At 42.2% G+C, this 288,358-nt stretch overlaps 1 protein-coding gene across 1 annotated transcript; it reads right to left on the bottom strand.

Annotated features, from left to right (window-relative positions):
• Window positions 1-135,213: 135,213 nt before the first annotated feature.
• Window positions 135,214-153,717, bottom strand: ptger3 (prostaglandin E receptor 3 (subtype EP3)). The gene is made up of 2 exons (XM_014216875.2): window positions 152,851-153,717; window positions 135,214-136,510 (listed from the first exon to the last, which is right to left on the bottom strand). Exons 1-2 carry the CDS (start codon window positions 153,640-153,642, stop codon window positions 136,208-136,210), a joined length of 1,095 nt encoding a protein of 364 aa, XP_014072350.1. The 5' UTR covers window positions 153,643-153,717; the 3' UTR covers window positions 135,214-136,207.
• Between the last annotated feature and the right edge of the window lie 134,641 nt (window positions 153,718-288,358).

Raw genomic sequence — 288,358 nt, 5'->3', positions numbered from 1 at the left:
ATTATAGGAGATTCCAACCTTAGTAGAATTCCACCACACCCTTACAAACACATTCAGATAGATAGTTATCCAGGAGCACAATTTCATCACATTACTGGGGTTTTGGCCAAGTCCATCCCAAACCACAACACTGAGGTGGTTGTGCTGTCTCTAGGGATAAATAACAAAGACCAGGAAAGGAAATCAACACCCATAAGCCAACTACAGATACTCCACAATAAAGCCACAGTCATGTACCCCAATGCCTCCATCTACTGGCCAATCATCAACTTCTCACCCAACCTCACACTGAAACATATCAACACATGCATCACTACACATTACAATGCCCTACTGGAAATAGACCATTCAGAATGAATTACTGAAAATCATGACTACATACATTGTACACCAGCTACAGCAGCCAAAATACTGAAATATTTGGTAACTCAGCTAAAGTGTTAGAAGAGTGTACGCGCATAGGACAGCCCCTCCACCAACACACTAATATTATGAATCTCTCCACGGTATTTGCTCTGTCCCTTTCTGAGACTCGGCTGCTGGAGAAGGGACTGACATTTGTCCCGACTCCGATGCGGTCGGACTATGGGGACCTGCAAAGGGACATCCATAGGTTCCATAGAAACCTCATGTTATCCTCTTACATCTAGACGTTCCGCTAGCGGAACACCTGCTCCAATATCCAATGATGGGCGTGGCGCGAAATACAAATTCCTCTAAAATCCGAAAACTTCAATTTTTCAAACATATTACTATTTTACAGCATTTTAAAGACAAGACTCTCGTTAACCTAACCACACTGTCCGATTTCAAAAAGGCTTTACAATGAAAGCAAAACATTAGATTATGTCAGCAGAGTACCCAGCCAGAAATAATCAGACACCCATTTTTCAAGCTAGCATATAATGTCACAAAAAACAAAACCACAGCTAAATGCAGCACTAACCTTTGATGATCTTCATCAGATGACAACCCTAGGACATTATGTTATACAATGCATGCATGTTTTGTTCAATCAAGTTCATATTTATATCAAAAAACAGCTTTTTTACATTAGCATGTGACGTTCAGAACTAGCATACCCCCCGCAAACATCTGGTGAATTTACTAAATTACTCACGATAAACGTTCACAAAAAACATAACAATTATTTTAAGAATTATAGATACAGAACTCCTCTATGCACTCGATATGTCCGATTTTAAAATAGCTTTTCGGTGAAAGCACATTTTGCAATATTCTCAGTAGATAGCCCAGCCATCACGGCTAGCCATTTAGACACCGACCAAGTTTAGCCCTGATCAAACTCCGATTTACTATTACAAAAGTTTCATGACCTTTGTTGTCTTCGTCAGAATGCACTCCCAGGACTGCTACTTCAATAACAAATGTTGGTTTGGTCCAAAATAATCCATCGTTATATCCAAATTGCGGCGTTTTGTTCGTGCGTTCCAAGACACTATCCGAAATGGTAAATCAGGGTTACGAGCATGGCGCAATTCGTGACAAAAGATTTCTAAATATTCCATTACCGTACTTCGAAGCATGTCAACCGCTGTTTAAAATCCATTTTTATGCCATTTTTCTCGTAAAAAGCGATAATATTCCGACCGGGAATCTCCGTTTAGCTAAACAGAGGAAAGAAAACAAAGCTTTCGGTCGACGCGGGCACGAGCCTGAGTCTCACAGTACTGTAACCAGCCACTATCCAAACACGCTACTTTGTTTCAGCCAGAGCCTGCAAAGCCACGATTCAGCATTTTGCCGCCTTCTGAGAGTCCATGTGAGCCGTAGAAAGTGTCACGTAAGAGCAGAGATCCCCTGTAATAGATAGAGATAATCAACAAGGCCAAGAAATGGTCAGACAGGGTACTTCCTGTACAGAATCTTCTCAGGTTTTGGCCTGCCAAATGAGTTCTGTTATACTCACAGACACCATTCAAACAGTTTTAGAAACTTTGGAGTGTTTTCTATCCAAAGCTAATAATTATATGCATATTCTAGTTTCTGGTTAGAGTACTAATCAGATTAAATCGGGTACGTTTTTTATCCGTCCGTGAAAATACTGCCCCCTAGCCATAACAGGTTATTAGACCATTTTGACTACACTAGTGATTTTATTACCCAACCATTCACTGCAAGATCTAAATGGGAACCCCACAAAAAAAACTATCACAACCAATTAGAAAACCTATTAAAACCAATACACAGATTATTAGAGATTTACATAGCTCTACCATTACAACTTCCCATAACATTACACAAGATGAGACTAGCTATAACCCAGCTAAGACAAAACAAACATATAACAATTAAACCAGCAAGATAGTGATAATGGATAATCAGCAATATCTCTTGGAAGCTAATCGCCAACTTTCCAATACACAACACTACACTCCCATCCCCACTTCCACACAGATGCAGACACTAGTGAGACAGACTATAGTGGACCTTTATCAAAATAAATTCATCTCACATAGACAGAAATAATATTTAGATGGACCTGATATACCGAGAGAGAGACTCGTTTACCTCTTACCAAAAATTCACAAAACACCAGAGACGTGGACTGTCCCCTTTCGGGTCCCCATGGGAAGGAAGACCCATCATCTCTGATTGTGGTAGTGAGTCATCTCCAGCAGCTGAATTCATAGATCATTTTCTTAATCCCATCTCACAAAAACATGCCAGTTACATTTAAGGACACATATCACTTCATAGACACACTTCGTACAATCCCAGTCCCAGCACAGGCATACCTTTTCACCGTGGACATAGACTCTCTTTACATGAACATAGACATCCCCTCAGGGATGGCAGCAGTGGAAGCCGCACTCCGAAGATATCCAGATAGACAGAGACCAGACAAACACATCTTACAGCTACTTGAACTGGGGCCGAGAAATAATGACTTTACATTTAATAACCAATACTATCTACAGATTCATGGGACAGCAATGGCCAAAAAGTTTGCTCCAGCATAAGCAAACATATATATGGCGGACTGGGAGATTACAGCTTTGGAAAAATGCCCACTGCTTCCCTTGTTTTAGAAACGCTACCTGGATGATATCTTCGGAGTGTGGCAACACAATCTACAGGATTTCACCACATTCATAGTCATCTTGAACAATCACCAAAGTTAAATATGTCATACACCCCAAAATAATACATTTTTTAGACACCACCATTTTCTTTCCAGACACTGAAGCAACCATAGTTTACCTACACACTAAAGTTTTTATTTCAAAGAAACAGACACACATGCATTACTCCACCGATCCAGTTTCCACCCCAAACATACCTTTAGGTGGATTGTCAAATCACAACTCATCCGATTCTACAGATTATGCACTCAACAGATGGATTTCAATACAGCCACACACATACTATTTGAGGCATTGAGGAGGAGGGGGTACTCAAAGCGGTCACTGAGATGCATCAAAGCGGACACAATAGCAAGCGTCATCCAAAATCAATTGCCTCTCCCTCCTAACCTTAACCCTGGTGGCACTGTTCCTGACACTAACCCGAACCCTAACTCTACCCCTAACCACAACCCTAACACTAACTCTACCCCTAACCCTCTCCCTCCTAACCTTAACCCAGGTGGCACTGTTCCTGACACTAACTCTAACCCTAACCACAACCCTAACCCTCAGACCTTCCCTAGAAACCCCACTCCCACCTTGGGTACAGGGCTGGAACTCCAGAGGTTACCAATCATCAGCACCTATTCACACACAACCACCCCAAACATACCTTTAGGGGAATTGTCAAATCACAACTCATCCGATTCTACAAGATTATGTACTCAACAGACGGATTTCAATACAGCTACACACACATTATTTGAGGCATTGAGGAGGAGGGTGTACTCAAAGCGGTCACTGAGCTACATAAAAGCTGACACACTTGTAAGCATAATCCAAAATCAATTGCCTCTCCCTCCTAACCTTAACCCAGGTGTCACTGTTCCTGACCCATACCCTAACCCTAACCTTAACCCACAGAACCCGATTTCTAACCCTAATCCCAACCCTTACCCCCATGATCAGGACCAGAATGCCTATAAGGACCACCAGAACACTGGGGTTGACTTCGACCTCCACCCTCAATACCACCACCACAGACCTCTGGGCCAGCCACCCATATCCCTTTCTCTCCCTTTCCCTAACCAGGGTCTAAATCACAATCCAAACACCTTCCTCTACCCTCAGACTTTCCCTAGAACCCCCACTCCCATCTTGGGTACAGGGTCTGAGCCCCAGAGGTTACCTATCATCAGCAGCTATTCACACACAAACCAACGCATACGCTCAAGACTAAAAAGCACATTTCTAAATACACAACATGTCTTCCCCCCACTACAATCATTCTGACCCATCTCAGCGTACAGGAGGAATCCCAATCTGAAGGACCTCCTAGTCCATGCAACATTCTCGAACAGGCCCTCTCCCTCAGTACCCAATGAAAATCACTACTACTGACAAACATACACAACCCACACGCACACACCTTCAGCCCAATTAAACAACTGATGAACATAAACAGCACCAACATCATTTATGCAATCACCTGTGCATTATGTAAAAAAATGTGGGGGCAACTGGATCTACAATTTTAACACGTCTCAAACAACATCTGTATACAATCACTAATAATAAATTGTCCACACATCTAGTCATACACTTCCAAACACACCCTATTATACACCTGAACATCACTGGGCTAGAAACAGTCTCCACCTGGACCACAGCCCAGAGAAAGGCTGCAGAATCCAAGTGGATAGCCACCCTTAGATCTCTGGCTCCACTTGGATTGAATGGCAAAATGTAAGTGTAGGTAAACTATTCATACATCTTACATTTTCACACACACAACCCTCCCAATAAACCCAGAATGGAAACAATAACAGAGATCACAATAGGCCAGTGCAACAAGGTGAAAAACCTAAAAAACAGAATGTATCATAAACCTAACCCTAAACCCTGACCCTAACCACTTTTGTAGACTTTTTTATTAGACCACTCGCAGAACAGCTCCCCTCCTTTGTAAAGGACACCAGCAGTATGATTTCTATTATTGAATGTCTTGATCCTCTCCCTGATAATACTTTGTTACTTACTTTTGATCTTGAGTCGTTATACATGAATATTCCACACAAGGGCGGAATTGAAGCTATAGAACATTTTCTTCTGCAACGTGACCCGAACGTGACCTGAAATAGTACTCACACACAACTACCTCATGTTTCTAAATGATTTCTTTATTCAGACGAAGGGTACTGCTATGGGATCCCCTATGGCTCCTAACTATGCTAATTTGTATGTGGGTTACATGGAGAAACAGTCCATTTTCAATCCTCTCAAAAAATGTTTTCTTGCCTAACATTATTATTTGGAAACGGTACATTGATATTTTTGTTCTATGGAGGGATGATGCAAAACACCTCCAGATATTCCATGCTTTTCTTAACTCTTGTTCTGAGCACCTGAGATTTACTATGCAGTCTGACACACGTCAAATCAGTTTTCTTGATCTTCTGATTTTGTGTGAGGATAATGTTCCCTACACTGATCTTTACAGGAAACCTACTGATCGTAACCAGGGGCGAAAATCTGATATCAACTTTGGAGGGGACAATTTCATGACATTTTCTCAAGAGCAATTTCTGAGGGGGGCACCAAAAGTAATGCTGTAACACATAGCCTTCGTTGTAATATGTTAAATGTATATTGAGGAAACATAATACCTACTACTGGATAATTGATAGGTACAGTAGTTAACTGAAGGGTTGTCCCAACTTGTTCAAATGTTTAAATCATTATAATACTACTACTAATAATAGTTATAGCAGTGTTCCTTGTCAGTCCAGTATGTATGCAGGTATTTGTACTTACAACCAGCAATACCAAGAATGGTACTGTATACTGTATGGGTGCAGTTTTCGTAAATACAATGAACATGGTGTGATCTCGTCTAAAATGATCTTCATTGAGAAACATCACAAAGTTGGTCTCCGTATTGAATTGACCTTTTAATTGTATTTTTTTCTGATACATTTATATAGTCATTAAATATGTACCACTGGCCTGAGTCTACTACAATAGCTTTACAAGAACAAAAAGCAAAAAATAAGTACAGTTCTAAAAGCAAAATAACTACTTCAATGAATAACCCAAATAAATCAACCAAAATATCCTTCCGTCAGTGTCTCAACTCTTCAAACAGCAGCTATGGACAAGTATGTCACACAAAGTATGCCATTTTAAATAAAATAACATGAAATAAATAATTAGTAAGTGTACTGTCATGTACTAAAAACTGAAAACTACTAAACAAAAGAACAAATATACTATACACCAGGGGTTCTCAAACAGGGGTCCATTGACTCCTAGGGGTCCCTGGTGTAATTGCAAGGGGTCCGTGAAATAAAAGTGTAATGAATGTATTCAGTACCACAAGGTTTCCAGTAACTGTACATATAATGTAGAGGGGGTGGAGGTCCCTGAAGACCGCTCAAAGCCTTGCCTCAAAATATGCAGTGGTTCCAGTACCCCAAAAAAGGTTGAGAACCACTGCCATACACACTACTGAACAAAAGAACCGAACATATGTTTGCGTGTTTCAATGGATCCAACAAATTGCTGGCAGATATTTTCCCTCTTGAAACTGTCCAGCCTGTCTTTATGTACATTACAGACAACTACGCCGTTCAGTCTCTCTTGGCCCATGCTAGCCCGTAGCCAAGTCTTTAACCTGCGGAGTGCACTGAAACTCCTCTCAGCCTCACATGAAGACACTGGCACCACAAACAAAATTCTGATCAGCACCTCAACTTGGTCAAACAACCACCGCACCTCCACTGGAAGCCTCCTGAAGACCTCTGCTGCCTCTCCACTGCTGCTACAGGGGTATTTGTTGTGAAATAGAGGGATCTGCACTGAAAGAGAATCTATGTTCTGCTCTGGGTACTGATCTAGAGATTCATCCAACTCTCCCGTGAGAAGCGCTCTTTCCAACTTTTGCAGGACGTTTAGACTGAATTAATTCCGTTTCTATAATCTTTGCTACTTGATTAACCTCTATGGGCTAGGTGGGACGCAAGCGTCCCACCCGTGGTGCACTCCATCAACAGCAGGTGCATTTCAAGAGCGGCAAATTTGAATCCAAATAAATGTCAAAATTCTAATTTTTCAAACATACAACTATTTTACACCCTTTGAAAGATAAACATCTCCTTAATCTAACCACGTTTTACGATTTCAAAAAGGTTTTACGGCGAAAGCATAAATTTAGAGTATGTTAGGACAGTACATTTACAAGAGTTGTGTGTAATGTTGTGCCAATTCAAAGACAGGGGTCACCAAAACCATAAATCAGCTAAAATGATGCACTAACCTTTTACAATCTCCAACAGATGACACTCCTAGGACATTGTGTTAGACAATGCATGCATTTTTAGTTCTATCAAGTTCATATTTATATCCAAAAACAGCGTTTTACTGTGGCGTTGATGTTCAGGAAATCGTTTCCCTCCAATAACCGGCATTCAAGTCAGCACCACAAATTAAATAATTAAAATTAGAAAACATTGGTAAAATATTAAATTGTCATTTAAAGAATTATAGATTTACATCTCTTGAACACAATCAACTTGCCAGATTTAAAAATAACCTTACTGGGAAATCACACTTTACAATAATCTGAGCACTGCGCCCAGAAAAATACGCGTTGCGATACAGACTAGCCGCCATGTTGGGGAGATCGAAAATCGAAAATACTATGTAAATAATCCATTACCTTTGATTCTCTTCATCAGATGTCACTTCCAGGTATCCCAGGTCCATAACAAATGTAGTTTTGTTCGAAAAAGCTCATAATTTATGTCCAAAAAGCTCCGTGTTGTTAGCACATGATCTATGCCCGCCGGACTTCACTTCATGAACGAGGGGAAAAAATATATTTACGTTCGTTCAAACATGTCAAACGTTGTATAGCATAAATCATTAGGGCCTTTTTTAACCAGAACATGAATAATATTCAAGGTGGACGAATGCATACTCTTTTATAACGTATTGGAACGAGGGTACCCAACATGAACTCGCGCGCCAGGTGTCTAATGGGCCATCATCGTTCCATGGCTCTTGTTCGGTCAGATCTCCCTCCAGAAGACTCAAAACACTTTGTAAAGGCTGGTGACATCTAGTGGAAGCAATAGGAAGTGCCAAAATATTCCTCAGCCCCTGTGTTTTTCAATGGCATAGGTTTAAAGGTAATACAACACATCAGGTATCCACTTCCTGTCAGAAAATGTCTCAGGGTTTTGCCTGCCAAATGAGTTCTGTTATACTCACAGACACCATTCAAACAGTTTTAGAAACTTTAGGGTGTTTTCTATCCATATATAATAAGTATATGCATATTCTAGTTACTGGGTAGGATTAGTAACCAGATTAAATCGGGTACATTTTTTTATCCAGCCGTGCAAATACTGCCCCCTAGCCCCAACAGGTTAAATAAAGTTGAATTTTTTTTTTTTTAAACCTAGCGACAATTTAGCTTTTGCAATGAGACCATTAAATATATTTAAGACAATGGTAGAAGAGAGTGTAGTTCTGTTCAGTTTGGAGTTCAGTTTATCGCTAACCTTATCGCAGGGACTTTGAAGCACTACAGCTGCATGCTGATCTTGGAACAAACTGACGATAGCAAAGATTCCATCTTTAACAACGCCACATAAATGGAATAGGTACTAGCTAGCTTGATAATTAATGTTTGCTTTAGATGGGCGCTAGCTCTGCAAATTCAGCTAGTGTGTGTGTGAACCCTGCTAACATAAAACAAAACATTGCTACGTCAGTTACGTGCATTGAGTGCCTTTCAGACAGTAGATACGAACCCTCTGTTACCTTGCCAGCTAAGGAACTGGCAGTGGATCAAACCATTGTGAGGCAAAGGGCGGGGGGTTGCAATCTTTTGAAACTTAAAAATGCGCTACTAAGTGTCTATAATCAGCACAAGTGCTTTCATTGCGTATTATTAATATTATTGAAATTACATAGTTATGCTTACAGTGATACATTGAGGGGGACAAATCCTATTTTTCCCAGGATGGGGGGATCGTGTGTCCCCCCCCCCGTCCCCCCCTGGGATTTCCGCCTATGATCGTAACAGTTTGTTGAGGGCTTCCATTGAAAAACAGTTTGCCCTACAGCCAATTCTGTCGAATGAAAATAATTTGCAAAAAACGATCAGATTTTCGACAGAAATATGTCTGAGACGCAAAGAAAATTCAAGGAGAGGGGGTACAAAAATGGTCAGATTAATACTGCCATTGAGAACATTTTAATTCAAAATTGAGACATGATCTCTTTCAAGGACAGTCTCATTAAAAGAAGCATTGTTGCGTTCTAACTGCCCTTTATTTAAAGTGCTCTGAACAAATTCTTAGATCCGATGACAGCTTCAGCAATGTGTTTTTGGACCCTCCCTTGGTCATATTCTTGCGGGGAAAAAATCTCAGAGATCAATTGGTAAACTCTGATTTACCACCCCAAAATATCCCTGCACAACGTTTATTTGTGCCTCTACCAGATGGAAACTACAAGTGTAATGGCTGCGCTCAATGCAATGGCACTTAAAAATGTAGTGCCATTGCATTGAGCCATTACTGTGATTATTGTGATTTTGCTATTCATTGTAAATGTTTGTAGGCCTACATTATGTAGCCAAATTGTATCTATGACCATATGCCATCATTCATGTATTTTTGTTACATAATTTTTATATCTAAGAATTAACCAGTTACATCAGACCACACCCGGCCATGATTACAGACACCTGTGTGTGTCCTTTGACACCATATAAACTAGTGACCCGCAGTGTTTGTCATCATACCCTGATGAAGACAGTGTGACTGTCGAAACGTTGGATATTAGGTTATTAAATTATTGCATCTGAGCTCCTAGAGTGTGCGGCTCTCCTTTTCTTTTTCAAGTGTTCTACTCTGCTAGCCAGTACCACGCCTAAACAGGTGTGCGTTTCTTTCGCCTCCAGAATACCCATACTAACATGCTGTATACTACATACTTAATGAGTGTATATACTAAATACTATTAGTTAATTTTAGTATACTGTAAACTAATGGTACCTTTTCAGTTGAGCATACTAGAGCTTTACCTGTCTACCGGAAGTTGATGCTGTTGCTATGCGACCTCTTGCTAGCTTGTTAGTATAACAAATGACTAGCTAAACATTTTACGATTTCGGTTGTGTTCGTAAATTCAATCTGGAGTGCCAGAGTGCGTTCTGGGAATTCGTGAATCCAGAGCTTTGTCAGTTTGTCCTTTCATAAATTCGGAGAGTTCAGAGGGCACACTGGAAGCTCTGGCCGAGGAGTAGGGTTGATCCGAGCGTTCAAAGGGCAGTCAAGCACCCAAGCTAACTGGCTAATGTTGGCTAGCTACTTTCAGACACAGATGAGAGAACACCTCACTCTGACCATTTTACTCTCCCTAGCAGAGCTGGTTAGGCTGTTTCATGTTATCTAGAGCGTTGGTGACTGTAACTGTGCTGTTGGCAACAATTTAATTAAGCTTCTTTTTGCTGACATTTACTGACACTGGCCATATTCTACTGGTGTTGAGCATTCCTATATGCATCTGTTTATCTGCGCAAGAGTGCTCTGAGATAGCCAGAATGAACAATGTCCATTGAAACACACAACAATTATACCACTTAGCTAAGAATGACGTGTATAATCAAGTCAATAAACGTTGGGTAGTTAGTTACATAGCAGATAGTTAATAATACTGCCTGGCAAGTTCAATGTATTAGTAGCCAACTAATGTCAGGTAGCTAGCTAACCTATTGCTATAATGCTATGCGTTTCGTAAGGATAGCGTAGCAAAAAAAAATTGTCAGCCAACATAACCTGAAACTTATTTGAAAAATCATTACTTTATTACATTGCTCAACATTTTCTTAAAATGTTTCATAATTAGTTAAAGCAATGAATTTGTATCCACTTTTGTCAGTCTTCGGCTGCATATTTTCCGCCATTTTGTGAAGCCACGCCCATTTTTGGGAAGAATTGAATTATTGGCCCTAAAAGCACGGAAATAGTGTCCACTGCATGTATACTTTGGAATTTGGCGAATTTACTATGACATTTGGGAACTGACAATTCAGTATGGGGTGTACGTCTAACTGACTGTCAGCTGGCTAGAGATTGTGTGTGTGTGGTGTAACGTTACTGATTCAAATAACCCATGGAATGTCAGAATAAAATTATAGGGATTATATTCATTATAGAGATAATAGATTGAAGCTAGTGTAAATTGCTGATCGCCTCTTATGGGAGCAAGTAGCAAAAATCCAAGTTTTTACATTTTGGTAGAGGTGCGTCAGTTCTAGCTAGGTGGCTGTCACTGGCTAGAAATTGTGTGTGTGGTGTACTGATTCAAAGAAACCATCAGAGGAAATTTCAGAATATAATTCATTATATGGCTAATCGATTGAAGTTAGTATCAATTGCAGATCTCTTCTTAGGGAGCGAGCTAGCTAGCTAGCTATTTAATTATGTTCTCAGACCTACTTAGCTAGCTAGTTCTTAGCAGTGTCTGGGTGTTTCAGAGCAAGTTAAACCATAATTTTCCCCCTGGGAATGCTGTGCCATGATGTTATGTCCCTAGATAAGCAATGTGTATGTGTGTGTAGCTGTCTGTCAGTGCCATACAGGTTTACTGTGCAGTCTGACACACATCAAACCAGTTTCCTTAATCTTCGGATTTTCTGTGAGGATAATGTTCTATACACTGATCTTTACAGGAAACCTACTGATCGTAACAGTTTGTTGAGGGCTGATAGTTCACCCGCTTCCATTGAAAAACACTTTGCCCTACAGCCAATTCTGTCGAATCAAAAGAATTTGCAAAAAACAATTCAAGGAGAGGGGGTATAAAAATCATACATGCAAGCGGTGCTGTAGTACACAAGTCTGATTTGAGTCCTGATTATAATGACTTGTCTTGACTTGGACAATGTTGGGGCTACACCTTGTTCAGTCATGTAACATCAGCTGGGATGTTACGGCAGTCGTAGAGAGGGGACCAAAGCCCAGCGTGGTAAGTGTTCATTATATTTATTTAAACAATGAAAACACTAGAACAAAAAAACAAACCGAAAAGCCAAACAGTTCCGTCAGGTAACGAATACAAAACAGAAAATAACTACCCACAAAACACAGGTGGGAAAAGGCTGCTTAAGTATGATTCCTAATCAGAGACAACGATAGACAGCTGCCTCTGATTAGGAACCATACTCGGCCCAACACAAAGAAATACAAAACATAGAATGCCCACCCCACACCCAGACCTAACAAAATAGAGAAATAAACTGTCTCTCTCAGGTCAGGGCGTGACAGTACCCCACCCAAAGGTGCGGACTCCCGGCCGCAAACCTGAACCTATAGGGGAGGGTCCGGGTGGGCATCTGTACTTGGCGGCGGCTCTGGTTCGGGGCGTAGCCCCCACACCGCCCGCTGATCCCCCCCCCGCTTCTGTGTCGCCGGAGTAACCAGACCGTGGATCATCGCCGGAGGCTCTGAACTGCAGGCCGCCGCTGAAGACTCTGGGCTGCAGGCCGCCGCTGGAGACTCTGGGCTGCAGGCCGCCGCTTGAGACTCTGGGCTGCAGGCCGCCGCTGGAGACTCTGGGCTGCAGGCCGCCGCTGGAGACTCTGGGCTGCAGGCCGCCGCTGGAGACTCTGGGCTGCAGGCATCTCAGGAGGTTCCGGGCCGGGGAGCGTCGCTGCAGGCTCGGGACTGGGGACCGTCGCTGCAGGCTCCGCGCCATGGATCGTCGCTACAGGCTCCGGGCCATGGATCATCACTGGAGACTCCGGGCCATGGATCATCACTGGAGGCTCCGGGCCATGGATCATCACTGGAGGCTCCGGGCCATGGATCATCACTGGAGCCTCCGGGCCATGGATCATCACTGGAGGCTCCGGGCCATGGATCATCACTGGAGGCTCCGGGCCATGGATCATCACTGGAGGCTCCGTGCCATGGATCATCACTGGAGGCTCCGTGCCATGGATCATCCCTGGAGGCTTCGGGCCATAGATCATCCCTGGAGGCTTCTTACATGGAGCTGGAACCGGTCTCACTGGAGACTCCGGGCCATGGATCATCACTGGAGGCTCCGGGCCATGGATCATCACTGGAGGCTCCGGGCCATGGATCATCACTGGAGGCTCCGGGCCATGGATCATCACTGGAGGCTCTGGGCCATGGATCATCACTGGAGGCTCCGGGCCATGGATCATCACTGGAGGCTCCGTGCCATGGATCATCCCTGGAGGCTTCGGGCCATAGATCATCCCTGGAGGCTTCTTACATGGAGCTGGAACCGGTCTCACCGGACTGGGGAGACGCACAGGAGACTGGGTGCGCAGAGCAGGCACAGGGTATACTGGGCCGTGGATGCGCACTGTAGGTCTGGAACTTAGGGCTGGCACAACCCGTCCTGGCTGGATGTTTAATTTAGCCCGGCAAGGGCGGAGCGCTGGCACAGGATGAACTGGTTTGTGCTGGTGAATGGGGTACCGTGCGTAGAGCTGGCGCAGGATAACCTGGGCCGAAGAGACGCACTGGAGACCAGGAACGCTGAGCCGGCACACTTTTTCCTGGTTGACGGCCAACCGTAGCACGGCAACGATGAGGAGCTTGCACCGAGCGCACCGGGCTGTGAGTGCGCACTGGCGACACAGTGCGCATCACCGCATAACACGGTGCTTGCTCGGTCACTCGCTCCCCACGGTAAGCACGGGGAGTTGGCTCAGGTCTCAAACCCGACTTCGTCAATCTCCCCGAGTACCCCCCCCCAAAAAAAAATGTTTGGCGCTGCCTCTCGGGCTTCCGTTGTTGCCGTGCTTGTTCCTCCCAGTATCGCCGTTCTGCACTCGCTGCCTCTATCTCCTCTTGCGGACGACAATACTCCCCAGGCCTTGTCCAGGGTCCTGCCCCATCCAGGATTTCTTCCCAGGTCCAGTCCTCCTGACCACGCTGCTTGGTCCTTTGGTGGTGGGTAGTTCTGTTACGGCTGTCGTAGAGAGGGGAGCAAAGCGCAGTGTGGTAAGTGTTCATTGTTTAAATAAATATAATGAAAACACTAGAACAAAGAAACAAACCGAAAAGCCAAACAGTTCTGTCAGGTAACGAATACAAAACAGAAAATAACTACCCACAAAACACAGGTGGGAAAAGGCTGCCTAAGTATGATTCCTAATCAGAGACAACGATAGACAGCTGCCTCTGATTAGGAACCATACTCGGCCCAACACAAAGAAATACAAAACATAGAATGCCCACCCCACACCCTGACCTAACAAAATAGAGAAATAAACCGTCTCTCTCAGGTCAGGGCGTGACATGGGATGTATTCATTATGCCAAATAAAGCATTTAGTTGGAAAGTTATTTTATTCAATAATTTTCATTATAAAGCACATATGCCAAATGAAAATAACATGTAAAATAAAAATAAAATGTAGCAAATAATGACATTACGCTTCTTTGAATGCGTAAATAACATTGAGGTTACTCTCATCGACGGGGCTGCAGAGGAGCAGGTTGAGAGCTTCAAGTTCCTTGGTGTCCACAAACTAACACGGTCCAAGCTCACCAAGACAGTCGTTAAGAGGGCACGGCAAAACCTATTCTCCCTCAGGAGACTGAAAAGATTTGGCATGGGTCCTCAGATCCTCAAAAGGTTCTACAGCTGCACCATCGTTAGCATCCTGACTGGTTGCATCACTGCCTGATATGGTAACTGCTTGGAATCTGACCGTAAGACACTGCAGAGGGTGGGCATCTAAGCTAGATGCCCTCAATCTCACACAAATTATCAAGGAACCTACCAGGTACAACCCCAAATCCGTAAACATCGGCACCCTCATAGATACAATCCTGACCAACATGCCCTCTAAATACACCTCTGCTGTTTTCAGCCTCATTGCCTACGTCCGTTATGGGTCCGCGGTCAAACGATCACCTTTCATCACTGTCAAGCACTCCCTAAAACACTTCTGCGTGCAGGCCTTTCTAATCAACCTGACCCGGGTATCCTGGAAGGATATTGACCTCAACCCGTCAGTAGAGGATGCCTGGTTATTCTTTAAAAGTGCTTTCCTCACCATCTTAGATAAGCATGCCCCTTTCACAAATGTTAGAACTAAGAACAGATATAGCCCTTGGTTCACTCCAGACTTGACTGCCCTTGACCAGCACAAAAACTGTGGCGTACTGCACTAGCTTTGAATAGTCCCAGCGAAATGCAACTTTTCAGGGAAGCCAGGAACCAATACACACAGTCAGATAGGAAAGCAAAGGCTAGCTTTTTTAAACAGAAATTTGCATCCTGCAGCACTAATTCCAAAAAGTTTTGGGACACTGTAAAGTCTATGGAGAATAAGAGTACCTCCTCCAAGCTGCCCACTGCACTGGGACTAGGAAACACTGTCACCACTGATAAATCCATGATAATCGAGAATTTCAATAAGCATTTCTCTACGGCTGGCCATGCTTTCCACCTGGCTACCCCAACACCGGCCAACAGCTCTGGACCCCCCGCAGCAACTGGCCCATGACCCCCCCCCCCGCTTCTCCTTCACCCAAATCCAGACAGCTGATGTTCTGAAAGAGCTGCAAAATCTGGATCCCTACAAATCAGCTGGGCTAGACAATCTGGACCCTCTCTTCCTAAAATTATCCGCCGCCATTGTTGCAACCCCTATTACTAAGCCTGTTCAACCTCTTTCATATCGTCTGAGATTCCCAAAGATTGGAAAGCGGCCGCGGTCATCCCCCTCTTCAAAGGGGAGACACTCTTGACCCTAACTGTTACAGACCTATATCCATCCAGCCCTGCCTTTCTAAAGTATTCGAATTCAACGGACCATTTCAAAATGCAACATACCTTCTCCGCTATGCAATCTGGTTTCCGAGCTGGTCACGGGTGCACCGCAGCCATATATCCTCATCTGCCCATATATCACTCCAGTGTAAATTTCTAAATTGTAATTAGTTCACCACTATTGCACTATTGGTCTATTTATTGCCTTACCTCCTTACTTAATTTACACACACTGTATACAGATTTTTCTATTGTGTTATTGACTGTACGTTTGTTTATCCCATGTATAACTCTGTTGTTGTTGTCGCACTGCTTTGCTTTATCTTGGGCAGGTCGCAGTTGTAAATGAGAACTTGTTCTCAACTGGCCTACCTGGTTAAATAAAGGTTCAATAAAAAATGTAAAAATAAAAGTGCGAACGTCCTAGATGGCTTCCTGCCATGTATTCGTCGCATGTGATTAATACAATTTGATTTGATTTATGTGAACCCCAGTGTTTTAAAACTCTTTGCTCAGAAATCAACCACCAGGACTCTGACTTAATCCACAATCAAACTCATAATTTGACTCATACTAAAGAACATCCCAGCATGCAGCTACATGACTTGAAAAAGCTTGTTTTTAAAGATGTCATTGTGTAGAATAAGTTTGCAAGTATGGTCACCCAAATACTTTGCAAGCAACTCTTCTCTACACAAAGAAAACAAATATATGCACCGTCTTTATAGTTTACAAGGTCAGTAATAACTCTTAAAATGAATATACTTTCAATGTTTGATAACTGAACATGAATACAATCAAAGTCCAGTTCCTATTACACCCATTTAAGGGTAATAGGTAATGTTAACCTAGTAATAATAAACATGCCTTAAATGCTCGTTACATCAGTGCAGAGCAAGCCGTTTGGGGTGTTCTTGATCTCATGTATTATCACATGCTTTATCACAAGAGACATGTCTGCTCAAGAGCCCTCCACTACAACGAGAACACCAATTTTCACTCCATGTTGACTTCCTCCTTTTAATCATTTGCCTCATTTTATCGGCAATTCTATAGGCGATTCTAAATTAGGTGATATAAGCGATTCTAAGTTATGTTTCGGGACTCTTATTCCACTGTCCAATAAACCCATACACATTTGTAAATGGCACCATTGAAACATGGTTTTATGGCATGGTAAATAAAAATTCAAACACAGAGCAAAGAGAACCTTCAGAATGGTTTCTAAGACAAGTGGGTGTTGAGTGTGAAAATGTTTTCTAACATGCTGTAAACATTTTCAGAATGGAGTATAGTTAATGGGAAGAGATGACAGCAAATCAATGGTCTCTAACAAAAGACGGTTGTAGTTTGTAGACTGAAGGTCACACGTGAAAATAGGGTAACTTAAGTCTTCCCAAAACTGAGATTTGTAAGATTTAGGCATATAACAGCATCGTCGTTCGAGGAGTTAACTCAACTACTGTGAGTAAAAAAATCCACACCAATTAGTTGTCTTAACTCTCTGGGTTGGTGCCCTCCCTTGGGTTGTGCTGTGGCGGAGATCCTTGAGGGCTATACTCGGCCTTGTCTCAGGATGGTAAGTTGGTGGTTGAAGTTATCCCTCTAGTGGTGTGGGGGCTGTGCTTTGGGTGGGGTTATATCCTGCCTGTTTGCCCCTGTCCCCCTGTCCAGGGGTATCATCGGATGGGGCCACAGTGTCTCCTGACCCCTCCTGTCTCAGCCTCCAGTATTTATGCTGCAGTAGTTTGTGTCGGGGGGGCTAGGGTCAGTCTGTTATATCTGGAGTATTTCTCCAGTGTCCTGTGTGAATTTAAGTAGGCTCTTTCTTTCTTTCTTTCTTTCTTTCTTTCTTTCTTTCTTTCTTTCTTTCTTTCTTTCTTTCTTTCTTTCTTTCTTTCTTTCTTTCTTTCTTTCTTTCTTTCTTTCTTTCTTTCTTTCACTCAGGGGACCTGATCCCTAGGACCATGCCTCAGGACTACCTGGCATGATGACTCCTTGCAGTCCCCAGTCCACCTGGCCGTGCTGCTACTCCAGTTTCAACTGTTCTGCCTGCGGCTATGGAACCCTGACCTGTTCACCGTACGTGCTACCTGTCCCAGACCTGCTGTTTTCAACTCTCTAGAGACAGCAGGAGCGGTAGAGATACTCTCAATGATCGGCTATGAGGTGCTGACCTGTTGCACCCTCGGCAACCACTGTGATTAATATTATTTGACCATGCTGGTCATTTCTGAACATTTGAACATCTTGGCCATGTTCTGTTATAATCTCCATCCGGCACAGCCAGAAGAGGACTGGCCACCCCTCATAGCCTGGTTCCTCTCTAGGTTTCTTCCTAGGTTTTGGCCTTTCTAGGAAGTTTTTCCTAGCCACCGTGCTTCTACACTGGCATTGCTTGCTGTTTGGGGTTTTAGGCTGGGTTTGTGTACAGCACTTTGAGATATCAGCTGATGTAAGAAGGGCTATATAAATACATTTGATTTGATTTGTTAGTAAAGTATCATATACACTCACTTGCCAGTTTATTAGGTACACCCATCTTGGACTGGGTCGGACCCCCCTTTGCCTCCAGAACAGCCTGAATTACTTGGGACATTCTACAAGGTGTTATAAATGTTCCACAGGAATATTGGTCCATGCTGATATCATGTAGTTGCTGCAGATTGGACGGCGATACATTAATACTGTGAACAGCCTTTCCATCTCGTCCCAAAGATGCTCTATTTGGTTGAGGTCTGGGGACTGCATGGGCCACTCATGTGAACTGAACTCCTGAGTGGCGCAGTAGTTTAAGGCACTGCATCTCAGTGCAAGAGGCTTCACTACAGTCCCTGGTACGAATCCAGGCTGAATCACATCCGGCTCTGATTGGGAGTCCCATAGGGCAGCGCCCAGCGTCGTCCGGGTTTGGCCAGGGTAGACTGTCATTGTAAATAAGAATTTGTTCTTCACTGAGTTGCCTAGTTAAATATAACATTTATAAAAATCTCGCTGTCATATTCCAGGCAACGTTTTTCCACTCCTCAATTGTCCAATTTAGCCATTGAGTATAACAGAACTTATATGGCAGGCAAAAACCTGAGAAGATTCCTTACAGGAAGTGACCTGTCTGACAAGTTCTTGTTCTTCTTGGCTCTGTTTATTGAAAACTGAGGATCTTTGCTGTAACGTGACACTTCCTACGGCTCCCATAGGCTCTCAGAAGGCGGGAAAAAGCTGAATGATGTAATTCCAGCCACTGGCTGAAAAACATTAGCGCTTTTGGTAAGTGCTCTATCAGAGGACAATGAGACGGAGGCGCGTGCACGAGTCGACCCCATGTTTTTATTTTCTCTCTCTTTGAACCTAAACACGCTTTCCCGGTCGGAATATTATCGCTTTTTTACGAGAAAAATTGCATAAAAATTGATTTTAAACAGCGGTTGACATGCTTCGAAGTACGGTAATGGAATATTTAGAATTTTTTTGTCACGAAATGCGTCGTGCGCGTCACCCTTCTTTACCATTCGGATAGTGTCTTGAACGAAACAGAGGATATTTGAACATAACTATGGATTATTTTGAACCAAACCAACATTTGTTATTGAAGTAGAAGTCCTGGGAGTGCATTCTGACGAAGAACAGCAAAGGTAATAACATTTTTCTTATAGTAAATCTGACTTTGGTCAGGGCTAAACTTGGTGGGTGTCTAAATAGCTAGCCCTGTGATGCCGGGCTATCTACTCAGAATATTGCAAAATGTGCTTTCACCGAAAAGCTATTTTAAAATCGGACATAGCGAGTGCATAGAGGAGTTCTGTATATATAATTCTTAAAGTAATTGTTATGTTTTTTGTGAACGTTTATCGTGAGTAATTTAGTGAATTCACCTGAAGTTTGCGGGGGGTATGCTAGTTCTGAACGTCACATGCTAATGTAAAAAGCTGGTTTTTGATATAAATATGAACTTGATTGAACAAAACATGCATGTATTGTATAACATAATGTCCTAGGGTTGTCATCTGATGAAGATCATCAAAGGTTAGTGCTGCATTTAGCTGTGGTTTGGGTTTATGTGACATTATATGCTAGCTTGAAAAATGGGTGTCTGATTATTTCTGGCTGGGTACTCTGCTGACATAATCGAATGTTTTGCTTTCGTTGTAAAGCCTTTTTGAAATCGGACATTGTGGTTAGATTAACAAGAGTCTTGTCTTTAAAATGGTGTAAAATAGTCATATGTTTGAGAAATTGAAGTAATAGCATTTCTAAGGTATTTGAATAACGCGCCACAGGATTCCACTGGCTGTTACGTAGGTGGGACGATTTCGTCCCGCCGACCCTAGAGAGGTTAACAAAGGTATTTATTGAAACACGGGGGGGTTGAGTGCAGGCCAGGGGAAGCTCGGGCAGGTTGCTGGAAACCAGGTGCGGAGGCTGAGGCTGAGGCTGGAGCGAGAGGTGTGGGGACAGGGTAAGCAGGTCCGGAGGGGAATCCAAGGGAGCGTAGAGTGGGGAATCCAGGACAGAGTAGCAGGACTGACGAGAAGTCTTACTGGAGACAGGGACCAGTCAGAGCTGTAGCGGAGAGGAAAACAGCGTCAGTCAAGGGAAAACAGGAACAAACAGTTAGAAACATGGACTGACTGGGCAGAGATTACAATCTGGCAGTGTGAAAGTGGCAGGACTGAGAATTTTTAGACGTCTTGATTATTAAACAGGTTGCAGCTGGTGGGGATCTGCTCTGACTCCAGCACACCTGTCTCTGCCCACACACACACACACACACACACACACACACACACACACACACACACACACACAGAGAGGGAGAGAGCACTGGGGGAGTGGTGGCAGGTCAAGGAGACACTGGATGAGCACTATAGGGTGTGGCAGGAGCAGATGTGACAGATAACAAGTTTAGATAGTTTAGCAACCAGCTATCTAGAAAATGCTAGCTGACATGGGCTAATTGACTGACAGAAAAACTGCTGATTTACAAATGCACAACAAAATTTTTAAATTGCACCTTGTGTATGCCACTATTCTAACTTCTAACTCGCAACAGTAAGTTCAGTTCCACCCCCCCATCCACAAATGTTTTTTATCTGTTATTTTTTGGGAGAGAAATTGATCCGAGGGCCTTTAAAAGAGGGCGGGCTGCAAGTTTCCCATCCCTGCACTATACAGTAAACATGCATCCAAAATAAAGTAGGTCAGGTCTTTTCGGACTGTGTACTGAACTGTGCCGATAACGTCAAAAGAGGGAGGAGCATTGGGGCTAGTCGCATTAGAAGGCGTGGGAGATGAGTACATGTTGGATGGGCAAGGAGGCATGGCTGAGTCAAATAGGAATCCTGACTTAATGAAGTGGTGATTAAAGAGCTCAGTCATGTGCTTCTTGTCAGTAACAACCACATCATCAGGGATTCTCCTTGGGTTTTTGCCTGCCATATCAGTTATGTTATACTCACAGACATTATTCTAACAGTTGTAGAAACTTCAGAGTGTGGTCTATCCAATGCTACCAATTATATGCATATCCTAGCTTCTGGGCCTGAGTAACAGGTAGTTTACTTTGGGCACGTCAGTCATCCGAACTTCCGAATACTTCCCCCTAGTCTTAAGAAGTTAAAGTCTTTTAGCAACCATCTATGACAAATCAGGACAGAATGTTTCACTGAGCGGCCATGACGATCACAGGCTGTAAAACAGTAATCACTAAGGTAATTTCAGAAAACATCAGACTGGTACCTGCAGCAGAAGTGCTGTCCATTCAACGGTGCTGAATATAGGGTGCGCCCGGCTCCCTTTAAAAACGCATGCACCAAGTCTTCCTTTGTACTTCCTGATTCAGCAGTTGTTTGATTCGAGTTTCTTTGTCTGCCATGCATCTTTGACTATTGTTAGTAATCCCTTTTGATTTATCCATTTTATTTCTGTTTCGTCCTGCATAGTTTGCATTCGCCGGGTGGTTGTTTATGCTCTCATAACTTTTGGTGTTTTATGTCGGCATTTAACGTCGGCCCTGTTGTACCTTAGTGGCTTTAATTGGTATTTTAATTAGGGAAAGCTTTCGAGATGTTAATGGTTTCGAAATTCTGAGCAATTCTCCTTTCATGTAGTTGATTTATCATCTAAAGTGAATTTTGTTGTGGTATGCAAAATAAAACTGAACTAAACTCTTTCTTTTGAAGCATAGATCTGCAGCATAAACTGCATTTACATTTGTCAGTCCAAACTAGACCCAATATATCCTTTAGACATTCTGGACTAAATCCTGACTTGGACTGAATCCTAAAGATTTTTTGATGTCCTGCCAAGATGGCGTTGGGCAACAAATCATCTTATTTAATAATATTCTGACAAATCACTGCAAAAAATGGATACTATTATACTTTGAAATGTTAGTCAGCATTTTATTCTCATCAAAAATCACCTCAGAATATCTCTCCATGCTGCATTGAAAAGTATGTTGAAGTAAGAGGAATGACTTTCAAACACAGTCATGGTGAGGTTGGATGATGTATGAGATATTTCAACCACACCAATCAGATTTATGTGTTACGCTAGCAGTAAACGACTGCAGGACGTCCTTGAGAACATTCAGTGCAAATGTATTACCCTCACTATTCTTAGGATTAAAACATAAATTCCTATGAGACTCGGGCCAGCAGAGTCATTAGTTTAGGTACAATCAGTGACTCACGTTCTAATAACTCCCTTGAGGATGTAAGGTAGTTTAATTTATTTTCATTCTAACTGCAAAGGTGCCTGACAGAGATGAAGAATGTCTGCCTTTAAAATAAAATCCACAATGTCACCTCAGAGACTCAGATGTTTCAGCATTGTTTATTATTTATTAAAGGAACTAAACAAAACTTGAAAAGTTGAACATGGCCTATGTGGCACTGATAGTAGTCATAGACATCAATTCTATTCCCAAAAAGGACTAAAGCGTAAGTAGGAAAATGTTGGTCAGTATTTCCAATGCTGAGATTTGTGAGATTTAAGGTATTGATGACATCTCCGACGTCCTTGGATATTTGAGGATTGGATCATGCCCACAATCATGCCCACTAACATGGAACCGCTGGCAGCATCCATCTAAATAATCAGAGCAAAACATGCAAGGAGAATTGTCATGCACGGGGTGAATCGAACCAGCAGAATGAACCTACAGTCCGCCCATTTATATACAGACAGCAGCAGGGCCGTCTCCAGGCATAAGCAACATAAGCGGTGACTAAGGGCCTCAGGCCGCTAGGGGGTCCCCTGTCATGTAAAAATCTTCCCAGCTTGAAATAGTTCCAAATTGTTCTGATTGTGAAAACAAGTTGTACAATTTCTCTCACAGTGTCATGCCCTGATCTGTTTCACCTGTCTTTGTGATTGTCTCCACCCACCTCCAGTGGTCTCCTGTTTTCCCCATTAGTCCCCGGTGTATTTATCCCTGTGTTTCCTGTCTCTCTGTGCCAGTTTGTCTTGTTTTGCCAAGTCAACCAGCATTTCTCCTAGCTCCTATTTTTCCCAGTCTCTGTTTTTTCCTAGCCTGTCCTGATGCCGAATCTGCCTGCCTGACCACTCTGCCTGTTCTGACCTCGAGCCTGCCTATACCCTTGTACTGTTTGGACTCGGACCTGTTCACTGAACCCCTGCCTGTCCTGACCTCGAGCCTGCTTATCGCCTGGTACTGTTTGGACTCTGACCTGGTTTATGAACTCTCGCCTGTCCCCGACCTGCCTTTTGCCTACCCCTCAGCCACAGGCAGTGGCTGAGACTGCAGATGTTCAGACTTTATACACTACACTCTTTGAGAGAGGTAGTTAGCAAACCAGGCCAAAGACCCCTCAGAGACACCAATACTCCTTAGCCAGCCCACAAGAATGGAATGGTCTACCGTATCAAAAGCTTTGGCCAAGTCAATAAAAATACCAGCGCAATATTGCTTAGAATCAAGGGCAATGGTAACATCATTGAGGACCTTTAAGGTTGCAGCGACCCATCCATAATCTGAGCAGAAACCAGATTGCATACCAGAGAGAATACTATAGACATCAAGAAAGCCAGTCAGTTGATTATTGACAAGTATTTCCAGCACTTTTGATAAACAGGGCAAAATAGAAATAGGCCTATAACAGTTAGGATCAGCTTGATCTCCCCTTTTAAATAAATTACTAACCGTGGCTGCTTTTCAAGCAATGGGAACCTCCCCAGAGAGGAGAGACAGGTTTAAAAGGTCAGAGATAGGCTTGGCAATTATAGGGGCAGCAAGATGGTTTGACCCAGATGGTTTTTTGGGGTCAAGTTCAAGGAGCTCCTTTAGCACCTCGAACTCAGTGACCGCCTGCAGGGAGAAGCTTTGTAGCGGGGCAGGGGAAAAGAGGGAGGAGCATCGGGGCTAGTCGCATTAGAAGTGGTGGGAGAATAGGAAATGTTGGATGGGCAAGGAGGCATGGCTGAGTCAAATAGGAATCCTGACTTAATGAAGTGGTGATTAAAGAGCTCAGCCATGTGCTTCTTGTCAGTAACAACCACATCATAAACTTTAAGGGACAACATGGGCAGCTGTGAGGGAGGAGGGTTTATTCTCAGGTCTTTAACCGTTTTTCAGAACTTCTTGGGGTTAGACCCATAGAGAAAACTGCTCCTTAAAGTAACTAACTTTGGCCTTTCGGATAGCCTGAGTGCACTTATTTCTCATTTGCCGGAACGAGAGCCAGTCAGCCTGAGTATGCGTGTGCCGAGCCTTTTGCCAAATGCAATTCTTGAGGTGGAGTAACTCTGCAAGATCATGGTCGAACCAGGGACTGAACTTGTTTTTAATTCTCATTTGTGTTATGGGGGCTTGTTTGTTAACAATATCTCTGAAGATATCAAAAAAGAAGTCCAAGCTTCTTCGGCAGAGGGGATCATGCTGATTCTATACCAATTTACAGAAGCCAGGTCATGAAGGAAGGCTTGCTCATTAAGGTTTTTTAGCAAGCGTCTATGACAAATCAGGACAGGATGTTTCACTGAGCGGCAATTACGAACACTGGCTGTAAAACAGTGTAAGGTCATTACAGAAAACACCAGACTGGTAACTAGCAGGATTATTTGTGAGGATAACATTGAGGAGAGTAGCCTTTTCTGGGTGTTTTGGCGTCATACCTTGTGGGATAGGTAATAATCAGAGAAAGATTTAGGGAGTCCCATTGCTTTAGGACTTGGTCAGGTGGTTTAAGCATGTCCCAGTTTAGGTCACCGAGCAGGACAAATTCAGATTTAGTGTAAGGGGCTAGGAGAGAGCTTAGGGCAGGTAGGGTATAGGCCGGTGCTGATGGAGGACACACCGCAACAGTCAACAAAGAGTTATTTGAAAGTTTAATGCTTAAAACCAGCAAATCAAATTGTTTGGGGACAGACTTGGTGGAGACAACCGAGCACTGAAAGTGATCCTCGGTAAAGATTGCCACTTCCCCACCTTTGGAAGATCTGTCTGGCCGAAAAGGTTATAGCAAGAAAGGTTAACATCAGTTTTCAAAACACTCTTTCTTAACCACGTCTCAGTAATGACCAACACATCTGGATTGGAGCTGTGAACCCACACTTTCAATTGATCCATTTTAGGTAATAAGCTTTTAGAGTTTACGTACAGAAAACCCAGGCTTTTACGAGAGCAGAAATCAGTGAAACAGATATCAGAGCACAAGAGAGAAATGGGCTAGCAACAGTAGCTGGGCCAGGGTGTACATGCACATTTCCAGATATCATCAACAGTAATACAATCAAGGCACGGCAGAGGACAGGGAGAGCTCTGCAGTGTTGATTTATGACATTTGAATGTGCATTAGATGGCAACAGGATCATATTATATAGCAATTTCATCAGGTAACATGAATATAACGTCAGCGAGAGGTGGTTAGAATAGGATGTGGGGCCAAAAGTCACGAGTGTGGGAACAAACAGTCTGTCCCACGGTAGGGTAAACAAGAAAGTTAATAGTCAACAAAGCATGCAGGAGTCATGAGGCAAATAGCAAAATGCACAAGAAAAAAAAAACGACTTGGGACGAGCCATTGTAAGTTCAGAGTCACTCGCCTCAACAGTGCCTGTGTGCTGTAGGCAAGCGAATGCTCGGTAGAGAGGAGGGAGTGTGGTGGGGGTACCTGTTCCAGACGGGGAGACAAGCCAGGGCAGACGGTGAACAGATCGCCAAGTGGAATCCAAGCAGCAGTGCAGCAGGCAGCGGGAGTAGGTGTCACACCCACTTGGGAGAAGCTTTATTTCTGGAGGAGGATTTATTGTAGAAAATGCCAGTGGATGGCCCTGAACAGCAGGAGGGGTAGCCTGTGAGACTCCTGCCATGTGTTGGGCTCAAAGGCTTCGACACCTTTCACTTCATGTCTCAGTGCTAATTGAAGTTGTAGCTGGTCTGTCCAAAATTAGGTTGTAGGTTTGGAGTTTTGATCTGGAGTGAAGGTTTTGCTGTGGAGGGTAGCATCCTGTATGTATCCCTGCCGAAAAATCCAAGTTTATCTAACTCCAAAACTATCTTATTGTAAAAAACATTTTGAAAAATGTGAGAGCTCACATGCAGCTGTGAGAGCTCACATGGAGCTGTGTGCCTTAACTTTGCATTCAGTCCTTATAAAGTAAAATATCATTGTAATGTATTTTCTTCTTGCCTTTTGAAAAAAAAGATAGCTTCAGACTAGACATTACTCACTCAGTTCCAGGGTGGATGGTGTTTTCACATTTCTGTTTCTTTGCCAGAGCATTTTCTGTTTAGCTTGGGAATAATCCTTGGTGGTATGAAGGTAATTGTGTACAAAATCAGGTTGTAGGTTTGGAGTTTTGATTTGGAGTGATATTCTGTTGTAGAGCATCCTGTATGTGTCCCTGCCAATAAAAACATGCTGAATAATATGAGAGCTCATCTGCTCATGACCTCTCTGTCTCTTCTTCTGAAAAGTAATACGTACAATATACCAGTGTGCATCTGGCTCCACAAGACCCACCCTCAGATGCAACGTGTGTCCCTCTTGACTCCCCACTCTTCCTGGGGTCCAGCAGCATTAAGGCAGTTATATACAATTACAAATATTACATGACTTTACATTTCATAACACTTTTCACAACACATTGAGTGTGTGCCCTCAGGCCACTACCACATATCTACGAGACAAAATCCATGTGTACGTGTGTGTCATGTGTCTGTGCCTGTGTGTGTGTCTCTTCACACATTTCCCGCTGTTCCATTAGGTGTACTTAAAAAAAAAATGGATTCTACTGCTTGCATCAGTTACCTGATGTGGATTAATGTTCTATGAAGACATGGCTCTATGTGGCACTGTGCACCTCCCATAGTCTGCATTGGAATTTGCGATTGTGAAGAGACCTCTGGTGGCATGTCTTGTGGGGTGCATGGGTGTCCGAGCTGTGCGCTAGTAGTTTAACCTTTTCACTTGTGTTCCAAATATCTCTAACAGTTGCCCCAGCGTGAGTTGTTTAATGCACATGTCAGAATGCACTAACCTTTCCAAAATGAGATTGCTAATTATGTATAGGCTATGTTTCAACTTGTCAATTTAAAAAAAAAAATATCAAGTTTTATTTTCTAAGAACAGTTTAAATTGAGGTGTGTTCCTACTCCTCATTAATTCACAAAGAAGTAGCCCATTTCACTGTTGCAGACAATTTATGTTTGAGGCTTTACTGAGCCGGACAAACTTCTCAAACTTTCCACAAACTTCTTCCAACTTTCCACAAACTTTTTACCCGTGGCACATTTTCTGGCCGGCGCTCGCATTGCCTTCTTTGTTGTTTTCCTTACAAATAATAACTTTGGGCATGTGTGAGTTCCTATCAAAGTAAGTGCTTTATTTTCTGTATATCGTGTTGTTACTTCTACTGTAGCACACAGCATGTATGTATGGAGCATCATGTATTTTCAGTTTTATTCACGTTTTCAAGTTCTGCTGACAAATAATGCATTCCGATTATTACATAGATTTTAATGGACATATATGATGTGTGTAAAATACTTTTTGGAAGTTGGCACTGATTATGATGAGCTAATGCTAAGCTATTTGCCAGCTGTGTGTGGCGCCATGTTTGTTGACAGAATGCAATGCATTCTGGGTGTCATGTAAATGTCTGTCAGATCAAAGATGTTATAATGAGGTGAAGGAATGGTTCATTCATCTTTCGAGTAAACTTCCGGAAGTAAATGAAGAGAAGTGAATGATCATAGACGACACACCACCTTCAACATGCATATTGCAAACAGACTAAACTCATCTTGTCTTCCCAGCCATAATGCTGCTGAAATTATGGTTGACCACACAAGCTATTGCTTTAAAGTATTTAAAATGGTTGATGACTTTGGGAGTTTCAGTAAGCAACAATATGATAATGGCCTTCAATGGCATTAGCCTACTTTGGCTCAAAGTCGAGTTTGACTTCATCATTACTTGTTTTTGTAAGAAGTATTGCATGCTGAATGAACCCAGCTATCTGTTTAAACTACTAGCACACAGCTCGGGCACCCATGCACAGTGGCGATTTTAATATGTTAATCTTGGTGGGCAAACAAAAAAAAGGTGGGATGCATGCCAGCAAAGCCACAACACTAAACAATGCATTAATTGCACTATAATGGTGACAAACGGTGCCCAAAAACTGTTAGGGCATACATAAAGCTGTCCCAACAGCAGTCCCAACAGTACTCCCAGCACCTTACCACTGCTACAGTTCATTCAGCCTCATTTACTGCCTTTTAAAAAAACATAGCTGATATGGCTGACTTTCTTAAACAAATGTGGTTTCCACTGAGATGTACAAACTATGGCATAAGGGGACAACAAATTAATGATGCGTTTACAATAGACCAAATTATTAGGGTGAGGCACATAGGCTACTAACAGCGTACTACACAACATACACTTATTATTACTTTCTTAGCTAGTATACATATCTCTCTGGCATCCTACATTTATGAAGCAGCGTAAGACATTTTTGGGGTCACGTTGTTGTGAACAGGAATGTGGCGCGACGGTCCTTCGTGGGCAAATTCTGTCAAAGAGAAAGATGCCGGATTTACAATTCCGAGTTGAATGACCGTTCAAAACGTATTTTCCCAGTCATAGCTAATTTTTCCCCGAGTTCCCAGTTGTCTTGAACTCACAGGTAGCCACTGATTCCTTCCCAACCACTCACTCATTGTTGAATTTGTGATTTCCAACTTGTTGTGTAATGTTTATGTCCAATGGCCGACAAGCACCGAGATGTTTTATCCTAATTTCTCTTCATATGACAAGGATTGAAAAGGATTTGATTGTCAACTTGATTCATGGTGATGACTGCTAGCTTGCTAGCTAAGATGTTGAAAGTATGATGTTGACATGATCAATTCAATCAAAGCTACTGTAGATATAACGTGATTTGATGTCGTTCTATCTGTGGCCAATGACCTTGAGCCTTCTTGGATGGGCACTTCTAATATAATAGAACCCACGTGGCTAAAATTGTTGAGCTCTAACATTAGAATTGGGGATGACGCACTGAGCTAGGCTGAAACACCTGCATTTTGGAGCTGCCTTACGCAAAAAAGAGACCGTTTATATACGGCTTTATTAACGCAATTACATTTTTTTAATGTACAGTGGCGTGCGAAAGTATTCACCCCCTTGGCATTTTTCCTACTTTGCTGCCTTACAACCTGGACTTAAAATTGATTTTTGAGCGGTTTGTATCATTTGATTTACACAACATGCCTACCACTTTGAAGATGCAAAATGTTTTTAATTATGAAACAAACAAGAAATAAGACAAAAAAATAAGAAAACTTGAGCATGCATAACTATTCACTACCCCCAAAGTCAATACTTTGTAGAGCCACCTTTTGCTACAGCTTAGTCTTTTGGGGTGTGTCTCTATAAGCTTGACATTCCACATTCAGCATGCCAATTGCACGCTCCCTAAAAACTTGAGACATCTATGGCATTGTGTTGTGTGACAAAACTGCACATTTTAGTGGCCTTTTATTGTTCCCAGCACAAGGTGCACCTGTGCAATGATCATGCTGTTTAATCAGCTTCTTGATAGGCCACACCTGTCATGTGGATGGATTATCTTGGCAAAGGACAAATGCTCAATAACAGGGACATAAACAAATTTGTGCACAATATGAGAGAAATAAACTTTTTTGGAACTTTTATTTCAGTTCATGAAACATGGGACCAACACTTGACATGTTGCATTTATATATTTTTGTTCAGTGTAAGACATCAGGGCAGACAAAAGATTGATAGAAAATATCCATATTTATTTTATTGTGGTTCTAAATTAGGGCTCTCCAACCCTGTTCCTGGAGAAATAAACTTAACATTTTCTGGCAACAGTCCTGCTGGACATTGACTAGAGTGGAATGGTATCAAATACACAGTTTCCATATGTCTGATGCCATTCCATTCGCTCCATTCTGGCCATTATTATGTGCCGTTCTCCCCTCAGCAGCCTCCTGTGTGTTCTACATGGTCTTTTGCTGAACCACAGGGGCAGAGTTTCACAGGCAGCCCAATTCTGATATGTTTTCCACTAGGTCTTAATCACATAAGATATTTTTCAGAACTGATAGTAATGGTAAAAAAATCAATAAGTGGAAAAATATTAGAATTGGGCTGCCTAGCCTCTCGAGTGACGCATCGGCCCAAGGCACTGCATTGCAGTGCTTGAGGCATCACTACAGACCCTGGTTCGATCCCGGGTTGTGTCACAACTGGCCATGACCGAGAGTCCCATAGGGTGGAGCACAATTGGCCCAGCGTCGTTCGGGTTAGGGGAAGGTTTGACCGGGGGGCGCTTTACTTGGCTCATCACGGTCTAGCGACTCCTTGTGGCATGCCAGGCACCTGCAGGCTGACTGCGGCCGTCAGTATGATGGTGCTTCTTCAGACACATTAGCGGCTTCCGGGTTAAGTGGGCAGGTGTTAAGAAGCGCGATTTGGTGTGTTATGTTTCGGAGGACGCATGACTCAACCTTCACCTCTCCCGAGCCCGTTGGGGAGTTTCAACAATGAGACAAGATCGTAATTCGATAATTGGGGAGAAAAGGGGGTACAATAAATTATAATAATAATAATAATAATAATAATAATAATAGGGCTGCCTGGGTAAGCACAGAAAATTGTATTTTATTCGGCTTTGGTACACTGGCAATTTTCTTCGGCATGATGGGCTGGGAAGCTGAGACTTTGTGCTGATGGAGATGGGGTTGTCCTGTCTGCGGTGAATGGCCAACTGGATAAGACTCTGTCGAAAGTGGTGTAGGGCTTCTTAACCACCAACTGTTTGGTCCTCTTGCAGAAGATTTGCTGGTACCTCATTTCTAACAGCAAGTCACATGTACAGTTGAAGTCGGAAGTTTACATACACTTAGGTTGGAGTCATTAAAACACATTTTTCAACCACTACACAACTTTCTTCTTAAAAAACTATAGTTTTGGCAAGTCGGTTAGGACGTCTACTTTGTGCATGACACAAGTAATTTTTCCAACAATTGTTTACAGACAGATTATTTCACTTATAACTCACTGTATAACAATTCCAGTGCGTCAGAAGTTTACATATGCTAAGTTGACTGTACCTTTAAACAGCTTGGATAATTCCAGAAAATTATGTCATGGCTTTAGAAGCTTCTGATTGAAGCTAATTGACATCATTTGAGTCAATTGGTGGTGTACCTGTGGATGTATTTCAAGGCCTACCTTCAAACTCAGTGCCTCTTTGCTTGACATCATGGGAAAATCTAAATAAATCTGCCAAGACCTCAGAAAAAATATTGTAGACCTCCACATGTCTGGTTCATCCTTGAGAGCAATTTCCAAATGCCTGAAGGTACCACGTTCATCTGTACAAACAATAGTACGCAAGTATAAACACCATGGGACCACGCAGACGTCATACCGCTCAGGAAAGAGACGCATTCTGTCTCCTAGAGATGAGTGTACTTTGGTGCGAAAAGTGAAAATCAATTCCAGAACAACAGCAAAGGACCTTGTGAAGATGCTGGAGGAAACAGGTACAAAAGTATCTATATCCACAGTAAAACGAGTCCTATATCGACATAACCTGAAAGGCCGCTCAGCAAGGAAGAAGCCACTGCTCCAAACCCGCCATAAAAAAGCCAGACTATTGTTTGCAGCTACACATCGGGACAAAGATTGTACTTTTGGAGAAATGTCCTATGGACTGATGAAACAGAAGTGGAACTGTTTGGCCATTATGACCATCGTTATGTTTGGAGGAAAAAGGGGGAGGCTTGCAAGCCCAAAGAACACCATCCCAACCGTGAAGCACGGGGGTGGCAGTATCATGTTGTGGGGGTGCTTTGCTGCAGGAGGGACTGGTGCACTTCACAAAATAGATGGCATCATGAGGGAGGAAAATTATGTGGATATATTGAAGCAACATCTCAAGACATCAGTCAGGAAGTTAAAGCTTGGTCGCAAATGGGTCTTCCAAATGGACAATGACCCCAGGCATACTTCTAAAGTTGTGGCAAAATGGCTTAAAGACAACAAAGTCAAGGTATTGGAGTGGCCATCACAAAGCCCTGACCTCAGTCCCACAGAAAAGTTGTGGGCAGAACTGAAAAAGCATGTGTGAGCAAGGAGTCCTAGAAACCTGACTCAGTTACACCAGCTCTGCCAGGAGGAATGGGCCAAAATTCACCCAATTTATTGTGGGAAGCTTGTGGAAGGCTACCTGAAACGTTTGACTCAAGTTAAACAATTTAAAGACAATGCTACCAAATACTAATTGAGTGTATGTAAACTTCTGACCCACTGGGAATGTGATGAAAGAATTAAAGCTGAGATAAATCACTCTTTACTATATTCTGACATTTCACATTCTTAAAATAAAGTGGTAATCCTAACTGACCTAAAACAGGGAATTTTTTCTAGGATTAAATGTCAGGAATTATGAAAAACTGAGATTAAATGTATTTGGCTAAACTGTATGTGAACTTCCGACTTCAACTGTACAACCGGAGGAAAAAAACCTCTAGAACACCTTTTACTCCACACACAGAGACACATATAAAGCTCTCCCTCGCCCTCCATTAGGCAAATCTTACCATAATTATATCCTCCTGATTCCTGCTTACAAGGAAGTACCAGTGACTCGCTCAATACGGAAGTGGTCATATGACTCAGATGCAAAGCTTACAGGGCTGTTTTGCTAACACAGACTGGAATACGTTCCGGGATTCATCTGATGGCATTGAGGAGTATACCACATCAGTCACCGGCTTCATTAATAAGTGCATTGATGATGTTGTCCCCACAGTGACCATACATACAGTCAGGTCCATAAATATTTGGACAATGACAAGTTATTATTATTTTAAATGTCTACCACAGGATATTGGAGTTGAAATTAAATAATGAATATGAGCTGAAAGGGCAGACTTTCAGCTTTAAGTTGAGGGTATTTACATCCAAATCATGTGAACGGTGTAGGAATTACAGCACTTTTTATATGTGGTCCCCCTTTTTAAGGGACCAAATATAATTGGACAATTGGCTGCTCATTAGTTAATTTACAAGTAAGCAGATAAAAGGTCTAGAGTTGATTTCAAGTGTGGTATTTGCAATCTGTTGCTGTTAACCCTCAATATAAAGTCCAAAGAGCTGCCACTGCCAGTGAAGCAAGCCATCATTAGGCTGAAAAATCGAATCTAAAACATTAGGTGTGGCCAAGTCAACTATTTGGTACATTCTTAAAAAGAAAGAATGTACTGGTGAGCTCAGGAACACCAAAAGGCCCGGAAGACCACAGAAAACAACTGTGGTGGATGACAGAAGAATTATTCCCTGGTGAAGAAAAACCCCTTCACAACAGTTGGCCAGATCAAGAACACCCTCCAGGAGGTAGGGTTATCTGTGTCAAAGTCTACATTCAAGAGAAGCCTTCACCAGAGTAAATACCGACAGTTTACCACAAGATGTCAACCATTGTTAAGTCTCAAAAACAGGAAGACCAGATTAGAGTTTGCCAAACAACATCTAAAAAAGCCTGTACAGTTATGGAACAACATTCTATGGACAGATGAGACAAAGATCAACTTGTACCAGAATGATGTGAAGAGATGAGTATGGAGAAGGGAAGGAACTGCTCATGATCCGAAGCATACCTCCTTATCTGTTAATCATGGTGGAGGTAGTGTTATGGCGTGTGCATGTATGGCTGCCTACGGAACTGGTTCCCTTGTATTTATTGATAATGTGACTGCTGACAAAAGCAGCAGGATGAGTTAGGGCTATATTAAATACTTCAAAACTAATTTGACGGTGCTTCACAGTGCAGATGGACAATGACCTGAGGCAGCGGTCTAAGGCACTGCATCTCAGTGCTAGAGGTGTCACTACAGACCCTGGCTCGTAACACGTCCTGACCAGTTAACCTCTATGGGCTAGGTGGGACGCTTGCGTCCCACCTACTCAACAGCCAGTGTAATCCCGTGGCGCGTTATTCAAATTCCTCAAAAATGCAAAAACTTAAATTTTTCAAACATATGACTATTTTACACCATTTAAAAGACAAGACTCTCGTTAATCTAACCACACTGTCCGATTTCAAAAAGGCTTTACAACGACAGCAAAACATTAGATTATGTCAGCAGAGTACCCAGCCAGAAATAATCAGACACCCATTTTTCAAGCTAGCATATAATGTCACATAAACCCAAACCACAGCTAAATGTAGCACTAACCTTTGATGATCTTCATCAGATGACAACCCTAGGACATTATGTTATACAATACAAGCATGTTTTGTTCAATCAAGTTCATATTTATATCAAAAACCAGCTTTTTACATTAGCATGTGACTAGCATGTGACTAGCATTCCCACCGAACACTGCCGGTGAATTTACAAAATTACTCACGATAAACGTTCACAAAAAGCATAACAATTATTTTAAGAATTATAGATACAGAACTCCTCTATGCACTCGATATGTCCGATTTTAAAATAGCTTTTCGGTGAAAGCACATTTTGCAATATTCTCAGTAGATAGCCCGGCATCACAGGGCTAGCTATTTAGACACCCAGCAAGTTTAGCACTCACCAAAGTCAGATTTACTATAAGAAAAATTGTATTACCTTTGCTGTCTTCATCAGAATGCACTCCCAGGACTTCTACTTCAATAACAAATGTTGGTTTGGTTCAAAGTAATCCATAGTGATATCCAAATAGCGGCGTTTTGTTCGTGCGTTCAAGACACTATCCGAAAGGGTAAATAAGGGTGACGAGCATGGCGCAATTCGTGACCAAAAAAATCTAAATATTCCATTACCGTACTTCGAAGCATGTCAACCGCTGTTTAAAATAAATTTTTATGCCATTTTTTTTCATAAAAAAAGCGATAATATTCCGACCGGGAATCTGCGTTTAGGTAAACAGACAAAAGAAAATAAATCATGGGGTCGACTCGGGCACGTGCCTAAGCCCATAGTACTCTGATCGGCCACTTGCCAAACACGATAAAGTGTTTCAGCCAGAGGCTGTCTCGATATCGTTCAGCTTTTTCCCGGGCTCTGAGAGCCTATGGGAGCCGTAGGAAGTGTCACGTTATAGCAAAGATCCTCAGTCTTCAATAAAAAGAGCCAAGATGAAACACAACTTGTCAGACAGGCCACTTCCTGCATGGAATCTTCTCAGGTTTTGGCCTGCCATATGAGTTCTGTTATACTCACAGACATTATTCAAACAGTTTTAGAAACTATAGGGTGTTTTCTATCCAAAGCCAATAATTATATGCATATTCTAGTTACTGGGCAGGAGTAGTAACCAGATTAAATCGGGTACGTTTTTTTATCCGGCCGTGTCAATACTGCCCCCTAGCCCTAACAGGTTAAGGGTTATTTGTTGTTGGAGTTTGGTCAGGATGTGGCAGAGGGTATTTGTTTTATATGGTTTGGGGTGGTGGTGTAGGTAGTAGGTTGTTTTATTTATGTATTCCGGGGGTTTTGGGCACTGCTCTGTGTTTATGTATTTCTAGGTTTAGTTAGTTAGTTCTGGGTATAGGTTCTAGGTTTGTTTTCTATGTAGAGTTAATTGGGATTGGACTCCCAATTGAAGGCAGGTGTGTTGAGTTGCCTTTGATTGGGAGTCCTATATTAGTAGGGTGTGTTTGTCTGTGTGTTTGTGGGTAATTGTTTGTGAGCACTGCTTGTCTAGCCTGCCACACTGTTTGGTCGTGAGTATCGTTTATTGTTTGGTTTTTCCTGTGGATGCTTTGTGTTTTTTCATTAAAAGAATGAGTATCCACATACCCGCTGCAGTTTGGTCAATTCAACACGGCACTTTTTGTGACAGAATTACCCACCACAAAAAGACCAAGCAGCGGAGAAGAGGACAGAGGGAAGTCAAGGAGGACTATTGGAAGCAGCGCGCTCGGGAGGAGATGGATACCTGGTCGCTGGAAGTATTGGAGGAAAGGATTGACTGGACATGGGAGCAGTTGCGGGTCCACTGTGACAACCTGCCTGGGAGGCAGGTAGAACCCGAGAGGCAGCCCCAATAATTTTTTAGGGGGGGGCACAAGGGCTATTTGGCGGGGCGATATTGGAGCCCCAGGCCAGCTCCCCGTACCCTTGTAGGGCAGACTGGACAGGTCCCGTGCTTTGGGGTTGGGGCTGTGGTGAGGCCTGGGATTTTCAGGCCGGTAGGGACAGTACCAGCGCCCCGCATGTGCCAGGGCAAAGTAGGCATCGAGCCTGAAGGGGTGATGCCAACCCTGCGCTCAAGACCGCCGGTGCGCCTCTACGGTCCGGTGTTTCCTGCTGTGCGCACTAGCGTGGAGGTGTGTGTCTCCAGGCTGGCACGTCCAGTACCAGCCCCACGCATCAGGCGTCTAGTGCGTCAGCCTAGCCTCGCCAGTCAGGAGCTGCCAGAGTGGCCCGACTGCCCTCCGGGTCTGCCAGAGTGGCCCGACTGCCCTCCGGGTCTGCCAGAGTGGCCCGCCTGTCCTTCGGCGCAGCCCGAGTGGCCCGCCTGTCCTCCGGCCCAGCCCAAGTGGCCCGCCTGTCCTCCAGCCCAGCCCGAGTGGCCCTCCTGTCCTCCGGCCCAGCCCGAGTGGTCCGTCTGCCAGGGTCAGCCCGAGTGGCCCGTCTGCCCGGCGCAGCTATTGGCACCACCGAAGTGGGCGACGCCGAAGGTGGAGCGAGGTCCACGTCCTGCACCTGAGCTACCTCCAGGATAGGTGGGTTGGGGAGGGAGGGTGTAGCACAGTGCCGTCGTTGACGGCAGCCACCCTCCCTTCCCTCCCTTATTGTTTAAGGGGATATTTTTGTTTGGGGGTTTGTTTTTTCTTTTAGGTGCATTCCGGGGTCTGCACCTTTAGGGGGGGTACTGTCACGTCCTGACCAGTTAAGGGTTATTTGTTGTTGGAGTTTGCTCAGGATGTGGCAGAGGGTATTTGTTTTATATGGTTTGGGGTGGTGGTGTAGGTAGTAGGTTGTTTTATTTATGTATTCCGGGGGTTTTGGGCACTGCTCTGTGTTTATGTATTTCTAGGTTTAGTTAGTTAGTTGTGGGTATAGGTTCTAGGTTTGTTTTCTATGTAGAGTTAATTGGGATTGGACTCCCAATTGAAGGCAGGTGTGTTGAGTTGCCTTTGATTGGGAGTCCTATATTAGTAGGGTGTGTTTGTCTGTGTGTTTGTGGGTAATTGTTTGTGAGCATTGCTTGTTTAGCCTGCCACACTGTTTGGTCGTGAGTATCGTTTATTGTTTGGTTTTTCCTGTGGATGCTTTGTGTTTTTTCATTAACCTGTTATGGCTAGGGGGCAGTATTTTCACAGACGGATAAAAACGTACCCGATTTAATCTGATTATTACTCCTGCCCAGAAACTAGAATATGCATATAATTATTAGCTTTGGATAGAAAACACTCCAAAGTTTCTAAAACTGTTTGAATGGTGTCTGTGAGTATAACAGAACTCATTTGGCAGGCCAAAACCTGAGAAGATTCCATGCAGGAAGTGCCCTGTCTGACAATTTCTTGCCCTTCTTGATTATCTCTATCCATTACAGAGGATCTCTGCTGTTACGTGACACTTCTTACGGCTCCCATGGGCTCTCAGAAGGCGGCAAAAAGCTGAATGGTGGCTTTGCAGGCTCTGGCTGAAAAAAAGTAGCGCGTTTGGGTAGTGGCTGGTTACAGTACTGTGAGACTCAGGCTCGTGCCCGCGTCGACCCCATGCTTTGTTTTCTTTTGTCTGTTTACCTAAACGCAGATTCCCAGTCGGAATATTATCGCTTTTTTATGAGAAAAATGGCATAAAAATTGATTTTAAACAGCGGTTGACATGCTTCGAAGTACGGTAATGGAATATTTAGAAATCTTTTGTCACGAATTGCGCCATGCTCGTGACACTTATTTACACTTCGGATAGTGTCTTGAACGCACGAACAAAACGCCGCTGTTTGGATATAACTATGGATTATTTTGAACCAAACCAACATTTGTTATTGAAATAGCAGTCCTGGGAGTGCATTCTGACGAAGACAGCAAAGGTAATAACATTTTTCTTATAGTAAATCTGACTTTGAGTGCTACATTTGCTGGGTGTCTAAATAGCTAGCTGTGATGGCTGGGCTATCTACTCAGAATATTGCAAAATGTGCTTTCACCGAAAAGCTATTTTTAAATCGGACACCTCGATTGCACAAAGGAGTTCTGTATCTATAATTCTTAAAATAATTGTTATGTTTTTTGTGAACGTTTATCGTGAGTAATTTAGTAAACTCACCGGAGGTTTGCGGGGGGGTATGCTAGTTCTGAACGTCACATGCTAATGTAAAAAGCTGGTTTTTGATATAAATATGAACTTGATTGAACAAAACATGCATGTATTGTATAACATAATGTCCTAGGTGTGTCATCTGATGAAGATCATCAAAGGTTAGTGCTGCATTTAGCTGTGGTTTTGTTTTTTGTGACATTATATTTTAGCTTGAAAAATGGGTGTCTGATTATTTCTGGCTGGGTACTCTGCTGACATAATCTAATGTTTTGCTTTCGCTGTAAAGCCTTTTTGAAATCGGACAGTGTGGTTAGATAAAGGAGAGTCTTGTCTTTAAAATGCTGTGAAATAGTCATATGTTTGAAAAATGGACGTTTTTGTATTTTAGAGGAATTTGTAATTCGCGCCACGCCTATCATTGGATATTGGAGCAGGTGTTCCGCTAGCGGAACGTCTAGATGTAAGAGGTTAAAAGAATGAGTATCCACATACCCACTGCAGTTTGGTCAATTATATATATATATTTTAATACTGCAAAAGCAACCCAATCCTTCTTTAAGGCAAAGAAGTGGAATGTTCTGCAATGGCCAAGTCAATCACCTGACCTGAATCCAATTGAGCATGCATTTCACTTGCTGAAGGCAAAATGCCCCAAGAACAAGCAGGAACTGAAGACAGCTGCAGTAAAGGCCTTGCAGAGCATCACCATTGAAGAAACCCAGCATCTGGTGATGTCTATGGTTTCCAGACTTCAGGCAGTCATTGACTGCAAATGACTTGCAACCAAGTATTAAAACTCACAATTTAGTTTATGATTGTTAGTTGGTCCAATTACTTTTGAGCCCCAAATATTGGGGGGAACACATATAAAAAGTGTTGTAATTCCTACATCCGTTCACCGGATTTGGATGTACTGTAAATACCCTCAAATTAAAGCGTAAAACTTGTTAGGGATAGGGGGCAGTATTCAGAATTTTGGATGACTGAGGTGTCCAAAGTAAACTGCCTGTTACTCAGGCCCAGAAGCTAGGATATGCATGGTAGTATTGGATAGAAAACACTCTAAAGTTTCTAAAACTGTTACAATTATGTCTGTGAGTATAACAGAACTGATTTGGCAGGCGAAAACCCGAAGACCAATTTTTTTTCTGTTGACCTGCCAGCCAATTCCAAGCTTAAGCTATTGAAACCAAAGACTTCCGCCTCCCAAATTGCAGTTCCTATGGCTTCCACTAGATGTCAACAGTCTTTATACATGGTTTCAGGCTTGTATTCTGAAAAACCAACGAGGAATAGTTGTTTATCCTCAGGAAGTCCCATGGCGCGCATGACCGAGGGAGCGCACTACGTTATTTTCCTTTCCTATTGAAAATTGTTCACTCCGTATGAAATATGATCATTTATTTAGATATTAGAGTACCTAATAATGAATTAGAAACGTTGTTTGATTTGTTTGGATAAACTTTACTGGTAACTTTTGGAACTCCTATGTCTGCATTCTGAACGGGTGGATTACTGAACTCAATGACGCCTACTAAACGGACTATTTGGGATAGAAAGAAGGAATTTACCGAACAAAACTACCATTCATTGTGTTCCTGGGACTCTTGTGATTGCGATCAGAGGAAGATCTTCAAAGGTAAGTCACTTATTTTATTGCTATTTGGGATTTTGTGACACCTGTGCTTGTTTGGATAATATGCTGTTGTGGGGCGCTGACCTCAGATAATCGAATGCTGTGCTTTCGCCGTAAAGCCTTTTTGAAATCCGACGATGCGGTTAGATTGCCAAGATTCTAAGCTAAAGAATCATGTATGACACTTGTATTATCATGAAGGTTTAATATTACGTTTTCTGTATTTTGAATTTGGCGCTCTGCAATTTCACCGGATGTTGTCGAGGTGGGTTGCTAGCGGGACCCTTGCGCCAGAAAGGTTAATAAAGTCTGTACTTTCAACTCATCTTGATTGTTTCATTTCAAATCCATTGCGGTGGCGTACAGAACCAAATTGATAATAACTTGGTCAAGGTCCAAATATGTATGAACCTGACTGTATATACCCCAACCAGGGTAGAGCTGCCACTTTCAAGGAGCGGGACTCTAACCTCGACTGCACATCTCCTGGCAGACATGGTTGTGGTGTTAGCATTTTACACTTTTTGTGGAAGAGACGTAATGGTATCAACCGAAAGGTACCGGCTAGCGTATTGCTTAGGGACAATGAGGAGATATTGGAAACAGCTTTTGAGAGGAAAGATCAGTTAACAAAGTGAATGGGCTGGGGGGAGTAAAGAAGGTGTATGGGAGATTGAGGAGAAATAGCACATCAATCGCTCTCATACACAACAATACTATTACTATCTAAGCACAACCCTACACAATCAAAAGCCCTTTCCTCATCTCAAAGCTCTGTCTGTAAACCTCATCCAGCCCATTGACTTTGACAAATTATTCAGATCATTGTCAATAGTAGCCCTTTGCAGGGGAATTTTGTAGACATGTCTTTGTATTGTGTTTTAACTATCTGCAGAGAGAAGAATGAGGTGGTTGTGTCATTAATATTGTATTCTTGATATTATACTTTTCAATGTCCATTGCTGGTTTCTGTCTCACAATCGTGTTGTGCTCCATAACTGCAAGGTGTGTCTGCTCCCTCATGCTTGTGTTAGAGGTCAACCGATTATGATTTTTTCAACGCCGATACCGATACCGATTATTGTCGGACCAAAAAAGCCGCTGCCGATTAATCGGCCGATTATTATTATGCTTTTTTTTATATGTATATATCACACACACACACACACACACAGCTCTGAAGTGACAACGATACTGAAGTGTCTGCTTAGGAGACAAATACTCTCAACTGTTTGAATAATAAAAATAGAGTTTAAGTTACCTGTGATGAATGCTGAAAACAAAAACTGTAATTTCCATATGCAGGAAATCCTATTTTAATAATGGGCATGGTAAGAATTGACTACCAAAGTGTGAGTCATAATTCCCATGACACCTTCTAGCAAAATCTGAAAAGCGGTTCCTTCATTTATTCCATAGGATATTTTTAGATTAATTTAAAATAAGGTCTGTGTTTGGTTTAGGCTTACACCACCTTGCCAATTTTATAACTGTGTAGATATCCATAGGATATAACTCTGATCAATAGAAGCGAAGATAATTTTTTTGTAAAGTGGATTTATGAAAATATGTTGACAAACGTTACCTAGTGAGATTTACACAGGTATCAAAACGCCGAGGCGGTTTAAGCACAAAACACAGACCTTATTTGAAGTAGATCAAGACATTCTCTATGGAAGACATGAACGGTAAAATAACGAAGGAACCCCTTTCAAGTTCAGCCGCAAGTTATTACAGGAATTATGATGCGTCAACTATTTCTCTCTAAACCATATACCTTTGACTATTACGAGCCTGCTGCTGCCTACCACCGCTCATTCAGACTGCTCTATCAAATATCAAATCATAGACTTAACTATAATATAATAAACCTTAGGTCATTAATATGGTCAAATCCGGAAACTATCATCTCGAAAACATTATTCTTTCAGTGACATACGGAACCGTTCCGTATTTTATCTAACAGGTGGCATCCATAAGTCTAAATATTCCTGTTACATCGCACAACCTACAATGTTATTTCATAGTTCCGTAAAATTCTGGCAAATTAGTTCGCAACAAGCCAGATTCTGTATACCCTGATTCTGCGTGCAACGAACGCAAGAGAACTGACACAATTTCACCTGGTTAATATTGCCTGCTAACCTGGATTTCTTTTAGCTAAATATGCAGGTTTAAAAATATATACTTGTGTATTGATTTAAAAAAAGACATTGATGTTTATGGTTAGGTCCACGTCGGAGCAAAGACAGTCCTTTTTCGTGAATGCGCACCACATCGATTATATGCAAAGCAGGACAGGCTAGATAAACTAGTAATATCATCAACCATGTGTAGGTAACTAGTGTTTATGATTGATTGATTGTTTTTTATAAGATAAGTTTAATGCTAGCTAGCAACTTACCTTGGCAACGTAAAGCAGGTGGTTAGAGCGTTGGGCTAGTTAACGTAAGGTTGCATCCCCAAGCTGACAAGGTAAAAATCTGTCGTTCTGCCCCTGAACAAGGCAGTTAACCCACCGTTCCTAGGCCATCATTGAAAATAAGAATTTGTTCTTTAACTGACTTGCCTAGTTAAATAAAGGTTTAAATTTTTTTAAACACTTAAAAAAATAAAAATATCTATATATATATATATATATAAAAAAAAAAAAATTTAAATTAGAAAAAAAATTCGGCAAATCGGTGGCCAAAAATACCGATTACTGATTAATCGGCCATTCCGATTAATCGGTCGACCTCTAGCTTGTGTACCCAAAATGCCTCAACTTTGGGGTATTTTTCAACAGGGCACTGCGGAATGACGACAGATAACCTAAGTTTTACAAAAAGAAAAGGTAAAAAGAGAAGAGGGGTAGACTAAATTAATGACATGGTCTGGAAGGTACTCTGTGGTCCTCAGGCTACCTCTAACCACCTGTAACCCCATAACACAAACACAAACCATACAAACACTACCCAATTCATGTTTATGCCATGCTTATTGTAAACTGAGCTATAAATATTAACCGTCAGCTTGTTAATATTTTGGCCAACTTACCTTCACCTAATGCAGAGCTAGGGGTTGGAAGCGCATGGTGATGGACTCAGATTCTGTACCACCTACAACAAAATACAGAACAATGCACAATTTAACCAACCCATTAATTGTATTGATCTCCTATTAGACTGGCTAGCTAAGCATACCTAACATGGACATTTCAATATTGTCAGCTTGCTATTAGCTAACTATCATCACTAAATTGGCAGCAAGATTGCTAGCCAGCTGGCTGAGAACCAACTAACCCACCATTTTCAATTTATACACATTCATTATTGCTACCAACACACAAACAGAGTGAGTTAGATATATTGACAATTCTATTTTTAGTAACGTAGTGTTTTCCAGACAAGGGTGGAATAGATGGCTACCAAATTGAGATACCAAATAAGAGTAACATGTAACATTAGCTAGCTTCTGATAATCTTTGGTCACTGCATCATTCTTGATAGCTGCAAGCCACTAGCAGAATTGGGGTGAATCTCTGGTAGGTAGAACGGTGAAAGGTAAGAAATGTTCATACTTATTTTAATTAGCACAGCCAGGCACAGAACCACACGGCATGATGACAAACATTAGTGACAAACAAACGCTTTAAAGAAAATCTGGCCTAGAGAAGTTCTGAGATTACTGATTATTATTAAAGTTTGTGGGCATGCCTAGCGGGTGGTATCAGCATTCACTAGGAATGCCAGACTTTGTGGTTCACAGCAGACCAATAGACATGGACTCGAAACATCATGATCCTACCAGTGAAAAGAAAATGTGCAACTTCTAGCTTGTGGTTTGGGTAATTGTGATGTTTTTGACAAAAAGGTAATGCTGTTAATATAGTAATGACTATATGCCATGGCAGAGCCAGGGTGAAATTCCCCTTTTAAGGCAACATTTCTCCTACTAGTACAAATATGTCCCAGGATATTTGCCAAAGAATCAAATGTTTGGTTGGTATTGTCATCAGACCCTGCAACAGTGTGAATGTAAGCCCTGGTATTTACAACAAGTAACTAGCTAGCTAACTAGGTTAAATATGAAGTTGTCGCTCAACAGCAAGCTTACCAGGTATCAGCTGTTAACCCTGTAGCTAATGTTACTGTTCGGACAGTCAGCTATAACTTCAAGTCCTACTAAAGCACTTAGCTATTTAGCTAAAGGTATGGCAGGCTGCAAATAACAAATTGTTTTCAAAGATGTACAATTAAATAGTCAATCATTTTAAGGAGAACAAAAAGCTACTTACATTTCAACACTTGTCGCCATCTTCAAGTCATTTTTTGTTATCTTTCAGAGAGAACTATCAAATCTTGAAGAAGCCCTTTAATCCGGATCAAATCAAAATTGCACCGAATACAACAGGTGTAGACCTCACAGTGAAATGCTTAATTACGAGCCCCTAACCAACAGTGCAGTTTAAAAAAATACGGAAAAGAATAAGAGATAAAAGTAACAAGTAATTAAAGAGCAGCAGTAAAAAATAACTATATACAGAGGGGTGCCGGTACAGAGTCAATGTGCGGGGGCACCGGTTAGTTGAGGTAATATGTTCATGTCGGTAGAGTTATTAAAGTGACTATGCATAGATTATAAGTAGCAGCAGTGTAAAAGAGGGGGGGAATGCAAATAGTCTGGGTAGCCATTTGATTAGATGTTCAGGAGTCTTATGGCTTGGGGGTAGAAGCTGTTTAGAAGCCTCTTGGACCTAGACTTGGTGCTCTGGTACCGCTTGCTGGGCGGTAGCAGAGAGAACAATATGACTAGGGTGGCTGGAGTCTGACAATTTTTAGGGCCTTCCTCTGACACCACCTGGTATAGACGTCCTGGATGGCAGGAAGCTTGACCCCAGTGATGTACTGAGCCGTTCGCATTACCCTCTGTAGTGCCTTGCGGTCAGAAGCCGAGCAGTTGCTATACCAGGCAGTGATGCAACCAGTCAGGATGCTCTCGATGGTGCAGCTGTATAACCTTTTGAGTATCTGAGGACCCATGCCAAATCTTTTCAGTCTCCTGAGGGGGAATAGGTTTTGTCGTGCCCCCTTCACAACTGTCATGGTGTGCTTGGACCATGTTAGTTTGTTGGTGATGTGGACACCAAGGAACTTGAGGGTCTCAACCTGCTCCACTGCAACCCCATCGATGAGAATGGGGGCATGTTCGGTCCTCTCTTTCCTGTAGTCCACATTCATCTCCTTTGTCTTGATCACGTTGAGGGAGAGGTTGCTGTCCTGGCACCACACGGCCAGGTTTCTGACCTCCTCCCGATAGGCTGTCTCGTTGTTGTCGGTGATCAGGCCTACCACTGTTGTGTCATCGGCAAACTAAATGATGGTGTTGGAGTCGTGCCTGGCCGTGCAGTCATGAGTGAACAGGGGGTACAGGAGGGGGCTGAGCACGTACCCCTGAGGGGCCCCTGTGTTGAGGATCAGCGTGGCGGATGTGTTGTTACCTATCCTTACCACCTGGGGGCGGCCCGTCAGGAAGTCCAGGATCCAGTTGCAGATGGAGGTGTTTAGTCCCAGGGTCCTTAGCTTATTGATGAGTTTGAGGACACTATGGCATTGAATGCTGAGCTGTAGTTAATGAATAGCATTCTCACAAAGGTGTTCCTTTTGTCCTGGTGGGAAAGTGCAGTGTGGAGTGCAATAGAGACTGCATCATCTGTGGATCTGTTGGGGTGGTATGCAAATTGGAGTGGGTCTAGGGTTTCTGGGATGATGGTGTTGATGTGAGTCATGACCAGCCTTTCAAAGCACTTCATGGCTACAGACATGAGTGCTACGGGTCAGTAGTCATTTAGGCAGGTCACCTTAGTGTTCTTGGGCACAAGCACTATGGTGGCCTGCTTAAAACATGTTGGTATTACAGACTCGGACAGGGAGAGGTTGAAAATATCAGTGAAGACACTTGCTAGTTGGTCAGCGCATGCTCGCGGTACACATCCTGGTAATACGTCTGGCCCTGCGACCTTGTGAATGTTGACCTGTCTAAAGGTCTTACTCACATCGGCTGCAGAGAGCATGATCACACAGTCTTCCGTTACAGCTGGTGCTCTCATGCATGTTTCAGTGTTATTTGCCTCGAAGCAAGCATAGAAGTAGTTTAGCTCATCCGGTAGGCTCGTGTCACTGGGCAGCTCTCGGCTGTGCTTCCCTTTGTAGTCTGTAATTGTTTGCAAGCCCTGCCACATCCGACGAGCATCAGAGCCGGTGTAGTACGACTCGATCTTAGTCCTGTATTGATGCTTTGACTGTTTGATGGTTCATCGGAGGGTATAGCGGGATTTCTTGTAAGCTTCCAGGTTAGAGTCCCGCTCCTTGAAAGCGGCTACTTTAGCTCATTGCGGATACTGCCTGTAATCCATGGCTTCTGGTTGGGGTATGTACGTACGGTCACTGTGGGGGCGACGTCATCGATGCACTTATTGATGAAGCCAATGACAGATGTGGTGTACTCCTCAATCCCATTGGAGGAATCCCGGAACATATTCCAGTCTGTGCTAGCATAACAGTCCTGTAGCTTAGCATCTGCTTCTTCTGACCACTTTTTTATTGATCTAGTCACTGGTCCTCCTGCTTTAATTTTTCCAATGCATTGTGGTTGTAATATTCCCGAAACGTGTACAGTGTGTACCAAATTCTACTAGATGAAAAGCCAAAATTACTATGATATCCGGACATTTAAAGCATGCTTGATTTTCAAAAAGTGACATACTATTAAACGTTATATTTTTGCATACACAAACAGCCTACACATTAGGACATATAGGCTCACCCATACTTAGAATCCGTCATCTAACGCACGATTGCATTGTTTCCTGCAATTTGTTTCTTTTAGTAGCGCAAAATAAGATATGGATCTTATTATCAGCTGATTTACAGCTGTTGTCAGACACACATGGGGCTCAAAATACATTATCTTCCTCAATAGTGTGACGAGAATTCTACTAGATGAAAATCCGAAATGATATGATATCCTGGCATTTAAAGCATACTACATTGAAATGTCAAACTATATAAAAACAATTTGCATACTATTTAGATTGCAATATTCTACTAGATGAAAAGCCAAAATGAGTATGACGTCCTGGCAATATCGCAAGTAGTTATAAAATAAAAATAATGCCACATTTGTAGTATGTAATATGTAGCATAGTTTCATGCTGTACAACACCCTTGATTCACTAGGCTACTCATAAAACGTGCTTATGGGATACGGTTATGTAAACATTGAAACGGATTACCCTGGAATTCAGAATCCTGTACCTTTTATTTACTTCAAGTCCCTTCCAACAATTCTTATAAATGTCTTGATGAAAAAGGTAAATATTGTCCGGAATTATTTTTATTATCCATGTGATAATAGCATGTCCTTTTACGGTGCAAAACAGCCATTTACCCCCACCAGTCAACCTAATACAACTCTGCTGTATCCATCTGGCCCTGACTGTAGCCATCTGGTGTAGATTGCAGGCTCCCACTGTCACAGGAACATTGATATGGATTGTTTTATGAAGACCTCTGTGCCATGGAGAGGGCAGTGAACTGTAAAAAATTAAAGGTCCCACCTACTGCTAATTTATTTAAACAGGGGCTTTAGCTCCCAGTGCTGCATTAAGTCCATCTGTTCTGGGGGCAGGCGATGTCTGGAGAGAGAGAGCACTAATCACTGTACCATTCAAAGTTATTACAGCCAGGATTGATTATGGCTCAACATGCAGCGATACATAGATGTGGGGGCTAATGTTTATGCATGCTAGGAGAGACCTGAATTATCTGTGTAAGGTTGTCTTGCATTTCTATATGAATGAACAGACCTACAATTTCGATTCATTGATAAGCATGTGGAATGTGTCATAAAGACATTTTGATTCTAAGATACTAATGATCACGTAAGATACCAATGCTATTACATTGTGTTACAGCCTGAATTCAACATGTGTCACGTCCTGACCATATACTTAGGTTTTTTTGTATTATATTTGGTCAGGACGTGGCAGTTATGTTAGGTTAGGTATTTCTATGTGGAGTTTGGTGAGTGTATGTCTGTTGGGTTAATTGGGGTTGGGACTCTCAGTTGAAGGCAGGTGTTGTCTATCTGCCTTTGATTGAGAGTCCCATATAGTGGGGTGTGTTTGTGTTTGATTTTTGTGGGTAATTGTATTTTGCACTGTGTTTCGTTTCACCTGTGAAACTGTCACCTTTCTCCTCTGAGTGTTTATTTTGTTTTGTCGTTTCCATCTAAAATAAATATGATGTGGAACAGTCAACCTGCTGCGTATTGGTCATCGAGTGATTTCGACATATCTTCCGATGAGGGAGAATACGAGGAACGTGACAGAATTACCCACCAACAACGGACCAAGCAGCAGAGGAAGGAGAAGCACAAGGAGAGGCACCAGGAGAAAAGCTATCTGGAGTCATGGACTTGGGAGGAAATCCTGGACGGGAAAGGACCATGGACTCAAGCTGGCGATTATCGCCGCCCACAGTGGGAGATCGAGGCGGCGAGAGCTGAGAGGCGCTGGTATGAGGAGAGGGAGCGCAACGGACACGGGAGGCAGCCCCACAATTTTTTTGGGGGGGCACACGGGGAGATTGGCGGAGTCAGGTGGTAGACCTAAGCCAACTCCCCGTGCTTACCGGAAGCAGCGTGGTACTGGTAAGACACCGTGTTATGCTGTGGAGCGCACGGTGTCCCCAGTGCGCGTTCAAAGCCCGGTGCGCTACATACCAGCCCCCCGCAAGTGCCATGCGAGTGCAGGCATCGAGCCAGGGCGGATGGTGCCAGCTCAGCGCGTCTGGTCTCCAGTGCGCCTCCTCGGTCCAGGTTATCCTGCGCCGGCGTTGCGCACTGTGTCTCCAGAGCGCTGGGAGGGTCCAGTTCGCCCAATGCCTGCTCTCCGCCCGTGCCGGGCCAAAGTGGGCATTCAGCCTGGAGTGTGGGTAAAGAGTGTCCGTACCAGAACTCCAGTGCTCCCCCACAGCCCGGTTTATCCTGTGCCTCCTCCTCGGACCAGGCCTCCAGTGGGTCTCCCCATCCTGGTTCATCCTGTGCCACCTCCCAGGACCAGGCCTTCAGTGGGTCTCCCCATCCTGGTTCATCCTGTGCCACCTCCCAGGACCAGGCCTCCAGTGGGTCTCCCCATCCTGGTCCGTCCTGTGCCACCTCCCAGGACCAGGCCTTCAGTGGGTCTCCCCAGCCTGGTGAGTCCTGTGCCACCTCCCAGGACCAGGCCTTCAGTGGGTCTCCCCAGCCTGGTGAGTCCTGTGCCACCTCCCAGGACCAGGCCTTCAGTGGGTCTCCCCATCCTGGTCCGTCCTGTGCCACCTCCTCGGACCAGGCCTCCAGTGGGTCTCCCCATCCTGGTTCATCCTGTGCCACCTCCCAGGACCAGGCCTTCAGTGGGTCTCCCCAGCCTGGTGAGTCCTGTGCCACCTCCCAGGACCAGGCCTTCAGTGGGTCTCCCCATCCTGGTTCATCCTGTGCCACCTCCCAGGACCAGGCCTCCAGTGGGTCTCCCCATCCTGGTTCGTCCTGTGCCACCTCCCAGGACCAGGCCTTCAGTGGGTCTCCCCATCCTGGTTCATCCTGTGCCACCTCCCAGGACCAGGCCTTCAGTGGGTCTCCCCAGCCTGGTGAGTCCTGTGCCTGTGCCCAGGGCCAGGCATCCATCATGTCTCCCCAGCCTGGTGAATCCTGGGTCAGGGCCGTCGGAGGATCCGACACCGGGGTGCGGCCCAGAGGATCCGACACCGGGGTGCGGACCAGAGTATCCGACAACCTCTTGCGACCCGGGACTGAGGGGAGCTGCCTGTGACCCAGAACCGGGTGAGTCTGGTCACAATTCTAAAATAAAGTTGATTAACTATGACTGTGATGATTCTGCCTACAACCCAGAACCGAAGGAGTCTGCTTACAGCCTGGGACCGACGGAGTCGGCCCACGAACCAGAACCAAAGAAGTCTGCCTACTGTCCTAAGCCCAACAGGTCTGTCTACGGTCTGTTGGACAGTAGGCCAGAACCGGAGCCACCTCCAATATAGGTGGGTTGGGGAGGGGGGGTGTAGCACTGTGCCGTCGTTGACGGCAGCCACCCTCCCTTCCCTCCCTTTAGTTAGGAGGTTAATTGTGTGTTGTTTTTGTTTTGTTTTTTTCTGTTGGTTTTGTGCATTCAGTGTATGCACCTTTAGGGGGGGGTAATGTCACGTCCTGACCATATACTTAGGTTTTTTTGTATTATATTTGGTCAGGACGTGGCAGTTATGTTAGGTTAGGTATTTCTATGTGGAGTTTGGTGAGTGTATGTCTGTTGGGTTAATTGGGGTTGGGACTCTCAGTTGAAGGCAGGTGTTGTCTATCTGCCTTTGATTGAGAGTCCCATATAGTGGGGTGTGTTTGTGTTTGATTTTTGTGGGTAATTGTATTTTGCACTGTGTTTCGTTTCACCTGTGAAACTGTCACCTTTCTCCTCTGAGTGTTTATTTTGTTTTGTCGTTTCCATCTAAAATAAATATGATGTGGAACAGTCAACCTGCTGCGTATTGGTCATCGAGTGATTTCGACATATCTTCCGATGAGGGAGAATACGAGGAACGTGACAACATGATTAAATATATTTTTCTTTTCACCCCCCCACACAATGAAAACATGGTTTTAGACATTTTTGCAAATGTATTGAAATGAAATGCAGCAATGTCTAATTTACATAAGTATTCACACCACTGAGTCAATACATGTTAGAATCCCCTTTGGCAGCGATTACAGTTGTGAGTCCCTAAGAGCTTTGCACATCTGGATTGTGCAACATTTGGCAATTGTTATTTTCAGAATTCTTCAAGCTCTGTCAAATTGATTGTTGATCATTGCTAGCCATAGATTTTCAAGCAGATTTAAGTCAAAAGTCAACTCAGGAACATTCACTGTCTTCTTGGTTAGCAACTCCAGTGTACATTTGGCTGTGTTTTAGGTTACTGTCCTGCTGAAAGTTGAATTCATCTCCCAGTGTCTGGTGGAAAGCAGACAAACAGGTTTTCCTCTAGGATAACATGATGCAGCCACCACTATGCTTTGAAAATATGGAGAGTGGTACTCAGTAATGTGTTGTATTGGACAAGCAGTGCCTTGTTGCAAACAGGATGCATGTTTTGGAAAATTTGTATTCTGTACAGTCTTCCTTCTTTTCACTTAGTCAAATAGGTTAGTATTGTGAGGATCGACGCTGGAGACGAGAAGCAGGTACAGGGAGTGAACATTTAATAAACAGAACAGGAACAGCATCTGGACAGGGGAAAAATAACAACATCAATGCTGACAGGGAACAAACTGAAGAGCAGACAGATATAGAGGGGATAATCAGCAAAGTAATGGAGTCCAGGTGAGTCCAATATTGCTCAGCTGCGCGTAATGATGGTGACAGGTGTGCGTAATGAAGGGCAGCCTGGCGCCATTGAGCGCCAGAGAGGGAGAGCGGGAGCAAGCTTGACAGTGGCCCCCCCCTCTACGATGCCACCTGGCATCCCTCCTGGGCAGACATGACGGACCGGCAAGCCGAGGCATGGGCACTGGACAAGCTGGCTAAGGTGTAGAAGCCCGACGAGCTGGCTGAGGCGTGGAAGCCTGACGATCCCGCTGAGGCGTGGGAGCGTGATGAACCCACTGAGGCGTGGGAGCCTGATGGGCTGGCTGAAGCATGACGTGGGGTGGGCGCCTGCCGAACCAACCCAAGGCAAGAAGACCTTTCGAGCCAGCTAAGGCAAGGAAGCCCGATGAGCTAGCTGAGGCACCCGTGGTTCCATCAGCAACGGCACCCAGACCCGAGGTCACCAACCAAAACCAAAACTCCTTGATGCTTCCTTTAGTGGTGTCAGCATTCTGTGAGGATCGACACTGGAGACTAGAAGCAGGTACAGGGAGTGAACATTTAATAAACAACGGACATGAAACAGAACAGGAACAGCGTCTGGAGAGGGGAAAAATAATGACATCAATGCTGACACAGGGAACAAACTGAGGAGCAGACAGATATAGAGGGGGTAATCAATAAAGCAATGGAGTCCAGGTGAGTCCAATATTGCACAGCTGCACATAATGATGGTGATAGGTGTGCGTAATGAAGGGCAGCCTGGCGCCCTCAAGTGCCAGAGAGGGAGAACCCCGAGCAAGCGTGACAAGTATTGATGTTGATCCATCCTCAGTTTTCTCCTATCACAGCCATTACTCTGTAACTGTTTTAAAGTCACCACTGGCCTCATACTGAAATCCCTGAGCGATTTCCATTCTCTCCGGCAACTGAGTAAAGAAGGACGCCTGTATTTTTGTAGTGACTGGGTGTATTAATACACCATCCAAAGTGTAAATAATAACTTCACCATGTTCAAAGGGATATTCAATGTCTGCTTTATTTTTTTTTACCCATCTACCAAATAGGTGCCCTTCTTTGGGAGGCATTGGAAAAGCTCCCTGGTCTTTGTGGTTGAGTCTTTTCAAAAATCATGTTAATCTCTATTATTGCACACATTGAGTCCACGCAACTTATTATGTGGCTTGTTATGCACATTTTTACTCCTGAGCTTATTTAGGCTTGCCATAAAAGGGCTTGAATACTTACTGACTCAAGACATTTCAGCTTTCATTTTTTATGAATTTGTAAAAATTAAGAAAAACATAATTGTGACTCATTTCAGGAGAGTAGGCGTATGTCGCGGGTTACTACTTCACAGGAGAGCCATTTGAACGTAAACATTTAGGCAGAAATTCCTTCTGGAACATGTGAACTTTCATGTGCCTTAATAAAAAACATGTATGCCATCTGTAAATATGAATACAATTGTTAAATTAAGAGCCTAGTTGGTTTAGCCACAGAAAAAGATGCAACCTTCCCGCTAACAATGATTGGTTAAGATAATGAGTGGGCTTGACATGCTGAGAGATGAGTTTGGATTGGACTGCCATGTTGCACGCTTCTGTCTATATCATGGGCTAGTCAGTAAGTGTTGGTAATCCTTTCTAATGCGGCTTTTTTTTAAAGATATCAGGTAGTTGAACTGCATACTTGTTGCTCTCCGCTTTCTGGTGGACCGAGTTTTGAAATCAGTGAAATTAGAGTATGTTAGATAAGGAGATGGAGAAAATTCTAGTGTTTGATGACAAATATGCAGACGGAGTCGAAAAGAGAACACTCAGAAGGTTGTTGTATGAAACACCTTTCTCTGGATTACATCTTCAAACTAAGAGCAACCATGGCATCTGTGACAGAGAGGGAGAAGTGTCCATCCATGTATACAGGTAAGATAGTCTACCTAGCTACATTTTCAGATATTACACATTTCTAATTTTGTCAGAAATTTCCAGTTAGTGTACCGTTAGCTAGCTAGCATGATTGATTTAATTTATTAGACAACTTTTTAAAATACATACATAAGGGCGCACCAGCTGGTAATGCCTCCACATAATATTTAAGAAAATCATCAAGGATATCACAATAAAGCTAAAAAATATATTTCCATTGTGGTCCTAATGTTAGCTGGCTGGCTCGCTAGCTAATGTTACATATATTATCTGTGTAGTAATGTTGTTCGTATCTCAGAGCCATTTGCATTGCTAGTTATAGCCTAATGTTAGCTAGCTAACATTGAACCTGGTTGGTTAGCTACCTGCTGGTTTTATGCAAGGTATTAACATTATGATTTGGGATTATGGTTCATTCATGTCACTGCAACAACTGTCGATAGACGTAGCTGGTAAATTAGCTCTCGCTATCTACTCTGATTTCAGAGCACTCGTCTGAGTGTGCCAGAACGCAGACTGACGAATTTACGAACAGTGTCAGTAAATGTTGGCAAAAAAGCATAATTAAATTGTTGCAAGCAGCACAGTTGCAGTCACCAACACTCTGGATAATATAAAAACAGCCTAACCAGCCCTGCTAGGGCAAGTAAAAGGATTTAAAGACTAAAGGCTGGTTTATACTACGTGTGTGTACATACATTTTATCTGGAGTGCCAGAGTGTGCTCTGGATGTTCGTGAACTCAGAGCATTGTCAGACTGGCCGAGGAGTAGGGTTGATCTGAGCATTCTCACCTAACAACAGCAGTCAAGCACCCAAGCTAACTGGCCAACTTTGGCTAGCTTGCTAGCTACTGTCTAGTGTGCGCCCTGCTAGGGCAAGTAAAATGGTAAAATGGAGTGAGCTATTTTCTCATTTATATCTGGAAGTAGCTAGCAAGATAGCCAACATTAGCTAATTAGCTTGGGTGCTTTACTGCTGTTGTTAGGTGAGAACGCTCGGATCAACCCCACTCCTTGGACAGAGCGTCCAGTGTGCGCTCTGAACACTCCGAGAGTGAAACGCTCTGAATTTACGAACGGACAATCTGACAATGCTCTGAGGTTACGAACGTCCAGAGCACACTCTGGCACTCCAGATTAAATTTACGAACACACCCGTAGTATAAATCTTCTTAGGGCTAGGTGTTCCGTGAGCGGGACACGTGCTGACAACATCCGGTGAAATTGGAGAGTGCGGACTTCAAAATAAATATTAGTAATATTAAACATTCATGAATATACAAGTGTCTTATATCATTTATAAGGTTAACTTCTTGTTAATTCAACTGCATTGTCAGATTTCAAAAAGGTTTTACGGCGAAAGCATACCATGCGATTGTCTGAGGACAGCGCCACACATTAACATATTTTTCAACCAGCACAGGCTTCACAAAATCACAAATAGCGATTAAATAAATCACTTACTTTTGAAGATCTTCCTCTGTTTGCAATGCCAAGGGTCCCAGCTACTACATAAATGGTTGTTTGTTCGATAGAATCCTTCTTTATATCCCAAAAAGTCTGTTTAGTTGGCGCCATTGATTTCATCAATCCACTTGTTCAACATGCAGACAAAGGAGTCCAAAAAGCTACCGCTAAACTTCGTCCAAACAAGTCAAACAATGTTTCTATTTAATCCTCAGGTACTATAAAATGTAAATAAACTATAATATTTCACACGGAAAGTAGTATGTTCAATTGGAAAGAAAAATTTGTAAGCGCGCGCCTTCTCCATCACACACCGAAAGACTGATTTGCTTCAGGTGGTCCCATAACAAAAACTCCAAATACTTGTTCGTTTTTTTAAAAGAGAAGCCTGAAACCTTGAATAACGACAGTTGACATCTAGTGGAAGCCATGGGAATTGCAATTTGAGTGATGGAGATACATAGAAACAATAGGTCTCCATAATAAGAGCCTGGGAGCTGAAAAAATGATTATGGTCAGATTTTCTTCGGATTTCTGCCTGCCATATCAATTCTGTTATAGTCTCAGACATTATTTTAACACTTTTTGAAACTTCAGAGTGTTTTCTTTCCAATGCTACCAATTATTTGCATATCCTGGCTTCTGGGCCTGAGTAACAGGCAGTTTACTTTGGGCACGTCAGTCAGGCAGAAATTCAGGAAACTAGACCCTAGCCCATATTATAAACCAGCCTTCAGTCTTGAAATCTTTGTACATGGCCTCATATGTGAATCCTTAAAGAGAGCGGTGGGGCTAAAGCAAAAGAGGGTGTGAACGATGCTGAATGGGTGTAGACAAAGAAGAGCTCTCCAGTAGGTGTACTAAAACATTCAAGAGACATTTTTTAAAAGTGAGGTTACATGCTTATCAACTTTCAAAGCAGAATTACTTTACCATTGTTCATCAACTGTAGTTTATGATATACCATTTTCTAGCTCTACTTTTATCCAATGTAAAAAACAAAATTTCTAATTTTGCTACATAAGACTTGAATTGAGCTGGTCGGTCACAATTCCACTTTGACATTATGGGGTATTGTGTGTAGGCCAGTGACACAAAATCTAATTTAATCAATTTTAAATTCAGGCTGTAACACAAACAAAATGTTGAAAAAAATCAAGGGGTGTGAATACTTTCTGAAGGCACTGTATGCCATGGCACGCATGCCAAATAGTATGGCAGAAAAAAAGTAAAAGAAATGTAACCAGTATATCCAAACATTTTCAGAGTGATATTCACCCCATCTAGGATCACATATATACTTTCTACTGACTATGATCCCAAAACGAATCCCTCCACTCAAGTGGGCCCTTTTTAAAATGCAGTGTATGATATTGTCAGATTGGGCTTGCATGAGTATGCTGAGGCAATGATCTTTCAATTGATCAAAGATGGCCTCATTGGAATTTAGTTCACTCTCAGGGCAGTGGCGTTCGATCTCCTACTGTAAACTAATTGAAGGACCGAAATACTCAGATTAATACAAGGAAAGATCATAGCTTTTTAGCATTATGAATGCTGTGGTCACAGGATAAGTGGATAATATTCATACTATGTCAGTCACCTCAATTGACTCAAAGATCAACAACCACCCTGATTATTCGTTTTGATGATATTCTCAAATGCCAACATAAACAAGTATACCATCTACATGTACGGAAGGGTAAATACTTGTAACAACATTTGTGGAATTATCTTCAAGAGTTTGGTGGTTTTGTAGAGTCGTTCTGATATTGTTCAGTGGTGTATCACTAATGGTAATATAATAAACAAAGCCTGTGGGCTCCTATGCCTGTGGCCTCCTCCCTTCCAGCCAGCTGTGCTTTAATGCAATTGGTCTATTATTTACTAATACATGTGGAGCTGTAACAGCCTTCCCTCTGGGCATACACTGGTTGAATCAACATTGTTTCAACGTAATTTGTCAACGTATTGTGACATGGAATTGATGTAAAAAATGAATTGGATTTCAAAAAAGTCATCAACCAGTAATCTTTTCATCTCATTTCAACCAGTGTTATAAACATTGAAATGAGCGTGAACCTTCAACTTAAATACAATGATTTAACCTGACTAGCAGGTTATTACATTAATCTAATCTCAACATAATCAAAGGAACTATGTATATGTTGAATTTGTGTTGAAAATTCACAAATATTCTTATATTCACTGGGTGGTGGAAATTATGTTGAATTTAATATTTGATAAGACATTTTATTTGACCTTGTTTCAATGTTGATAGCAAAATGGTATGTTTTGAATCAACATTATTGTTTCAACGTCATGCCATCAACCTAAATAAAGAGTTATATTGAAAATAAAATGTGAAGCGACAGTCCAACGATTACTGCCTGAACAGCGATTCTTACTGGTATATGAGGGGTAATGCACTTCAGTGAGAACAAGTCTAGTATGGAAGCTGATCAATGTCAGCTTCCATACTCATCTGCGTAGACTACCTAAATAACATTGAATAGTTGAAAGTAACTAACTTTTCTTACCCAAGCTGTATGTGAAAGTAAATTAGGAGGTTGGGTTTACAATGACATCTGATTTGCCCAACAAAGGACACCATCATTTCAAAGTGTAACTAGGTATACTATTATTCATCCATGGTTGGTTGGATCTTTGGAAGTTTAGAAGTCATTACACTTTTAGTAATTTTACCTTTGGATAGTCTTGGTTGTAAGGATGTTTGGTTGAGTTCAAATTTAATCTTCAAGTTGTTAATGTTGTATTCACCTCATCTCAACCAAAAATCTAAATTGAATAGGACTAAATTAAAATCTAACTTCATTTGAAGTGCATTTAATGTTTGATTTGATTTAGTTCTATTATTTTATTTCTATCTTTTGGGGTTGAGATGAAGACGTGAATCCAACATATTAATCATTCATTCGTAGACTAACCGTATATTGAATTAAGAATGCAATCAAATATTAACATTTCAAGGAGATGTCTTCTGTTTGGATAGTACAGACGTGCTCAAATTTGTTGATACCCTTAAAGCTCATTGAAATAATTATTCATTCCTCCTGAAAAGTGATGAAATTAAAAGCTATTTTATCATGTATACTTGCATGTCTTTGGTATGTCATAGAATAAAGCAAAGAAGCTGTGAAAAGAGATTAATTATTGCTAATTCTACAAATGGCCTGGACCCATTTGTTGGTAACCTTTATAAAAGAGAATAAATAATTGGATTATAGTGATATTTTAAACTATTTCGTTTCTTTAATTAGTTTCACACGTCTCCAATCTTGTAATCAGTCATTCAGCCTATTTAAATGGAGAAAAGTAGTCACTGTGCTGTTTGGTATCATTGTGTGCACCACACTGAACATGGACCAGAGAAAGGAAAGGAGAGATTTGTCTGAAGAGATCAGAAAGAAAATAATAGACAAGCATGGTAAAGGTAAAGGCTACAAGACCATCTCCAAGCAGGTTGATGTTCCTGTGACACAGTTGCAAATATTAGTAAGAAGTTTAAGGTCCATGGAACTGTAGCCAACCTCCCTGGGCAAGATGAAAATCGACCCCAGATTGAACAGAAGGATAGTGCGAATGGTAGAAAAAGAACCAAGGATAACTGCCAAAGAGATACAAGCTGAACTCCAAGGTGAAGGTACGTCAGATTATGATCGCACCATCCATCGCTTTTTGAGCAAAAGTGGGCTCCATATAAGAAGATCCAGGAGGACTCCACTTTTGAAAGAAAAACATATAAAAGCCAGACTGGAATTTGCTAAAATTCATATCGACAAGCCACAATCCTTCTGGGAGAATGTCCTTTGGACAGATAAGTCAAAAGTGGAGCTTTTTGGCAAGTCACATCAGCTCTATGTTCACAGATGAAAAAATTAAGCTTTCAAAGAAAATAACACCATACCTACAGTGAAACATGGAGGAGACTCGGTTATGTTCTGGGGCTGCTTTGCTGCACCTGGCACAGGGTGCCTTGAATCTGTGCAGGGCACAATGAAATCTCAAGACTATCAAGGCATTCTGGAGCGAAACGTACTGCCCAGCGTCAGAAAGCTCTGTCTCAGTCGCAGGTCATGGGTCCTCCAACAGGATGACCCAAAACACACAGCTAAAAGCACCCAAGAATGGATACGAACAAAACATTGGACTATTCTGAAGTGACCTTCTATGAGTCCTGATCTGAATCCTATCGAACATCTATGGAAAGAGCTGAAACTTACAGTCTGGAGAAGGTACCCATCAAACCTGAGACAGCTGGAGCAGTTTGCTCAGGAAGAGTGGGCCAAACTACCTGTTTGGCTCAGTTGGTAGAGCATGGTGTTTGCAACGCCAGGGTTGTGGGTTTGATTCTCACGGGGGACCAGTACGTAAATAAATAAAAAAAAATGTATGAAATGTATGCATTCACTACTGTAAGTCGCTCTCAATAAGAGCGACTGCTAAATTACTAAAATGTAAATGTTAACAGGTGCAGAAGTCTCATTGAGAGCTAAAGAAAACGCTTGATTGCAGTGATTGCCTCTAAAGGTTGTGCAACAACAAAAAAAATTTAAATCTTTTTTTAGGCCTATCCAGAATGTCGCTAGTTCGGCATGACCGGAGTCACCGTTTTTGGATCACAAAAATAAAAATAAAAATCTGCACTTTTTTGTGAAAATGGTTTTAAAATGTTATTTTAGGCCTTTCCAGAATGTCTCTAGTTCGGCATGACCGGAGTCACCGTTTTTGTGTCACGAAAATGAAGAAAAAAAAAAATCTCATTAAGAGCTAAAGAAAACGCTTGATTGCAGTGATTGCCTCTAAAGGTTGGGCAACAAAATATTAGGTTAATGGTTCCATCATTTTTGTCCATGCCATTATCATTTGTTTTATTATTTAGAATATTATGTTGAATAAAACATAATATCACACAAGGGCCCCCTAAATGTGGAGTATGAAATAATTTTTACATAACATTTTTGCTATCGTTCTTTTTTTACATCCGTTATTAGACAGTGGCAACGAGGAACATGGTCATTTGCCTGCTAATGCCTGTAATGCAGTGAAGGAAATGATATCACAACAATAACGTCTAATGTAACTGGCCCCTCTAACAGTACAACTGGCCCCAGCTTGGCCAGTTGAAATGGTCTAGAACAGCCACTGGTGCCAGTCACACCGGTTTGAGTGTGTCAAGAACTGCAACACTGCTGGGTTTTTCACCCTCAACAGAATATCAAGAACGGTCCACCACCCAAAGGAGACCCAGCCAACTTGACACAACTGTGGGAAGCAATGTATTCAACATGGGCCAGCATCCCTGTGGAATGCTTTCGACACCTTGTAGAGTCCATGCCCCAACAAATTGAGGCTGTTCTGAGGGCAAAAGGGGGTGAAACTCAATATTAGGAAGATGTTAAATGTAGCCTACATAAACCCAACCTCACACAGGATTTACTTTCACATACAGCTTGTGTAAGAATAGTTAGAGGAGTTACTTTCAACTATTCAATGTTATTTAGGTAGTCTACGCAAATGGTATGGAAGCTGATTATCGTATACATGTGTTGACATAATCAAACACAGCTTGTTTCCAGTGCTAAGCAGGGTACATAGAGGTAGGCATCTGCATGGCAGACTTGTTCTCACTGAAGTGCATTACCCCTGTTCAGTCAGGGATCGTAGGACTGTGGCTTCACATTTTATTTCAATATACCTCTTATTTAGGTTGATGGCATTTTTGTGATAGTGACTGCTAGCAGGCGAAGTCAGTGTCAGCTCAACTTGAAGATAAGAAGCCTACAGAATGGAGAGAGTAAAGGAGATTAAAAAGGACTATTGCATCATCTCTGTCCATTCAAAAAAATCCCATGTGAGTAAAAGTGCAGGTATAGATGTCTCTGAACAGGTTTCTATGGCAGTAACAGAACAACTGCCTGTACACCAAACTTCTTTTTCCCCTGATTCCTACAAATAATTAGCCTCTTGACGTTACCCTAGGATAGGGGGCGCCACAGCGCATTTTGGAAGAAATTAGTGCCCATTTTCAACGGCCTACTAATCAAACTCAGAAGCTAGGATATGCATATAATTAATACCTGTGGATAGAAAACACCCTAAAGTTTCTAAAACTGTTTGAATGGTGTCTGTGAGTATAACAGAACTCATATGGCAGTCAAAACCCCGAGACCGATTGAAACAGGAAGTGGAATTCTGAATTGTGGACTCAACTTCACGTCGTTGCCTATTATTCACACCGTGAGCTATCGTTCATTGAGCACTTCCTATTGCTTCCACAAGATGTCCCCAGTCTTTACAAAGTGTTTTGAGCCTTCTACTGTCGAAACTCAGTGAATGAGACGCGTTGGAATTTGGTCACAGGGGGAGGGCCATCACCATTATGACGCCGGCGGCCCTGTCCACCCCCACCTTTGGAAACGTTTTGAAACACAATGCAATCGTCCCCCTCGAATCTTATTGGCTCTCTTGTTGAAACAGGCCCTGAAGATTTATGTTATAAAACGTTTGACATGTTTGAACGAACCTAAATGGGAAAAAAATGTTTTATTTAGAAACGGCTGTGCCGCGCCCGGCAGAGTATTTGGTTACAGCATTCAGACGCGCTAACAACAGCAAGCTAATGGAACATAAAGGATGGACTTTTTCGACTTAAAATACATCTGTTGTGGACCTGGGATTCCTGGAAGTGCTTTCTGATGAAGACAACTAAAGGTAAGGGATTATTGACAATATTATACAACATTAGATGTGATATGCGATTGTTCCAAGATGGCGCCAAGCTGTATTTACTAGGTCATTTTCTGAGTATCGCATCCCCTTTTATCGCTAAGTGTGATTACCCAGTAAAGTTATTTTTAAATCTGGTATGACAGGTGCTTTCAAGAGATATTCATCTATAAATTTTAGAATGACAATATTACATTTTAAAAATGTTTTCGAATAGTAATTCAGTAAATTGTAGCACTGTTTCCCTGGATGCATTTGACAGGAAAATAGTTAGTCAACGTCAGACGCCGATGTAAAATGCTGTTTTCATATATAAATATGAACTTTATTGAACAAAAGAATGCATGCATTGTGTAACATGATGTCCTAGGTGTGTCATCTGATGAAGTTTGTAAAAGGTTAGTGCTGCATTTAGCTGTTTTTTGGTTATTTGTGATGCATGTGGTTGGTCGGAAAATGGCTATGTTGCTGCTTTTACGATGGACTCCTCTAACATAATCTAATGATTTGCTTTTCCTGTAAAACGGACGACGTGGGTCGATTCAGGAGAGGTGTATCTATAAAACGATATGAGACAGTCCTATATTTGAAAAAAATAAAATATTACATTTCGTTATGCTAATGTTGCTAGGAGTTTTCCCTGGATTTTGATCCCGCATATGGGACGGGATGCTGGAGAGGTTAAGTACCAGGGATCAAGCTGGATGGCCAGTACATACTGTGAACTCTGACTAATTCACCTGAATTAGAAAGGAGTCTGTTTGCACAGTTTGGACTGCTATGCTGCCATACACATCATTTTGATCAAACTATCCTGCCCTTCATACAGTATGTGATGATTTTCTTAGGGCTGCACTATTTTACTTACGAGAACAGTGAATTTGCATTATTCTTCTAGTTACCCTACATTTGAGTTATTTATTGTATTTATCCTTTATTTTACCAGGTAGGTCTAATTTAGATTTATATCTCTTCTTCAACGGCATCCTGGATGTAGCAGCAGTATATAAAATAGAATAAACATGGCAAATACAATAACAAATCTAGAACTCATGGATCCTTTCATGGTTTTTGACCATTCCTTGCTTGAACAAACAGTACAATAGGTCTTACATTTAACCGCTGTTCTGTTACTAATGCAAATATTGTTGGCTATTTTTTGCATGTTACCAAGGACCATTCTAAAGGTCTGCTGCTTAATGTTGATGAGTTCTGGCTAAATTTGGAATATTGTTAATTATCAGGTATCCTATTGAAATATTGAGTGCTATAGTCTAGGGTCTACACCAGAAGTGAATGGTTATCTGTAGGAGGAATGTATATGGTGGTGTAAAGTAAGGGTAATCACATGTGGCAGGCACTTATAAGGATGGAGAGATGTGGTTTTGTGAGGAAGGGGGTCAAAGGAGAAGGAACAGTTTATTGCCCGTATCACTTAACTTCCTGCCTAGCAATAAAGATGTAATGTTTAGAGGGAAGGAGGAGACCACCCAAATTGGGATATATAATACTACCACTGGTGGAAATATGTTTTTGTCTGTTCAGCTGTTCGATCCTTTGGGTGAATAAACTTGGTTGGAGTCAATTTCTTACTCAGATATTTAGAAACTAGCTATCATGACACTAGCCGAGACCCAAATACAGACACAGGAGGCAGATGGTTGGAGATTAAGATGTTTAATAAATCCAAAGGGACTAGGCAAGAGAATGGTCATGGACAGGCAAAAGGTCATAACCAGATCAGAGTCCAGGAGGTACAGAGTGGCAGGCAGGCAGAATGGTCAGGCAGGCGGGTACAGAGTCCAGAACAGGCAAGGGCCAAAACCGGGAGGACTAGAAAAAGGCGAAAAGGAAAACAGGAAAAACCGCTGGTAGGCTTGGACATACAAGATGAACTGGCACAGAGAGACAGGAAACACAGGGATAAATACACCGGGGAAAACAAGCTACACCTGGAGTGGGTGGAGATAATAACGAGGACAGGTGAAACAGATCAGGGTGTGACACTAGCAATGTCTAAAGCAGAACATAATGATTTTTCATCATTTCATTGTTGATTTTCTATTCTATAGGCTCGGTGAGTAACTATAACATCAATACATCTTCAATTATAGAAAATGGAAGCGAATAATGAAAATGAAAACAATAATTTGCCACATTAAAACTAGACTCCTAATCAATCCAAAAAGATGTGGCTAATTAAAACTGCTATGTGAAGTATGACTCATGGGTGTGTAGGTGTGGGGGAGGGTTTAGCAGTCTAGGGCCCAGATTTTCAAAGAGGGGTGCAATAAATTGTGAGTGCCAAACATTTGCGGCCAGTAACTATACATTTTGCGGTTGATCAACTAAGAACCAACATGCAAATGAGCACAGATGCGAGTTGTTCATTTGATTATGCAGTTTAAAGAATAGAAGCCATGTCCGCGATTTTAAGACCTTTTCCACATCTTAAATAACATGGGCAAACAATGTTACAAAACTTTGATAAACAAGTTGCAGTAGTGAAAAACATCTCCGCATACTCTCCTATTATTTTGCGCTCCTGCCTCCCAAAATGCAAAAGCACATTGCTGGTTTTACATGTAATAAATTATGATAGTAAATGTTTAGTAATTCACCATAGGTGTTATCTAAGGGTACATTTACATTGGGGAGACACAGGACAACAAAGTACCATCGCTTATAAGTGAATTTGAGTTTGGAGCAGTCAGATTACTTTTTATCCAATTTCTTCCGAGATTATTGTCAACCTGCAGTCAGACTAGTTTTGCACGTGCCGAGGGTGACCATTAATCGCATCAGTAGAAATTGCGGTCAAACTGAAGGGACTTGCAGATAGAGAGCACTAGGCTGCACCACTGACTAGAGGCCCATTGATTTTCTATTAAGTGACTAGAGGGATAGGCAGCTACCCAGTGCTAGCCTGCAGCTCTCTATCTGTGAGTACCTTGAGGTGCCTGGAGCTGGGGATTTCTTCCAACAGTATTAAAATGTATTAAAATTCAGCTCTACATTCAAAACAGGCTGTGCAGCCCCACAGACCTTAAGTAAATCTGGACCAAGGTGTACACAAATTATAGTGGGCCTGGTAATGTGACACCTACAAACTGCCAAGAGGAGACTGCAGAGAAATGGATGACAAAGAGAGCAGTCTTACATAACATTTTTAGAGGTTATAAATGTTTGGATGTGAAAATTGTCCTTATTTTAAGTTGGGAACCATTATAGTCTCTTATCCTTACCTATCAGGAAAAATGACAGATTATTCAGTGTTCCAGAACAGGTGATTGAAGGCAGTGAGAAAAGTATAGCTAATGCCCCATGACAAAATGAAATTAGTTGCAAAAAGGTTTCTCTGCCCCATGGCAAAATGTGTAGAGCTGCAGAAAACCTTATTTAAAACTGCAAAATCTTCTCTACGCCCCATGTGTAATAAATACACATTCAAACGTAAATTTTTCTGTCCGCCATCAAGAGGGGGGCCACCAAAAAAAATAGCTCTCTTGGTGGGGGGCACCATAACCAAATCTCACTTTTAAAAAAGTCTACAACTGTCACTGACTCCACAATACTAACCTAGTTGACAGAGTGAAAACATGCATTCTGTTTGCAACAAGGCAATAAAGTCAGACTGCAAAAACTGTGTCAAAGCAATTCACTTTTTTTTCCTGAATAAAAAGTGTTATGTTTGGGACAAATCCAATAAAGCACATCACTGAGTACAACTCTCCATATTTTAAAGAATAGTGGTGACTGCATTATGTTATGGGTATGCTTGTAATCATTAGGTACTGGGGAGTTGTTCAGGATAAACAAGAAAATGAATGGAGCTAAGCACAGGCAAAATCCTAGAGGAAAACCTGGTTGTCTGCTTTCCACACCTCTCAGCAGGACAATAACCTAAAACACAAGGCCAAATGTACACTGGAGCTTACCAAGAAGACAGTGAATGTTCCTGAGTTATAGTTTTGACTTAAATCTGCTTGAAAATCTATGGAAAGACCTGAAAATGAATGTCTAGCAATGATCAACAACCAATTTGACAGAGGTTGAAGAATTTTGAAAAGAATAATGGGCAAATGTTGCACAATCCAGGTGTGGAACGCTCTTAGAGACTTATCAGAAAGACTCACAGCTGTAATCGCTGACAAAGGTGATTCTAGCATTGTTTGAATTTTTTACCCTTTGACGTTTCAGTATTTTGTGTAGAACATTGACAAAAAAAAAGACAATTAAATCAATTTTAATCCCACCTTGTACACATCGAAATGTAGAAAAAGTCAAGGGGTATGAAGGCACATTGTTTTGGGCAAAATATCTCAAGCACACTTAATTTGGTTGGGGATCATTGATGGACAGCAATATTCAAGTCTTATCTTTGATTTTTGAACAGATTTATGTCAGCACCAAGACTGGATCACTTAGGAACACTCAACATCTCTTGGAAAGCCATCCCATTGTCTTAGTCTTAAAATGTGTGAAATTGTCACAATGAAAAATAAAAACTATCCCAATGTTTCATCTTCAAAAGACCTTTCATATTTATTTGGTCCTGGGAAAACTCCCTAGTCCCTGCCGATGACAAACATACCTATTGCATGAGGCTGCCACCCAGTGGAGTGTATTCATAGATGCCAAGGGAAGCCAGACTTCCCCAAAAAATTTACCAAGTAAAAAACATTAAATCATTTATTTTTCATCACTCCGTGTTTCATCATTTTCCTTCAATTCGCAATAGGCTGAATGTATCTCACCAGAGAAAGCATCTGAGCAAGCGAAACCGCGTAAGCCATCTCTGTCTGGTCCAAAAGAGTATGACATTGTTGTCCCCGTAGCGTTGAATGAAAGGGAAGCCAGCGAGCATTTGGCCTCCCTCGATAAAAAATATTAAATAATAGACTATCAGCGTTGAGCTAAAGTGAGTGAGCTCAACTGTGAAAGGTTTAAAAAAAAAGTGTTAAGGGAAGACAGTTTGGACTTGGCGTCACTCCTATCAAATCGCATCGAGAGGATACGTCATTGACAGAAACAACTTGAATTGTTGCATCTTGTTGTGTTGTCCTCCAATGGATTGCTAGCTAGATAAAATTGGCCATTTCCTAAATCAGCCATGGATGGAGATTTGGACTTCATATTCTCCATACTGGCCAATGATTATATTCAGATCCAACCATTAATTCACATTGTGCCCCTGGCCTGACAGGATGGAAGTTCAATATGTAGATAGATGTAAAAGGCTAATGTTAACTAGCTAACATTGCCCATGAAAGGAAGTTAAGCTAGCGAGCAAGCATTTTAGCCAGGTAGCCTAAGACAACAAAAAATAAAAGCATGTTCTCTATGACAGAGCGATAGACCGTTTTGTCAACTTGAAAGAGAGGAGGATGAGTCAACATGTTTTTTCTACTTGTACGCACACACAGAAGTCAGTACCATGGACAGCCACATAATATTTAGCTTACATTGATTGGACTAAATTGCTTTGGTATCTTTTAGTTGTCACTGTATTAGACAAAGCATAGGTGATTTGATGATGTTGAAATGGTGCTGGAATGTTTTAAAAAAAAATTATTTCACCTTTATTTAACCAGGTAGGCCAGTTGAGAACATGTTCTCATTTACAACTGCGACCTGGCCAAGATAAAGCAAAGCAGTGCGACAAAAACATAAACAAACGTACAGTCAATAACACAATAGAACAATCTATGTACAGTGTGTGCAAATATAGAAGAGTACGGAGGTATGGCAATAAATAGGCCATATTGCCGAAATAATTACAGTTCAGCATTAACGCTGGAGTGATAGATGTGCAGATGATGATGTGCAAGTAGAGATACTGGTGTGCAAAAGAGCAAGAGGATAAGTAACAATATGCGAATGAGGTAGTTGGGTGTGCTATTTACAGATTGGCTGTGTACAGGTACAGTGATCAGTAAGCTGCTCTGACAGCTGATGCTTAAAGTTAGAGAGGGAGATATAAGACTCCAGCTTCAGTGATTTTTGCAATTCGTTCCAGTCATTGGCAGCAGAGAACTGGAAGGAAGCCGGCCAAAGGAAGCGTTGGCTTTGGGGATGACCGGTGAAATATACCTGCTGCGTTCTACTGGTGGGTGTTGCTATTGTGACCAGTGAGCTGAGATAAGGCGGGGCTTTACCTAGCAAAGACAGGAATAGTGGAGGTAGCGCCTGTCTTATTTGTGACTTGCGGTAACTCTCCATAGTTCTAAATCAATAGTAGTTTAGTTGCCAGAAAATGTTGGAAACATTGCCTTTCTTGACCATGCTGTAGGTCATGTTTGGTACATTTTGGTATGCTTTGTGGACTTCACCAGACAGAGGTTCCTCTCTATCTTTTACCTTTATTTAACTAGGTAAGTCAGCTAAGAACAAATTCTTATTCACAATGACGGCCTACCCCGGCCAAACCTGGACATTGCTGGGCCAATTGTGTGCTGCCCTATGGGACTCCCAATCATGGCCAGATGTGATACAATGATTCTGCCACTGTATCTTATTGTCTCTGCCTTTAGGCCTAAATATAAAGGTTGCAAGGTATGTGAACTAACAAGTTAGAGCAAACAATGCAATTATCACATCACACAAGTGTAATATGGCTTTTTTTTCTGGCTTCCCCAGTGATTTTACCCACGCACCGCTACTGCTGCCACCACAATTCTTGAAAATGTAGAGGACTTCACTCTGTGATGTGTCATGTTGGATTTGCCCAAACCCTACGTTTTTTATTTAAGCTGTTAGCAGTTGATGTTATTCTTCAATAACACTGAACCCAAAGCAAATCATGGGGAGAAAAATTGGTTTATTCAAAGAGGACAAATCATGGATGTTATGCTGGGAAGTAGATGGTTCATTCTCCTCTGTCCTCGGTGACTTTCTCCATAGAACAAAGTGACAGGATGTAATTAATAACCCCCAACCCTAGCTTGTGGTTGACCAATTAGAATTCCTTGCAGTAAAATTGGGCCAATGGCCAAATAACAAGTATCCTGTTTCAGGCTCAATGTACAGACGATTCAGACCAATGAAAACGTGCCACACGAGTCGAGGACTGACACCCTTACACAGATTCTAAACAGATTGATTGCGAATTCTAGTACTCTGCATTGTGTATTATCTTAAAATATTCTTACAAATCCAAAAAGTAAAATTCTTTGCCATGTTGTCTTGAATTATTACTCAAAGGCCTTTTTGCCACTTTTAGCACAGGGTCTCTTCTTTTAATTCTGTCATAGAGGCCAGTAATGTGGAGTAAATGCAATGCTGTTGATCCATGCACAAATCTCCCAAATCAAAATGTATTTCTCACATGCGCCAAATACAACAGGTGAAATGCTTACTTACAAGCCCTTAACCAACAATGCAGTTTTAAGAAAACATTTTGTTAAATATAAAATAATTAACAAATAATTCAAGAGCAGCAGTAAAATAATAATAGCGAGGCTATACACAGGGAGTACCGGTACAGAGTCAATGTGTGGGGGCACCGGTTAGTCAAGGTAATTGAGGTAATATGTACATGTCGGTAGAGTTAAAGTGACTATGCATAGATAATAAACAAAGAGTAGCAGCAGCATAAAGGGGGTGGCAATGCAAATCGTCTGGGTAGACACCCTCCAATTTGTTGAGTAGAGTGTTGGAGGCTATTTTGTAAATGACATCGCCAAAGTCGAGGATCGGTGGAATGGTCAGTTTTACGAGGGTATGTTTGGCAGCATGAGTGAAGGATGCTTTGTTGCGAAATAGGAAGCCAATTTTTATGTAATTTTGGATTGGAGATGCTTAATGGGAGTCTAGAAGGAGAGTTTACAGTCTAACCAGACACCTAGGTATTTGTAGTTGTCCACATACTCTAAGTCAGCACTGTCCAGAGTAGTGATGCTGGACGGGTGGGCAGGTGCGGGCAGCGATCGGTTGAATAGCATACATTTAGATTTACTTGCATTTAACCTGTTGGGGCTAGGGGGCAGTATTTTCACGGCTGGATAAAAAACGTACCCAATTTAATCTGGTTACTAATCCTACCCAGTAACTAGAATATGCATATACTTATTATATATGGATAGAAAACACCCTAAAGTTTCTAAAACTGTTTGAATGGTGTCTGTGAGTATAACAGAACTCAAATGGCAGGTCAAAACCTGAGAGATTCCTTTACAGGAAGTGGCCTGACTGACCATTTCTGGAACTTCTTTGCCATCTCTATCTTTTACAAAGGATCTCTGCTCTAACGTGACACTTCCTACGTCGTCCATGGGCGCTCAGAGCCCGGGAAAAAACAGAATGTCGTCATCCCAGCCCCAGGCTGAAACACATTATCGCCTTTCTCAAGTGGCCGATCAAGGGACTGTGGGCTTAGGCGCGTGACCTGGCCGCCCCCGTCTTCGTGATTTTTTCCTCTGTTTGCCGAAAAGGAGATTCCCAGTCGGAATATTATCGCTTTTCTACGAGAAAAATGGCATAAAAATTGATTTTAAACAGCGGTTGACATGCTTCGAAGTACGGTAAAGGAATATTTAGAATTTTTTTGTCACGAATTGCGCCATGCGCGCGAACGTTATTAACCATTTCGGATAGTTTCTGGAACGCACGGACAAAACGACGCTATTCGGATATAACGATGGATTATTTGGGACCAAACCAACATTTGTTATTGAAGTAGAAGTCCTGGGAGTGCATTCTGACGAAGAACAGGAAAGGTAAGACCATTTTTCTTATAGTAAATCTGATTATGGTGAATGCTAAACTTGCTGGGTGTCTAAATAGCTAGCCCTGTGATGCCGGGCTATGTACTTAGAATATTGCAAAATGTGCTTCATCCGAAAAGCTATTTTAAAATCGGACATATCGAGTGCATAGAGGAGTTCTGTATCTATAATTCTTAAAATAATTGTTATGCTTTTTGTGAACGTTTATCGTGAGTAATTTAGTAAATTGTTAGCGAATTCCCCGGAAGTTTGCGGGGGGTATGCTAGTTCTGAACGTCACATGCTAATGTAAAAAGCTGGTTTTTGATATAAATATGAACTTGATTGAACAAAACATGCATGTATTGTATAACATAATGTCCTAGGGTTGTCATCTGATGAAGATCATCAAAGGTTAGTGCTGCATTTAGCTGTCTTCTGGGTTTTTGTGACATTATATGCTAGCTTGAAAAATGGGTGTCTGATTATTTCTGGCTGGGTAGTCTGCTGACATAATCTAATGTTTTGCTTTCGTTGTAAAGCCTTTTTGAAATCGGACAGTGTGGTTAGATTAACTAGAGTTTTGTCTTTAAATAGCTGTAAAATAGTCATATGTTTGAGAAATTGAAGTAATAGCATTTCAAACGTTTTGAAAATCGCGCCACAGGATTCAACTGGCTGTTACGTAGGTGGGACGAATTCGTCCCACCTAGCCCAGAGAGGTTAAGAGCAGTTGGAGGCCACGGATGGAGAGTTGTATGGCATTGAAGCTCCTCTGGAGGTTAGTTAACCTGTTATGGATAGGGGGCAGTATTTTCACGGCCGGATAAAAAAACGTACCCGATTTAATCTGATTATTACTCCTGCCCAGAAACTAGAATATACATATAATTATTAGCTTTGGATAGAAAACACTCCAAAGTTTCTAAAACTGTTTGAATGGTGTCTGTGAGTATAACAGAACTCATATGGCAGGCCAAAACCTGAGAAGATTCCAAACAGGAAGCGCCCTCTCTGACCATTTATTGGCCTTCTTGATCATCTCTATCCAAAACAGGGGATCTCTGCTGTAACGTGACACTTCCTACGGCTCCCATAGGCTCTCAGAAGGCGGCAAAAAGCTGAATGGTGGCTTTGCAGGCTCTGGCTGAAAAACATTAGCGCATTTTGATAGTGGTCGATCAGAGAACAGAGACTGGAGGCGCGTGCACGAGGCGACACCATGTTTTTATTCTTTCGTCTTTGAACGAAAACGACTCCGGTCGGAATATTATCGCTTTTTTACGAGAAAAATAGCATAAAAATTGATTTTAAACAGCGGTTGACATGCTTCGAAGTACGGGTAATGGAATATTTCGAATTTTTTTGTCACGAAACGAGTCGGGCGCATAACCATTCGTCACACTTGGATAGTGTCTTGTACGCACGAACAAAATGCCGCTATTTGGATATAACTATGGATTATTTGGGACCAAACCAACATTTGTTATTGAAGTAGAAGTCCTGGGAGTGCATTCTGACGAAGAACAACAAAGGTAATCCAATTTTTCTTATAGTAAATCTGAGTTTGGTGAGGGTCAAACTTGGTGGGTGTCAAAATAGCTCGCCATCACAGGCTAGCTATCTACTCAGAATATTGCAAAATGTGCTTTCACCGAAAAGCTATTTTAAAATCGGACATAGCGATTGCATAAAGGAGTTCTGCATCTATAATTCTTAAAATAATTGTTATTTTTTTTTGCAAACGTTTATCGTGAGTAATTTTGTAAATTCCCCGGAAGTGTTCGGTGGGAATGCTAGTCACATGCTAATGTAAAAAGCTGTTTTTTGATATAAATATGAACTTGATTGAACAAAACATGCATGTATTGTATAACATAATGTCCTAGGAGTGTCATCTGATGAAGATCATCAAAGGTTAGTGCTGCATTTAGCTTTGGTTTTGGTTTTTGTGACATTATATGCTAGCTTGAAAAATGGGTGTCTGATTATTTCTGGCTGGGTACTCTGCTGACATAATCTAATGTTTTGCTTTCGCTGTAAAGCCTTTTTGAAATCGGACAGTGTGGTTAGATTAACGAGAGTCTTGTCTTTAAAATGGTGTAAAATAGTCATATGTTTGAGAAATTGAAGTAATAGCATTTCTAAGGTATTTGAAAATCGCACCACGGGATTACACTGGCTGTTGCGTAGGTGGGACGATTTCGTCCCACCTAGCCCAGAGAGGTTAAAACAGTTTTAGAAACTTCAGAGTGTTTTCTATCCAAATCTACTCATGATATGCATATTGTAGTTTCTGGGCCATAGTAGTAACCTTTTCAAATTGGGTACGTTTTTCATCAGGCCGTGAAAATACTGCCCCCTAGCCCCAACAGGTTTTAATATGTAAATAAATTATCAAATTTAAGACGGAGAATAGTATGTTCATTACCGGAGATAAATAAGAAAATACGTGCCCTCACCAACGCACGCCACAATACTACAGCCAATTTATTTGTATTTATTTATTTCACCTTTATTTAACCAGGTAGACAAGTTGAGAACAAGTTCTCATTTACAATTGCGACCTGGCCAAGATAAAGCAAAGCAGTTCGACAACATACAACAACACAGAGTTACACATGGAGTAAAACAAACATACAGTCAATAATACAGTAGAAAAATACGTCTATATACAATGTGAGCAAATGAGGTGAGATAAGGGAGGTAAAGGCAAAAAAAGGCCATGGTGGCAAAGTAAATACAATATAGCAAGTAAAACACTGGAATGGTAGATTTGTAGTAGAAGAAAGTGCAAAGTAGAGCCACCTAGAAAAATGACAGATTCTAGCTCATTTTTCAAAAAACAAGCCTGAAACTCTTTCTAAAGACTGTTGACATCTACTGGAAGCTCTAGTAACTGCAATCTGGGAGGTATTCCATTGATATTCCAATAGACAGCCATTTGAATGAGTGGTGAGCTCAACAAAAAAAAAATCTGGATGGATTCTCCTCGGGTTTTCGCCTACCATATCAGTTCTGTTATACTCACAGACATTATTGTAACCGTTTTGGAAACTTTAAAGTGTTTTCTATCCAATACTACCAATTCTATGCATATCCTAGCTTCTGGGCCTGAGTAACAGGCAGTTTTCTTTGGGCACCTCATTCAACAAACTTCCGAATACTGCCCCCTAGCCCAAAGAAGTTAAAAGTTAATTTGTGGAAATTCTTTCCTTCTTAATGCTTTGAGCCAATTAGTTGTGTTGTTACAAGGTATTTTTAATTTTTTTTAACTAGGCAAGTCAGTTAAGAACAAATTCTTATTTACAATGACAGCCTACCCCGGCCAAACCCTAACGACACTGGGCCAATTGTGCGCCACCGGCTGGTTGTGATGAGGGTCTGTGGTGATGCTTCTAGCACTGAGATGCAGTGCCTTAAACCGCTGCGCCACTCAGGAGCCCAAGTAGGTGGTATACAGAAGATAGCCCTATTTGGTAAAAGACCAAGTCCCATATTATGGCAAGAACAGCTCAAATAAGCAAAGAGTAACGGCAGTCCGTCATTACCTTGGTGCGGCAGGTAGCCTAGTGGATAGTGTTGGGCAAGCAACTGAAAGGTAACTGGATAGAATCCTCTGTCATTCTGCCTCTGAACAAGGCAGTTAACCTGCTGTTCCCCGGTAGGCTGTAATTGTAAATACAAATTGGTTCTTACCTGACTTGCCTAGTTAAATAAAGTTTTAAAAAATACGTTAAGACATGAAGGTCAGTTAATATGGAAAGTTTCAACAAGTGCAGTCGCAAAAACCATCAAGCACTATGATGAAACTAGCTCTCATGAGCACCACCACAGGAATGGAAGAACCAGAGTTACCTCTGCTGCAGAGGATAAGTTCATTAGATTTACCAGCCTCAGAAATTGCAGCCCAAATAAATGCTTCACAGAGTTCAAGTAACAGACACATCTCAACATCAACTGTTCAGAGGAGACTGTGTGAATCAGGCCTTCATGGTAGAATTACTGCAAAGAAACCACTACCAATAAGAAGGCACTTGCTTGGGCCAAGAAACACAAGGAATGGAAATTAGACCGGTGGAACTTTGGTCTGGAGTCGAAATTTGAGATTTTTGGTTCCAACTGCCTTTGTGAGACGCAGAGTAGGTAAACGGATGATCTCCGCATGTGTGGTTCCCACGGTGAAGCATGGAGGAGGAGGTGTGATGGTGCTTTGCTGGTGACACTGTCTGTGATTTATTTACAATTCAAGGCACACTTAACCAGCATAGCTACCACAGCATTCTGCAGCGATACGCCATCCCATCTGGTTTGCACTTAGTTGGACTATCATTTGGTTTTCAACAGAACAATGACCAAACATACCTCCAGGCTGTGTAAGGGCTATTTTTTCAAGAAGGCGAGTGGTGGAGTGCCTCCACAATCACCCGACCTCAACCAAATCGAGATTGTTATGGGATGAGTTGGACCGTAGAGTGAAGGAAAATCAGCCAACAAGTGCTCAGCATATGTGGGAACTCCTTCAAGACTGCAATGAGTAGGTGTTTTCAAACTTTTGACTGGTACTGTACATATTGTATTAGCTCAACTTCCTCATACCCCTGCACATTGACCTGGTACTAGTTATTGTTTTAATTGTGTTACTATTTCCTTTTTTATTTAGCAAATATTTCTCTGATTTTTTTTATCTCTGCACTGTGGGGAAAGGGCTCATAAGTAAGCATTTCACTGCAAAGTCTACCTACACCCGGTGAGTGTGACCAACACAATTTGATTGATTGACAAACTGCTGTAATTTCATGAACAGTTCACCCTATATGGATAAAAATGCCCTCAAATTAAAGCTGACAGTCTACACTATAATGTCATTGCATAATTTCAAACGCTGGGGTACAGAGCCAAAACAACAAAGCATTTGTCACTTTCCAAATACTTTTGGATCTCACTGTATGACTCAGCAAATTGTATGGCTTTAAGATACAAGTAATTTCAGAAGTAAATCCTTTGGGCCCCATTATACTGACATGGGCAGGACTAAATGGATGAGAGGGTGCTTTAGGCTTTTAGCTGCCAGACTGAGCTTCTTTGGACATTCATTACTTTGGGGCATAAAAAGGTCGTAAAAGGCAATATTCTAAATTAGAGTGCTTAGTAGACCTCATTGAGAAGTCAATTGAAAAAGCACTGGATGAAACCCAGTCTGTGTTTAAATGCCCACACCAGCAAAAATCCCCTTTTTTCAGTTGGAAGACAAAGCCCAGTGCTTACCCATGATGTTACACAAACTGTGACTTATTGACTTAAACTGTCATGTCAATGTATGATATATTTGGGCTTGAAGTGGGAAATCCGAAGTGGGAACTTCGTGGAAATCTGTGGAAATGACGTGTAAGCTCTTTCTAGCTGATGTTATAGGCTTTAGTTCATTTGGAACCACCTACCTACAAACATGTTAAAGCTAACACACGTGGGCTCCTTAGTGCCTGTTTAACTAACATGTTGCTACTGTGGCTTACTGCAATGCACTTCGACTATTGGGAGATTTTGAATAGACTGATGCTGGTAAAACGGTGAGTCAAAAAATAGTTATATTATTCTGATGAGTGGATGAAGTGGATAGGTGAAATGTCAACACAGCTGGGACACCTTGTCATTTCTGGAGACGCGTATGACGATGCTACAGTAAGTGTGTACTGTAGCTAGCTAGCAAGTAGCATTTGCTTGCGAACTATACAAAGTTTGGCTGGCTAGCTAACTATAGATCGCATAGCTAACTGTGCAGTGAAGTAAATTTATAATTTTGTTACAATTTTGCACTTCTGCGTAAGTAAGTTAAAAAGTAAAAAAATAGCTCTGTGATTAAATCACTGCTTTACCAGTACTAACGCTACCACATCGCCTTGGTATTAATAACAATTTTGTTAACAATGTTGCACTTCTGTGTTTAGCAGAGTAACATACTTTCCTATGTTGGCACCAAAAGTGAGAACTAATATTGTAGTTGCCTATATGCTATATTCTCTTAGACTTCTCATCCCAACCTCCCTCTTCTCTGCAAGTGAAACCATGGCCAGACACAGACCTTCTTCTCCACAGAGAATGTTTGAGTATATTCACAGTAAAACGAGTCCTATATCGACATAACCTGAAAGGCCACTCATAACAAAGCCAAACAACGGTTTGCAACTGCACATGGGGACAAAGATCATACTTTTTGGAGAAATGTCCCCTGCTCTGATGAAACCATAATAGAACTGTTAGTCCATAATGACCATCGTTATGTTTGGAGGGAAAAGGGGGAGGCTTGTAAGCCGAAGAATACCATCCCAACCATGAAGCACTGGGGTGGCAGCATCATGTTGTGGGGGTGCTTTGTTGCAGGAGGGACTGGTGCACTTCACAAAATAGATGGCATCATGAGGACAAAATGATGTGGATACATTAAAGCAACATCTCAAGACATCAGTCAGGAAGTTAAAGCTTGGTCGCAAATGAGTCTTCCAAATAGACAATGACCCCAAGCATTCTTCCAAAGTTGTGGCAAAATGGCTTAAGGACAACAAAGTCAAGGTATTGGAGTGGCCATCACAAAGCCCTGACCTCAATCCTATAGAACATTTGTGGGCAGAACTGAAAAAACGTGTGCAGGCAAGGAGGCCTACACACCTGACTCAGTTACACCAGCTCTATCAGGAGGAATGGGCCAAAATTCACCCAACTTATTGTGGGAAGCTTGTGGAAGGCTACCTGAAATGTTTGACCAAAGTTAAACAATTTGAAGGCAATGCTACCAAATACTAATTGAGTGTATGTAAACTTCTGACCCACTGGGAATGTGATGAAATAAATAAAAGCTGAAATAAATAATTCTCTATACTATTATTCTGACATTTCACATCCTTAAAATAAAGTGGTGATCCTAACTGACAGGGCATTTTTACTAGGATTAAATGTCAGGAATTGTGAAAAACTGAGTTTAAATATATTTGGCTGAGGTGTATGTAAACTTCCGACTTCAACTATATGTCTAATTTTGTGAGGGTTGCCAGATTGGTGTAAAAAAAAATTCTTATGGTATTGATGAAGGTATTTGTTTGGGGAATGGGGATACATTTTCATGATGGGAAATTACTTCATCTTAACCTCTATGGGCTATGTGGGACGCAAGCGTGTGAAATATCAGGTGAAATATCCGAGCGCCAAATTTGAAAACAATTAAATGTCATAATTAAAATTTCTCAAACATACAACTATCTTACACCCTTTGAAAGATAAACATCTCCTTAATCTAACCACGTTGTCCGATTTCAAAAAGGCTTTACGGCGAAAGCATAAAGTTAGATTATGTTAGGAGAGTACATTGACAATAGCTGTGTGTAATGTTTTGTCAATTCAAAGACAGGCGTCACCAAAAGCAGAAAACCAGCTAAAATTATGCACTAACCTTTGACAATCTCCATCAGATGACACTTCTAGGACATTATGTTAGACAATACATGCATTTTTTGTTCTATCAAGTTCATATTTATATCCAAAAACAGCATTTTACTATGGCGTTGATGTTGAGGAAATAGTTTCCCTCCAATAACCGCCAGTCAATCAGCACAACAAATTAAATAATTACTATTCGAAAACATTGGTAAAATATTATATTGTCATTCAAAGAATTATAGATTTACATCTCTTGAACGCAACCGGATTGCCAGATTTAAAAATAACCTTACTGGGAAATCACACTTTGCAAAAATCTGAGCACTGCGCCCAGAAAAATACGCTTTGCGATACAGACTAACCGCCATGTTGGAGAGATCTAAAATCGAAAATACTATGTAAATAATCCATTACCTTTGATTCTCTTCATCAGATGTCACTTCCAGGAATCCCAGGTCCATAACAAATGTAGTTTTGTTCGAAAAAGCTCATAATTTATGTCCAAAAAGCTCCGTGTTGTTAGCACATGATCTATGCCCGCCGGACTTGTCTTCATAAACGAGGGGGAAAAAAATATTTACGTTCGTTCAAACATGTCAAACGTTGTATAGCATAAATCATTACTGCCTTTTTTAACCAGAACATGAATAATATTCAAGGCGGACGATTGCATTCTCTTTTAAAACGTATTGGAACGAGAGTACCCAACATGAACTCGCGCACCAGAGTCTAATCGGCCACCACCGTTCCAAGGCTCTTGTTCGGTCAGATCTCACAGTAGAAGACTCAAAACACTTTGTAAAGACTGGTGACATCTAGTGGAAGCCATAGGAAGTGCTCAACGATTAATAAACCCCTGTGTGTTTCAATGGCATAGGCTTAAAGGTAATTCAACACATCAGGTATCCACTTCCTGTCAGAATTTGTCTCAGGGTTTTGACTGCCATATGAGTTCTGTTATACTTACAGACACCATTCAAACAGTTTTAGAAAATTCAGAGTGTTTTCTATCCAAACCTGAACAATAATATGCATATTCTAGCTTCTGAGTTGGTGTAGGAGGCAGTTAAAAATGGGCACATATTTTTTTCAAAAATCTCTATACTGCCCCCTAGCCCCAACAGGTTTTAATGTGGGAAAACAGAAGACAGCAAATAAAATCTGTTTGGTTTAAATTCCCCTGGTGCAATTGCATGGGATTTTCAACTATATGATTTGAACTATGATCAATTAAGCCATATCAATGCAGTTAAAAAGCTTAATGTAAAATAATGAATTATGTTGGCTTACACTTATGGTTCTTCCAAGGCCGTTTCATGATGATTATAACAGTTGTGTCAATCATGTCAGACTCTGCTATAGCACTTTGCCCAACATGTTATACCCCAGAGGTTGTAAATAAACCATTTTAATGTGATATAATGTGTATCATTATTATAGAGCTGTGAAACCCATAGTTGACATTGAACATACCTTAAAAATAAAAAAGGCTACTATTATACTACAATTATTTCTTTGACAACCTTGTTGATTAACAATATTGGGTTGTTAACGTTTATTTTTTTATAATTTATAAATAAATGTGCAAAACAAAAAAAGGCAGTGTAGAACACCATTGCCCATCATGCATTGCTCTAATAACGTTCAAAAGATTGTTTCGAAGTTTGGCCTCCAAATTGTTTTTTTACTATGAATAAAGTCACACAAAAATGTGTCTTTTCCAACGAATTAAGTCGCACAGAAATGTGTGTCTTTTCACACAAATTAACTCCACACAAAAACACACTAAATCTGCTGAAATACTTTTTGTACATATTTCCACACATTGAGTGTGAGATTGTGTTGGAAAATATGATATCATGAACATTTAACATTAACGCTGGACATACAGTGCCCATAGAGTGAAAGAAGGTCAAAGTACTTAAAACATAGATTACAGAAGCAGGCCCTCCCCTTCCACTGATTACAGATGTCTTGACTTTGTTGGGAACGTTTGACCTACACAGTGAGCAATTATGGTTCCCCTCCAAAATATATAAAAGGACAACACAAAAGGTCTACAAATATGCAGAAGAAAATATGGCTGATATGTACAGGCCAGCATGCCAGACCAGGCCGACGTGCAGTATAGCTCTTTGTAATATACCACGGCTCCCTAGGCAAAAGTGTTTCTATGTCTACATTCAATCAGATAACTTAATTTCTCTTTAAATACATAGAAATCAATATCACAATATAGTGATAGAAAGATCAACAGGATAAATAATCAACATCAGTAAAGGAAACGAGATCCCACACTGACTATTTTGGCAAAGCAAATCAACACTTAAAGCCCAAAGTTCAGGGTTGCTATAAAGAGGGCATAATTGATGATCTTCACTGGGCTTAGCTTGGGGTCTGTGTTTGATATCCCATTGAGACCAAGGCCTCTTTTACAATATTTGCAATTCCAACGCAATAAAAACATACAATATTTACCAGCAATTTAAGAAACTAACTTACAAATCATGATCATGAAAAACAAATACATTTCTCATTAAAACAGTAATCAACCAACCATCTGAACTGCCCTAGCGGCATCAAAACATCAAACTTTACAGAGTTCTGAAGATCATTCCACGAGTAAGGTGGAAAAAACTAAACGCAGATCTACCTAACTCAGTGGAGACCAAAGGGATCTCCAGAGTTAGCCATCCCTGTGATTGGGTCTGGTGACTCATAAATCTGTAATATAACAATGAAGTAAGGTATGGCGGAAGTTTGCACAAGAAGGCTTTATAAACAAAAAGAGAGAAGTGCATTGAGATACGAGACTTAACACTTGTGTGGTGTTCATGTTTTTGTTATTCACACAATGTTTGCAGGTCTGATGGACCCACACCATTATTGAGTTTTTAGAACAATACAGCCATAACAATTTACGTGAAAATACGTAATAGTTAGTACTTAGATAGATATAGACAAGATAGATATACTTAGATAGATATAGACAGTCATATAGACATACATGGTGTCATGACTCTCTCTCCTTGGTGAGGATCAAAGGTGCCAGATCAGCTTGGCACATGGCTGACAGATAGCCAGACCGCCCCCCCTCCCCTCTCCCACAGGATTTTATGACTTAACAATCTGACGTAAATTTAGAGAGAACTTTCACCTTCTTGCCCTGCAGTAATGGGGATGGTAAAAATGCCTTTGTTACAGAGAGACTATTGCTGCCAAAAACTAAAACATCCAAAAGGGGATATTGGAACAATATTTATAACGTAAAGAATGTGGGAAATGGTCAGTGAGGACTTCAAGAATAATCCTATCAAATTGTTTATTATTTTGTGATGTCATTTTTTCAATTTAACTAGGCAAGTCACATTCTTATTTACAATGACGCGCTAGGAACAGTGGGATAACTGCTTTGTTCAGGTGTAGAACGACATATTTTTACCTTGTCAGCTTGGGGATTTGATCTAGCAACCTTTCGGTTACTGACCCAACGCTTTAACCACTAGGCTACATGGCGCTCCTATGTGATTTCATTAAGGATGGTATATCAAGGTAACGGTAACTCTGAAAGTGTATGTGTCCGATGTATCAGATTTACATCTAAATGTTGTAAAAATTACATGATTAAATATGAGAATACTTTTGTGATTTTAGCCTTTTAAATGAGAATTGTTTTTCATCTAAACTCGTGCCCAGTCAGTAGCCACACCCCAGTGAGCTCAGAGTTCGTGCCAGCATGACGGAATGCCCCCTTTGGCCAGTGTGCTTAAAAGGACTCACTAAGAATGAACATACAGACCAAAAAGACGTGAGACCGTGGCTAAACGTTGAAATGGTAAAAAACTTTGTACTGAGACCAAGTAGATGGAAGGTGAGCCGAACTAAATGGTTTAAACTCTACAAACCAGCGTTTCAGACAGCGTGAGCTGAACGTTACTAAATGGTTAGAAGCCCTGAAACTCTCAATCTCTACAGAAGAAGATAACCTCACCTAAGAGACCAGAAATGTTCACAGTCTGCAGCTGTGCATGTAAAAAGTGGTCCTAGAACTTTGACTAAAAGACACGAGGTGGGAAGGAAGAATCCCTTTGAGACAACTGTTGATACGTCTGAAGTTTCTATTCTAACGAACACTCCAAGACCAGAGAAGCTCTCCAACTAAGAAGGACATTGTGATCTCTGAATTTCTAATCTGAATGAGCAATGGTTAGGGTGCTAAGTATTCTGGTTACTGTGAGCGTAGTTTCCAAATGTATGCACGATAAATTGACTCTCTTTGTCTCTCCCTCTCTTTATCTTTCCCCATCCCCTTTCCATTTTGTAACAAGCCGTCATATCGTGTCAGTCCACTTGGGATTTTATCTCATGTACGTGTGTATGGTATTTTGTGTAATTATTTAGTTAGTTAATAAATAAATAATTAAATCAATTTGTGTAGTAGTGAATATTCAAAAGGGCTAGGATTCTTGCAGATATCAAGGAGTATGTGACATTCAGAATGAGACTGATATGAGGTAATAATAAAAATAATTAATAATTGACTGTTATCTTTAGACTTTAAGTCGGGTGATAGTAACTCCTTAAACAAATTTTCCCGTTGTTCAACAAATTCCGAATTAGTTAATTGTTACATGATTAATTTAATCAAGTAACAATTAAACATAGTTAGTTGATCAAATAAATAACAGCCATCAGATTAATTAACGTCACGACAATGGTTAAAATTTGCCATTTACCTCTGCTAGATCACATTTATCAATAAAAATCTATTATAATCAAGAAATGGTGGAATAAATCATGTTTATCTTGAACAAATATAAATTAAACAAGGTTTATTACTATTGATGTTTATCGAAATTGAACTGAACAAATTGGAAGGACAAATTTTACATACAGTATTTTATGGAAATGATAAATGAGCCCCATTGAACACAAATTAAGGCTGGTCTACACATCACATGACGGACAGAGTTTTACTGAAAATGTATTTCCTGCACTTGATGCATGTGTACTTCTTCTTGTTGCTACCGGCTGCAATCTAGAATGATGAAAACACTTAGATCAGGAATTTTACTAACATCTCACTCACTCACATAAATAGTTACAGCAGGCCAACATAGGAGAGTCAGACAAACACACTTGCAACAACATCACTCACACTTACTTCCATTATTGGAGTTGTTGGTTCTGTGGGTTGGGTGGATGGGGCACCAGCATCCTCCTCCTGAATCCTCCTCACGATGGCTGCAGAAGCTGGGGTCCTTGGGAAATGTTGCCACCTCTGGATTTGAGGTCTTATCAATGCTTTGCCCAGCTCTTCGAGATAGAGCCGTCTCCTCTGGAGCTTCCCTCCTCTGGAGCTTCCCTCTTTTCCAATCTGGGTTCCATGCCATCCAGGTGACAAATGCGTTGTACGCTGAGATGTCCAAGATGTTGAAGAATATCAGAAGTGGCCAGCGTTGGGTTCTTCTTTTGCAGCTGTAGCCAGTCACCAGCTTGTCAAAATTGTCCACCCCTTCTTTTCTGGTTTTTGATGTTCCTGGTCACAGATTCTCCCATCCCTAGGCAGCATACTCATGAGTACCACATTTTTGCCTTTCTTTGGCACGTAGGACACTAGGGACTTGTCGGCCGTGAACACGAACTTAGAGGAATTGATAGCCTGTTCCGTGTATTCAAGAGCTGAGGCCGAAGCTCTGGCTTATTTTTTCGTACTGTTCTTACCATCATCAGCTTCCTCATGAGGAGCTCCTGCCCCAGCTTGTGCGAAGTAAAAAAGTTATTGCATGTGATGTTGTGGCCCCAGAGTCCCTGTGTCATGTCCAGGACAACCCGCATCCCTTGGTTCTTCTCAGGGGCTCCTCCATCTGGCTTCCCAGTATACACTTGCAAGTTCCACGGATATGATGAAGCAGCATCACAGGCAGCCCAGTTCTTGATTCCATATTTTGTGGGTTTAGACGGTATGGGCTGCCTGAAGGGGCAGTGGCCCCTAAATGGCATAAGCTGCTCATCAACAGTAATGTTTGGCCCAGGGTGTCAAGGTTGTTGTCGGTGAATGAGGACCAATACGCAGCAGGTACGTGAATGCTCATCTTGATTTTTAATTATCTTTCAAAACGAACATACAAAATAACAAAAACACGAACGATCAACAAAAACAGTCTGGTAAGGCACAAGGCGAAACACAGAACAATCACCCACAAATCACACATACAAACACACCCTAATATATGGAACTCTCAATCAAAGGCAGATAGACAACACCTGCCTTCAACTGAGAGTCCCAACCCCAATCAACCAAACATAGAAACACACAACCTAGACTAACCATAGAATACTAAACATAAACCAAAACCCGGAATTACTAAATCAAACACCCTTTACACAAAACACACCACCCCGAACCACATAAAACAAATACCCCCTGCCACGCCCTGACCAAACTACAAAACAATTAACCTTATATACTGGCCAGGACGTGACAGTACCCCCTTAAAGGTGCTACCCCAGAAGCACCTTAACAAAAAAATAATCCAAAGCAACACCAACAAAAAGTCCCCTTTTCTAAAGGGAGGGAAGGGAGGGTGGCTGCCGTCAACGACGGCACTGTGCTACACCCCCTCCCCAACCCACCTATTTCTGGAGGTGGCTCTGGCTCCGGCCGTTCCAGGCTGTCGGGCCACTCTGGCTTCGCCGGGGGCAGTCGGGCCAGTCTGGCAATTCGGGACAGTCTGGGCAGTCTGGCAATTCGGGACAGTCTGGGCAGTCTGGCAATTCGGGACAGTCTGGGCAGTCTGGCAATTCGGGACAGTCTGGGCAGTCTGGCAATTCGGGACAGTCTGGGCAGTCTGGCAATTCGGGACAGTCTGGGCAGTCTGGCCACTCCGGCAGTTCAGGGCAGTCTGGCCACTCCGGCAGTTCAGGGCAGTCTGGCCACTCCGGCAGTTCAGCGCAGTCTGGCCACTCCGGCAGTTCAGCGCAGTCTGGCCACTCCGGCAGTTCAGCGCAGTCTGGCCACTCCGGCAGTTCAGCGCAGTCTGGCCACTCCGGCAGTTCAGCGCAGTCTGGCCACTCCGGCAGTTCAGCGCAGTCTGGCCACTCCGGCAGTTCAGCGCAGTCTGGCCACTCCGGCAGTTCAGCGCAGTCTGGCCACTCCGGCAGTTCAGCGCAGTCTGGCCACTCCGGCAGTTCAGCGCAGTCTGGCCACTCCGGCAGTTCAGCGCAGTCTGACCTCTCTGGCGACTGTTGACTGGCGGGCAGCTCTGACGACTGTTGACTGGCGGGCAGCTCTGACGACTGTTGACTGGCGGGCAGCTCTGACGATGACTGTTGACTGGCGGGCAGCTCTGATGATGACTGTTGACTGGCGGGCAGCTCTGACGATGACTGTTGACTGGCGGGCAGCTCTGACGATGACTGTTGACTGGCGGGCAGCTCTGACGATGACTGTTGACTGGCGGGCAGCTCTGACGATGACTGTTGACTGGCGGGCAGCTCTGACGATGACTGTTGACTGGCGGGCAGCTCTGATGATGACTGTTGACTGGCGGGCAGCTCTGATGATGACTGTTGACTGGCGGGCAGCTCTGATGAAGACTGTTGACTGGCGAGGCTGGGTTGACGCACTTGTAGCCTGGTGCGTGGTGCTGGTACTGGGATTACCAGATTATGTACACGCACCTCCAGGCTAGTGCGGGGAGCGGGAACAGGACGAGTCGGACTGGGTTGACGCACTTCCGGGTCCGCACGAGAGACAGGAGCTGGAAACCCAGGGCTATGGAGGCGCACAGCCGGTCTAGATCTTACCTCCTGCACAACCCGCCTTGGCTGGATGGAACTAGTAGCCCTGTACGAGCGGGGTGCTCGTACAGGGCAGACTGGGCTGTGCAGGGGCCTGATGGTAGCCGTGCGTAGAGCGGGAGTTGGGTAGCCTGGTCCTCGGAGGCGGCACCGCGACCAGATGCGCTGCGCAGGCATCCTCCTACCAGGCTGGATGCCCGCTCTAGCACGGCACCTGCGAGGGGCTGGAATAACGCGCACCGGACTGTGCGTGCGTATGGGTGAGATAGTGCGCTCCTCAGCGAAACATAGCGCTCTCCACCCCATACGCTCCTCCATATAACCACGAGTAGCTGGCTTCCGGCTCTTCTTACGCCTAGCCAAACTACCCGTGTGCCCCCCCCCAAAATTTTCTTGGGGGTGCCTCTCGTGTTTCTCCTTCAGCGCGTACTTGGCCTCGTACCACCGCCTCTCTGCCTTGGCTGCCTCAATTTCCCCCTGCGGGCGTCGATAATCCCCAGCCTGATGCCAGGGTCCGGCCCCGTCCAGAACTTCCTCCCAAGTCCACTTCTCCCGCCAGTCCAACTCGAACTCCGTCTGCTCCTTCCTCTGCTGCTTGGTCCTTTGGTGGTGGGTGATTCTGTCACAGGTGTTGATCGTGAATGAGGACCAATACGCAGCAGGTACGTGAATGCTCATCTTGATTTTTAATTATCTTTCAAAACGAACATACAAAATAACAAAAACACGAACGATCAACAAAAACAGTCTGGTAAGGCACAAGGCGAAACACAGAACAATCACCCACAAATCACACATACAAACACACCCTAATATATGGAACTCTCAATCAAAGGCAGATAGACAACACCTGCCTTCAACTGAGAGTCCCAACCCCAATCAACCAAACATAGAAACACACAACCTAGACTAACCATAGAATACTAAACATAAACCAAAACCCGGAATTACTAAATCAAACACCCTTTACACAAAACACACCACCCCGAACCACCACAAAAAACAAATCACAGGGTCATAAAACAGGGGAAGGTGGTCCATCCACTTGTCCCCCACTGACCTGATTGCAGCTAGCTTGTCTCTCTGCCGCCAAGCTGGTCTGGTGTCTCGGTTATCGAAGAGGATAATCCTGGAAATAATGTGGAAGTTTTCCAGAGACAGTGTTGCACAGAAACGTTATCTGCTAGTTTCTGCATCACACAGGGATTCTGTGGATTCCCAATTGGATTTGAAAACACGAGCAAGGATAGGAACCCCAAAGTATGCATGTAAATGAATTTGGTCCGTCTCCTTCCATCACTCTCCAAAAACACACCTTCCATCCAAATTAGTGCAGTCCAGAATTATTTTCTGGATGGTGTCTGGGATGAACAGTTCAAAAGAAGACTTTATGTCCTGCACATGAGTAACCTCCATCCGCATTGGCCCTGGTTGCATTCTTATCATATTGGCAGCCATGCGGGGTGGCTCATTCCTTGGGTAAGAAGACCATTCAATTTCACAATTCTTTGACATCCATATTTCTCCTTCTGCAGGCTGCTGATGATCTGGCTGCTGACGGGCTAGTCCTGGGGCTGGCTGCTGAAAGGCTGGTCCTGGGGCTGGCTGAGGGTCAATCCCATCCTCTACTTCCAACTCACTGCCAGACTCCGAATGAACAGAGACACGATTCTCATATTCAGAAATTTCCCACACTTTTATTACCCTCAGGTCCAGTGGACACGAACACCACATATGTAATGTAGTACATGTGTTGGGGGCTGCACAGTGTGCACTCAATGAAAATGTGTTATTTTACATTTTCTTTCACAGAAAATGAGCCAAGGCCAATGAGTCTCAGTTTGAAAAAATTATTCATTGTATCATTTATCTTTCAGTAAACATTGAAAATTGGTCGAACAGACCGGAACACCACACAAGGGTTAAGCCTTAACCCCACGCATGCCTTTAAGGATTTACATGTGAGGCCATGTACTAAACAGCCAAAGATTTTAAGGCTAAAGCCTGGCTTATACTATGGTGTGTTAATAAATTCAATCTGGTGTGCTCAGAGTGCTTTCTGGGGGTTCGTAAACTCAGAGCGTTGTCAGATTGTCTGTTTGTAAATTCCAAACGTTTCACTCAGACCACACACTGGAAGCTCTCGCCGAGGAGTTGGGTTGATCCAAGCGTTCTGACCAAACAACAGCAGTCAAGCGCCCAAGCTAACTGGCTAACGTTGGCTAGCTTGCTAGCTACTTCCAGAAACAAATGAGGGAACAGCTCAATCTGACCATATTGGTTAAGCTGTTTCTATGTTATCCACAGCGTTAGTGACTGCAACTCTGCTGCTGGCAACATTTTAATTACGCTTTTTTGTCAAAGTTTACTGACACTGCCCATATTCAATGGGTGTTCAGTGTTCATATTCTGTGATCTGGCACACTCAAATGAGAGTGCTCTGAAATAGGAGTAGATAGCCAGAGTGAATTTACCAGCTTCGTCAATCGACAGTTGTCGTAGTGACATCATGATGATTCATTTGAAATGGTTACTTGCAAAGTGGAGTATTTTGTTTAGACATATAGCTATCTAGCTAGCTAAACAATAAACCGTAATCCCAACTCATAACGTTACTACCCTGCATTCATCTGCAGGTAGCTAACCAACCAGGTTCAATGTTAGCTAGCTAGCATTAGGCTATAACTAGCAATGCAAATGGCTCTGAGATATGAATAATATTACTACATTTACATTTTACATTTAAGTCATTTAGCAGACGCTCTTATCCAGAGCGACTTACGACTTTTCATCCAGAAAGCGAGGTCAGTACAGGTGCATCAAAGCTGGGACCAAGTGACTGAAAAACAGCTTCTATCTCAAGGCCATCAGACTGTTAAACAGCCATCACTAACACAGAGAGGCTGCTGCCAACATACAGACTTGAAATCATTGGCCATTTTAAGAAATGGATCACTAGTCAGTTTAATAATGCCACTTTAATAATGTTTTAATAATGTTTACATATCTTACATTACATTACTCATTTCATACCACCCTGCATACCACTGCTGGCTTGCTTCTGAAGCTAAGTAGGGTTGCTCCTGATGCTGCTGGAAGTGGTGTTGGAGGGCCAGGAGGAGGCACTTTTTCCTCTGGTCTAAAAAATATCCCAATGCCCCAGGCCAGTGATTGGGGACACTGCCCTGTGTAGGGTGCCGTCTTTCGGATGGGACGTTAAACGGGTGTCCTGACTCTCTGAGGTCATTAGGCTAGGGGGCAGTATTTGCACGGCTGGATAAAAAAATGTACCCGATTTAATCTGGTTACTAATCCTACCCAGTAACTAGAATATGCATATACTTATTATATATGGATAGAAAACACTCTAAAGTTTCTAAAACTGTTTGAATGGTGTCTGTGAGTATAACAGAACTCATTTGGCAGGCAAAACCCTGAGACATTTTCTGACAGGAAGTGGATACCTGATGTGTTGTATTACCTTTAAACCTATGCCATTGAAAAACACAGGGGCTGAGGAATATTTTGGCACTTCCTATTGCTTCCACTAGATGTCACCAGCCTTTACAAAGTGTTTTGAGTCTTCTGGAGGGAGATCTGACCGAACAAGAGCCATGGAACGATGATGGCCCATTAGACACCTGGCGCGCGAGTTCATGTTGGGTACCCTCGTTCCAATACGTTATAAAAGAGAATGCATTCGTCCACCTTGAATATTATTCATGTTCTGGTTAAAAAAGGCCCTAATGATTTATGCTATACAACGTTTGACATGTTTGAACGAACGTAAATATATTTTTTCCCCTCGTTCATGACGAGAAGTCCGGCTGGCTTAGATCATGTGCTAACAAGACGGAGATTTTTGGACATAAATGATGAGCTTTTTTGAACAAAACTACATTCGTTATGGACCTGTGATACCTGGAAGTGACATCTGATGAAGAGAATCAAAGGTAATGGATTATTTACATAGTATTTTCGATTTTAGATCTCCCCAACATGACGTCTAGTCTGTATCGCAACGCGTATTTTTCTGGGCGCAGTGCTCAGATTATTGCAAAGTGTGATTTCCCAGTAAGGTTATTTTTAAATCTGGCAAGTTGATTGCGTTCAAGAGATGTAAATCTATAATTCTTTAAATGACAATATAATATTTTACCAATGTTTTCTAATTTTAATTATTTAATTTGTGGTGCTGACTTGACTGCCGGTTATTGGAGGGAAACGATTTCCTCAACATCAATGCCATAGTAAAACGCTGTTTTTGGATATAAATATGAACTTGATAGAACTAAAAATGCATGCATTGTCTAACATAATGTCCTAGGAGTGTCATCTGATGGAGATTGTAAAAGGTTAGTGCATCATTTTAGCTGGTTTTATGGTTTTGGTGACCCTGTCTTTGAATTGACAAAACGTTACACACAACTCTTGTAAATGTACTGTCCTAACATACTCTAAATTTATGCTTTCGCCGTAAAACCTTTTTGAAATCGTAAAACGTGGTTAGATTAAGGAGATGTTTATCTTTCAAAGGGTGTAAAATAGTTGTATGTTTGAAAAATTTGAATTTTGACATTTATTTGGATTCAAATTTGCCGCTCTTGAAACGCACCTGCTGTTGATGGAGTGCACCACGGGTGGGACGCTTGCGTCCCACCTAGCCCATAGAGGTTAAAGATCCCATGGCACTTATCGTAAGAGTAGGGGTGTTAATCCTGGTTTCCTGGCTAAATTCCCAATCTGGCCCTCAAACTATCACGGTCACCTAATAATCTCCAGTTTACAATTGGCTCATTCATCCCCCTCCTCTCCCCTGTAACTATTCTCCAGGTCGTTGCTGTAAATGAGGCCTCAGATCAGCTTGGCAAATTGCTGACAGATAGCCAGACCCACCTCTCTCCCACAGGAGAGGAGGGGGGGCTGGGCCGGCATTATGACACCTTCACACCCTGTCATAGATCAAGTGAGATATATCTCTCGCTCTGGCTCTTCAGTATCAATCAAGGAATGCCCTTGTCCTCCAGGAAACTTTTGCCGCCAAATCTATATCCATAAAAGTTAATATTTCTAAGATATGAATGTTAGGAATTGTCAGTGGGATCTAAAAAATAATCATGTCATATTGTTTATTATTTTGTGATGTCATTAAAAACTGTACTACGAAAATACTGTAACTTAACCTCTCTGGGCTAGGCGGGATGAATTCGTCCCACCTACGTAACAGCCACTGCCAGCCTGTGGCGCGATTTTCAAAACCTTAAAAATCCTATTACTTCAATTTCTCAAACATATGACTATTTTACAGCCATTTAAAGACAAGACTCTCGTTAATCTAACCACACTGTCCGATTTCAAAAAGGCTTTACAACGAAAGCAAAACATTAGATTATGTCAGCAGAGTACCAAGCCAGAAATAATCAGACACCCATTTTTCAAGCCAGCATATAATGTCACCAAAACCCAGAAGACAGCTAAATGCAGCACTCACCTTTGATGATCTTCATCAGATGACAACCCTAGGACATTATGTTATACAATACATGCATGTTTTGTTCAATCAAGTTCATATTTATATCAAAAACCAGCTTTTTACATTAGCATGTGACGTTCAGAACTAGCATACCCCGCAACTTCCGGGGAATTCGCTAACATTTTACTAAATTACTCACGATAAACGTTCACAAAAAGCATAACAATTATTTTAAGAATTATAGATACAGAACTCCTCTATGCACTCGATATGTCCGATTTTAAAATAGCTTTTTGGTGAAAGCACATTTTGCAATATTCTAAGTACATAGCCCAGGTATCACGGGCTCGCTATTTAGACACCCGGCAAGTTTAGCACTCACCATAATCATATTTACTATTATAAAAGTTTGATTACCTTTTGTTGTCTTCGTCAGAATGCACACCCAGGACTGCTACTTCAATAACAAATGTTGGTTTGGTCCAAAATAATCCATCGTTATATCCGAATAGCGGCGTTTTGTTCGTGCGTTCCAGACACTATCCGAAATAGTAAAGAAGTGTCGCGCGCATGGCGCAATTCGTGACAATAAAATTCTAAATATTCCATTACCGTACTTCGAAGCATGTCAACCGCTGTTTAAGATCAATTTTTACGACATTTTTCTCGTAGAAAAGCGATAATATTCCGACAGGGAATCTCCTTTTCGGCAAACAGAGGAAAAAATCCCAAAGGCGGGGGCGGTCGGGTCACGAGCATAAGCCCAGTGTCCCTTGATCGGCCACTTGAGAAAGGCGATAATGTGTTTCAGCCTGGGGCTGGAATGACGACATTCTGTTTTTTCCCGGGCTCTGAGCGCCTATGGACGACGTGGGAAGTGTCACGTTAGAGCAGAGATCCTTAGTAAATGATAGAGATGGAAAAGAAGTTCAAGAAATGGTCAGACAGGCCACTTCCTGTAAAGGAATCTCTCAGGTTTTGACCTGCCATTTGAGTTCTGTTATACTCACAGACACCATTCAAACAGTTTTAGAAAATTTAGGGTGTTTTCTATCCATATGTAATAAGTATATGTATATTCTAGTTACTGGGTAGGAGTGGTAACCAGATTAAATCGGGTATGTTTTTTATCCAGCCGTGTCAATACTGCCCCCTAGCCCTAACAGGATAATGGTATTTGTTATGTTGCTTGTTTGTTCTTCATCCTCTGTTATCCCACTACAGGTTCAAACAGGTTCTCCACGCAAGAACAAAATATTTTTTTTAACTTCATGTGCTCCATATGAAAAGCAAGAGTTACACAGATATTTGTTCTCAACTTGCAAAGCCTTTCCACTCTCTTTATCTTTGTGTGTTTCCCATTCCAGTGGTATTGACAAAACCAGTTAATCTTTAAACGAAATTATAGATGCTAAACAGTCAATATTTTATGTGAAGCAAACAAGAATTGTTCAACAAATGATCAAATGGGATTGTCATTACAGAGAAACAACACAAATCAATTGGCAATTTCAGAGATGACTACCACTGGTCATAAATCAGTGTTGTTTAGCAAAAAGAAAGTATTTGTTTCACAGCATATATAGTATACAAACCTCCATGCAAAGCCAATGTTGAATACTGGTTATTGTGTTGTTCCAATTAGGTTAGGGTTGCTTGCATCCATCACACAATTAGCTAATTATTACAAACCATCTAAAAAAATCTATGTCTATGTCCATTCCTTAGAAGTCTGTCTATGTCCATTCCTTATATACAGACCTTGAATGTATAATTTCTTCTGAATAGAATAGAATGAAAACTCCACAAAAAAAGATGAAGAGCAATAGTTTCCTTTAACTGGTCCAGTCATTGTTTGTTGACATTTAGAAAGCTGACATAGAAAATAGATGCGCCAATTGCTTGCTAGGGTGCGTTTCCATGTAACTATCTTGTGTCCGACATAATGACGTCACACCAATAAAAAATGAACTACAGTGTTGAATACAAATGTAATGGTTGAAGTGTTTCCATTACCCATTTAGGTAAATTGCGCATTAATAAATTGGCAGCCTGTATGCCCTCCCACCTATCTGTTTCATATCTCAGGTAGCATGCGAAAGCTAGCGTGGATAGAATGCAGTAATTGATTAATATCTGCCATATTATAATAATTTTCATGTGCCAACGTATCACCACAGATCGGCTGCCTAGGCTAGTCCGTGGATTGGTGAATCTTACTGCAACGCTCGTCGTTTGTAGTTGAAGGAGAAGTGGACCAAAGCGCAGCGTGGTAAGTGTTCATGATATTTATTTACAAGAAACACTCAAACAAGAATCACAAACCGTGACCAACCGAACAGTTCCGTCAGGCATAGACGCTAAACAGAAAACAACCTCCCACAAACACAGGTGGAAAACAGGCTGCCTAACTATGATTCCCAATCAGAGACAACGATAGACAGCTGCCTCTGATTGGGAACCACACTAGGCCCAAAAAACAAAGAAACATAAAAACATAGATATCCCCACCCGAGTCACACCCTGACCTAACCAAACATAGAGAATAATACGGATCTCTACGGTCAGGGCGTGACACTTACACTCCTGTAGATCTGAAATAATTGAATGGTGAAACTTGCTAGCCAACCAGAAAAAGCAAGGTGAAGCAATTCAAGCATTCTTGAAAGTCAGGACAATCCTTGTCCTACAAAGAAACATTTTTATAGCTGAAAAAAATATTTTATAAGACGTAGGCATTTAGAATTAATTGTGGAGTGGAACTTCATAGTTATGCTGTGCCCAGCGTACCAAATCATAATGTATTAGAAAAACACTGTTTCCATCCTAATGTGTCACAATAAAGAAGTAAAATATCCACCCCTGTCGAATGGATAAAAATGTTGTCGATCTTTAGAAAGTTTCTCCTATATCTATTTTTTTGCGTCATTGCTTTTGTAAAATAAACCTTGGTCAATGGAAACCTATCTACTGTATGAACTCCACCAAACCTGACTTGTTTGGTCCAAACCTAGACAATGGGAGAGTGAGAGGGCTATTATGAAAATATGTGGTTAAATCTGCTGCTTTACTGTCGTAGGAGCTCCAGAGGGACTGCAGAATGTAACACTCATGTCTATTCCAGAGCTACAGTATCTGGGAAAATCACTACAATCAGCCACTGGAGTATTGGATGCAGAATTTAGATGAACGAGGGAGCAGCTAATTTAAACATCCAAGAGATGGAAAAATAAAAAAGGGCAGAGGGGATTTTAGGCATAGACTCAAATATCAAAAACAAGATAACATCACTAAAATACTAGTATTCTAATAGTACTGATTGAACCACACATTCTAGTTAAGAATTATTGTGGTTATAAGGCAAACTTTTATCATTCTTTAATACTATTTTGGAGAACATGCATATGTCAGCAAATGTTAAAATCAATTGAGATATGAATACCTCATGTGTGGGCGATTACAAGACTGACTGTCCAAGAACCATATCCATAAAACATTATTATGATCTCATTTGTTGGATTACCGCCAATAAATATAGGTGTATTGTTACTTTCACAGAATTAACAGATCAGTCAGCAGTACCAATGTGTATTGATTTATTTCCTTTTAATCAAATTAATATTCAGTACACAAAGTATCTGATTATGTTATCATTATTCATAAAATGCTTTATCAACAGAATGCAAATTACTCTCTCAATTGACTACAACAATATGTTTAAACAATTTGGTGTGGCAGCACACTTAGTCAAGGTGAGAGGAAAAGTTATAATGTGGTTGGAGTTGGGCATATGCATGTAGAATAGTTGTGGTCAGCTATAGCTTGTAGATAAAAAAAATATATCTTTATTATACCAGGTGAGTTGACTGAGAACACATTCTCATTTACAGCAAAGACCTGGGGAAAGTTACAAAACATACTGTAATAAAGATTCTAAGTTAATCTGCAAAATATGCTGTATAAGAAAGAAAAAAACACAAACACAGAATTGTCACGTCCTGACCATAGAAAGATGTTATTTTCTATGTTAGAGTAGGTCAGGGTGTGACAGGTTTTTCTTCTTCTATGTTTTCTATTTCTATGTTTAGGTTCTAGTTTCGTATTTCTATGTTGGGGTTTTTGTTTGGGATGATCTCCAATTAGAGGCAGCTGGTCCTCGTTGTCTCTCTAATTGGAGATCATACTTAAGTAGGGGTTTTCCACCTGGTTTTTGTGGGTGATTAATTTCGAGTTATGTATGTGTTCATCTCTGCGTCACGTTTTTTTTATTTTTATTCCCCCCCCCCCCCAATTCAGTGTATTTATGTATTGCATAGTTTCACAGCATAAATAAAAATGTGGAACGACACACACGCTGCACTTTGGTCCTCCTCCTTTCGACAACCGTGACAGAATCACCCACCACCAAAGGACCAAGCAGCGTGCCCAGGAGAAACAGGAATGGACTTGGGAGGAAATTCTGGACGGGAAAGGACCTTGGAGTCAGGCTGGGGAGTATATTGTCAAAAAGTTTTGATATGGTGTCAATCTTTACGCATATGTATTGCAATGTGGATCTTATTTGTGGTATAGGCTATACAATAATACAATAACATTATTAGATTTCTCTGAGTTGGAATGAAACACAATACCTTTGGTTGATTGTGTCTTCGTGAACACTACTTTCCTTGGAATCATCGTAATCACTCCCCATTTCCATGTCTGTGACAGCCAAACAGTAATGGAGCTGAACAATTCCTTGGCACAGTTATTGGTTTTCCACATCCAGAAAGAGTTGCTCCACTTGTAACAAGCAAGCAGTGGTGTTACCATGGCAATTTACCATCAAAGTGTGCATTACGCTTATTTTCTTAGGGCATCAGTGAGAATGTTTACTTAGACTAATCCTATTAGTAGTTCACCTTACAAAACCACTGAGTGTGCAAATGATTAAATGTTTGTCTTGTCAACATTCCCAGTTTGCTTTGAGCCACCTCAACATTGATGCAATAAGCGACAAAAAGGTCATAAAAAAACTTGATTGAAAAGTACATAAAAATAAGCATAGCTTTTTCCACATAACTTTGAGAGTTTGCGAAATAACCTTTCCTGTAATTCTGGATGATTAAACCCCCCTTTTAGTATGCAGACAGTGCAAGTATTTCTCTTGTTATGACTGTGATTGACCTTGATGCAATGAATACCGATTTCAATTGTGCATATACTGGATGGGAAATTTGCTATTTCCACTTGAATGATCATATTTCATGCATAATAAAGTGATGTTATTCTCAGCCTGACCCAGACTCCATAAACTCTGACTGATACTGACAATCTAGGAAGTTGTAATACTCCCTAACCTAGTTGGAGTTGTCCTTGATTCAAGGTTTACAACTGGGCGGGATGGACATCAACATTTTCATACATCAAGACAAAAATAACAATTTCCGTAAGCATTACATTAGCTGAGTATAAGTCTCTGACTCATTGACAAAGTTTTTAATATCAGTAATGATGAAGATCCAACTGCAGCTGTCAAAGAAAAACTTATCCTAAGCCATTGTTTAACAACTCCAGTCCTCGGGGGTACTCCAGTCCTCGAGTACCCCAACAAGATGGCACCGACAGAGAGGGCTGCCTCGCTTCCTTAGGAAACTGCAATATTTAGTTTTTTTTATGTATTGTTAGCCCATAAAATCTTAAGTGTTATTACATACAGCCAGGAAGAACTATTGGATATCAGAGCGACGTCAATTTACCAGCACTACGACCAGGAATACCGACCCAAAACAACACCGCAGGAGAAGAGGAAGACGGAGTGGGCTTCTGGTCAGACTTCGGAGGTGCGCACACCACCCACTGCTTCTGAGTATATTACTCACTAATGTCCAGTCCCTAGACAACAAGATCGACAAAACTAGGGCAAGGGTTGCTTTTCAGAGAGACATCAGGGATTGTAACAAACTCTGTTTCACGGAAACATGGCTCTCTCGGGACATGCTGGCAGAGTCGGTAAAGCCACCTGGATTCTCAGTGCGTCGCACCGACAGGAATAAACATCTCTCCGGGAAGAAGAAGGGCGGGGTGTATGTTTCATGATAAACAACTCATGGTGTAATTGTAACAACATACACGAACTCAAGTCCCTTTGTTCACCTGACCTATAATTCCTCACAATCAAATGCCAACTGTACAATCTCCCAAGAGAATTCTCTTCCGTTATTGTCACAGCCGTGTATATCCCCCCTCAAGTCAATACCACGACGGCCGTCAAGGAACTTCAATGGACTTTATGCAAACTGGAAACCATATATCCTGAGGCTGCATTTATTGTAGCTGTGGAATTAACAAAGCTAATTTGAGAACAAGGCTACTTAAATTGTACCAGTATATCGTCTGTAGCACTCGCTCACAAAAAAATGCTGGACCACTGTTACTCTAACTTCCGTGATGCATACAAGGCCCTCCCCCACCCTCCTTTCGGCAAATCTGACCACGACTCCATTTTGCTCCTCCCTTCCTATAGGCAGAAACTCAAACAGGAAGCACCAGTGCTAAGGACTATTCAATACTGGTCTGACCAATCAGAATCCATGCTTCAAGATTGTTTTGATCACGCGGACTGGGATGTGTTCCGGGTAGCCTCAGAGAATAATATTGACATATACGCTGATTCGGTGAGTGAGTTTATAAGAAAGTGTATAGAAGATGTTGTACCCACTGTGACTATTAAAACCGACACCAACCAGAAACCATGGAAAGATGGCAGCATTTGCACAAAATTGAAAGCTCAAACCACAGCATTTAACCATGGAAAGGCGACTGGGAATATGGCCGAATACAAACAGTGTAGTTATTCCCTCCGCAAGGCAATCAAACAAGCAAAATGTGAGTATAGAGACAAAGTGGAGTCCCCATTCAATGGCTCAGACACGAGACACACGTGGCAGGGTCTACAGACAATCACGGACTATAAAAGGAAAACCAGCCACGTCACAGACACGACATCTTGCTCCCAGACAAACTAAACATCTTCTTTGCTTGCTTTGAGGATAATACAGTGCCACCGACATGGCCCGCTACCAAGGACTGTGGGCTGTCCTTCTCCGTGGCCGACGTGAGTAGGACATTTAAATGTGTTAACCCTCGCAAGGCTGCTGGTCCAGACGGCATCTGTAGCCGCGTCCTCAGATCATGTGCAAAACAGCTGGCTGGTGTGTTTACGGACATATTCAATCTCTCCCTATCCCAGTCTGTTGTCCCCACATGCTTCAAGATGGCCACCATTGTTCCTGTACCCAAGAATGCAAAGGTAGCTGAACTAAATGACTATCGCCTTGTAGCAGTCACTTCTGTCATCATGAAGTGCTTTGAGAGACAAGTCAAGGATCATATCACCTCCACCTTACCTGTCACACTAGACCCACTTCAATTTGCTTACCGCCCCAATAGGTCCACAGACGATACAATCACCATCACACTGCCCTATCCCATCTGCACAAGAGGAATACCTATGTAAGAATGCTGTTCATTGACTACAGCTCAGCATTCAACACCATAGTACCCTCTAAGCTCATCATTGAGCTTGACTTCCTGACGGACCGCCACCCAGGTAGTGAAGGTAGGAAACAATATCTCCACTTCGCTGATCCTCAACACTGGGGCCCCACAAGGGTGCGTGCTCAGCCCCCTCCTGTACTCCTTGTTCACCCATGACTGCATGGCCATGCACGCCTCCAACTCAATATTCAAGTTTGCAGATGACACAACAGTAGTAGGCCCGATTACCAACAACGATGACGAGACAGCCTACAGGGAGGAGGTGAGGGCTCTTGGAGTGTGGTGTCAGGAAAATGACCTCTCACTCAACATCAACAAAACAAAGGAAACTATTGTGGACTTCAGGAAACAGCAGAGGGAGCACCCCCCTATCCACATTGACGGGACAGCAGTGGAGAAGGTGGAATGTTTTAACCTCTTATGGCTAGGGGGCAGTATTTTCACGGCTGGATAAAAAACGTACCCGATTTAATCTGGTTACTAATCCTACCCAGTAACTAGAATATGCGTATACTTATTACATATGGATAGAAAACACCCTAAAGTTTCTAAAACTGTTTGAATGGTGTCTGTGAGTATAACAGAACTCAAATGGCAGGTCAAAACCTGAGAGATTCCTTTACAGGAAGTGGCCTGTCTGACCATTTCTGGAACTTCTTTGCCATCTCTATCTTTTACTAAGGATCTCTGCTCTAACGTGACACTTCCTACGTCGTCCATAGGCGCTCAGAGCCCGGGAAAAACCTGAATGTCGTCATCCCAGCCCCAGGCTGAAACACATTATCGCCTTTCTCAAGTGGCCGATCAAGGTACTCTGGGCTTAGGCGCGTGACCTGGTCGCCCCCGTCTTTGTGATTTTTTCCTCTGTTTGCCAAAAAGGAGATTCCCGGTCGGAATATTATCGCTTTTCTACGAGAAAAATGGCATAAAAATTGATTTTAAACAGCGGTTGACATGCTTCGAAGTACGGTAATGGAATATTTAGAATTTTTTTGTCACGAATTGCGCCATGCGCACGACCCTTCTTTACCATTTCGGATAGTGTCTGGAACGCACGAACAAAACGCCGCTATTCGGATATAACGATGGATTATTTTGGACCAAACCAACATTTGTTATTGAAGTAGCAGTCCTGGGAGTGCATTCTGACGAAGACAACAAAGGTAATGAAACTTTTGTAATAGTAAATCGGAGTTTGATCAGGGCTAAACTTGGTCGGTGTCTAAATGGCTAGCCGTGATGGCTGGGCTATCTACTGAGAATATTGCAAAATGTGCTTTCACCGAAAAGCTATTTTAAAATCGGACATATCGAGTGCATAGAGGAGTTCTGTATCTATAATTCTTAAAATAATTGTTATGTTTTTTGTGAACGTTTATCGTGAGTAATTTAGTAAATTCACCGGATGTTTGCGGGGGGTATGCTAGTTCTGAACGTCACATGCTAATGTAAAAAGCTGGTTTTTGATATAAATATGAACTTGATTGAACAAAACATGCATGCATTGTATAACATAATGTCCTAGGGTTGTCATCTGATGAAGATCATCAAAGGTTAGTGCTGCATTTAGCTGTGGTTTTGTTTTTTGTGACATTATATGCTACCTTGAAAAATGGGTGTCTGATTATTTCTGGCTTGGTACTCTGCTGACATAATCTAATGTTTTGCTTTCGCTGTAAAGCCTTTTTGAAATCGGACAATGTGGTTAGATAAAGGAGAGTCTTGTCTTTAAAATGCTGTGAAGTAGTCATATGTTTGAAAAATGGAAGTTTTCGGATTTTAGAGGAGTTTGTATTTAGCGCCACGCCCATCATTGGATATTGGAGCAGGTGTTCCGCTAGCGGAACATCTAGATGTAATTAAGTTCCTCAGCATACACATCATGGCCTATCTGAAATGGTCCACCCACAGTGTGGTGAAGAACGCGCAACAGCACCTCTTCAACCTCTGGAGGCTAAAGAAATTTGGCTTGTCACCTAAAACCCTCACAAAGTTTTACAGGTGCACAATTGAGAGCATCCTGTCGGGCTGTATCACCGCCTGGTACGGCAACTGCACCGCCCACAACCGCAGGGCTCTCCAGAGGGTGGTATGGTCTGCACAACGCATCACCAGGGGCAAACTACCTGCCCTCCAAGACACCTACAGCACCCGATGTCACAGGAAGGCCAAAAAGATCATCAAGGACAACCACCCGAGCCACTGCCTGTTCACCTGTTTACCATCCAGAAGGCGAGGTCAGTACAGGTGCATCAAAGCTGGGACTGAGAGACTGAAAAACAGCTTTTATCTCAAGGCCATCAGACTGTTAAACAGCCATCACTAGCACAGAGAGGCTGCTGCCTAGTTGAAATCATTAGCCACTTTCTAGTCACTTCAATAATGCCACTTTCATAATGTTTACATATCTTGCATTAATCATCTCATGTACAGTTGAAGTCAGAAGTTTACATACCCTTAGCCAAATACATTGAAACTCAGTTTTTCACAGTTCCTGACATTTAATCCTAGTAAGAATTCCCTGTCTGAGGTCAGTTAGGATCACCACTTTATTTTAAGAATGTGAAATGTCAGAATAATGGTAGAGAGAATTATTTATTTAAGCTTTTATTTCTTTCATCACATTCCCAGTAGGTCAGAAGTTTACATACACTCAATTAGTATTTGGTAGCATTGCCTTTAAATTGTTTTTCTTGGTTCAAATGTTTTGGTTAGCCTTCCACATGCTTCACACAATAAGTTGGGTGGATTTTGGCCCATTCCTCCTGACAGAGCTGGTGTAACTGAGTCAGATTTGTAGGCCTCCTTGCTCGCACACGCTTTTTCAGTTCTGCCCACACATTTTCTATAGGATTGAGGTCAGGGCTTTGTGATGGCCACTCCAATACCTTGACTTTGTTGTCCTTAAGCCATTTTGCCACAACTTTGTAAGTATGATTGGGTACACTGTCCATTTGGAAGACCCATTTGTGACCAAGCTTTAACTTCCTGACTGATGTCTTGAGATGTTGCTTCAATATATCCACATAATTTTCCTGCCTCATGATGCCATCTATTTTGTGAAGTGCACCAGGCCCTCCTGCAGTAAAGCACCCCCACAACATGATGCTGACACCCCTTGCTTCACGGTTGGGATGGTGTTTTTCAGCTTGCAAGGTCATAATGGCCAAACAGTTCCATTTTTGTTTCATCAGACCAGAGGACATTTCTCCAAAAAGTACGAACTTTGTCCCCATGTGCAGTTGCAAACTGAAGGTTTTGGAGCAGTGGCTTCTTCCTTGCTGAGTGGCCTTTAAGGTTATGTCGATATAGGGCTCGTTTTACTGTGGATATAGATAATTTTGTACCTGTTTCCTTCAGCATCTTCACAAGGTCCTTTGCTGTTGTTCTGGGATTGATTTGCACTTTTCGCACCAAAGTACATTCATCTCTAGGAGACCGAACTAGTCTCCTTCCTGAGTGGTATGACAGCTGCGTGGTCCCATGGTGTTTAGACTTGCATACTATTGTTTGTACAGATGAACGTGGTACCTTAATGCGTTCGGAAATTGCTCCCAAGATGAACCAGACTTGTGGAGGTCTACAATTTCTTTCTGAGGTCTTAGCTGATTTATTTTTATTTTCCCATGATGTCAAGCAAATAGGCACTGAGTTTGAAGGTAGGCTTTGAAATACATCCACAGGTACACCTCCAATTGACTCAAATGATGTCAATTAGCCTATCAGAAGCTTCTAAAGCCATGACATCATTTTCTGGAATTTTCCAAACTGTTTAAAGGCACAGTCACCTTAGTGTATGCAAACCTCTGACCCACTGGAATTGTGATACGGTGAATTATAAGTGAAATAATCTGTCTATAAACAATGTTTGGAAAAATTACTTGTGTCATGCACAAAGCAGATGTCCTAACCGACTTTCCAAAACTATAGTTTGTTAACAAGAAATGTGTGGAGTGGTTGAAAAACAAGTTTTAATGACTCCAACCTAAGTGTATGTAAACTTCCGACTTCAACTGTATATACTGTATTCTACACTATCTATTGCATCTTAGCCTATGCCGCTCTCATTGCTCATCTATATATGTATATTTATATATTCTTATTCCATTCCTTTACTTAGATTTGTGTGTATTAGGTATCTGTTGTGGAATTGTTAGATATTTCTGCACTGTCGGAACTAGAAGCACAAGCATTTCGCTACACTCGCAATAACATCTGATAACCTGTTAGGGCAATGGGGCAGTACTGACACGGCTGGATAAAAAACATACCGATTTAATCTGGTTACTACTCCTGCCCAGTAACTAGAATATGCATATAATTATTGGCTTTGGATAGAAAACACCCTAAAGTTTCTAAAACTGTTTGAATGGTGTCTGTGAGTATAACAGAACTCATATGGCAGGCCAAAACCTGAGAAGATTCCATGCAGGAAGTGGCCTGTCTGACAATTTCTTGCCCTTCTTGATTATCTCTATCCATTACAGAGGATCTCTGCTGTTACGTGACACTTCCTACGGCTCCCATGGGCTCTCAGAAGGCGGCAAAAAGCTGAATCGTGGCTTTGCAGGCTCTGGCTGAAAAAAAGTAGCGCGTTTGGGTAGTGGCTGGTTACAGTACTGTGAGACTCAGGCGCGTGCCCGCGTCGACCGAATGCTTTGTTTTCTTTCCTCTGTTTACCTAAACGCAGATTCCCGGTCGGAATATTATCGCTTTTTTACGAGAAAAATGGCATAAAAATGGATTTTAAACAGCGGTTGACAGCTTCGAAGTACGGTAATGGAATATTTAGAATTTTTTGTCACGAATTGCGCCATGCTCGTGACCCTTATTTACACTTCGGATAGTGTCTTGAACGCACGAACAAAAACGCCGCTATTTGGATATAACGATGGATTATTTTGGACCAAACCAACATTTGTTATTGAAGTAGCAGTCCTGGGAGTGCATTCTGACGAAGAACATCAAAGGTAATCAAACTTTTGTAATAGTAAATCGGAGTTTGGTCAGGGCTAAACTTGGTGGTTGTCTAAATAGCTAGCCGTGATGGCTGGGCTATGTACTCAGAATATTGCAAAATGTGCTTTCACCGAAAAGCTATTTTAAATTCGGACACCTCGATTGCACAAAGGAGTTCTGTATCTATAATTCTTAAAATAATTGTTATGTTTTTTGTGAACATTTATCGTGAGTAATTTAGTAAATTCACCGGAGGTTTGCTAGTTCTGAACGTCACATGCTAATGTAAAAAGCTGCGTTTTGAGATAAATATGAACTTGATTGAACAAAACATGCATGGATTGTATAACATAATGTCCTAGGTGTGTCATCTAATGAAGATCATCAAAAAGGTTAGTGCTGCATTTAGCTGTCTTCTGGGTTTTTGTGACATTATATGCTAGCTTGAAAAATGGCTGTCTGATTATTTCTGGCTGGGTACTCTGCTGACATAATCTAATGATTTTCTTTCTTTGAAAAGCCTTTTTGAAATCGGACAGTGTGGTTAGATTAACAAGAGTCTTGTCTTTAAAATGGTGTAAAATAGTCATATGTTTGAGAAATTGAAGTAATAGCATTTCTAAGGTATTTGAAAATCGCGCCACGGGATTACACTGGCTGTTGCGTAGGTGGGACGATTTCGTCCCACCTAGCCCAGAGAGGCTAACCATGTGTATGTGACCAATCAAATTTAATTTGATTTGAACAGCACGCATTCTTGTTGTAGGTTCAGACAAAGTCACCTGATTCAACCTATGAACTTATCATCAAGCCCTGGATGAGTTGAATCATGTGAGTTTGTCCGGTGCTACAACAAAAACGTATGCCGTTGTGGCTTCTCAAGGACTAGAGTTGTGAAACACTGCACTAAGCTAGTATTTTAAACCCAGAGCTATGCCAAAAATCCCCCAAATGTATGTATCTTACCTCAAAAACCTTTCAAGTAATATATTCACGAACGCATTGAGAAAAATATGGGTAAATGGGGTAAATTCTAGGTCATGATGTTGGCAATGGCAACCTTTAAAACTGCATGGTGAGCAGCAGACATTGAACATGTTGCTTGTGTCACAAATTGCCCTCCCTTGTTTTTCCCCCAATTGGAGACCAGCCCTTTTTGTGTGTATTTATTACGTATGTGGAGTTTGGAGTGACTTTTCATTTCAGAAATTGTGTGTCTTTTTACTTTGTATAATTTACCTTGGTTTGCTGTGTTCTCTTCCTTGTTTTCTTAATTGATTTATTGTAGACTCCACTCCCTTGGCTGAACTCCTTGGAGATGAGAATTGGCCCAGGTCTGCCACACCTGGGACTGATTAACTAACAAGCTACTTGAGCTCCTTAAAATGGAGCTTCCCATTCACTCTGGAGCTGCGGTTGGGATGTGGGTATCAGTAGTTGATAAAGAAACTTTCCCATGTCGGGACTGGGACAGAGATGGTAGGAGATAGTGCTGGAGAAGAAAGTGAAGCAAATATGGAGTACAGTGCTACAAATAAAGTGGGGAGTAGGAAAGATAAAGCGGGGAGTAGGAAAGATAGAGGTTCAGGGGAGAGATGGGTAGCAGCATCTAGACCGGAGATTACGGGGCAGGTGGGTGGCGATATGGTATACATAGATAAGAGAAAGCTGGTGACGTTCATTGCAGGAGCTATCAATTGCACTGCTAAAGTAGTCTAAAACAGAGAGGATTCAGCTAATAGTGAAACATCTGAGACTGGGAAACATCTTAGTATGACAGGGTTGACATGGGAAGAAGTTCGAGATGACCTCAATCAGCCAAGGGTGGAGTCATGTATTACTGGATCTTAGTTATGGTGGTACTACTACAATGGAATGCTCGAAGCCTGTTGGCTAATGGTCAGAAGTTCAAGCAGTTCATTGTGGATATGCCTGCTAAGCCTGATGTGATTTGTGTGCAGGAAATATGACTCAAATTGACTGTGGAGTTTATCATACAGGGATATGTAGTGGTTTGTAGGGACAGAGATGTAGAGGGGGGAATGTGCCACCTTCATAAAGCAAGGACTTCCCTACAGGATGCTCGGCAAAGGTATTGAACAGGAATATGTGGTGGTGGAGGTGTGGTTGAGAGGAAGGGTGCTAAAGGTAGTGAATTACTATAATCCTTGTCAGATATTGGACCTGGAAGTGCTGGAGAGGGTGGAGGGTAATGTGGTGTGGGGATTTTAATGGCCATAACGTTCTCTGGATGGGGGGGGATGGGTGGAAATGGGCAAGTGATGGAAAATATGATATAAATTAAAGATCTGGTATGCCTGAATGATGGCAGAGGGACCTGGATTGATCACATTTTATTTATCACATCTGTTGAATACAACAGGTGTAGGTAGACCTTACAGTGAAATGCTTACTTACAAGCCCTTAACCAACAATGCAGTTTTAAGAGAAAAAAGTGATAAAGTATTTAAAATAAATAAAATTAAAATAAGAAAAATATAAAAATAACAAAGGGCAACAATAAAATAATAGTAGCGAGTCTATATACAGGGGGTACCGGTACAGAGTCAATGTGCGGGGGCACCAGTTAGTTGAGGTAGTATGTACATGTAGGTAGATGTAAAGTGACTATGCGTGGGTAATAAATAGAGAGTAGCAGAGGCTTAAAAGTATGCAAATAGTCCGGGTAGCCATTTGATTAGCTGTTCAGGCTATGGCTTGGGGGTAGAAGCTGTTAAGAAGCCTTTTGGACCTAGACTTGGCGCTCCGGTACCGCTTGCCGTGCGGTAGCAGAGAGAACAGTCTATGACTAAGGTGGCTGGAGTCTTGGGTAATTTTGATGTAGCCACATGGTAAGAGTCTGTCTTGGACCTCACTCTGGTTTCTAGTGCAGGAATCTGTGAGTGGGAGGTATGGGAGGAGTCGAAAGTAGGGAATGATCATTACTCCATAGTATGCACAGTAGGCCGGAGGGAGGAGGAGGTATCAGTGAATGGAGAAGGCAGGTGGATGTTTGGAAAGGCAAAGTGGGATCAGTTTCAGGAGCTGAGTGAGCAGGTAATGGCTCCGTTGGATAAGAGAGGGGATGTGAATGGTATGAATAACTGGGTGAGAACAGCTTTAGTGGGGTCAGCTACTGAGGCTATACCTAAGAGTTTATGGAGGATGAGGAGGAAAGCAGTCCCATGGTGGAAGGAGGAGTGTGGGGCAATGGTGAGGAGTAGGAACAGGGCATTTAGAGTACTGAAAAGGACGCATAACTTCCAACATCTGATTCAGTATAAGCAGGCCCAGGCCCTGGTGAGGAGAACCGAGCCATGACAATACAGAAGTATACAGAAGAAGGTTGCAGGCATTAGTTACAGTTTGAAGCTTGCTGTTGAGTGAGCAGCCTGATGAAAACCATTCAATATTTAAATTACCCAGAAAATATACCTCTCTGTTTATCACATACATTATCAAGCATTTCACACGTTAACCCTGATACTGACTGTTAGCACTTTGTTTTCTATAGCAGCTTCCCACTAGAACAGGCTTTAGGTGAGGCAGATGAAACTGTAGCCATATTACATTATGTGGCAGTAACAGATGAGAAGGCAGATATGATGGCCAAAGTGTTTGTCCAAGTGCATAGCTCAGCAAATTTGTCAGAGGAGGGGGAGAGAGAGAATGAGAGAGGAGCACTCTGGAGTGCTGGATAGGATGGAAGACATAAATGATGCGTTGAATGCACCATTTACCATGGCATAGATGAAAAGGGAAATAGGTAAGGCTGAGCTAACTTCACCTGGGAAAGATGAGGTGTGCTATGTTATGTTGACCCATCTTAGTGATGAGGCACTGGATATGGTATTGGTGTTGTACAACAGTGTGGAATGTGGGGAAAATACCAGGGAGCTGGAAGGAGGCAGTAGTTGTACCAATCTGGAAGCCAGGGAAGGACCCAATGAGGCCAACAAGCTATTGGCCAAGCGCTTTAACATCACATGTATGTAAGATTATGGAACGCATGATTACGGAGAGGCTAACTTACTTCCTGGAGAGCAGGGGGCTAGTATCGCCACATCAGAGTGAGTTCAGGAATGGTAGGAGAACTATGGACCCATTGCTCTGCGTAGGAACTGTAGTGCGAACCAGGGACTGTAGCGGTCTATGGCACTGCATCTCAGTGAAAGAGGTGACACTACAGTTCCTGGTTCGAATCCAGGCTGAATCACATACGGCCATGATTGGGAGTCCCATAGGGCGGCGCACAATTTGCCCAGCGTCGTCTGGGTAGGCCGTCATTGTAAATAAGAATTTGTTCTTAACTGACTTGCTTAGTTAAATAGAGGTAAAACATATATTTTTTTTAAAGAAGCAGAGGTCAGGAAGCTCAGGTGAACAAAGAGACTGTTGTAGCTGTCTTTTTTTATGTGGAGAAGGCGTATGATATGATGTGAAAGGAGGGGTTGTTAATCAAACTTGATATTATGGGGGTCGGAGGAAGAACATAACTGGATAAAGGATTTCCTGTTTGGAAGGTCTATCCAGGTGAGGGTCTCTATCAGGTGGATAACGGTACACCGCAGGGGAGTGTGATTAGTCCTCTGCTGTTCTCAATCATGATCAAATTATGTTTACTCTCAAGTACAGCCAGATATTGGGAAGTCATTATTTGCAGATGATGGGGCCTTATGGAAAAGAGGAAGAAATGTGCCATACATAGTGAGGGGGGTACAGGAAGCAATTGATGAGGTAGAGCGGTGGGAATTCATGTGGGGTTTCAGGTTCTCTGTAGAGAACTCAGTTAGTGTTCTTTACCAGGAGGAAGGTGGGAGATGAGGTATGCTTGAGGTTATATGGGAGAAACTTGGAGAGGGTGGGGGCCTTCAGGTTCCTTGGTGTATACATTGACACCAGACTGACCTGGTCAGAACACATTGAAAGAGTGGTGGGAATGTGTAACAAGGTGCTTATTGTGTTGCATTGATCCGATTTGTAATAGACTATGGCAGTATATTGTATGGTTCGGCAGCCCGGACCTCATTGGAAGGGCTAGATGTCATACAGGGGCAAGGACTCAGAATATGTATTGGTGCGTTTCGGACCTCCGCAGTGGCTGCACTACAAGTGGAGATCGGGGATATGCCATTGCAGATTAGGAGACCGCAGCTGGCAATGAATTATTGGGTCAACCTACAGGGACATGGGGTGTCTCATCCTGTGAAAGGGATTTACAGGCATGCTGGGAACATGAGCGAGGACAGAACATGAGCTTTGGGTGGGTACTATCTAGGCGATGGAGATGGGACTATTTGGAAGGGAGTTTAGTCCAACAGTAGCTATTCCTGTAAATCCACCATGGCTACTTCTGCCTCCAGTAGTTGATCTAGAAGTTTTGGAGACACTACAGAAAGATAGGCAGGGTGTTGATCCATCTGATTTGTTTAATAGACATCTTGATAGTGTGTATCAGGATTTTGTGGCCATTTACAGAGATGGTTCAAAGGATACAAGGACAGGATAGCATTTGTAGTGCAGGAATGTGGGGTGGCAGTCAGGAAACAGATCATCTGGCTGTATTTACAGCCGAGCTGATGGCCATACTGTTGGCCTTGCAGTGGGTGAAGGAAGTCAAGCCAGACAGAGTAGTTATTTGCTCTGATTCATGTGCAGTGTTGAGGAGTCGGCAGTCCTTTAGCTCACATAGCAGACAAGACCTGCTTTATGAGGTACTACAAACCCATGGAAGGGTTAGACAGATGGGTATACAGATAAGATTTACTTGGGTCCCAGCCCATGTGGGGGTGGAGGGGAATGAGGCAGTTGATGTACTGGCTAAACAAGCACTTAGTCGTCGGGATGTTGATGTTGTAGTTTCAATGAGCAAAGCAAAAAGCCTGATAGGTGTTAAGTTCATGTTTTAAGTATCCCTATATTCCTGTTATTATGGGGATATCACTCTGTCAAGAGTGCACCTGCGCGGGAAGTTTAGTTGTTGATGGACCTAGCATTGAGTGGAATGGCTACTTGTAGTGTGTTCATACAGTGTAGTAAACTTTGTTAAACTGGAACCTTGTCGTTGTGTCATTTCGAGTTAACATATGGAGAGATGGCAGGGGCAGTGGAATAGAGATACTAAGGATAGGCATTTATTTCAAGTACAGAGGAAAGTCGGGGAGGGGAGGACAGCAGGAAGGGACAGAAAAGAGGAGGCTATTTTCACAAGATTAAGGGTGGGACACAGATGGTTGAATAGACTAGAAATTGTGAAAAGAAAGCATCCAACAGGAAAGTGTGATTATTGCAAGGAAACAGAGACCATGGAGCATGTATTGCTACACTGTGGGCAGTATCAGAGGGAAAGAGAGAGGATTATATATAGTATGAGGGAGAAGGGGATAGAGGAAATTAGTTTAGAGTACATTGAGTAGAACTTCATTAGATATAGTCTCAAATATTTAATATGTTTAAGAGCAACGGGGCTGGCAGGTAGGATTTCGTTTCTTCCTGTCTCCGGCCCACACTCCATTACAGTAGGTGGCGGTAATGCACCATAACGTTGGATGCCAACCGCCGATAAACCCCAACGAAGAAGAAGACTGGAGCTGCTAGATGGTTTGTCGAAGAAGAATGGTAGAAAGTGTAAGCAAAGTGAGTCGTATGCTGGATCGAGGTCTGGAGGAGAAATGGAAGTGACTGAGGGCAAATTATCGGAGCTGGCAGGTGTGGGGAAATCCTCGGAGCCCGAGGCTAGCGCCAATGGTCAGGATAAAGATGAGTCTGTGACGGCAGGAGTAGTTTTTGAAGAAGGTGGACAACCTGCCTTTTGGCTGATCCATTTGTGGCGTCTGTGGGTGAAAACGGACTTGGGTGCTGTGGAATCGGTGAACGTAACCCGAAGTGGTCTTGTGATAATTGTTTGTGTTTCTGCTGGTCTCCAAACAAATTGGGACAAGAAATGTTTTGCTCTCAAGAAAAGGGCGCCATTAAAAGGAGTGATTACTGGGGTAGCGGTAAATGTGAAAGTGGACCAACTGAAGGGAGAGATTCCCGGTGTTTGTGAGGCTCGTTGTTTGGTGCAACGCAAGCAGGGTGGTGTAAGTGGTGAAACAGAAGAGTCATTGTTTTTTTTGTTTCGATGTTGAGTCTCTGCCAGACAAAGTGGTGTTAGGATATTTCATATATCTCGTACGAGCTTATATGCCAAATAAAAATGTGGTTGTTACAGGTGTCAAGCTCATGGGCATGTGGCAGCAGTGTGTAGGAGGGAGGTTCCTAGGTGTGAGAAGTGTATAGAAAGGCATGAGACAAAGGAATGTGTAGCATTGGGGATAGAAGCGATATGTGTTAATTGTAGGGGTGCCCATGGGGCTGGGGATCAGAAGTGTCCAGTGAGAGAGAGGCAGGTTGAGGTAACTAGGGTTAGGGTAGAGCAGAGGGTGTCGTAGAGCAGAGGGTGTTGTAAGGCAGTGAAGAAAGTTGAGGAAGATGGGTCAAGGGGGAGGGATCCTGAGAGGAGTCGTGTGAGTAGTAAATCTGTATCACTACAGAGGTATAGGCCAAAGAGTGATACGTATGTATTCAGTAAGATTTGCTTTTTAGCGTTCATAGCAATGGTGATCAACTGTACTGCAGGGATGGAACTTGAGTCACAGGAAATATAAGTTGATTTGACGTCAGAAGAGTTACAGGGTGTTGAGTGGTGGTGTCCCATCCTGTCCTTTCAGGCTGTTGGCCTGATGTAGGACTAGATCGGATTAAACAGTGGAGTAGGGTGGGGGGTTTTAAATGAGTCTAGGGTTAGATGGTAGGTTATTTGTTGATTTATTAAACTTTTTTCATGATTCCATATGTGTTATTCTACAATGTAGAAAAAAAATAAGAAAAACCCTTGAATGAGTAGGTGTGTGCAAACTTTTGACTGGTACTATATAAGGGCGTCATACTCCCGTCTACTTGGTGGTGGTAATGCTACATTTATTAGATGCCAACCGCGGTTAAACCTCATCGAAGAAGACTCTGGGGCTACTGCTGGAGGAGGAAGACTGCCAAATTTCTGCCGCCACTACTGCTACCGGGATCATCGCACCCAGCCTCCAATGAACTCGCAGCCAGAAGGGGATCAAACGTGTGAGTGTGGTCGAATACTTCTGTTCAGAATGGCTCTGTGTGTCATGTAAAAATCTTACATTATGTAGCTAGCTAATTAGCAATAGAGACTTCACTAGTCAGTTTTTGTGTAGTAGCCTAGCTTAAGTTCATGTTAGTTACAGGTGTTGAAACTTTTTACCTCTGTCATGTCAGAGGTGCTCTGTTAACTCTGATTATGTATTGGTGCACACATGGCGCTGATTAGTGCCTCAGATTCTTATTCTCTCGTCTCTTTTATTTTTTATTTAACCTTTATTTATCTAGGTAAGACAGTTAAGAGCAAATTCTTATTTACAATGATGGCCTACCAATGATGGCCTGGGATAAAAATAAAAAATATATATAAATATAGGACAAAACACACATCATGACAAGAGAGACAACACTGCATAAAGAGAGACCTAAGACAACAACATAGCAATGCAACACATGACAACGCAGCATGGTAGCAACACAACATCACAACAACATGGTAGCAACACAACACGGTAGCAGCACAAAATATGGTACAAACATTATTGGGCACAGACAACAGCACAAAGGGCAAGAAGGTAGAAACAACAATACATCACGCAAAGCAGTTTGAATGAAGAGATTGAGATAAAACTGTCCAGTCTGAGTGTTTGTTGCTGCTCGTTCCAGTTGCTAGCTGCAGCGAACTGAAAAGAGGAGCGACCCAGGGATGTGTGTGCTTTGGGGACCTTTAACAGAATGTGCATTAGATATCTCAGATAGGGGGGAGTTAGGCCTAAGAGGGTTTTATAAATAAGCATCAAGCAAGGGTATAAAGAGATGACCAGTTTACAGAGGAGTATAGAGTGCAGTGATGTGTCGTATAAGGAGCATTGGTGGCAAATCTGATGGCCAAATGGTAAAGAACATCTAGTCGCTAGAGAGCACCCTTACCTGCCAATCTATAAATTATAACTCTGTAATCTAGCATGGGTAGGATGGTCATCTGAATCAGGGTTAGTTTGGCAGCTGGGGTTAAAGAGGAGCGATTATGATAAAGGAAAACAAGTCTAGATTTTACTTTAGCCTGCAGCTTTGATATGTGCTGAGAGAAGGACAGTGTACTGTCTAGCCATACTCCCAAGTATTTGTATGAGGTGACTATCTCAAGCCCTAAACCCTCAGAGGTAGTAATCACACCTGTGGGGAGAGGGGCATTCTTCTTACCAAACCACATTACCTTTGTTTTGGAGTTGTTCAGAACAAGGTTAACCTGTTAGGGCTAGGGGGCAGCATTGACACGGCTGGATAAAAAACATACCCGATTTAATCTGGTTACCACTCCTACTCAGTAACTAGAATATGCATATACTTATTACATATGGATAGAAAACACCCTAAATTTTCTAAAACTGTTTGAATGGTGTCTGTGAGTATAACAGAACTCAAATGGTAGGTCAAAACCTGAGAGATTCCTTTACAGGAAGTGGCCTGTCTGACCATTTCTGGAACTTCTTTGCCATCTCTATCATTTACTAAGGATCTCTGCTCTAACGTGACACTTCCCACGTCTTCCATAGGCTCTCAGAGCCCGGGAAAAAACAGAATGTCGTCATTCCAGCCCCAGGCTGAAACACATTATCGCCTTTCTCAAGTGGCCCATCAAGAGACACTAGCTTATGCGCGTGACCCCGACCGCCCCCGCCTTTGGGATTTTTTCCTCTGTTTGCCGAAAAGGAGATTCCCTGTCGGAATATTATCGCTTTTCTACGAGAAAAATGACGTAAAAATTGATTTTAAACAGCGGTTGACATGCTTCGACGTACGGCAATGGAATACTTTGAATTTTATTGTCAGGAATTGCGCCAAGCGCGTGACACTTCTTTACTATTTCGGATAGTGTCTGGAACGCATCGAACAAAACGCCGCTATTCGGATATAACGATGGATTATTTTGGACCAAACCAACATTTGTTATTGAAGTAGCTGTCCTGGGTGTGCATTCTGACGAAGACAACAAAAGGTAATGACATTTTTATAATAGTAAATATGATTATGGTGAGTGCTAAACTTGCCGGGTGTCTAAATAGCGAGCCCGTGATGCCTGGGCTATGTACTTAGAATATTGCAAAATGTGCTTTCACCAAAAAGCTATTTTAAAATCGGACATATCGAGTGCATAGAGGAGGTCTGTATCTATAATTCTTAAAATAATTGTTATGCTTTTTGTGAACGTTTATCGTGAGTAATTTAGTAAAATGTTAGCGAATTCCCCGGAAGTTTGCGGGGGTATGCTAGTTCTGAACGTCACATGCTAATGTAAAAAGCTGGTTTTTGATATAAATATGAACTTGATTGAACAAAACATGCATGTATTGTATAACATAATGTCCTAGGGTTGTCATCTGATGAAGATCATCAAAGGTGAGTGCTGCATTTAGCTGTCTTCTGGGTTTTGGTGACATTATATGCTGGCTTGAAAAATGGGTGTCTGATTATTTCTGGCTTGGTACTCTGCTGACATAATCTAATGTTTTGCTTTCGTTGTAAAGCCTTTTTGAAATCGGACAGTGTGGTTAGATTAACGAGAGTCTTGTCTTTAAATGGCTGTAAAATAGTCATATGTTTGAGAAATTGAAGTAATAGGATTTTGAAGATTTTGAAAATTTGCCGCTCTTGAAATGCACCTGCTGTTGATGGAGTGTACCACGGGTGGCACGCTAGCGTCCCACCTAGCCCATAGAGGTTAAGAAGAGTAGCCTTTTCTGGGTGTTTGGAGTCATACCTTGTGGGATTGGTAATAATCTGAGAAAGATTTCGGGAGTCCCATTGCTTTAGGACTTGGTCAGGTGGTTTAAGCATGTCCCAGTTTAGGTCACCTAGCAGGACAAATTCAGACTTGGTGTAAGGGGCCAGCAGGGAACTTAGGGCAGGTAGGGTACAGGCCGGTGCTGATGGAGGATGATAACACCCAGCAACAGTCAACAAAGCTATTTGAAAGTTTAATACTTAAAACCAGCAAATCAAATTGTTTGGGGACAGACTTGTGGAGACAACCGAGCACTGAAGGTGATCCTTGGTAAAGATTGCCACACCGCCCCCTTTGGAAGATCTGTCTTGCCAAAAAAGGTTATAACCAGAAAGGTTAACATCAGTATTCAAAACACTCTTCCTTAGCCACGTTTCAGTAATGACCAACTCATCTGGATTGGAGCTGTGAACCAACACTTTCAACTGAGCCATTTTAGGTAATAAGCTTCTAGTGTTAACGTGCAGAAACCCCAGGCTTTTACGGGAGCAGAAATCAGTGAAGCACATATCAGAGCACAAGTCAGAATTGGGGCTAGCAACAGTAGCTGGGCCAGGGTGTACATGCACATTTCCAGATATCATCAACAGTAATACAATCAAGGCACGGCATAGGACAGAGAGAGCTTTGCAGTGCTGATTTATGACATCTAAATGTGCATCAGATGGCAACAAGATCATATTGTACAGAAATGTCCCTCGGGACTCTGGCGAGAGGTGGTTAGAATGGGATGGGAGGCCAAAAGTCTGTGTAACCAATAGAGAGTCAGAGTCCCAAGTGTGGGAACAAACACAGTCTGTCCCACGGTTGGGTAAAGAAAGTTCATAATCAACAAAGCATACAGGAGTCATGAGGCAAATAGCAAAATAACTAGAAAAAAATCAAATATATAACGGGGCTAGCCATTGTAAGTTCAGAGTCACTTACCCCAACAGTGCCTGTGAGCTGGAGGCGAGCGAAAGCTCGGGAGAGGGGGGTGGGTGTGGTGGAGAGACAACCAGGGTAGACAGTAAACAGATCGCCAGGCAGAATCCAAGCAGCATTGCAGCAGGCAACGGGAGTAGGTGGGAGAAGCTTTTATTTCTGGAGGCAGATTTCTTGTAGAAAATGCCAGTGGATGTGTCACATCCTGACCAGCAGAGGGAGTAGTTGTTTAGTATTTTTGGTCAGGACGTGGCAGAAGTACTGTGTTGTATGTGTTTTTCTGGTATTTCTGTTTCTATGTTGGTCTGTGTGGCTCCCGATCAGGGACAGCTGGTTATCGTTGTTCCTGATTGGGAGTCATATATTAGGAGTGTGTTTGTCACCTGGTTTTTGTGGGTTGTTTTATTTCACACTGCTAACTATAGTTATAGCCTGTGAAACTGTCTCCTGTCATTCTAGTTTATTGTTTTTCCGTGTGCATCAAACTTAATAAAATGATGTGGAACACGCAACCCGCTGCGTATTGGTCTGACAATGATTTCTCCTTATCGTCAGACGATGAAGTTTGTGACAGGATGGACTGAACAGCAGGAGGAGGCTTCAAGGCCTCTGGATCTGGGTGGGGTAGCCTGCCATCTGTTGGGTTCAAAGGCTTCGACACCTCTCGCTTCACACGTCAGTGCAAATTGCAGTTGTATCTCTTTGTCCAAGCAAGCTTGGTAGTCTCAGCTCCAGGTTGGATGTTGTTTTCAGGTCTGTGCTTGTCGGACGCCTTCCTGGTAATTCCGTCCAAAATTAGGTTGTAGGTTTGGAGTTTTGATTTGGAGTGAAGGTTATGCTGTTTAGGGTTGTATCCTGTATATGTCCCTGCCAAAAAATCTAAGTTTGTCTAACTCTAAATCTATCTATTTTAAAAAGATGCTGAAAAATGTGGTAGTTCATCTGCTTATAACCTCTCTCTCTCACTCTGCCTCTCTCGATACTTCAAGACCAGGCAGTTGTTGTTCTTCTAGGAGGTGTAGACATTCTCAGAAAGTTGGGACAGTCCTGTGCGAAGTGGTGTGAGAGGCTTTCTGTGATGGGTTGGTGTGATATTGAGGAACGCCATTCTATTGAGTTAAGACATTGAAACATCCAGATAGCAGTTTATTAGTGATCAAAAGACCAGATTTGCATTTGCTACACTGTTACACTGGTCTTTTGATCACTAATAAACAGCTATCTGGATGTGTCATACAACTTGTTTTGTTTGTCTAGTGACCACAAATAAGAATTTACAGTTGTTCAATTAAATATTTTAGAATGGTGTTTACCACAAGCTCACTACTGATCAGAGAAAGAGCACTGTCAGGAAAGCTGCCACAAAGTACACAGTGGAAGGTTGTCAATTTCAAGGTGTTTTAGGTGTTACGAACTATGAATAGATACGCAAGTAGATTTGTATATTGCGATTTGTGTTGATGGATACATCAATGCAATTAACAGCGCAGTAAAGCAATTTCAACAACAATTTGCCAGCACAGTTTAAACCCCTAGATTCGATTGACGGTGCGTCAATCTAAATTATATAACAAAAAAATCCCCATCAGAATCTGTCAATTTAAGCTAAGAGGTTTTTTTTGCATTGGATGCGTCTCAATTTACTGCATCTGCCAGTGTCGCACTTCCACATCTGTGGTGAAAGGTGGCAGAGCTAGAGGGGTGTTTGTCAGACCATGAGACATCCCGAAAATCAGTCTTCTTATGTAAACGTCTGTAGCGTCCAAACGGTTTGACCGACATACAAACTGTTATGACCACTATATGGAAAGTGGAGACTCTCACTGTCAGAGCAGAGATGAGTGAACAGGCACACTTTAATTGGCAGAAGCAAATCAGTCGGACGCAACAGCGTCACAACATTCCAGCCAAAGGCAAAAGCGAATAGCGCACTGGTCACACAAAATAATGTACAACAATACAATACCACAGGTTCAAAACAATATACGGAAAAAAAAACAGCCTGACGTGTCACACAATAAACATAACCTGTTAGGGCTAGGGGGCAGTATTGACACGGCTGGATAAAAAACGTACCCGATTTAATCTGGTTACTACTCCTGCCCAGTAACTAGAATATGCATATAATTATTGGCTTTGGATAGAAAACACCCTAAAGTTTCTAAAACTGTTTGAATGGTGTCTGTGAGTATAACAGAACTCATATGGCAGGCCAAAACATGAGAAGATTCCATGCAGGAAGTGGCCTGTCTGACAATTTCTTGCCCTTCTTGATTATCTCTATCAATTACAGAGGATCTCTGCTGTTACGTGACACTTCCTACGGCTCCCATGGGCTCTCAGAAGGCGGCAAAAAGCTGAATCGTGGCTTTGCAGGCTCTGGTTGAAAAAAAGTAGCGCGTTTGGGTAGTGGCTGGTTACAGTACTGTGAGACTCAGGCTCGTGCCCGCGTCGACCCCATGCTTTGTTTTCTTTTGTCTGTTTACCTAAACGCAGATTCCCGGTCGGAATGTTATCGCTTTTTTACGAGAAAAATGGCATAAAAATGGATTTTAAACGGCGGTTGACATGCTTCGAAGTACGGTAATGGAATATTTAGAATTTTTTTGTCACGAATTGCGCCATGCTCGTGACCCTTATTTACACTTCGGATAGTGTCTTGAACGCACAAACAAAACGCCGCTATTTGGATATAACGATGGATTATTTTGGACCAAACCAACATTTGTTATTGAAGTAGCAGTCCTGGGAGTGCATTCTGACGAAGAACATCAAAGGTAATCAAACTTTTGTAATAGTAAATCGGAGTTTGGTCAGGGCTAAACTTGGTGGGTGTCTAAATAGCTAGCCGTGATGGCTGGGCTATGTACTCAGAATATTGCAAAATGTGCTTTCACCGAAAAGCTATTTTAAAATCGGACACCTCGATTGCACAAAGGAGTTCTGTATCTATAATTCTTTAAATAATTGTTATGTTTTTTTGTGAACGTTTATCGTGAGTAATTTAGTAAATTCACCGGAGGATTGCGGGGGGTATGCTAGTTCTGAACATCACATGCTACTGTAAAAAGCTGGTTTTGATATAAATATGAACTTGATTGAACAAAACATGCATGTATTGTATAACATAATGTCCTAGGGTTGTCATCTGATGAAGATCATCAAAGGTTAGTGCTGCATTTAGCTGTCTTCTGGGTTTTTGTGACATTATATGCTAGCTTGAAAAATGGGTGTCTGATTATTTCTGGCTGGGTACTCTGCTGACATAATCTAATGTTTTGCTTTCTTTGAAAAGCCTTTTTGAAATTGGACAGTGTGGTTAGATTAACGAGAGTCTTGTCTTTAAAATGGTGTAAAATAGTCATATGTTTGAGAAATTGAAGAAATAGCATTTCTAAGGTATTTGAAAATCGCGCCACGGGATTACACTGGCTGTTGCGTAGGTGGGACGATTTCGTCCCGCCTAGCCCAGAGAGGTTAACGAACAATTACACACACAGACATGGGGGGAACAGATGATAATATACACGTAGAGTGATGAAGGGATGTAAACCAGGTGTACGGGAAAACAAGACAAAACAAATGGAAAATGAAAAGTGGAGCGGCGATGGCTAGAAGACCGGTGATGTCGACCGCCGAGCGCCGCCCGAACAAGGAGAGGAGCCGACTTCGGCGGCAGTCATGACAGTACCCGCTCCCTGATGCGCGGCTCCAGCAGCGCGCTGACACCGGCCTCGGGGACGACCCGGAGGGCGAGACGCAGTGCGATCCGGCCGGAGATGGTGGAACTCCCGCAGCATTGAAGGGTCCAACACGTCCTCCACCGGAACCCAGCACCTCTCCTCCGGACCGTACCCCTCCCACTCCACGAGGTACTGAAGGCCCCTCGCCCAACACCTCGAATCCAGTATGGAGCGAACGGAGTATGCCGGGGCCCCCTCGATGACCAGAGGGAGCGGAGGAACCTCCCGCACCTCAGACTCCTGGAGCGGGCCAGCCACCACCGGCCTGAGGAGAAACACATGGAACGAGGGGTTAATACGGTAATAGGGGGGAAGCTGTAACCTGTAACTAACCTCGTTCACTCTCCTCAGGACTTTAAATGGCCCCACAAACCATGGGCCCAGCTTCCGGCAGGGCAGGCGGAGGGGCAGGTTTCGGGTCGAGAGCCAGACCCGGTCCCCCGGTGCGAACACGGGGGCCTCACTGGGGTGACAGTCTGCGCTGGTTTTTTGGCGTAGCACGGCCCGCTGGAGGTGAACATGGTGCCAAGGTGCCAGAACCGGCTGGTACCCCAGTACGCACTGGAAGGGGGAGAGGTTAGAGGAGGAGTGGCGGAGCGAGTTCTGAGCCATCTCGGCCCACTCCCCCGGCCGGTCCTGGCAATAAGACCGCAGAAACCTGCCCACATCCTGGTTCACTCTCTCCACCTGCGCATTACTCTCGGGATGAAACCCCGAGGTAAGGCTGATCGAGACCCGCAGACGTTCCATGAACGCCCTCCAGACCCTCGAAGTGAACTGGGGACCTCGATCAGACACTATATCCTCAGGTACCCCGTAGTGCCGGAAGACGTGCATAAACAAGGCCGCCGCAGTCTATAGGGCCGTAGAGAGACTGGGCAGAGGGAGGAGACAGCAGGAATTAGAGAAACGATCCACAACGACCAGGATCGTGGTGTTACCCTGTGAGGGGGGGGATCGGTAAGAAAATCCACCGACAGGTGCGACCAAGGCCGTTGTGGAACAGGTAAGGGGTGGAGCTTAACTCTGGGCAGGTGCCTAGGAGCCTTACACTGGGCACACACCGAGCAGGAGGAAACATAAACCCTAACATCCTTGACCAAGGTAGGCCACCAGTTCCCACTCAAACAGCGCACCCTCCGACCGATCCCAGGATGACCAGAGGAGGGTGACGTGTGGGCCCAGTAGATCAACTGGTCAGGGACAGCAGACGGAACATACAGACGCCCAGTGGGACACTGGAGGGGAGCGGGCTCTGCACGTAACGCCTGCTCAATGTCTGCTGGAAGAATAGGCATTTCTCAGCCTTGACGTACAGGTCATGCTCCAACAGTCGCCCAAGCACCTTGCGCACCAGGGACACATGCTCGGCGCATGCAGCGGAGTGTATCAGAATGTCATCAATATACACAACTACACCCAGCCCATGCAGGTCCCTGAAAATCTCATCTACAAAGGCTTGGAAGACTGATGGAGCATTCATCAAACAGTACGGCATGACGATGTACTCATAGTGCCCTGAAGTAGTACTGAATGCCGTCTTCCACTCGCAGTACCTCCCACCCGGATACGCACCAGGTTGTACGCGCTCCTGAGATCTTGTTTGTAGAAGAAGCACGCCCCGTGCATTGACTCGATCGCTGTGGCTATGAGAGGCAATGGGTAACTGTACCTCACATTGATCTGGTTTAGGGCGCAATAGTCAATACACGGGCGCAGACCTCCCTCCTTCTTCTTCACAAAAAAGAAACTCGAGGAGGCGGGTGAAGTGGAGGACCGAATGTACCCCTGACACAGGGATTCGGAGACATATGTTTCAATTGCCGCCGTCTCCGACCGTGACAGGGGATACACGTGAATCCTGGGAAGTGCGGCGTCTGGAGGTTAATCGTACAATCCCCCCGACGATGGGGTGGTAATTGAGTCGCCCTCTTTTTAGAGAAGGCAAGAGCCAAATCGGAATATTCGGGGGGAAAGCGCACGGTGGAGACCTGGTCTGGACTTTCCACCGTAGTAGCACCAACGGAAACCCCTAAACACCTCCTCGAGCACTATCGTGACCACCCCGTGAGAGCGCTCTGTTGCCATGAAATGGTGGGGTCATGATGAGCTAACCAGGGAAGGCCTAGTACCACGGGAAACGCAGGAGAGTCAATGAGGAAGAGACTGACTCTCTCCTCGTGACCCCCCTGCGTCACCATGCCCAGAGGAATGGTGGCCTCCCTAATCAACCCGGACCCTAATGGTCGACTGTCCAGAGTGTGAACTGGGAAAGGCCTAACCACTGTAACAATAGGGATCCCTAACCTATAGGCGAATGCTCTGTCGATAAAATTCCCAGCCGGGCCTGAATCGACGAGCGCCTTATGCGGGGAAAACTCAGGAAAGTAAACATGCACAAACAGGTGTACAACAGAGGGCTCTGGATGAGAGTGGTGCATGCTCACTTGGGGTGACGCCAGAGTGCCCTGCCTGCTACCTCGACCCCCAGAGGAACCAACCCGGCACCGACCGGCAGTGTGAACTCTGCGACCACAGATGGTGCACGTGAAAGCCCCTCCTTCGGCCTCACTGAGCGCAGTACCTCCCAGCTCCATAGGCACCGGCGGGGTGGTGCTCGGAGAGGGAACCGACAGAGCCCTCTCTGGATCTCCGCGGGTGACCAGCAGGTTATCCAACCGAATGGACAGGTCCACCAGCTGGTCGAAGGTGAGGGTGGTATCCCTGCAGGCCAACGCCCGACGGACATCTTTGCGCAGGCTGCATCGGTAGTGGTCGATAAGGGCCCTGTCGTTCCATCCCGCTCCTGCAGCCAGGGTCCGAAATTCCAGGGCGCTCCTCATCTCCTGCCTCAGGTGGAAGAGACGTTCACCCGCCGCTCTACCCTCAGGCAGGTGGTCGAAGACTGCCCAGAAGCAGCGGGTGAACTCCCCGAAGTGGTCCAATGCCGCGACTCCTTCTCCCCACACAGCGTTAGCTCACTCCGGAGCTCTCCCCGAGAGGCACGAGACAAAGGCGGACACCCACTCCCTTCAAGAGGGAGCCGGGAAAACAGTAGCAGGTAACCCTGGCACCGTGCCGCCGTCCCATCATACTCCCTGGGAAGGGCGAGATGCATCCCACTGGGACAGGGTACAGGAGGGACGAGTAGTGGTAACCCCTGTTGTGCTGGTGGGACTCTGTCTCTCCCAGCGGTCCATGGTCTGGACGACGCGGTCCATCACGACGCCGAGATGTTGCAGCAACGCCGCGTGTTCTCTGACACGCTCCTCAACCCCTATAACCGGGGTACCTGCTCCTGCTGAGTCCATGGTGCTGGGTAATTCTGTCAGACTGTGTGCGCAACTGGTCAACTGGAGTTAGGTGCATTTTAGTCATTTAGGATACGCTCTTATCCAGAGCGACTTACAGTAGTGAATACATACATTTCATTTTCATTTCATGCATTTTTTTTTAAATATAAATTTTGGACTGGCCCCCCATGGGAATCGAACCCACAACCCTGGCGTTGCACACAACATGCTCTACCAACTGAGCCACAAGGAAGACTAAATAATGTACAACAATTCAATACCACGGGTTCAAAACAATATCCAGAAAAAAACAGCCTAACGCGTCACACAATAAACGTAACGAACAATTACACAAACAGACATGGAGGGAACATAGGATAATATACACGTAGAGTGATGAGGGGATGTAAACCAGGTGTGTGGGAAAACAAGACAAAACAAATGGAAAATGAAAAGTGGAGCGGCGATGGCTAGAAGACTGGTGACGTTGACCGCCGAGCGCCGCCCGAACAAGGAGAGGACGGCATGACACTCACGAACAAGATGGTGTTCTACGTTTTGCTCTAAGACCACAAGTGTCCCAGTACTCATCTGAAGGTAACCAGTTGTGGTTTAAAAAAAATATGGAAGTATGAAGGTGGTTTTGTGCCTACCTGGCCCAGCGTCATCCGGGTTTGGCCGGTGTAGGCCCTCATTCTAAATAAGAATTTGTTCTTAACTGACTTGCCTAGTTAAATAAAAAAATAAAAAATAACACGACTAAGACCTCTTTGCTAATAACGTTAATGAATTACACATTTCTTAATTATCTTAGATTAACTTGCATCTAGACGTTACGCTAGCGGAACACCTCACCAATATCCGATGGTAGAGCGTGGCGCGAAATACAAAATCCTTAAAAATGCTAACTTTAATTTCTCAAACATATCACTATTTTACACCATTTGAAAGATAAGACTCTCGTTAATCCAACCACATTGTCCAATTTCAAAAAGGCTTTACAGCGAAAGCAAAACATTAGATTATGTCAGGAGAGTACCCAGCCAAAAATAATCACACAGCCATTTTCAAAGCAAGCATATATGTCACAAAAACCCAAACCACAGCTAAATGCAGCACTAACCTTTGATGATCTTCATCAGATGACACTCCTAGGACATTATATTATACAATACATGCATGTTTTGTTCAATCAAGTTCATATTTATATCAAAAAACAGCTTTTTACATTAGCATGTGATGTTCAGAACTAGCATACCCACCGAAAACTTCCGGTGAATTTACTAAATTACTCATCATAAACGTTGACAAAATACACAATTATTTTAAGAATTATAGATACAGAACTCCTTTATGCAATCGCTATGTCAGATTTTAAAGTAGCTTTTCGGCGAAAGCACATTTTGCAATATTCTGAGTACATAGCTCAGCCATCACAGGCTAGCTATTCAGACACCCGCCAACTTCGGGGCTCACTAAACTCAGAATTACAATTAGAAAATTGGATTACCTTTGCTGTTCTTCGTCAGAATGCACTCCCAGGACTTCTACTTCAACAACAAATGTTGTTTTGGTTCCAAATAATCCATAGTTGTATCCAAATACCTCCGTTTTGTTTGTGCGTTCAGGTCACTATCCAAAGGGTAATGCGCGAGCGCATATGGTGACAAAAAAATTCTAAATGTTCCTTTACCGTACTCAGAAGCATGTGAAACGCTGTTTAAAATCAATCTTTATGCTATTTTTTCTCATGACCGCGCATCTCCAGTCTGTCTGTCACCAGGCAGTCCACTGACAAACTCTGCTGCTGTTATCTGCCCAGAGACAGGAGACGCGTCAATCCGGTTTCTGAAGGCTTTAGAGAGCCAATGGAAGCCTTAGAAAGTGTCACGTAACAGCACAGATACTGTAATTTTGATAGAGATGCAACAGAAGGACTACAAATTGTCAGACAGGCCACTTCCTGCTTGGAATCTTCTCAGGTTTTTGCCTGCCATATGAGTTCTGTTATACTCACAGACACCATTCAAACAGTTTTAGAAACTAGAGTGTTTTCTATCCAGATCTACTAATAATATGCATATTCTCATTTCTGGGCAAGAGTAGTAACCAGTTTAAATCGGGTACGTTTTTTATCCGGCCGTGAAAATACTGCCCCCTATCCCAGACAGGTAAATTCTGACTATTTTGAGGAAGTATGTTGTTGATACAGCATCTCAAGAGGGAAATGGGTAAGACGTCTGTGCATATTGCTTTTATGATCCATTTTAAGATGAGTGTTTGCCTTCTGTTAGAACTAATGTACCGTAAAACTTCAAGTAAATGGTGAGTCTCAAATAGTCACCTGTCCGATTTAATAGCCAGGTTGTTTGAGGTTACTATGAATTACCATGAATTGTTAGAGGTTTAATGTTTGATTTGTTACATTAAATAATTCAGCAATGACTCTGAAAAATGATACCTTTTTTATGGTAAGTAACTGCTAGCTATTGGCTGGTAACAGCTGAGAACGGCTAGCTAACTGGCAAGCACAAAAATTGTCAACAACTTTGGGAGTATAGAGACCCTTAGAAATCAGCAGATTCCTATGCCATACCTGTCAGGTGGATGGATTTTCTTGGCAAAGAATAAATGCTCACTAACAGGGATGTAAACAAATTTGTGCACAACATTTGAGAGTAAGAAGCTTTTTGTGGGTATGGAAAATGTCTTGGCTTTTTTATTTCAGGACCAACACTTTACATGTTGCATTTATATTTTTGTTCAGTGTATTTTAATTGACTGATTTCCTTATATGAACTGTGACTCAGTAAAATCTTTGAAAATGTTGCGTTTGACTGGAAGTCCATGGGTATCTGCTAGCATGACATGTCAAATCTGACTCTGGGGAAGTAGAAAAAGAGCTGTCACGTCCTGACCAGTAAAAGGGGTTATTTGTTATAGTAGTTTGGTCAGGGCGTGTTTGTTTTGTGTGTTTCGGGGTTTGATGTGTGTTCTATATTTTCTATGTCTATGTTCATTCTATGTTCCCTATCTATGTTTTGTATTTCTGTGTTTTGGCCTGGCATGGCTCTCAATCAGGGACAGCTGTACTTCGTTAGGTAGCCCTTTTTCCACCTGTCTGGTGTGGGAAGTTGTTTTTGCATTGCTTTGAGTAGCCTGCGAAACTGTTTGTTCATTGTGTTGCTTCTTGTTTTGGTTTTTGCTGGTTCACCGTTTATATTAAAGTATGATGAACCCACCCACGCTGCGCCTTGGTCTCATTCCAACAGCGGACGTTACAAGAGCCCTAGTCTGTTAGATATTCAAATTGTATTTTTCCCCAAGGACCCAACAAATTAGAACTGGAAATGTGGTAATATGCTAACTTGAAAATGTGTTATACTAACTAAATATCCAATGAATAACATTCAGCATAAGGAAAAGTATGTTCATAATCTTTAATATAATTTTCAATGATGCAACATCACATACGCAATAATATAATATTACAGAGCATGAATCAAAAGTGCATTTCATGTTTTCATATCTATGAGTCAGGTATGAGGATACTGACCCACCCAGAGGACAGTTTAATGAATGGTGGCAAGGAGCATATTCCACTCTTTCCCTAATGTTACATAATCCTCTTTGACAGAGATATTTGGCAGCAGGAAACAAAACCTATACATCACAATGACTTACACAATGAAACAAGTTCCAAGCTTCTTCTAACTACAACATTGTGTACCAATATTAAATTGCAATTATTGGAATAAAATGTTACATTAACAATTCAAATGTAGGTAGCCCTCATCTAGAGAATTGAGTCTCAGAGATCAGAGTTTGTTGAAGGAGTTTTTCCACATACTAAAAATAATGTTTACGTTTCACATTCAGAAGCAAATGCCTTGAACTTGAAAAGACATCGACTTTGCCTGATAGTCATCTGGAATTTTAACATTCACTAGTAGAGCATTTGCTAGTGGGCACAAGCATAATATGTTTGTTTCCATTGCATGCACCATAGTTATACATTTTCTGTCCATCAGGTAACATTTAGAAAATCTTTGCAGAGACAGAAGACTGAAGTATTTTACGCATCACTTGAGCTCTATCAATTGTACAATTATTTCCTACCTAGGCAGTTAAACTGAGCATGGTCAGACAGGCTTTTTACATAAGGCTCAAATTATTACATAATATAAGACAAGCTTAACAGTTCAAACAAGTCATTATGAAATGTATGATGGATTTCCTTGTATTGTTTTTTAAAGGGATTCATTCATTTGGAATGGACTCTAATTACACAAACAGACACATAGAAATGGTGTATTTCATGAACCAAAATTTAACTCAATCATACTGTATGAGGGTAGAATACGAAAATATCCTCATCATACGGTTTTCAGCATATATGATATGCAATGTTCTCTCTTATCTTTACCAGGATCCTTTGTCAACTGACTTTGGGCACTGCCTGTCCACGGGGAAAACAGGTAATCAGCTACATGCATGAGTGATCTGACAATGCAACCTGGATTCAGTTAGCAACTGTGGATCCTCCAGGGCTCATAAAACACTATTCTCAAAATGATGCAATTATAGACTGAAGCAGAAGCAGATCTCTCTTGTGGATAATTGCTCAGGCTGCATGCTGGTCTGCTCACAACAGGTTATATAGCCCTATTAATCAGAACTGGTTTCTAGCGGTTTTGGTGTAAGGCAAAAAAAAAGGAAATAATGGTATCACTTTTCATTAAGGTACCCTAGCTTACCGTATGCTTCCCAGTCTAAACAGTTCGCGCATTTTTATGACAAACATTTGTGACGTTTTGGTGTTTGGCAGGGTTTTTTTCAGCTGTTCGAGCACACCATTTCTTTTTCTTGAGGTTTGTCAAATTTTGGTAGCCGGAGACTACGCCCCTTCGTCGGTAATTCAAACAGTAGGGATTCTTCTATTAAGTGTTTGTCATTCAACGACAGACTACTAGTTCATACAAATTTTTTCACTTAAAAAATACAGCACCAAACATCTTAGTTAGATGTAAAATTGCATGACTAAGACCTCTTTGCTAATAATGTCAATGAATTACAGATTTCTAAATTATCTTAGATTTCTTAAAAGTAGTCTGAATTAGTGTACTGACTATGTTGTTGATAGAGCATCTCAAGAGGGACAAACAGTAATATTGTCGCTTTTGTCACGTTTCTCAAGCGATTTTAAGGGAGTATGCGAACACAGACGTTTACTTCGCCTAGCCGAGTTCTGCTAGGAGCAAACCAAACCTATGTATGCAGATGACTTTAGGAGGGCTGTAAAGAGACTAGTAGTTTTTAGACTGCTAATTGTTATTAACTCATAAATTTAGGTGATTGTCATTTTGGTGCTTGCTCAAATAGTGAGCTATATGTATTTGTATTTATTATGGATCCCCATTAGCTGCCGCATTGCTTCCTGGGGTCCAGCAAAATTAAGGCAGTTTATAAAATTTTTAAACATTACAATACATTCACAGATTTCACAACACACTGTGTGCCCTCAGGCCCCTACTCCACATATCTACAGTACTAAATCCATGTGTATGTATAGTGCGTGTTATCGTGTGTGTGTGTGTGTGTGTGTATGCATGTGTCTGTGCCAATGCTTGTGTTGCTTCACAGTCCACGCTGTTCCATAAGGTGTTTTTTATCTGTTTTTTTTTAATCAAAATGTACTGCTTGCGTCAGTTACTTGATGTGGAATAGAGTTCCATGTAGTCATGGCTCGATGTAGTACTGTACGCCTCCCATAGTCTGTTCTGGACTTGGGGACTGTGAAGAGACCTCTTGTGGCATGTCTTGCATTCAACATGTCAATACCTTTCATAAATAAAAGTAGTGATGAAGTCAATCTCTCCTCCACGTTCAGCCAGGAGACATGCATATTATTAATATTAGCTCTCTGTGTACATCCAAGGGCCACCCCCCGTGCTGCCCTGTTCTGAGCCAATTGCAATTTTCCTAAGTCCTTTTTTGTGGCACCTGACCACACGTCTGAACAGTAGGCAAGGTGCAACAAAACTAGGGCCTGTAGAACCTGCCTTGTTGATAGTGTTGTTAAGGCAGAGCAACACTTTATTATAGACAGACTTCTCCCCATCTAATCTACTACTGCATCAATATGTTTTGACCATGACAGTTTACAATCTAGTGTTACTCCAAGCAGTTTAGACATATGTGGGTGTGTACAGATGTAGGATCTTAATTTGATCACTCTTTTGTTGCTGATAATGTTTCTGCATCGCAGGAAATGTAGTATATAAGGTTTATAAAGGCTTTTTAATTTTGTAATTCCCACTTTAACATGTCAGACTTTATTTGCCCTAACGAAAAATGTATAAACCCCTAAAAACAATTCCATTAATTATAATACATATAATAATTCACATTACCTGTTGCTGCAGGGTTATTTTCCTGCTGTAGCAAATAACAATAACATCAATAACAGAAATTACAGTGGAGCAATATACACCCATTATTTGGCATCACCAAAATGAGAAATCACAAAATTTAAACTAATATCACATTTTAGAATAACTCATTATTTATAAACGACTTATTGCAGCGAATTCAGGAGTTGTCCAACCAGTATTCAAACCATCGACTATCAACCCAACATCTTAGCCGTAAGTCTAGAGATCCGTACCTCTTGCCTAGAATGGTAGGTGTCCTTCGGAAAGTGCGCCCCTGTGATTCTCTTTCTCAAGCTCCTCAGGGCACCCCGTCAATGGTATCATGGTAGCTTCATCTCATGTCTTACACCGATGCAGCGCATTTTGGGGGTGGCCCTGCCCAGAACTCAAATCCGGGTCCAACGACTGTCAACCCAACAACTTAGCCCTTACAAACCTCTTGGCAAGGGTGCTAGGTGTTGGGTTATGGTCTCTACAATAGGAACTATAATTAAACGTCTTTAAAACCCCAATAAAGGGTACCTTAACCCTTTCACAAGTACAATCACACGGGGTGTGATCGTTCTACAGTGGTCCCTGAAGCGTACGATCACACCCCGTGTGATTAGAACACTCATTTAGAACACTCATTTAGAACGGCCAGTTTCGAATGACGCAACAATCAACATTTGAGCTGGCCACACTTTTTTCAGAAACTATTTACACAAACACAGTCCTTACAAAGTTATGTCCAGAATGTGAGCAGTTTATTTTTGGATGCAATGTTCAGATATTCACAGAAGTATCTATAGCATAACACAATCATCCTAACCAGAAAACAGTAGGCTACATTTGTCCTAGCGCTGAGGAAAGATTGACGCAACACAAGCGGTCATATTTTCTAACTATCGGCTGACATAAACTACACTATGAATTAGCTAATAGCAATTACTATGTACAATTAATCACATCACGGGTGAGCTCACCGTTGAACAAAATAATTGAGTAAAACACTTTCTAGAAATCGAAAGTAATCCGACGATTAGTTTCAGCGCGTAGCCATGCTTTTTTACCTCACAGAAACCGAAGATAATAAGAGAAGACAAGATGAGTTGTTGAAGGGGTGTGGTCTACCATCATTCACATCCCACATTCACTTCGAGAAGTTCTCAAAAAATGAGTGAACCCTTACTCACCTCATTTTGTTATAGCATCTTTGGTCCGACAGACGATCAAGTGAAACCCAGAATGCATTGTATGTCAACAAACATGGCTCCATACACAAAGCTGGAATTAGCTTAGCTCATCATAATCAGTACAACCTTCAAAACATTATTTTACACACATACTATGCGCCCTTTACAATTTATGCAAAAATCGGAACGCATGATTTATCACGGGTAATTGAAAAACGTAAATAAAATAGTAAATATATCAATAACACCACACAAAACATTTTCTGATTGTGATTTATTGATACAAATTGCGCATTTAGGCAGTCAATCACGGTAACCTCTCACTCCCACTCTGAGCCATTCAGTGTTGTTGTTTATGTAACAATCACATCCTGGAATGGAGAGAACGTTCGAACATCACGTGCATAAAAAAACTCACGCTGGGGCGACCGTTAGAGATATTTGGAACTCACGCTTGAAAGGGTTAATGCAGTACCTCAGTGTTACCCCTGAGGGTGCAACATTGAATTACAGTGTATGCATTATTTTCTCTTAGCAGAGATCCTATTTTGCAAGGCTAAGCCAAGATTAATGTTATTTTTCTCAAAATCCTCTGTCCACATATCTCTGAGTAGTAGGCCTAATGGTCTTATTCATTCATATTTTATGAGAGCAAATGATATCTTGCAAAGCTCATTACGGAACTGCAAGTGTTGAAATGGAGCGAGTGTACTCTGCAGGGATCATTATCACCTTTTTTCCTTTCTATTGTGGAAGTACTGCATGAGGAAAATGTAATTTGCCTCCATATGATTTGAAGAGTAAAGCCTTGGAAAATTGCCTATGGACAATTAAAATTGTATAACAGCATGTTCATCAAAAAATGCATAGATGACGTGACACCTATAGTATCTTTCAAATCGTACCCGAATCCAAAATTGTGGTTTGATAGGAGCCTCGTAGGAAAACAAGGCAAGGCGACCGGGGACAATAGTTTGTTTAAACAGTACAAATATGACTTAGGCAGAACGGTCACGGTGGCAAAATACAAGTATTGAGACAAAGTGGAGGAGCAATTCAGCGGGTCGGACACAAGGCGTATGTGGCAGGGGCTCATAACAATCACGGATTACAAAAAGAAAGCCAGCCGCATCACCGACACCAATGCCACCCTACCAGACGAGCTAGACACCTTTCTGAAAAATCGAGCACTATGACCCTGAGTTACCGAGGAGAACCCCTGATGACAAAGTGCGATGACAACGTGTGCTACGCACACAGTCTCCACTGAGGATGTATGTAAGACATTAAAATGTGTTAACCCTCGCAAGGCTGCCGGCCCAGATGGCATCTCTAGCCGTGCCCTCAGCAGAGCAGCTGGCTGTTGTGTTCTGGCACTTTCAATCTCTCCCTAGTTCAGGCCTCTATACCCACCTGCTTCAAGATGTCCACTATCATCCCTGTGCCCAAGAAAGGGAAAGTAACTGAACTGAATGACTACTGACCAGTAGCACTCACTTCCGTAATCATGAAGTGCTTTGAGAGGCTAGTCAAAGACCATATCACCTCCGACCGACCGACACACTCAACCCTCTCCAATTTGCAATCCGCCCTTACCCACCTGGACAAAAGGAATGTATATGTGAGGATGCTGTTCATCGTCTACACCTCGGCTTTCAATACCATAGTGCCCTATAAGCTCCCACAAGAGTGCGTCTTCAGTCCCCTTCTGTATTATCTGTTTACCCATGACTGCGTGGCCTCACACATTTCCAACTCCATCATCAAGTTCGCTGACGACACGACAGTAGTAGGCCTGATTACCAACAATGATGAGACAGCCTACAGGGAGGAGGTAGGCTCTCTGATGGCATTGTGCCAGGTAAACAACCACTCCCTCAATGTTAGCAAAACAAAGGAGTGGATTGTGGACTTCAGAAGGAACCAGGCTGGACACGCCCCCATCCTCATCAACAGGGCCGCTGTGGAGATGGCTAATAATTTCCCTGCTTCCCCTTTTAAGAGTAGCTGAAATGGTCTAACCACATGGACACTGTAGTGAAGAAGGCACGACAGCAACTCTTCAACCTCAAGATGCCGAAGAAATTCGGTGTTCAGTGTTCTACAGGAGCACCATCGAGAGCATACTGTTGGGCTGCATCACAGCCTGGTACGGCAACACCCCCACACCCCCAACTCTCACTTAATTTACCTGTAACAAGTCCCCCTATGGACACTCTTTCTCCTGTTGCCCCCCCCCAACGGACTTTACTATGCCCCCACCCCAATGACATGTATCACTGTTGCAGTTGTTAATATGGATATTATTACTTTAGTTTTTATTTCACTCAATGGTCATGCTGCTGCTTCCCCTATGGTCATTCCACCCCAACCCCTCAACAGTCTATACTTTGGACATTTTATTTATTCATCCCTGCCACAGTTGTTGTTATGCATATATTTCTATTGTTTTTATTACCATTTTCATTACTTTATTTCACTAGTTCTGCATGTTGGAGCTCGAAGCCTAAGATTTTCACTGTACCCTGCAATCACACCTGCAAACCTGGATATTGTGGATATTAAAAAATCTGAATGTTTTCTGTCATTAGAAAGATGACGTAAACTCTGCTTACAAATATATAATTCATTAAGTTAAAGTTAATTCAATTTGAGATTAATTGTGTTCCATCACACAATCATGTCTCAGGACGACCTGTACATAATAATTATGTTAAATGCATGAATGCAACCCTGGAGTCAAACTAATTTCTAGACACACAGACATTAAAATCCCTTCATTCAATTGACCACCTGATATCGTAGAAACTTGCCTCTGAAAATTATAAATTAGCATGTTTAACACCTATAATAAACGAATAACGTGCAAATCCCTGATTGCACATTAACACTGAACAAAGAATACAACATAAATATAAACCTTACTCAATGTCACAGAAATTAGTTCCTTTGCAAAATGCACTTGAAACACCATAGATAAACTGCTCTCCATGCTGCAATAGCACAGCATTTAACTCTATCTCTCCTTTCAATCTCAATAACTTCCTACGGTTAAACCTTTGAGCTGGTTTCTGAGGCAGACTGGTTTGACAATCCTTGAAGAAATTCTGTCTGTAATAACAATGTTGACAGATAATCATTGCCATAGGTGAGAAACTGAAAATACACAAGCTCTCAAGTTTGCCTGCCAGTTAGCATCATTATGTTACCCAAGTAATCAACTAGGTATTTGGCTCATAAATGTTTTTCAATACGCTAGGCATGGTAAGGCAAGGTGAGGCACTGTACAGTATGACGTCGTTCATGTTGTTGTCCAGGGTACTGGACTGATGAAGAAGTAACGGCTCATGGAGAACACCATCCCACTGACATGATTCATGAACTACCATACAACATGAAAGAGAACATTATCATATCCATTCACAGCATAGGCTGCTGCAGGCATGACCATATGAGAAATACACAGTACACGCTTATGAAAAATCATTCAATCGGGTCTCCCAAGGCTTTTGTTTGAACATATTCAATCCCTTATAAAACAAGAGATTCAAGAGACAATAGGAATAAACAAAACCTTTACATGACCAAAAATTTTAAATCACCAAAATGTAAATAGCAGAAGCTCAATGGGGTCCCTTGATAAAGATAAGCAGAAAAGACAATCAAATAAATAATATAAATACTGAGCTATATAGTATGCCCAAAAAATGGGGCAATTATATTCTGCGTCTTGGTTAATTGACCACAAAATCAACATTTTGCAATGGTCATCTGTCGGACTTGAACCCCATTGAAAACCTGTGGTTTGAATTGAAGAGGGCAGTCCATAAGCCCAGACAAAGTATATCAAGGATCTGGAAATATTCTGTATGGAGGAATGTTCCAAGATCTCCCCCAAACTGTTCTCCAATCTCATTAATTTAAGGATCGAACCCTTTTTCCCCAATTTTCGCCTAAAATGACATACCCAAAACTAACTGCCTGTAGCTCAGAACCTGAAGCAAGGATTTGCATATTCTTGATACCATTTGAAAGGAAACACTTTCAAGTTTGTTGAAATGTTAAATTAATGTAGGAGAATATAACACCTTAGATCTGGTAAAAGATAATACAAAGAAAAAAACATGGTGTTTTTTGTATTTCTTTGTACCGTCTTTGAAATGCAAGAGAAAGGCCATAATGTATTGTTCCTGCCTAGGCGGAATTTATATATTGGCCACTAGATGGCAGCAGTGAATGTGCAAAGTATTAGACTGATCCAATGAACCTTTGTATTGATGTTCAAAATGTTGTATCAAGACTGCCCAAATGTGCCTAATTGATTTATTAATACATGTTCAAGTTCATAACTATGCACTCTCCTCAAACAATATCATGGTATCATGGTATTCTTTCACTGTAATAGCTACTGTAAATTGAACAGTGCAGTTAGATTACCAAGATTTTAAGCTTTCTGCCCATATCAGATATGTCTATGTCCTGGGAAATTGTCTTACTTACAACCTAATCACATTACCCTACGTTAGCTCAACCGTCCCGCGGGTGGGACACCAATCTTGTAGAGGTTTTTAAACAGTTTAGAAAAAAAGTTAAGAACTATTTTAATTAAACATGTCACACATTCCAGCCATCATTACATTTAACATGAACTTTGTTATATGAAATACAAATATAATCCCATTAGGTCAAAAACGATATTCCATCAACAGTGTCGTTATCCTCGCAACTCTTTTATTGTTTTAATTATTATTATTATTTTTTATTTAACCTTTCTCTAACTAGGCAAGTCAGTTAAGAACAAATTCTTATTTACAATGACGGCCTACACCGGCCAAACCCGGAAAACGCTGGGCCAATTGTGCACCGCCCTATGGGACTCCCAATCATGGCCAGTTGTGATACAGCCTGGTTTCCAACCAGGGTGTCTGTAGTGACGCCTCTAGCACTGAGATGCAGTGCCTTAGACCGCTGCGCCACTCGGGAGTTAAACAAAACCTTTATCAGAGAAATTGTATTAGCATAAAATAATATATATTTCCTATTTGTTTTGCATACAATATAGAAAATCTATTTATTTTATACAATTTTTTTTGCTCATTTTTTATCAAGGGTGCCAATAATTGTGAACCCCCCTGTACATATGACAGCATATCCCCAGTAGGTAGCATCTTCAGCACATTCAGAGTTAAACACACATTTCAGTGTTCAACACAGAAACAACAAATATCAATGCCTTTTCCATATATCAATGCATTTTGCAATCTTCTTAAATTAGCATATATAATACTGCGCAATCTATTCCAGTTTCGAGTACACTTGCCTTGCACTTCAGAGGTTTCCCTTTTTAAAATTTGGTTACAAATCCAGTCTATTACAGATGACAAAGTGAAGAATAATTTGAATTAAAAATGTCACACATTCCAGCCATCATTACATTTAACATCAACTTTGTTACATGAAATGCAAATGTGTTTCCAGAAAGTTTAAAACTATATTCCATTAACAGTTGTCAACTGTCAAAAGGATGCATCACACCCCCTTATGAGCACTCTAATAATTCACTGACATTGTTTTAACTTGTTGGTTGAAAAACAAAATGGTATCTTCTGATTGAGAATGTCTGTTTGTGTTTGGTAGGGCTGTAATGTTATTGAGCAACCATGTAAAAAAATCCCCCTGGAACTCATTGGCTTTAAACAGTCAGGTTGCAGAGGTCACATTTTCACATGCTGGTTTTGTGAGCCTCACTAGAATATATGCAACCAACCAAAAATGTATGCACATGGAGAGCATTGCCAGGTCCATTAACACACTAACAAAGTAATTTCTGTCATTAGTGGCACAACATTATTGCACAATAACTGTTTTTGGACTGTGGGTGATAGAATAAAAAAATAGTAGTAAGGTCAGGTTATCTTTAAGTTTGATCGGGTCCATTTACTGTTTCTACAGACCGTTAGTGTCAGAAGGCTGCTTGTTGAGAGCATCCAGGGCCGTCTGAGTATCCTTTTGTCCGTCTATGGAGCAGTTGGACACAGCACTGGCCACCTGGCAGAACTTGCGCAGTATAATCTCCCTTAGAAGCACGTAAACCCAAGGGTCCAGGATCTGGTTCAGAGAGGCCAGGCGAATGGCGGTGAGAAAGAAGTTACAGTCCACCTGGATGTCTTGACTAGGAGTGAAAGACACTTCTGCCGGTTTGCAGTGATGTGAAGACGTCTGTGTCGAGATCATTCTTAACATCAGCACCTAAAGAAGAGAGTCAGTGACAATTAAATCAAGAGTACCTTGGAGGGTCTCGCTTTACTTAACATCATTACTAATTTATAGATATACGAGATACCATACCTGGTCACAAAGATGGCAAACTCTTGAAATTCCTTCTGTCACTACAGATTTCGCTAAAACGGCTTTTAGTTTCTACACACCTCACATACGGGAAAAAAAAACAGTTGGATGCATTGGGAATGTGGTAATGTTTTTTCATTAAAAAATGGTCTATGTTTCTGATGATCCTGCCTTGATAATGTAATTGTTTGGTTTTGTCATGCAGGGCTCACTTTTTTACATTGTATTGTGTTACTTAGATTAACGCACGGGTGCGTCCAATGGATTTTAATCAGCTCTCAAAAGCCATGGTTAACATGTGGTTGTCGTCATCTGATTAAGATGATCCGATCACTAACTGATTCAGATTTGTTGTGGCTGCACATGGTAATAAAATGTGTCTCATCTGCCCACTGCAAATTAATCCAACCTGCCTTGGACATCCCCTTATGACAAGCTGTATAAATCGACAGAAAACAGCACAATTTATAGTCAATAGCTGTATAATATCATCATTACAACCTACTTTTGTTATCCAACGATTTAAGACTGGTCATAATACTGTTCCGGTAACCTAGCCCTGTTCACAGCCTGTCCTATCCCTAAGAAAGTCACTGCACAAACAAGCTGAGTATCTGGATGTGTGTACAAAATACAATTAATGCACAGTATAAATAAAAATTATACTTAGGCCTTATTGCACACTGTAGAAACAGAAACAGGTTAAATTATAGAGTACGTCAAAAAGTGCATCTAATGGTGCAACGCATTTACCAAAACTGTCACGACACCTACGGAAGGTGGCGCCCCTCCTCGCCCGGGAGGCGCTCGCCGGTCGTCGTCACCGGCCTACTAGCTGCCACCGATTTATGTTTCACGTTCTGTTAGTTAGGCCTAGGTTAGTTACGCACCTGTTTTGTATTAGTTGTTAGTGGGGAAGGGTATTTAGGCTAGCTAGTTAGGTTTGTGGTTTGTGTGGGATTGTTCGTTGTCAGGGTTGATTGTTTGTTATGAGGTTCTGTGTTTTTCCCTCTTGGAGTTAGGTTGTATTGTTTTTGGGCTGCGTCCCTGGTGAACGTTCTTATAAGGGTGGTACCTTTATTTTGCACAGCCTGCACTCCGTTCTTTACATATTTTTCCGTGTGAATATTTTCTTAAACTTATTTCCCGGAATCATCTGTCTCCTGCGCCTGACTCCACCTCTCCTGATTCCTCAAGCCACCCGTTGTGACAAAAACAGGTCTCTGGACAGGGTTGATATTTATGCATGGATGTTAACCATTCTACCGAAACAGCCAATTGCTATTTTCTGAAGTGCATTAAATCTAAACTGGACATCGGTGAAGTCGGCGCAATCTTTTTGGATCTTGAAAAGGCCTTTGAAACTGTGAATCATGATGTCCTCCTATCTACACTATGCTCCCTTAATGTGTCCACTGAAGTCATTAGTGGAATGTATTCCTATCTGACAAACAGAAGTCAAAGGGTTCGTTTGGGGGACACTCAGTCGGACTCTACTATAACATTGGGGTCCCACAAGGGTCAATATTAGGCCCCCTTCTGTTTACCATCTATATAAATTATCTCCCACTTGCTTGCCCACGAGTTAACATACAGATGTATGCAGATGATACAGTTCTGTATGTACACTCAAAAAATAGACAACTAGTTGTTAACAAGTTAACTGAAGATATGGTACATGTTTCTAAATGGATGACTAATTCTTGCCTGCATTTAAATATCGACAATACTGTTTGTATGTACTTCTCTAAGAAATCCATTGATTCTTCCCAATGAGCTGTTCATGTTAATGGAGATAATCTGAAAGTTATGTCTAACTTCAGGTATCTTGGTGTCATTTTGGACTCCAACTTGACATTTAAGAAGTATGTGAAGAAGGTGGTTAACACGGTCAAATTTGGATTATCCAACTTTAGGTTTATTAGACCTTTCCTTCCTCTGGAGGCTGCCAAACTATATATGCATGCTATGATCTTCTCACATCTGAGATATTGCCTCATGCTGGTCACATGCAAGAGCCCCTATTCTGAAACCAATTGAATCACTCTACAAACAAACACTTAAGGTTTTTGATAACAAACCAAACAGTTACCACCATTGTCATATCACTTACAAACTTATTTTAGTCTGGATAGCTTTAAGCATTATGTAGATGAAAACCTTGTCTTTAAGATCCTGCATGGTCTTGCCCCTCCACCCCTATGCCGGCATATCATGCTCAAGGAAAGCACCTCCAGGATAACAAGGGCAATCACTAAAATGTATCAATCGGCCTTCTATGTTAGAGCTACAATATACTGGAATGCAATGCCAATGGACTTGAGAAGCTGCACTGATTATTGTATTTTTTAATTTAAATTGAAAACATGGCTAAAATCTATCCAAACCTGTACACAAGTTATCTGTGGTTCCTCATATGTAAAATTACAGTTGATGATAGTGTTGTTGTTAAAATTATATATTATTGGATGTAATGTATTTGTATTTTGTATTGTTTAGTGAGTATTTGTATAGTGGTTGTGTAAAGGCCCTTACCTGCCCAGCGACTACAGGTGAAAATATGCTTTTGGCTAAGCCCAGGCACATTTACATGGATGTTGAATTATTGTAATATTGATGTTGATTAATGTGCATTGTTCCCTATAAATAAATAAAATAAAAAACATAGTGACTTCAGAAAGTATTCATACCCCTTGATTTATTCCACATTTTGTTGTTACAGCCTGAATTCAAAATGGATTCGTTTTTTTTTATCTCACGTATCTACACACAATACCCCATAATGACGAAGTAAAAACATGTTTTTATAATTTTTTGCACATTTATTGAAAATGAAATACAGAAATATCTCATTTACATATGTATTCACACCCGAGTCAATACATGTTAGAATCAACTTTGGAAGCGACTATTTTGGCAGCGATTACAGCTGTGAGTCTTTCTGAGTAAGTCTCCTCTAAGACCTTTGCGCACCTAGATTGTTCAATATTTGCACATTCTTTAAAATTCTTCAAGCTCTATTAAGTTGGTTGTAGATCATTGCAAGACAACCATTTTCAAGTCTTGCCATAGATTTTCAAACCGATATAAGTCAAAACTGTAACTAGGCCACTCAGGAACATTCAATGTAATCTTGGTAAGCAACTCCAGTGTATATTTGGCCTTATGTTTAAGGTTATTGTCCTCCTGAAAGGTAGGAGCATGGATCAGAAAACCAGTCAGTATCTGGTTTGACCACCATTTGCCACATGCTGTGCGAAACATCTCGTTCGCATAGAGTTGATCAGGCTGTTGAGTGTGGTGTGCGGAATGTGGCACTCAAATCACGTTGACATCAGCAAACCGCTCGCCCACACAAAGCCTTACACGCTATCTGCCAGTACAGTTGAAAATGGGACTCATCCGTGAAGAGCACACTTCTCCAGTGTGCCAGTGGCCATCAAAGGTGAGCGTTTGCCCACTGAAGTCTGTAACGACGCGAAACTGGAGTCAGGTCAAGACCCTGGTGAGGATGACGAGCACGCAGATGAGCTACCCTGAGACTGTTTCTGACAGTTTGTGCAAACCCACAATTTCATCAGCTGTCCGGGTGGCTGGTCTAAAACGATCTCCCAGGTGAAGAAGCCGGATGTGTAGGTCCTGGGTCCTGGATTATTAAGAATCCAAGATGGCGTAGCAGTCGGACGTGTGTCTTTGTTTTGTCCCGTCCTGTCCCATGTATACTGTATATCCCGTGTATATATCGTTTTCTTCATATATATTACTTATATATTTTAATCTCACTTTCCATCTACGGACTGAATATACTCTCCTGCAACCCGCCTCACCCAAAGTGGTACGGATCTGCTATTTTATACTTTCGAACTGGAACCCCCTTCAGAAGCTAGCCAGCTAACTAGCCAGCTAGCTATGAGACTGATATGAGGTAATAATAATTAATGGATGACTAATATGATTGTCACGTCCTGACCCTAATAAGATGTCATTTTCTATAGTAGAGTAGGTCAGGGCGTGACAGGGGGTGTTTTGGGTGGTTATTCTATGTTTTCTATTTCTATGTTTAATTCTAGTTTTCTATTTCTATGTTGGAGTTTTTTGGGATGATCTCCAATTAGAGGCAGCTGGTTTGAGTTGTCTCTAATTGGAGATCATATTTAAGTTGGGGTTTTTTCTATTGTGTTTGTGGGTAGTTGTATTCTGTTTAGTTGTGTTCTGTGTAGTCTTCAGTACCTGACAGAACTGTTAGCTGATCGTTTTCTCTTTGTTATTTTCTTCAGTGTTCTGAGTTTAATAAACAGTAATTATGAGCACTCAACACGCTGCGCCTTGGTCCCATCTATACGACAGCCATTACAATGATAACGATATATTATGATATTAATTTGGGAAACGGTAACTCATTAAACAAACGTTTTCTGTGGTGCCCCAAGATTGCTAATTAGTTAATTGCTACATGATTAATGTAATCACGTAATCAATTAAACAGTTAATTGATCATCATCGCATTAATGACAGTCACGTCATGACAAATGTGATGACTACTAATTACCTTCTATGTTTAATTATTACTTGATGAAATTAATCATGTAACAATTAACTCATTAGGAATTTGGGGCACCACAATAAAAGTTTGTTTAATTAGTTACCGTTTCCTGAATTAACTCAAGAATATATAGATATCATACCAGCCATCAATTGTTATTTCCTCATATCTGTTCTATTCTGACCGTCATAGATTCCGTCGGGTATCTCTGTTGCTGGGTTCTGCTTGGTGATAAGGTTTCAACGGAGGCTTGGTCTTTGGATGACCTTCTCCTTCATAAGTCTCTGATTGTCCACAAGATGTCACACTGTCCTTCTTAGTTTTCTGTTTACTTCCACTGGAAGAGTGATCTCCTGAGGATGGCTAATCAGTAATGTCGATGATCCCAGAGTGGTGATGAAAGCCGTGTCGACAAACATTTATTTGAAGAGAATAACTGGATAGTCCTGCTTAAATTCACCTTCTTAGATACAATATTTAGAACAGCTACTCAACCGTAGCATTGGTTGTTAAGAGGTTACTTTGTCTTCTTCAACCTCGTGTTGTGTTTCCGGGGTTGCGACTAATCGTAGACCTCAGCTGCAGCTCGTGGTAATTCTAGTCTGATATGTTAAGTATTACCTCAAATGCTTTATACCCTCAGATAGAAAGGGGGCGTTTACGTCTTGCTGACACGCTCTCTGGGTTCCCTGGGGTGTAGCTAGTTACGAAGCAAGGTATCACATTTTACTATGATCTCGTTAGATAACTAAAATCACAATATTATCGTCACAAAAACATTCTCTTTATCCTGAATATTTTCCACACAACGTAAAGTATGTGAACATGATATACACTGTATGAAAACTCTTCAAGTTACAACGTTTTCATTATAACATCTTCATACAACTTTTAATGACCTCACAAAATAGACATTAATCTTCCACATTCCATCTCTCATCATGACCAACATTTGGAAGATGAAATTAAAAGTAGATGCTTTTTCAACTTGGAACCGGTAGGTTCGCTAGACCTTGTTCATGGTTTCCTCACGCATAAAAGTGGTGGAATTATGTGGTTTCCACGTCACCAACAAACTAACATGGTCCAAGCAGACCAAGAAAAGTCGTGAAGAGGGCACAAAACCTATTCCCCCTCAGGAGACTGAAAAGATTTGCCATGGGTCCTCAGATCCTCAAAAGGTTCTACAGCTGCACGATCAAGAGCATCCTGACTGGTTACATCACTGCCTGGTATGGCAACTGCTCGGTCTCCGACCGCAAGGCACTACAGAGAGTAGTGTGTACAGTCAGTACATCACTGGGGCCAAGCTTCCTGCCATCCAGGACCTCTATACCAGGTGGTGTCAGAGGAAGGCGCTAAAAATTGTCAAAGACTCCTGCCCCCCTAGTCATAGACTGTTCTCTCTGCTTCCACACGGCAAGCGGTACCAGAGCGCAAAGGCTAGGTCCAAGAGGCTTCTAAACAGCTTCTACTACCAAGCCATAAGACTCCTGAACATCTAATCAAATGGCTACCCAGACTATTTGCATTGCCCCACCCCTTTACGCTACTCTCTGTTATTATCTATGCATTGTCACTTTAATAACTCTACCAACATGTACATATTACCTCTATTACCCCGATTGACCGGTGCCCCCGCACATTGACTCTGTACCGATACCCCCTATATATAGTCTCGCTATTGTTATTTTACTGCTGCTCTTTAATTACTTGTTCCTTTACTTTCTTGTTCTTATTTTTTTTTTTAAACTGCATTGTTGGTTAGGGGCTTGTAAGTAAGCATTTCACTGTAAGGTCTACACTTGTTGTATTCGGCGCATGTGACTAATAAAATGTGATTTTATTACATCAAGTTCAGAATGTCATCTTTAGCCACACCTTCATTTATTTAATCTCCACCCAAAATGAATAGCAGGTGAATAGCACGCTATTCTTTTGCTTAAATTCAAGGTCAGAATACGCATTGAGAAAAGCGCATGAAAAGGGAATTACGTTCCATTTACGTGTGCTTAACTCAGGTCAGAATCGAGTCTAAAATGTAAAAAAAATGCCCACCTCCTTTATTTGTATTTTTATACAAATGTTGTTTCATTAAGGACAAATTAAAAAAAATATATATAATAACAGTCTAACAAATTGCAACCTATTTCAGTGGTCTATATTTGGTTAAGAAAAATTACCAGATGGGATGGCGTACCGCTGCAGAATGCTGTGGTGGCCATGCTGGTAAAGTGTGCCTTGAATTCAAAATAAATCACAGACATTGTCACCAGCAAAGCGCCTCCACACCATCTCCTCCATGCTTCGCAGTGGGAACCACACATGCAGTGATCATCCGTTCACCTACTCTGCGTCTCACGAAGACACGGCGGTTGGAACCAAAAATCGCAAATTTGGACTCATCAGACCAAAGGACAGATATCCACAGGTCTAATGTCCATTGCTCACTTTTCTTGGGCCAAGCAAGTTATTATTGGTGTCTTTCAGGAAAAGTGGGATACCGAGTCAGTTGTACAACTGAATACCTTCAACTGAAATGTGTCTTCCGCATTTAACCCAACTACTCTGAATCAGAGAGGTTCGGGGGTCTGCCTTAATCAACATCCACATGTTCAGCGCCCAGGGAACTGTGGGTTAACTGCATTGCTGATGGGCATCACAACAGATTTATACCTTGTCAGCTCAGGGATTCAATCCAGCAACCTTTCAGTTACTGGTCCAACGCTCTAACCACTAGGCTAGTGGTTTCTTTGCAGAATTTTGACCATGAAGGCCTGATTCACGCAGTCTCCTCTTAACAGCTGATGTTGAGATGTGTCAGTTACTTGAACTCTGTGATGCATTTATTTGGGCTTCAATCTGAGGTGCAGTTAAGTCTAAGGAACTTATCTTCTGCAGCAGAGGTAATGGGTCTTCCTTTCCTGTGGTGGCCCTCATGAGAGCCAGTTTCATCACAGTGCTTTTTGCCACTGCACTTGTAGAAACTTTAAAAGTTATTGACATTTTCCAGATTGACTGACCTTCATGTAATTAGTGATGCACTGATATGACATTTTTGGCCAATACCGACAACCAATATTTACAATTTTTGCGGCCTTTAAAGCATTCTAGTACAGTTAAATAGTTAACCTGTTAGGGCTAGGGGGCAGTATTGACACGGCTGGTTAAAAAACGTACCCGATTTAATCTGGTTACTACTCCTGCCCAGTAACTAGAATATGCATATAATTATTGGCTTTGGATAGAAAACACCCTAAAGTTTCTAAAACTGTTTGAATGGTGTCTGTGAGTATAACAGAACTCATATGGCAGGCCAAAACCTGAGAAGATTCCATGCAGGAAGTGGCCTGTCTGACAATTTCTTGCCCTTCTTGATTATCTCTATCCATTACAGAGGATCTCTGCTGTTACGTGACACTTCCTACGGCTCCCATGGGCTCTCAGAAGGTGGCAAAAAGCTGAATCGTGGCTTTGCAGGCTCTGGCTGAAAAAAAGTAGCGCGTTTGGGTAGTGGCTGGTTACAGTACTGTGAGACTCAGGCGCGTGCCCGCGTCGACCGAATGCTTTGTTTTCTTTCCTCTGTTTACCTAAACGCAGATTCCCGGTCGGAATATTATCGCTTTTTTACGAGAAAAATGGCATAAAAATGGATTTTAAACAGCGGTTGACATGCTTCGAAGTACGGTAATGGAATATTTAGAAATCTTTTGTCACGAATTGCGCCATGCTCGTGACCCTTATTTACACTTCGGATAGTGTCTTGAACGCACGAACAAAACGCCGCTATTTGGATATAACGATGGATTATTTTGGACCAAACCAACATTTGTTATTGAAGTAGCAGTCCTGGGAGTGCATTCTGACGAAGAACATCAAAGGTAATCAAACTTTTGTAATAGTAAATCGGAGTTTGGTCAGGGCTAAACTTGGTGGGTGTCTAAATAGCTAGCCGTGATGGCTGGGCTATGTACTCAGAATATTGCAAAATGTGCTTTCACCGAAAAGCTATTTTAAAATCGGACACCTCGATTGCACAAAGGAGTTCTGTATCTATAATTCTTAAAATAATTGTTATGTTTTTTGTGAACGTTTATCGTGAGTAATTTAGTAAATTCAGCGAATTCCCCGGAAGTTTGCGGGGGGTATGCTAGTTCTGAACGTCACATGCTAATGTAAAAAGCTGGTTTTTGATATAAATATGAACTTGATTGAACAAAACATGCATGTATTGTATAACATAATGTCCTAGGTGTGTCATCTGATGAAGATCATCAAAGGTTAGTGCTGCATTTAGCTGTCTTCTGGGTTTTTGTGACATTATATGCTAGCTTGAAAAATGGGTGTCTGATTATTTCTGGCTGGGTACTCTGCTGACATAATCTAATGTTTTGCTTTCGCTGTAAAGCCTTTTTGAAATCGGACAGTGTGGTTCGATAAAGGAGAGTCTTGTCTTTAAAATGGTGTAAAATAGTCAAATGTTTGAAAGCACATTTTGCAATATTCTGAGTACATAGCCCGGCATCACAGGGCTAGCTATTTAGACACCCAGCAAGTTTAGCCTTCACCAAACTCCGATTACTATTAGAAAAGTTTGATTACCTTTGGTGTTCTTCGTCAGAATGCACTCCCAGGACTGCTACATAATCTAATGTTTTGCTTTCGTTGTAAAGCCTTTTTGAAATCGGACAGTGTGGTTAGATTAACGAGAGTCTTGTCTTTAAAATGGTGTAAAATAGTCACATGTTTGAGAAATTGAAGTAATAGCATTTCTAAGGTATTTGAATAACACGCCACGGGATTCCACTGGCTGTTACGTAGGTGGGACGAAATCGTCCCACTGGCCCTAGAGAAGTTAATTGAACTTTCTTTATTAAAATAAAAAACAAATGAACAACACTGCTTGCCAGGCTGTCATCATTGTATGCAAATCAAATAAAACATAAAAAATAAAAAAATGTACCCCCTAAGAAGAATTGCACAATAATAAATCAAATTTGTCAAACAAAATATATTCCTTTACTTTGTTCTTCACAAGTTTCTGGCGAGGAACACAATTCTGTCTACTGACTCTAGCTTGAGGCATGCCCTGTGACATGTCACAATGTTTCCACCTGTGCTAAAGACCCTCTCTGAAGGGGCACTTGTAGCAGGAATGCACAGGTACTTTTTAAGCAAGCTTACTCAGTCTTGGGAAGTTGGCCTCATGGAGCCTCCACCACTCAAGTGGGTCTTTGTCTGGGTCTGTGTCAGGGGACATCAAGTAACTTGACAACTGAGTTTTGATGTCCTCCTCTGACTGTGGGCCAGACAGCACTGTCTTCTTGAAGAAGCTTGCAAGTGTTTTCCTGCCCTTAGGCACAGGTTAACTTTCTTCTTCTTGGTACACATTTGTGCTAGAGTGTCGTGTGCTTTCCTCAGCTAGCAGAGACTTCAGCTCCAAAACAGCTATTTGTTTGATGCTCTCAATCTTGTCATCTGCTATATATGTTGTCCTGAACCAGGGATCCACCAGCGGGGCCATATCAAGGGGTTCAACTGTGAAAGGATCTTCGCACTTGTCATTGAGATACTGTAGTGTGGCACTCATGGTTTTCTTTGTGAGCGTGCCCTCACCTTCCTCTGGCTACAGGAGGCTGCTGTTGAACAGGTTTAGCACAGGCTTGAGGTATGAGACGCTGACGTAGTTCTTCCCGGACAGCGTGTCAGTGAATTCCTGTAGTGGGCCAATGGCTTTGTTCACAGACTCCAACACATCAAATTCCTGATAGTTGGGCACCAGGTGCATGCTTTTTTTCTCTGAGCCCAGGACTCGGGCTATGGCCTTTTCTTGTTCCAGTATTCGTTCTATCATCTTCTGTCTTGACCCCCACCTGGTTGGGGACTCTGTGATGAGCTGGTGAGTGTGTAGACTGAGCTCAGTCTATGCTAGAAACAAGTCTCTCCTCTTCTTTCAGCTGAAGGAAAAGATACTGAACACCTTCTTGCACAACCCAATGGCACGGTCAACTCGTGGGTCTTTCTCACCATTCTCTGAAAATAATGAAGAAAGAAAGGATTCTAAGAATGGCAGCATGTTCAATAATGTGACAAGTACAGCATTCAAACCAACACAGCATTCAAACCAACACCACCCCCCCCCCTCCCACCCACACATCTATTCTGTTGTTTAGGAATGTTTGACCACTAGCTGTTTGAATATGTCATTTATATAATAATTTTTATTGAAAATGTATTAATTTAGTTAATTTGTTGTTGTAATTAAAACAGCCTGTGGTTATTTGCTATTGGATTGGCAGAATGACACAACTACTAACACATTAGACTACAGCTGGCCTAAACATAACTTTTTTGAATTCACTTTAATTATCCAATGTCACACTTACCTATGGCAAGGTGAAGCCTGTGCCCAAAGCAGGCAGATCCAGTTGTTCAAGCGCAACGCTTTTATCATGTTGCTCCCGCTGTCAGTTGTCATGCACACCTGTCGGTCTTCGCTAATCTTCCACGATGCCAGAGATTCTTTGAGACCCTGGGCTATTACTTCACCCGTATGATCATTGGGGAAGTAAGACGTCTGGAGGCAGACATTTTGCAATTTCTTCATTTATGTAGTGGACTTTCAAACTTATGTATGGCTCTGACGTTCTGCTCGACCATATATCGGCTGTGGTGGAAAAATAAGAAACAGCTTCTCTGCGACTCTTTCGCGTGTAGCAGTGTATAATCGCGGCAGGGATTCTTCAGTGAAATACTTGTGGCTTGGCAGCTGATATTTGTGATCAACAGTACCTAGCAGCTTCTTAAAGCCTGGCTTTTCTACTGTAAAGATTGGAACCATATTTTTCGCTATGTAATAGGTCACTGCATCCGTTATCTTCTTCCACCTCAAACTTTTCTTGTCATAAGGGATTAAGTTTGAAAAGGATGCAGCTATGGTAGTTTGTCTTTTAGCAGACGTTTTAGGAATCGAGCGGCTGGAATCGGCATTGCGTAGTCTCACGCATTCCTCCCATTCCACCGCGTGTTTCAATTGCAGGTGATGGGAGAGGTTGGTTGTGCTGCTGCTTATCGTAGCAATTGTCTTTCGACACATTTTGCACAGGACATTCGTTTGCTTAACATAAGACCTCTTAAACCCGGACCACTTCCATATTACTGAAAAAACATTGCTGCCCTTTTTGGGGATGATTTCTTTCTCATGAAAGGCTGAGCTGGCTTCCTCACTTTCCATTTTGGTGGAACTCTTACCACCACTACACTTCTGCGGCGTGGTTACAATTAGTGAAAGGCTGTCTAGGGTTGTGATTGGTGGATAACCTCTGTGCACGTGTTGTCGCGCAATTGGGACATGATTCGACATTGGGCTGACAGAGAAGAGACAGTGAGATGCTGCATTTGTTAACCTCTTGGGGCTAGGTGGGACGCTAGCGTGCCACCCGTGGTGCACTCCATCAACAGCAGGTGCATTTCAAGAGCGGCAAATTTGAATCCAAATAAATGTCAAAATTCAAATTTTTCAAAAATACAACTATGTTACACCATTTGAAAGATAAACATCTCCTTAATCTAACCACGTTTTACGATTTCAAAAAGGTTTTACGGCGAAAGCATAAATTTAGAGTATGTTAGGACAGTACATTTACAAGAGTTGTGTGTAATGTTTTGTCAAGTCAAAGACAGGGTCACCAAAACCATAAAACCAGCTAAAATGATGCACTAACCTTTTACAATCTCCATCAGATGACACTCCTAGGACATTATGTTAGACAATGCATGCATTTTTAGTTCTATCAAGTTCATTTTTATATCCAAAAACAGCGTTTTACTATGGCATTGATGTTGAGGAAATCGTTTCCCTCCAATAACCGGCAGTCAAGTCAGCGTCAGAAATTAAATAATTAAAATTAGAAAACATTGTTAAAATATTATATTGTCATTTAAAGAATTATAGATTTACATCTCTTGAACGCAATCAACTTGCCAGATTTAAAAATAACCTTACTGGGAAATCACACTTTGCAATAATCTGAGCACTGCGCCCAGAAAAATACGCGTTGCGATACAGACTAGACGTCATGTTGGGGAGATCTAAAATCGAAAATACTATGTAAATAATCCATTACCTTTGATTCTCTTCATCAGATGTCACTTCCAGGTATCACAGGTCCATAACGAATGTAGTTTTGTTCAAAAAAGCTCATCATTTATGTCCAAAAATCTCCGTCTCGTTAGCACATGATGTAAGCCAGCCGGACTTCTCGTCATGAACGAGGGGAAAAAATATATTTCCGTTCGTTCAAACATGTCAAACGTTGTATAGCATAAATCATTAGGGCCTTTTTTAACCAGAACATGAATAATATTCAAGGTGGACGAATGCATACTCTTTTATAACGTATTGGAACGAGGGTACCCAACATGAAGTAGCGCGCCAGGTGTCTAATGGGACATCACCGTTCCATGGCTCTTGTTCGGTCAGATCTCCCTCCAGAAGACTCAAAACACTTTGTAAAGGCTGGTGACATCTAGTGGAAGCAATAGGAAGTGCCAAAATATTCCTCAGCCCCTGTGTTTTTCAATGGCATAGGTTTAAAGGTAATACAACACATCAGGTATCCACTTCCTGTCAGAAAATGTCTCAGGGTTTTGCCTGCCAAATGAGTTCTGTTATACTCACAGACACCATTCAAACAGTTTTGGAAACTTTAGAGTGTTTTCTATCCATATATAATAAGTATATGCATATTCTAGTTACTGGGTAGGATTAGTAACCAGATTAAATCGGGTACATTTTTTTTATCCAGACGTGCAAATGCTGCCCCCTAGACCCAACAGGTTAAATGTTACATTATAACAGAACCTCGATTCTTGCGATACAGGCATTTTCCATATCGCGCTAAAACATAAACTCGATATATCGCCCAGCCCTACTTAGTAGTGTGTACCGGTGCTCGACCAGTCGGCGAAAGCCAACATCACCCAAGACAGAGAACGGTTGATTGTCAAGGGCAATGAATTACATTATCTTGGCATTAATGGATTTCGCATTTGAGTTGTCTCGCTGAAATGTTCTTACTCTTTTAAATAACTGCTTGACTTGTTGACTGTTCAATCCACATAGCAGACACTGTGGGCTAGGTTAGGAATGCTGTGTTGCACGTAGCGCTACATTTTACGTGACGTCATTATGTCATGTACCTATGTTATATAGGTATGCACATCAGCTTTGACATTGGTTTTGCACATCGGCGTTAAACTAGACATCGAGCCGATGCTGATGTTGGCATTTTTAGCTAATATCGTCTGATTCCGATAAGTTCACCGATATATCGTGCATCCCTAAAAGTAATGATGGACTGTTGTTTCTCTTTACTTTTTTGATATTGATATTGAGTTGGTCTTTTACCAAATAGGAATATTGTCTGTATATAACCCCTACCTTGTCACAACACGACTGATTGGCTCAAACGCATTAAGAAGGAAAGAAATTCCACAAATTTACTTTTAACAAGGCCCACCTGTGAATTGAAATGCATTCCAGGTGACTACAGCATGTAGCTGGTTGAGAGAATGCCAAGAGTGTGCAAAGCTTTCATCAAGGGAAAGGGTGGCAACTTTGAACAACCTCAAATTGATTGATTAACACTTTTTTTGGTTACTACATCATTTCATATGTGTTATTTCATAGTTGACATCTTCACTATTATTCTACAATGTAGAAAATAGTCAAAATAAAGAAAAACCCTTGAATGAGTAGGTGTGTCCAAACTTTTGACTGATACTATATGTTCAACTCATAGCTAGTTTATCCAGTGACCATCGCATTTAGAAGGATAGGTACTGACTGAAATGTAGCTGGCTAGTTAGCATGCTGGCTTACAATGGCCATGCAGTAGCCAACTATAGTTAGCTAACACACTTTGTACATCGCGTTGTAACGTACAATACAATGACCTTATTTTAACACCCCAAAAACGTAATACTTCCAGGTCAACTGTAATATGAATACCATTGTAAAGCACAATTTCTTCCCTTTCCAGTAAAATCAATGATGAGACCTTCATGCTGCCTGTCTCTGCATGATTGAAGAAGGCAATGAGCTCCGTTGGGTCTTTTTAAAAATGTCAGGTGGGGAAGTGAAACCTATAAGCCGTGTGGGGAAACTGCTTTTTTCACCCGATCTGTCCAACTTATCACCTCTAAAATGTAAAGAAAACACTATAAAGAGTTCATATAATGTGTCATTACATACATATTTGAAGGTTTGTGCCGAATTTGAATCGGGTTTTTAGGGAGGCTGTTGCGGCATTTGAGAGTCATGATGGCTTGCAGTCATGACGCAAAAAATGAATGCATTCAGTTGTACAATTGACTAGGTATCACCCTTACCCTGTCCCTGTCTTGTTTTTAATCTGAGAGAGAAGCGCTACACCTGGTTGAGAGAGGCTGTACGACACAGAATGAGTTGCATTATGCGTGCTGTACGTTACGTCATGACACGTCACAATTTAACGTACAGCGTCAGAGAGGTCTGTTTTTTCAACTTTTCTGCAATACTATTGGGCCATTACCATGTCAATCGAAGCTTGAATAGAAACGTGGTTCTCAGCACAGACTGATGCCCACACAGTCCCATTAGTTTTCATTGCAGCCTTGTTTGAATGCAGCGGTTGTGCAAATTTGTATGGAATGGGGTTAGTCAACAGTAGCTAGCTAGCTAATTGTGGACATCAAAAGACATAGCTACCTAGACTTGGGAGCTCATGGGCACACAGGCTACATTAGCCAACTGGTTAGACATGATTACACCACGGCAACAATAACTAACTTTCCCACTTAGTTTTTGCACTGACCACAGCATTTAGGAGGATAGCTATTTACTGAAATGTAGCTAGCTCGACCACTGGCCAGGCAATAGCCACTAACTTATTGTGGACACACAACCTATTCTTTGATACATTTGGGTTAACTTGCTCATATCAAACAACACATACCAGACCATTTGTGGAAAGGTCAAAATAACAATTAGTGGGCTCATGTTTTTAATGATCAGTGAAACTAAAATAAATTGGTAGCTAGCTGGTGAGGTTTTCATTTGGTTCAACAATTATGGACAATAACCGTGAACTCCAAAAAATCATCATCATAATCTTCTTAATATATATATTTTAGGTGAAGGGAAGATTCAACTTTATTTAAGAAGATAATAGCATTTTTTTCAGTTCTATGAGCAGAATGGCACTGCAAATTTTCCAACGTGCATTATGATGTATTACAAGAAAAAGACTTCATCGTGTACATTTGCATGACAATTAATCGTTACCCAAAATGTCATAATCGTCACAGCCCTATCTATTTCCCCAACTAATTTGGTGATCAAACTGAAGCTGTTTCCCAAGTTGTTCAGTCGGTGTTAACTCGTAGCCGGTGTGAGCTAGCTAAACAGACTGCTCTGTAGAGCATCTGTGTGACATCAAGCACTCAAGAATGTTAACTAATCACCTCAAGATGGCTAAACCTGTGTGTCAATAAGGTTGTAACTGAGACCAATACTTTGGAACTTTAATTAAAATGTACGTTCTGTGAATTATTTGTAGTATAGGCGTGCCTTGCTAAATATGATTTTAGTATTTTAGAGAGTTCTACACCACATTACCAAATGCTATAAAACAAGAGGAAAACCACCAGAACTTACCAGTAAAGGAGCCCAGCATATAAGCAGTACACACATGATTCCCAATAGTTGAATGACTGTCTCCGTGGTTAATCGTTCCCACTGCTTGGATGAGTGAGATGTCCCCGATTTAGTTTTGCAACGAATAAGTAATCCACGAATTGTGATGACGTTGCAGGAGAGAGTCACAAGAAGTGAGAATATCCCAAGAACAGCGAAAGTGATGGAGAAAAACATGTTGCCCGGGACCTCTCTGTCTCCAGTGCTTATGAAGCACCAAGTGCCTGGCCATTGCAGCGTATAGTGCCCAACTCCTGCGACTGGCAACAGCGAGAAAAGCAGAACAAGACAACATATAACTGCCAGAATTTGCTTTGTCACACTTGTCTTCATGTGATTGGAGTACCAATGAGGACTTGTAATCGCTAATGCCCTCTCAATTGCCATTGCGCTGGCAAAGAATAGAGAACACAAGCCAAAAGTTGTCATGCACACTCCAAAGAAAGCACACAGACTCCCCGATGAGTCTATGCGGTCCCATTTCAAATCGGCTCTGTAAACCGATATAACTATCGGGCTGGTGAGAAGCTGTCCAAACAGATCGGTCAATGCCAGCGACCCTATGCAGAGTAGGAAAGACTTTTTCCTGTTATTTTCTTTTTTTCTGTACGAGCTATATACTAGCATAAGAGCGAGAGAATTGCCCACCATTCCCGTTACCATCATAGTAATGGGGAAAAGAACTGATACGGATCCACAGTTGCCACTTTTGGTGACATTCCTCTCACGCAAGGACTTGTTGGATTCCAACATCTCTCCAGGAGAAGAGTTGCGCCAGGTATCCAAAGAGTCTCAGTTGTCGGAAGTCATCCTCTATGTGAGGATACATACAGGCTAAGTCCACTGTACATGCCCAGCACCCTCTGAGTGTTGTCTGCAAAGCTACTGTGCGTAAAAACGCGTCACACTTTTTAAAGCACGGGAGGTGGGACTACCTGCAAGAGCATATGCACACTTTCAAAATTCGGCAGGCCTAACTTTCAACACCAATTGCTCCAGGAAGCTAATTTTGGCAGCTGGACAAGGGCCTAATATAAAGTGCATGTTCACGTTTCTGTTGAAATTAGATTGTAAATGTTTTAGCATAGGCCCATACCTAATAGGCAGCTATGCCTTACATTGAATATTGGCCTAGGCTATTATTAATGGCTTTGATATAGCTATGATTGATCTTATCTGAACTAGGGGTTCTGATCCATTCTGAGTTCCACTGAAAAGCTTTTTTTAAATGAGACATTTTGGCCTTCCTGCTGTTTTATTCATTCTTAGTTTTATCACAGCTTTTTCAGGGACCCCTTGGAAGCTCCCTAAACCACATGGTTGGAAATCACTAACCTTGGACTCTTCAGAGCCATGGGATAAGCCTAGTTGTTGCATTTAAGAAAATGTAGGCCTACTAGCCTAATTATCACAAGGCAAGCCTATATCCTTCACATTGTAGTTTACTTTTAATTGAATGCCATTTGCTAGCCTGATGACTCAAACTAAATTATTCTGCTGCTGTGTTATTCACTACATACATTACTAATTACCCTTTACATCGAGAGGTATTTCATTACGCTGTATGTCATCTTCAAGGAGTCTTGCCCAGCTTCTGAACAGAGAAGTGTAGTGTTTGTAAAGCCTCACCATCATAAACTTAAACGGGAGGCAATTGCCATAATATAATTGGCTTTACAGGCAATGTGTATCATTTAACATTGCTATTATAATAGTACTCACATATAGGAATAGGTAATTGTTTACAAGTGGCTAGTTAAACCATAACGCCATCACTGAAAACCACACATTTTCCATCTTCAATGTTTTGGTAACGTACATTTACATTTACAATTAAGTCATTTAGCAGACGCTCTTATCCAGAGCGACTTACAAGTTGGTGCATTCACCTTATGATATCCAGTGGAACAACCACTTTACAATAGTGCATCTAAATCTTTTAGGGGGGGGGAGGTTAGAAGGATTACTTTATCCTATCCTAGGTATTCCTTAAAGAGGTGGGGTTTCAGGTGTCTCCGGACAAGACTGAAGAGAGACTGCAATGTTTAAAAATGTTCAAAGCGATGTCCATCTTGCAACAGACCCTTCAACAGCAAGGGGGCGTTAGGTTTCCACTCAGTTGTGGATGTCCCCATTGAAATGCATGACATCTGGTGCAATGTAAAGGAGTGCTTATGGGTAATGTGAACCAGGCTTGTGCCTGGAACACACCTACAGCGTCATTGCGCAAAATGGTACACAGCATCATCTTGATATGTGTGCAACAAAACTTCAACATTCACCTTCTGTTACCATTTCTGTCAAGCCGTCTATACATACAATTTGATGCATACTTTAGATTTATCCAATGCACCATACAGAACTCACTGCAACTTCCTCTGCGAAGCTGCAAGTCAAACGCAGTGTTCCATTGGAAATGAATGCACTGTACTTCTGGTGTACCAAAACGCAAAAACACTGTAGATGTGATTGAGGCATTAACTTCCATTGGGCGTGGCATAGCGTTTGGCCTGAGCTAGGAGTGTCGGTAACCAGGCAAGCCATTTGCTGAACTGAAAATAGATTTAGAATATTCTCGTTACACATCAACTGTGCTTTGTTGGTTCGGCTTTCGTGCTGCGTGTATAGTGTACTTGTTATTATGGGTCTCGTCCTGTGTATTTATTAGAGGTTTAACCTCGCTCTTTTGTTTGGGTTACATCCCTGTGTTTTTCTATACATGTTTGTTTTGGGCTTCGTCCCCGTGCCTTTTCATGGCATGTATTTTTGGGTGAAGTATTAAAACCCCCTATTACATATTCCTGCACCTGTCTCCAATCATTTATACAATGTGACAATAGCCTCCTGACACAGGAGGTTGGTGGCACCTTAATTGGGGAGAATGGGATCGTGGTAGTGAGTGGAATCATTTGAATGATATCAAACATATGGTTTCCAGGTTTTTGATGCCATTCCATTTGCTCCGTTCCGGCCATTATTATGTGCCATTCTCTCCTCAGCAGCTTCCTGAATAGTATTAATCAGTCAAATTAAGTGATCTAGTTAATTTAATGTAGTAGTTTAAGAGTACCAGTGCCACCTACAGACAAGACTGAGAACATCAATCAAATATGATTAAACCATAACATGTGCTTTGATTGTAGAAGTGACCTGTATTTAAAGGTCCATTGCAGCTATTTTCATCTGAATATCAAATAATTTCTGGGTAACAATTAAGTAACTTACTGTGATTGTTTTTCAATTAAAATGGTCAAAATAACTTCCTAGCTAAGGGCCATTTCTCAAGTAAGAATGTTGCTAGGACTGTCTGGGAGTGGTCTTAGTAGGGAAACTGAAAACTAGCTGTTATTGGCAGAGGTTTGGAACTCTTTCTTATTGGCCTATTAACTAATATATCACCTGGTGATGTCACCAGGCAGGCCAGAACTCCGTCTCACCAAAACAGGCATTTCATGCGGTCTTTTCAAACAGCTTTTACATCCAACCTGTGTGGAAATATATATACAACACTGCAATGAGTTTAACAGGACTTAATTCACATTTTGCTTACGTTTCAGTTTATTTTTAGTGATCAAGATAAGACCTCGTCATCACATTCTATTGATGCTGTCATAAAAAAATTGATGTTAAAATAATATCCTGAGCTGTTCGAGTATGAAGCAGAGAAACGAAGTGAAAAGATTTTAGCTCGTACAATAGAAAGAAATTAAGTCATTTCATGAGGTAAACGCTTACCAAAGTTGAGTAGCGTGCTTGTAACTATATGACATACACCATGTACAAAACATTAGGAATATCTGCTGTTTCCATGAGACTGACCAAGTGAAAGCTATGATCCCTTATTGATGCCACTTGTTAAATCCACTTCAAATCAGTGTAGATGAAGGGGAGACAGGTTAAAGAAGGATTTTTAAGCCTTGAGACATAGATTGCCATTCAGATGGTGAATGGGCAAGACAAAAGATTTTATCTGTTGGGGCTACAGGTTTGCAATGAACCCCGAGACGGGATTGCTAACAAGGCTGGAAATTCAAAACATCAAAAATCTAATAATTTCAATTTCTCAAACAATCAACTATTTTACACAATTTAAAAGATAAACATCTCCTTAATCTAACCACATTGTTCGATTTTCAAAGAGGCTTTACAGCAAAAGCATAAAGTTAGATTATGTTAGGACAGTACATAGCCACAAAAGTACAAACATCCAGTTTCAATTCAAGGTCAGGCGTCACCAAAAGCAGAAACCAGCTAAAATTATGCACCAACCTTTGACAATCTCCATCAGATGACACTCCTAGGACATTATGTTATACAATACATGCATTTTTTGTTCCATCAAGTTCATATTTATATCCAAAAACGGCATTTTACAGTAGCGTGAAATTCAGATTTTTTTCTTCTCTGAAATGCTTCCGGTGAACATAACAAAATTACTATTCGAAAACATTGGTAAATTATAATATTGTCATTCAAAGAATAATATATTATCATCTCGTAATTGCTACCGAATGGCCAGATCTCAAAATAACTTTACTGGGAAATCACATTTTGCAATAAACGGGGTGCTATGCTAAGAACAATAGGCTATGCTATACAGTTAGCATCATCTAATATCGATAATAACATTGTAAATATCCCCTTACCTTTGATTATCTCCATCAGAAGGCACTGCCAGGAATCCCAGGTCCAGAACAAATGTGGTTTCTTTTGACAAAGTTCATAATTTATGTCCAAATAACACCAAGTAGTTAGCGTTCAGTATGCTCCCACAAAACGTGGTGGGGGGGTGTAAAATCACGCCGAAAAGCTAAAAAAACCTAGTAAATAATCTATTTACGTTCGTTCAAACATGTCAAACGTTGTTTAGCATTAATCTTTTGGTCCATTTTTAACGTGAAACATCAGTAAACATCAGTAATATTTTCACACAACCTATGTCTAGATAAACAATTATGACAAACTCACTCTTCTCAGATTTATGCGCAGGCGCAAAAAAATGAAGTGACGACATGTCAACTTCCCTGCATTCTAATTTGCTCTCTGTTTATCATAGACGCTTCAAACAACTTTATAAAGATCGTTGACATCTAGTGGAAGCCGTAGGAGTTGCGAAATGAATCCTTTCTCACTATGGTATCTATAAAACAATGACACTAAATAATACAGTCACAAAATTCACATTTTTTTTTTAATCTATTTTTCACAGGTTTTTGCCTGCAATATGAGTTTTGTTATACTTACAGACACCATTCAAACTGTTTTAGAAAATTCAGTGTTTTCTATCCGAATGTGTTAATAATATGCATATCCTAGCTTCTGAGTTGGTGTAGGAGGCAGTTAAAAATGGGCACATATTTTTTTCAAAATTTCTCAATACTGCCCCCTAGCCCCAACAGGTTTTAAGTGCCTTTGAACTGGGTATAGTAGTAGGTGCCAGGCATACCGGCTTGAGTGTGTCAAGAACTGAAACGCTGCTGGGTTTTTCACTTTTTCACGCTCAACAGTTTCCCGTGTATATCAAGAATGGTCCACCACCCAAAGGACATACAGCCAAATTGACAACTGTAGGAAGCATTGGAGTCAACATGGGCCAGCATTTATGTGGAATGCTTGACACCATGTAGAGTCCATGTACCGACAAATTGAGGCTGTTCTGGGTGCAAAAGGAAGGTGTTCCTAATGTTTTGTACACTGTGTGTACACTACATGACAAAGTATGTGGACACCTGCTCGTCAAACATCTCATTCCAAAATCATGGGAATTAACATAGAGTTTGTCCCCCCTTTGCTGCTATAGTAGCCTCCTCTCTTCTGGGAAGGCTTTCCACTAGATGTTGGAACATTGCTGCGGGGACTTGCTTCTATTCAGCCACAAGTGCATTAGTGAGGTCCAGCACTGATGTTAGGCAATAAGACCTTTCCACTGAAGTGGAAAGCTCTAGGAGCAACAACGGCTCAGCCGTGAAGTGGTGGGCCACACAAACTCACAGAACAGGACCAGCGAGTGCTGGCACACGTAAAGATTGTCTGTCCTCGGTTGCAACACTCAAACATTGCTGCGGGGACTTGCTTCTATTCAGCCACAAGTGCATTAGTGAGGTCCAGCACTGATGTTAGGCAATAAGACCTTTCCACTGAAGTGGAAAGCTCTAGGAGCAACAACGGCTCAGCCGTGAAGTGGTGGGCCACACAAACTCACAGAACAGGACCAGCGAGTGCTGGCACACGTAAAGATTGTCTGTCCTCGGTTGCAACACTCAAACATTGCTGCGGGGACTTGCTTCTATTCAGCCACAAGTGCATTAGTGAGGTCCAGCACTGATGTTAGGCAATAAGACCTGACTTGGAGTCAGTGTTCCAATTCATCCTAAAGGATTTTGAGGGGGTTGAGGTCAGGGCTCTGTGCAGCCCAGGCAAATTCTGAACCATGAAAAACAGCCCCAGACCAATATTCCTCCTCCACTAAACTTTACAGTTGGCACTACTATGCATTCGGGCAGGTAGCGTTCTCCTGGCATCCGCCAAACCAAGACTCGAAGGTCAGACTGCCAGATGGTGAAGTGTAATTCATCACTCTAGAGAACACGTTTCCACTGCTCCATGGTGATCTTAGGCTTGTGTGCGGGTGCTTGGCCATGGAAACCCATTTTATGAAGCTCCTTACGAATAGTTATTGTGCTGACATTGCTTCCAGAGGCAGTTTGGAACTCAGTAATGAGTGTTGCAACCGAGGACAGACAATCTTTACGTGTGCCAGCACTCGCTGGTCCTGTTCTGTGAGTTTGTGTGGCCCACCACTTCACGGCTGAGCCGTTGTTGCTCCTAGAGCTTTCCACTTCACAATAACTGCCCTTACAGTTGACTAGGGAAGCTCTAGCAGGGCCGAAATTTTACAAACTGACTTGCTGGAAAAGTGGCATCCAATGACAGTGCCACATTGAAAGTCACAGCTCTTCAGTAAGGCCATTCTACTGCCGATGTTTGTCTATGGAGATTGCATGGCTGTGTGCTCAATTCTATACACCTGTCAGCGACAGGTATGGCTGAAATAGCAGAATCCACTAATTTGAAGGGGTGTCCAAATACCTTTGTATATATATAGTGCACTTAGGCCACCAATTAGTTAAGGAGGTAAAATTAATGATTAAACTGTCAGCTACAAATCATTTGTTTGTTTCCTAAGCTTAAAACGACACTATCAGAATTCCTTGCACTTATTCAAAACAAGAAATATCAGAAAGTAAAGAAAAATACTTACCTTCACCTCAAAACAGAGAAAGACTTCACATTAAATCAAATCAGTTTAGCAAGCTTCTTGGTGAATACAATAGACATTTCAAGATGGTTTAACAGACCTGAGTTGGTAATAACTTTTCCCTCACTTATACAATTGCAAACACAAGAATGTTCCTAAATCACAGAAAATCTGGGTTTATGCGACCAACATCTGAAAAACATCCTTGGCAAAAATGAAGTTCATTCTATGATATTCTCATTTCTCAAAGCCTAATGAGTGGATTTTAAATGTAGCCTGCATGACACTGAGCAATTTGGATAAAAACATGTCTGTTGCCTCTTCACAATATTATACAGTTTCTCCAAAAAGAGCCTGACACCATAATCAAATCAAATGTATTTACATCAGCTGATATCTCAAAGTGCTGTACAGAAACCTTGCCTAAAACCCCAAACAGCAAGCAATGCAGGTGTAGAGGCACGGTGGCTTGGAAAAACTCCCTAGAAAGGCCAGAACCTAGGAAGAAACCTAGAGAGGAACCGGGCTATGAGGGGTGGCCCGTCCTCTTCTGGCTGTGCCGGGTGGAGATTTTAACAGAACATGGCCAAGATGTTCAAATGTTCATAGATGACCAGCAGGGTCAAATAATAATAATCACAGTGGTTGTCGAGGGTGCAACAGGTCAGCACCTCAGGAGTAAATGTCAGTTGACTTTTCATAGCCGATCATTCAGAGTATCTCTACCGCTCCTGCTGTCTCTAGAGAGTTGAAAACAGCAGGTCTGGGACAGGTAGCATGTCCAGTGAACAGGTCAGGGTTCCATAGCCGCAGGCAGAACAGTTGAAACTGGAGCAGCAGCACGGCCGGGTGGACTGGGGACAGCAAGGCGTAATCAGGCCAGGTAGTCGTGAGGCATGGTCCTAGGGCTCAAGTCCTCAGAGAGAGAGAAAAAGAGAGAGAGAATTAGAGAGCATACTTAAATTCACACAAGACACCGGATAAGACAGGAGAAATACTCCAAATATAACAGACTGACCCTATCCCCCCGACACGTAAACTACTGCAGCATAAATACTGGAGGCTGAGACAGGAGGGGTCGGGAGACACGGTGGCCTCATCTGTCGTTACCCCCGAACAGGGCCAAACAGGCAGGTTATAACCCCACCCACTTTGCCAAAGCACAGCCCCCACACCACTAGAGGGATATCTTCACCCACCAACTTACCATCTTGAGACAAGGCCGAGTATAGCCCACAAAGATCTCTGCCACGGCACAACCCAAGTGGGGCACCAACCTGGACAGGAAGATCACATTAGTGACTCAACCCACTCAAGTGACGCACCCCTCCTAGGGACGGCATGGAAGGGCACCAGTAAGCCAGTGACTCAGCCCCTGTAATAGGGTTAGAGGCAGAGAATCCCAGTGGAGAGAGGGGAACCGGCCAGGCAGAGTCAGCAAGGGCGGTTCGTTGCTCCAGTGCCTTTCCGTTCACCTTCACCCTCCTGGGCCAGACTACACTCAATCATAGGACCTACTGAAGAGATGAGTCTTCAATAAAGACTTAAAGGTTGAGACCGAGTCTACGCCTCTCACATGGCAATGCAGACCATTCCATAAAAATGGAGCTCTGTTATGCTTTGTAGGTTAGCAGTAAAACCTTGAAATCAGCCCTTGCCTTAACAGGAAGCCAGTGTAGAGAGGCTAGCACTGGAGTAATATGATCACATTTTTTGTACTCTGACGTCATTGGGTAGTCAGAGGGAGTCTGGAAGGGCATCTAGGAATCTTTGAGTTGTCCGAGAATTTATAGAACAACTTTTGATGATCCTTGGTTGGGGTCTGCGCAGATTATTTGTTGCGATTGCAAACGTAATAAAATGGTGGTCCGATAAACCTGGACTATGAGGAAAAACATTAAGATCCACAACATTTGTTCCACAGGAAAAAACTAGGTCCAGAGTATGACTGTGAGTCATGTTGGACAAAACCCACTGAGTCGATGATGGCTCCGAAAGCCTTTTGAAGTGGGTCTGTGGACTTTTCCATGTAAATATTAAAGTCACCAAAAACTTGAATATTATCTGCCATCACTACAAGGTCTGATAGGAATTCAGGAAACTCACTGAGGAACGCTGTATATGGCCCAGGAGGCCTGTAAATGATAGCTATAAAAAGTGATTGAGTAGGCTGCATAGATTTAATGACCAGAAGCTCAAAAGACGAAAATGTCATTTTTTTGTAAATTGAAATTCGCTATCATAAATGTTAGCAACACCTCCACCTTTGCGTGATGCGCGGGGGATATGGTCACTAGTGTAACCAGGAGGTGAGGCCTCATTTAACACAGTAAATTCGTCAGGCTTAAGCCATGTTTCAGTCAGGCCAATCGCATCAAGATTATGATCAGTGATTAGTTCGGCTATAACTGCCTTGGAAGTGAGAGATCTAACATTAAGTAGCCCTATTTTGAGATGTGAGGTATCACAATATCTTTCAATAATGGCAGGAATGGAGGAGGTCTTTATTCAAGTGAGATTGCCTAGGCGAACAGATGAGGTGAGGACCCGGAGCGACTGCGCTTCTCTCCTCTCTCTGGTGAGGAGGGCGAGCAAGACCTCTTCCTGGGAGAAGAGCCCTTTCCAGACTTGGAGCTGGATATTTTGTAGTGATAAAGTGGTCAAGTCAGTGAAGCACAAACAATAATGAATCAAGTATATACCGTAAGATAATCAAAGGGGACATCGTCTTAGAATGGATATAAAAAGAAAAAAACAGACATATACTGAACAAAAATATAAATGCAACATGTAAAGTGTTGGTCCCATGTTTCATGAGCTGAAATAAAAGATCCCAGAATTTTTTTCAGAAATGTTGTACACTAATTTTCTTACATCCTTGTTAGTGAACATTTCTCCTTTGCCAAGATAATGCATCCACCTGACAGGTGTGGCATATCAAGAAGCTGATTAAACAGCATGACCATTACTAGGGCTGATCCCATTAGGCAATTGGTCGATAGTCTGTTGGTCGAGCAATACTTTTTTAGAAGTAGTGGCAAATATATAAGTAACTTAATGAGACGCCTGTCTGATTCACAGCTGTCTGAATGGACTAATCCATTGCGGAGGACGCGGGGATGGCACACCAATATCACCATTTGGACGTACTGCGTAAGTTTTTACCATTAATTACCATCATTTCTAATCTACAATGTTTGTTTGGTTATGGTAATTTCTGTTAATGCATTCAATATATTATTACAGTTATCATTGTAGGAGTGGCTCAGCGCACACCCTAAGCTACACTTGTGAGAAAAAGTTTTGGTTTATTTCATTCCATTTACGAGTTTTTTGTTGTTGTTGGACTCAGCCCTAATTATTACACAGGTGCACCTTGTGCTGGGGACAATAAGGCCACTCTAAAATGTGCAGTTTTGTCACACAACACAATGTCACAGATGTCTGAAGTTGAGGGAGCGTGCAATTGGCATGCTGACGGCAGCAATGTCCACCAGAGCTCTCGCCAGATAATTGTGTGGCTCAGTTGGTAGAGCATGGTGTTTGCAACGCCAAGGTTGTGTGTTCGATTCCCACGGGGGACCAGTACGGAGAAAAAAATGTATGCATTCACTACTGTAAGTTGCTCTGGATAAGAGCGTCTGCTAAATGACTAAAATAAATAATAAAATAAAAATAATTTCTCTACCATAAGTTGTTTTAGAGAATTTGGCAATATGTCCAACCGGCCTCACAACCGCACACCACGTGTAACCAAGCCAGCCAGCCCAGGACCTCCGGGGTCGTCTGAGATCAGCCACCTAGATAGCTGATGAAACGGAGGAATATTTCTGTCTGTAATAAAGCCCTTTTGCGGGGAAAAACTAATTCTGATTGGCTGGGCCTGGCTGTCATGTGCCTTTTACTGAGGAGTGGCTTCCATCTGGCCACTCTACCATAAAGACCTGATTGGTGGCGTGCTGCAGTGATGGTTGTCCTTCTGGAAGGTTCTTCCATCTCCACAGAGAAACTCTAGAGCTCTCTCAGAGTGACCATTGCGTTCTTGGCCTCCTCCCTGAATAAGGCCCTTCTCCCCCGATTGTTCAGTTTGGCCGGATGGAATTCTTACTGGTTGGTAGGTGATCAAATACTTATGTCATGCAATAAAATGCAAATTAATTACTTAAAAATCATACAATGTGATTTTCTGGATTTTACAGACCTCTACATGCTTTGTAAGTAGGAAAACCTGCAAAATCGGCAGTGTATCAAATACTTGTTCTCCCCACTGTATATCAGAGAAGCATTTAAATATTAATTCCCAGAAATCTGACAGTTTATGACAGCCCCAAAACATATGCAACAGTGTGGCTGGTTCCGTTTTACATCTGACACAGGTAGGATCAAAATCAGAGAATATTCTTCCAAGTTTGGCCCCAGACCAGTGGATACGGTGAACCACCTTGAATTGAATGAGGCTGTGTCTAGTGCTACAAGAGGATGAATGCACCCTGTGCAGCACAGATTCCCAGGTGTCTTCCCCAAGTTCCTCCCCCAAATCCTTTTCCCATCAAGGCTTTAAAGGCACCAAAGAAGGGTTCTGTAAGTCATTAATGATTGCATATACATCTGAAATTGCGCCCCTAGGAAGCCCTAGGAAGCTTGTTCAGCTCAAAGATGTATTCGCAGGCCTATGGGGAAATTCAGGTGTGTTAGCTCTGACAAAGTTCCTAGTCTGGAGATAGCGGAAAAAGTGGAATTGGGGGAGGTTGAACTTTTTTTGTAGCTGAGCAAAAGAGGCAAATGTATCATCAAAGAATAATTGGGCTTGTGAGGAGAGGCCTAGTGAGTGCCAGATGGCAAAAGCCCAATCATTCAAAGATGAAGGAAATAAAATGTTCTAATTGATTGGGCCTGATAGAGAAAAGCCTCGGAGGCCAAAGGCTAAACGGAACTGATTCCAAATTTTAAGACTTCTTTACAATTGGGTTGACACACCTTTTGCCTAGGGACACTGGGAGAGATGCGCACAACACAGAAGAAAGTGCAGCAGGTTTACCCGATTCAAACTCCATCGGGACCCAGAGTGGTCCAGGGCCAGTAGGATCGATCTGCAGCCAGTACAAAAGGACTCTGAAATTTGCAGCCCAACAGTATGTCTGAAAATTTGGTAGAGCTAAACCACCCAATGCCTTAGGCTTCTGTAAATGTTTTCTACCAATCCGTGGTACCTTGCCACCCCAAACAAAATACAACCATGTTTGATCCAGTGAATTAAAAAGATTTTGGAATAAAAATGGGTAAACATTGAAATGGATATAAAAATTTGGGCAACATATATTTTAATGATATTACTCCTTCCAATAAGAGAAAGAGGTAGCGAATTCCAAAAAGTAAAAGATTGTTTCAAACTGTCTGCTAGAGCAGCAAAGTTTTCCTGAAACAAATTTGAATATTTCCTTGTCACTTTCCACCCAAGTAGGTGACTTGATCCCAGACAATCCTAAACTGAAAAAGCTCACTCTTGCCTAGATTCAGCATGTACCCTGAGATTGATCCAAACTTTTTAAGAAAATATAAGGCACGTGGCAGTGAGGTATCAGTGTTGGAGATAAACAAAAGGAGGTCGTCAGCATATAGCGAGACTTTCTGCTCTAAGCCCGTCCTGATTATACCTTGAATGGCATCATTAGAGTGTAGTGCAATGGTGAGAGGCTCGATTGCCAAAGCAAACAACAAGGGGGAGAGTGGGCAACCCTGTCTGGATCAGCGGTGCAATGGAAAATAGTCAGAGGACAAGTTGTTAATCCGTACCGAAGCCATGGGAGAAAAATAAAGAATCTTTATCCACGCAATGAATTTGGGGCCAAAGCCAAATCTATAAAGGACAGCTGTTAGGTAGTCCCACTCAACGCGGTCAAAAGCTTTTTCCGCATAAAGTGAGATCACCACCTCCGGTCCCCCGACGCTGGGGGGGTACAGTATATTCATAAGATGTCTAATATTGAAAAACAAATGCCTATTTCTCACAAAGCCTGGTCAGATTGTATTACTTGGTGCAGCGAGCCTTCCATACGGATGGCTGAAAGCTTGGCTAGGATTTTGTAATCAGTTTAAAAGCGAGATTGGGTGATAGGATCCACATTCCAGGGGGTCTTTGTTTTTCTTTAATAGTAATGAAATTGAAGCCTGATAAAGACTAGGCGGTAGCTTTGAGGTATTAAGGCACTCTGCAAATAATCGAGACAAGAATGGGCAAAATTCCTGTAAAATTCGGTTGGAAAACCGTCCGGACCCGGTGATTTACCACTTTATTGCGGACACTGCTGTTGCAATCTCCTCAGGTGTAAATTCTTCCTCTAGACAGCCATGGGAGTCTATCAATTGAAGGCATATTCAAGCCATTAAAGAATTAATCAATCAGCAAAGGGTATTGAGGAGATTCAGAGATGTATTGTGCAGTAAAATTGTCTGAATTGATCTTTGATCTCTTTATGTATAACTGTGGTGGCACCAGACAGGGTCCTTATTCGTAGGATTATACGTGAGGCCTCAGATTTACGGATCTGATGGGCAAGGAGTTTACTGGCCTTGTCGCCTTGTTCATACCCTCTGTATCGAGCTCGCAAGAGTAACTGTTCAGCTTGCCTGGTAGAAAGCTCATCAAATTGATATTGGAGTAGTTGGCGCTCTTTATGTAGATCAGAGGAAGGATCCGTGGCGTACTTCTCATCCAATGTGGCTATGGCGTCGCTCAGGTCCCGAAGTCGCTGAGAGTGAGCTTTGTTTTGGTTGGCTGTATAAGAAATAATTTGGCCACGTAGGTATGCTTTGAGAGACTCCCATATGGTAGAGCAGGACATACCTGGCGTTGAATTAGTTTCTAGGAATAAGGTGATTTCAGAAGAAATGAAATTGACAAACTCCTTATTTGAGAGTAAAATGGGGTTAAGAAGTCATTGATAACACATAGGAGGTCACTGGGGAAACTCTGGTTCAAGCACTAATAACAATACTCTCGTAAGTACTCCGAAGGTTAGGCAGAAGTTTTTTGTCCAAAAAGAAGTAACACATGCGGGAGTATGTTTGATGAACATGAGAATAAAAGGAATACTGTCTATCTGTAGGAAATGCCAGGCCTCACACATAGCATATTTCTGAAGAAAAGATTGAATAAGTAGGGCACATTTACAGCTGAAGTCAGAAGTTTACATACACTTAGGTTGGAGTCATTAAAACTTGTTTTTCAACCACTCCACAAATTTCTTGTTAACAAAACTATAGTTTTGGCAAGTCGGTTAGGACATCTACTTTGTGCATGACACCAGTAATTTTTCCAACAATTGTTTACAGACAGATTATTTCACTTATAAATCATTGTATCACAATTCCAGTAGGTCAGAAATGTGCATACACTAAGTTGACTGTGCCTTTAAACAGCTTGGAAAATTCCCAAAACTTATGCCATGGCTTTAGAAGCTTCTGATAGGCTAATTGACATCATTTGAGTCAATTGGAGGTGTACCTGTGGATGTATTTTAAGGCCTACCTTCAAACTCAGTGCCTCTTTGCTTGACATCATGGGAAAATCAAAAGAAATCAGCCAAGACCTCAGAAAACAAACTGTAGACCTCCACAAGTCTGATTCATCCTGGGAGCAATTTCCAAATGCCTGAAGGTACCTCGTTCATCTGTACAAACAATAGTATGCAAGTATAAACACCATGGGACCACGCAGCCGTCATACCGCTCAGGAAGGAGATGCATTCTGTCTCTTAGAGATGAAGGTACTTAGGTGCGAAAAGTGCAAATCAATCCCAGAACAGCAAAGGACCTTGTGAAGATGCTGGAGGAAACAGGTACAAAAGTATCTATATCCACAGTAAAATGAATCCTATAGCGACATAACCTGAAAGGCCGCTCAGCAAGGAAGAAACCACTGCTCCAAAACCACCATAAAAAAGCCAGCCTATGGTTTGCAACTATACATGGGGACAAAGATCGTACTTTTGAGAAATTTTCTCTGGTCTGATGAAACAAAAATAGAACTGTTTGGCCATAATAACCATCGTTATGTTTGGAGGGAAAAGGGGGATGCTTGCAAGCTGAAGAACACCATCCCAACCGTGAAGCACGGGGGTGGCAGCATCATGTTGTGGGGGTGCTTTGCTGCAGGAGGGACTGGTGTACTTCACAAAATAGATGGCATCATGAGGGAGGAAAATTATGTAAGAAATATTGAAGCAACATCTCAAGACATCACTCAGAAAGTTAAAGCTTGGTCGCAAATGGGTCTTCCAAATGGACAATGACCCCAAGCATACTTAAAGTTGTGGCAAAATGGTTTAAGGACAACAAAGTCAAGGTATTGGAGTGGCCATCAAAGCCTTGACCGCAATCCTATAGAAACTGTGTGGGCAGAACTGAAAAAGCGTGTGCAGGCAAGGAGGCCTACAAACCTGACTCAGTTACACAAGCTCTGTCAGGAGGAATGGGCCAAAATTCACCCAACTTATTGTGGGAAGCTTGTGGAAGGCTACCCGAAAGGGTTGACCCAAGAAAAACTATTTAAATGCAATGTTACCAAATACTAATTGAGTGTATGTAAACTTCTGACCCACTGGGAATGTGATGAAAGAAATAAAAGCTGAAATAAATCACTCTACTATTAGTCTGACATTTCAGATTCTTAAAATAAAGTGGTGATCCTAACTAACCTAAGACAGGTACTAGGATTAAATGTCAGGAATTGTGAAAAACTGAGTTTAAATGTATTTGGCTAAAGTATATGTAAACTTCTGACTTCAACTTTAGATGGGCCTGTAGTTCTTCGTGAGGACTTGTCAAGAACTGTGGACATTGTACAGTTGAAATCCCCCCCCTAAAATCAACAAATGGGAATCTAAATTGGGTATAGCAGATAAAATGGAAGAAATGAAACTTGTGTCATCCCAATTGGTAGCAGAAACACTAGTCAAAACAAGATGGGTAGAAAACAGTTTACCGGTTACTATGACGTATCGTCCCTTAGGATCAGCAATAACCTCAGAAGCTACAAAGGGAGTAGATTTGTTAACCAAATGGCAGCACCTCTTGATTTACTATGAAAGTTAGAGTCTAACACTTGACCAACCCAGTCCCTACGCATCCTAAAATGCTCACTAGTCCTCAAGTGAGTCTCTTGTAGAAATGCAACATTTGCATTCAAACCCTTTAAAGCACCTTATGCTTCACAGGGTTGTTAACCCCTTTGATGTTCCACGAAATGTACTTGATCATATTATTTCGGCCACCCTGAGCACTCCCGTTATACAACCCTGTCATTAGAGCATAGAGTGGAAAAGCAATGAATACCCCAAAACCCAGAATAACTTGTCTCAGAGTAATAATGCAAGCTGCAAGATTCTTGGAAAAAGTACAGAAAAAAATACCTAAAAAGACAGAATGACAACATTAGAACTGAACAATTCAACCCCCTTCCTCCCCCAACCACTTCCCCCCATCCCAGACAGTACCTCCCCAAACGAGGTACAAGCCTAAATAGAACATGTTCTCTTCGCACAGTATGTCTGTGAGAGTGTGGTGTTAAACCCAAACCCACAGTCCCACTCTTTAAAGTCGCGTTTTGTGTTAGTGGATCAAGCAGCAAAAAGAGAGAAATTTAAAATAAAGTGAATAACCTTGTGCAAACAAAATTACAAAAGCATCACTTGTAGCTGTATATGATTATATTCCAGTCTTATAACGGGCATTGAGAGAGAAAATAAATAAAATGTATAAAGGCTCTCAATCAAAACCTAATTTGAATTAAGCAAATTGTAGTAAGGTCGATCAAAAAAATAAAAAAATTGTCTAGTTTGACGATAAGACAACTTACAGCCAAGACCAAAAAACTACGTGTGTGCAACGCTGAACATTTGCTGGGCATAAATTACATTCAAAACCTTAAAAATTGAAGTGAAGATCCCCAAAAACGTGTTGCCTCGGAAACATTTACTGTTTACTGGGTCGGTACAAACGGATGCAGTAAACAAATAACCAAATATATTTTCAGTCACTGAGACACTATGTAAACAAACTGAATAGGTGAATGAGACAGCCTGGAAACAAAGGAGTTAACCTGTTAGGGCTAGGGGGCAGTATTTGCACGGCTGGATAAAAAAACGTACCCGATTTAATCTGGTTACTACTCCTGCCCAGTAACTAGAATATGCATATAATTGTTTGATTTGGATAGAAAACACTCCAAAGTTTGGTACTCTGCTGACATAATCTAATGTTTTGCTTTCGCTGTAAAGCCTTTTTGAAATCGGACAGTGTGGTTAGATAAAGGAGAGTCTTGTCTTTAAAATGCTGTGAAATAGTCATATGTTTGAAAAATTGAAGTTTTTGTATTTGAGGAATTTGTAATTCGCGCCACGCCTACCATTGGATATTGGAGCAGGTGTTCCGCTAGCGGAACGTCTAGATGTAAGAGGTTATTAAGATCCACCATTCACGCATCTTGAGGTTTTATGAAGAGTTAGTCACTTACATTTTACACTGCCAATTGTTCGCACAAAAGAGACTCTTCTCAGCTAGGGTCTTGCCAATCTCTGTTCCTCCTCTTTGCCTCTGTTGTCTTTTCTGTTTCAGAAAGATAGGGTGTGACAATACTTTGACTCAAGTCAGTGAAACAATCCTGGACATGTTATTCCTTGATACCTCTTCCTAACACATGAAGTGTCGGATGTGCTCTGACACTCGTCAAATGTGTCAGGGCTTGCAAACTATCATGGACTACAAAGGGAAACCCAGTCGTGAGCTGTCCAGTGACGCAAGCCTACAAACGAGCTAAATGCCTTCTATGCTCGCTTTGAGGCTAGCAAAACAGAACCATGCATGAGAGCACCAGCTGTTCCGGACGACTGTGAACACGCTCTCCATTGCCGACGTGAGTAAAACCTTCAAACAAGTTAACATGCACAAGGCCGCAGGGCCAAACAGATTACCAGGACACGTACTCCGAGCATGCTCTGACCAGCTGGCAAATGTTTTCACTGACATTATATCTCCCTGACCCAGTCTGTAAAAAGGACCTACAAGTTTCAAGCAGGCTACCATAGTCCCTCTGCCCAAGAATGCCAAAGTAGCCTGCCTAAATGATTATCGCCCCATAGCACTCTGTAGCCAAGAAATGCTTTAAAAGGCTAGTCATGGCTCACATCAACACAATCATCCCAGACACCTTGGACCCACTCCAATTTGGATACCGCCCCAAAAGATCCAACTTTCCCATTTGGACAGAAGGAACACCTATGAGAGAATATTTTTCATTCGTAATATTTTTCATTGACAACAGCTCAATGTGCAACACCATTGTGCCCACCAAGCTCATCACTAAGCTAAGGACAGTGGGATTAAACACCTCCCTTTTCAACTGGATCATAGACTTCCTGATCGGCCGCCCCAAGTGGTGAGGGTAGTCAACAACACATCCGCCAGGATGACCCTCAACACGGGGGCCCCTCAGGGTTGCGTGCTTAGTCACCTCCTGTACTTTGTGGCCGCGCACGATTCCAACATCATCATTAAGTTTGCCGACGACATAACGGTGGTAGGCCTGATCACCGATGACAATGAGACAGCCTACAGGGAGAAGGTCAGAGACTTGGTAACAACAACCTTTACCTCAACGTCAGCAAGATAAAGGAGCTGATCGTGGACTACAGAAAACATAGGGCCGAGCACACCCCCATCTCCATGTTCTGGTCCCTCTTGGTCAGTTCAGAGTAATGATCAGAGACTTCCATGTTGATTAATGTGTCTGTTTTTCTTCATGTTTTGTATGTACAGTCGTAGCCAAAAGTTTTGAGAATGACACAAATATAAATTTTCACAAAGTCTGCTGCCTCAGTGTTTTTGTCAGATGTTACTATGGAATACTGAAGTATAATTAAAAGCATTTCATAAGTGTCAAAGGCTTTTATTGACAATTACATGAAGTTGATGCAAAGAATCAATATTTGCAGTGTTGACCCTTCTTTTTCAAGACCTCTGCAATCCGCCCTGGCATGCTGTCAATTAACTTCTGGGCCACATCCTGACTGATGGCAGCCTATTCTTGCATAATCAATGCTTGGAGTTTGTCAGAATTTGTGGGGTTTTGTTTGTCCACCCGCCTCTTGAGGATTGACCACAAGTTCTCAATGGGATTAAGGTCTGGGGAGTTGCCTGGCCATGGACCCAAAAAAATAACAATAATAATAATAAATCGATGTTTTGTTCCCCAATCCACTTTTGCCTTATGGAAAGGTGATCCATCATGCTGGAAAAGGCATTGTTCGTCACCAAACTGTTCCTGGATGGTTGGGAGAAGTTGCTCTCGGGAGGATGTGTTGGTACCATTCTTTATTCATGACTGTGTTCTTAGGAAAAATTGGCTGAGAAGCAACCCCACACATGAATGGTCTCAGGATGCTTTACTGTTGGCATGACGCAGGACTGATGGTAGCGCTCACCTTGTCTTCTCCGGACAAGCTTTTTTCCGGATGCCCTAAACAATCGGAAAGGGGATTCAGAGAAAATTACTGTACCCCATTCCTCAGCAGTCCAATCCCTGTACCTTTTGCAGAATATCAGTCTGTCCCTGATGTTTTTCCTGGAGGGAAGTGGCTTCTTTGCAGCCCTTCTTGACACCAGGCCATCCTCCAAAGTCTTCGCCTCACTGTGCGTGCAGATGCACTCACACCTGCCTGCTGCCATTCCTGAGCAAGCTCTGTACTGGTGGTGCCCCGGTCCCGCAGCTGAATTAACTTTAGGAGACGGTCCTGGCGCTTGTTGGACTTTCTTGGGCACCCTGAAGCCTTCTTCACAACAATTGAACTACTCTCCTTGAAGTTCTTGACGATCTTATAAATGGTTGATTTAGGTGCAATCTTACTGGCAGCAATATCCTTGCCTGTGAAGCCCTTTTTTTGCAAAGCAATGACGGCACGCGTTTCCTTGCACATAACCATAGTTGACAGAGGAAGAACAATGAACCAAGCACCACCCTCCTTTTGAAGCTTCCAGTCTGTTATTCGAACTCAATCAGCATGACAGAGTGATCTCCAGCCTTGTCCCACAGGGGACCAGTATTTAAAAAATGTAATAAATGTATGCACTCTACTGTAAGTCGCTCTGGATGAGTGTGTCTGCTAAATGACTAAAATGCAAAAATGTAAATGTTGTCCTCGTCAACACTCACACCTGTGTTAATGAGAGAATCACTGACATGATGTCAGCTGGTCCTTTTGTGGCAGGGCTGAAATGCAGGGGAAATGTTTTTTGGGGATTCAGTTAACCTCTCTAGGGGAGGTGGGATGAAATCGTCCCACACTATTCAACAGCCAGTGACAAATCAGAGCGCCAAATTTAACCTGTTAGGGCTAGGGGGCAGCATTGACACGGCTGGATAAAAAACATACCCGATTTAATCTGGTTACCACTCCTACTCAGTAACTAGAATATGCATATACTTATTACATATGGATAGAAAACACCCTAAATTTTCCAAAACTGTTTGAATGGTGTCTGTGAGTATAACAGAACTCAAATGGCAGGTCAAAACCTGAGAGATTCCTGTACAGGAAGTGGCCTGTCTGACCATTTCTGGAACTTCTTTGCCATCTCTATCATTTACTAAGGATCTCTGCTCTAACGTGACACTTCCCACGTCGTCCATAGGCTCTCAGAGCCCGGGAAAAAAGAGAATGTCGTCATTCCAGCCCCAGGCTGAAACACATTATCGCCTTTCTCAAGTGGCCCATCAAGAGACACTAGCTTATGCGCGTGACCCCGACCGCCCCCGCCTTTGGGATTTTTTCCTCTGTTTGCCGAAAAGGAGATTCCCTGTCGGAATTTTATCGCTTTTCTACGAGAAAAATGACGTAAAAATTGATTTTAAACAGCGGTTGACATGCTTCGACGTACGGCAATTGAATACTTTGAATTTTATTGTCAGGAATTGCGCCAAGCGCGACACTTCTTTACTATTTCGGATAGTGTCTGGAACGCACGAACAAAACGCCGCTATTCGGATATAACGATGGATTATTTTGGACCAAACCAACATTTGTTATTGAAGTAGACGTCCTGGGTGTGCATTCTGACGAAGACAACAAAAGGTAATGACATTTTTATAATAGGAAATATGATTATGGTGAGTGCTAAACTTGCCGGGTGTCTAAATAGCGAGCCCGTGATGCCTGGGTTATGTACTTAGAATATTGCAAAATGTGCTTTCACCAAAAGCTATTTTAAAATCGGACATATCGAGTGCATAGAGGAGGTCTGTATCTATAATTCTTAAAATAATTGTTATGCTTTTTGTGAACGTTTATCGTGAGTAATTTAGTAAAATGTTAGCGAATTCCCCGTAAGTTTGCGGGGGGTATGCTAGTTCTGAACGTCACATGCTAATGTAAAAAGCTGGTTTTTGATATAAATATGAACTTGATTGAACAAAACATGCATGTATTGTATAACATAATGTCCTAGGGTTGTCATCTGATGAAGATCATCAAAGGTGAGTGCTGCATTTAGCTGTCTTCTGGGTTTTGGTGACATTATATGCTGGCTTGAAAAATGGGTGTCTGATTATTTCTGGCTTGGTACTCTGCTGACATAATCTAATGTTTTGCTTTCGTTGTAAAGCCTTTTTGAAATCGGACAGTGTGGTTAGATTAACGAGAGTCTTATCTTTAAATGGCTGTAAAATAGTCATATGTTTGAGAAATTGAAGTGATATGATTTTGAAGATTTTGAAAATCGCGCCACAGGATGGCAGTGGCTGTTACGTAGGTGGGACGAATTCGTCCCGCCGGTCCCATAGAGGTTAAACCCACAAAATGTCATAATTCAAAGTTCTCAAACATAGGACTATTTTACACCATTTTATAGATATTTTTTCCTGAATCGAACCGCGTTGTCCGATTTCCAAAAGGCTTCACAGCGAAAGCAAAACATTAGAATATGTTAGGAGAGTACATAGACACAAAAAAACCACAGCCATTTCCAAGCAACTAGCATGCATCACAAATACCCAAAACACAGCTAAGTGCAGCACTAACCTTTGATCTTCATCAGATGACACTCCTAGGACATTATGTTATACAATGCATGCATGTTTTGTTCAATCAAGTTCATATTTATATCAAAAACCAGCTTTTTACATTAGCATGTGATGTTCAGAGCTAGCATACCCACCGAAAACTTCCAGTGAATTTATTAAATTACTCACGATAAACATTGACAAAAAACATAACAATTATTTTAAGAATTATAGATACAGAACTCCTTTATGCAATAGCTATGTCCGATTTTAAAATAGCTTTTCGGCGAAAGCACATTTTGCAATATTCTGAGTACATAGCTCGGCCATCACGGCTAGCTAATTTGACACCCACCATGTTTGGGACAACCTAAACTCAGAATTACTATTAGAAAAGTTGGATTACCTTTGCTGTTCTTCGTCAGAATGCACTCTCAGGACTTCTACTTCAACAACAAATGTTGTTTTGGTTCCAAATAATCCATAGTTATATCCAAATATCGCCGTTTTGTTTGTGCGTTCAGGTCACTATCCTAAGGGTAAGAGCGAGCGCATTTCGTAAAACATAAATTCCAAATATTCCATTACCGTACTTAGAAGCATATCAAACGCTGTTTAAAATCAATTTTTATGCTACTTTTCTCGTAAAATAGCGACAATATTCCAACCGGGCAACGTTGTATTCATTCAAAGCCTGAAAGAAAAAAATGGAGAAGTCTAGTGACCGCGCAACTCAGTCTCACTGTCCCCAGGCTGACCACTTACAAACTCTGCTGCTGTACTTTGCCCAGAGACAGCAGACACCCCATTCCACTTTCTGGCGGCTTTAGAGAGCCAATGGAAGCCTTAGAAAGTGTCACATTACAGCACAGATAGAGATGCAACAGAAGGACAACCAATTGTCAGACAGGGCACTTCCTGCATGGAATCTTCAGGTTTTGGCCTGCCATATGAGTTCTGTTATACTCAGACACCATTCAAAGAGTTTTAGAAACTTTAGAGTGTTATCTAGCCTAATCTACTAATTATATGCATATTCTAGTTTCTGGGCAGGAGTAGTAACCAGATTAAATTGGGTACGTTTTTTATCCGGCCGTGCAAATACTGCCCCCTATCCCCAACAGGTTAATATGTAATGATCCTTTTCTGCTAATTTAATCAGATGAATTGGAAGCAGGGCTTCAGTAATTTAAGGCTTTCTCCTACAGATTCTCTTTATGGAATGGTTTGCCAATCTGAGAGAAACAAACTTGGTGTCAACCTTCAAGTCTAGACTGAAGACTTCTCTCTTCTGTCAGTCCTACGATTGAGTGTAGTCTGGCCCACGGTTGGGAAGGTGAATGGAATGGTACTGCAGGTACTGCAGCCAATGCAGTGTTTTGAACACTGCATCACACCCTGCCATATCGCTGCTCTTGTTATCGAAGTCTCATTCACCCAGGTGCTTTGAACTAAATTAAAGATTTGTATCAACATTTCTTAAAATTGTTTTTCAGATGGACAAACCATTGCTGTGCGGCTGTTACGAATCCCTTTGGCCCTGCAGTCTAGGGGGGGGATGGCAACGAGACCGTAACATAAATCATGCAAATTATAATAGTGATAAGAAACAGTGAGAACCAATGACAACTACAATCTACCGTCAAACTCTAATGGTTTATTTATAAACACACGGTAATGGGGTGTGAGAAAAGGGGCTGAGCTGGACCCAAGCAAAGAAACAATAATCCAAAAACACCCCTATTTCCACAACAGCTAGCTAACGAACCAAAAATACTGTGGGTGGTCCGCCCAGTTCTAACTAGGGTACTTAGACAAAGTATTCCTACGGGTAATGTATGCCCATGGGCGACTTGTCTTGGTACCCCCTTTTCTCACCAACAAACAAACAGTCAACACTTTAACAAAAACAATACTCACAGGTGGGATGGACAAAGTGACATGTAGTTGCAAACCAAAAGAGAGATCAGTACAGAAAGAGAGCTGGGACCATAGAGCGAGATTGAGAGAGAATGAGCACAAAGATTGATCACAGAGTGAGAATGAGCTAGCGAGATAATGAGCTGGGGAGAAAACAACTGACTTGGTTTTTAAACCAAGGGAAAGGGACTGTGATTGGGTGAGGGAAGAGGAGCAGGTGACTTCTGTTTGGGGACTGATTGATGAGTGATGCTTGTCACCTGTGAGGAGGAGGCGAGAAAAGAAACACACATACAGGATACACACTTGTATCCGTAACAGCGGCTTTCCAGAAAAATCAAGTGGACATCGGAGAGAATAAAACAGCAGATCAACACCTACAATGGAAGGAACAAGTCACCTCAATTCCCCCCAAGACTGGAGTAACTTTTGAACGATAGTGTACTTGTTTTGTAACATGTCCCATTTTCATGGTCTGATGATTTGTGTTAATAGTTGTGAAAATGTACCAAATACTTCTAAATAATTGCACCAGTGATTGAAAAAAAACTGTTATAAACATCCCGGGAGACCAGGAGAATGCTTTTGTATGTTACTCAATCCCATTGACATCCTTCTACAGTATAACTTATAACTTGCCAAAATGAATAAGTTTACAATGTATGGTAACACTATATTTTGATAGTCCATGCTCTACAGACTATCAGTAACATGTCAACTAATTATCCACTAACTTTTACCCTAACCCTTATTCTAAATCAAACTGTAACCGTAGCAAGAAGTTGCTTGTCAACACATAGTTTATTAATAGTATGAAAATTCCAGACTATCCAAATAAATGTGACCCAGTGTATCGATGACAATCATTTTATAAATCAAATATGCACTTAACCCATTCCAGCGGTCATTGTAAACTACACCATAACTTTCAATTGTGGCTTGTTCCATTGTGCCTCATGATTTCTACATATTGCTGAATGGCTTGCTCAATTTCAAGCATAGCTTTGAGTAAAAATATAAAGTGAAATATAACCACTAACCCTAACGAGTTCACTGTCGGCAGCCGTTTACAGTGTGAAATGCTCAGTCTGACGCCATTCGGATATTGGTTTCAGAGCCCTATCATAATAATACAAGTCATACCAACCTTTTAAAGGTTTTATTTACAACCTCGGGTAGAACGTTGGCCAAAGTGGTATAGGACCGTCTGACCCATATGATGTGGATCATTGTAATAAAAAAATAACACCATGGTTGCAATAAAATGTTAAAAAGGTAGTTCATAAATGTGTAGAATGTGTTTGTTTTGGGTCCAGTCCGGTAAGTTAACCAATCTTACGTAAATTAAACACAAGGATTTTCTTCTGAATAACTGGTCAGGGCATAAAACTTTCCATTCTGCTTCAGGCAACTTTGATGTAAGGCTTGTAGTGACAACTTCTCTCCATTACGCTCAACCAGTCCAGTTCAGTGTTGCTTATCCAATGTTCACTAGATCTGTCAATGTAATTACACCCATCAGAATGTTGAATAACATTTTTTATTAAAAAACAATTTGTGGCTAAGTAATAATGGAGTTCATTGCAACTGCAAGGATGCCTGTGTATGACTGAGATAAACAAAATACAGACAATTACAAAGTGATAAATTAATTGTAAGGTAATAAAGTATGTTCTTCATAATCAAAGACAAAATACAGGTTGACTTGTTGGCTACATTTACAGTACACTTTGAAAAAAATAACATCAAACAGATGTTTTTAATACAGTGTCTGCACTGAAACACCTCATCCATTACGTAGTGTGGTAAATGAGTTTACACAGATTTACCCAATTTCTAATTCTGAAATTACTCTTTCTACGCCAGCATTCTGGTCATTGACTACAATTACTATTATATCTTTTACTCTTATCATGCAGTTTTACCACCTTTTTTCACCTTTATTTAACCAGGTAGGCTAGTTGAGAACAAGTTCTCATTTACAACTGTGACCTGGCCAAGATAAAGCAAAGCAGTTCGACACATACAACAACACAGAGTTACACATGGAATGAACAAACATACAGTCAATAAAACAATTGAAAAAGTCTATACAGTGTGTGCAAATGAGGTAGGATAATGGAGGTAAGGCAATAAATAGGCCATAGTGGCAAAATAATTACAATATACCAATTAAACACTGGAGTGATAGATGTGCAGAAGATGAGTGTGCAAGTAGAGATACTGGGGTGCAAAGGAGAAAAATAAATAACAGTATGGGGATGAGGTAGTTGGATGGGCTATTTACAGATGGGCTATGTACAGGTGCAGTGATCTGTGAGCTGCTCTGACAGCTGGTGCTTAAAGCTATTGAGGGATATATGAGTCTCCAGCTTCAGTGATTTTTGCTGTTCGTTCCAGTAATTGGCAGCAGAGAACTGGAAGGAAAGGTGGCCGAAGGAGCAATTGGCTTTGGGGCTGACCAGTGAAATATACTTGCTGGAGCGCGTGCTATGGGTGGGTGCTGCTATGGTGACCAGTGAGCTGAGATAAGGTGGGGCTTTACCTAGCAGAGACTTGTAGATGACCTGGAGCCAGTGGGTTTGGCGATGAGTATGAAGCGAGGGCCAGCCAACGAGAGTGTACAGGTCGCAATGGTAGGTAGTATATGGGGCTTTGGTGACAAAATGGATGGCACTGTGATAGAATGCATCCAAATTGTTGAGTAGAGTTTTGGAGGCTATTTTGTAAATGACATCGCCGAAGTCGAGGATTGGTAGGATGGTCAGTTTTACGAGGGTATGTTTGGCAGCATGAGTGAAGGATGCTTTGTTGCGAAATAGGAAGCCGATTCTAGATTTAATTTTGGATTGGAGATGTTTGATGTATGTCTGGAAGGAGAGTTTACAGTCTAACCAGACACCTAGGTATTTGCAGTTGTCCACATATTCTAAGTCAGAACCGTCCAGAGTAGTGATGCTGGACGGGCAGACAGGTGCAGGCAGCGATCGGTTGAAGAGCATGCATTTAGTTTTACTTGTATTTAAGAGCAGTTGGAGGCCACGGAAGGGGAGTTGTATGGCATTGAAGCTCGGCTGGAGGGTTGTTAACCTCTCTAGGGGGCAGTATTTTCACATACGGATAAAAAAACGTACCCCATTTAATCTGGTTTTTACTACTGCCTAGAAACTAGAATATGCATATAATTGTTTGATTTGGATAGAAAACACCCTAAAGTTTCTAAAACTGTTTGAATGGTGTCTGTGAGTATAACAGAACTCATATGGCAGGCAAAAACCTGAGAAGATTCTGTACAGGAAGTGCCCTCTCTGACCATTTCTTGGCCTTCTACACTCTCTTTATTGAAAACAAAGGATCTCTGCTGTAACGTGACACTTTCTGAGGCTCCCATACGCTCTCAGAAGGCGCCAGAACGTTGAATGATGACTCAGGCTGAAAAACAGTAGCGCATTTGGTAAGTGGTCGATCTGAGAACAATGAGACGGGCGCACGCGTGCACGAGACGAGGACATTTTCAACTTTGAACGAAAACCGGGTTTCCCGGTCGGAATATTATCGCTTTTTTACGAGAAAAATCGCATAAAAATTGATTTTAAACAGCGTTTGACATGCTTCGAAGTACGGTAATGGAATATTTTGTCACGATATGCACCGGCGCGTCACCGTTCGGATAGTGTCTTGAACGCAGGAACAAAACAGAGGATATTTGAACATAACTATGGATTATTTTGAACCAAAACAACATTTGTGGATGAAGTAGAAGTCCTGGGAGTGCATTCTGACGAAGAACAGCAAAGGTAATCCAATTTTTCTTATAGTATATCTGAGTTTGGTGAGTGCCAAACTTGGTGGGTGTCAAAATAGCTAGCCCGTGATGGCGAGCTATCTACTCAGAATATTGCAAAATGTGCTTTCGCCGAAAAGCTATTTTAAAATCGGACACCGCGATTGCATAAAGGAGTTCTGTATCTATAATTCTTAAAATAATTGTTATGTATTCTGTCAACGTTTATCGTGAGTAATTTAGTAAATTCACCGGAAGTTTGCGGTGGGTATGCTAGTTTTGAACGTCACATGCTAATGTAAAAAGCTGGTTTTTGATATAAATATGAACTTGATTGAACAAAACATGCATGTATTGTATAACATAATGTCCTAGGAGTGTCATCTGATGAAGAACATCAAAGGTTAGTGCTGCATTTAGCTGTGGTTTGGGTTTATGTGACATTATATGCTAGCTTGAAAAATGGGTGTCTGATTATTTCTGGCTGGGTACTCTGCAGACAATCTAATGTTTTGCTTTCGTTGTAAAGCCTTTTTGAAATCGGACAGTGTGGTTAGATTAACGAGAGTCTTGTCTTTAAAATGGTGTAAAATAGTCATATGTTTGAGAAATTGAAGTAATAGCATTTCTAAGGTATTTGAATACCGCGCCACGGGATTCCACTGGCTGTTGAGTAGGTGGGACGATTTCATCCCACATACCCTAGAGAGGTTAACACAGTGTCCAAAGAAGGGCCAGAAGTATACAGAATGGTGTCGTCTGCGTAGAGGTGGATCAGAGATCACCAGCAGCAAGAGCGACATCATTGATGTATACAGAGAAAAGAGTTGGCCCAAGATTGAACCCTGTGGCACCCCCATAGTGAGCCCTGGACAACAGGCCAGCCAATTTGACACATTGAACTCCAACAGAGAAGTAGTTGTTGATCCAGGTGAGGCAATCATTTGAGAAACCAAGGCAATTGAGTCTGCCGATGAGGATGTGGTGATTGACAGAGTCGAAAGCCTTGGCCAGGTCAATTAATACGGCTGCACAGTATTGTTTCTTATCGATGGCAGTTATGATATCGTTAGGACCTTGAGCGTTGCTGAGGTGCACCCATGACCAGCTCTGAAACCAGATTGCATAGAGGAGAAGGTGCGGTGGGATTCGAAATGGTCGGTAATCTGTTTGTTGACTTGGCTTTCGAAGACCTTAGAATGGCAGGGTAGGATAGATATAGGTTTGTAGCAGTTTGGGTCAAGAGTGTCCCCCCTTTGAAGAGGGGGATGACCACAACTGCTTTCCAATCTTTGGGAATCTCAGACGACATGAAACAGAGGTTGAACAGGCTAGTACAATTTCGGCAGATAATTTTAGAAAGAGAGGGTCCAGATTGTCTAGCCCGGCTGATTTGTAGGGGTCCAGATTTTGCAGCTCTTTCAGAACATCAGCTGACTGGATTTGGGAGAAGGAGAAATGGGGAAGGCTTGGGCGAGTAGCTGTGCGGGTGCAGTGCTGTTGACCGCGGTAGGGGTAGCCAGGTGGAAAGCATGGCCAGCCGTAGAAAAATGCTTATTGAAATTCTCAATTATAGTGGATTTATCGGTGTTGACAGAGTTTCCTATCCTCAGTGCAGTGGGCAGCTGGGAGGAGGTATTCTTATTCTCCATGGACCTTACGGTGTCCCAGAAATTTTGAGTTTGAGTTGCAGGAAGCACATTTCTTCTTGAAAAAGCTAGCCTTGGCTTTTCTAACTGCCTGTGTGTATTGGTTTCTAACTTCCCTGAAAAGTTGCATATCACGGGGGCTGTTCGATGCTAGTGCAGAACGCCAGAGGATGTTTTTGTGTTGGTAAAGGGCAGTCAGGTCTGGAGAGAACCAAGGGCTATATCTGTTCATGGTTCAAATTTCTTGAATGGGGCATGCTTATTTAAGATGGTGAGGAAGGCATTTTCAAAAAAAATAACCAGGCATCCTCTACTGACGGGATGAGGTCAATATCCTTCCAGGATACCCGGGCCAGGTTGATTAGAAAGGCCTGCTTGCTGAAGTGTTTCAGGGAGCGTTTGACAGTAATGAGTGGAGGTCGTTTGACCGCTGACCCATTACGGATGCAGGCAATGAGGCAGTGATCGCTGAGATCTTGGTTGAAAACAGCAGAGGTGTATTTAGAGGGCAAATTGGTTAGGATGATATCTATGAGGGTGCCCGTGTTTACGGCTTTGTGGTGGTACCTGGTAGGTTCATTGATAATTCTGGTGAGATTGAGGGCATCAAGCTTAGATTGTAGGATGGCCGGGGTGTTAAGCATGTCCCAGTTTAGGTCACCTAGCAGCACGAGCTCTGAAGATAGATGGGGGGCAATCAGTTCACATATGGTGTCCAGTGCACAGCTGGGGGCAGTGGGTGGTCTATAGCAGGCGGCAACGGTGAGAGACTTGTTTTTAGAGAGATGGATTTTTAAACTCCGACAAAATAGAGATGCTTGTTCTAGGTCCCAAGAAACAAAGAGATCTTCTGTTAAATCTGACAATTAATCTTGATGGTTGTACAGTCGTCTCAAATAAAACTGTAAAAGACCTCGGCGTTACTCTGGACCCTGATCTCTCTTTTGAAGAACATGTCAAGACTTTTTCAAGGACAGCTTTTTTCCATCTACATCTACATTTCAAAAATCAGAAACTTTCTGTCCAAAAATGTTGCAGAAAAATGTATCCATGCATTTGTTACTTCTAGGTTGGACTACTGCAATGCTCTACTTTCCGGCTACCCGGATAAAGCACGAAATAAACTTCAGTTAGTGCTAAATCTGGCTGCTAGAATCCTGACTAGAACCAAAAAATTTGATCATATTATTCCAGTGCTAGCCTCCCTACACTGGCTTCCTGTTAAGGCAAGGGCTGATTTCAAGGTTTTACTGCTAACCTACAAAGTATTGCATGTGCTTACTCTAACCTATCTTTCCGATGTGGTCCTGCTGTACATACCTACACGTACGCTACGGTCACAAGACGCAGGCCTCCTAATTGTCCCTAGAATTTCTAAGCAAACAGCTGGAGGCAGGGCTTTCTCCTATAGAGCTCCATTTTTATGGAATGGTCTGCCTACCCATGTGAGAGAATCAGACTCGGTCTCAACCTTTAAGTCTTTACTGAAGATTCATTTCTTCAATGGGTCCTATGATTCAGTGTAGTCTGGCCCGGGAGTGTGAAGGTGAACGGAAAGGCTCTGGAGCAACGAACCGCCCTTGCTGTCTCTGCCTGGCCGGTTCCCCTCTCTCCACTGGGATTCTCTGCCTCTAACCCTATTACAGGGGCTGAGTCACTGGCTTATTGGTGTTCTTCCATGCCGTCCCTAGGAGGGGTGCGTCACTTGAGTGGGTTGAGTCACTGACGTGGTCTTCCTGTCTGGGTTGCCCCCCCTCCTTGGGTTGTGCCGTGTCGGAGATCTTTGTGGGCTATACTCGGCCTTGTCTCAGGATGGTAAGTTGGTGGTTGAAAATATCCCTCTAGTGGTGTGGGGGCTGTGCTTTGGCAAAGTGGGTGGGGTTATATCCTTCCTGTTTGGCCCTGTCCGGGGGTATCATCGGATGGGACCACAGTGTCTGCTGACCCCTCCTGTCTCAGCCTCCAGTATTTATGCTGCTGTAGTTTATGTGTCGGGGGGCGAGGGTAAGTCTGTTATATCTGGAGTATTTCTCCTGTCTTATCTGGTGTCCTGTGTGAATTTAGGTATGCTCTCTCTAATTCTCTCTTTCTCTCTTTCTCTCTCTCGGAGGACCTGAGCCCTAGGACCATGCCTCAGGACTACCTGACATGATGCCTCCTTGCTGTCCCCAGTCCACCTGGCCATGCTGCTGCTCCAGTTTCAACTGTTCTGCCTGCGGCTATGGAACCCTCTCCTGTTCACTGGACGTGCTACCTGTCCCAGACCTGCTGTTTTCAACTCTCTAGAGACAGCAGGTGCGGTAGAGATACTCTCAATGATCGGCTATGAAAATCCAACTGACATTTACTCTTGAGGTGCTGACTTGTTGCACCCTCGACATCTACTGTGATTATTATTATTTGACCATGCTGGTCATTTATGAACATTTGAACATCTTGGCCATGTTCTGTTATAATCTCCACCCGGCACAGCCAGAAGAGGACTGGCCACCCCTCATAGCCTGGTTCCTCTCTAGGTTTCTTCCTAGGTTTTTGCCTTTCTAGGGAGTCGTTCCTAGCCACCGTGCTTCTACATCTGCATTGCTTGCTGTTTGGGGTTTTAGGCTGGGTTTCTGTACAGCACTTTGAGATATCAGCTGATGTAAGAAGGGTTATATAAGTACATTTGATTTGATACCAAATACTAATTGATTATATGAAAACTTGTGACCCACTGGGAATGTGATGAAAGAAATAAAAGCTGAAATAAATCACTCTTCTATTATTCTGACATTTCACATTCTTAAAATAAAGTGGTGATCCTAAAACAGGGAATTTTTACTAGGATTAATTGTCAGGAATGGTGAAAAACTGAGTTTCAACATATTTGGCTAAGGGTATATAAACTTCCGAAGTCAACTGTAAATAACATGATCTGATGATCCCATATATCCAGTGGAAACATCATAAAATACCTGAACACTTTCCCTTGCGCAAAAACAGCTGTCTGTGCCAAGCTCACTGGTGCATGGAACTCTGAGGGGCTGGAATAGGCTAATTGATACAATGTTGGAATTATTTTTTATGGTGTACATACCCAACCATGTATACAATTCCACAATCCTGCCCTGGTTATCTTTATACTCCCCATTTCATCGCAATTTATTCAATTTAACACAAAGTCAATCTCACTACTGGCCTAACAATGATATATTTAAGGGCTAATCTGTATATCTACAATCTCTAATGGAGGATATTAAAAGTTTTTCAGCATGCTCCCTGTCCTTGTCGGCATCCCCTCTCAGCTGTGACATGGCAGTGCCAATCAGGGATTAATGTGATGGAATTCATCACATTATGTCGACATGTGCTGATAAATGCCTTGTAAACAGCAGTCACAGCTGATAACGCATCATTGTAATCCAAGGAGATGCGAGAAGGACCAATAATTTCAATTATGCACTGACAAAATGAATTCCCCCATATCATGGGGTTTGCCAGGCCGTTCCTGGGGAGACTCAAGCATGTCCCGCCATTCTGGGCGTCATCTAGGGTCTATGCGTCAACTATGTCTTCTAAACAAGGGAATCAAACTCAATTTACACATATGCAGTGTTTGACCACAGTATTATCTACTCAAACCTCAGTTGTCTTGAAAAAAGATGATATATAATTACTGTCTTTTGAATCTCGTAGGGTAGAATAACATTATTGCTACATGTAACGCTCAGATTGAATAATAAGATCATTGTTTCTCATTTACAACTCTAAGAAGAGATAACAGGTGACTAAAAGTGATTAGTCCAGTGGGTTGCCAAGGCAACCATTAGCTTGCTGCCTTCATGCATCATTTGCGGCAGTCCCATCCCAGGCATTTCTTTAAGCTTTCACTCAGACATTATTTTTAGCTCTCCAAACGTTAGGCTGATGTTTTTCCAGAGACTTATAAAGACTCCCGCTCATTATGAGAGTGATGGTCAATTGAGAGGATCAATTTGCATAATGGAGCATTAAATTCGGCCCATCACATCCACCTTCAGCAGCTTGCTCCCGTTGATGACTAAATGAGAAGGGCAACACCCAACAACTACAGAAGAGCGTCTTCCAAAAATTCCAATTTACAACTTTTGCATTGTGGATGTGTCAGAAATATTGTTGCTATTTTGACAGCGGGAATTATGGGCAAAACAGCTGGCATTAGCATAAAGTCAGGTTTTTTGTGAATTAATACGTTTTATGGTGACTGAAGAATTGTAAAGTTAAACAAACACCCAAATATTAACATCAAATTCAGCACCACTGACAGTGAATTCAGTGGGAGGACAGTGGGAGATTGCTTATTGTTTTGTTAAATAAATCATATTTTTTAACAACTTGATGTTTTTCTAAATACAGTGGCTTGCGAAAGTATTCATCCCCCTTCACATTTTTCCTATTTTGCCTTACAACCTGGAATTAAAATGGATTCTTTGGGGGTTTGTATCATTTGATATACACAACATGCCTACCACTTTAAAGATGCAAAATAAAACATTTTGTGAAACAAACAAGAAATAAGAAAAAATAAACAGAACACTTGAGCGTGCATAACTATTCACCCCCCCCCCACCCCAAAGTCAATACTTTGTAGAGCCACATTTTGCAGTAATTACAGCTGCAAGTCTCTTGGGGTATGTCTCTATAAGCTTGGCACATCTAGCCACTGAGATTTTTGCCCATTCTTCAAGGCAAAACTGCTTCAACTCCTTCAAGTTGGATGGGTTCTGCTGGTGTGCAGCAATATTTAAGTGATACCACAGATTCTCAATTGGATTGAGGTCTGGGCTTTGACTAGGTCATTCCAAGACATTTAAATGTTTCCCCTTAAACCACTCGAGTGTTGCTTTAGCAGTATGCTTAGGGTCATTGTCCTGCTGGAAGGTGAACCTTCGTCCCAGTCTCAAATCTCTGGAAGACTGAAATAGGTTTATCTCAAGAATTTCCCTGTGTTTAGTGCCATCCATCATTCCTTCAATTCTAACAAGTTTCCCAGTCCCTGCCGATGAAAAACATGATATTGTTCTCCATGCTTCACTGTGGGGATGGTGTTCTCGGGGTGATGGGTGGTGTTGGGTTTGTGCCAGACATAACGTTTTCCTTGATGGCCAAAAAGTTCAATTTTAGTGTAATCTGACCAGAGTACCTTCTTCAATATGTTTGGGGAGTCTCCCACATACCTTTTGGCGAACTTTTGGCAAACACCAAACATGTTTGCTTATTTTTTTCTTTTAGCAATGGCTTTTTTCTGGTCACTCTTCCGTAAAGCCTAGCTCTATGGAGTGTACGGCTTAGTGGTCCTATGGACAGGTTCTCCAATCTCCGCTGTGGAACTTTGCAGCTCCTTCAGGGATATCTTTGGTTTGTCTGTTTCCTCTCTGATTAATGCCCTCCTTGCCTGGTCTGTGAGTTTTGGTGGATGGCCCTCTCTTGGCAGGTTTGTTGTGGTGCCATATTCTTAAAAAAAATGTATAATGGATTTAATGGTGCTCTGTGGGATGTTCAAAGTTTCTGATATTTTTTTATAACCCAACCCTGATCTGTACTGCTCCACAACTTAAAAAAACTTTTTTTTAATTGAATATCCAAAACATACAATATTGTTGCAGTGAAGCCACTCAACAACTACATCATACCAGTCATCCAACAGACTCCCATTTAGAGCGACACATAGAACCATCCAGGGTCAATGCCCTGCTCAAGGGCACGTTGACAGATCTGCCACCAGGCCAGAAATGTGAACCCAAACCCTCCAAGATCCCCCCACAGTTCCCCAATAGCTGTCCCTCAACCATTTGAGACCCCTCCCACAGTCCCCCCCCCCCCAAGAAAATTCAATTAATTCCATTTCCCACCCCAAGAACCCCCCAATGCACCAACAACCAAGAGAATGAACTAAAGAGAAAAATGAAAAAAGACAGAAGAAAACGGCAAACAACAATGCAATTTTTTTTTACAAAATCATACATTTAAAAAAAGGACATCAAGGACAACTAAAATCATAACAGCAATGCCAACTGTATATGTTTGTGTGCATGTCTGGCACTATTACGTGTATGTGTGTGTTGTGTGCGTTTATTTGAATGAGAGTGTGTGTATATGCATGTGTACAAACACCTACACGGCATCAGCCTCAGGCAAACCGGCATTAGTTGTAAAAACACTGCCCCTCAGTGTCATTCAAACTTACTTTTTATTATGTTTTATTTTTACTTTTTTAAACTTTTATTTTTGACTATCATTCTATCTCCTGCACTCCCACTTGTCTCCAAATCCACATCCCAACCCTTAGCTTTGCTTAGCCCATCCTATCTATCTCTGCTGGCCACACACTTCGGGTTTCTATGCAACACATATCTTTCAACTATGCTGTGATGTTTAACGTACAATTTCAATCCATCTAATCGAATAGAATCCACAGATTGCGAGTTGAAGATAAATACTTTTACTAAGAGTATTAGTATATTAGTAATTGACTGACCTGGTCTCTCCAGATCTCCTAACAGTACTATTCCTAGGGTAAGTTTTAGATCAATGCATTTTCAGCCACTCCTGAACCAGAGACCAGAAACAGGCTACATGAGGGCAATACCAAAATAAATGGTCTATTGATTTGGTATCCTCACAACAAAATCTGCAGAGCTTCAATGATGTTATGCCCCAAATATTCAACATTTTGTTGGTGGCAAGAATTCTATATAATAATTTTAGCTGAAAAGCACGAAGTCTTGAATCTTGTGTTGTTTTATATATCAACTCATACACCCTGTACCATGGAACCGGTACATCAAAATTCTCTAAACAACTATTTTGCAATCTGTACAGCACAGTTGTCAACATCCTGGTCCTCAAATGAAACTGGTATACTTTCCTAGTTATGCTATTTATATTCATCCACCACCTCCTCCCACTGCCTCCTACCTCCTCCATTTTTAGGGTAAATCTGTAATCAATTGGTTGTACTCTTGGATTGAGCAGACCTTCCTGTACAATTCTGAACTCCATGACTAACTCTACCATTCCAATTTACAATAGAATTTAAAACCTGTAAGGGATAGGGGGCAGTATTTTCACGGCCGGATAAAAAACGTACCCGATTTAATCTGGTTACTACTCCTGCCCAGAAACTAGAATATGCATATAATTAGTAGATTTGGATAGAAAACACTCTAAAGTTTCTAAAACTGTTTGCATGGTGTCGGTGAGTATAACAGAATTCATATGGCAGGCCAAAACCTGAGAAGATTCTATACAGGAAGTGCCCTGTCTGACAATTTGTTCTCCTACTAGGGCATCTCTATCAAAAATACAGCATCTCTGCTGTAACGTGACATTTTCTAAGGCTTCCATTGGCTCTAGGAAGGCGCCAGAAAGTGGAATGAGAGCTCTCCAGTCTCTGGGTGAAAAACAGCAGGGTTTTTTGTGAGTGACACTGGAGCGCGCGTGCACGAGACTACTCCTTGTTTTACTTTCAGTGTTTGAACGAATACAACATCTCCCGGTTGGAATATTATCGCTATTTTACAAGAAAAATCGCATAAAAATAGATTTTAAACAGCGTTTGACATGCTTCGAAGTACGGTAATGGAATATTTTGAAATATTTTGTCACGAAATGCGCCGGCGCGTCACCCTTCGGATAGTTACCTGAACGCATGAACAAAACGGAGCTATTTCAATATAACTATGGATTATTTGGAACCAAAACAACATTCCTAGGAGAGCATTCTGACGAAGAACAGCAAAGGTAATCCAATTTTTCTAATAGTAAATATGAGTTTGGTGAGGGCCAAACTTGGTGGGTGTCAAAATAGCTAGCCGTGATGGCCGGGCTATCTACTGAGAATATTGCAAAATGTGCTTTCACCGAAAAGCCATTTTAAAATCGGACACCGCGATTGCATAAAGGAGTTCTGTATCTATAATTCTTAAAATAATTGTTATGTATTTTGTGAACGTTAATCGTGAGTAATTTAGTAAATTCACCAGAAGTTTGCGGTGGGTATGCTAGTTCTGAGCATCACATGCTAACGTAAAAAGCTGGTTTTTGATATAAATATGAACTTGATTGAACAAAACATGCATGTATTGTATTACATAATGTCCTAGGAGTGTCATCTGATGAAGATCATCAAAGGTTAGTGCTGCATTTAGCTGTGGTTTTGGTTTTCGTGACATATATGCTTGCTTTGAAAATGACTGTGTGATTATTTTTGGGAGGGTACTCTGCTGACATAATCTAATGTTTTGCTTTCGCTGTAAAGCCTTTTTGAAATCGGACAGTGTGGTTAGATTAACGAGAGTTATCTTTAAAATGGTGTAAAATAGTCATATGTTTGAGAAATTGAAGTTATAGCATTTTTGAGGTGTTTGTATTTCGCGCCACGCTATACTATTGGATATTGGTGAGGCGTTCCGCTAGTGGAACTTCTGTCCCTAACTTAAGAACAAAATTCCCTTTTCAAACATCTTTCCCATAAGTACAGGTATTTTTTCAACCAGCACATTTGAGTTCAGCCATAATATTTGTTCTATCTTTTCAGGGTGAAGAAATTGAAATTGTAGTCAGCTCTTCAATGCTTTGAAAAAGAGAGATAATTTGATTATTCTCTACAACTTTGTCCCTGACCTGTTTGGAGAGCTCCTTGGTCTTCATGGTGCCCCTTGCTTGGTGTTGCCCCTTTACTTTGTGGTGTTGCAGACTCTGGGGGCCTTTCAGAACAGGTGCATATATACACTGAGTTCATGTGACAGATCATGTGACACTTAGATTGCACACAGGTGGACTTTAGCTAATTATATGACTTCTGAAGGTAATTGGTTGCACCAGATATTATTTAGGGGCTTTTTTTTGTAAACAAGTTCTTTTTTCACTTCACTTCACCAATTTGGACTATTTTGTGTAGGTACATTACATGAAATCCAAATAAAAATAAATTTAATTTTCAGGTTGTAATGCATCAAAATAGGAAAAATGCCTAGGGGGATGAATACTTTTGCAAGGCTCTGTAGGTTTCCTACACAGCCAGAGACATCTTTCATTCAATGGGCATCACACATGATGAATCCAAACTTTTCACAGGAACTGGATGAAAAAATATCCAATTAAAAGAGAAAAGTTGTTTACGGCTTCCAAATGTGATATAAAACATTAATAAAATATTGGTGATATGCCAATTGCCTTACCGCCAAGATCAGCTTTTGGTGGGTCTTAAATATCCATACTTGTGCTGCATGAAATTGGCATTTTGACACGTTTTTAAGAAATGACCACACCTCCCACCTCAGCGCAAGCGAGCTGATGTTGGTGCAAGGGTTGGAAAATAGCCATGCCGACTTTTACAAGCCTAAATTACCAATGAGCATGTTTTTAACTCTGCCGTAACGCCAGCCAAAAATAGAGCCCTCACTGTGATCCAGAACTATTGGTTGAATATCTAGCCATTGGCATTGTCTTCCCATTTTCTCCCACTCAACACATTGGGTTTTATTTTCAAGGTGATAATGGAGTCCTGCCATATCCATGTTTTAATTGTGGCACATACTGTATTGTGTATGTGGACACGCGTTCAAATGAGTGGATTCGGCTATTTCAGCCATATCCATTGCTGACAGGTGTATAAAATCATGCACACAGCCATGCAATATCCATAGACAGTAGAATGGCCTTACTGAAGAGCTCAGTGACTTTATATGTGGTATCGTCATATGATGCCGCCTTTCCACCAAATATCTGCGCATCTAGAGCTGCCCTGGTCAACTGTAAGTGCTGTTATTGTGAAGTGAAACGTCTAGGAGCAATAACTGCTCAGCCGCGAATTTGTAGGCCACACAAGCTCACAGAACAGGACCGGCGAATGCTGAAGCCAGTAAAAATTGTCTGTCCTCGGTTGCAATACTCACTACCGAGTTCCAAACTGCCTCTGGAAGCAACGTCAGCACAACAACTGTTCATCAGGAGCTTCATGAAATGGATTTCCATGGCCGAGAAGCCTAATATCACCATGTGCAATGCCAAGCGTCGACAGGAGGGGTGTAAAGGTCAGCGCTATTGGACTCTGGAGCAGTGGAAACGCATTCTCTGGAGCGATGAATCACCTTCTATCGCAACTCAGGATACGACCCAGATGCAGACACAGGTGGTGGATAGTACAGTTCTCATAATATTTATTTTACAAGGGGACAGGCCAAGGCAGGTCGAGGGCAGGCAGAGGTCAGTAATCCAGTGCAGAGTCAATGAGATGCAGACTCAGGCTCAGGGCAGGTAGAATGGTCAGTAATCTAGGGCAGATGCAATGAGGTACAGAACGGCAGGCAGGCTCGCAGAATGGTCAGAACCGGGAAGACTAGAAAACAACAAGTAGTAAGACTCGAAAGCGGGAAAACACGCAGGTAAGACTTGACGGGACGAGACGAACTGGCAACAGACAAACAGAAAACACTGGTATAAATACACAGGGGACAATGGGGACAAATGGGAGACACCTGTTGGGGGGTGGAGACAAGCACAAGACAGGTGAAACAGATCAAGGCGTGACAACTTCCCCATCTGGCAGTCCGACGGATGAATCTGAGTTTGACGGAGGCCAGGAGAACGCTACCTGCCCGAATGCATACTGCCAACTGTAAAGTTTGGTGGAAGAGGAATAATGGTCTTGAGCTGTTTTTCATGGTTCGGGCAAGGCCCCTTAGTTCCAGTGAAGGGAAACCTTAATGATACAGCATTCAATTACATTCCAGCAGATTCTGTGCGTCCAACTTTGTGGCATCAGTATGACAAAGCCCCCGTGCACAAAGCGAGGTCTATACAGAAATGGTTTGTTGAGATCAGTGTGGAAGAACTTGACTGGCCTGCACAGAGCCCTGACCTCAACCCCATCTGACACCTTTGGGATGAATTAGAACGCCGACTGCACGCCAGGCCTAATCGCCCAACATCAGTGCCCGACCTCACAAATGCTCTTGTGGCTGAATGGAAGGAAGTCCCCACAGCAATGTTCCAACATCTAGTGGAAAGTCTTCCCAGAATAGTGGAGGCAGTTATGTCAGCAAAGGGGGGACCAACGCCCATGATTTTGGAATGAGATGTTCGGCGAGCAGGTGTCCACATACTTTTGGTCATGTAATGTATGTTGAACATTTACAATAGATTGTATTTTGTGGCTGAGACTGAAAAGCTTGATTTATTCTACGTTGGAGAACTAAAAAAGTATGCTACATTTTTTATAATTTGTGTCACAAAACAAAGTAAATACAGCGTTTAATTGATCAAATCTTTTTAGGCGATATGATCATCCATTTACATTATCCTGATTACATTGTTAATTGTGCATACTTTCCTTACAAGCTACCAATGGCCGACCTTCGACATCCAGCAGGTCATTTTGATTAACACCACACTAGGAAATCAAACCCAGTTCTTAAGATATTAGTAAAACCTTTTAGAAGGCATGTCAGTGCTTAAGCACCTGTGACAAATTGCATCCAAGGAGTGGCTCAGGCGCGGGCGTGATTGATGTGTGAGGGCTCTGAGTGGCAGCCGGGACATGAAATAGAGCCATCAATGCTCTGCTCTCCAAAAGGCTTCTCATATTGGGAGGTTTCCTCTGGAGAAAGAAAAATGGAGGAGACACTTCCTTCAGAGGCAGTCTTTGTTTATGAGCCGGTTTGTCTTTGACACAGCTGGTGAGGCCAGGCGGTTGGTGGAAGAAAGATAATGAGCTCAAATAGAACACTGATTTTTACTGGCAGATTGTTATTCTCATGGTCGACCATGCAAAGTCGAGCTATGGTAGATTGATCAAATGCATAAGACTTTAGAATCACTTGACTCTCTGCTGTAATGTGTGTAATCATCTAAGTTAGTTAGTGGCTATGTTCAATTCCTCTCCTATCCTGATATTTACAGACTGTGCATCTTTGGAAAATTGAGACTTTGTCTTCAATGATTGGCAAGGAGGAAACTTTAATTCCCATGAACCCTTCCTACCAAAGGCCACCAGCTGGTCTGTTGGCAGCCAATCATCTGAGGACAGAGATAGGCATTGAAAAAATGGACTGCAATTTAAAGAACATTGTGTAAAAGGAAGTCAAGAGAGCTTTAAAATCAGGTGTGCTAAAATGTTTTAATCTCCTGAGAAATACTGTGTGAAGCCTTTTTGGAATGTTCTATAATTGTACTTTATCACAGGATGAAAGTCTTTCATGTAATTTGCCATTTTGAAGAGGAGTTTTTGTTTTGTCTGGTGACAGTGGAAGTTGGACTAACGGAAGACCAATTCAATAAACATTTTTCATTGGAAACATGGTGAGTTTCATAACTACCTGTCGTAAAATCTGAACCTCAGCTGCACCACATGTTAACCTGTTGGGTCTAGGGGGCAGCATTTGCACGTCTGGATAAAAAAAATTTACCCGATTTAATCTGGTTACTAATCCTACCCAGTAACTAGAATATGCATATACTTATTATATATGGATAGAAAACACTCTAAAGTTTCTAAAACTGTTTGAATGGTGTCTGTGAGTATAACAGAACTCATTTGGCAGGCAAAACCCTGAGACATTTTCTGACAGGAAGTGGATACCTGATGTGTTGTATTGACTTTAAACCTATCCCATTGAAAAACACAGGGGCTTAGGAATATTTTGGCACTTCCTATTGCTTCCACTAGATGTCACCAGCCTTTACAAAGTGTTTTGAGTCTTCTGGAGGGAGATCTGACCGAACAAGAGCCATGGAACGATGATGTCCCATTAGACACCTGGCGCGCGAGTTCATGTTGGGTACCCTCGTTCCAATACGTTATAAAAGAGTATGCATTCGTCCACCTTGAATATTATTCATGTTCTGGTTAAAAAGGCCCTAATGATTTATGCTATACAACGTTTGACATGTTTGAACGAACGGAAATATATTTTTTCCCCTCGTTCATGACGAGAAGTCCGGCTGGCTTACATCATGTGCTAACGAGACGGAGATTTTTGGACATAAATGATGAGCTTTTTTGAACAAAACTACATTCGTTATGGACCTGTGATACCTGGAAGTGACATCTGATGAAGAGAATCAAAGGTAATGGATTATTTACATAGTATTTTCGATTTTAGATCTCCCCAACATGACGTCTAGTCTGTATCGCAACGCGTATTTTTCTGGGCGCAGTGCTCAGATTATTGCAAAGTGTGATTTCCCAGTAAGGTTATTTTTAAATCTGGCAAGTTGATTGAGTTCAAGAGATGTAAATCTATAATTCTTTAAATGACAATATAATATTTTACCAATGTTTTCTAATTTTAATTATTTAATTTGTGGCGCTGACTTGACTGCCGGTTATTGGAGGGAAACGATTTCCTCAACATCAATGCCATAGTAAAACGCTGTTTTTGGATATAAATATGAACTTGATAGAACTAAAAATGCATGCATTGTCTAACATAATGTCCTAGGAGTGTCATCTGATGGAGATTGTAAAAGGTTAGTGCATCATTTTAGCTGGTTTTATGGTTTTGGTGACCCTGTCTTTGACTTGACAAAACATTACACACAACTCTTGTAAATGTACTGTCCTAACATACTCTAAATTTATGCTTTCGCCGTAAAACCTTTTTGAAATCGTAAAACGTGGTTAGATTAAGGAGATGTTTATCTTTCAAATGGTGTAAAATAGTTGTATTTTAGAAAAATTTGAATTTTGACATTTATTTGGATTCAAATTTGCCGCTCTTGAAATGCACCTGCTGTTGATGGAGTGCACCACGGGTGGCACGCTAGCGTCCCACCTAGCCCCAAGAGGTTAAAGTAGTCCTGCAACAAGTGTCTGAATAGAAAGCAAGTGTTGCTTAACGGAAATAATGTTTCATTCTTGTGTCATGAAAGATAGATTTTAACCTTTATTTTGACAGTGAAGTCATACTGAGACTATGGTCTCTTTTACAGATTAGCCCTGCATAAATACATCTAACATATAAAATATACACAATTACAAAACATATTAAGAAAAACAAACACATTTATCAACATAGAGGTATTCGATCATTACTCTGACTGTGAGGTATCGTTCTCTGTGCCTGACTTGAGTAAGACGTTTAATCGTCTAAACCTTCGCAAGGCTCCCGGCATAGACGGCATCCCTGGCCGCGTCCTCAGAGCATGCGCAGACCAGCTGGCTGGAATGTTTACGGACATATTCAATCCCTCCCTATTCCAGTCTGTTGTCCCCACTTGCTTAAAGATGGCCACCATTGTTCCTGTACTCAAGACAGTGAATGTAACTGAACTCACTTCTGTCACCATGAAGTGCCTTGAGAGGCTAGTCAAGGATCATATCAACTCCACCTTACCCGACAACTGAGAGCCACTGTAATTTGCATACCGCCCCAATAGATCCACTGATGACACAAAAGCCATCACACTGCCCTATTCCGTCTGGACAATGTAAGAATGTGGTTCATTGACTACAGCTCGCTCTTCAACATCTTAGTACCCTCTAAGCTCATCATTAAGCTTGGGGCCCTGGGTCTGAACCCCACCCTGTGCAACTGGGTTCTGGATTCCTGACAGGCCGCCCCCAGGTGGTGAAGGTAGGCAACAACACCTCCACTATGCTGATCCTCAACACAGGGGCCCCACAAGGGTGCGTACTCAGCCCCATCCTGAACTCCCTGTTCACCCAACACTGCGTGGCCACACGTCTCCAACTCAATCATCAAGTTTGCAGACGGCACAACAGTGGTAGGCCTGATTACCGACAATGACGAGACAGATTACAGGGAGGAGGTGAGGGCCCTGGTGGAGTGGTGCGAGGAAAATAACCTCTCCCTTAATGTCAACAAAATGAAGGAGCTGATCGTGGACTTCAGGAGACAGCAGAGGGAACACGCCCCCATCCAAAATCGTCAGCGCCGCAGTGGAGAATGTGAAATGCAAGTTCCTCAACGTATACATCACTGACAATCTGAAATGGTACACCCACACAGAAAGTGTGGTGAAGAAGACGCATTAGCGCCTCTTCAACATCAGGATACTGAATAACTTTGGCTTGGCAATGTACCTTTTATATTTGTGTGTATTGTTATGTACAGTGAGGGAAAAAAGTATTTGATCCCCTGCTGATTTTGTACCTTTGCCCACTGACAAAGAAATGATCAGTCTATAATTTTAATGGTATGTTTGTTTGAACAGTGAGAGACAGAATAACAACAACAAATTCCAGTAAAACGCATGTCAAAAATATTATAAATTGATTTGCATTATAATGAGGGAAATAAGTATTTGACCCCCTCTAAATCAGAAAGATTTCTGGCTCCCTGGTGTCTTTTATACAGGTAACGAGCTGTGGCAACAGTTTGGGGAAGGCCCTTTTCTTTTTTCTGTATGACAATGCCCCCATGCACAAAGCAAGGTCCATACAGAAATGGTTTGTCGAGATCGGTGTGGAAGAACTTGACTGGCCTGCACAGAGCCCTGACCTCAACCCTATCGAACACCTTTAGGATGAATTGGAATGCCGACTGCGAGCCAGGCCTAATCGCCCAACATCAGTGCCCAATTTCACTCATGCTCTTGTGGTTGAATGGAAGCAAGTCCCTGCAGCAATGTTACAACATCTATTGAAAAGCCTTCCCAGAAGAGTGGAGGCTGGTAAAGCAGCTAAGGGGGAATAATGGGTGCATGATGCCTCTGCTTGAATGTAACACTTTTCTCAATCCCTTTTAAATGTCACGCACAAAAGAAAACATCCGTGAGTATTTGCTCATCACTGCTCTGGATCCATACCATTAGCATAAATGGAGAATCACTTATTTCACCCCTGATGGAGTTGATTATGCAGAGACAATAAAAGCTGAAGTGAAGCAGGGAAAGCCATAATTACATGATGACCTGGTTCACCTTTTCACCATCACAAGCACACACGTGCCTGGTATTTTTGGGGTGAACCCATAATTACCTGATAGGAAACAAGGAAAGAGAATATATTCTTAGCACGCACACACACATGCATTATTGTCTTTTGAGGATGACTTTGATGTCCCAGAGCATAAAACACCCCTGGTAATAATGTTGAAAAGCTTGGTATCACTCAGATATCACTGCAAGATCAGAAAACATTTCGTCAACCCCTCTCCCATTCCACAGTCAGCTTTGAAGTGTTTGCCTCTAAGGAATAATGAGGATCAAGGTCATTTGGGATGATTTAGGAGTGAGCACACACACACACACACACACACACAAACACACACACACACACACCGGTAGAAATCACTAAGATAGAGAGAGAAAGGGTTTTAATTGTGGACTGCAGTCTCATTTGCGGTGTTTGATATGTTGATTCTACTATATCTCAAAGCTTGTGGTGGCCCCTCTCACCCTAAATGTATAGTGTATTCCAGCTCACCTTCTTAACTAGAAGAGGGATATGAACAGTGGGTAACCAAATGCATTGCTCTGCCTGTTTCCCATTAGTTAGAAAATGGTGAGATGCTAATATTAAAATACTGTGACTGATTTATTCGTAGCTATGTACAGCACTGTATCGGAACTTGTGATATTTCATATATTACATAAACTGGTAAGACTTTACTTGACTCCCAGCATCATAACACGTTATGACACGGTCATAACCATGTCATAATGTCATAACAGCTGAAATAACCTGTTATAATATGGTCAAAGCACTTCCATGACACTTATATTTAGACATGTTGCAACATATATTGCATTATTTTATGCCTGGTTGTGACACCTACATAAGTGTCAAAACCCAGAAAACCTACCACGGTAGTAATTTTATGTCTGATTATGATACCTACAGTACATAAAACCCACAAAACCTACCATACAAGGCAAAACATTCCATTACACTATAGCCTATTAGTCAACAGTATGTTTATGTTATATACAGTACATATGTTGTTTTATTGACCATATTAAATGATCATTGTAATTGCCCAAACATTGATGTCAGACATGCACCTACCCCAATGCTCTGTTACTGATGACTGAGATGAATGCAGAAGCAGATTTCATGAGCAGGACAAGACACCCTCTTTTAAATTGATGACTGATATAAGGGCATGTACGTATTAGGTCTATCTGGATTATGATGGTCATAATGCTTCTTGACAGTGCCATAAAGTGTATTTTCTTTGTCCAAATAAAGTAACACAGGATGACCTCCTGAGTGGTGCAGTGGTCTAAGGCACTGCAGGGTTTGGCCGGCCACGATGTCCTTGTCCCTTCGCGCTCTAGTGACTCCTGTGGCGGGCCGGGCACATGCATGCTGACACGCTCGCTGGGTGTACGGTGTTTCCTCCGACACATTGGTGCGGCTGGCTTCCGGGTTAAGCGGGCATTGTGTCAAGAAGCAGTGCGGCTTGGCTGTGTCGTGTTTGGAGGACGCACAGCTCTCGAGCTTCGCCTCTACCGAGTCCGTACGGGACTTGCAGCGATGGGACAAGACTGTAACTACCAATTGGGGAGAAAAAAGTACCAAATAAAAATATTAAAAAATTATACAGGCTGGCCATAATGCTTCATGACAGTGTCATGAAGTGTATTTTATAGAAATTATTTAAAATATGATGAGAGAATAAGCATGACTGTATACAATTAATTACAACAACAACAAAGGATTTAAGAAACAAACTTTCAAATGAAATGAAACTTCTTTGCAGAAAAAAAGAAGACATTTTGGTTTTGACACTGATGTAGGTGTCATAACCAGCCATAAAATAATGCAATGTATGACACAACAGGTGTAAATATATGGTAATGTGTTATGACACTGGGTGTCAGGTAAAGTGTTACCCATTAACGGATACTTTTCAAAAGAATCAACAGTATCAGCATTGTGTGCCTAAAATGCCTTGCACTTTGCAATTCCCCACACATTCAATACCTTTCACAATTTTCTTGACATTACGTCAAACTAGCTGGCTACAATTGTGTCTGACAATTTGAGGGCTCCTGACAAGTCAAAAGAGACAGACAGACAGACAGACAGACAGACAGACAGACAGACAGACAGACAGACAGACAGACAGACAGACAGACAGACAGACAGACAGACAGACAGACAGACAGACAGACAGACAGACAGACAGACAGACAGACAGACAGACAGACAGAATGAGGATGTTGAGATGATTTAAAAATCTATCACACCACCAGATGACACTGTTGCTATGTAGACCCATAGTCCCCATCATAAGTATAGATGTTACATTTTTTTGAAGGATTTCAAACAACTCAATGGGAACATGTTTTCATCATCTTTAATTGGGGTTTTTAAATATGTTGAAAGATCTCTTATTTACATTATAGTATGGCTAACTATTCACTCTCTAATGACCTCAGTTGTAATGATAAGTTTGGCAATTGTGATTACTGGCGATGATCCTACTGTTTTATTATGATAATTGTGCAGCAAACTGAAGTCTGAGACATAATCATTGAATGGAACACCTTTGAATTCAGACAGACAAAGAAGACTCTCACCAGGATTGCATACAGAAATTCATCATCCCGGTGTTCTACCGTCTTTCTTTAAGCACCATTAAAGCCAGGTAATAGAATGTGTTTGCCCATGTCAAATTTCTCTCTAACCTCTGTATAATAGGCCACCGGCCCCTCCGTCAGCCCGTTCTCACTGTAGACCTTCGTCTTTTCTTGTTATTATCTTTTTATCTGAGAATGTGCTCATAAATGCACACTGCCAATGAATGCACTTTCTGTCATAAACTCAGAAACTACATCCATTCAAACATCCACAACACGGCTGTCCTTGGTGACACTGATGCACTTTCGTATTAAAATACAGCACACAATTTATTCAGACTTTTTAATTGTGCACGTTGTACAGTAATACCTCTCTGAGCCTGGCATGGGCGAGAAATCAGGAGCGGGATTGCTGGAGAGTGGAGAGTGTCTCACATTAAACCATCACAGATGATGATGCCTTTGATGAGTTCATCACGATGAGGCTCTCTAATGAGTTTGAAAAGCAACTGTATGGTTGCTCAGGCTTGCTGACAGCAATAAAAGCCCAGGATACTTCCTATGGTGACACTTTAGATGTCAGGGTTTGACAGCTGTTCCATGCCGCAGTCATGCACACTCTTCATGTGCTAATCAATTCAGAGGATCAATAATTTAGCCTCAGTCATTTTAGGCAGTGCTCTGTTCCATTTTTTATTGTAACACTGTAATGTATCTATTTGCTGCAGTCAATCTTGGATACTATATCATATCCGTTTAGCTTGTTATCCTCACCATGAAATAATATACAAAGGGTGAAATGTTAACAGCAATATCCTGGCTAATTCCTATGGGTCTTGAAGGAGGGATTCACAATACAGCAAAGGAATATGGGATGAGAGGATAGAACTGGGTAAAGTGTTCTTGGAGGTGGGGGTTCTATAAGAGAAGCAGTAGTTGTCTTGTGACGTCATGTGAGGGTATTTTTGGGCCCATTTCAATATGCGGATGCGATTGCTGCATTCCAAGCAATCTGCATGTAAATAATCTCAGATTATCCTCCCCTCGACATTCCAAAATGTATTTCCCAAGACAACCGCAGGCACATGCATGGCCATAGATTTGCAGGGACTGGGTCAGCAGTACCTGACAGAACATTTTGTGTGCCCATTAGCATGACACATCATAATGCCCATGTGTGAGATTGTCACGAGTGCCATGCCAAAGGGCACACACTGCAGTCAGTGGGATATGTTAATTACAAACCTATAAATAGACAACTCTTTCTAGCCCACTATGAATACTGGGCAGGCCAGATTTTATGGGTAGAGTAGCCAATCAATGCCCTTTATACTAGTCTAGGTCCAGCAGGAACCATGTAGCACAGACTAACAGGAATCGCACCAGATTCATGCTTATGGACAGCAGGGAGGTGGGGTCCTTTGGGTGTTTTGACCCCCATTTCCTGAACCACAGTGCTAGGATGGATCACATCAATGGAGCTCTAGTGAACTGGCGATAGGCTGTGAGGGAGGAGGCTGAGAGGGCAATGATAGCTGAGAGGACAATGATCAGACATAGTGTGAGAATGTGATCAAGTGTATAACTCTAGATCAGTGGGTCATGTCTGACTACCTAGGAAACAACGTATCTCACACTGTGCTGTCAAAGACTTTCGACACTGTTGACCATTCATTACTAATTAGTCTGAAATTGGCCTGGGTCAGGCAGCCTCAACTGGTTTGACAACTACCTGTCAGACAGGACACAAAGTGATTCTTCTGATGGTGTTAAGCCAGGTTTCCTTGATATTACTAAGGGTGTCCCACAGGGGTCGATTTTAGGCCCTGTACTTTTAACTGTCTATATAAAAAACATTGGTTTGTCTGTAGGAAATTGTAACCTTGACTTGTATGCGGAGGATACTGCTGTGTATTCTGTTGCCCCTTCTGTTGACAACCCTACGGAAGAAAACAGCATAGACCAGCATAGGCTGGTGACCAGCCTTCGTTGTGTTTTCGCTGGTGACCAGCACTGAGCGTATACCAATTTTTATTTATTTTAAAAGCCCTTTACATTTAATTCAGCTTCAGTCATGCTTTTTTGTGACCCACGGAAATAACTTAAAACGACAACCACAAAATGTAAAATCCTATAAAGTTATTACGATAAACCTGCACCGCCATGTCAACAGAGCTTTGTGCTTATTATCAGATGTATTAGGTTACAAAATAAATTATATTTTATAACATAAGGAAGTGAAATTTAATCACTAAATGTGCATTTTCATCCACTCTGCCTACACCCTAGCATATGCTGGTCACCCGCAAAACCAGCATTAAGTCAAATTATGCTGGTTTGCAAAGTGATGTGTAATTCCTATTGGAATCCAGCCTGAGTATATATTTTGTATTTATATTTATTATGGATCCCCATTAGCAAAATTAAGGCACTTATACAATTTTAAAAACATTACAATACATTCACAACACATTAAGTGTGTGCCCTCAGGCCACTACTCTACTACCACATATCTACAGCTCCAAATCTGGCATGTTATCGTGTGTGTGTGTGTGTGTGTGTGTCTGTCTCTTCAAAGTCTCTGCTGTTCCATAAGGTGTATTTTTATCTGTTTTTAAATCTGATTTTATGGCTTGCATGAGTTACTTGATGTAGAGTTCCATATAGTCATGGCTCTATGTAGTACTGTGCTCTTCCCATAGTCTCTTATGGACATGAGGACTGTGAAGAGACCTCTGTCATCGGCAAATTTAATGATGGTGTTGGAGTCGTGCCTGGCCGTGCAGTCATGAGTGAACAGGGAGTACAGGAGGGGACTGAGCACGCACCAATGAGGGGCCCCTGTGTTGAGGATCAGATTGGCAGATGTGTTGTTACCTACCATTACCACCTGGGGGCGGCCTGTCAGGAAGTCCAGGATCCAGTTGCAGAGGGAGGTGTTTAGTCCCAGGGTCCTTAGCTTATCGATGAGCTTTGAGGGCACTATGTGGTTGAACACTGAGCTGAAGTCAATGAATTTGCATTCTAACATAGGTGTTCCTTTTGTTCAGGTGAGAAAGGACAGTGTGGAGTGCGATAGAGATTGCATCATCTGTTGGGGCGGTATGCAAATTGGAGTGGGTCTAGGGTGTCTGGGATGATGGTGTTGATGTGAGCCATGACCAGCCTTTCAAAGCACTTCACGGCTACAGACGTGAGTGCTACGGGTCGGTAGTTGTTTAGGCAGGTTACCTTAGTGTTCTTGGGCACAGGGACTATGGTGGTCTGCTTATTAAAACATGTTGGTATTACAGACTCGGACAGGGAGATGTTGAAAATGTCAGTGAAGACACTTGCCAGTTGGTTAGCACATGCTCGCAGTACACGTCCTGGTAATCCGTCTGGCCCTGCGGCCTTGTGAATGTTGACCTGTTTAAAGGTCTTACTCACAGCGGCTGTGGAGAGCATGATCACAGTCTTCCGGAACAGCTGGTGCTCTCATGCATGTTTCAGTGTTATTTGCTCGTGTCACTGGGCAGCTCTCGGCTGTGCTTCCCGTAGTAGCCTGTAATGGTTTGCAAGCCCTGCCACATCTGTGGAGTGTCAGAGCAGGTGTAGTATGATTTGATCTTAGTCCTGTATTGATGCTTTGCATTTTTGAAGGTTTGTCAGAGTTCATAGCAGGATTTCTTATAAGCTTCCGGGTTAGACCCCCGCTCCTTGAAAGCTCTAGCCTTTAGCTCAGTGCGGATGCTGCCTGTAATCCATGGCTTCTGGTTGGGGTATGTACGTACAGTCATGGTGGAGATGACGTCATCGATACACTTATTGATGAAGCTAATGGCATTGAGTACCCCACATCAGTCATCGGAGGAATCCCGGAACATATTCCAGTCTGTGCTAGCAAAACAGTCCTGCAGCTTAGTATCTGCTTCCTCTGACAACTTTTTTATTGATCTAGTCACTGGTGCTTCCTGCTTTGATTTTTGCTTGTAAGCAGGAATCAGGAAGATAGAATTTGGGAGGGCGAGGGAGAGCTTTGTATGCATCTCTGTGTGTGGAGTATAGGTGGTCCAGAGTTCTTTTTCCTCTGGTTGCCCATTTAACATGTTGATAGACATTTGGTAAAACAAATTAGAGTTTCCCTGCATTAAGTCCCCGGCTACTAGGGGCTCAGCCTTTGGGTGAGCATTTTGTGGTTTGCTTATGGCGGAATACAGCTCATTCAATGCTGTCTTAGTGCCAGCCTCTGACTGTGGTGGTATGTAAACAGCTACAAAGAATACAGGTGAAAACTCTCTCGGTAGGTAGTGGGGTCTACATGAGGTACTCTACCTCAGGCAAGCAATAGCTCGAGACTTCTTTAGATATCGTACACCAGCTGTTGTTTACAAAAATACATTGACCGCCACCCCTTGTCTTACCAGACACCGCTTTTCTATCCTGCCGGTACATCGTATAACCAGCCAGCTGTATGTTGATGTGACTACCAAAACCATCTAAACTGGAACAACCATTTCAGTAACGGGTGCGATAGTGGAACTAACAGTTTGTATTATTTTAGAAAAATGCATGATATTTATCTTTCTGTACTATAAGATAAATTAATTGATGACTTCAGAAAGTATCCATACCCCTTGGCTTATTACACATTTTGTTGTGTTACAGCCTGAAATCAAAATTAATTCAATATTTGTTTTTCCTCACCCATCTACACCCATATTTTCTCACCCATCTACACACATGATGACAGCATGTTCCAATTGACTGACAATGAAATACAGAAATTTCAAATGTACATAAGTATTCACACCCCTGAGTCAATACCTTGTAGAAAAACCTTTGGCAGCAATTACAGCTTTGAGTTGTCTTGGGTATGTCTGTATCAGCTTTGCACGTCTGGATTTGGGGATTTTCTCCCGTTCTTTCCTGCAGACTTTCTCAAACTCTGTTAAATTAGATGGGGAGTGGCGATGAACATCAATCTTCAAGTCTCTCCACAGATTTTCAATGGGATTCAAGTCTGGCCTTTGGCTGAGCCACTCAAGGACTTTCACATTCTTGTTTTGAAGGCATTCCAGCTTTGCTTTGGCTGTATGCTTGGGGTCATTGTCCTGTTGGAACCTAAATCTTCACCCCAGTCTAAGGTTGTTTGCACTCTGAAGCAGGTTCTCATCATCGATTTGCCTGTATTCGGCTCCATTCATTGTTCCTTCTATCCTTACCAGTCTCCCAGTCCCTGCAACTGCAAAGCATCCTCATAGCATGATGCTTCCACCACCATGCTCACGGTAGGGATGGTGTTAGATGGGTGTTGAGCTGTGCCTTGTTTTGGAATCTTTTGCCTTATGCTCTCATACAATTTCACATGCCTTTTTGCAAACTCCAGGCATGCTATAATGTGCCTTTTTCTCTGGAGTGGCTTCCGTCTGGCCACTCTCCCATAAAGCCCAGATTGGTGAAGTGCCATAGAGACTGTGGTCCTTCTGGCAAGTTCTCCCATTTCAGCCTAGGAACTCTGTAATTCTGTCAGAGTGGTCATTGCTCACATTATAAGTTGCATGGACTTTGTCTGCAATAAGTGTTAAACATCATTTTTGAATGACTACCTACTCTCTGTACCACACACATACAATTATTTGTAAGGTCCCTCAGTTGAGCAGAGAAATACAAACTCCGATTCAACCACAAAGACCAGGGAGATTTTCCAATGCCTCACAAAGAAGGGCACCTATTGGTAAATGGGGTAATAAAAAACAGACATTTCATATCTCTTAAGCAAGTTATTAATTACACTTTGGATGGTGTATCAATAACACTAGTCACTACAAAGATAAAGGCATCCGTCCTAACTCAGTTGCTGGAAAGGAAGGTGTTCCGTTTTTGTTGTAATACTTACCTATATTACTTACATTGAATTTGGCTCCCCCTATTGTTGATCTGGAGTATTTTCCTAGAAAATGACCCATCATGTGACCTGTTAGGAAGAAGTTGGTCATTATTGCTTCATGTAGAGCTCAGAATGCTCTGTTGTCTGCTGACAATCTTCATCCATCCTCTATGTTGTATGCCTTAGGAAGCTTTGTCAGTGAGTATTTTCATTCCTTTTGCATATATATCTTTCGATTCAGAGCATTATTTGTGGAATAGATGGACAGCACTAGCTTAATTGCTACAGTATGTTAGCCTAGCTTTTGCTAGTTGTCAGTGTGAGCAAAATATCAGATTACATTCATATCTAGTTTGTATTGTGCAGACATTGTTGTCTTTGTTTCAGTTTCATGCTGTTTCAACTCAATAAATCTTGTGAACATGGAGATCATGCTTTGAGGATTATTGATGTAAAGGCGTTTATCTTGCTGTCAAAATATGCACAGTAATGCATACGGAGGACAGTATAGAAGGAAACCGCTCAGGGATTTCACCATGAGGATCAACAACATTGTAGTTACTCTGCAATACTAACCTAAATGACAGAATGAAAAGAAGGAAGCCTGTACAGAATACAAATATTCCAAAGCATATGTCCCGTTTGCAATAAGGCACCAAAGTAAAACTTCTAAAAAAATGTGGTAAAGAAATTCATTTTATGTCCTGAATACAAAGCGTTATGTTTGGGGCAAATTCAACACATCACTGAGTACCACTCATATTTTCAAGCATGGTGGTGGCTGAGTCATGTTATGGGTATGATTTTCATCAGCAAGGAACATGGAGCTACTTTTTTGGGACACAAATAAACTGAATAGAGCTAAGCACAGGCAAAATCCTAGAGGAAAACTTGGTTAAGTCTGATTTCCAACAGACACTGGGATACAAATTCACCTTTCAGCAGGACAATAACCTAAAACACAAGGCCAAATGGGTACTGGAATTGCTCACCAAGATGACGTTGAATATTCCTGAGTGACCTAGTTACAGGTTTGGCTTGAAAATCTATGGTAAGACTTGAAAATGGCTGACTAGCAATGATCAACAACCAATTGGACAGAGCTTGAAGAATTACAAAAATAATAATGTGCAAATATTGTACAATCCAGGTGTGCAAAGCTCTTAGAGACTTACCCTGAAATACTCACATTTGTAAGCACTGCCAAATGTGATTCTAAGGTGTAATGACTCAGGGGTGTGAATACTGATGTAAATGAGTCAGTTTGGACACACCTACTCATTCAAGGGGTTTTCTTTTTTCTTAATATTTTCTACATTGCAAATATACAATAGTGAAGACATCAAAACTATGAAATGAGGCGTATGGAATCATGTAGTAACCAAAAAAGTGTTTAAACAAATCAAAATATATTTTACTTTGAGATTCTTCAAAGTAGCCACCTTTTGCCTTGATGACAGCTTTGCATGCTGTCGTAACTTTATTTTCATTAATCTGATGACTGTTATTTATTTAATCCACTAACTATGTTTAATTGTTACCTGATTAAAGTAATCATGTAACAATTAACTCATTAGGATTTGGGGCACCATGGAAGAAGTTGTTTAGAGAGTTACCATCTCCTGAGTTAAACTCTGTCTTTACCTATAATGTAGATAAACAGTCATCTTATTAATCATTACCTCTTATCAAATGCTCATTCTAAACGATCATAACCTTCTTGGATCTGCAAAAATGCCAGCATTGTGCATTATTCAGTACTACACAAATAGGTTTAATCATTTATTTATTTACTAGCTAACTAAATAACATAGAATGCACACACACACTTACCTGAGACAAAGGTCCCTAGTGGACTGACAAGATATGACAGCTTGATACAACATAGACGGAGAGGGGAGGGAGAGAATAAGGAACACTTATCGCCGATACATTTCAGAATTATTCTCACAGTAACGTTAATCATATACAGTGCGTTGCAAAAGTATTCATCCCCCTTCGCGTTTTTCCTATTTTGTTGCATTACAACCTGTACATTAAATTGATTTGGATTTGGATTTCATGTAATGGACATACACAAAATAGTCCAAATTGGTGAAATGAAAAATATTACTTGTTTCAAAAAATTCCAAAAAATAAAGAAAGGAAAAGTGGTGTGTGCATCTGTGTTCTTTGCTATGAAGCCCCTAAATAAGATATGGTGCAACCAATTACCTTCAGAAGTCACATAATTAGTTAGATTGCACACAGGTAGACTTTATTTAAGTGTCACATGATCTCAGTATATATACACCTGTTCTGAAAGGCCCCAGATTCTGCAACACAACTAAGCAAGGGGCACCATGAAGACCAAGGAGCTCTCCAAACAGGTCAGGTAATATGTTTCACAGAGTCGTGGCTGAACGACACAGATCAAATAGAGCTTGTCACACCCTGATCTGTTTCACCTGTCTTTGTGCTTGTCTCCACCCCCTCCAGGTGTTGCCCATCTTCCCCATTATCCCCAGTGTATTTATACCTGTGTTCTCTGTTTATCTGTTGCCAGTTCGCCTTGTCTTGTCAAGCTTACCAGTGTGTTTTCAGAGTTCGTGTTTTTCCTAGTATCTGCTTTTTCTAGTCCTCCCGGTTTTGACCACTTGCCTGCCCTGACACTAAGCCCGCCTGCCTGATCATTCAGCCTGCCCTGATCTCGAGCCTGCCTGCCGCCCTGCACTGTTTGGACTCTGACATGGTTTATGAACTCTTGCCTGTCCTCGACCTGCATCTTGCCTGTCCATTGTTGTACAATAAATATCAGAGACTCAGAGCTGAGTTTTCCGTGCATCGGCAGGACAGAGCGGCTACGTCTGGTAAGACAAGGGGTGGAGGTGTGTGTATATTTCTCAATAACAGCTGGTGCACGATGTCTATCTCGAGTACCTCATCATAAGCTGTAGACCACGCTATGGACCACGAGAGTTCTCATCTATGTTACTCATAGCCGTCTATTTACCACCACAAACTGCTGCTGGCACTAAGACCGCACTCAACAAGCTGTATAAGGCCATAAGCAAACAAGAAAATGTTCCCCTAGAAGCGGCACTCCTATTGGCTGGGATTTTAATGCAGGAAACTTAAATCCTTTTTACCTAATTTCTACCAGCATGTCACATGTGCAACCAGAGGAAAAAAAAACTGTAGACCACCTATACTCCACACACAGAGATGCATACAAAGCTCACCTTCACCCTCCATTTGGCAAGCAAAAAATAAAGCAGGAAGTACCAGTGACTCGCTCAATATGGAAGTGGTCAGATGACGTGGATGATACGCTGCAGGACTGTTTTGCTAGCACAGACTTGAATATGTTACGGGATTCATCCAATGGCTTTGAGGAGTATACCACCTCAGTTACCGGCTTCATCAATAAGTGCATCGACAACTTCGTCCCCACAGTGACCGTATGTATATATGCCAACCAGAAGCCATGGATTACAGGCAACATCCACACTAAGCTAAAGGCTAGAGATGCCGCTTTCAAGGAGTGGGAAACTAATTTGGACGCTTATAAGAAATTCCGCTATTCCCTCAGATGAACAATCAAACAGGCAAAGCTTCAACACAGGACTAGGATTGAATCCTACTACACCGGATCTGACGCTCATCGGATGTAGCAGGGCTTGAAAAATATTATGCACTACAAAGGGAAACCCAGCCGTGAGCTACCCAGTAACGCGAGCCTACTAGACGAGATAAATGCCTTTTATGCTCGCTTCGAGCCAAGCAACACTAAAGAATGCATGAGAGCACCAGCTGTTCCTGGCGAGGGTGTGATCATGCTCTCCGTGTCCGATGTGAGCAAGACCTTTAACCTCTATGGGCTAGGTGGGACGCTTCTCAACAGCCAGTGTAATCCCGTGGCGCGATATTCAAATACCTTAGAAATGCTATTACTTCAATTTCTCAAACATATGACTATTTTACACCATTTTAAAGACAAGACTCTTGTTAATCTAACCACACTGTTCGATTTCAAAAAGGCTTTACAACGAAAGCAAAACATTAGATTATGTCAGCAGAGTACCCAGCCAGAAATAATCAGACACCCATTTTTCAAGCTAGCATATAATGTCACATAAGCCCAAACCACAGCTAAATGCAGCACTAACCTTTGATGATCTTCATCAGATGACAATCCTAGGACATTATGTTATACAATACATGCATGTTTTGTTCAATCAAGTTCATATTTATATCAAAACCCAGCTTTTTACATTAGCATGTGACTAGCATGTGACTAGCATTCCCACCGAACACTTCCGGTGAATTTACTAAATTACTCACAATAAACGTTCACAAAAAACATAACAATTATTTTAAGAATTATAGATACAGAACTCCTTTATGCACTCGCGGTGTCCGATTTTAAAATAGCTTTTCTGTGAAAGCACATTTTGCAATATTCTGAGTAGATAGCCCGGCCATCACAGGCTAGCTATTTTGACACCCACCAAGTGTGGTACTCACCAAACTCAGATTTACTATTAGAAAAGTTTGATTACCTTTGCTGTTCTTCGTCAGAATGCACTCCCAGGACTTCTACTTCAATAACAAATGTTGGTTTGGTTCCAAATAATCCATAGTTATATCCAAATAGCGGCGTTTTGTTCATGCGTTCAAGACACTATCCGAAGGGTAAAGAAGGGTGACGCGCCCGATGCATTTCGTGACAAAAAATTTAAAAATATTCCATTACCGTACTTCGAAGCATGTCAAATGCTGTTTAAAATAAATTTGTATGCGATTTTTCTCATAAAAAAAGCTATAATATTCCGACCGGGAGTCGTTGTTTTCGTTCAAAGAGAGAGAAAGTAAACATGGTGTCGGCTCGTGCACGCGCCTCCAGTCTCATTGTCCTCAGATCGACCACTATCCAAATGCGCTAATGTTTTTCAGCCATGGCCTGCAAAGCCACCATTCATCATTCTGGCGCCTTCTGAGAGCCTATGGGAGCGTTAGAAAATGTCACGTTATGCCAGAGATCCCCTGTTTTGGTTAGAGATGATCAAGAAGGCCAAGAAATAGTCAGAGAGAGCGCTTCCTGTTTGGAATCTTCTCAGGTTTTGGCCTGCCAAATGAGTTCTGTTATACTCACAGACACCATTCAAACAGTTTTAGAAACTTTAGGGGGTTTTCTATCCAAATCAAACAATTATATGCATCTTCTAGTTACTGGGCAGGAGTAGTAACCAGATTAAATCGGGTACGTTTTTTATCCAGCCGTGCAAATACTGCCCCATATCCCCAACAGGTTAAACAGGTCAACATTCACAAGACCACGAGGCCAGACGGATAACCAGGACGTGTACTGAGAGCATGCGCGTTCAACACCATAGTGCCCACAAATTTCATCACTATTTTTTTTATTTTAAGATTTTTTTTCACCTTTATTTAACCAGGTATGCCAGTTGAGAACAAGTTCTCATTTACAACTGCGACCTGGCCAAGATAAAGCAAAGCAGTGCAACAAAAACAACAACACAGAGTTACAAACAAACGTACAGTCAATAACACAATAAAAATATAAAATCTATGTACAGTGTATGCAAATGTAGAAGAGTAGGGAAGTAGGCAATAAATAGGCCCTAGAGGCGAAAATAATTACAATTTAGCATTAATACTGGAGTGATAGATGTGCAGATGATGATGTGCAAGTAGAGATACTGGGGTGCAAGAGGGTAAGTAATAATATGTGGATGAGGAAGTTGGGTGTGCTATTTACAGATTGCCTGTGTACAGGTACAGTGATCGGTGAGCTGCTCTGACAGCTGATGCTTAAAGTTAGAGAGGGAGATATAACACTCCAGCTTCAGAGATTTTGCAATTCGTTTCAGTCATTGGCAGCAGAGAACTGGAAGGAAAGGCAGCCAAAGGAAGTGTTGGCTTTGGGGATGACCAGTGCAATATACCTGCAAGAGCATGTGCTACGGGTGGGTGTTTCTATGGTGACCAGCGAATTTACCTAGCAAAGACTTATAGATGACCTTGTGCCAGTGGGTTTGGCGACGAATATGTAGTGAAGGCCAGCCAACGAGAGCATACAGGTTGCAGTGGTGGGTAGTATATGGGGCTTTGGTGATAAAGCAGATGGCACTGTGATAGATTACATCCAGTTTGCTGAGTAGAGTGTTGGGGGCAATTTTGTAAATGACATTGCCGAAGTCAAGGATGGGTAGGATAGTCAGTTTTACGAGGGTATGTTTGGCGGCATGAGTGAAGGAGGCTTTGTTAAGAAATATGAAGCCGATTCTAGATTTAATGTTGAATTGGAGATGCTTAATGTGAGTCTGGAAAGAGAGTTTACAGTCTAACCAGACACCTAGGTATTTGTAGTTGTCCACATATTCTAGGTCAGAACCGTTCAGAGTAGAGGTCGACCGATTATGATTTTTCAACGCCGATACCGATACCGATTATTGGAGGACCAAAAAAAAAGCCGCTACCAAATAATTGGCCGATTTATTTAAAAAAAAAAAGTAAAACATTTTTGTAATAATGACAATTACAACAATACTGAATGAACACTTATTTTAACTTAATATAATACATCACTAAAATCAATTTAGCCTCAAATAAATAATGAAACATGTTCAATTTGGTTTAAATAATGCAAAACAAAGTGTTGGAGAAGACAGTAAAAGTGCAATAGGTGCCATGTAAGAAAGCTAATGTTTAAGTGCCTTGCTCAGAACATGGGAACATATGAAAGCTAGTGGTTCCTTTTAACATGAGTCTTCAATATTCCCAGGTAAGAAGTTTTAGGTTGTAGTTATTATAGGAATTATAGGACTATTTCTCTCTATATGATGTATTTCATATACCTTTGACTATTGAATGTTCTTATAAGCACTTTAGTATTGCCAGTGTAATAGTATAGCTTCCGTCCCTCTCCTCGCTCCTACCTGGGCTCAAACCAGGAACACATCGACAACAGCCACCCTCGAAGCAGCGTTACCCATGCAGAGGAAGGGAAACAACTACTAGTCTCAGAGCGAGTGACGTTTGAAACGCTATTAGCGTGCACCCGGCTAACTAGCTAGCCATTTCACATCGGTTACACCAGCCTAATCTTGGGAGTTGATAGGCTTGACGGGGTGGAACGTTCCAACAGGAATCTGTTCCAAAAAACGTAAAGTAAAAGGTTGCCAACCAACAATGCATACAAAGTACTAGCTGCCGAATAGGCATCAACTCACCACGTAGCTTATTCTTAATGTTTGTCCATAGGCAAACAGATATGTGAGGACAGACATTTTTCGGAATAAACGTGATGAGTGAAAAACGCAATGAAATAGACCACTCCCTACCCGGTATCTTATTCTGCCGCTATACAACTTTGTATGCGTTGTTTTTTGGAAACCTTGTTATTTACGAAGTTTTTGGAATAGATTCCTGTTGGAACGTTCCACAAATTATACCCACCCAGGTTGAAGTCATAAACAGCGCAATGCTTGAAGCACAGCGAGGGGCTGTTTGAATGAATGCTTACGAGCCTGCTGCTGCCTACCACCGCTCAGTCAGACTACTCTATCAAATCATAGACTTAATTATAATATAATAAACACACAGAAATACGAGCCTTAGGTCATTAAAATGGTCGAATCCGGAAACTATCATCTCGAAAACAAAAGTATTTTTCTTTCAGTGACATACGGAAACGTTCCGTATTTTATCTAACGGGTGGATAAGTCTAAATATTCCTGTTAGGCATTGATGTTTATGGTTAGGTACATTGGTGCAACGACAGTACTTTTTTCGTAGATGCGCTTGTTAAGTCAACACCCGTTTGTCGAAGTAGGCTGTGATTCAATGAAAATTAACAGGCACCGCATCGATTATATGCAGCGCAGGACACGTTATATAACCTGTTAGGGCTAGGGGGCAGTATTGACACGGCTGGATAAAAAACGTACCCGATTTAATCTGGTTACTACTTCTGCCCAGTAACTAGAATATGCATATAATTATTTCGTCCCGCCTAGCCCAGAGAGGCTAAACTTGTAATATCATCAACCATGTGTAGTTAACTAGTGATTATGTTATTAAGATTGATCGTTTTTTATAAGTCTAATGCTAGCTAGCAACTTACCTTTGCTTCTTGCTGCCCTCGCGTAACAGGTAGTCAGGCTGTTAACCTCTATGGGCTAGGTGGGACGCTTGCGCGCCACAGCCACTGGCAGCCTGTGGCGCGATTTTCAAAACGTTAAAAATCCTATTACTTCAATTTCTCAAACATATGACTATTTTACAGCTATTTAAAGACAAGACTCTCGTTAATCTAACCACACTGTCCGATTTCAAAAAGGCTTTACAACGAAAGCAAAACATTAGATTATGTCAGCAGAGTACCAAGCCAGAAATAATCAGACACCCATTTTTCAAGCCAGCATATAATGTCACCAAAACCCAGAAGACAGCTAAATGCAGCACTAACCTTTGATGATCTTCATCAGATGACAACCCTAGGACATTATGTTATACAATACATGCATGTTTTGTTCAATCAAGTTCATATTTATATCAAAAACCAGCTTTTTACATTAGCATGTGACGTTCAGAACTAGCAAACTTCCGGGGAATTCGCTAACATTTTACTAAATTACTCACGATAAACGTTCACAAAAAGCATAACAATTATTTTAAGAATTATAGATACAGAACTCCTCTATGCACTCGATATGTCCGATTTTAAAATAGCTTTTTGGTGAAAGCACATTTTGCAATATTCTAAGTACATAGCCCAGGCATCACGGGCTCGCTATTTAGACACCCGGCAAGTTTAGCACTCACCATAATCATATTTACTATTATAAAAGTTTGATTACCTTTTGTTGTCTTCGTCAGAATGCACACCCAGGACTGCTACTTCAATAACAAATGTTGGTTTGGTCCAAAATAATCCATCGTTATATCCGAATAGCGGCGTTTTGTTCGTATGCGTTCCAGACACTATCCGAAATAGTAAAGAAGTGTCGCGCGCATGGCGCAATTCGTGACAATAAAATTCTAAATATTCCATTACCGTACTTCGAAGCATGTCAACCGCTGTTTAAAATCAATTTTTACGCCATTTTTCTCGTAGAAAAGCGATAATATTCCGACAGGGAATCTCCTTTTCGGCAAACAGAGGAAAAAAATCCCAAAGGCGGGGGCGGTCGGGTCACGCGCCTAAGCCCAGTGTCCCTTGATCGGCCACTTGAGAAAGGCGATAATGTGTTTCAGCCTGGGGCTGGAATGACGACATTCTGTTTTTCCCGGGCTCTGAGCGCCTATGGACGACGTGGGAAGTGTCACGTTAGAGCAGAGATACTTAGTAAATGATAGAGATGGAAAAGAAGTTCAAGAAATGGTCAGACAGGCCACTTCCTGTAAAGGAATCTCTCAGGTTTTGACCTGCCATTTGAGTTCTGTTATACTCACAGACACCATTCAAACAGTTTTAGAAAATTTAGGGTGTTTTCTATCCATATGTAATAAGTATATGCATATTCTAGTTACTGGGTAGGAGTGGTAACCAGATTAAATCGGGTATGTTTTTTATCCAGCCATGGAACGATGATGTCCCATTAGACACCTGGCGTGCGAGTTCATGTTGGGTACCCTCGTTCCAATACGTTATAAAAGAGTATGCATTCGTCCACCTTGAATATTATTCATGTTCTGGTTAAAAAAGGCCCTAATGATTTATGCTATACAACGTTTGACATGTTTGAACGAACGTAAATATATTTTTTCCCCTCGTTCATGACGAGAAGTCCGGCTGGCTTAGATCATGTGCTAACAAGACGGAGATTTTTGGACATAAATGATGAGCTTTTTTGAACAAAACTACATTCGTTATGGACCTGTGATACCTGGAAGTGACATCTGATGAAGAGAATCAAAGGTAATGGATTATTTACATAGTATTTTCGATTTTAGATCTCCCCAACATGACGTCTAGTCTGTATCGCAACGCGTATTTTTCTGGGCGCAGTGCTCAGATTATTGCAAAGTGTGATTTCCCAGTAAGGTTATTTTTAAATCTGGCAAGTTGATTGCGTTCAAGAGATGTAAATCTATAATTCTTTAAATGACAATATAATATTTTACCAATGTTTTCTAATTTTAATTATTTAATTTGTGACGCTGACTTGCCTGCCGGTTATTGGAGGGAAACGATTTCCTCAACATCAATGCCATAGTAAAACGCTGTTTTTGGATATAAATATGAACTTGATAGAACTAAAAATGCATGCATTGTCTAACATAATGTCCTAGGAGTGTCATCTGATGGAGATTGTGAAAGGTTAGTGCATCATTTTAGCTGGTTTTATGGTTTTGGTGACCCTGTCTTTGACTTGACAAAACATTACACACAACTCTTGTAAATGTACTGTCCTAACATACTCTAAATTTATGCTTTCGCCGTAAAACCTTTTTGAAATCGTAAAACGTGGTTAGATTAAGGAGATGTTTATCTTTCAAAGGGTGTAAAATAGTTGTATGTTTGAAAAATTTGAATTTTGACATTTATTTGGATTCAAATTTGCCGCTCTTGAAATGCACCTGCTGTTGATGGAGTGCACCACGGGTGGCACGCTAGCGTCCCACCTAGCCCATAGAGGTTAACCCCCGTTTCTAGGCCGTCATTGTAAATAAGAATGTGTTCTTAATCTGACTTGCCTAGTTAAATAAAGGTGTAAAAAATTAAAAAATTAAAAAAATGTAACCTGTTTAGGATAGGGGCTGGATAAAAAACGTACCCGATTTAATCTGGTTACCACTCCTACCCAGTAACTAGAATATGCATATACTTATTACACATGGATAGAAAACACCCTAAAGTTTCTAAAACTGTTTGAATGGTGTCTGTGAGTATAACAGAACTCATTTGGCAGGCAAAAACCTGACAAGGTTTCAGGCAAGAAGTGGCCTGTCTGACAAGGTGTCGTTCTTCTTGTCTCTGTTTATTGAAGAGTGAGGATCTTAGCTGTCCCGTGACACTTCCTACGGCTGCCATAGGGTCTCAGAAGGCGGCAAAAAGCTGAATCGTGGCTTTGCAGGCTCTGGCTGAAAAGAAGTAGCACGTTTGGGTAGTGGCTGGTTAGAGTACTGTGAGACTCAGGCTCGTGCCCGCGTCGACCGAAAGCTTTGTTTACTTTCCTCAGTTTAGCTAAATGGACATTCCCGGTCGGAATATTATCGCTTTTCTACGAGAAAAATGGCATAAAAATGGATTTTAAACAGCGGTTGACATTCTTCGAAGTACGGTAATGGAATATTTAGATTTTTTTTGTCACGAATTGCGCCATGCGCGCGACCCTGATTTACCATTTCAGATAGTGTCTGGGATGCACGAACAAAACGCCGCTATTCGGATATAACGATGGATTATTTTGGACCAAACCAACATTTGTTATTGAAGTAGCAGTCCTGGGAGTGCATTCTGACGAAGACAACAAAAGGTAATCAAACTTTTATAATAGTAAAGCTGATATTGGTGAGTGCTAAACTTGCCGGGTGTCTAAATAGCTAGCCCGTGATGCCTGGGCTATGTACTTAGAATATTGCAAAATGTGCTTTCACCAAAAAGCTATTTTAAAATCGGACATATCGAGTGCATAGAGGAGTTCTGTATCTATAATTCTTAAAATAATTGTTATGCTTTTTGTGAACGTTTATCGTGAGTAATTTAGTAAAATGTTAGCGAATTCCCCGGAAGTTTGCGGGGGGTATGCTAGTTCTGAACGTCACATGCTAATGTAAAAAGCTGGTTTTTGATATAAATATGAACTTGATTGAACAAAACATGCATGTATTGTATAACATAATGTCCTAGGGTTGTCATCTGATGAAGATCATCAAAGGTTAGTGCTGCATTTAGCTGTCTTCTGGGTTTTTGTGACATTATATGCTAGCTTGAAAAATGGGTGTCTGATTATTTCTGGCTTGGTACTCTGCTGACATAATCTAATGTTTTCCTTTCGTTGTAAAGCCTTTTTGAAATCGGACAGTGTGGTTAGATTAACGAGAGTCTTGTCTTTAAATAGCTGTAAAATAGTCATATGTTTGAGAAATTGAAGTAATAGGATTTTTAAGGTTTTGAAAATCGCGCCACAGGCTTCAAGTGGCTGTTACGTAGGTGGGACGAATTCGTCCCGCCTAGCCCATAGAGGTTAAATAAAAAATTAAATCGGCAAATCGGTGGCCAAAAATACCGATTACCGATTGTTATGAAAACTTGAAATCGGCCCTAATTAATCGGCCATTCCGATTAATCGGTCGACCTCTAGTTCAGAGTAGTGATGCTAATCGGGCAGGAGGGTGCGGGCAGCAATTGAAGAGCATGCACTTAGTTTTACTAGCATTTAAAAGCGGTTGGAGGCCACGGGAGGAGTGTTGTATGGCGTTGAAGCTCGTTTGGAGGTTTGCTAGCACAGTGTCCAAAGAAGCGTCAGATGTATAAAGAATGGTGTCGTCTGCGTAGAGGTGGGTCAAAGAATCACCCGCAGCAAAATCGAAATCATTGATATATACAGAGAAAATAGTCAGCCCGAGAATTGAACCCTGTGGCACCCCAATAGAGACTGCCAGAGGTCTGGACAGCAAGCCTCTCCGATTTGACACACTGCGCTCTATCAGAGAAGTAGTTTGTGAACCAGGCGAGGCAGTCATTTGAGAAGCCAAGGCTATTGAGTCTGCCGATAAGAATGTGATGATTGACAGAGTCGAAAGCCTTGGCCAGGTCGTTGAAGACGATTTAAAGAAGCAATACAACTGATTAACCTCTCTAGGCTAGGCGGGACGAATTCGTCCCACCTACGTAACAGCCACGGCTATCCTGTGGCGCGATTTTCAAAACCTTAAAAATCCTATTACTTCAATTTCTCAAACATATGACTATTTTACAGCCATTTAAAGATAAGACTCTCGTTAATCTAACCACACTGTCCGATTTCAAAAAGGCTTTACAACGAAAGCAAAACATTAGATTATGTCAGCAGAGTACCAAGCCAGAAATAATCAGACACCCATTTTTCAAGCCAGCATATAATGTCACCAAAACCCAGAAGACAGCTAAATGCAGCACTCACCTTTGATGATCTTCATCAGATGACAACCCTAGGACATTATGTTATACAATACATGCATGTTTTGTTCAATCAAGTTCATATTTATATCAAAAACCAGCTTTTACATTAGCATGTGACGTTCAGAACTAGCATACCCCCCGCAAACTTCCGGGGAATTCGCTAACATTTTACTAAATTACTCACGATAAACGTTCACAAAAAGCATAACAATTATTTTAAGAATTATAGATACAGACCTCCTCTATGCACTCGATATGTCCGATTTTAAAATAGCTTTTTGGTGAAAGCACATTTTGCAATATTCTAAGTACATAGCCCAGGCATCACGGGCTCGCTATTTAGACACCCGGCAAGTTTAGCACTCACCATAATCATATTTACTATTATAAAAATTTCATTACCTTTTGTTGTCTTCGTCAGAATACACACCCAGGACAGCTACTTCAATAACAAATGTTGGTTTGGTCCAAAATAATCCATCGTTATATCCGAATAGCGGCGTTTTGTTCGTATGCGTTCCAGACACTATCCGAAATAGTAAAGAAGTGTCACGCGCTTGGCGCAATTCGTGACAATAAAATTCTAAGTATTCCATTACCGTACTTCGAAGCATGTCAACCGCTGTTTAAAATCAATTTTTACGACATTTTTCTCGTAGAAAAGCGATAATATTCCGACAGGGAATCTCCTTTTCGGCAAACAGAGGAAAAAATCCCAAAGGCGGGGGCGGGCGGGGTCATGCGCATAAGCTAGTGTCTCTTGATCGGCCACTTGAGAAAGGCGATAATGTGTTTCAGCCTGGGGCTGGAATGACGACATTCTGTTTTTTCCCGGGCTCTGAGCGCCTATGGACGACGTGGGAAGTGTCACGTTAGAGCAGAGATCCTTAGTAAATGATAGAGATGGAAAACAAGTTCAACAAATGGTCAGACAGGCCACTTCCTGTAAAGGAATCTCTCAGGTTTTGACCTGCCATTTGAGTTCTGTTATACTCACAGACACCATTCAAACAGTTTTAGAAAATTTAGGGTGTTTTCTATCCATATGTAATAAGTATATGCATATTCTAGTTACTGAGTAGGAGTGGTAACCAGATTAAATCGGGTATGTTTTTTATCCAGCCGTGTCAATGCTGCCCCCTAGCCCTAACAGGTTAAAGAAGCAATACAACTGGCCTTCTTTAGACTAGTTGAGTATCTGGAGCGTTTGTGGGTTCGATTACAGGCTCAAAATGGCTAGAAACAAAGTACTTTCTCCTGAAACTTGTCAGTCTGCTTTTGTTCTGAGAAATGAAGGCCATTCCATGCGAGAAATTGCCAAGAAACTGAAGATATCATACAAAGCTGTGTATTCCTCCCTTCACAGAACAGAGCAAACAGAATAGAAAGATAGGGAGGCCCCGGTGCACAGCTGAGCAAAAGGACAAGTACATTAGAGTGACTAGTTTGAGAAACAGATGCCTCACAAGTCCTCAACTGGCAGCTTCATTAACCTGTTGGGTCTAGGGGGCAGCATTTGCACGTCTGGATAAAAAAAATGTACCCGATTTAATCTGGTTACTAATCCTACCCAGTAACTAGAATATGCATATACTTATTATATATGGATAGAAAACACTCTAAAGTTTCTAAAACTGTTTGAATGGTGTCTGTGAGTATAACAGAACTCATTTGGCAGGCAAAACCCTGAGACATTTTCTGACAGGAAGTGGATCCCTGATGTGTTGTATTGACTTTAAACCTATCCCATTGAAAAACACAGGGGCTTAGGAATATTTTGGCACTTCCTATTGCTTCCACTAGATGTCACCAGCCTTTACAAAGTGTTTTGAGTCTTCTGGAGGGAGATCTGACCGAACAAGAGCCATGGAACGGTGATGTCCCATTAGACACCTGGCGCGCGACTTCATGTTGGGTACCCTCGTTCCAATACGTTATAAAAGAGTATGCATTCGTCCACCTTGAATATTATTCATGTTCTGGTTAAAAAAGGCCCTAATGATTTATGCTATACAACGTTTGACATGTTTGAACGAATGGAAATATATTTTTCCCCTCGTTCATGACGAGAAGTCCGGCTGGCTTAGATCATGTGCTAACGAGACGGAGATTTTTGGACATAAATGATGAGCTTTTTTGAACAAAACTACATTCGTTATGGACCTGTGATACCTGGAAGTGACATCTGATGAAGAGAATCAAAGGTAATGGATTATTTACATAGTATTTTCGATTTTAGATCTCCCCAACATGACGTCTAGTCTGTATCGCAACGCGTATTTTTCTGGGCGCAGTGCTCAGATTATTGCAAAGTGTGATTTCCCAGTAAGGTTATTTTTAAATCTGGCAAGTTGATTGCGTTCAAGAGATGTAAATCTATAATTCTTTAAATGACAATATAATATTTTACCAATGTTTTCTAATTTTAATTATTTAATTTGTGACGCTGACTTGACTGCCGGTTATTGGAGGGAAACGATTTCCTCAACATCAATGCCATAGTAAAACGCTGTTTTTGGATATAAATATGAACTTGATAGAACTAAAAATGCATGCATTGTCTAACATAATGTCCTAGGAGTGTCATCTGATGGAGATTGTAAAAGGTTAGTGCATCATTTTAGCTGGTTTTATGGTTTTGGTGACCCTGTCTTTGACTTGACAAAACATTACACACAACTCTTGTAAATGTACTGTCCTAACATACTCTAAATTTATGCTTTCGCCGTAAAATCTTTTTGAAATCGTAAAACGTGGTTAGATTAAGGAGATGTTTATCTTTCAAATGGTGTAAAATAGTTGTATTTTTGAAAAATTTGAATTTTGACATTTATTTGGATTCAAATTTGCCGCTCTTGAAATGCACCTGCTGTTGATGGAGTGCACCACGGGTGGCACGCTAGCGTCCCACCTAGCCCATAGAGGTTAAAGAAATGAAGACTGAACAAAAGAACGACGAAAACAGTCCTGTAAGGCACACAGACAATACATGGAAGCAACCACCCACAAAACACAAGCTGAAAACCCCTACTTAAATATGGCCTCCAATTAGAGTCATTGAAGAACAGCTGCCTCCAATTGAAGTCCAAACCAAAACCCTGAACATAGAAATAGAACTAGATAACCACATAGAAATAGATGACATAGAACAGTACCCAAAAAACCCAACAACACAAAACAAACACACCCCTGCCACGTCCTGACCAACTACAATAACAAAATGACCCCCCCCAATGGTGCAGACCCCGAATGCACCTGAGACAACTCACAAAAACAATAACCACAAACTAAAGGGAGGGAAGGGAGGGTGGCCACCGTCACCGACGGTTCTTGTGCAACACCCACCCTTCCCAATCCTCCCCCCTACGGAGGTGGGTCAGGAGCGGGACGCAGACCCCACTCCACCACTGGCTCACCCCACTTTGGTGGCGCCTCTAGAGCGAGGTCCCTCGCAGCGCCGGACTGGCGGGCGGCTCTGGCGGGGCTGGACTGGCGGCGGCTCTGGCGGCTCCGGACTGGCGGGCGGCTCTGGCGGCTCCGGACTGGCGGGCGGCTCTGGCGGCTCCGGACTGGCTCTGGGCGCAGGCACAGGATTCACCACGCTGGGGAGACATGCAGGAGGCCTGGCTCTGGGAGCAGGCACAGGATAGACCGGGTCTTGAGGATGTACTGGAGGTCTGGAGCGCACAGCCTGCACAACCCGTCCTGGCTGGGTTGTAACTGTAGCCCTGCACGGGCGGAGTGCTGGCACAGGGTGAACTGGGCTGTGCTGAGGCATGATGGCTGCCGTGCGTAGAGCAGGCGCAGGGTAGCCTGGGCCTAGGAGATGCACTGGTGGCCAGATGTGCTGAGCAGGCATACTCCTACCTGGCTGGATGCCCACTCTAGCATCGCACTTGCGGGGGGCTGGGATGTAGCGCACCAGGCTATGAGCGCGCTCTACCGCATAACACGGTGCCTGACCAGTACCACGCCGCTTCCGGTAAGCACGGGAGTTGGCTCAGGTCTAACGCCTGACTCTGCCAATACTGGTCAGGACGTGACACCTTCCTTGCAAAACAGTGTGTTTTAATCAATTATTTGGTGAAATGTGAATATATTTAGTATAGTTTTATCTAAAAAGGATAACTTTTTACATGTTTAAAAAATAACTGCAACTTTAATTAAGTTCACTGAGGAGGATGGTCTTCCCTTTTCTCATCTGAGGAGCCTCCACTCGCCTTGCCTGATTAGGTATGAAATCTACCGTCTTAAATTAAATAATACATTTTCTGTATTTGTTCTATATCGTTCGTATTATATAGAGCATTCAGCCCGCTTTTGCTGTCTACCAAATCTCCATCCCCTTGGTATGAGTTTTGGAAAGCATGAAAGGGTGGGAAACCAGAAATTGCTCTACATATTGGCTTTGTCTCTATACTCTCCCATAATTGGACTCTATCACTGTTTACACATATATGCTTTGATGTATTTTTGTCTAAGATAATCTCAAAGCTGTGCTTACCCCAAGGACTCCGGAGACCGCTTTCCAACAGAAACACAGCTCTGCCCTGTGTTAACTGCTCTCCCAACAGTGTGTACCACTCTCACAAACATTATATCCACAAATCACACTCCTGGGTAGCCTTGTGAGCAAGGCTGTTTACCCAGGGCTATAATATTGTCTCCCAATCCGATCCTATCATCTTCTGATTAAAGATGACAGCGAGTCCCTATAGGTGACAGATTGTGGATTGCTGGCATCCCGATATATTTTTGGTGCATAGACAAGTGCAGGAAGGCTGAGAGTGTGTGAGTGGGGTCGCGGAGAGCGAGGGCTGCTCATCAGTTGCCTGTAGCTAGCCCTCTCTGTAACAGCCGGGCTGAGCTCCAGAGCTCATCTGTGACAGAGAGAGGCCGTGATTTTCGTGACAAGATTGTCAGAGGGCCCCTGTTGAAAACAAGTGTGAGGTCCACCAGCAAACACCAATCACTCTGACAGAGCTGATCGTGACTGCCAAGTGTTTGTTGTGAGTCAAGGCAGCACACAGGCAGGTGGATGGGCGGGGAGTGTATACGTGGGGGCTGTGACTTTGCCAGAATCACCTCTCGGAGGAGAGCTATGTCGGGCACAGCTGAAGTTTATCAGAGCCCCCTCTAGACCTGCTCCATCTGTTCCCACTGGTCACTTGACTCTGACTTGTCATTCAAGGGACACAAACAATCTGCTGCCTGTTTGCACTCGTATTGCTGAGTGCGCCAAGGTTGTCTTTGAAATTCAAAGGCTGATTGTTTTGTTGATGTATCACTCCATGGGGTTCTTTAAGTCATCTTCATCTAGTCATCTTCGTAAAGTATTTTTGAATTAGACATACAGACACACATCCATATGTGACCCGAATCAGGAAACTAGGCTTATGTCGCAAGTCATGACTTCACAGGAGAGCTGTTTGAATGTAAAAAATATTTTATCCAAATTATTTTTTTGGCAGAACTGCACATGATATTTCATATGCCTTAATATCAACGTGTATGCCATCTGTAAATACGAATAAAATTGTTAAATTACGAGCCTAGTTGGTTTAGCCAAAGAAAAAGAAAGAAACCTTCCCGCTAGCCATGATTGGCTGAGATAATTAGTGGGCTGGACATGCCGAGATGAGTTTGGATGGGTCTACCATATAGCATGCGTCTGTCTATTAGAGCTGGTCAGTATGTTTAGGTAATCATGTTGAACGCGGCTTTAAAATATATATATCGCTTAGTAAAACTGCATTAACCTAATTTAAAGTTAAAGTGTACTGTTAACCTCTTGTCGTTCGCCTAGGATAGGGGGCGCTACAGCGATTTTTGAAAAAAAATTGTGCCCATTTTAAACGGCCTCCTACTCAAACTCAGAAGCTAGGATATGCATATAATTAATACTTGTGGATAGAAAACACCCTAAAGTTTCTAAAACTGTTTGAATGGTGTCTGTGAGTATAACAGAACTCATATGGCTGTCAAAACCCTGAGACCGATCGTAACAGGAAGTTGAATTCTGAATTGCGGACTCAACTTCATCAGTTTGCCTGTAAATCACACAGTGAGCAATGGTTCATTGAGCACTTCCTATTGTTTCCACTAGATGTCCCCAGTCTTTACAAAGTGATTTGAGCCTTCTACTGTGAAAACTGAATGAATGAGACGCAGTGGAACGTGGTCACACGGAGAGGGCCATCACCATTATGACGCCGGCGCCCCTGGCTACCCTCCCCTTTCGAAACGTTTTGAAACACAATGCAATCGTCCCCCTTGAATCTTATTGGAGCTCTGGTTGAAAAAGGCCCTAAAGATTTATGTTATACAACGTTTGACATGTTTGAACGAACTTAAATTTAAAGAAATGCATTTTTTCGAAAGTGGAGTCCCGCGCATGACGGAACTTTTGGTGCAGCCTTCAGAACGCGCTAACAAGAACAAGCTATTGGAACATAAAGGATTAACTTTTTCGAACGAAAATACATTTGTTGTGGACCTGGGATTCCTAGAAATGCTTTCTGATGAAGATAATCAAAGGTAAGGGATTATTGAAAATAGTATACAAGACTTGATTTGATATGCGATTGTTCCAAGATGGCGCTGACCTGTAACGGTAGCCTATTTTTCTGAGTATCGCATCCCCGTTTATCGCAAAGTGTGATTACCCAGTAAAGTTATTTTTAAATCTGGCATTACAGGTGCTTTCAAGAGATATTCATCTATAAATCTTAGAATGACAATATTACATTTTAAAAATGTTTTCGAATAGTAATTTAGTAAATTGTAGAGCTGTTTCACCGGATGCATTTGAGGGAAAATAGTTAGTCAACGTTACGCGCCGATGTAAAATGCTGTTTTTATATATCAATATGAACTTTATCGAACAAAAGAATGCATGTATTGTGTAACATGATGTCCTAGGGGTGTCATCTGATGAAGATTGTCAAAGGTTAGTGCTGCATTTAGCTGTTTTTTTGGTTATTTGTGATGCATGTGGTTGGTCGGAAAATGGCTATGTGGCTACTTTTACGATATACTCCTCTAACATAATCTAATGTTTTGCTTTTGTTGTAAAGCCTTTTTGAAATCGGACAACGTGGTTCGATTCAGGAGAGGTGTATCTATAAAACGATATAACATAGTCCTATATTTGAAAAAAAATTTAAAATAAATTCGTTATGCTAATGGCGATAGGATTTTTCGCTGGATGTCCGTCCCGAGCCCGACCAGGGGTTAAGCTAGCTAACATTATGTGTATGTTCTCCACTTTCTGGAGGACCGAGTTTTGAAATCAGTGGAATTTGAGTATAATAGCTAAAGTGATGGAGAAAACACCAGTCTGGATTACATTGTTAAACTAAGCCGGGCAACCATGCATGGCATCAGACAGGAGATGCGTCCAACCATGATGTATACTGGTAAGATTTTCAGATATTACACGTTTCTAATTTTGACAGAAAGTGGTATCATTTCAAGTGTACTGTTAGCTATCTAATGTTAGCTGGCTGGGTTGCTAGCTAACGTTATGTGTATGATCTTATTCTTTGTATGTCAGGACTAGTTATAGCCATATAACCTGTCTGGTTAGCTACCTGCAGATTCATGCAGGGTAGTAACGTCATGAGGTGGGATTATGGTCAATGTTTTAGCTAGCAAGTTACATGTCTTAACAAAAGACTCCACTCTAATTTTGACAAAGTATTTTCATTTCAAGATAAAGTGTACTGTAAGCTAGCTAGCTAACGTTAGCTGGCTGGCTCGCTAACTAACATTACGTCATGCGTTGGGATTCATTGTTTACCTAGCTAGCTATCTAGCTACATTTCTTAAACTGTTATGGCTAGGGGGCAGTATTTTCACGGACGGATAAAAAACGTACCCGATTTAATCTGATTATTACTCCTGCCCAGAAACTAGAATATGCATATAATTATTAGCTTTGGATAGAAAACACTCCAAAGTTTCTAAAACTGTTTGAATGGTGTCTGTGAGTATAACAGAACTCATTTGGCAGGCCAAAACCTGAGAAGATTCCTTACAGGAAGTACCCTGTCTGACCATTTCTTGCCCTTCTTGATTATCTCTATCCAATACAGGGGATCTCTGCTGTTACGTGACACTGCCTACGGCTCCCATGGGCTCTCAGAAGGCGGCAAAAAGCTGAATCGTGGCTTTGCAGGCTCTGGCTGAAAAAAAGTAGCGCATTTGGATAGTGGTCGGTCACAGTACTATGAAACTCAGGCTCGTGCACGAGGGGATCCCATGCTTTTATTTTCTCTCTCTTTGTACGTATACACGCTTTCCCGGTCGGAATATTATCGCTTTTTTACGAGAAAAATTGAATAAAAATTGATTTTAAACAGCGGTTGACATGCTTCGAAGTACGGTAATGGTATATTTAGAATTTTTTTGTCACGAAATGCGTCGTGCTCGTCACCTTTCTTTACCAATCGGATAGTGTCTTGAACGCACGAACAAAACGCCGGTATTTGGATATAACTATGGATTATTTTGAACCAAACCAACATTTGTTATTGAAGTAGAAGTCCTGTGAGTGCATTCTGACGAAGAACACCAAAGGTAATAACATTTTTGTTATAGTAAATCGGACTTTGGTGAGTGCTAAACTTGCTGGGTGTCTAAATAGCTACCCCTGTGATGCCGGGCTATCTACTGAGAATATTGCAAAATGTGCTTTCACCGAAAAGCTATTTTAAAATCGGACATATCGAGTGCATAGAGGAGTTCTGTATCTATAATTCTTAAAATAATTGTTATGCTTTTTGTGAACGTTTATCGTGAGTAATTTAGTAAATTTTTGTAAATTCACCGGAAATTTGCGAGGGGTATGCTAGTTCTGAACGTCACATGCTAATGTAAAAAGCTGGTTTTTGATATAAATATGAACTTGATTGAACAAAACATGCATGTATTGTATAACATAATGTCCTAGGGTTGTCATCTGATGAAGATCATCAAAGGTTAGAAACTTTAGGGTGTTTTCTATCCAAAGCCAATAATTATATGCATATTCTAGTTACTGGGCAGGAGTAGTAACCAGATTAAATCGGGTACGTTTTAATACTGCCCCCTAGCCCTAACAGGTTGTAAGGCAACAAAATAGGAAAAATGCCAAGGGGGGTGAATACTTTTGTAAGCCACTGTACAGGGGGTTCCGGTACAGAGTCAATGTGTGGGGTTAAAGGTTACTTGAGGTAATTTGTACATGTAGGTACAGTAGGGGTAAAGTGGCTATGCATACATGATAAACAGCAGGTAGCAGCAGTGTAAAAAAAGGGGTGGGGTGTGGGGTGTGTCTTGTCTTTTTCATCATTAGAAGTGAGGACTTATTTTATCAAATCAATTCGCTGTAATTATTATTACGTGATCAAACTAATCATGTAAAGTAATTAACTAGGAAGTCGGGGCACCAAAGAAAATCTTCAGATTACAAAGTTATAATTTTCCTAATATAACTTAGTCTTCTAATTAATGAATTATTCTTTACCTCACGTTAGTCTCATTCCAAACATTGTAAATTGTTGGTTATCTGCAAGAACCCAGCCTTTGCTATGAATCATCCATACACTAATTGGCTTAATCATTTCTTTACTAAATAATCACAGAAATGCAAAAACAAACAACAGTAGATATGGCTACAAGGACATGATAGGGGAGGTTCCCTAGTGGACTAAGCTGATATGACAGCTTGGTGGACAAAGGGAAGTGGGTGTGGACTGAGAACAGGCGGGAAAGACCAGAGGGATCACTACACACAGTACTACTATGATTATATTAATTGAAATGCTAATCCTTTGCACATGAACGCTCACTCATTCGGGAATAATTGCAATCAATATATTTTTACGCCCAGTGTGTTGGCGTGATCTCTGTTAGAATCGTCAGTCGTTCTGTTGGAGAGTCAGTTTATCAGCGTCTCTCGCTCTCTCTGCTATCTTTCATGGTTAGAATGGGTACTTCAGAGTACCATTCAGAAATGGCTCATAGAATAGATGTTTCGGCAGTTGTCAGTCTTCGCATCCCAGGTTGATATAATTTCTAGCTGCAGACTAGTAATTAGTATCCAAGATTTGCTCTTATTCTGTAGTTTCGATAGTTTCAGATGATAGATGCAAACCTCATAATTGAGAAATGTACACATTCAGAGCTATAGTTGTGTGTTTCCTGTCCTCTCTGAGGTCACCAAATGAAACACACTCGTCATACGCGTCCCTTAGTGTCCACGGACCATTCCCACCTTCTCACAAGTGGACATTTTGTTTCAAATTCCCATTTTGGGGATTTAGGAGTTCGCCATGTGAAATCCTTTGTTCTCTGTGTCTCTCTTTCTGCATGGCCAGGGGAGTGTCTCCGCCAGGAATTTATGGCATGAGATAACAGAACCTGGCTGTAGGAGAGAGAGGGGGATGCCACGATCTATACCCAGAAAAGGGCCACGTCATGACAGGTGGGGTGTAAATGTAAAAAGTATGGGTGGCCAATTGTTCAGCAGTAATATGGCTTGGGGGTAAAAGCTGCTAAGGAGCCTTTTGGACTTTGACTCGGCGCTCCAGTACCTCTTTCCATGTGGTAGCAGAGAGAACAGTCTATGACTTGGGTCTTTGACAATTTTGACAATTTTTTGGCCCTTCCCCTGATGCCGCCTAGTGTTCTTAAGTTTGGGGTCACTTAGAAATGTCCTTGTTTCCCATGAAATCATTAATGAAATGAGTTGCAAAATGAATAGGAAATATAGTGAAGATGTTGACAATGTCCTAAATAATGATGTTTAATTAAAATAATTATTGTGTCCTTCAAACTTTGCTTTTGTCAAACAATCCTCCATTTGCAGCAAATACAGCCTTGCAGACCTTTGGCATTTTAGTTGTCAATTTGTGGAGGTAACCTGAAAAGATTTCACCCCATGCTTCCTGAAGCACCTCCCACAAATTGGATTGGCTTGATGGGCACTTATTACGTACCATATGGTCTAGCTGCTCCCACAACAGCTCAATAGGGCTGAGATTCGGTGACTGTGCTGGCCACTCGATTATGGACAGAATACCAGCTGACTGATTCTTCCCTAAATAGTTATTGCATAGTTTGGAGCTGTGCTTTGGGTCATTGTCCTGTTTTAGGAAGTTGGCTCCAATTAAGCGCTGTCCACAGGATATGGCGTTGCAAAATGGAGTGATAACTTTCTTCAAGATCCCTTTTACCCTGTACAAATCTCCCACTTTACCACCACCAAAGCACCCCAAGACCATCACATTGCCTCCACCAAGCTTGACATACGGCGTCAAGCTTTTTTTCTGTGTCTCACGAATGTTCTTCTTTGTTTTATTTTTATTTTACCTTTATTTAACCAGGTAGGCTAGTTGAGAACAAGTTCTCATCTACAACTGCGACCTGGCCAAGATAAAGCTAAGCAGTGTGACACAGACAACAACACAGAGTTACACGTGGAATAAACAATAAACAAGCCAATAACACAATAAACTAGTCAATGACACAGTAGGAAAAAAAGAAAGTCTATATACAGTGTGTGCAAAAGGCATGAGGAGGTAGGCAATAGATAGGCCATAGTAGCGAAGAATTACAATTTAGCAGATTAACACTGGAGTGATAAATGAGCAGATGATGATGTGCAAGTAGAGATACTTGTGTGCAAAAGAGCAGAAAAGTAAATAAAAACATTGTGGGGATGAGGTAGTTAGATTGGGTGGGCTATTTACAGATGGATTATGTACAGCTACAGCGATCGGTTAGCTGCTCAGATAGCTGATGTTTGAAGTTGGTGAGGGAAATAAAAGTCTCCAGCTTCAGCGATTTTTGCAATTCGTTCCAGTCATTGGCAGCAGAGAACTGGAAGGAAAGGCAGCCAAATGAGGTGTTGGCTTTGGGGATGATCAGTGAGATATACCTGCTGGAACGTGTGCTAGGGGTGGGTGTTGTTATCGTGACCAGTGAACTGAGATGAGGCGTTGCTTTACCAAGCATAGACTTATAGATGACCTGGAGCCAGTGGGTCTGGCGACGAATATGAAGCGAGGGCCAGCTGACGAGAGCATACAGGTCGCAGTGGTGGGTGGTATAAGGTGATTTGGTAACAAAACGGATGGCACTGTGATAGACTGCATCCAGTTTCCTGAGTAGAGTATTGGAAGCTATTTTGTAGATGACATCGCCGAAGTCGAGGATCGGCAGGATAGTCAGTTTTACTAGGGTAAGTTTGGCAGCGTGAGTGAAGGAGGCTTTGTTGCGAAATAGAAAGCTGATTCTAGATTTGATTTTGGATTGGAGATGTTTAATATGAGTCTGGGAGGAGAGTTTACAGTCTAGCCAGACACCTAGGTATTTATAGTTGTCCACATATTCTAGGTCAGAACCGTCCAGGGTGGTGATGCTAGTCGTTCGGGCGGGTGCGGGCAGCAAACGGTTGAAAAGCATGCATTTGGTTTTCTTAGCGTTTAAGAGCAGTTGGAGGCCACGGAAGGAGTGTTGTATCGCATTCAAGCTCATTTGGAGATTAGTTAGCACAGTGTCCAAGGAAGGACCAGAAGTATACAGAATGGTGTCGTCTGCATAGAGGTGGATCAGGGAATCGTCCGCAGCAAGAGTGACATCATTGATATATACAGAGAAAAGAGTTGTCCCAAGAATTGAACCCTGTGCAGTGGGCAGCTGGGAGGAGGTGGTATTGTTCTCCATGGACTTTAGTGTCCCAAAACTTTTAGGACTTAGAGCTACAGAATGCAAATTTCTGCTTGAAAAAGCTAGCCTTTGCTCTCCTGACTGACTGCATGTATTGGTTCCTGACTTCCCTGAACAGTTGCATATCGCGGGGACTATTCGATGCTATTGCAGTCCACCACAGGATGTTTTTGTGCTGGTCAAGGGCATTCCGGTCTGGAGTGAACAAAGGGCTATATCTGTTCTTAGTTCTGCATTTTTTGAAAGGGGCATGCTTATCTAAGATGGTGAGGAAATTACTTTTAAAGAACGACCAGGCATCCTCGACTGACGGGATGAGGTCAATATCTTTCCAGGATATCCAGGCCAGGTCGATTAGAAAGGCCTGCTCTGCTCGCAGAAGTGTTTTAGGGAGCGTTTGACAGTGATGAGCGGTGGTCGTTTGACCGCGGACCCATAGCGGATACAGGCAATGAGGCAGTGATCGCTGAGATCCTGATTGAAAACAGTAGAGGTGTATTTGGAGGGAAAGTTGGTCAGGATAATGTCTATGAGGGTGCCCATGTTTATGGATTTAGGGTTGTACCTGGTGGGTTCGTTGATGATTTATTTGAGATTGAGGGCATCTAGCTTAGATTGTAGGACTGCCGGGGTGTTAAGCATATCCCAGTTTAGGTCACCTAACAGAACGAACTCTGAAGCTAGATAGGGAGTGATCAATTCACATATGGTGTCCAGGGCACAGCTGGGAGTGGAGGGGGGTCGGTAACAGGCGGCAACAGTGAGAGACTTACTTCTGGAGAGATTCATTTTTAAAATTAGAAGTTCGAATTGTTTGGGTATAGACCTGGAAAGTATGACAGAACTTTGCAGGCTATCTCTGCAGTAGATTGTAACTCCTCCCCCTTTGGCAGTTCTATCTTGATGGAAAATGTTGTAGTTGAGTATGGAAATCTCAGAATTTTTGGTGGCCTTCCTAAGCCAGGATTCAGACACGGCAAGGACATCAGGGTTGGCAGAGTGTGCTAAAGCAGTGAGTAAAACAAACTTAGGGAGGAGGCTTCTGATGTTAACATGCATGAAACCAAGGCTTTTTCGATCACAGAAGTCAACAAATGAGGGTGCCTGAGGACATGCAGGGCCTGGGTTTACCTCCACATCACCCGAGGAACAGAGGAGGAGTAGGATGAGGGTACGGCTAAAGGATATCAAAACTGGTCGTCTCGAGCTTTGGGGACAAAGAATAAAAGTAGCAGATTTCTGGGTGTGGTAGAATAGATTCAGGGCATAATCTGCAGACAGGGGTGGGGTGTGGGTACAGCGGCGGTAAGCCCAGGCATTGAGTGATAAGAGAGGTTGCATCTCTGGACATGCTGGTTATAATGGGTGAGGTCACCGCATGTGTGAGAGGTGGGACAAAGGAGGTATCAGAGGTATGATGAGTGGAAGTAGGGGCTCCATTGTAAACTAAAACAATGATAACTAACCTAAACAACAGTATACAAGGCATATTGACATTTGAGTGAGACATAAAGCGAGGCATAAAGCAATCACAGGTGTTGATTGGGAGAGCTAGCTAAGACAACAACGGGTAAGACAACAGATAATCAGCTAAAACAACAACAGGTAAAATGGCAATGAATGGGCAGAGTGGGTCGGTTAACTACACACAGAGCCTGAGTTCGTGGCTAGGGCCGACAGATTAACAAAAATAAACAGAATAGAGTACCGTGATTAATGGACAGTACAGCAGGCATCAGCTATGTAGCCAAGTGATCATAGGGTCCAAGGGACAGCAATAGATGGAACAGGGAAGCCGCGGAGTAGTCGCTACTACGCTAGCACGCGGGAGCCACGGCGTTTAAAGTTAGCAGCCCGGGGCTAATAGAAGCATCTGCGCCGACGTCCAACGGAGGCCGGTTGAAGGCACATCGGATGGAGTATTCGTCGGCAGACCAGTCGTGTCGGGGTGCCGTGTCGACAAAGGATCCAAGCCAGATGGCGAAAGAGCTATTGTAGTTGTAGTAATTTAGTTTGCTAGCCGGGAGATGCGCCTGGCTCACGGCTAACTGGTGCTAGCTTCGGGGCAGGAGGGTTAGCCACTATAGCCACTCGGTAGCAGCGGTGATCTGGTGCCAAGGTCCAGAGCTTACGGCAAGGAACCGGTGGAGTAGTGGATTCCAGCCGTGTTTGGGTGGAATCTGGATGAACAACTGAGTAGGCCGGGAGGTGGGCCTCAGGGATTGCTTCGGTACTGGGTCACTCGGTGGCAGCTAGCTAGCTGTGAAGATCAAGAGTAATGGTCCAGGGTTTACGGCAGGAATCCGGCGTTGTAGTGGAGAAACAGTCCGAGACTGGTAGGCTGAAAAAAAAAAAAGGGCTGGTATCTGTGCAGAAGGTAAAGGCCGCTAGCAGTGGCTAAAAATGACTAAATAGCTTGTAGCTAATTAGCTGTTGATGGCTAGGTGGTTCTGGCTATAAAAAAGAAGAAATTATAGCGGTTCCGTATACCATTGGGTGAGGCAGGTTACCGGAAGGTATAATTGAATTAAAATGGAAAAGAGATTGAAAATAAAATTGAAATATATACAAAAAGGACGAAAAATACAAAATACACGAGAGGACGAACAAACACGTCTGCACTGCTACGCCATCTTGGGATACATCTCTTAAGAATGTGATCCGAACACCTCAAACTTAGATTTGTCTGTCCGTAACACTTTTTTCCTCTGTCCAGTGTCTGTGTTCTTTTGCCCATCTTAATCTTTTGTTTTTCTTGGCCAGTCTGAGATATGGCTTTTTCTTTGCAACTCTGCCTAGAATGCCAGCATCCTGGAGTCGCCACTTCACTGTTGACGTTGAAACTGGTGTTTGCGGATACTATTTAATAAACAAGAAGATGATTCACATACCCGCTGCATCTTGGTCCCCTCACTACGACGAGTATGACAGAAGGTCTACAGTCGCCTCCACAGCACTCTGAAGGGTAGCACCATGGTGTAACGGGAGGACAGCTAGCTTCCATCCTCCTCTTGGTACATTTACTTCAATACAAAACCTAGGAGGCTCTTGGTTCTCACCCCCTTCCATAGACATACACAGTAATTATGACAACTTTCCGAAGGACATCCTCCAACCTATCAGAACTCTTGCAATATGGACTGAAATGTTGTCCACCCAATCAAAGGATCAGAATGAATCTAGTACTGAAAGCATAAGCTACAACTAGCTAGCACTGCAGTGCATATGGTGCATGTGGTGAGTAATTGACTAAAAGAGAGAAAACGGTTTTCAACAAATTCATTTCTTCAAAAATGAAAGAGAAGCAAGAGAGAGAGTGTCATTTTTTTCAGTTTCACATACTAAGCTAGCAAATGCAGCTGGCTAGTTAAGCCTACTCAAACACCCAGCTCAAACAGAGGGATGCTATGATAGTTAGCTGGCTATGACTATCCAACACAACACTGGAACTCTTCCAAGTCAAGGTATGCTTTTGGTTTTATTATTTTATTGCCACTGAGGCTGCTGGTGTAACTGCTTAATGACTAAACACTAACGTTACTGCATGATTGTAGCAGGTTTACTAACGCATTAATTATATTAGCTATGTTGACTATGGCATTACTTTAGCTAATATGGGGACAATGATGTAGGCTGTGTGTAGTTGTTATGACATGGTTTGGCTTGGAAAGTTTTTTTCGCCTGGTCACATACAGCTGATGTGTTGTGCATTGAAGTCCATAAAGGAAGGGAAAAGGTGAGAGGCAAGAAGGAATGCAACGTGGTGTTTACGTGTGATCAGGGGTGTATTCATTCTGCCGATTCTGTTGAAAAACGTTTCTTAAAAGGAAGCCAACGAAACAGGGATAAATATATTTGAGTTTGTCCAATAGAAACTCTCGTTTGTAACTGTTGGACTAATGATTACACCGTAGATAAACTAGATGCAGGCAAGAGTGTGCAAGGCGGTATTGAATGTGTCACTGTCACTAGTAGCCTAAACCTATCGATATTACATTGAACTGGGTGAATGGAATATGAATGACAGTCATCCAATATGCTGTTATAGAATTAAGACCATGTTCATGAAAGAAAGTGTCCTCCCTCATCATAAACAGCACTGACCGCCACTGGGCAAAGCTGATGAGTATTGTATTTCTTTCATCTCTGCCAACCTATCTACCTGTGCCAAAACTTGATTAGGTCCCATGGCTTTTAAATGAATCCGGCTGAAAGCAAAACTTTGGTTTGAAACATATCTTTTGTAATGGAGATGCTGGCCTCAGGAAAAATAAAGAATCTCTGGAGCACTGTGTAATAAATAACACTCAGAAAGAGAGCAAGTCCTTCATGTTTACCTCACTGATGCTAATCACTAATTAATGTGTTAGATAAAGCTAGGTCAGGTAGTCATCTACCAGACCCTGCCCATGAGAGGCTTCCCAGACTCCAGGCAGATGTTCCTCGTAGGCACAGATCTAGGCTCAGATTTCCCTTCCCGTCACCCTAACCCTAAATAACCCCAATGAGGTAAATAGTAAAACTATTACTATTGCGCCTCTTCTCTCCGCAGCCGAAGATATTTGGCATGACGTCTCTGATCCTCAAGAACTTATACAGATGACTATTTAGAGCATTCTGTCTGGCTGCTTCACCACCTGGTAAAGCAATTGCACCACCTTCGACCACAGGGTTCTACTGATGGTGGTGCTGGGGGCCCAGTACATCACTATGGCCGAGCTCCCAGCCATCGAGGACATCTATACCAGGCGGTGTCTGAGGAAGGGCCGGAGAATTGTCAAAGACTGTTATGCCTGCTACCGTCTGGCAAGCGGTAAGACTGCTGAACAGCTATTCAATGGCTGACTACCTTCACCCATCTGCACTGACTCTGTATACAGGCAGACACTCATATTCTCGTGTGTACTTGTTTTTATTTATCTTGTGTATTTATTTTATGATTTAGTATTACTGTATTGTGTGGAAGTAAGCATTTCACTGTACTCTTTACACCTGTTGTATCCTGTGCACGTGACAAATACTATTTGATATTTTTTTATTCCTAGATCTAACACCACCAATGGGGTATTAGGTTGGAAGGACATAAACTCTCAGAAAAAAATTGTACAGTTAGGGTACAGTATTGGGATACAAAAATGACAAAATACAGAATGTGGGTACAGAGGAACACATGACCTCACATGGTACTGTTCAGTACCTTTTATGGTTGATTGTGGATAATCTAGTATAATGGTACATTTTAGTACCAAATATTTTGAATATAAAGGCACAATCATTGGGGGCATGGCTTAGTGGGGGCGTGACTTTCAGTTAGTTACTTTGGTCACCGTGAGTAGAAGTGTTGTACTCGTTTAACTGGTCTATGGTTATGTTCAATACATTTTGATTATATCCTCTCCAGTTCTGATGTCTTTATAAAGACTTACATAAGAGTATGTGATAATTAAGAGTTGTAATTAATATTGTAGTGTCCTTAAGCAAGCAATGAGCAACCTAGTCAAGAGGGTCTAACATCTTGGTGTAATGTTTAAGGTGTTGGCTTGACAGTTGCTGGTCCCAGGTTTGAGTCCTGGTCAGGGTTACCCCCTGAATTTGCTACATTGGTGTCAGAAGTGGGATGGCGGAGAGGTGTGTTAACATGAGGGACTTGGTATAAAGAAGAGGTACATTTCTGCCACTTGAAAGGAACAAATGGGTTTGTCACTGGTGCTACCCTAAAAAAGCAAATTTGAACCTTTTGGCTATTTTAATGTACAAACTGCAAGGGTACGCTCTATGTACCTATAACTAAGGGAACCACTACAGTGACAAAGGTTTGTACCCCTAAGGACAATTCGGTACCTTTTTTTCCTGAGGGTACATTGGGGCTCAAACAGAGGGATGCTATGTTAGTTAGCTGGCTAGGACTATCCAAAACAACACAAACTCTTCCAAGTCAAGGTAAGCTTTTGGTTTTATTAATTTATTGCCACTGAGGCTGCTGGTGTAACTGCTTACTGACTAAACACTAACATTACTGCATTATTGTAGCAGGTTTACTAACGCAGTGACAAGCGTTTTTACCCCTTTAAGGACAATTCGGTACCTTTTTTCCTGAGTGTACATTGGAGCTGATTGATGAATAATGAATGGAAATGCTCTACCACTCTGGAGTAATACACTTTGCTGATCAACTGAGCTGTAATTATAGGGTATGATGTCTCTCCTCTTCACTATTTCCTGGTCTGTGTGTCAAAGCCAGCCTATACATTTTCCTGATAAAGGCAGATTGGTTGGGAACTCTCCCAGCCCGACTCTAGCTGAATAATATCTGTGAGTCCTCGCTGTGTGCCTCTAGGGGATTATGTTTCAATAGTAACCTGCGAGAGCAAAGGTTGTGGAAGTAATTAAAACCAAATATTGAAGAATTGACACACAGTCCAGGGGTGAATTTCCAGATCAATGCAGGCCGAATGAGAGGATTCTGTCGCCTGACTGGCGTGCCATGTGCCCCCCCCCGCTACTCTTTTCACAGGGAGGGAGAAGCTTGCCTACTGCATATTAAAGTGAAATTAACTATTATACCTTGCAAGATCATGGCTTTACAGTGTACACTTAGCTAGTAAACAACAGTGTTTACCTAATTTTATTGTGTTACTGCCTGGATTTACAATGGATACAATTGTGTTTGTTTTGTCACTGGCCTACACACAATACTCCATAATGTAAAAGTGGAGTTGTGTTTTCCAATTTCTTTAACATAACATCTGTATCTCCTATAAAAAATCTGGGTCACTTGATTGAGTTTGATTTGTTACCCAGAAATGATTTGATACTGAGAAAAAAACGGCTGCATTGGACCTTTAACATAAAATATGGCTCTCCTAAGAAGAATCTGGGTCACTTAATTGAGTTTGATTTAGGTCAGTGAAACCAGACACTCTCAACATGAGGAGGGTTTGCTACTATTCCACATGGAGAACCTGGTATAAATACAGTACCAGTCAAAAGTTTGGACACACCTACTCATTCCAGGGTTTAAAACTAGGAAATAACACATATGGAATCATGTAGTAAACAAAAACGTGTTAAACAAATCAAAATATATTTTACCCTTTGGGCTCCCGAGTGGCGCAGCGGTGTAAGGCACTGCATCTCAGTGCAAGAGGTATCACTGCAGTCCCTGGTTTGAATCCAGGCCGCATCACATCCGGCCATGATTGGGAGTCAAATAGGGTGGCGCCGTCCGGGTTTGGCAGGGGTAGGCCATCATTGTAAATAAGAATTTGTTCTTTAATTACTTTTTATGCCTTGATGACAGCGTTGCACATTCTTGGCATTCTCTCAACCAGCTTCACTTGGAATCCTTTTCCAACAGTCTTGAAGGAGTTCCCACATATGCTGAGCACTTGTCGGTTGCTTTGCCTTCACTCTGCGGTCCCAAACCATCTCAATTGGGTTAAGGTCGGGTAATTGTGGAGGCCAGGTCATCTGATGCAGCACTCCATCACTCTCCTTCTTGGTCAAATAGCCATTACACATCCTGGAGGTGTGCTGAGTCATTGTCCTGTTGAAAAACAAATTATAGTCCCACTGTCACGATTCCTACCGATTGTCTTTCTGTGTGTCGACTGCGTTTTGTTCGACTGTGCTTGTCGAGTGTATTTTCCCTGTTGTTGGGAAACCTTTTATTTTGTGCTTGTGGTTTATTAAAATTAGCACACAGTGTTCGCTGCTTCCTGCGCTTCTTTCCGCCACACAACAGACAAGCCGTTACACCCACTAAGTGTAAACCACATGGGATGGCATATTACTGCAGAATGCTGTGGTAGCTATGCTGGTTAAGTGTGCCTTGAATTCTGAATAAATCACAGACAGTGTCACCAGCAAAGCACCCCCACATCATCACACCTCCTCCTCCATGCTTCACTGTGGGAACCACACATGCGGAAATCATCCGTTCACCTACTCTGCGTCCAGCGGTTGGAACCAAAAATCTCAAATTTGGACTCGTCAGACCAAAGGACATATTTCCACCAGTCTAATGTCCCTTACTCATGTTTCTTGGCCCAAGCAAGTCTCTTCTTCTTAATGGTGTCCTTTAGTAGTGTTTTTTTGTGTGCAGTAATTCAACCATGAAGGCCTGATTCACGTAGTCTCCTCTGAACAGTTGATGTTGATACTCTGAAGTATTTATTTTGCCTGCAATTTCTGAGGCTGGTAACTCTAATGAACTTATCCTCTGTCACAGAGGTAACTCTGGGTCTTCCGTTCCTGTGGCGGTCCTCATGAGAGCCAGTTTCATCATAGCGCTTGATGGTTTTTTCGACCGCACTTGAAGAAACTTTCAAAGTTCTTGACATTTTCCGGATTGACTGAACTTCATGTCTTAATGCAATGATGGACTGTCGTTTCTCTTTAGTTATTTGAGCTGTTCTTGCCATAATATGGACTTGGTCTTTTACCAAATAGTGCTATCTTCTGTATACCACCCCGACCTTGTCAAAACAACTCTTTGGCTCAAACGCATTAACTCTTACATCTAGACGTTCCACTAGCGGAACACCTGCTCCAATATCCAATGATGGGCGTGGCGCGAAATACAAATTCCTCTAAAATCCGAAAACTTCCATTTTTCAAACATATGACTATTTTACAGCATTTTAAAGACAAGACTCTCGTTAATCTAACCACACTGTCCGATTTCAAAAAGGCTTTACAGCGAAAGCAAAACATTAGATTATGTCAGCAGAGTACCCAGCCAGAAATAATCAGACACCCACTTTTCAAGCTAGCATATAATGTCACAAAAACCCAGAAGACAGCTAAATGCAGCACTAACCTTTGATGATCTTCATCAGATGACACACCTAGGACATTATGTTATACAATACATGCATGTTTTGTTCAATCAAGTTCATATTTATATCAAAAAACTGCTTTTTACATTAGCATGTGACGTTCAGAACTAGCATACCCCCCGCAAACTTCCGGGGAATTTACTAACAATTTACTAAATTACTCATGATAAACGTTCACAAAAAGCATAACAATTATTTTAAGAATTATAGATACAGAACTCCTCTATGCACTCGATATGTCCGATTTTAAAATAGCTTTTTGGTGAAAGCACATTTTGCAATATTCTAAGTACATAGCCCAGCCATCACGGGCTAGCTATTTAGACACCCGGCAAGTTTAGCACTCATCAAAATCAGATTTACTATAAGAAAAATGTTATTACCTTTCCTGTTCTTCGTCAGAATGCACTCCCAGGACTTCTACTTCAATAACAAATGTTGGTTTGGTCCCAAATAATCCATCGTTATATCCAAATAGCGGCGTTTTGTTCGTGCGTTCTAGACACTATCCGAAATGGTAAATCAGGGTCGTGCGCATGGCGCAATTCGTGACAAAAGATTTCTAAATATTCCATTACCGTACTTCGAAGCATGTCAACCGCTGTTTAAAATCAATTTTTATGCAATTTATCTCATAAAAAAGCGATAATATTCCGACCGGGAATCTGCTTTTCGGTAAATAGAGGGAAAAACAGAAAGACTGGGGCGGCCAGTGCACGCGCCTAAGCCCTTTGTCCTCTGATAGACCACTTAGCAAAAGCGCTCGTGTGTTTCAGCCAGGGCTTTGAATTACATCATTCAGCTTTTTCCCCAGCTCTGAGCGCCCATGGAAGCTGTAGGAAGTGTCATGTAACAGCAGAGATCCTTTGTAATGGATAGAGATAATCAAGAAGGGGAAGAAATGGTCAGACAGGGTACTTCCTGTACAGAATCTTCTCAGGTTTTGGCCTGCCAAATGAGTTCTGTTATACTCACAGACACCATTCAAACAGTTTTAGAAACTTTGGAGTGTTTTCTATCCAAAGCTAATAATTATATGCATATTCTAGTTTCTGGGCAGGAGTAATAATCAGATTAAATCGGGTACGTTTTTTATCCAGCCGTGAAAATACTGCCCCCTAGCCATAACAGGTTAAGCAAGCAAGCAAGCGTCCCACCTAGCCCATAGAGGTTAAGAAGGAAATAAATTCCACACATTTACTTTTCACAAGGCACATCTGTTAATTGAAATGCATTCCAGGTGACTATCTCATGAAGCTGGTTGAGAAAATGCCAAGAGTGTGCAAAGCTGTTATCATCTCTATCAAAAATACAGCATCTGTGCTGTAACATGACATTTTCTAAGGCTTCAATTGGCTCTAGGAAGGTGCCAGAAAGTGGAATGAGAGCTCTCCAGTCTCTGGGCGAAAAACAGCAGGGGTTTTTGTGAGTGGTCCTTCTGAGAACAATGACACTGAGGCGCGCGTGCACGAGACGACTCCATTTTTTTCTTTCAGTGTTTGAATGAACACAACGTCGCCCAGGTTGGAATATTATCGATATTTTACGAGAAAATAGCATAAAAAATTATTTTAAACTGCGTTTGACATGCTTCGAGGTACGGTAATGGAATATTTTGAAATTTTTTGTCACGAAATGCGCCGGTGCATCACCCTTCGGATAGTGACTTGAACGCACGAACAAAACGGAGTTATTTGAACATAACTATGGATTATTTCCAACCAAAACAACATTTGTTGTTGAAGTAGAAGTCCTGGGAGTGCATTCTGACGAAAAATTGATTGGTGAGGGCCAAACTTGGTGGGTGTCAAAATAGCTAGCAGTGATGGCCGGGCTATGTACTCAGAATATTGCAAAATGTGCTTTCACCGAAAAGCTATTTTAAAATCTGACACCGCGATTGCATAAAGGAGTTCTGTATCTATAATTCTTAAAATAATTGTTATGTTTTTTGTGAACGATTATCGTGAGTAATTTTGTAAATTCACCGGAAGTTTGCGGTGGGTATGCTAGTTCTGAACATCACATGCTAATGTAAAAAGCTGGTTTTTGATATAAATATGAACTTGATTGAACAAAACATGCATGTATTGTATAACATAATGTCCTAGGAGTGTCATCTGATGGAGATCATCAAAGGTTAGTGCTGCATTTAGCTGTGGTTTTGGTTTTTGTGACATATATGCTTGCTTTGAAAATGGCTGTGTGATTATTTTTGGGAGGGTACTCTCCTGACATAATCTAATGTTTTGCTTTCGTTGTAAAGCCTTTTTGAAATCGGACAATGTGGTTAGATAAAGGAGAGTCTTGTCTTTAAAATGGTGTAAAATAGTCATATGTTTGAGAAATTTAAGTTTTTGCATTTTTGAGGTATTTGTAATTCGCGCCACTCTATACCATTGGATATTGGTGAGGCATTCCGCTAGCGGAATGTCTGTCCCTAACATGTTAACATAAAACATCTCTATATTTAGAATTTTGAGCGCCGACAAGGTTTATTTTAGCTATGCTCAGCGCCATTTTAAATTGCCATAGTAACGACTGGCACCAGTTGTTACATATCGAAGAGAGTGAGATTAGGTGCGGACAACGAAGACGGCAACAACAAGTAGTAATTCAAACATGAACTGTATAGTGCCATGCTGTAGGAATTGGCTCCATAAAAATCACTTGGTAAGCTACCATCGGCTGCCCAAGGACCAATAACTTTTGAAGAAGTGGCTCCATTTCCTGAAGAGGAAGGACGTGCCAAATCGAGCTAGCAAGATCTGTAGCCAGCACTTCGCAGAGGAAGACTTTGTGATGAAGAGAAGTTTCGGAGGGGCAACCGGGAGTTTCCGAATGAAAAGGAGTCAACTACGTTGAAGAGCTCTCCTTGCGCCTCAATTTTCAAGGGTTATGGTGTAAGGGTTACTGAAGGACCATCATCAACATCGCTGACTTTGGAGTCAAGCAAAATCTGGACTGAACGGAAGAGGCGATGCAAGTTAATGGAGAGCCTCAGGTAACGTTAACTGGTCATGAGTCATGACTGTTGTTGGACTAGACTAGCGTTAGACACTGGACAGCTTTGTTGCAACTCTAGTTGAAGGTAATAATGGCGCCGGAGGAGATGGCTGCCGTTTTACGGTCCCATAACCAATTGTGCTATTGTGTGTTTTTTTGTAACTTATTTTGTATATAATGTTTCTGCCACCGTCTCTTATGACCGAAAATAGCTTCTAGATATCAGGACAGTGATTACTCACCCCATACTGGAAAGGATTTACTTCGGACACCCGATAAGGCCCTCATGAATAACATACAGCTGGCGGGTTTTACGCTTTTTCAGCAGGATCGAACAGCTGCCTCCAGTAAGACAAGGGGTGGTGGTCTGTGTATATTTGTAAACAACAGCTGGTACACAAAATCTAAGGAAGTCTCGAGGTTTTGCTAGCCTGAGGCAGAGTATCTCATGATAAGCTGTAGACAACACTATTTACCAAGAGAGTTTTCATCTATTCTTCGTAGCTGTCTATTTACCACCACATACCGATGCTTGCACTAAGATAGCACTCAATGTGCTGTATACGGCCATAAGCAAACGGGAAAACGCTCATCCAGAGGCGGCAATCCTAGTGGCCAGGGACTTAAATGCAGAGAAAAATGTATCTGTTTTACCTAATTTCTAACAGCATGCTAAATGTGCAACCAGAGGGTAAAAAAAATCTAGACCACCTTTACTCCATACACAGTGACACGTACAAAGCTCCTCCTCTCCCTCCATTTGGCAAATCTGACCAAAGCAGGAAGCACCAGTTACTTGGTCAATAAAAAAGTGGTCAGATGAAGCAGATGCTAAGCTACAGGACTATTTTGCCAGCACAGACTTTAATATATTCCGGGATTCTTCCGATGGCATTGAGGAGTACACAATGACCGTACATACATACCCCAACCAGAAGCCATGGATTACAGGCAACATCTGCACTGAGCTAAAAGGTAGAGCTGCCTCTTTCAAGGAGGGGGACTCTAACATGGAAGCTTATAAGAAATCCCATTATGCCCTCCGACTAGTCATCAAACAGGCAAAGTGTCACTACAGGACACTTTGATTGAATCGTACTACACCGGCTCTGACGCTCATAGGATGTGGCAGGGCTTGCAAACTATTACAGACTGTAAAGGGAAGCACAGCCAAGAGCAGCCCAGTGACACAAGCAAACCAGACGAGCTAAATAACTTCTAGAGTCGCTTCGAGGCAAGTAACACTGAAACATGCATGAGAGCATCAGCTGTTCCGGACGAATGTGTGAATACGCTCTCCGTAGTCGATGTGAGCAAGACCTTTAACCTCTCTAGGGGAGATGGGACGAAATCGTCCCACACTATTCAACAGCCAGTGACAAATCAGAGCGCCAAATTTAAAAACACAAAATGTCATAATTCAAAGTTCTCAAACATAGGACTATTTTACACCATTTTATAGATCAATTTTTTCCTGAATCGAACCACGTTGTCCGATTTCCAAAAGGCTTCACAGCGAAAGCAAAACATTAGATTATGTTAGGAGAGTACATAGACACAAAAAACCACACAGCCATTTCCAAGCAACTAGCATGCATCACAAATACCCAAAACACAGCTAAAAGCAGCACTAACCTTTGATGATCTTCATCAGATGACACTCCTAGGACATTATGATATACAATACATGCATGTTTTGTTCAATCAAGTTCATATTTATATCAAAAAACAGCTTTTTACATTAGCATGTTTTGTTCAGAACTAGCATACCCACTGAAAACTTCCGATGAATTTACTAAATTACTCACGATAAACGTTGACAGAATACATAACAATTATTTTAAGAATTATAGATACAGAACTCCTTTATGCAATCGCTATGTCCGATTTTAAAATAGCTTTTCGGCGAAAGCACATTTTGCAATATTCTGAGTACATAGCTCGGCCATCACGGCTAGCTAATTTGACACCCACCAAGTTTGGGACAACCTAAACTCAGAATTACTATTAGAAAAATTGGATTACCTTTGCTGTTCTTTGTCAGAATGCACTCCCAGGACTTCTACTTCAACAACAAATGTTGTTTTGTTTCCAAATAATCCATAGTTATATTCAAATAGCTCCGTTTTGTTCATGCGTTCAGGTAACTATCCAAACGGTGACGCATGTGTGCATTTCGTGACAAAAAAAATCAAAATATTCCATTTCCGTACTTAGAAGCATGTCAAACGCTGTTTAAAATCAATTTTTATGCGATTTTTCTCGTAAAATAGCGATAATATTCCAACCGGGCGACGTTGTATTCATTCAAAGGCTGAAAGAAAAAAATGGAGTAGTCTCGTGGACGTGCATCTCCAGTGTCACTGTTCCCAGCCTGACCATTCACAAATTCTCCTGCTGTTCTTCGCCCAGAGACTGCAGACACCCCATTACACTTTCTGGCGCCTTCTGAGAGCCAATGGAAGCATTAGAAAATGTCATGTTACAGCACAGATGCTGTATTTTCGATAGAGATGCTACAGAAGGACAACAAATTGTCAGACAGGGCACTTCCTGTATGGAATCTTCTCAGATTTTGGCCTGCCATATGAGTTCTGTTATACTCACAGACACCATTCAAACAGTTTTAGAAACTTTAGAGTGTTGTCTATCCAAATATACTAATTATATACATATTATACTAGTTTCTGGTCAAGAATAGTAACCAGATTAAATCGGGTACGTTTTTTATCCGGCCGTGAAAATACTGCCCCCTATCCCAAACAGGTTAAAAAGGTCATTCACAAGTCCACAGGGCCAGACGGATTACCAGGACGTGTACTCCGAGCATGCGCTGACAAACTGGTAAGTGTCTTCACTGACATTTCAAACCTGTCATTTCAAAACCCTGGCTGAATCTGTAATACCAAAATGTTTCAAGCAGACCACCATAGTCACTGTGCCCAAGAACACTAAGATAACCTGCCTAAATGACTACTGACCTGTAGCACTCACGTCTGCAGCCATGAAAAGCTTTGCAAGGCTGGTCATGGCTCACATCAACACCATTATCCCAGACACCCTAGATACACTCCATTTTGCATACCGCCCCAACAGATCCACAGATGGTGCAATCTCAATTGCACTCCCCACTGCCCTTTCCAACATGGACATAAGGAAAACCTATGTGAGAATGCTATTCATTGACTACAGCTCAGCGTTCAACGCCATAGTGCCCTCAAAGCTCATCACTAAGCTAAGGACCTTGGGACTAAACACCTCCCTTTGCAACTGGATCCTGGACTTCCAGACGGGCCACCCCCAGGTGTTGAGGGTAGGTAGCAACACATCTGCCACGCTGATCCTCAACACTGGAGCTCCCCAGGGGTGCATGCTCAGTCTCTTCTTGTACTCCCTGTTCATCCACGACTGCATGTCCAGGCATGACTCCAACACCATCATAAAGTTTGCAGACGACACAACAGTGGTAGGCCTGATCACCGACAACGACGAGACTGCCTATAGGGAGGAGGTCAGAGACCTGGCCGGGTGGTGCCAGAATAACAACCTATCCCTCAACGTGACCAAGACTAATGAGATGATTGTGGTCTACAGGAAAAGGAGGACCGAGCACGCCCCCATTCTCATCGACGGGGCTGTAGTGGAGCAGGTTGAGAGCTTCAAGTTCCTTGGTGTCCACATCAACAAAAAACTAGAATGGTCAAAACACACCAAGACAGTCGTGAAGAGGGCACGACAAAGCCTATTCCCCCTCAGGAAACTAAAAAGATTTGGCATGGGTCTTGAGATCCTCAAAAGGTTCTACAGCTGCAACATCAAGAGCATCCTAACTGGTTGCATCACTGCCTGGTACGGCAATTCCTCGGCCTCCAACCGCAAGGCACTACAGAGGGTAGTGCGTACGGCCCAGTACATCACTGGGGCTAAGCTGCCTGCCATCCAGGACCTCTACACCAGGTGGTGTCAGACAAAGGCCCAGAAAATTGTCAAAGACCCCAGCCACCCCAGTGATAGACTGTTCTCTCTACTACAACATGGCAAGCGGTACCGGAGTACCTTCTCAACAGGTTTTACCCACAAGCCATAAGACTCCTGAACAGGTAATCAAATGGCTACCCGGACTATTTGCATTGTGTGCCCCTCCCCAACCCCTCTTTTTACGCTGCTGCTACTCTCTGTTTGTCATATATGCATAGTCACTTTAACTATACATTCATGTACATACTATATATAAATTGGGCCGACCAATTAGTGCTCCCGCACTTTGGCTAACCCGGGCTATCTGCATTGTGTCCCACCCACCACCCGCCAACCCATCTTTTAGGTTACTGCTACTCTCTGTTCATCATATATGCATAGTCACTTCAACCATATCTACATACTACCTCAATCAGCCTGACTAACCGGTGTCTGAATGTAGCCTCGCTACTTTTATAGCCTCGCTACTGTATATGGCCTGTCTTTTTACTGTTGTTTTATTTCTTTACCTACCTATTGTTCACCTAATACCTTTTTTGCACTATTGGTTAGAGCCTGTAAGTAAGCATTTCACTGTAAGGTCTACACCTGTTGTATTCGGCGCACGTGACAAATAAACTTTGATTTGATTTACTGTAATACATTTTGTTGACAGATTTGTTTTTGAAATGTTTTGTTAGCCCCACCTCATTTAGCTAGACTGAAGTTGACATAGCTAATGTTTGCTGAAAAATACATGTCCCTGTATTTGCTGTGTGTTTGTGTGTGTTTGTGTTGACATGGCGTACAAGACAAGTAGCTTGTTAACGCCAACTGATATAAACTCAGCAAAAAAAGAAACAGCCTTTTTTCAATACCCTGTCTTTCAAAGATAATTTGTAAAAATCCAAATAACTTTCAGATCTTCATTGTATAGGGTTAAAACACTGTTTCCCATGCTTGTTCATTGAACCATAAACAATTAATGAACATGCATCTGTGGAACGGTCATTAAGACACTAACAGCTTACAGACGGTAGATAATTAAGGTCACAGTTATGAAAATGTAGGACACTAATGAGGCCTTTCTACTGAATCTGAAAAAACCAAAAGAAAGATGCCCAGGGTCCCTGCTCATTTGCGTGAACGTGCCTTAGGCATGCTGCAATGAGGCATGAGGACTGCAGATGTGGCCAGGGCAATAAATTGCAATATCTGTACTGTGAGACACCTAAGACAGCGCTACAGGGAGACAGGATGGACAGCTGATCGTCCTCGCAGTGGCAGACCACGTGTAACAACACCTGCACAGGATCGGTACATCCGAACATCACACCTGCGGGACAGGTACAGGATGGCAACAACAACTGCCCGAGTTACACCAGGAATGCACAATCCCTCCATCAGTGCTCAGACTTTCCGCAATAGGCTGAGAGAGGCTGGACTGAGGGCTTGTAGGCCTGTTGTAAGGCAGGTCCTCACCAGACATCACCGGAAACAAAGTCGCCTATGGGCACAAACCCACCGTCGCTGGTACAGACAGGACTGGCAAAAAGTGCTCTTCAATGATGATTCGCGGTTTTGTCTCACCAGGGGTGATGGTCGGATTCGTGTTTATTGTCGTAGGAATGAGAGTTACACCGAGGCCTGTACTCTACAGCGGGATAGATTTGGAGGTGTAGGGTCCGTCATGGTTATGGTCTGTGTCACAGCATCATCAGACTGAGCTTGTTGTCACTGCAGGCAATCTCAACGCTGTGCGTTATAGGGAAGACATCCTCCTCCCTCATGTGGTAACATTCCTGCAGGCTCATCCTGACATGACCCTCCAGCATGACAATGTCACCAGCCATACTGCTCGTTCTGTGTGAGATTTCCAGCAAGACAGGATTGTCAGTGTTCTAAATCCCATTGAGCACGTCTGGGACCTGTTGGATCGGAGGGTGAGGGCTAGGGCCATTTCCCCAGAAATGTCAGGGAACTTGCAAGTGCATTGGTGGGAGAGTGGGGTAACATCTCACAGCAAGAACTGGCAATCTGGTGCATTCCATGAGGAGGAGATGCACTGCAGTTCTTTATGCAGCTGGTGGCCACACCAGATACTGACTTACTTTTTCAGGGACACATTATTCCATTTCTGTTAGTCACATGTCTGTGGAACTTGTTCAGTTTATGTCTTAGTTGATGAACCTTGTTATGTTCATACAAATACTTCACATGTTATGTCTGTTGAAAATAAATGCAGTTGACAGTGAGAGGACGTTTCTTTTTTTGCAGAGTTCATTTGGGTTCAATTGTCTTAACAAAATGTTTGTTTTCAGGATGACATCTTCATCCCTGAAAAGGTTTTCATCCTGGAGGACACTGTTCAGGAGGAGGCACATGTAAATGCAGGTTATTTCTAAGGCTATTGTTTATTTCAAGACACAATCTGACACAAGACACAAGCATGCAAAACTGACCCCTGGGTGCCAGAGTCTTCCTATGCTACGGTGGAGAAGAGGTCCACGGGGACCATCACTAAAGAGCATGAGGTCAGGCTTGAGGTTCATAATCACAGTCATCACAGTGCGGACCAAGATATATTATCGAAGAGTGTGTGCAAGATCCGAAATACATTGTTAGCCATGAGCCAGGATGTCGAGCAGGTGTCATCAGCTCATCCCTGAAAATAAATGGTTTCGCCATCACCATGGAGACAGTGTGTTGTGGACATCGGGATGAAGTGGGAGTCCCAGACCAGAGAGGGAAAATTGTTTGCAGAGAATCTGTTGGTGCCATCAGTGGTCTTCCTGACTGGCAGCTCCCACTCCATATTTGTGGAAACATGTTGCTGTACAGTTCGCAAACCAACAGCGCTTCTACATTGTACCAGAGGTTAACCACATGTGGACTCAGCACATGGAGGCCATTCTGGCTACAATTGGTGACAGTCCACCGACCGTATCTGGAGCCTCCTTTGGCTCTTACACCATCCTGGACTCTGCTTCCCACCTGATCCTCCCCCAGGAGACTGTGCATGTGACTGAAGTGAAGAACAGCCACCTGTTGGAGAGGGAGGGATTATAGAGAGGCCTACAACACATTGAGGTAAGCTATAGCCAGTGGTGTAAAGTAAAAATACTTTAAAGTACTACTTTTTTAGGTATCTGTACTTTACTATTTATATTTTTTACTACTTTAACTTCACTACATTCCTAATGAAAAGAATGTACTTGTTATATTTTCGAAGCTTAGCAGGACAGGAAAGTGGTCCAATTCACTCACTTATCAAACTGTGTCAAACTGCTTTGCTTTATCTTGGCCAGGTCGCAATTGTAAATGAGAACTTGTTCTCAACTTGCCTACCTGGGTAAATAAAGGTAAATCAAATAAATTATCAAGAGAACATCCCTGGTCATTCCTACTGCCTCTGATCTGGAGGTCTCACTAAACACAAAAGCTTAATATGTAGCGTGCGCCTGGCTATCCATACATAAAAAAATACAAAAATCATTATAAGCTATTTGAAATTATTTATAATTTTACTTTGGATACTTAAGTATATATTTGCAATTACATTTACTTTTGATACTTAAGTATATTTAAAACCAAATACTTTTAGACTTTTACTCAAGTAGTATTTCTCTTGGTGACTTTCACTTTTACTTAGTCATTTTCTATGAAGGTATATTTACTTTTACTCAAGTATGACAATTGGGTACTTTTTCCACAACTGGCTATAGCCTAACCTATATTTTGTAGCTAGCCTAATTGTTGTAAATGTTTATTTGGTGAATGTATGAAGAGGACGTAGGTACCTTTTTAGGATGATAAATTAACCATTATTACTAACAGGCCCATGGATGCAGTATTGAAACCCTGGCCACTGACAGGCAGCCAAGTGTGACTCTTGAGGAACTCACATGCTGATATCTGGCATTAGTATGACCTGTGACACATTGCCAAATGTCTGAGGAAACAGCTGGTGGCCATTGGGAAGCCAGAGGTACTGTCATATTTTATAGTAAATTCAGAACTATGATTTGTGTAACTTATATCTTGCTCTTGGACCATCCTAGCGGACTCTGAGTGCCCAAAGAGTGGCGGTCACTTTGGGGGAGCTGGTTGGTGTTCCGAAAATGGAGAAGGGGCAGGCCATTCAACAGCGAATTCAAAGATACACACATCCGTAAAGGGAATCGGAGTGGGATTGTTTTTCCACAATTTATTTTTTACCCGTTTCAACGGACGTGCTACCTTGTCCCGGATCTGCTGTTTCGACCTATGAATGCTCAGCTATGAAAAGCCAACTGACATTTACTCCTGAGGTGTTGAACTGTTGCACCCTCTATAACCACTGTGGTTATTATTTTGATGTAAAAAGAGCTTTGTAAAATACATTTGATTGATTGTTTGCTGAGCTGCATGCTGTGTATTCACTAACTGTCTGAGGGATGTGACATTTTAATAATATCTGTAACATATTTTGGTGTGTATTTAATCTGCAATTTAACTTCTTAAAGTGGCAATCAGCAGTAGAAACAATAACAAAGTGTCTTCCCTGCTCCTCTTTCGGTAAAAAGCTGAGCAATGGGGCTGGAGATACAGTATGTAGCCACTCTCAAATTCATAGAGCTATAGATGCAAGGACTGACCATCTATGATATGAAAATGAGAGTTTTAACCATTTTTTGAGGCTGTATCGTGTTTGCTTACATTTTCTTTGTTTACAAATGTTGGAGTAAAACAAGTTCATATTTGGGGTTCTGATGGGGTACAACAGTTGAACTAAGCTCATGGGGCATTTATAAGTTAGATTCTTCATGAATCAATGGTTACATATCATTAATTTATAAGTGCAAAATGGATTTAGCAACTGCTGATTGCCCCTTTACGGTATGCTACTGTTGTTTGTTTTTTGATCTTGTGCATGAGGCAAAGACATGCCATCACAACCTTTCATGTGAATCCTCTTCTTGTTTCATTGGAACTTGTAAAAACACCTTAATAACCCTGTAAGTGACTATGTATTTTTGTATTTTTTCTGTTTCCACTACCATGTAGCCAGGATAAAGGTGTCTGCTAAATGGCATATATTATTAAAGTCTCCTTTGACTCTAGCTGCCCAGTGTAGTTACCATTCCTTTCCAATAGATGGCAGCCAAAACTAGTTGAAGTCACTACTCTAGCAACAGGGACACGGGGTTAGTGCGCGTTGAAAGTAGTTTTATCTTCAAAGCAAGTTTATCTGGTTACGCTTTAACCTGTTGTTATAGTGGACAAGCAAACAAATACTTTTTTTTACATAAGGTGCAGGCATTAGGCCTATGTCTTGAAAAAAATTACAGCAGCCTAGATTTACTAAATTAACTGTTTGTATTCAAACTCAAAACCTATGTAAATGTCATAGGGTGAACTGGTGATAAACTGCTAGCCTGTATGCTCTGCAAACAAAATCATAATAAAAGTTAGTCTGATACCAAAATTAAATCACAATGTATTTATAATGAGTACACCCCATTATTGGTAAGAATGAGATTTCATAAATCATGAGGTCTGCGACTCGAACTCTGGTCGTCTTATCAAAAGGTAAATGCCTTACCATCACGCCAAACAGCGCTTGTGATAAACATCGTTATAGGTTAGTTATTATATATATTGAGCACCTACCCACTACTGATGTTAGCTTTAAACTATTTATAATAAAGCAACATTTAAGCAATTATTTAACTGGCATACCTGCTGCTGACTGGTCGACTAACCTCTTCTGCCCGGAAGTCCTTCAAAAGGATTAGTGACATGCTCAATACATCGCCATCCAGACAGACTGACAGGAACCTCTGATTGGATGTAATACAGCCACCATCCGCTGTGATTTTGTGCTGTCTCTCAACCATCTCTAAAACACACACTCATACTCTCTAGCCATTATCTGGCAGCATCCTCACTCACACCAGTTACTGCCGTTCTAAATCCTTGTGTTTCCATTCCCCTTTAAGGATTCACATGTGAGGCCATGTGCTCAACAGAGTTGAGTAGCACAGTAAAACAACCAAGGATTTCAAGACTAAAAGTGGTAAAAGTATTAGGAAAAACTCTAGCTAAAAATATCCTTATCTTAATTTGGTGGAGGCATGTTGTTCTTCACATTACCAGCTCTGGTCCACACAAACTATATCAAATAAAATCAAAGTTTATTTGTCACATGCACAGGATACAGAAGGTGTAAACTGTACATTGAAATGGGTACTTGCATATTTGTATAGTAGCAATTTCAAAAACAGAAAAATATTTTTGAATTATTAGATGACGCTTACCCAGACACACTTGTCTAACTTGATGGGTCATGTGAAAGAAATTCTATAACCCCCAGCCACATATTGCCAAGTGGATGGGTCTCTACAGAATGTGTAAACGGTACCGCCAAATTGTTACTTGCAATATAAAAAATAGAAACAGTCAATATATAAAAAACAATAACGATAAGTGTCAATGCCAGTAGAGAAAGAACAAACTATACACTATGTAGAAGAACAATATCAATAACGATATCAGTGATACTGGTGATAGACAAGGTAGTTACATATATGCATACAATAAGCAGTAAAGTGACTGAGCAGCAGGATACATTTTTTATAATAGCAGCAACGCATGCCATGTGTGTGTTAAGAGAAAGTCATGTGAATGTGCACAGAGGCAGTGCAGATAGTCATGATGACTGGGAACTCGCCCTCCAGTGATGAACTGGTCCATCCGCACCACGCATGAACAAGGGAATCTATATTCAGATTTCTGTCCTGCCCTTGACTTTGGTGCAGGGCACATGATGTTCATGGCCTCTTTGTCACAAAACTCCCTGATCTTCTCAAAAAGGTAAGTTTGTCTAGCTGTGTCCAGTCCAGGTGGTGCTTGTACAAGCAGCCCATCTATGGGAGGAAGGACATCAGCATTGTGCAGCAGCTGAAACCTGGTCCCAACTGAGTCCGAACGCTCCTTGGCGACAACAACACCAGGCTCCTGAGCATCGAAGGAAAATATTTAAAAAAAATAAAACATTACAACCTTGCATAACATCAACTGACCTCCCAAGTTTAGATAATAAGAATAACCTCATACAATGGAATGAAAATTATAGTGCTGGTACTGCTTGATCTGTGACATTGGCCTAAAGTACGGAGTCAGGTGGTCCACAGATTCCTGAAGGAAGACAGCCCGACAACACATACCTGAAAAATACACAAATAATGTGAGATCAATAAAAGTAGTGCCAATCATGTTGGAGGTAAATAAAATAATCAAAAGATGTGTTGTTTATGCTTTAAATACCATGTGTTGTCATCAATTCCTTGTAGAGATGCCACACCACAGCTTGTCACATGACATGGCAGCAGCTTTCCACCAAAGTGTTTGTGTCCTGGGTGGCGTCCTGGTAATACTATTGCATTATCCTCTGCGTAGTTGTTGAAGTTCACAACTTGCTGAAAGTCCTGATGCTTCATGTGTAACCTGTGCTTGCTTGGGCTATCATTTTGATGGGAGGCATTAGATTATTCTCCTTGTATGACTGGTGGAGGATAGTCAGGCGTGTTCTACTGATGCTGAAAGACAAATTCCAGATACAAATATTTTACCATTATTATACAATAGATGCCCGTAATCACCTCCAGACACACCTGGCTGACTTGATTGGTCATGTAATCATCTGGCGAAGTAGAGTCTTGTTTAGACATGTAGCTAGCTAGCTTGCTAAACAATGAACCGTAATCCCAACCCATAGAGTACTGGCACGACAAACCGATTGTCATAGCTAGCTAAAGCTAACCAACTAACGTACGCTAACCCCATTCTGTACAAATGTACGCAACCGCGACATTCAAATGAGGCTGCAAAGACAACTAATGGGACTGTAGCGACTGTGTTGACATCAAAATCTGGGGTGCGTTGATTGACATGGTAATGGGTCTATAGTATCGGAGAAACGTTGAAAAAAACTGACCCCTCCGACATTGTACGTTACATCGTGACGTGGCATGGCGTAACGTACAGCATGCATAAGGTAACTAATTCGGTCTTACAGCCTCTCTCCACCAGGTGTAGCACTTCTCTCACCATTTAAAAACAAGAAAGGGGCAGGGACAGGGTAAGGGGGATACCTAGTCATTTTTTGCATCATCACTGCAAGCTTTCGTGGCTCTCAAAAGCCGCTGTTTACTTCTGAAGATCACTTTAGCACCGCCCTAAAAACCCAATTCAAATTCGACATAAACCTTTAAATAAGTATGTAATGACACAATATATAAACTCTTTATAGTGTTTTATTTACATTTTAGAGACGATAAAGTGATAAGTTGGACAGATCGAGTGAAAAAAAGCCATTTCCCCACACAACATCTCTCCTTCTCACCATCACGCAATAGGTTTCGCTTCCCCACCTGCCATTTTTAAAAAGACCCGACGGAGCTCATTGCCTTCTTGAATCATACAGAGATGGGCATCATTAAGGTCTCGTCATTGATTTTGTTGGAAAGGGGAGAAATTTTGCTTTACAATGGTATTGATATTACAGTTGACCTGGAAGTATTACATTTTTTTGGCGCCAAAAGAAGGTCAATTGTACAGACCAGCGCAATGTACAAAAGTGAGTTAGCTAACTAATGTTGAACCTAACGTGAACTAACTAACATTAGGCTATAACTAGCAATACAAATGGCTTTCTGAGATACAAATAATATTATTATACAGATCATACATGTAATGTTAGCTAGTGAGCCAGCCAGCTAATGTTAGCTAACTAGCTAACAGTAAGACTTAGTAGGTATGACATGGGTGCAAAAAAAGCTGACACTACACATCCAAGTATATCTGACCAAATTATGAAAGACAAGAATTGTAGTTTTGAATTCCGTAAAGTAGTAAAAAAATAATTGCCTATCAACAATGACAAGCCACCGGGGTCCGACAACTTGGACGGAAAATTACTGAGGATATTAGCGGACAATATTGCCACTCCTATTTGCCATATCTTCAATTTAAGCCTACCAGAAAGTGTGTGCCCAAAGGCCGGGAGGGAAGCAAAAGTAATTCCACTACCTAAGAATAGTAAATCCCCCTTTACTGGCTCAAATAGCCGACCAATCAGCCTGTTACCAACCCTTAGTTAAAAAATGTATTTGACCAGATACAATGCTATTTTACAGTAAACAAATTGACAACAGACTTTAATCATGTTAATAGGAAAGGACATTCAACAAGCACAGCACTTAAACAAATGTCTGATGTTTGGCTGAGAGAAATTGATGATAAAAAGATTATGGGGGCTGTTTTGTTACTGTTTTGTTACACTTCAGTGTGGCTTTTGACATTATTGATCATAGTCTGCTGGAAAAAACGTATGCTATATTGTGGATAAAGAGTTACCTGTCTAACAGAACACAGAGGTTGTTATTTAATGGAAGCCTCTCCAACATAATCCAGATAGAATCAGGAATTCCCCAAGGCAGCAGTCTAGACCCCTTACTTTTTTCAATCTTTACTAACGATATGCCACTGGCTTTGTAAAGCAGGTGTGTCTATGTATGCAGGTGACTCAAAACTATACACGTCAGCTACTACAGTGACTGAAATGACTGCAACACTTTAAAAAGAGCTGTAGCTAGTTTCAGAGTGGGTGGCAAGGAATAGTCCTAAATATTTCAAGAACTTAAAGCATTGCATTTGGGACACATCATTCACTAAACCCTAAACTTCAACTAAATCTTGTAGTAAATAATGTTGAAATTGAGCAAGTTGTGGTGACTAAACTGCTTGGAGTAACCCTGGATTGTAAAACTGTCATGGTCAAGACAAGGCTGACTCATGCATACACACAATAACATACTCACTATAGAAACATGTACCCATGGATTTGTATATATTGTAGATATGTGGTAGGGGTCTGAGAGCACAGTGTGTTGTGAAATATGTGAATGTATTATAATGTTTTTAAAACAAAATTTTGCTGGACCACAGGAAGAGTAGCTGCTATCTTGGCAGCAGCTATTGGGGATCCATATGAAATACAAATACAAATCTCTAAAAGTTTGTGACGGTCTTAGGGGTGAAGCCGAATTGAAGAGGCACTGTTGAGCCTTCTTCACCACACTGTCTGTGTAGGTGGACCATTTCAGATTGTCGGTGATGTGTACTCCGAAGAACTTTACATTGTTTACTTTATCCACTGCGGTCCTGTCGATGTGGATAGGGGCGTGCTCCTTCTGCTGTCTCCTGAAGTCCATGATCATCTCCTTAATTTTGTTGACGTTGAGGGATAGGTTATTTTCCTGGCACCTCTCCGCCAGGGCCCTCACCTCCTCCCCGTAGGCTGTCTCATCATTGTTTGTAATCAGGCCTTCTGCGGTTGTGTTGTCTGCAAACTTGATGATTGCGTTGGAGGCGTCCGTTGCCTCGCAATCATGGGTGAACAGGGAGTACAGGAGGGTGCTGAGTGCACACCTTTGTGGGGCCCCTATGTTGAGGATCAGCGTAGTGAAGGTGTTGTTTCCTACCTTCACCAGCTGGGGGCGGCCTGTCAGGAAGTCCAGGGCCCAGGTGTACAGGGCGGGGTTCAGACCCAGGGCCTCAAGCTTAATGATGAATTTGGAGGGTACTATGGTATTGAAAGCTGAGCTATAATCAAAGAACAGCATTCTGACATAGTAGGTATTCCTCTTGTCCAGATGGGATAGGGCAATGTGCAGTTCGATGGTGATTGCACCGTCTGTTGATCTATTGGGGGAGTATGCAAATTGAAGTGTGTCTAGGGTGTCAGGTAAGGTAGAGGTGATATGATCCTTAACTCTCAAAGCACTTCATGATGACAGCAGTGAGTGCTACGATGAGATAGTAATTTGGTTCAGTTACCTTTGCTTTCTTCGGTCCCGGAACAATGGTGGACATGTTAAAGCAAGTGGGGACAGCAGACTGGCATAGGGAGAGATTAAATATGTCTGTAAACACTCCAGCCAGCTGGTCTGCACATGCTCTGAGGACGCGGCTAGGGATGCCGTCTTGGCCAGCAGCCAGAGAGTCAACACGCTTAAATGTCTTACTCATGTCGGCTACAGAGAATGAGAGCCCACAGCCCTTGGTAGCGGGCCCCGTTGGTGGCACTGTGTTATCCTCAAAAGCGGGAGAAGAATGTGTTTAGCTTATTCAGAAGCAAGACGATGGTGCCCTAGTTTCGTGGCTGTTTTTGCCTTTGTAGTCTGTGATTGTCTGTAGACCCTGCCACATACGTCTCGTGTCTGAGCCGTTGAATTGTGACTCCACTTTGTCTCTGTACTGATGTTTTACTTGTTTGATTGCCTTACGGAGGGAAAACCTACACTGTCCGTATTCGGACAAATTCCCAGTCACCTTACCATGCTTAAATGGGATGGTTTGCGCTTTCCTTCTTGCGCGAATGCTGCCATCTATCCACGGATTCTGGTTAGGGTGGGCTTTAATAGTGGGTACAACATCTCCTATATACATCCTGATAAACTCAGTCATGTTATCAGTATATTCGTCAATGTTATTCTCGGTGGCAACCCGGAACATAAACCAGTCCGTGTGATCTTGAAGCATGGATTCCGATTGGTTAGACCAGCGTTGTATAGTCCTTAGCATGGGTACTTCCTGTTTGAGTTTCTGCCTATAGGAAGGGAGGAGCAAAATGGAGTCGTGATCAGATTTGCCGAACAGAGGGTAGGGCAGGGCCTTGTAGGCATCTCAGAAGTTGGAGTAGCAGTGCTCGAGTGTTTTAGCAGTGCGAGTACTACAATCAATGTGTTGATAGAACTTCGGTAGCATTTTCCTCAAATTTGCTTTTCAGTTTGCATAAAGTCCCTTGAAGTTCTTTGAGGGCCGTCGTGGTATCGGTATGAGGGGGAATATACATGGCTGTGACTATAACCGAAGATAATTAAGTTAACCGAGTTAGCCAAGTTAGCCATGTGCAACATAGGGCTCTGGGTGAGAATGGTGCCAGCTCACCTGGGGTGACGCCAGAGTGCCCTGCCTGCTGCTTCGATTCCCAGAGGAACCAACCCGGCACCGACCAGCAGTGTGACCTCTGCGGTCAGAGATTATGTTACATTGTGTGTGTAGGTGGCAGGGAAGTCAGGTGCAGGAGAAACAAACTTGGTGTAACTGGAGTAGTTTAATAAAGTAAAAACAAACTCCAAAACCAAAGTACATAATAAAATAAACCTGGGTACAATAACCTGTTGCGCACCAATCCAACAACACAAGCACATAACAACAAACAATCTCTGACAAGGACATGAGGGGAAACAGAGGGTTAAATACACATGTAATGAATGGGATTGGAACCAGGTGTGTAGGAAGACAAGACAAAACCAATGGAAAATGAAAAATGGATCAATGATGGCTGAAGACCGGTGACGTCGACCGCCGAGCACCGCCCAAACAAGGAGGGGCATCGACTTCGGCAGAAGTCTTGACAGAATCAGCCTATGGAATCAGTTCAATTGCCCTGGGGCGTACGAACAAAGTATCCGATTTGGAAAAGCCGTATTCCTGGTCGTAACAAAAAAATATATATATATTTAACTAGGCGAGTCACTTAGGAACAATTCTTATTTACAATGACGGCCTAGGAACAGTGGGTTAACTGGCTTGTTCAGGGGCTGAACAACAGATTTTTACATTGTCAGCTCAGGGATTCAATCTAGCAGCCTTTTGGTTACTGGCCTAACGTTCTAACCACTAGGCTACCTGCCGCCCCAAACGCTGGTAATGCTGGTGAGTTGCCGTCGCTCTGATATCCAAAAGTTCTTCCCAGCTGTATGTAATAGATGTATGTAATAACACAACATTTTCTGGGCTAATAATGTAAGAAATATCACATAAAATTTAAAAAGATACAGCAAAGTTACCTAGGAACTAGAAGCACGTCTGCCCTATCTGTCAGCGACATCTTGCAATCGTGATGTCACTCCAACAACTCTCTACAGACATGTTGATAGAAGTAGTATAAACCAGACTTTAGTCTTGAAATCTTTGGTTGTACACTACCATACTCACTGTTTAGCATATGGCCTCACATGAAGAGATGGGTGAGGCTAAGGCAAGAAGAGCTCTCCAGTAGGTGTCCCAAAAATATTCAAGGGCTATTTTCTCAAAAGTGGGGTTACAAGTTTATCAACGTTCATATCAGACTTACTTTCCTATTTGTTCCTCAACCGCAGTTTATGATATACCATTTTCTTACGCTCTACATTTTGCTACATCATATATTATACATGAATGATTCTTAATTTCCACCACTCAATTTTTCAGTATCTCTTTACTTTTCCTCCACCATAACCCCATTCTAGGAAACAGGGAAATGTGTGCTATTATAAAAATGTCTGAGTTGATGATCTGTGTTGTCCTGTACCGAGGGCTTTGGTAAAAAAAAATTATGTGACAGTAAAGAGGCCTCATTATAAACAGGTATATCCTACAGTCAGACAGAGCCAAAGTTGCAGTTCACAATGTGAAGACCTGCTGATACTAGAAGAAAGAAGGAACAAGATTCCCTCCCTCCACCTATTTCCCTCTCTCTCCTTCCAACACTTTCTCTCATTTCTCTTGATGTCTCCATCAGTCAGACGATCAATAGAGGTATGAAACTGGAAGGCACACTCAGTTCCAATGAGACAATGGCAAAGTACATTCAAAAACAGCTTGTTAGTAAAATGTTCCAGCCGACAACTGCCGACAGACTATTCTACCTAGTTCTAATATTTCCTCATTGGAGTTACAAAGAAAGCTCAAATTCCCATTGTCTCAGTATATCCAATTCATGGGTTTTATTTATTGGCTCTTTTTTGTTGTTGTCTTACACGTGCTAGTTATATCTTTGAGTTGTCTGTAGTCACAACAGAGCTCCACAAAGGAATTTGGATGGGCATTGTGTTAAGAAGCAGTGCGGTTTGGGTGGGTTGTGTTTCGGAGGATGCATGGCTCTCGACCTTCGCCTCTCCCGAGTCCGTACGGGAGTTGCAGCGATGAGACAAGACTAACTACTACCAATTGGATACCACGAAAATGGGGAGAAAAAAAGGGTGAAAAAAAACATACAGATGGATCCTGGAAAGGTGAGAGTGGTGGTGGATTGGCCACAACTCACCTCCAGAGTGCAGGTGCAAACTTCTTGGGGTTCGGCAATTTCTACCACAGGCTCGTCTGGGGTTACAGCACCATGGCTTCCCCCCTTTCAGCACTCAGCTCTCCCAAGGTCCTGTTCACATGGTCTCCAGCTGAAGACCGGAATTTATTGGACCTCAAGCACCAATTCACTAACGCCACCATCCTAATATATCTGGATCTGTCCCAGCAACTCAGGGTGGAGGTCGATGCCTCGGACATCAGAGTGGGGTCTGTCCTGTCCCAGCATTTGGCCCAAGACCAAAAACATCATCCCTGTGCTTTCCTCTCCCATGGTCTCAACAACATGGAAAGGAATTATGACGTGGGTAACCTGAGAACTAATCGAGGTGAAGATGGCGTTGGAGGAGTGGAGGCACTGGTTAGAGGGGGCGGAAGGTCCATTCATAGTATGGACAGATCACAAGAACCTAGAATATCTCTGCACCGCCAAGCGACTCAACTCCAGGCAAGCTCGATGGGCCCTGCTATTCACTTGATTCAACTTCACCATCTCCTACCGCCCGGGGTCCAAGAATGTGAAGCCTCCACGTTTGTCGCCGCCTGCACCGTGTGTGCCCAGAATAAAACACTGCGGCAAGCTCCGGCTAACCTCCTTCAACCTCTTCCCATTCCTCACCACCCCTGGTCCCATTTATTGCTGGACTTCGTAACGGGTCTCCCTCTATCAGATGGCAACACCACTATCCTCATGGTGATGGATAGGTTTTCCAAAAGTGCCCATTTCATTCCCCTTCCCAAGTTGCCCTCAGCCAAGGAAACATCCCAGCTCATGTTGCAGCACGTCTTCCCGATCCATTGACTTCCAGGTGGAATGGTCTCCGACCGTGGTCCTCAGTTTTCGTCTTGGTTCTGGAAGGCGTTCTGCACCCTCATTAAGGCATCGGCCAGCCTGTCCTCCGGGTTTCGCCCCCAATTTAACGGCCATTTGGAGAAAGCCAATCAGGACCTGGAGACGACTCTTCGTTGCATCGACTCCGCCAACCACACCACCTGGAGCCAGCAACTCATGTGGGTGGAATACGCCCACAACGCCCATCCCTGCTCGGCCATTGGTCTCTCGTCGTTTGAGTGTTCCATGGGTTATCAGCCTCCGCTCTTCCCTGAGCAGGAGGAAGAGGTCAGCATACCCTCAGCCAAGATGTTCATCTGCCACTGTCGCCGTTCCTGGAAGAGTGCCCAGTCCGTCCTCCTCAAGAACACCTCCAGCTATCGACGACAGGCGGAATGCCACCGGACCCCTGCTCCCCGCTATCGTCTTGGGCAGAGGGTATGGCTGTCCACTCGGGATCTGCCCCTCACAAACTTTCCCCTCATTTTATTGGCCCTTTCTACATCTCTAAGGTCCTCAGCCCCTCTGCTGTTCACCTTCTGATGCCCCACACTCTCCGTATACATCCCACTTTCCATGTTTCTAGAATTAACCTCTCTGGGCCAGTGGGACGTTAGCGTCCCACTCTATTCAACAGCCAGTGGAATAGTGTGGCGCGTAATACAAATACCTCAAAAATGTTATAACTTCAATTTCTCAAACATATTACTATTTTACACCATTTTAACCTGTTAGGGCTAGGGGGCAGTATTGACAAGGCTGGATAAAAAACGCACCCGATTTAATCTGGTTACTACTCCTGCCCAGTAACTAGAATATGCATATAATTATTGGCTTTGGATAGAAAACACCCTAAAGTTTCTAAAACTGTTTGAATGGTGTCTGTGAGTATAACAGAACTCATATGGCAGGCCAAAACCTGAGAAGATTCCATGCAGGAAGTGGCCTGTCTGACAATTTCTTGCCCTTCTTGATTATCTCTATCCATTACAGAGGATCTCTGCTGTTACGTGACACTTCCTACGGCTCCCATGGGCTCTCAGAAGGCGGCAAAAAGCTGAATCGTGGCTTTGCAGGCTCTGGTTGAAAAAAAGTAGCGCGTTTGGGTAGTGGCTGGTTACAGAACTGTGAGACTCAGGCTCGTGCCCGCGTCAACAGAATGCTTTGTTTTCTTTTGTCTGTTTACCTAAACGCAGATTCCCGGTCGGAATATTATCGCTTTTTTACGAGAAAAATGGCATAAAAATGGATTTTAAACAGCGGTTGACATGCTTCGAGGTACGGTAATGGAATATTTAGAATTTTTTTGTCACGAATTGCACAATGCTCGTGACCCTTATTTACACTTCGGATAGTGTCTTGAACGCACGAACAAAAGGCCGCTATTTGGATATAACGATGGATTATTTTGAACCAAACCAACATTTGTTATTGAAGTAGCAGTCCTGGGAGTGCATTCTGACGAAGAACACCAAAGGTAATCAAACTTTTCTAATAGTAATCGGAGTTTGGTGAAGGCTAAACTTGCTGGGTGTCTAAATAGCTAGCCCTGTGATGCCGGGCTATGTACTCAGAATATTGCAAAATGTGCTTTCAAACATTTGACTATTTTACACCATTTTAAAGACAAGACTCTCCTTTATCGAACCACACTGTCCGATTTCAAAAAGGCTTTACAGCGAAAGCAAAACATTAGATTATGTCAGCAGAGTACCCAGCCAGAAATAATCAGACACCCATTTTTCAAGCTAGCATATAATGTCACAAAAAACAAAACCACAGCTAAATGCAGCACTAACGTTTGATGATCTTCATCAGATGACAACCCTAGGACATTATGTTATACAATACATGCATGTTTTGTTCAATCAAGTTCATATTTATATCAAAAACCAGCTTTTTACATTAGCATGTGACGTTCAGAACTAGCATACCCCCTGCAAACCTCCGGTGAATTTACTAAATTACTCACGATAAACGTTCACAAAAAACATAACAATTATTTTAAGAATTATAGATACAGAACTCCATTTGTGCAATCGAGGTGTCCGATTTTAAATTAGCTTTTCGGTGAAAGCACATTTTGCAATATTCTGAGTACATAGCCCGGCATCACGGGCTAGCTATTTAGACACCCAGCAAGTTTAGCCTTCACCAAAGTCAGATTTACTATTACAAAAGTTTGATTACCTTTGGTGTTCTTCGTCAGAATGCACTCCCAGGACTGCTACTTCAATAACAAATGTTGGTTTGGTTCAAAATAATGCATTGTTATATCCAAATAGCGGCGTTTTGTTCGTGCGTTCAAGACACTATCTGAAGTGTAAATAAGGGTTACGCGCATGACGCATTTCGTGACAAAAAATGTCTAAATATTCCATTACCGTACTTCAAGCATGTCAACCGCTGTTTAAAATCCATTTTTATGCCATTTTTCTCGTAAAAAAGCGATAATATTCCGACCGGGAATCTCCTTTTAGCTAAACAGAGGAAAGTAAACAAAGCTTTCGGTCGACGCGGGCACGAGCCTGAGTCTCACAGTACTGTAACCAGCCACTACCCAAACGCGCTACTTTTTTTCAGCCAGAGCCTGCAATGCCACGATTCAGCTTTTTACCGCCTTCTGAGACCCTATGGCAGCCGTAGGAAGTGTCACGGGACAGCTAAGATCCTCACTCTTCAATAAACAGAGACAAGAAGAACGACACCTTGTCAGACAGGCCACTTGCTGCCTGAAACCTTGTCAGGTTTTTGCCTGCCAAATGAGTTCTGTTATCCTGTTAGGGCTAGGGGGCAGTATTGACACGGCTGGATAAAAAAACATACCCGATTTAATCTGGTTACCACTCCTACCCAGTAACTAGAATATGCATATACTTATTACATATGGATAGAAAACACCCTAAATTTTCTAAAACTGTTTGAATGGTGTCTGTGAGTATAACAGAACTCATTTGGCAGGCAAAACCCTGAGACATTTTCTGACAGGAAGTGGATACCTGATGTGTTGTATTACCTTTAAACCTATCCCATTGAAAAACACAGGGGCTGAGGAATATTTTGGCACTTCCTATTGCTTCCACTAGATGTCACCAGCCTTTACAAAGTGTTTTGAGTCTTCTGGAGGGAGATCTGACCGAACAAGAGCCATGGAACGATGATGTCCCATTAGACACCTGGCGCGCGAGTTCATGTTGGGTACCCTCGTTCCAATACGTTATAAAAGAGTATGCATTCGTCCACCTTGAATATTATTCATGTTCTGGTTAAAAAAGGCCCTAATGATTTATGCTATACAACGTTTGACATGTTTGAACGAACGTAAATATATTTTTTCCCCTCGTTCATGACGAGAAGTCCGGCTGGCTTAGATCATGTGCTAACAAGACGGAGATTTTTGGACATAAATGATGAGCTTTTTTGAACAAAACTACATTCGTTATGGACCTGTGATACCTGGAAGTGACATCTGATGAAGAGAATCAAAGGTAATGGATTATTTACATAGTATTTTCGATTTTAGATCTCCCCAACATGACGTCTAGTCTGTATCGCAACGCGTATTTTTCTGGGCGCAGTGCTCAGATTATTGCAAAGTGTGATTTCCCAGTAAGGTTATTTTTAAATCTGGCAAGTTGATTGCGTTCAAGAGATGTAAATCTATAATTCTTTAAATGACAATATAATATTTTACCAATGTTTTCTAATTTTAATTATTTAATTTCTGACGCTGACTTGACTGCCGGTTATTGGAGGGAAACGATTTCCTCAACATCAATGCCATAGTAAAACGCTGTTTTTGGATATAAATATGAACTTGATAGAACTAAAAATGCATTCATTGTCTAACATAATGTCCTAGGAGTGTCATCTGATGGAGATTGTAAAAGGTTAGTGCATCATTTTAGCTGGTTTTATGGTTTTGGTGACCCTGTCTTTGAATTGACAAAACATTACACACAACTCTTGTAAATGTACTGTCCTAACATACTCTAAATTTATGCTTTCGCCGTAAAACCTTTTTGAAATCGTAAAACGTGGTTAGATTAAGGAGATGTTTATCTTTCAAAGGGTGTAAAATAGTTGTATGTTTGAAAAATTTGAATTTTGACATTTATTTGGATTCAAATTTGCCGCTCTTGAAATGCACCTGCTGTTGATGGAGTGCACCACGGGTGGCACGCTAGCGTCCCACCTAGCCCATAGAGGTTAAACTCACAGACACCATTCAAACAGTTTTAGAAACTTTAGGGTGTTTTCTATCCATATGTAATAAGTATATGCATATTCTAGTTACTGGGTAGGAGTGGTAACCAGATTAAATCGTGTACGTTTTTTATCCAGCCGTGAAAATACTGCCCCCTAGCCATAACAGGATAAATTAAATAAATAAATAAAGCACTGAATAAACTTCAGTTAGTGCTAAACACTGCTAGAATCTTGACTAGAACCAAAAAATGTGATCATATTATTCCAGTGCTAGCCTCTCTACACTGGCTTCCTGTTAAATAACACTAATATGTGAGAACACTATTTTTTGGTGAATTTTTTTTTAATTTTGGCATTATAATAAGGTTGGTAGCAACATGGAAAATCGTTGTGTAAATCTGTTGCATCTCAAGTCCACAATGCAATGCTCCCTCTATGGGTTGGCTGGCTGGCTAGCTAGCCAGCTCGCTAGGTAACTAGCAAACGTAGCTACACACAATAATACCAAAGACCATATCAGCATGTAAAATAGCTAGTTAGCTGTAAAATCGCCTAAACAAACTGCAGTATCAATTTAGGAGTCTACAATCTCACCATGTTCAACCTGCAGACTGAAGTGTCTCACAGAGTGGAGACTGACATTCGCAACGGCAGATATACTTTGAGGAGATGGGAAATGTTGCCCATGCTACGTCAAAGGGCAGTGTAGTGCATTCTGAGTGATTTTGGGACTAGGCACGCTCTCCTTCAAGGAGTAAATGGGAGTCTATTGGGTCACCAGGTGTATGGTGTTTCCTCTGACACATTGGTGCAGCTGGCTTCCAGGTTAAGCGGGCATTGTCTCAAGAAGCAGTGCGGCTTGGTGTAAAGGGGTGCGTAACTGATGGCAGGGAAGTCAGACGCAGGAGAGCAGAACTAGGTAGCAGTTTAACCTGTCTGGGATAGGGGGCAGTATTTTCACGGCCGGGTAAAAAAACGTACCCAATTTAAACTGGTTACTACTCTTGCCCAGAAATGAGAATATCCATATTATTAGTAGATTTGGATAGAAAACACTAACGTTTCTAAAACTGTTTGAATGGTGTCTGAGTATAACAGAACTCATATGGCAGGCAAAAACCTGACTAGATTCCAAGCAGGAAGTGGCCTGTCTGACAATTTGTAGTCCTTCTGTTGCATCTCTATCGAAATTACAGTATCTGTGCTGTTACGTGACACTTTCTAAGGCTTCCATTGGCTCTCTAAAGCCTTCAGAATCTGGATTGACGCGTCTCCTGTCTCTGGGCAGATAACAGCAGCAGAGTTTGTCAGTGGACTGCCTGGTGACAGAGAGACTGGAGATGCGCGTTCACGAGACCTCGCCATTGTTTCTCTTCCTTTTTGAATGAATACAGCATTGTCCGGTTGGAATATTATCGCTATTTTACGAGAAAATTTTAAACAGCGTTAGACATGCTTCTAAGTACAGTAATGGAACATTTTGAAATTTTTGGTCACGAAATGCGCTCGCGCGTTACCCTTTGGATAGTGACCTGAACGCACGAACAAAACAGAGGTATTTGAATATAAGTATGGATTATTTGGAACAAAAACAACATTTGTTGTAGTAGAAGTCCTGGGAGTGCATTCTGACGAAGAACAGCAACGGTAATACAATTTTTCTAATAGTAATTCTGAGTTTAGTGAGCCCCGAAGTTGGCGGGTGTCTGAATAGCTAGCCTGTTAATGCTGAGCTATGTACTCAGAATATTGCAAAATGTGCTTTCGCCAAAAAGCTATTTTAAAATCTGACATAGCGATTGCATAAAGGAGTTCTGTATCTATAATTCTTAAAATAATTGTTATGTATTTTGTCAACGTTTATGATTTAGTAAATTCACTGGAAGTTTCCGGTGGGAATGCTAATTCTGAACATCACATGCTAATGTAAAAAGCTGTTTTTGATATAAATATGAACTTGATTGAACAAAACATGCATGTATTGTATAACATAATGTCCTAGGAGTGTCATCTGATGAAGATCAAAGGTTAGTGCTGCATTTAGCTGTGGTTTGGGTTTTTGTGACATATATGCTTGCTTTGAAAATGGCTGTGTGATTATTTTTGGCTGGGTACTCTGCTGACATAATCTAATGTTTTGCTTTCGCTGTAAAGCCTTTTTGAAATCGGACAATGTGGTTCGATTAACGAGAGTCTTATCTTTCAAATGGTGTAAAATAGTCATATGTTTGAGAAATTGAAATTATAGCATTTTTAAGGTTTTGTATTTCGCGCCACGGGCTACCATTGGAATTTGATGAGGCGTTCCGCTAGCGGAACGTCTAGATGGAAGAGATAATCCAAAAACCAACGGCATAAAAATACAACAGAATATGGGTAAAACAAAAACGACGTGCACCAGTAAACAAGTGCACAAGCACTTACAACAAACAATCCCACACAAAGACATGGGGGGAACAGAGGGAAATGGAAACCAGGTGTATAGGAAAACAAGACAAAACAAATGGAAAATGAAAAGTGGATCAACGACAGCTAGAAGACCGGTGACGACGACCGCCGAAAGCTGCCCAATCAAGGAGAGGAACCGACTTCAGTGGAAGTCGTCACAGTACCCCCAACTTGATGCGCGGCTCCACACCGTCCTCAGGGACGACCCAGAGGGCGAGGTGCAGTGCAATCCGGACTGAGACGGTGGAACTCCCGCAGCATTGAAGGGTCCAACATGTCCTCCACCAGAACCCAGTATCTCTCCTCCGGACCGTACCCCTCCCAGTCCACGGGGTAATGAAGGCCCCTCGCCCGACGTCTCGAATCCAGTATGGATCGATCAAACGGAGTACGCCGGGGCCCCCTCGATGTCCAGAGGGGGCGGAGGAACCTCCCGCACCTCAGACTCCTGGAGCAGGCCAGCCACCACCGGCCTGAGGAGTGACACATGGAACGAGGGGTTAATACGGTAATCGGGGAGAAGCTGTAACCTGTAACTCACCTCGTTCAGTCTCCTCAGGACTTTAACCTGTTAGTGCTAGGGGGCAGTATTGACACGGCCGGATAAAAAACGTACCCGATTTGATCTGGTTACTACTCCTGCCCAGTAACTAGAATATACATATAATTATTGGCTTTGGATAGAAAACACCCTAAAGTTTCTAAAACTGTTTGAATGGTGTCTGTGAGTATAACACAACTCAAATGGCAGGCCAAAACCTGAGAAGATTACATGCAGGAAGTGGCCTGTCTGACAAGTTGTGTTTCATCTTGGCTCTTTTTATTGAAGACTGAGGATCTTTGCTCTAACGTGACACTTCCTACGGCTCCCATAGGCTCTAAGAGCCCGGGAAAAAGCTGAACGATATCGAGGCAGCCTCTGGCTGAAACACATTATCGCTTTTGGCAAGTGGCCGATCAGAGTACTATGGGCTTAGGCGCGTGCCCGAGTCGACCCCATGCTTTATTTTCTTTCGTCTGTTTACCTAAACGCAGATTCCCGGTCGGAATATTATCGCTTTTTTATGAGAAAAATGGCATAAAAGTTGATTTTAAACAGTGGTTGACATGCTTCGAAGTACGGTAATGGAATATTTAGATTTTTTTGGTCACGAAATGCGCCATGCTTGTCACCCTTATTTACACTTCGGATAGTGTCTTGAACGCACAAACAAAACGCAGCTATTTGGATATAACAATGGATTATTTTGAACCAAACCAACATTTGTTATTGAAGTAGAAGTCCTGGGAGTGCATTCTGACGAAGACAGCAAAGGTAATAACATTTTTCTTATAGTAAATCTGACTTTGGTGAGTGCTAAACTTGCTGGGTCTCTAAATAGCTAGCCCTGTGATGCCGGGCTATCTACTGAGAATATTGCAAAATGTGCTTTCACCGAAAAGCTATTTTAAAATCGGACATATCGAGTGCATAGAGGAGTTCTGTATCTATAATTCTTAAAATAATTGTTATGCTTTTTGTGAACGTTTATCGTGAGTAATTTAGTAAATTCACCGGCAGTGTTCGGTGAGAATGCTAGTCAAATGCTAGTCACATGCTAATGTAAAAAGCTGGTTTTTGATATAAATATGACCTTGATTGAACAAAACATGCATGTATTGTATAACATAATGTCATAGGGTTGTCATCTGATGAAGATCATCAAAGGTTAGTGCTGCATTTAGCTGTGGTTTGGGTTTATGTGACATTATATGCTAGCTTGAAAAATGGGTGTCTGATTATTTCTGGCTGGGTACTCTGCTGACATAATCTAATGTTTTGCTTTCGTTGTAAAGCCTTTTTGAAATTGGACAGTGTGGTTAGATTAACGAGAGTCTTGTCTTTAAAATGGTGTAAAATAGTCATATGTTTGAAAAATTGAAGTTTTTGCATTTTTGAGGTTTTTGAATAACGCGCCACGGGATTACACTGGCTGTTGAGTAGATGGGAAGCAAGAATCCCACCTAAGCCAAAAGAGGTTAAATGGGACCACAAACTGCGGACCCAGCTTCCGGCAGGGCAGGCGAAGGTGCAGGTTTCGGGTCGAGAGCCAGACCCGGTCCCCCGGTGCCTCACTGCTGTGACGGTCTGCACTGGCTTTCTGGCGCAGCACGGTGCGCTGAAGGTGAACATGAGCGGAGTCCCATGTCTCTTCCGTGCGCCGAAACCAGTCATCCACCTCAGGAGCCTTGGTATGACTCTGATGCCAAGGAGCCAGAACCGGCTGATACCTCAGTACGCACTGGAAGGGGGAGAGTTTAGTGGAGGAGTGGCGGAGGGAGTTCTGGGCCATCTCTGCCCAGGGCACGAACACCGCCCACTCCCCTGGCCGGTCCTGGAAATAAGACCTCAGAAACCTACCCACATCCTGGTTAACTCTCTCCACCTGCCCGTTACTCTCAGGGTGAAAACCTGAGATAAGGCTTATCGAGACCCCCAGACGTTCCATGAATGCCCTCCAGATCCTCAAAGTGAACTGGGGACCCCAATCAGACACTATGTCCTCAGGCACCCCGTAGTGCCGGAAGACGTGTGTAAACAAGGCCTCTGCAGTCTGTAGGGCCATAGGGAGGAGACGGCAGGACTTAGAAAAATGGGGAGGAAGATCAGTAAGGAAATCTACCGACAGGTGTGACCACGGCCATTGTGGAACGGGTAAGGGGTGTAACTTACCTCTGGGCAAGTGCCTAGGAGCCATACACTGGGCACACACACCGAGCAGGAGGAAACATAAACCCTCACGTCCTTAGCCAAAGGGGCCACCAATATTTTCCACTCAGACAGCACACCGTCCGACCGATGCCTGGATGACCAGAGGAGGGTGGCTTGTGGGCCCAATAGATCAGCCGGTCACGGACAGCAGACGGAATGTACAGATGCCCAATAGGACACTGGAGGGCAGTGGGCTCTGCACGTAGCACCTGCTCAATGTCTGTGTCCAGCTCCCACACTACTGGCGCCACCAGGCAGGAGGCCGGGAGTATTGGGGTGGGATCCACGGGCCGCTCCTCTGTGTCATACAGCCGGGACAGTGCGTCTGCCTTGGCATTTTGGGAACCTGGTCTGTAAGAGAGGGTGAAAACAAAACGGGTGAAAAACATGGCCACCTTGCCTGGCGAGGGTTCAGTCTCCTCGCCGCCCAGATGTTCACGTGACTCCTGGGAAGTGCGGCGTCTACCAGGAGATTTATCACACAATCCTCCCGCCGATGGGGTGGTAATTGAGTCGCCTTCTTTTGGAGAAGGCGAGAGCCAAATCGGCATATTCAGGGGGGATGCGCATGGTGGAAACCTGGTCTGGACTCCACCGTAGTAGCACCAACGGAAACATTTACTTTACAATTACGTCATTTAGCAGACGCTCTTATCCAGAGCGACTTACAAATTGGTGCATTCACCTTATGATATCCAGTGGAACAACCACTTTACAATAGTACATCTATATCTTTTTCTTTTTTGGGGGGGGGGGTAGGGGGGAGGGGGGGTTAGAAGGATTACTTTATCCTATCCCAGGTATTCCTTAAAGAGGTGGGGTTTCAGGTGTCTCCGGAAGGTGGTGATTGACTCCGCTGTCCTGGTGTCGTGAGGGAGCTTGTTCCACCATTGGGGTGCCAGAGCAGTGAACAGTTTTGACTGGGCTGAGCGGGAACTGTGCTTCCGCAGAGGTAGGGAGGCGAGCATGCCAGAAGTGGATGAACGCAGTGCCCTTCTTTGGGTGTAGGAACTGATCAGAGCCTGAAGGTACGGAGGTGCCGTTCCCCTCACTGCTCCGTAGGCAAGCACCATGGTCTTGTAGCAGATGCGAGCTTCAACTGGAAGCCAGTGGATTGTGCGGAGGAGCGGGGTGACATGAGAGAACTTGGGAAGGTTGAACACCAGACGGGCTGTGGCGTTCTGGATGAGTTGTAGGGGTTTAATGGCACAGGCAGGGAGCCCCGCCAGCAGCGAGTTGCAGTAATCCAGACGGGAGATTACAAGTGCCTGGATTAGGACCTGCGCCGCTTCCTGTGTAAGGCAGGGTCGTACTCTGCGAATGTTGTAGTGCATGAACCTACAGGATCGGGTCACCGCCTTGATGTTAGCGGAGAACGACAGGGTGTTGTCCAGGGTCAAGCCAAGGCTATTAGCACTCTGGGAGGAGGACAAAATGGAGTTGTCAACCGTGATGGCGAGATCATGGAACGGGCAGTCCTTCCCCGGGAGGAAGAACAGCTCCGTCTTGTCGAGGTTCAGCTTGAGGTGATGATCCGTCATCCGCACTGATATGTCTGCCAGACATGCAGAGATGTGATTCGCCATCTGGTTATCAGAAGGGGGAAAGGAGAAGATTAATTGTGTGTCGTCTGCGTAGCAATGATAGGAGAGACCATGTGAGGATATGACAGAGCCAAGTGACTTGGTGTATAGCGAGAATAGGAGAGGGCCTAGAACTGAGCCCTGGGGGACACCAGTGGTGAGAGCATGTGGTGCGGAGGCGGAGACGGATTCTCGCCACGCCACCTGGTAGGAGCGACCTGTCAGGTAGGACGCAATCCAAGAGTGAGCCGCGCTGGAGATGCCCAACTCGGAGAGGGTGGAGAAACCCCTAAACATCTACCCGAGCACTCTCGCGACCACCCCATGAGAGCCCTTTGTTGCCACGAGACAGTGGGGTCATGACAGGCTAACCAGGGTAGGCCTAGCACCACGGGAAACGCATGAGTCATTAAGGAAGAGACTGATTCTCTCCTTGTGATCCCCCTGCGTCAACATGCCCAGGGGAGCAGTGGCCTCCCTAATCAACCCTGACCCTAATGGTCAACTGTCTAAGGCGTGAACGGGGAAGGGCACAGCCACGGGAACAATGGGGATCCCTAAACTATGGGTGAACGATTTGTCTATAAAATACCCAGCCACGCCTGAATCGACGAGGGCCTTATGCTGGGAATGCGGGGAGAATTCCGGAAAAGTGACATACAAGAACACGTGTGCAACAGAGGGCTCTGGGTGAGAATGGTGCCGGCTCACCTGGGGTGACACCAGAGTGCCCTGCCTACTGCCTCGATCCCCAGAGGAACCAACCCGGCACCGACCAGCATTGTGACCTCTGCGGCCACAGATGGTGCATGAGATGGAACCTCCTCCGGTCTCCCTGCGCACAGCACCTCCCAGCTCCATGGGCATCGGAGCAGTGGTGCTGGGGGATGGAACCGACAGACCCCAATCTGGACATCTGTGGGTAGCCAGCAGGTTATCCAAACGAATAGACAGGTCCACCAGCTGGTCCAAGGTGAGGGTGGTGTCCCTGCAGGCCAACTCCCGACGGACGTCCTCACACAAACTGCAGCGATAGTGGTCGATTAGGGACCTGTCGCTGTATCCCGTGCCGGTGGCCAGGGTTCGAAAGTCCATGGCGAACTCCTGGACGCTCCTCGTCCCCTGCCTCAGGTGGTAGAGACGTTCACCCGCCGCTCTACCCTCGGCGGATGGTCGAAGACTGCCCGGAAAGGGTGGGTGAAATCCTCGAAATGGTCCAGCGCCGCGTCTCCTCCTCCCCACACGGCGTTGGCCCACTCCAGGGCTTTCCCTGAGATGCACAAGACGAGGGCAGACACCCTCTCATGGCCCGAAGGAGCCGGGTGGATGGTTGCCAGGTAAAGCTCTAGCTGCAATAGGAAACCCTGGCAGCGTGCAGCCGTCCCGTTGTACTCCCGCGGAAGGGCGAGATGAATCCCACTTGGACCGGGTGAAGGGGAGGCGAGTAGTGGAGGCCCTGGTTGTGCTGGGGGAGGAGCTGGAGGAACTCCCTGTCTCTCCCAGCGGTCCATGGTTTGGACAACGCGGTCAATGGCGGCGCCGAGATGGTGGATCATCGTCGCTTGCTCCTGGACGCTCTCCTCGACCGCTATACCAGGGGCACCTGCTCCTGCTGACTCCATATGTTGGTGTGGGATTCTGTATAGGGGTGCGTAACTGGTGGCAGGGAAGTCAGACGCAGGAGAGCACAACTAGGTAGTAGCCGAAGCAGTTTAATCCAAAAACCAATGGCATAAAAATAGAATAGAATATGGGTACAAAAACAAAACGCGCACCAGTAAACAAGTGCACGAGCACTTACAACAAACAATCCCACACAAAGACATGGGGGTGGGAACAGAGGGTTAAATACACAACAAATAATGAAGGAAATGGAAACCAGGTGTGTAGGAAAACAAGACAAAACAAATGGAAAATGAAAAGTGGATCAACGATGGCTGGAAGACCGGTGACGCCGTCCGCCAAACACCGCCCGAACAAGGAGAGGAAACGACTTCGGTGAAAGTCGTGACACTTGGCCTTAGTTGTGCATCGGACCTTCGCCTCTCCCAAGTCCGTACGTGAGTTGCAGTGATGGGACAAGACTGTAAACTACCAATTGGATACCATCAAATTGGGGAGAAAAATGGGTATGAAAAAAACTACTATTACGTCAACAACAAGTACAACATTGCAAATCTTTTCTGAGATAATTACCTTGCTATCTGTAATATCGTATAGCTTTGGAATCGTGACATTACGTACTTTCAAGGAAAATAGTCACGTTTCTCGAAATATACTTTAAAAAGGGATTGCATGACGATTAGCTTAGCAACAGTGTGACGCAGCATGACAATGTGAACACGATTGGTCTGCTGGATGGGAAGTTATAGAGGTCCTTCATTCATTGGATTCTCCTTTTTACAATATCTCTGGCAACAGCACCATGCAATGGACCTTGGACTCAAGAGGCAGACAAATATAAAAAATGTGCTCGACACTCTGTTAAATTACAAATATTGCAAAAATATGATCAATGGCTCGTTTAAGAGAAGACATCGTACCGAGTTATGATATCGGCCCGTATTGAAATCTGACATGTATAATAGACATTTTTGCAATCTTAATGTAATTTTCCTATTAACTTCCAGTGTAGTGAGAGTGACTTTGTCACAGTGCTACGTCATACATTTTTTACATTTACATTTTACATTTTAGTCATTTAGCAGACGCTCTTATCCAGAGCGACTTACAGTAGTGAATGCATACATTTCATTAAAAAAATAATAATTCCGTACTGGTCCCCCGTGGGAATCGAACACACAAACCTGGCGTTGCAAACACCATGCGCTACCAACTGAGCAACACAGGACACCGCCCAGATTTCTTTCTGCTTGATCGCTAATAAACTCAGATACATGTGAAAACATGAAATTACTCAGGGAATCAATAGAACATCACTCAGAGATGCACAAAAACAATATAACATTCAAAATGGGTGAAACTTTGTATTAATTCCCTTGCCCAATGAGAGTGTGACCCAGACCAAATTACTCCGAAACCACGGCTCGATCTACAAGAAATAGAATTTGACTCAGGAAAAGTGTTATACACAGACGGCTCTAGTTACATGACTGCAGAAAGGTAACGAGTGACTGGGTATGCTGTGTGTGATGACAAAGGAGTGATTAATGCTGGCCCATTGCCAGCAATTATTTCTGCTCAGGAAGCTGAGCACTAGCAGAAGCCTGTCGGCAGGGGAGGATGTTACAATATACACAGACTCTCGCTATTCATTTGGGATAGTTCATGACTTTGTGACTCTGTGGTTACAACGGGGCATGTTAACAGCGACAGGAACAACAATTAACAATGGACATGAAGTAGAAGCATTACTAGAAGCATGTCAATTGCCCAGTAAACTAGCTGTGGTAAAATGTGAAGCCCACACGATAATGTGAAGCCGTACAGATAAAATAGCAGTAGGGAATTGCCGAGCAGACAAGGCGACCAAGGCACCTCCTCAAATACAAGATGCTATCAAACCTGCAAATAAATACTGTAAATACTGAAGCTGGGCTCCTCAGATTGAGAGATCTTCAACCGCAAACTCCAAGGACAGAAACATGGGAGTGGTTAGATCATGGGTGTCAAGGAGACACAGAGTGGGTGTGGTATAACTCCACCCACGTGGAGTTCCAGGTCTCCGGCAGCCTCTGGAACTGCCGGTCTGCAGCCAACAAGGCTGAGTTCATCTCAGCCTATGCTACCCTCCAGTCCCTAGACTTCCTGGCGCTGACGGAAACATGGATTACCACAGATGACACTGCTACTCCTACTGCTCTCTCTTCGTCTGCCCACGTGTTCTCGCATACCCCTAGAGCATCGAGCCAGCGGGGTGGTGGCACTGGAATCCTCATCTCTCCCAAGTGGACATTCTCTCTTTCTCCCCTGACCCATCTGTCTATCTCCTCATTTGAATTCCATGCTGTCACAGTTACCAGCCCTTTCAAGCTTAACATCCTTATCATTTATCGCCCTCCAGGTTCCCTTGGAGAGTTCATCAATGAGCTTGACGCCTTGATAAGTTCCTTTCCTGAGGATGGCTCACCTCTCACAGTTCTGGGTGACTTTAACCTCCCCACGTCTACCTTTGACTCATTCCTCTCTGCCTCCTTCTTTCCACTCCTCTCCTCTTTTGACCTCACCCTCTCACCTTCCCCCCCTACTCACAAGGCAGGCAATACGCTTGACCTCATCTTTACTAGATGCTGTTCTTCCACTAATCTCATTGCAACTCCCCTCCAAATCTCCGACCACTACCTTGTATCCTTTTCCCTCTTGCTCTCATCCAACACTTCTCACTCTGCCCCTACTCGGATGGTATTGCGCCGTCCCAACCTTCGCTCTCTCTCTCCCGCTACTCTCTCCTCTTCCATCCTATCATCTCTTCCCTCTGCTCAAACCTTCTCCAACCTATCTCCTGATTCTGCCTCCTCAACCCTCCTCTCCTCCCTTTCTGCATCCTTTGATTTTCTCTGTCCCCCTATCCTCCAGGCCGGCTCGGTCCTCCCCTCCTGCTCCGTGGCTCGACGACTCACTACGAGCTCACAGAACAAGGCTCCGGGCAGCCGAAATGGAAAGGGGGTAAACCCCCCTGCGGACCTGGCATCCTTTCACTCACTCCTCTCTACATTCTCCTCTTCTGTCTCTGCTGCTAAAGCCACTTTCTACCACTCTAAATTCCAAGCATCTGCCTCTAACCCTAGGAAGCTCTTTGCTACCTTCTCCTCCCTCCTGAATCCTCCTCCCCCTCCCCCCCTCCTCCCTCTCTGCGGATGACTTCGTCAACCATTTTGAAAAGAAGGTTGACGATATCCGATCCTCGTTTGCTAAGTCAAACGACACCGCTGGTCCTGCTCACACTGCCCTACCCTGTGCTTTGACCTCTTTCTCCCCTCTCTCTCCAGATGAAATCTCGCGTCTTGTGACGGCCGGCCGCCCAACAACCTGCCCACTTGACCCTATCCCCTCCTCTCTTCTCCAGACCATTTCCGGAGACCTTCTCCCCTTCCTCACCTCGCTCATCAACTCATCCTTGACCGCTGGCTACGTCCCTTCCGTCTTCAAGAGAGCGAGAGTTGCACCCCTTCTGAAAAAACCTACACTCGATCCCTCCGATGTCAACAACTACAGACCAGTATCCCTTCTTTCTTTTCTCTCAAAAACTCTTGAACGTGCCGTCCTTGGCCAGCTCTCCTGCTATCTCTCTCAGAATGACCTTCTTGATCCTAATCAGTCAGGTTTCAAGACTGGGCATTCAACTGAGACTGCTCTTCTCTGTGTCACGGAGGCTCTCCGCACTGCTAAAGCTAACTCTCTCTCCTCTGCTCTCATCCTTCTAGACCTATCTGCTGCCTTTGATACTGTGAACCATCAGATCCTCCTCTCCACCCTCTCCGAGTTGGGCATCTCCGGCGCGGCCCACGCTTGGATTGCGTCCTACCTGACAGGTCGCTCCTACCAGGTGGCGTGGCGAGAATCTGTCTCCGCACCATGCGCTCTCACCACTGGTGTCCCCCAGGGCTCTGTTCTAGGCCCTCTCCTATTCTCGCTATACACCAAGTCACTTGGCTCTGTCATATCCTCACATGGTCTCTCCTATCATTGCTATGCAGACGACACACAATTAATCTTCTCCTTTCCCCCTTCTGATAACCAGGCGGCGAATCGCATCTCTGCATGTCTGTCAGACATATCAGTGTGGATGACGGATCACCAGCTCAAGCTGAACCTCGGCAAGACGGAGCTGCTCTTCCTCCCGGGGAAGGACTGCCCCTTCCATGATCTCGCCATCACGGTTGACAACTCCCTTGTGTCCTCCTCCCAGAGTGCTAAGAACCTTGGCGTGATCCTGGACAACACCCTGTCGTTCTCCACTAACATCAAGGCGGTGACCCGATCCTGTAGGTTCATGCTCTACAACATTCGCAGAGTACGACCCTGCCTCACACAGGAAGCGGCGCAGGTCCTAATCCAGGCACTTGTCATCTCCCGTCTGGATTACTGCAACTCGCTGTTGGCTGGGCTCCCTGCCTGTGCCATTAAACCCCTACAACTCATCCAGAACGCCGCAGCCCGTCTGGTGTTCAACCTTCCCAAGTTCTCTCACGTCACCCCGCTCCTCCGCTCTCTCCACTGGCTTCCAGTTGAAGCTCGCATCCGCTACAAGACCATGGTGATTGCCTACGGAGCTGTGAAGGGAACGGCACCTCCATACCTTCAGGCTCTGATCAGGCCCTACACCCAAACAAGGGCACTGCGTTCATCCACCACTGGCCTGCTGGCCCCCCTACCTCTGAGGAAGCACAGTTCCCGCTCAGCCCAGTCAAAACTGTTTGCTGCTCTGGCACCCCAATGGTGGAACAAGCTCCCTCACGACGCCAGGACAGCGGAGTCAATCACCACCTTCCGGAGACACCTGAAACCCCACCTCTTTAAGGAATACCTAGGATAGGATAAAGTAATCCTTCTAACCCCCCCCCTTAAAAGATTTAGATGCACTATTGTAAAGTGGTTGTTCCACTGGATATCATAAGGTGAATGCACCATTTTGTAAGTCGCTCTGGATAAGAGCGTCTGCTAAATGACTTAAATGTAATGTAATGTAATGTAATGTAATGTATAACAGGACTACGGGGAAACCAGTAGTGCCGGGAGGGATTCATTACTACACTTTATGAAATATACCACGAACCGACCCACCAATCAGCGGTGAACATGTACTCTCAGTTAACCTGTTGGGGATAGGGGGCAGTATTTGCACGGCCGGATAAAAAACGTACCCGATTTAACCTGTTAGGGCTAGGGGGCAGTATTTACACCGCCGGATAAAAAACGTACCCGATTTAATCTGGTTACCACTCCTACCCAGTAACTAGAATATGCATATACTTATTACATATGGATAGAAAACACCCTAAAGTTTCTAAAACTGTTTGAATGGTGTCTGTGAGTATAACAGAACTAATTTGGCAGGCAAAAATCTGAGAAGGTTTCATTCAGGACGTGGCCTGTCTGACAAGGTGTCGTTCTTCTTGTCTCTGTTTATTGAAGAGTGAGGATCTTAGCTGTCCCGTGACACTTCCTACGGCTGCCATAGGGCCTCAGAAGGCGGTAAAAAGCTGAATCGTGGCTTTGCAGGCTGAAAAAAAGTAGCGGGTTTGGGTAGTGGCTGGTTACAGTACTGTGAGACTCAGGCTCGTGCCCGCGTCGACCGAAAGCTTTGTTTACTTTCCTCTGTTTAGCTAAATGGACATTCCCGGTCGGAATATTATCGCTTTTTTACGAGAAAAATTGCATAAAAATGGATTTTAAACAGCGGTTGACATGCTTCGAAGTACGGTAATGGAATATTTAGATTTTTTTTGTCACGAATTGCGCCATGCTCGCGACCCTGATTTACCATTTCAGATAGTCTCTGGGACGCACGAACAAAACGCTGCTATTCGGATATAACGATGGATTATTTTGGACCAAACCAACATTTGTTATTGAAGTAGCAGTCCTGCGAGTGCATTCTGACGAAGACAACAAAAGGTAATCAAACTTTTATAATAGTAAACCTGATATTGGTGAGTGCTAAACTTGCCGGGTGTCTAAATAGCTAGCCAGTGATGCCTGGGCTATGTACTTAGAATATTGCAAAATGTGCTTTCACCAAAAAGCTATTTTAAAATCGGACATATCGAGTGCATAGAGGAGTTCTGTATCTATAATTCTTAAAATAATTGTTATGCTTTTTGTGAACATTTATCGTGAGTAATTTAGAAAATTGTTAGTGAATTCGCCGGAAGTTTGCGTGGGGTATGCTAGTTCTGAACGTCACATGCTAATGTAAAAAGCTGGTTTTTGATATAAATATGAACTTGATTGAACAAAACATGCATGTATTGTATAACATAATGTCCTAGGGTTGTCATCTGATGAAGATCATCAAAGGTTAGTGCTGCATTTAGCTGTCTTCTGGGTTTTTGTGACATTATATGCTAGCTTGAAAAATGGGTGTCTGATTATTTCTGGCTTGGTACTCTGCTGACATAATCTAATGTTTTGCTTTCGTTGTAAAGCCTTTTTGAAATCGGACAGTGTGGTTAGATTAACGAGAGTGTCATGCACAAAGTAGATGTCCTGACTGACTTGCCAAAACGATAGTGTGTTAACAAGAAATTTGTGGAGTGGTTGAAAAACGAGTTTTAATGACTTCAACCTAAGTGTATGTAAACTTCCGACTTCATCTGTAAGTACCAACACTCTTTCTGATAGACTTTAATAAAGAAATGTTTTGACCACATTAATCTGCTCTTGTGTGTCAATAATTTGTGACATTGTGGTTACAATGAAGAATGTAAACAAAATAAATCCTATTCATAATGAATAATCAGTTGCGTGTTGCAAGCTTTATTTTCCTTATTTTATCTCCAGCGCCCGCATCACTCTCCGCCTCATGGCCTCAAACTGCACCATTTTGTTTCTCTCTGTCGCCCACACGCACTTTAACCCCTGGTCATCCAGCGAAAAATCCTATTGCATTAGCATAACGAAATGTAATATATATTTTTTTTCAAATATAGGACTATGTTATATCTATTTATAGATACACCTCTCCTGAATCGAACCACGTTGTCCGATTTCAAAAAGGCTTTACAGCAAAAGCAAAACATTAGATTATGTTAGAGGTGTATATCGTAAAAGTAGCCACATAGCCATTTTCCGACCAATCACAAATAACCAAAAAACAGCTAAATGCAGCACTAACCTTTGACAATCTTTATCAGAAGACACCACTAGGACATCATGTTACACAATACATGCATTATTTTGTTCGATAAAGTTCATATTTATATATAAAAACAGCATTTTACATTGGCGCGTAACGTTGACTAACTATTTTCCCTCAAATGCATCCGGTGAAACAGCACTACAATTTACTAAATTACTATTCGAAAACATTTTTAAAATGTAATATTGTCATTCTAAGATTTATAGATGAATATCTCTTGAAAGCACCTGTAATGCCAGATTTAAAAATAACTTTACTGGGTAATCACACTTTGCGATAAAAGGGGATGCGATACTCAGAACAATAGGCTAGCAATACATGTCAGCGCCATCTTGGAACAATCGCATATCAAATCTAGTCTTGTATACTATTGTCAATAATCCCTTACCTTTGATTATCTTCATCAGAAAGCACTTATAGGATTCCCAGGTCCACAACAAATGTATTTTCGTTCAAAAAAGTTAATCCTTTATGTTCCAATAGCTTGTTCTTGTTAGCGCGTTCTGAAGGCTGCACCAAAAGTTCCGTCGTGCGCGGGACTCCACTTTCGAAAAAATGCATTTTTTTTATTTATTTAGGTTTGTTCAAACATGTCAAACGTTGTATAACATAAATCTTTAGGGCCTTTTTCAACCAGAGCTCCAATAACATTCAAGGGGGATGATTGCATTGTGTTTCAAAACGTTTCGAAAGGGGAGGGTAGCCAGGGGCGCCGGCGTCATAATGGTGATGGCCCTCTCCGTGTGACCACGTTCCACTCTGTCTCATTCATTCAGTTTTCACAGTAGAAGGCTCAAATCACTTTGTAAAGACTGGGGACATCTAGTGGAAGCAATAGGAAGTGCTCAATGAACCATTGCTCACTGTGGGATTTACAGGCAAACTGATGAAGTTGAGTCCACAATTCAGAATTCCACTTCCTGTTACGATCGGTCTCTGGGTTTTGACTGCCATATGAGTTCTGTTATACTCACAGACACCATTCAAACAGTTTCAGAATCTTTAGGGTGTTTTCTATCCACAAGTATTAATTATATGCATATCCTAGCTTCTGAGTTTGAGTAGGAGGCCGTTTAAAATGGGCACGAATTTTTTCAGAAATCGCTGTAGCGCTCCCTATCCTAGGCGAACGACAAGAGGTTAAACATTTTGATAATAAAGAATTTAAAGGCCGACAGAGGTTGATTTTAATACTTCTGACAGACCAAATTTTAACTCCACCGATAAACTTTGGACTTTTTAACATTCCCAGAAGACAACCTATTGCAGGCCTTAAACCTATGGGTTTAACCTTCTGAATGAATGATTATATTGAAGATAGAAACAGCCTCTTAATGAGTTCCGAGAGCCGATCTGTTATCCAACGATTATTATTATCATCATCATTATTTTTAACCCTGCGTTATAATTATATAAAAGCCCCTTAGATATTCTCTGTAAGGTTTTACATTTCTAACAATATCACCAACCAGATTTGCCCTAACGAAAAATTATCTTCGATATTAATTTAGAATCCTCCAATCCTCTAAATGTAATTAGATCTACGGGGACATTTTATTGATCTGCAAGTATTTTAATCTTGAAGCCACCTCTTAATGAGTTCAGAGAGCCGTGTCATGCCAATTATTATTGGATTATTCACCATGGCAACCACTTGTTAGTATAACATTTTAAGTGATTTTTATCGAATTCAATATATTTGTACCACTGTTGATGCTGTGCTTTTATTTACAGTAGTGATGGACAGCTGGAGGCTTGGCTAGGTGTGAGCTTGGCTAGGTGTGAAAACCTTGGCTAGGTGTTGCTCCACTAAAAGTTTTGCGATTATGCTGCGGTACTTAGAGGTAATTTATAGTTTAGTACGGTACCCTGCGATGCCACTTCATTGCTCCAGACCAGCGCAAGGGGGAGTTAGAGCACTGATTATGCTTTTGGGTCCTACTGTGTCTCTAATTGACAATGAATGTGCGACATAAACCTAAATAGAAACTGATAATTGTGCAGGACTTCAGTATTACTTACTAACACTGTTGTTACACTAAGGTTTTTATTATTTTATTAGGATTATTTTGCTCTTACTGTAGTACCGTAGGCCTCTCTGGACTGGTCATATTTTACAGCGTCTGAGTGGTGGAATGGTCTAAGACCCTGCCTAGTAGTGCAAGCTGTGTTGCTACAGATGCTGGTTCAATCCCTTGACTGGGAGACCCATGAGATGACTAGGTTTTTGGTTTCTCTCCCTCTAAAAACAGAACTAAATAATTCTAAATAACTAACTGGCTTTATTTACAAATTAGTAACAATGTCTCACCCCATGTTCAAGAATTACCTTTTTCCTCGCTCATTTTACATTATTTGAAAACGAAATAATCTCCAAAATATTGTTATTTATTTAAACAAAGCGATTATTATTAATTTAGAATTATATAAAAGCCCCTTGGATATTCTCACAGATATTATTAACCCTGTTATTAGCAGGACAATATATTTTGCCAATATTGGTCATAGCTCCCAAGTGGCACACAATGGGATCGTCTTGCAGTTCTCCAACTGTATCCACTGAAAGCGAGCGAGGTTCAAGGCACGAGGGTAGAGGGCACAGAATGGGCCGCAGAGTCGCGCACAGAACACAGACCTACCCCATGGGGAAGGGAGGAGGAGGAGGGTTGGACCCCCACCCTGCCACACTGGGTAGGATAGAGCAACACTTTAATGGGAATTTCACTAATAATGGTGCTGACTAGGGTAACGTTCCCGCTGTTCTAGCAGGTAGCTGGACAATAGACTTGTCTAGATGGAGGGTAGGGAGGGGATTATATCGTAAAATGTATTCCTAAATTAGGTTCTAAGTTAATATTATAATGTATCACATCAGACCATGATTGAGAGTCCCATAGGGCGGCATACAATTGGCCCAGCGTTTCCCTCCCTCTAAAAACAGAAATACATTTCTGGGCCTTTACAAATATTATTTTAGCCTTTATTCAGATTACAATCGCTCACATTAGTTTTTTTGCAAATAACCTCCAAAATATCGTTATATATTATCAAGTTGATTGCATGGTCATATAGCCGGCACCTATATAAAGCTGAGTGACTCACTCATTCATGGCTTTGGTTCAAAATAAATAAGTACCCACATTCTGATAGTCTTTAATAAATAAATGTTTTGGTTATCCTGACCTGGAAACCATGTACAGTACAGTATTATAATAGCCCAACAGGTTGTTTTCAAACACTTGTAGCCCAATTAGCAGAACAATAGACTATTTATAGCCAAGCTACTGTCAGTGTGAACATCCCCCTACCTGGAATGTATTCAATGTTTAAGTACTGTGAAGTGTTACATTTGTAAATCAAAACAGCGGTACAGTATTTCTTCAAAAACATCTTTATGCTTTCGTTAATAAAATAACTAGAAAAAAGATATTCAAAATGCATATGGTTATTTAAACTACATTTTATTTGCACTTCCACCCAGCTCCAAGACCACGGGTTAAACCTTGCTGATATGATTAATGTATTTGTTGCATTGTAGTATTGTCAATTTCTCTAGCCAAAACGTCTTCATGGCCTCAAAAGTTTGGATACATCTACTCATTCCAGGGTTTTCCTTTATTTTTACTATTTTCTACATTGTAGACTAATAGTGAAGACATCACAACTATGAAGTGGCACATATGGAATCAGTTAAAACCTGTTGAGGACAGACGTTCCGCTAGCGGACGCCTAGCCAACATCCAATGGAACAGCATGGCGCGAAATACAAAACCTCAAAAATCTAATAATTTCAATTTCTCAAACATATGACTATTTTACACCATTTTAAAGATACACTTCTCCTTAATCCAACCACATTGTCCGATTTCAAAAAGGCTTTACAGTGAAAGCAAAACATTAGATTATGTTAGGAGAGTACATAGACAAAAATAACCACACAGCCATTTTCCAAGCAAGGATATATGTCACAAAAACCCAAAACACAGCTAAATGAAGCACTAACCTTTGACGATCTTCATCAGATGACACTCCTAGGACATCATGTTACACAATACATGTATGTTTTGTTCGATAAAGTTAATATCTTTATACAAAAACAGCATTTTACATTGGCGCGTGATGTTCAGAAAATGTATTCCCACCAAAAACTTCCGGTGAATTTACAAAAATACTCATCATAAACATTGACAAAATACATAAATTATTTTAAGAATTATGGATACAGTACTCCTTTATGCAACCGCTGTGTCAGATTTTAAAATAGCTTTACGGAGAAAGCAAATTTTTCAATATTCTGAGTACATAGCTCGCCATCACAGCAAGCTATACAAACACCTGCCAAGTTCGGGGTCACCTAAACTCAGAATTAGTATTATAAATATTCTCTTACCTTTGCTGATCTTCGTCAGAATGCACTCCCAGGACTGCTAATTCCACAAGAAATGTTGTTTTTGTTCGAAATAATCCATATTTATGTCCAAATTCGGGCGGGCCAGTCCATAGCATCAATGCCTTCCTCTTGCAGGAACTGCTGACACACTCCAGCCACATGAGGTATTGTAGAATAATAGTGAATACATCACAAGTATAAAATAACACATGGAATCAGTTAAGAACAAATTCTTATTTACGAGGACAGCCTACTCCTTCCTCCCCATCGGGGAATTAAACCCCGGTCTCCCACATGCCCACACAACATGGGGATTCTTTAGCTAAACAGCCCAGCACTGTAGCCTACTCCTGACCATTGTGTTGTACAGCGCCATATTTTCCATTCCATCCTAACGGAAACCCAGAGGGTTTTTCATTTTTCTTGAAATAGAAACACCATAATAGTAATCAAATTAATTAAGCGAAATGTCTTAAAATCAGTCCCATCTACTTTGTTTTTACAAAAAAATGTTTTAAATGATCTAGTACAGACACCATTGAAGGCTATCAAATGGTTCTCAAAGATGTCCTCTGGTGGTTAA

The sequence above is a fragment of the Salmo salar genome, chromosome ssa10 (assembly GCF_905237065.1).
Source record: "Salmo salar chromosome ssa10, Ssal_v3.1, whole genome shotgun sequence".
Classification (NCBI taxonomy): Eukaryota; Metazoa; Chordata; class Actinopteri; order Salmoniformes; family Salmonidae; genus Salmo; species Salmo salar.
Note: the sequence above shows the minus strand (reverse complement) of the source record. Positions and strands in the feature narration are given on the sequence as shown.

Bases quoted from the DNA above. Each gene is read 5' to 3' on its own strand.
- ptger3 (XM_014216875.2), bottom strand. From the start codon at position 153,642: ATGTTGGAATCCAACAAGTCCTTGCGTGAGAGGAATGTCACCAAAAGT. The intron at 136,511-152,850 runs GTAAGTTCTGGT...TCTCTTCTTTAG, and splicing joins TATGCTGGGCTCCTTTACTG to GTGCTGATGTTAAGAATGAT.